The 282068-nt window shown below is 41.0% G+C and overlaps 3 protein-coding genes and 1 long non-coding RNA gene across 18 annotated transcripts; 2 read left to right on the top strand and 2 right to left on the bottom strand.

Moving 5' to 3' along the window:
* Positions 1 to 41939: 41939 nt before the first annotated feature.
* LOC111176183 (trafficking protein particle complex subunit 2) lies at positions 41940 to 70839 on the bottom strand. The gene is given in 4 exon segments (XM_089908065.1): positions 41940 to 49195; positions 49198 to 49308; positions 49311 to 49437; positions 70734 to 70839. Coding segments are annotated over 3 exon segments (417 nt in total). The 5' UTR covers positions 49342 to 49437; positions 70734 to 70839; the 3' UTR covers positions 41940 to 48920.
* Positions 41940 to 82557, bottom strand: GPR65 (G protein-coupled receptor 65). Of its 4 annotated transcripts, none has more exons than XR_016392244.1 (3): positions 82478 to 82557; positions 70734 to 72483; positions 41940 to 44704 (listed from the first exon to the last, which is right to left on the bottom strand). XR_016392244.1 is itself a non-coding variant. In XM_022576368.2 (2 exons), the coding sequence occupies exon 2, from the start codon at positions 72024 to 72026 to the stop codon at positions 71001 to 71003; it is 1026 nt and encodes a 341-aa protein (XP_022432076.1). In that variant the 5' UTR covers positions 72027 to 72483; positions 82478 to 82557; the 3' UTR covers positions 65275 to 71000. The 4 variants fall into 4 exon arrangements, 1 of the variants encoding a protein (XP_022432076.1); XR_002644918.2 differs by lacking the exon at positions 41940 to 44704 and adding an exon at positions 57005 to 65151; XR_016392243.1 differs by lacking the exon at positions 41940 to 44704 and adding an exon at positions 65275 to 70106.
* A 2404-nt stretch (positions 82558 to 84961) lies between these two features.
* Positions 84962 to 91469, top strand: LOC149750341 (uncharacterized). The gene is made up of 3 exons (XR_016392242.1): positions 84962 to 85632; positions 90457 to 90596; positions 91186 to 91469. It is a non-coding gene; the product is annotated as an uncharacterized LOC149750341 (long non-coding RNA).
* A 4213-nt stretch (positions 91470 to 95682) lies between these two features.
* Positions 95683 to 190453, top strand: GALC (galactosylceramidase). Of its 12 annotated transcripts, XR_016392239.1 has the most exons (22): positions 95684 to 96332; positions 113501 to 113569; positions 113830 to 113893; positions 115465 to 115578; positions 117571 to 117710; positions 119604 to 119642; positions 123615 to 123745; positions 131216 to 131371; positions 132314 to 132438; positions 134078 to 134205; positions 139402 to 139491; positions 140208 to 140294; positions 142357 to 142507; positions 143517 to 143697; positions 147839 to 148002; positions 149413 to 149489; positions 155067 to 155454; positions 157669 to 157724; positions 163152 to 163241; positions 183490 to 183641; positions 184755 to 184850; positions 185809 to 190453. XR_016392239.1 is itself a non-coding variant. In XM_022576371.3 (17 exons), exons 1-17 carry the CDS (start codon positions 96138 to 96140, stop codon positions 155211 to 155213), a joined length of 2001 nt encoding a protein of 666 aa, XP_022432079.1. In that variant the 5' UTR covers positions 95683 to 96137; the 3' UTR covers positions 155214 to 155746. The 12 variants fall into 12 exon arrangements, 6 of the variants coding, with proteins under 6 accessions (XP_022432079.1, XP_022432077.1, XP_022432081.1 ...); XR_002644920.3 differs by lacking the exon at positions 183490 to 183641; XR_002644924.3 differs by having other exon boundaries at positions 183490 to 184850.
* The last annotated feature ends 91615 nt before the right edge of the window (positions 190454 to 282068 follow it).

Raw genomic sequence — 282068 nt, 5'->3', positions numbered from 1 at the left:
GGCATGGAGAAGTTAATTTAAGTAACCCACCTCCTTTCTTTCTTAATTGTATTGACTGTAGGGAAATTGCAGGGTGGAAGAGAGTGGAGGGGAGTTTTGCCTGGTATGGTATTCTGGAAAACATATTGAACTGGTAGTTATTGGGCTCTTGTCCAATTTTCTAATTTATTAGCTTGAGTGGCCAGCTTTTCTTTCCTTCTCTGGGCTTCAGTTTTCTTATCTGTGATAGGTAGGGTTGGCTCAAAGATCTCTAAGTTTCCTTCCAGATCTAAAAGTCAGTGATTTTCTTACTTCTCTAACACAGCAAATTGAAATGTAACCCTCCTCCACACCAATATGCTACATTCACATGATGTGCTTTTGCTAAAAATGGCCACTTTCTAAATGTTAAAACAGGACATGGTAGAGAATAGTCAGTCTAGATCCAAACACCCCCACTCTGCTAAAGAATTAACACGAAAGCTCTGGATCCCACTCAACAGAAAATCTTCCCAGGATGGAGGATGTATAATGGCATTGCTTTCACTGGAGCTTTTTAAAAGATTACATCCAGACATATTTAGCCACCAACACACAGTTTGGATCTAGGAGTAGTGCAATTGAAATGTAGCCAGAAATGCACCCTGGATTCTCTCCATGCCATGGGTCCACAACGTATGGAATTCTATGTGACTCCCGTGTGTGTTGACACATTCTGTGCAGGTCTTTTCCTCATTAAGTTATACTAGAAATCTGAAGGGTCTATAAAACTATCACCCTTCTTCCCCGCCAGGGTCTGAAACAATTGAAAATAAGGCAAAGTTGTTCAGCAGGTGAAGATAAATATATCACCTCTGTGGTGATAACAATGATATTGGAGAATATGGCTTCTGTTGGTGGCCAAGGCAACTTTCTAATCCTGAAATGTAGAATCAGGCAGACATCCACCCAGCCCTGATAGATGAGGAGGGGTCTTTTCCCCAACAAGTGTATGAATTGAGCCTTCTGTTTCTCCTTACAAACTCACTACGGCAGAGTCTGCTAGTTATCCCCTAAATCTCTTCTCCCTTTCCCCTACAGTAATACAACCCCCATTTATCAGTGGGGCCTGGTGACTCCTCAGAAGAAAGACTACATTCCCCAATCTCCCTTGCAACTAGGTGTGGCCATGTGACTTTGTTCAAGGGGATGGGAGTGAAAGGAAGTTTGTGCTCTGTTTCTACGATGAATGAGGATCTGCATTTCTCTCCCTAGTTTTCCTTTTCCCTTCTGGTCCCTTTGCACCATGAAGTGGAAACTGAATTTTGAGGATGGCAAACCAACTAGCCTGGGACCCTGGAGACATCACACTAAGCCTGGACTGCTTACTTCAGACTTTATGGGAGAGGGATGACCTTTATCTTGTTTAAGCCATTATTATTTTGAGTTTCCTGTCACTTAAGGCTAAGCCCAATTCTAGCTGATGTACTCTCCAATCAGATAAGTCATTCCATCCCCTCAGGCCCTGAGTGAGGAAAGGAGTGGTCAAGAGGTGGGGAGCAACCTGGAGTGTTACACTAATTGGTGTCCCTCCACATGGAAGGGAGTGTTAGGGAGTAGAGAAGAAGAGTTCCCCTTCGGACAAGTTATTCATTCAACAAGTGATCATAGACCACTTGCTATGTGCCGAGCACTGCTCTAAGCACTTTACAATTATTAATTTATTTAAGCCCCATAACAACCCTACAAGATAAGTAATAATAATATACCCATAATTAAATCCCCCACAGGTAAGGGAACAGAAACACAGAGAAGTCAGGTAACTTGCTCCGGGTCACATTGCTTGGGAGTGCTGGAGTTTGGATGCAAACCCAGGCAGTCTAGCTCTAGTGCTCCTGCCTTCCATCACTACAGTAGGTGGTTTCTTATGTGGGACAAGAACAGAGACACTCTTATGTTATCTCAAGTAATGGGTGTTTGTCTTTGGGATAGATGGAGAGGCCAGAAAAATAACAAATATCTCAGTGGTCACCTGAGATGTCCTGGCGTCTGGTTATCCCTTCAGCAGGATTGAATCCATTGCTCCTAGATTATTGTTCCATCACTGTGGGGACTCAGTTACTGTGTGTCACTACTTCTCATGCTTCTGCCCTCCTATTACACTGAGCCACTAGCTATTTCTACTCAGTTTCTTTCTTCTTATGACATCTTCTCATACATGTCCTCTACTGCCTGTGGCTTCCGCATTTTGCCCTCTTTATATATACATATTTCTGCCTACCCTATTGTCCACCAACAATAGTGTCTTCTCCATACCAAGGATTGATGGGTTCAGCCAGTTATCCTCCAGGACTGAATGCCCAGTTGGGAAAGGCTTTTGCACCAGTCACCATCTTTGGATGGTCAGAGCCCCCTGGCTCAGCTCCCCATTCCGCCTCCCAAGCTCAGGTCACCAAGAGTGCTGCAGACTATGACACAGTTCCTCGTTCAGTTTCTTCAGTTCCACAGAACAGTTCCTCGTTCAGTTTCTTCAAGCAGGAGACATGCCCAGCAAGGGAGTTTGGGCATGCCGTCCTTGTTATTTTCTCTTTGTTATTCTTTCTCTTTATATCCTGTGAATGAAGCCAAAGACATAAACAGAATATTCAACTTTTGCTATTTCTTTTCCTGTATCTTATCAAAATAACATGGAATGAGCTTTGGACATGCACCAAAGATACCATCCAACTCTCACTACTCCTACTAGCCCAACTGCCTACTCCATGTAGTCCAGCTGCTGCATCTGGCTTCTTTATAGATTATTGGCCAGACTATCAATGGTGGTCTTTGAATCAGTGACCACCCTGGTTCAATCTGCTGTGATCAGAATAGTTGGTTATAAAGAATTATGGGGACTTTAGTCCTGGCCGTCTCTTTAGGCACCATAGACTCTTTACTAAGAATAGTAGCAGAAGATAAGCATGACTGAGATACCCTCATCCACCAGAGGGCAGACAGCAGAAGCAAGAAGAACTACAGTCCTGCAGCCTGTGAAACAAAACCCACATTCACAGAAAGATAGACAAGATGAAAAGGCAGAGAGCTATGTATCAGGTGAAGGAATGAGATAAAACCCCAGAAAAACAACTAAATGAAGTGGAGATAAGCAATCTTCCAGAAAAGGAATTCAGAATAATGATAGTGAAGATGATCCAGGACCTCAGAAAAAGAATGGAGGCAAAGATCGAGAAGATGCAAGAAATGTTTAACAAAGACCCAGAAGAATTAAAGAACAAATAAACAGAGATGAACAATACAATACCTGAAATGAAAACTACACTAGAAGGAATCAATAGCAGAATAACTGAGGCAGAAGAACGGATAAGTGACCTGGAAAACAGAATGGTGGAATTCACTGCTGCAGAACAGAATAAAGAAAAAAGAATGAGAAGAAATGAAGACAGCTTAAGAGACCTCTGGGATGACATTAAACGCAACAACATTCACATTATAGGGGTACCAGAAGGAGAAGAGAGAGAGAAAGGACCCGAGAAAATACTTGAAAAGATTATAGTTGAAAACTTCCCTAACATGGGAAAGGAAATAGCCACCCAAGTCCAGGAAGCACACAGAGTCCCATACAGGATAAACCCAAGGAGAAACACACCTAGACACATAGTTATCAAACTGGCAAAAATTAAAGACAAAGAAAAATTATTGAAAGCAGCAAGGGAAAAATGACAAATGACATACAAGGGAACTCCCATAAGGTTAACAGCTGATTTCTCAGCAGAAACTCTACAAGCCAGAAAGGAGTGGCATGATATACTTAAAGTGATGAAAAGGAAGAACCTACAACCAAGGTTACTCTACCCAGCAAGGATCTCATTCATGTTCGATGGAGAAATCAAAAGCTTTACAGACAAGCAAAAGCTAAGAGAATTCAGCACCACCAAACCAGCTCTACAACAAATGCTAAAGGAACTTCTCTAAGTGGGAAACACAAGAGAAGAAAAGGACCTACAAAAACAAACCCAAAAAAATTAAGAAAATGGTCATAGGGACATACATATAAATAATTACCTTAAACGTGAATGGATTAAATGCTCCAACCAAAAGACACAGGCTTGCTGAACGGATACAAAAACAAGACCCATCTATATGCTGTCTACAAGAGACCTACTTCAGATCTAGGAACACATACAGACTGAAAGTAAGGGGATGGAAAAAGATATTCCATGCAAATGGAAATCAAAAGTAAGCTGGAGTAGCAATACTCATATCAGATAAAATAGACTTTAAAATAAAGAATGGTACAAGAGGCAAGGAAGGACACTACATAATGATGAAGGGATCAATCCAAGAAGAAGATATAACAATTATAAATATATATGCACCCAACATAGGAGCACCTCAATACATAAGGCAACTGCTAACAGCTATAAAAGAGGAAATCGGCAGTAACACAATAATAGTGGGGGACTTTAACACCTCAGTTACACCAATAGACAGATCACCCAAAATGAAAATAAATAAGGAAACAGAAGCTTTAAATGACACAACAGACCAGATAGATTTAGTTGATATTTATAGGGCATTCCATCCCAAAACAGCAGATTACACTTTCTTCTCAAGTGCCCATGGAACATTCTCCAGGATTGATCACATCTTGGGTCACAAATCAAGCCACAGTAAATTTAAGAAAATTGAAATCATATCAAGCATCTTTTCTGACCACAACACTATGAGATTAGAAATGAATTACAGGGAAACAGTGTAAAAAACACAAACACATGGAGGCTAAACAATACGTTACTAAATAACCAAGAGATCACTGAATAAATCAACAAGGAAATAAAAAAGTACCTAGAGATATGGGCTTCCCTGGTGGCGCAGTGGTTGAGAGTCTGCCTGCCAATGCAGGGGACATGGGTTCATGCCACGGTCTGGGAAGATCCCACATGCCGCAGAGTGGCTAGGCCCATGAGCCATGGCTGCTGAGCCTGCATGTCTGGAGCCTGTGCTCCACAATGAGAGAGGCCACAATAGTGAGAGGCCTGCATAACGCAAAAAAAACAAAAACAAACAAACAAAAACAAACAAACAAAAAAACAAACCTAGAGATAAATGACAATGAAAACATGATGACACAAAACCTATGGGATGCAGCAAAAGCAGTTCTAAGAGGGAGGTTTATAGCTATACTAGCCTACCTCAAGAAACAAGAAAAAAATCTCAAATAAACAATCTAACCTTACACCTAAAGGAACTAGAGGAAAAAGAACAAACAAAACTCAGAGTTAGAAGAAGGAAAGAAATCATAAAGATCAGAGCAGAAATAACTGAACTAGAAATGAAGAAAACAATAGCAAAGATCAATAAAACTAAAAGCTGGTTCTTTGAGAAGATAAACAAAATTGATAAACCATTAGCCAGACTCATCAAGAAAAGGAGGGAGAGGACTCAAATCAATAAAATTAGAAATGAAAAAGGAGAAGTTACAACAGACACCGCAGGTATACAAAGCATCCTAAGAGACTACTACAAGCAACTCTATGCCAATAAAATGGACAACCTGGGAGAAATGGACAAATTCTTAGAAAGGTATAACCTTCCAAGACTGAACCAGTAAGAACTAGAAAATATGAACAGACCAGTCACAAGTAATGAAATTGAAACTGTGATTTAAAATCTTCCAACAAACAAAAGTCCAGGACCAGATGGCTTTACAGGTGAATTCTATCAAACATTTAGAGAAGACCTAACACTCATCCTTCTCAAACTCTTCCAAAAAATTGCAGAGGAAGGAACACTCCTAAACTCATTCTATGAGGCCACCATCACCCTGATACCAAAACCAGACAAAGATACTACAAAAAAAGAAAATTACAGACCAATATCACTGATGAATATAGATGCAAAAATCCTCAACAAAATACTAGCAAACAGAATCCAACAACACATTAAAAGAATCATACACCATGATCAAGTGGGATTTATCCCAGGGATGCAAAGATTCTTCAGTATACGTAAATCAATCAATGTGATACATCATATTAACAAATTGAAGAATAAAACCCATATGATCATCTCAATAGATGCAGAGAAAGCTTTTGACAAAATTCAGCACATATTTATGATAAAAACTCTCCAGAAAGTGGGCATAGAGGGAACCTACCTCAACATGATGAAGGCCATATACAACAAACCCACAGCCAACATCATTCTCAATGGTGAAAAACTGAAAGCATTTCCTCTAAGATCAGGAACAAGACAGGGAAGTCCACTCTCACCACTATTATTCAAGATAGTTTTGGAAGTCCTAGCCATGGCAATCAGAGAAGAAAAAGAAATAAAAGGAATACAAATTGGAAAAGAAGAAGTAAAACTGTCACCGTTTGCAGATGACATGATACTATACATAGAGAATCCTAAAGATGCCACCAGAAAACTACTAGAGCTAATCAATGAATCTGGTAAAGTTGCAGGATACAAAAGTAATGCACAGAAATCTCCTGCATTCCTATACACGAATGATGAAAAATCTGAAAGAGAAATTAAGGAAACACTCCCATTTACCATTGCAACAAGAAGAATAAAATACATAGGAATAAATTTACCTAGGGAGAGAAAAGACCTGTACGCAGAAAGCTATAAGACACTGATGAAAGAAATTAAAGATGACACCAACAGATGGAGAGATATACCATGTTCTTGGATTGGAAGAATGAATATTGTGAAAATGACTATACTACCCAAAGCAATCTACACATTCAGTGCAATCCCTATCAAATTACCAATGGCATTTTTTACGGAACTAGAACAAAAAATCTTAAAGTTTGTATGGAGACACAAAAGACCCCGAATAGTCAAAGCAATCTTGAGGGAAAAAAACGGAGCTGGAGGAATCAGACTCCCTGACTTCAGACTATACCACAAAGCTACAGTAATCAAGACACTATGGTAATGGCACAAAAACAGAAACATATATAAATGGAACAAGATAGAAAGCCCAGAGATAAACCCACGTACCTATGGTCAACTAATCTATGACAGAGGAGGCAAGGATGTACAATGGAGAAAAGACAGCCTCTTCAATAAGTGGTGCTGGGAAAACTGGACAGCTACATGTAAAAGAATGAAATTATTTCACTCCTTAGCACTATACACAAAAATAAATTCCAAATGGATTAGAGACCTAAATGTAATACCGGACACTATAAAACTTTTAGAGGAAAACATAGGAAGAACAGTCTTTGACATAAATCACAGCAAGATCTTTTTTTTTTTTTTTGCGGTACGCGGGCCTCTCACCGCTGTGGCCTCTCCCACTGCGGAGCAGAGGCTCCAGACGTGCAGGCTCAGTGGCCATGGCCCACGGGCTCAGCTGCTCCGTGGCACGTGGGATCCTCCCGGACCAGGGCACAAACCCGTGTCCCCTGCATTGGCACTCTCAACCACTGCTCCACCAGGGAAGCCCAGCAAGATCGTTTTTGATCCACATCCTAGAATAATGGAAATAAAAACAAAAATAAACAAATGGGACCTAATGAAACTTCAAAGCTTTTGCCCAGCAAAGGAAACCATAAAGAAGACGAAAAGACAACACACAGAATGGGAGAAAATATTTGCAAATGAATCAATGGACAAAGGATTAATCTCCAAAATATATAAACAGCTCATGCAGCTCAATATTAAAAAAACAAACAACCCAATCCAAAAATGGGCAGAAGACCTAAATAGACATTTCTCCAAAGAAGACATACAGATGGCCAAGTAGCACATGAAAAGCTGCTCAACGTCACTAATTATTAGAGAAATACCAATCAAAACTACAATGAGGTATCACCTCACACCAGTTAGAATGGGCATCATCAGAAAATCTACAAACAACAAATGCTGGAGAGGGTGTGGAGAAAAGGGAAACCTCTTGCACTGTTGGTGGGAATGTAAGTTGGTGCAGCCACTATGGAGAACAGTATGGAGGTTCCTTAAAAAACTAAAAATAGAATTACCATATGATCCAGCAATCCCCCTACTGGGCATATACCCAGAGAAAACCATAATTCAAAAAGACACATGCACCCCAACTTTCATTGCAGCAGTATTTACAATAGCCAGGTCACGGAAGCAACCTAAATGCCCATCGACAGATGAATGGATAAAGAAGATGTGGTACATATATACAATGGAATATTACTCAGCCGTAAAAAGGAACTAAATTGGGTCATTTGTTGAGACATAGATGGATGTCTAGAGACTGTCATACAGAGTGAAGTAAGTCAGAAAGAGAAAAACATATATCGTATATTAACGCATATATGTGGAACCTAGAAAAATAGTACAGATGAACCGGTTTGCAGGGCAGAAATTGAGACACAGTAGTAGAGAACAAATATATGGACACCAAGGGGGGGAAAGCGGTGGTGGGGTGGGGTGGTGGTGTGTTGAAGTGGGCAATTGGGATTGACATGTATACACTGATGTGTATAAAATTGATGACTAATAAGGACCTGCTGTATAAAATAATAAATAAAATAAAATCCAAAAATTAAAAAAAAAAGAAGATAAGCTTAACTTAGGAAGGGTTGGCATGAGGAAAGATGGGTAGATCCATTCAAGGTTTCACAGGTTGAATAGAATTTAATATAACCACTGTCTTCTGAACTCTTCTTAGGGACTGTAGGTGTTCAGGATTTGAATTGGGAATGGAAACAAGCACTGGACTGGAAAGTCTAATCTGAGCTCCTTGCCCAAGGAAGAGAGCAGGTCCCAGGCTTCCTGTCCTTTTCTTCTTTTCCTCCTCCCACTTCATTTTTATTGCAGATGTACAGAAATTGGTTAATTATAATCCTTGGTTCATGACATATTCTTATCATTAATTGCAAAAATTCTATAGGTCAGGAATCTGGGCATAACTTAGCTGTGTCCTCTGCTCTGGGTCCTACAAGGCTTAAATCACAGGGTTGGACAGGCTGTGATCTCATCTGGAAGGTTGACTAGGGAAGCTTCTTTGGGTTGTTGGCTGAATCCATTTCCTCGAGGCTATAGAATTCATGGAGGCTTGCTTCTTCAAAGTCAGCAATGGAGAGAAAATCACTGCTGCTTTGAGTCTCTGACCTCTAAATATTCTTTGAATGGCTTACCTGATTAAGTCAGGTCCACCCAGGATATCCCTTTTGATTATTTTAAAGTCATTTGTTACAGGCTTTAATTACATCTTCAAAATCATTCACCTTTGCAATGTAACATAACTTGATCACAGTTGTGATATACCATCACTTTTGCTATGCTGTATTGAATAGAAGCAAGTTACAGATCCCACTCATACTTAAAGGGAGGGGATCATACACGGCGGGAGGGTCATTGGAGGTCATTTTAGAATTCTGGCTACTATACTACCTATGTGGAAACCTTTCCTATATCCCATGTACCTGGCTCTCTCCCTCTCAAATCTATTTGTCCTTCCCTTGTTTTTTTTTTTGTTTGATTTTTTTCTGTAGGTTTATATACCTTTTGAGACTTGCTTTTCCTGTCACTTTGTATTATATTCCTAAGATTTATACACATTGGTGTGTATTTTTATAATCCATTCATTTTAACTGCTATATAATATTCCATTAAATGAAATGTTTTTACATAATATATTTATTCACTGTCATGTGAATAAATGGCATTTGGGTTATTTTTAGATTTTTTGCTATTGTGAACAATGCTGATATAAATGTTTTTATACATGTCTCCAGTTAGAGATGTACAAGAATGTCTCTTGAGAATATACATAAGAGTGGAATTTCTGGGTCTCAGGACATATGAACATTCAACTTTAGTAGATAATGTCAAACTTTTCTAAATTCACATTTCCATCAGCAGTGTATAAGAAATCCTATGGCTCTATTTGTCTCCAATACTTATCATAGGTAGATTTTTACACTTTTGCCCATCAAAGGCATGGACATTGTTACCCCACTCTGGCCTAGCTAGTTTTCTATCAAATTGTTTGCATTACTTTAGTATTTATTTGTATGCATTCTGTATATATGCATACTAAATGTACACTAAAAATTAGATAATCACTTGTTTTGGGTAAAATAAACCTGATAATTGGTAAATAGGGAAACATTCAACTTTGAATTGAAGGGCAGTATGTGTGGTGATGAAGCACAGACTTTTACATCAGATTTCCTGGGCCCCAAACTGGTAGTTAATAACAGTGTGTCCATAGGTGACTTATTTAACTTCTGTGCCTCAGTTCTCTTATGTATCAGATGAGGGTAGTGATAGTGTCTACCTCATAGGGATTTTTTAAGGAGTAAATGAATTAAATATAGACAACACTGAGAACAGTGTCCAGCACATAATAAACACTATGTTAATATTTGCTTAGACTGTTATTTGACCGGAATTTCCAGGACCTGCTGGACACTAAGGCAGTGTTCTGCTAGTCAACTTTGAGAGTGTCACTTCTACCCATCCTCATATGTGTATATCCTTTTATCTTGACTCATTTTTGACCAGTCAAAATGGATTATTTTTTTCCTTCATAGATAACTTTTTCTTGAGTAGTGAATTAGTGGCTGATCGAAAAATATTAACTCAGTTAATATACACTGAAATATACATATAATAATATAATACAAATAACACATATATCATATAATAATAATATATCATACAATGCATAATTCTATCTCTAAGCTCTCCCCCAGCTTTAATAGCCTGTGATTCTATAAGGGTTGCTGAATTACTTATTGCAGGCTGCCTGAAGATGGGCAGGTAAGGGATGGATCCATTGAGAGGACAAAACTCTTCTTTCCTGCCTTCTAAGTAAGAACACCTGTATACATGTTATTCTCAGGAGGCCCTGTCAGCTGATACAAACCTATTTCTCTCAGGTTAAGCCCCCAAATGAGGCTTAACATGGCCATTGGAAGGTATTCTGGTTATCTTCTGCTGTGTAACCAACCACTCCAAAACGTACTGGCTTAAAACAACAATTTATCATTATCTGTCATGGTTCTGTGTGTTGACAAAGCTTAGCTTGACAACCCTGGCTTGGGGTCTCTCATGCACGTGCAGTTAGGTAGCTACCGGGGCAGAAGTCATCAGAAGGCTCATGTGGGCTGGACACCCAGGATGGTACCCTCGCTCACAGGTCTGGGGCCCCGGTGCTCTTCCACCTGGCCTCTCTCTCCAGCTGAGCAGCCTGGACATGGCAGCTCAGGGCTCCAAGAAAGAGGAAGGTGCCCTAGTATAGCATCACTTCTGCCACATTCTATTGGTAAAAGCCATTAAAGGCCAACTCAAACTCAAGAGGATGGAATGGCGTGTGGGTACCAAGAAGGGAGGAACTGATGGTGTCATCTTTGGAGATACGCTACTACGTACAGCAAGTCTCACCTCTTGGGATGTCTCCCAGAAAACCTACTTATTGGAGAGGCAGAGACCTTCAGTGCTAGGCCTGCAGAGATCCCTTCCTAGTTATCTACTTTTCATCCTTTAGCTCTCAGCTGAAACATCACTCTCCCAGGATGCCTTTCTAAGGCCCCATCATTAAACTAGGTTCTACTCTGCTTTTCTTACACAGCATTATCGTAGTCTGTTAACTGCATTATTTCTGTGATTACTGATTTAATGTATGTCTCCAACATGGGACTGAAAACTCCACAAGGCAGTCTGGATTATCCAGACTGTCTGGATTATCTCTCTCGACTCCCTGGGCCTGTCATAGTGCTGACTCTCAGTAGCAGCTCAGGAAACAGTTAGAGGATGAAGGAATGGATGAGAGGTGAACACATCTGATCTTTCCATTTTGTTCCAGTGGTTCACACGGAGGTTTTCATAAAGGGGAGTCAGGGTACACTTTAGTTTATGATGTTTGAAAACCAGTATTTACTGAGCACCAAGCAGATGCTAGACACCACACTAGACCACAGGATAGAACCGAGGACAAGAAGGCAGAAGTGAACTCTGCCTTCACAGAGTCTAGAGTCTGTGGGGGAAGGCAGACAAGTAAACACACTACTACAGTCCAAGCAGAAAGTGCTAGAATGGGTAGTGCAGGTTGCCAGGGTGCTTTGTGTGCAACTCATTCCCTCTGTCTCCTACTCTCTCTCTCACACACACACACGGAATTTCATATATAGTTTCAGGGCCCCATGGATTCTACACTGATTACTCCTGGTTTAGATGCTGTAGCATAAAACATACTTCATTCATATTTGCAGTTGTATTATTTTGGGCTTATTAAGAATGACTGAGGAATGTCCTTCTTTAATGAGAAAATTAAAAATAAACTTGCAACATATTAGATGTCCATAATAATGGAAAGCCAGAGTTTGTGGCTTTTTCAACAAGGAGTTGAAAAGTTCATAAAATATTTTCAAGGTCAGAACCAGAGGTTAAGGTTTTTCACTTTTGGACCAGCTTGCATTTCAGATCATGCAAACCAGACTTACCTTTGAGCCTGCTCTGTACATATTTCACACAAGTATTTATCTAAATGTGAATAAAATACAGAGCAGTTGCAAAATCCCTCAGCAATGCTGAAGTTTTATTGTTTCAGGTCAGCTGTCCATCACATTCTGAGAACAAAAGAGAGATCTTCTAATCCAGCAGTGAAAGAAGTATGAATTTTGTTCTAAACAGGAATTGATTGGAAGGTTTGGGGTGGGAGAGAAGCATGATCATTTCTACATTTTAAAGAAACATTACAGCTTCAGAATGGAGTTTGTTTGGACTACAGGAGTTTAGAAATGAAGCAGAAAGACCAGTCAAGAAGTTTCTGTAATTGGCCAGGCTCAGAGCAAAGGGTAACAACGGAGGCTGGAGATGAGTGACTAGAGTTATGAAGGGATTTAAAAATCATGTCATATTTGTATTTTAAAAAAGCTAGGAGTGGCTTGGATGCTTCAGTTGGGAATATAAGGGATGCCTTCAAATATGAGATGGGCTGTCAGGTAAAAGATGCATTCAAATTCTTCTGTGTCTCAAAAGGAAGACCCATGGATGGAGAATACAGGGCATGAGATTTGTGCTCAGAATGAAGCAGGGTCTTCTCTCAGAGTTGTGCCAAGATGGAAGGGGCTGCCTGGGGAGTGAGTCCTCATCCTTGATTCTGGATGAGCTGGAAGACCCGTGGAAGAAGATGTGGAGACTCTTGAAAGGAATTTGGGGACCAGAACATGTAGAATCCTCACCCTGATATTCCCTGATTTTGGAAACTCATAAATGTAGCAGGACTGAGAGTTGTGGATATTTTCATTTTCGTGTAACACCACTGGGATGAAGAAAATTCATAATTATATTATCCGTCTTGGGGATATTTAGAGAACTCCCCATTATCTGGCACACAATACATCCAACGTGGGTGGAGCTGCTGCTGACCTATTTAGTAGAAGTTTGTGAGCTATCCTTCCCACTTCTTGGCTACGTTTCTCAGAATATTTCTCTTTAATCTTCTTTAGAGAGATGGTGTAGGAGAAGAGTGTAGGCTCTGGGTTAGGCAAATCTAGCTTGAACTTCTCTGCCACACTTGCTAATTGCGTGGGTGTAGACAACTTACTTAATATCTGTGAACCTCATTTATTCACCTATTAAATGGGAATCATATTACCTATTTTCTATGGTTGTTTTAAGAGATAATCTGTGCAAAGTTCCAAGCACCTAGGAGGATTTTAATACGTGGGAATAATGCCCAGGAAGAAATGAAAACAAAATATTTTTTCTTGTGCAAAGAAATGGAGCCTAGTTATTATGTATGGGAATTGTGTAGTCATGGTGATTGAAGAGTCAACCAACAAAAGGAAATGCTCACTGATTGAATTGATGGAGTCCTAACTCCAGGATATTATTCATTTTATCCCCTCTAATTTGATGCATCTTTAAAGATAACCATTTACACGAGTTCTTAAAACACTGAGAAATTAGCGACAGTTCAGAGTCAATGATGTATCATGTTTGCTGCTTTCTTGAGACTGGTGCTGGGAAGCTAGAGAGACTAATTGAGCCTCTTCGATGAGTGCACTTCTTCCTGTGAATACTGGGCGGGGTGGGGGGAGGGTAATTTGTCTTCAAATAAATATAATTCATGGTTTCATGGAAAAACTGCAAACTCCCCCATGAACATTGAATAGCAAGTCAGTTCATTATACTGTAGTTATTGATATTGCAATCTGCTCCCAATGAATGCAATTACAGATCCATTTAGGAAGGAGCATGATCGGGGATTTTGTTGGCTTTCTTTTACCCTTTAGGTACCTGAATGGTTTTGCAAATGAGACCTGGCCCCCCCTTTCACTACCCTTGGGTCCCGATCACTTCTACACCTGCAGCACCCATCACAGTGCCCGCCACGCTGATGGTTCTTGCTAGTATTTACCGGCTGATTGGAAAATGCCCTTATTATGTGTCTCTAGTGTGCTTTTCTTACTCAACACAGGAATGGTCGGAATCTGATTATAAACTTACCGTCACGTGTGCATTCACCGTGCATGCCCCACGACCCTGGCAGCTAACGCCAACCTTGACACACAGCTTCTACTTCTCTTTCTATGTATGGTGAATGATCCATGGGTGATCAATAGGGGTGCACAACCTGCTTATGCATGAGACTTTCTCTGTTTTCTCTGGGTATCTTATAAAGCCCCAAAGCTGAGGAGAGCAGACAAGCTCCCCCATGTTTTCAAGAGAGTGACAGGGAGCTGGCAGACCTACCCTTTATGGCTTTGGGAGATAATCTGTCTGCTGCTATCACCACCTGCTCCCCCCCTCCACACTCCAACCATCCTACATAAAGTGAAAATGCGACTTTAGAAGGGGGCTGACCCAGTGGTTCACTGAGGTGGGGGATTTAGGCCGTGTGGGGAATGCTGCAGCAGTCTCATCTCCAGATTCAAGTAACAAGGTTCCCAGGAAACTGTCAAAGGGTTTTGGGGTGGATGCTTCTAGAAAGGGAGGCTGGCATCTCTCTCCCTAGCTGGATTTTGGCTGAGCTCAGAAGCATGGCAGCTATCCCAGCCTGCCACCAGGGAGGAGGGGAGAGTTCTTGGAGGGGTTGACTCCTTGATGCTGGAGATTAGGTGGCTTCCTGAATATGAAAAATGGGCTTAATTACAACCTGGAGCATTCTGGAGGTATGAGAGTGGGTGGTACAGCCTGCAATGGCTGGGAGGAGAAAAAGGAAGAGAGGGTCAAACACATTTGGCCTGCGGTTCCCTCACCCACAGAAGGTGGTCAGGCTTAAGCCATTGTCTTAGTCAGCTTGGGCTGATTATAACAGAATACCATAGATGGGGTGGCTTACCCAGCACAAATTTACTTCCTACAGTTCTGGAGGCTAAGAAGTCCAAGATCAGGGTGCCACCATGGTCAGGTTCTGGTGAGATCTCTCTTTTAGACTTGCAAATGGCTGTTTTCTCACTATGTCCTCACATGGCAGACACTAGAGAGAGGAAGCAATCTCTCTCCTATCTCTTTTTAGAAGGGCACTAATCCTATCATGAAGGCTCCACCCTCATGACCTCATCACCTCCCAAAGGCCCCATCTCCAAATACCATCACATTGAGTATTAGGGCTCCAATATATGAATTTGGGGGGAACACAAATATACAGTCTGTGACAGTCATCCAGAAAGAATCCTCCCAAGAGGGCAGCATGCATGGCCAGGGAGACTCAGTTGTGGGAGGTCCTGTAGTGGGCAGGAGCTCAGAAGTGGTCCAAAAAGAGCAACTAGGGAGCGCATTACCCCCTCAGAAACAGAGCAGTACAGTGTTTCCCACTGTGACTCTGAAGAACCCACGTGTGTGTCCCCCATTAAAGTCAGCATTTAAAAGGGGGCGGCACAGAGGTGGCCACCTGGTGTCAGCCAAGGGAGAACATACAAGTGACCAGAGAGGGAGAAAAGACTTTTGGCTCTTCCTCTAATCTACATTTTCCATGCACTGACCTTAAAAGTGCAGAAGAGATGGAAGAAGAGGGAGGCAAAGGTCATGTTCCGTGTCCACTGCAAGTCCCCCAGCTAAGGTCAGGCCTGATTGGGAAGGAGTGGGGGGCAGTAGAGGCAGGTAGTGGGGAAATAGGAGAGGGACAGAGCTTGGAATTAGACAGGAGGTTCAAGTTTTGTTTTAGATTGGACAGGACTTTATAGTGTCTGAAAATGAATCTTTATAACTAGAGGGAGATTGTTTATGAAACCAAAGAAGGTCATGGGACCTTCCAGGATGCCCTTAAAAAGTAGAGAAAGGAGATCCATCAGAACATGCTGGAAGCAGTGGAAGGAGAAAAATAAACCTGTTCCTGTTTGTATCCACACTGAGTCCAGACTATTCATTAAATTGCTTCCATGTGCAATGTAGACATTACTGAGGGATTCACAGGTGAAATGGAGGAGAGTACTTACACTGCACATAGCAGACTGCCCCAAGCATCCTCATGAGAGGTGATTTTCCTTTCTGAATATCCTCCAACAACTGTGCAGCCCTACTGGTCCCGCTCTCTTACATGGAGCTCATTCTCTTTTCCCTGGATGGAAACTTGCATTTCCTTCCCCAAGGGCACTTTAGCGATCCCCCACGGGAAGGGCATGACGTCAAGGTCAGTGTGCATGGGAAGGAGCAGACACTTGCAGACTCACCCTAGACTTTACAAGAATGAAGTCTGAAGGCAGGTTTGTAGGTTGATCTCAATCTAGTACAATGAGCTTTCATTTAGGTTAAATAAAGCAGGTATTGTGCCCAGAAAGGAAATCAAAGATAATTTTTTAAGGTTATCTTGGATTCTCATTGAAAAATTCAGTGGGGTGTCTTGGTTGTTAGATGTGAAAGGCTCACAATGACATTTCATATGTGCTTTTATAACTTCTTTCCAAGCTTCAGGCAAATTTCCTATTTTGGGACATTGTCTCCACTTAGTTGAAAATTGCTGAGCTCTAACAGTTTTATCCAGATGGCTTTATAAAATGATTTTGAGTTCTCATTTGCTCTTAATAGATGAGTTTATTTGGAAAAGAAAATTAAGAACACAACATTAACCATCAAAAATGGCAGTGATGGGCCTTTCTGTGGAAATCACAACAGGATGGTACGTGATTGGATGGAGTTAAAAGCATCTTTTGAGAGGGTCTCTCCATAGGAGGATTGTGGTAGAAGCTGGAGGGTGATAGCGTGTAATATTTTAAAATTGCGATGGCCTTTTCACAGTCTCTTCTTCTGTAATCTGTCCAACTCTGCAATAGTTGAAGGCAGGGACATTTAATCTACCAGTGATCTTTTGATTATCGCCAAACTGTATTTTTCAATAAATTCTCTTCTCTCCACCTCCAGTGTGATCACATTAGTGTGGGCACTAACAGGTCACTTCGCTTCTAATTTGCCTTCCTTGAACTATTCCCCACACAGTAGCTGATGTGATTGTAAAAAACAATTGGATTAAGATGGTGAATGGAATTCACAGGATTTCTCTTCTCCAATACCCAGTAAATGAGAGCAAGGGTGTACAAACCAGCCAAGAATATATCGACAATCTAGTTGAATAAATTTTAAAAAAAATTCATTTTGCTTGCATCTCTCCAGATTTGGGAGTACTGGTGAGAAAGTCCAGCCTTTTGCTGGCTCACCAGAATGGCTTCTGGGTCATGGGTAGTGGCTGAGGAGCAGGCTGGGCTATAGTCCTTCCCTTTTCTGGTGGATAGAAAGATTCCTGTCTGTGGTTCCATGAGAATGTGCCCCTCAGATTCCCAACCATAGGGACTGAGGCCTCCAGGTGCTTGGCTCTGAAATCTGTTACTGTGTTTGCACCAAAGCCGTGTTTGCCACGGGCTGCTCCCAGGCACTGGCTGTGCATGGCAGAGATATTAAACAGGTCCATTCCTGAGAGACGTAGGTCTCCTCTGATGGGCAACTTTGGCTCGAAGACTCCCCCTGGCCTTGCCCAACTTTCCTTAAACTGCATGGCTATCTAGGACGTGTCCACCCGAACTTGTTTCCTTCCTGTCGTCTTTCCTTCACTCAGAGTCAGACCTGCATCATGGTCTGAGGGCATTCTCAGCTTTTCCTGGCACCCTCCCAATTTTCTTTCATAAATGTTTCCCCTTATAAATTTCTTGCACATTTAATCCTTTCTTGGTGCCTGCTTCTTGGAGGACCCAGAATAACACACTGGCACATAGGAGATGCTTGATAAATTTATTCAGAAAGTGAATGAAAACATAAATTAAAAAGAGTTTTCCTTTAACTTTTCAGAAAATAATCTCCAGTGTCCTTGGGGGAACTATGGGAAGAAAAATCAGATTTTTTCCCCTCCCTGTTCTGTTTCTGACTCTTTATTCTCTGTGCCTGATTCTTCGTTATAAAGTAGTTTTATCCAAAGAGAAGCTCTGAGTCATCTTGCTCTTTTTCTAGATGACTTTGGCACCTGGAATGGTTTATAAGATGGTGGGATCATAAAATCGTATGTGAATTCACTAAAAATATTTTTCATGGTGTCCTTGTGAGGACTAAATGAGATAACCCAAGTAAAGAGTTTAGCATAGATCCTGACACATTATAAATAGATAAAACGTGGTGGACACACAGCACAGGGTCCTGTGCATCCATCTGAAACAACACAGTGAATGTATGCACATCAGCAAAGATGAATCATAAATCACATGTGTTGACTGAATGGAGGGCCTCTGGTCAGATTTAATGTTTATATTTGCTTGGAGAACTTTGAGTGCTTATGGTAGGCCCAGAAGCCTCTTGGTCTAAGGGCTCTTATTCCTCATGATGTTTGACTGTGAAAAGAATTTTGCAGTTCGGAATCATAGTAACAGCTGATACTTTTAAAGCACTTCTTTGTTCCAGAATGTTCAGTAACTTGCCTCAGATCACACAGCTAGTATAGGAAAAGGTGGGCTTGTCCAGGGTGATGGGGCTGGCATGGATGTAAGGATGAGAAATGAGGTAGAGAGGAAGCTAGAGAGAACTGGAGCCCTCAGAGCACCGTGTTACCTTGAACACCAGTGGGGATGCAGGGCTGCCATGGCAAGACTGGAGATTCTTTCTCTTCAGCACCTGGAGGCAGCATCCTGTGAGACGAGCACGGGCTGAGTCCAGAAACTGAGCTGCAATGCGGCTGTGACACTGAGTACTGTGGAATCTCAGGGAAATTACTTGATTTAATATGCTATGATTTCCTTTTCTGTAAAATGGAAGCATGCTACCTACTTCAGAGGGTTGTGTGCAAATCACGTGAGACAATATATGTGTTCCAGTTTGTGCGGTAACAAAGCTTACCAATTGCAGTGGCTTAAAACAACTCACAACCCCTGAGTCAGGAATTTGGGCCAGGCTGTGTTTGGTGATTATTCTGCTCCATCTGGCATTGATGGGGGTCACGCTGGTATTCAGCTCGTGGCTGGCTTTCTCTGGAGGGTTCAAGAAGGCTTCACTCACACGTCTGGGGCCTTGGTGGGGATGGCTGGAAGGCTGGACTCAGGTGAGCCATTCTTCCCCTCTATGTAGTCTTGAAATTCTGCGCATGGTCTGTCCATCGGGGTAGTCTGATTTCTTACAGGCAGACTCAGTTCTCAGAATGAGTAATTACAGCAAGAGGAAATGGAAGCTACCAGTCTCTTAAGATCTGGGCCAGGAAACTGGTACAACCTCACTAACTCCATATTCTATTAGATAATCACAGAGCCAATCCAGATTTAAGAGGAGGGGGCATAGAATCCACCTCTTGTTGGAAGGAGTGAGTATCAAAGCATTTGCAGCCATCTTAACCTGCCATGGTAAGTAGTGCAGATCACACATCAGGGGCTTAAACTCTCGAGACAGAGAGCATGTTGGTTTCACCATATACCACCTGCATAGCAGACACATTACTTATGCTAATCCTACAGCTCAGTTTCCTTGTCTGAAAAATGGGATAAAAATGGACTGCACATTCTAATGCTAAAAGAAACTCTCACTGCTTTTTATTTTCAAATTAATTACAAAAACCTTGAAGACATCAGATTCCAGAAATGGGAGAACAGAAAAAACCCAACTTGCCATATAGTACAAAGTACTGAGAGTCCGTTGTGTTCTTCATACCAGGCCAATTGTTATATGCATGTTTCCTCATTAATCTTCACAGTAACTCTAAAAGGCACTGGTTGTCTCCATTTTTTTAAATGAGGTTCTGAGACATTAAAGCTAGTCTAGTATTGCACAGATAGCAAGAGGTAGGGTCGGAATTGTGCCAACCAGAAATGTCTTCCTGACTTTGGGTTCTATTTATGCGACAGCTACAGCTTATCCCCAAGACTTATTTTCCCTGCTGTACATAATGAAGGATTTCAAAGGCTTTCACCTCTATCAGCCAATAGCCAATTGTCTGAGCTGAAAAAAGCAGGTATTGCAATGAAAAGGAAAGCATTTTTTCCCATATTTCAACATATCACAAAATTTTAAAGGCTGCACATTTATCTTGATGATTACTTTTATCTTAGGCCCGTGATTCCTGATCTTTTAAGAATTTTGATATTTTTTTTATTTCATAGGAAACGCAGCCTGGGAAATTCACAAAATTGGGAAAGTAAATGTCTACTGACACTCAGACACAAAAGAATTATTTTTACCACCCATTTATGGCAAGTGATACTGGTTTCCTATTTGCATTAGTGATATAAAGCTTGCTTTTAAATAAATTTAAATGAAAATGTGAGTTGATTTAAAGAAAACAAACAAAATAATAGTAAGTTGGCAGGTGCATGTGGCACAGATTGGGAATTGTGAACTACTGAAATTTGGGAAATACTGGGGCAGTGGATAGAGATACCTACTAGATATTGGGTATTAGTGTAAATATTAAGATCTAGCTCTAGATAGATATAGATGTAGAGACATCATATGTGGAGAGTCATGCGTAGCCCTGACGGCCACTGATTAGCTGTCTAATTTTTGACTAACTTACATAACATCCACATGGACCTCAGTCTTCTCATTTGCAAAATTAAGAATTGATTTAATTTATTCTGAGAATTCTTTTTTTTTACTCTAAGAATTTGTGAGATCGCACCTCTTTTTCCAACAAGCCACTCATTTATTCAGAAATAAAAAAAACAAATTTGGTTTATATTTCATATGTATCTGAAGCAAGTGAAGATGATAAGGTTTTTAATTCAGCCCCGTCTCCTAAGAAAAACTATTTTAATACTATCTAGAGTAGGGCTGGCGTCTGTGGACTTCATTCTTCTTCACTGACTTTCGAATACATTTCTGTCAGCATCATTAATTCCTCATTACAATTACATCTGCAAGCCAAGATCATACAGCATGAACACTGTTATTATCCATTGAAATACACCATCAAAGACTGTCCCAATCCTCCATAATTACACTACCAGTAATACTGCTGTGTATATCACATTCAGAAAATTTTATGAAAATTCAAAAAAGATACATATTCTATATATCAGCTTCAGAAAAATTCATGCAAATTGATCCGAAGGAAACATCCTAAATGCGGAGACAATTCCTGTTGCAGCCAGGCCGTCACTGAGGTGCCCAGTCAATGTTAAAGTAGCATCTCTCATCAGTCGATGACTTTGGAGTTGATGTTTTCCAAAGTGAACAGGCTCCAAGTTGTCAGGCTTTCACTCAACCTGGAGGAGGAGACAAAAGACCCGAGGAAAGGAATGCCACCACCCTCAGACATAGGATGGCCTCCCGGCCATAGTACTAGTCTTGGAGACTGCAGCTATGTTTCAGTCTTGACCCTTAGAGGCAGTTCAATTGTGGGCTTTTAGCTCAAGGTCACAGGGTGACGTAGCAACAAAGTTAGGACCAGAGCCCAAGTTATGCCACTCCTGTTAGACCAATGCTTCCCAAAACTTACTCCAAGCTTTAAGGAGGGATAGGGTCCTAGGAAGATACATGTCATCCCAGGTTCCTTTGTCTTCCAGCCTGGCTGGAACACAGCCAGCGTTGCATGGCCAGCAGTCAGTCCCGGAGATTCCCTGACACTTGTGGTCTATCCAGCTGATCACTGATGTTACCACCACTTTACTTTCTTGAGTTTTTAGAGGAGCAATTGTATCCATGCTCAGAATGACTGATGGATATAAATATGGGGCCAATCTGGGCTCCAGCCATCATGTTTGCTGAAACTACAGAGATGGTTCAGACAATACACCTGGCTAGTGTCCCTCAGGCTTAGCAGCTCAGACTTCCCTCCTTGACCTGCACAATGCACTCGTCATTCTAGCAACTCTGACAGGAAGGGGGCTCTTGGGGAAAGCTGGGGAGATGTTTTCCCAGACTTTTTCTAAGCGTTTTCTACAACTGTCATTTATTTTACAAAGAATAGCTGAGTACTCACTCACTTATTGACCTATTACCCATTCATGCATTTATCTATACATTCAAGAAATGTTTATTGAGCACCTAATAGATGCCAGCATTATGATTACCACTAGTCTCTCAAGTCCTCGAACTCTGTGCTTTCCCAAGCTGGTAAAACATCAATACTCTGTTCTACTCAGAGAGACTGTGTCAAACCAGCTTACCTCTCCCTTACTGTAGTGAGCAATAAATTCAATTTTTTTTTTCTGGCTTCATGTGCGTTACTTGAACATTTTTGGAATTCTGTTTTTATTGATAGTTTCTTTGAGTGTATATCTTTGTACAGTTTTTTTGTGGTTAGTCTAGGTATTAGATACATAACTTATCAAAGTCTACCGGTATCAACATTTTACCAGTTCGAGTGAAGTGTAAAAATCTTACTTCCCTTTACATCTCTCCACCTTCCCTCATTAATAATTTAAGTGTCTTAAATATTTCCTCTATCTACATTGAGAATCACATTAGACAGTTTTTTTTTTTTTTCTCTTCTTCTGGGACTTGTTATAGTCCCAATATCGCTGAGGTTTTCTTCATTTTTTTTCAATCGATTTTCTCTCTGTTGTTCAAATTAGGTACCTTCAAGTTCACTGATTCTTTCCTCCGTCCATTCCATTCTTCTGCTGAGCCCATTCACTGACTTTTAAATTTTAATTTTGGCTTTTGTAATTTTTAGTTCCAAAATCTGCACCTTGCTCTTCTTTGTATTGCCTATTTATTTTCTAAGACTTTCTATTTTTTCATTTGTCTCAAGTGTTTTCATAATTGCTTATTAATTAATTAATTTATTTTTGCTGTGTTGCATCTTCGTTTCTGTGCGAGGGCTTTCTCTAGTTGTGGCACGCGGGGGCCGCTCTTCATTGCGGTGCGCGGGCCTCTCACTATCGCAGCCTCTCCTGTTGCGGAGCACAGGCTCCAGACGCGCAGGCTCAGTAGTTGTGGCTCACGGGCCTAGTTGCTCCGTGGCATGTGGGATCCTCCCAGACCAGGGCTCAAACCCGTGTCCCCTGCATTAGCAGGCAGATTCTCAACCACTGCGCCACCAGGGAAGCCCCATAATTGCTTATTAAAGCATTTTTGTGATGACTGATTTATAATCCTTGTCAGTTAATTCTACTGTCTATGTCATCATGGTGTTGACATCTGTTGATTGTCTTTTCTCATTCAGTTTGAGATGTTCCTAGTTCTTGGTGTAAATGATTTTTGATTGAAACCTGGACACTTGGGGTTTTAAGTTATAAGAATGTGAATCTTGTTTATTTATTTATTTATATGAAAATAATTATGGCTGGTTTTCTTTACTTGCTTACCAATTCTTTTTTTTTAATTGGAGTATACTTGCTTTACAATGGTGTGTTAGTTTCTGCTGTACACTGAAGTGAATCAGCTACATGTGTACATATATCCCCTCCCTCTTTGTCCTCCCTCCCCCTCACCCCCCCATCTCCCCCATCCCAACCATCTAGTTCATCACAGAGCACTGAGCTGAGCTCCCTGTGCTATACTGCAGGTTCCCACTAGCTATCTATTTTACACATGGTGGTATATTTATGTCAAATCTAATCTCCCAATTCATCCCACACTCCCCTTTCCCCACTGTGTCCTCACGTCCATTCTCTATGTCTGCATCTTTGTTCCTGCCCTGGAACTAAGTTCATCTGTACCATGTTTCTAGATTCCACATACATGTGTTAATGTATGATATTTGTTTTTCTCTTTCTGACTTCACTCTGTATGACAGACTCTAGGTCCATCCACATCTCTGCAAAGGAACCAATTTTGTTCCTTTTTATGGCTGAGTAATATTTCATTGTATACATACCACATCTTCTTTATCCATTCATCTGTCTATGGACACTTAGGTTATTTCCATGTCCTAGCTATGGTAAATAGTGCTGCAAAGCGTTTGCACAGCAAAGGAAACCACAAATAAGAAGAAAAGACAACGCTCAGAATGGGAGAAAATATTTGCAAACGAAGCAGCTTGGATATTTTGGATTAATCTCCAAAATATACAAACAGCACCTGCAGCTCAATATCAAAAAAACAAACAACCCAATCCAAAAATGGGCAGAAGACCTAAATAGACATTTCTCCAAAGAAGATATAGAGATTGCCAGCAAACACATGAAGGGATGCTCAACGTCACTAATCATTAGAGAAATGCAAATCAAAACTGCAATGAGGTTTCACCTCACACCAGTCAGAATGGCCATCATCACAAAATCTACAAACAATAAATGCCGCAGAGGGTGTGGAGAAAAGGGGACCCTCTTATTTAAATCTTGTGTTTTAGCTGGCTTCCTCACTGATCTGATCTTCTTCATCACTGCCAGATGGAGGTGGGAGCTCAGGTTCTTCCCTTCTTCTCTTTTGACAGCCAGGGGGAGGGGATTTTTGTTACTTTGTTACTGCAGAAGTGACAGTGAGGGACTTCCAAGTTTGGGTTAGAAAGGCCACCCAGCTTCTATGAAGCCCTCAAGGTAACCGCAGTCCCATCACCACCTAATTACAACTGTATGAGAGACCTCAAATGAGAACTGCCTAATTTGGGGTTTCTCAACCTCAGACTGGATAGTTCCTTTCTGTGGGGGCTGTCCTGTGCATTATAGCATATCTGGCACCATCCCTGGCCTCTACTCACTAGATGTCAGTAGCAACTTCCCAGTTGTGACAACTAAAAGTGTCTCCAGACATTTATAAATGTCCCTTGGGGAAAAATCACCCCTAGCTGGTTAGCTGATCTCAGTCAACCCCAGATTCATGAGCAAAATAAATGATTGTTATTGTTTTTAAAACATTCTTTGGGGGTGATTTGTTATAGAGCAATAGATAATCAGAGGGGTGTCAGGGAGGCTAGGATGCAGAGCATCTTTACCTCCTCCCCAGCTCACCTGATGCTAGCTGAAGAGCTGGACTCTGTCAGAGGCATGATGCTTCTACCAGACAGTCTGCATCTACCACCCTGGAATTTTTATGGTGGGCTATCTATGGCATCTAGATATGTATTAATTTATCATGTATAGGTAAATGATCCTCCTATAGATAGGATTTGTAGTGACATAATAAAAAAACATGCTCATATGCTATAGAAACTTATGCTTTTTATATAAATATACACAAGGCAGGTAAATAAAAATAAAAGGAAAAATTGGAATCATTCAGGAGAATGGGAAGATAATTGTTTTAGGAAGAAGAAAATGGTTGATGATTCCATTTTCTTTTTGTCTTTCTAAAAAACTGAGAGAAACACATTGGAGTTTTACTATCAACTAATTTGTGAGTGTTATAAGTTTTTGAGTCCCTAAATCCTAAGAGGAATTTACAACATGGATTCTTACTTGAAGGACACTGAAAAAGTCATCAACACAGTTTTACTTTTATAAAAGCTGCAGAAAAAATTCTCCCTATGGCCAAGGACCTCACACTAAACCATAACTCAAAGGAGGTATTTCTGTCAGAATAAGGCTGATGTTGCCCAGAGGTTTTTGATGATTTAGCAAGACACCAGGATAGCATTTAGAGAAAGCAATAAACCAAGGAATATAACTTGAATAGTGGCCAGCTGATCAGCAACGCAATTTCTGGCAAGCACTATCTCATGGGATCATCTGTTACTTTACAACCTACCTATTTAAGACCCATAGTCCTTAAAAAACATAGTATACATATAGGAAGGAATGCTTGTTTTCCTTTTTTTTGTTTTTTGGGATGTGGCAAATCCATGAATGGGATCAAGTTATTAATCAGTAATTTAAAAAGAAAAAAGGGATGGGGGTATTCAAAACACTCTCTGGATTTCCATGACTACCTTCTTATATGCTTGAGGGTTCCATCCAAAGATTTTGACTCTTGCAATTGGGATTACGGCACAAGATCTTTATTAGCATTCCTAATGGCTAAGGATAGGTCAGTGGAGACCCTAAAGATCTTATATTGTTCAAGGTGGTTTTCCCCTCAAGGTAAGGAATGTAACTCTAGATTGTGGTAGAAGAGTCTGGGCTAAACTTGTTTGCTCTAGAGGAAGAGGTGTTTAGAATGCCCTTTGGACCATTTCTTCTTAAATACAGGCCCATGGTGCTTTTAGCGGTACTGTGAAGTGGACGGATTCTGGGGTGTTGTTAGAAGACAATCCATTCACTTAAGATCCTGGGCCCCCATGCAGCCCCAGACAAGATTTACCTCACTTCTGCCTGAGAACCACCAGAGTAGGATCTGTGGGAACACATGGTATTATTTTGGGGTCATGCTTGAATAATTTAGAGTATTAGCATAGAATCTGTCATGCATGAATCCTAGCTTGTCGATTAGTGGAACAGATTCAATGTTAGAAAGCCTTTGCTAGATTCTAACTTCTGCCTTGTGAAGTAAACTACAATGAGTAACTTGAGAATCTCTTCGTTTCTCTAGTTGCTCAATGGGAAGCAAATCTGATCACCCCATGAATATAAAATGATGGTTATTAAGGATGAAGAACTTTGTTACCTCTCACTGGGTTGAGAGGCAGATGAGTTTGCTCTCCAGGCAGGCAGACTACACCATCTTGTAGCTCACTGCGGGTGGCAATACACTGCTTTCTTGAGAACAAACATCCCTCAATACCCATACAAGTCTTGAGGTGGCTTTTGCTGTTGCTTTTAAAGTAAACAGACACCTCTGATTTTAATGGGTTGTTGTCTTTTATGGGACCTGTCCTCTGCAGCAAGTGGCTTCCATGGCGTGGGCAAGCTTTGTTTGGGGGTCCTCTGCCATACGACTCAAAAAAATCATCAGAGGTCCTTGAGTGGAAGAATGCAGGGCTACTGTTGTGCTAAGAATGGCAGGCAGGCCCAGGAAGGGTAAATTACCAAGTATGAAGCATAGAGTCACTACCACAAGATCAAGCTGAATTGAGGATCTTTATTATGAAGACACAGCCGTGATGTACCTTGTGCCTCCACTTCTTCAGAGTTTTATTTCAGTTTTCAACAATCGAACTGGATACAGCTTTTGGTATTTGTATGTCAGACAGACTAAGATGGACTTAGGAGATCATGGTACCTGATAAAGTCCGCTTCTTGGTTCGTACCAACTGCAGAGTCACATTTGATCCCCAGCTCAGCCCAGGGTCACAGGGTAGTGCAGATTACTTGCAGGTCCATACTGTGAGAGTGAACCCTGACTTTGTTTTTGGAAAGGCATACATTTTGAGTCTGTTGTTTTGACTCCATGTGATGGCTTTCACAGTCTGACAGGAAGGCAACTTATCTGTAAATCACAGTGATTAAAGAATGAGGTCTCCATGTGCCCCCTAGAGAGGTTGATTCTTAGAACAGTTTATTTAGATGTCACTTTTAGAAGGGACTTTCATCTTCATGTCCAGAACTCAGTAATACATTGAATTGCTTTTGTCCAGCCTGATTTCAGCCACTTTGGAACTTAAAGGCTTGAGTCCACATGGAAAGGGAACTACTTGGGTGAATCATTCTTTCAAATTACAATACATTAATTAATCATGGATTTAAATCTCAATTTCCCACATAGTAACTGAGTGATATGGTGCAAGATTTGAACCTCTTTAAATCCATAGTTCCCTTTTTTTTGTAAGGTGAGGATAATAATTGTACTTTCCTCTTTGGGTTGTCACCTGAATTAAATGAAATAATGTAAAGTTCAAAGCTCAGTTCCTGGAGAACAAGCTGCCCTTAGAAAATATTAACTAATATAATGATTGCAAAAAATAATGGGGGATGGAGAATCTATCAAATTCAGTTTCTTATAGTTCAAAGAGCTGGTAAAACAATTCCGTTTTCTTACTGTAATTGTAGATAGTAAGAATGTTTTGGGAGAATGCATGACTTTAACTTGGAAGACTCAGCGGACTATTTTGTAATATAAAAACACAGAAAATAAGAAAAGGTCAAGTTTTAATTTTTCTGAGAACGAGTCCAATGTTGGCATAAATTATTGATTAAGCACAATTTTCTAAGGGTAGAATATAGAAAGAATTTATTATATAGACACATACGCCGCTTTTAGGCATTTGTTAGAAAATAGTAAACTTGAATATGTCTAGGATGTCCATTTTTCTCTCGACATCCTGACTTTCAGCAGAACTTCTCCCTCCCATACCCTGCGGTTGAAACTGAGTCACTGGATCTGTTTTGGCGTAAGCAGAATCCCACACTTTATTCTTGCTATGAAGTGAGAGAGTGACTCAGGTCTTCTTGTTCCTTAAAATGACTGTCTCAGGGTTAGATTTCCTGTAAACTTTGCTGGTTTGGGCTGAGTGGTAGTCTTCTTTGCAGTTCCTGTGAAGGATGATGTTTTATTACCTGGAGAAGTATTAATCTCCCAGATATACAGTCCCACCTAGAGCAATCTCAGTGATTAAGAGAAGCCTGTAGTCTAGTGGAAAGAGCAAGCTCTCTAGAGTCAGCCAGGTCTGAGTTCTTTCTCTTTTTTTTTATTGAAGTACAGTTGATTTACAATTGTATATTAGTTTCAGGTATACAGCATAGTGATTCAGTATTTTTACAGATTATACTCCATTAAAAGTTATTATAAGATATGGCTATAATTCCCTGTGCTATATAATACATGCTTGCTGCTATTTTATACATAGTAGTTTGTATCTCTTAATCCCTTATCCCTATCTTGCCCCTTTCTCCTTTCCTCCCCTCACTGGTAACCACTTGTTTGTTTTCTAGGCCTGTGAGTCTGTTTCTGTTTTGCTATATACATTCATTTGATTTATTTTTTTAGGTTCCACATATAAGTGATGTCATACAGTATTTGTCTTTCTCTTTCTGGCTTATTTCACTGAGCATACTATTCTCTAGGTCCGTCCATGTTGCTGCAAATGGCAGAATTTCATTCTCTTTTATAGGTTGAGTAATATTCCATTGTGTATCCATTTACCACACCTTCTTTATCCATTCGTTTGTTGATGGACACTTGGGTTCAGGTTGGGGTTCTGATCCAGATTCCACATTGTCCAGGCTGTGTGGTCACGAGCAAATCTCTGCTCTTTCCGAACCTATTTCTTCACCCCTGACGTGGGAAGATACTATATCACTACATACATGTAAAGCTCCCGAAGGCTCCCCATTTTATAGTAAAAGCTCAACATATGTTGTCTCTTATTATTAGGATAATTATGCCTCTGGTTATTGTAATCCGGTAAGTTCATTGAGACAACATTGTGCTGCAATAATGTGTACAAAGCAACTAGCACAGTACATAGCTGCAGAGCAGGCACTCGATAAACGACAACTCTTAATACTATCAATAATCTACTCCTTGCTCATAGACATTTTAAGCATTGTACTAAGTGTGTGAGGAAAGAGAAGGAAGGAGTAATCCTAATATGTCGATGTCACCTGTCTTAGGACTTTGAACAAAGTCAAACTCAGTTCCCCTGCAAGAGACTGACGATGGCGATGATCATGATGACGACGATGCTGCTGACGCTAGCTGGCATTTACCGAGCATGTCCTCTGGGACAGAGGGGAAGTTCAGCACGTTCTCTCACTTGTCCCTCCTGACGAACCTATGAGGTGAGTACTAGCGTTACCCCCACACTTTAGCTTGGGTCTCCCCAGTTCACACCTTGAGACAAGGAATTTGCATGGGAGATAGTCTCAGGAGCATGGTGGGGAACTGGAAATGACACAGGGAAGGCAGGAGGCCAGGAAAAGGTGAAATAAGGAGATAAGGAGTGAGTCTGCTGTGGGTAACTGGGGTCTAGAAGCACAGGTTTCCCATTGGTCGCTGGATATTACAGTAAACAAGGCCCCTTGAAAGTCTATTCCTTGGTGCCCAGACCCACGTGTTCTAACTACTGGGGACACAGTGCCATATAATGGTCGTTGATTTGGGGAGCATATTAAATTCTGGAGGATGGCACTCACCCTTGCAGGGTACCATCTCTAATCTTCTGCCTCAGCTGTGCATTCAAAAGGCTGTTCCATTGCCCTGATGGTGTGGGACGAGTGATCCCAGCTCAAGTGCTCACTGCTAATAGCCTTTGCTGTAGAATGGTTTCACTGATCTGAAGTGAGAACATTTTCCTAACAAAGCCCCTCTTCCCTTTTTGAGTCCAGGTCAGGGACAAGCATCACATTGTGTATCCTTATCATCTATTGTCAGAACTCCCAAAGGACAGTTTTCCTTTGCAAGACTGAAGCAGCAGGCAGGTATTAGGAAACAATTGCACAGGTGCCTCTGGTGGGAAAGGATATGAATGCAAATGAGAGTGAGCTGGGCAGAGGGATGGACACAGGGTCCTTGGCCAAGAGGGAGGATGCTTGATGCTGTTGGTAGAGGCTCCCAACATAGGCAGTCCAGAGGACGAACATGAATTGGAAAAGAACAAATCCTGATACCCAGGAATTCAATTAAAATAATTATTATAACCAGCACTATTCTTGAGCCAAAGCTAAAGCAAAAAAGAAAAAGTAAAATTCCGGAATTTATTCTAGAATTTTGTTGCAGAAAGGGATTCAGTTGTTCCACTTTATTGTATAAACGAGAAACACGGGGTTGGGAAGATGGACCCACAGTCAAAGCAGAGCCTGTTTCAGGTACTTGGGAGAAGGCTGGGGTAGGAGGAATTTGTGTGGACATGAAATCATCAGCTCGAGAGGTTTCCTGAGTCAGGGGACGAGGTTCACAGAGCACAGGACAGGGACTGAGCAAAGCCCAGCACTGGGGGAGGCCATGGCAACCCAGAATAAAGAACACTTGGGACACCGAACGGCAAATACAGATTATCATCACCACACCCTTCTCCCTGCTTTGTGCACTTGCAAAACTTTCGATAATAAATAGACAAACATGCAGGGCAGATTTGGTGGGTGAGGTTGAGGTTGGCCCCGGAAGGTCTGTGTACCTGTGAAGTTGAGAGCCTTGTGACCCGGGTTTCTCAGTGAGCGTGAACATTGCAGGCTTGTGTTTGAAAGCACTGCTTGGTAACTGCCTTCCCTCCGAACCATATGATTCAAAAATGAATGTTGGCCTGGAAGCAGAGGTACCCTCAATTTGGCCCTGACGCGTACAACTGAAGTGACTTAGGGAAGACCCCCAGAAAACACGTGTCTGGTCCTTGAGCCTGGCACTCCACCATTGCGACTTCAGCCTTTTCAGTGAAGAAGAGATCCCTTATTAAAAAGGTTAATATGCCTGGGAAGGGCAACAGATAGTAACCGTTATCAGTCCTCAGTTCCTTGGGGCTCATTAATGCATTCACTGATTAGCTATTAAACAGTTACTGTGGGCTAAACGCTAGGCGCTGAAAGGAATAACTACAAAAGAATAATGGTAACACTTTACATTCAACAGGGCCTGTACTAAAGGACTCTGTATGCTTATCTAATCATTGTTAAAATATTAGATATTTGGGGATACAAAGATATATATGAACCAATTCATAGATATCATGGCCAAGTAGGAGAAACTTATGTCTAACAAAAATGAGGATGCAGTGTAGTTTGGCTACCACACAGATCTGCCCAGGGCATTAGGGGAGCCCAGCAGAAGGACATCTAATGCAGCCTGTGGGCAGAGGGGTGGAGGTCAGCCTTTCCAGAGGTGGTCAGGATAGGGGTGTGTCTTGAAAGACAGCAATGAAGGAGCAAAAAGAGCCTGGCTGTGGAGTCAGCCAGACCCAGCTTCAAACCTCTGCCCCAACAGTAACCTGGTATGAGGTATGAACTTTTGAGCCTCATTTCTAAAAAGAGTTCTAACACCTTCCTTATATCGTTCAGATGAGGGAGCTGGTGCAAAGATGCCAATTGTGGCTGGTAGTGTGAGGGGCTCCCTCAACACCCATTCCAACCCCTCTGTAGTATGCCTCCCTGGAAAACCAGGAACTACATTTCCCAAGCTCCCTTGCAGCCTGGTTCAACCTGTGACCCAGGTTCAGTCAAGCATTCGTACCTTCTTAAGAGTAGGAGACAGAAGTGAGCAGTATGGCCTGCCATTGGGAGAGGGGAAGTAGCCTCTTGTGTCAATCAAATGGGGAGGCATCCGGCTCTTCTGGGGTAAAGGCTGTTGTTGTCTCACAGGAGCCAAGCAAAAAGCAGCAGTGATTCTGCTCCCACAGCGCCATGGAATGGCTGGGCATTACTCTGGGCTACTTTGTTCCTGGCTGAGAGCCTTCCAACCTGGGTTTTCTAGCCCTCCCAAAGATTGTGTTGCCTCCTAATATCTTATTAACAAACCGCATTCTGCTTAACCAAAAAAGAGGATTCGGTTTCTACTGCTAAGAACCCAGGTAGATGCCATCCTTCTTCCCCTGCACCTCCAAATCCAATCTATCACCAAGTCCTGTTGATGCAACCTTTTCCATCTGTCCACTTCTCTTCTTTCCCTCTACTTCTTCCCTGGTTCAGAAACCACCATCTCTTGTCCAGATCCCATCCAGAGCCTCCTGCTGGCTCTCTCTGACCCCTGTATCACCCCACACGGATTCATTCTCCTCACTGACACCAGCGTCATCTCCCTAAGATGCAATGTGCTCATGACACTTGCCAGTGCAAACTACCTGCCCCCCACCCCACAATCTAGGCTTCCACCATAGGGGGTCACTTTCTATTACTAGTGTGTACAGGTGATCCTCTTATCACCAGACTTGTGTGAATTTACCCTTTCTACCTAGAACGCTCTTCTCTCCAATTGCCAGGTGGAATTTTACTCATCTTCCAGGTCTTAGGTAAAGTGCTCTCTGCTTCAGGAAGCATTTCCTGACTTCTCAAGTTCAAGTTAGGGGCCTTTGTACTTCTACAGCACCCCAAAACATATTTGACTTGCTGTTTATTTATCAGGATTCCCTACTACACAAAAAGGGCTGGGAATCTTTTGTTTAGTTGATAAGCATGCCTCCAAAATCTGGCACACAGCCTGAAATATGTGAACACTCAATAAAAGCTAATTAAATGAAGAATGGTGTCGAATGTCTTGGAAAGGACTAAAGTATAAGAATTGACCATCATCCATGAGTTCTGACAACTTAGAGGCTCCTGATGACCTCAGTAGGGGCAGTTTCTGTAGAGAAGTGGCAGCTGAAACCAGGTCCCATGGGGGCGAGGACGAAGTGGATACAGGAAGTCCACTGGTTTATCACATCGTTCCCCACTCCATAACTTGCCAAGATGTTCTGATGAGATCGGGGGCAGGACAGGCCATGGAAGCAGGAAGGTACTAGATGCCCAGGATATTTGTGTGAAAAAAACAGCAAAGGAGCTAAAGCACCAACTTAGGCTGAATTCTCTACTAGGCACAGGAAGCAGTGTCTAGGACATGCAATACTTTTAGGGGCCCACAGAATTGTTTTAATTTCATTTTTAATAAGAAGAACAAAACCTGGTGACGTAAATGTGCCTTTAATCATCATGAATCTGTTCTAGTGAACCCAGTTCGGTTTATATTCTTCTTTATACCAACACAATCATAAAATATAATTTTTTATATTATTTAACGGGGGAAGGGGACCCCATAGATAAAAGTGCCTGCAGCCCACTGCAGTCGTGATGCAGCCCTGAGCAACTTTGTTGACCTCACAGTATAGTCTTGTCTCTGAGATTCACTTGTCATGAATTGGGTCACCCCCTTTCTTCTTTCTCTCAGCCTCTGGCTCTCACCCTGGCCTTGGCTCTCCTACACTTGCTTCCTGCATTGACCTGATGGGAGCAACCATATCCTCTGATATCTCAGGGGCTGTGGTTTGGAAAGGTCTTGTCAAAGGCCAAAGGGCGATACTGTTTTTCATGATTTTCAAGCAGATATAGGGTTCAGCATTTGGGCATGTCTGTTTGTTTATTTCTGTTTCCGCTCAGTGTAAGCAAAGTCTGCAAGTAAGATACCATCTTTCCGGAACTGAATAGAGAGGGAGAAGACCAGTCAAATTGCCAGCACAGCACAGGATCTGGAGAGAAGTGCTGACTTTGTTGGATGAAACAATTAGCAACTAGTGTACATGACCAGATAGATGAAGAAACCCTGGGAAAGTAACAGGGGACCCCGGTCAATGATTATTTCTCTCAACAAGGACAAAGAAAGCTTATCAGAAAACATTTTAACTTGCAGATGCCTTTCCCAACAAGGTAGCCTTTCTTCTAAAGAGAGGTCTAATTTGCTGTAGATAAATTGGGGAAGTTCTCAACTTTATAAGAATCTCCACCTCTTAGAGGAGGTGAAGTCTCTCTGTAAACCTTGGTATTTGGGGCTGGGAGAGGAGTTGCAAGCAGAGGCCATAAAAAGGACTTTGTCTCTTAAGGCTTTTCTTTGGGAACCACCTGCAGCCAGTGCACAAGGCCTCAGTTTGTGGGAGATGGAACTAAGGCACACATGCCCCAGCCACCCCATTTCATGGCTGTAGAGCAAATGCTCTGTCTGATCAGAAGTTCTGCAGGTAGAGTTTATCAAATTAAGTCATTAATCCATTCATCCTCTTAAGCTCCTTCAAAGCTCCAAATGCTGGTGACGTAAATGTGCATAAAACTCCATCCCTGCCTGCTTTGCTGGCACTTTTCTTTGTAACCTGATGTTTTATACATTTACTTGTTTACTCTCTCTCCCTCCACCCTCTATCCCACAAGACTGTAATCTCCATGAGACTGGGGACTTGGCTCTTTTGTTCACTACTCTAAATTTAGTGCCTAGAACAGTGACTAGCATTGCTAGATAAATGTTTGTTGCACGATTTTTGATGAATGAATGAATGAAATTATTTTATGATAATTCTTAATCCTGAACAAAGAAAAAGAAAAGTCCATGAGCTGTATTCAAAGTAGTTTTGATTACCATTTTCCAAAAATTTGATTTTGAAAACATGTATAAAGGCATGGTAAAATTAACATGGAAACACCAACACTTTTCTTTAATACAAACTTGATATGTGTATGTAACAGGGCACTGCCAAGCTCTACCTAAACTTATTAGAAGTTATTCACTTTGAGGAATTTGAGCTTCACTTGAACTAGCAATTGTCTTTAGTAACTTCTAAATACAGCATTCACCAACTCAGTAATGCAATTCACCTTTTAGTTGTTTGAAATTGTTCGTTCACACAAGTCTAGATCCCTTACTAGGAAAGATTAATCTGTTTGCAATGATCTCTGCATATGTTCAAAGCCTGTTTGGCCTGTTTTGACATTTAAAAAGAAAACAGACTTGTGCTGTGAACCAAATCAAACAACTCTCCAAGACTGAGCCATACGGCTTTGTAAAATAATCTGGTAGACAGAATTCGGCCTTAAGAGCATCAGGTATAGAAAGTCGTATGCAATGATTGTCTCTTGAGTTCCACTCTTAAAGGGTCAATCTTCTGGGTCTCAAAAAGCTTCTTAATCTTTGCGTTTTCCCCTATAAATTTGGAGAACTAAATACTTTAAGCCGGCATGTCTTGAGCAACCAGACAAAATTATGAATTTGTGAAGTAGGGGAATACATGACAACGGGGAGTTGGTAGGGGGTGGGGTGGGGAAAGTGAACTATAAATGCTTATGCCTCCCGATTTCTGGCCAGCAGCGACTTTAGACTTTATATTTAGAAGGATGACCATCTAACTGGGGCTGGGGATGGGATGGAGTCAAGGGTACTGGTGCTCGAAGCTAAGTTTGCATGGGAATTTACATAAAATAAACACAGCATCCTTTGCTCCTGTCAAAGCGGGGTGGGGGGAGGGACAAAGTACAGATGGAAATTATATGGGAAGAATAACTGAAGTTCTCCAAAGACCCACCTTGAAGCTATTCCTGTCTCAAGTCCATTGCTTCCCTGTGAAAATTGGGCCCAGTATTGTCAGAGCAGTTGCATTTTCTAAGGAAGCTGAAAACCCCAACTTTTCTGGGAAATGTCCTTGTGCTTGTGGTAAAGGTTTAGATCGGGTAGTCAGAAAAATCCTGATTGATAAGGTGATATCTGAGTAAAGTCTTGAAGAAACTGAGAAAGAGTGAACCACAAGATAACAAGGGATGAGGAAAAGAGTGCACAGCCCTTCAGCAGCAGTGTGCTTGTGAGTCAGCGAGTGGCCATTGTGTCTGGAATAAAACAAGTGGGGGGAAGAGTGGCTGGAGATGAGGGCAGAGGAGCAAGGGGGGCAGAACATGGAAGTGCAAACAGGTCTAGTGAGGGCTTTGATGAGACCATGATGGGAGTAGCATGGGAAGCCCCTGGAATGCTTTGATCACAAGAGTAGCATGAGCTAACCTGGTATTATTCTGGCTGATGCTGTGGGAGAATAGTTTATAAAGGAGCAGAAGCAGGGAAAAAAATCAGAAGGCATATTGTCTTGAATGAAGTTCAGCAGGGACAGTGTTCTCCAAATAAGAGAGGCTTTAAGTAGAAGTTGGTTTCTCTCTCATTCATAAGTTCAGAGGTCTGAATCTAGAGGTAGATGGCAGCTTCATTTACCAAGTCCTCAGGGATTCAAGAACCTTCCAACTCATTGCTCTAAGGACTTACATAGGGCGTGAGTGCTGAGAGGAAAGAGTAAACTTAAGGCTGCCACCTATCTGTGGGTTAAAGAGTTATCTATGTAGCAGGAAGCAGGATGAGAAAAAGATGAAGAGGAAGCTACAAAAGGTACCTTTTGACTATCTCTTAAGGAACGTTCCTAGAAGTTCCACAGACATTTCTGCTTACATCCCCTTGGCTACACCAAGCTGCAAAAAATGTTAGGAAATCTAAATTCTGGAAGACCAGGTACCCAGTTAAAAATTCTATCAGTATAGAAGGAGGGAATAGAGATATTGGGAGGAAATAAGCAGTTTTGACCACAGGATACTATCTTAGTAATCCAGTGAGAGATGATGGTGATGGAGGTGGTGAGAAGGTGTCAGATTCTGGATATAGTTTGAGGTAGAGGCAAGAGATTATGCTGATGCACTGGTTGTAGAGTGTTAGGGAAAGAGAATAGTCAAGGAGGATGAAGGTTTTGGCTTAAGCAACTCAAATATGGAGCTACTTTTATTGAGCAGGCTTAAGGATAATCATGAGTTTGATTTTGGGGAAAGTTAATTTTGATACCCAAGTGAAGATGTCAGGAAGGCAGTTGGATATACAAGCCTGGGGTTAAAGAGAAACATCTAGCTTAGAAACAGAAATTTGGGATCCACCTGCATAAATATGGTCTCAAAAGCTATGAAACTTGACAAGATCCTCTAGAGAATGTGTGTACATAGGAAAGAGTAAACATAAGATACTGAGCCTGAGGCATTCCAACATTAGAGGCTGGGGAAATGGAGAAGTGGCCAGTCAGGTGGGCAAAGAACCAAGAGAGGAGGGTCCCTGGAAGCCAAGAGAATCAAGTATTTCAAAAAGGAATGATGGACTGTATTAAATGCTGCTAACAGGTTGAGTAACATGTAGATTAATAATTGACCATTGGGTTTGGCAACATGAAGGTCATCAAAGATCGTGATATGAGCTGCTTCAATGAAATGGTGAGAAAGAAACCCTGTCTGGAGTGGGTTCAAGAGAGAATGAAATTAGAGAAAGAGTGAATATAGACAGTTTTTTTTTGAAAGATATATAAAATCTAGCAAAGAAATGAGATAACAGTTGAAAGAGGGTGTGGAGTCAAGTTTTTTGTTTTTTAAAATGAGATATATTGCAGCATGCTTTGTGTGTTGATGGGAAAGATCCAGTTTAGAGGGAAAATTTGATGAGCAGGAGAGAAAGGAGAGAGTTGTTTGGAGTAAGACCCTTGAGTAGATAAGAGGAAATGGTGCCCAGTGCACATATGAAGGTTTTGGCTTTAGAGGGGAGCACAGACAATTCACCCAGGAGGGAAGACAAATTACATGAGAACAGATGAAGGTAGGCAGTAGAGGCCTGGTGGGAGCTAGTGGAAATTCTCCCCTGATTGCTTCTGCTTTCTTACTGAAAAAGAATTCCAACTCCTCAGCCGAGAGGGAGGAGGAGGGTCGAGGACCTGGCGATTTGTGAAGGGAGAAGGAAATACGAACTAGTTCTGTAGGAGACTGGATGAGAGAATGAACTATGGAAATGTAATGAGATTGCTGGGCACCACTACGGACCTATTGTACTTCAGCGGTCATGAATTTAAAGTTTGTGAGTATGGGAGTAGGTAGACAGTTGGGTGTAAGCAGAGCAGGGGATAAGGAGAAAGAGAGAGAGAGAGAGAGAGAGAGCAGTGGTGGGAGAGGGAGAGAAGAGATTCAGAGTGGATTATTCAAGGGAATCGTAAGAAATAAAAAGAGACCATGCAATCTAATCTCATCCTGAAGGGATGGATGGTGATGAGGGACAGTGTAAAGGTCTCGGATTCAATGGATCAGCTATAGCCTTTCTTGGAAAAATTGACAAATTGTGCAAAAATAGACACTACTACTTTTTAGCATGATGTGTTAGAGAATGTTAGGCTGCAGTTAAAATAAAATCCAAATATCAGTAGCTTAAAAATCAAAAAGCCACTACAATAGCATTTGAGTGGATGGCACCTCTCTTCCACACAGCTGTTTAAGAACCCAGGTTGACAGTGGCCCTGCCAGCTTCAACATGTGATCTCTGGGAGTCATCCAAAACCTTGCCATGTCAGTCAGCCAGTAGGGAGAAAGGGCATACAGGGACAAGAGTGAGAGGCTTTTATGGGCCATGCTTGGAAGTGGCATGTATCACTTTAATAATATTCCACTGAAGAGAACTTAGTCACTTCTCTTCTGGGGTTGTTGAGAAGTGAAGTCTAGCTGTGTGCCCGGAAAGAAGGGGAGAATGGATTTTGGTAGACCTCTAGTAATCTCTATCACAATTAGCCCTTTTGGTCACCATCATCCCTTACGTAAAGCATGCATACTCTTTAGGGGAGAAAACCCCAAATTTCATCCAGTTATTATATCTGTCTCAAAGTCTAGGATCTCCAGGTGATGCTCAGACCACTCCTTCAGATCCAGATATGGTCCGTCAAGGTCAGGCACCCTCTGTACCAAAAGATAATTTACCTGTGCTCTGTCTGCTCACTTAACATACAAAAGTGGACAGGATAACCATAATAAAAACCCTCAAAGCAGTCCACAGCAATGATGGTCCACAGCTGGTCCACAGCTGGTCCTCAGCAATGATGGTCCACAGCTGGTCCACAGCAGTGATAGAATCCTGTTTGAGGGGGAGGTATTGTAAAGAACCCCAATCCTTAGAAGGAAATGTCTTTTAGACTCTGCGTCTGTCCTTTGCAAGGAGCTTTCTTGTCCTTGTTCTTGGTGGCCCTAGTTTTTGCCCACCTGGAGAATATTCTTGTCCACTGTGCTCATGGTCACCTATGGGGTGGATATCGGGGAGTATGTTATAAGCTGTACATCTTTCAAAGCTCACTTTCTGCTACTGTATGAGGGTAATTTTACAGACCCAAGCTTGTGGTTTCTGGGTAATACAGTTTGCTCAAAAACATGACAGGCTTCTGACCTACTTGCTTCCAGTCAGTTTCATGTAGAAGTAAATAAGCTCCAAATTCTTTTCTAGATCTGTTCTAAAGTCTGTTTTTTTGTTTTTTTGTTGTTTTTTGCTCAGCCCATCCACTTTGCCCTCATGGAATCTACATTGACCTCTGAAACAATCGTCTTAGGTGGTAAGGCAACATCCTTGATATCATCTTTGCCACTGGGCTGGGTCTCCCCCCTTTTTTTATGACATACAAATCTTATCTTCTAGTGTTTGAGGTACAGAAACCATCAGTTTTCTCAGCCCTAGGAAACCCTGAAGTTTAAAAGTCTTGTTATTTAATTCCACTTCAGCTGTCAAACTAGACAATTTTTGCCTGAGTTCATCTCTTTCTTGTAATACTTTGCTAAAAGTGATAAATAGGAGCCAACATACAATAATATTCTTGCTTTTTCCAATTGCTTTCCCTTGAGCTACAGGCTTAATAGGCTCTTGGTCTGCCTTCCAAGTTATCATAGATGATAATTTTATTAAGTTTTTTTCCCCCATGGATAACACGGGGCTCTAGCTTTCCAGTCTTTGATACCCATTTTCTTCCTTCCTTCGTTCTGAACGCTCAGCTAATTCCATACAGTTTAGGTGTTTACTATGGTGCTTACTTTCAGGTAGTGATTTCAGGAAATTGATTAGGGAGTATGGTAAACACATAAACCCTTAAAGCTCAGTGGGTTAAATAGAAATGTGTTCCTCTCTCACTGAGGGAGTTTAAGTCAGCGGCAGCAGTGGCATAGTTTCTCAGGGATCCAGGTGTGACGGTGAGTCTGCCGTTCTCCACACATGACCACCAAGGCTTCCTATGTGCACCTTCCCAGTCACCCAGAAAGAGGAAAGCACGCGGAGGAGCACGAGTGGGGGCGGTTTCATGAGCCCTGGAGGGTGCATATTATTGCTGTTCACATTCCAACGGTGAGAACCGAGTCACCTAAAACAACTGCGAAGGAAATCAGGAAATCTACTCCAGCCATGGGTCCAGGAAGGAGGACAGAATGGATTTAGGTGGCCAGCTTGTGGTATCTGTTACACACAATAATAAGAGTGAGAACAAATAAATGGGACTAATTCTTCCTATAGAACGCCTTAATGTCTTTGAAGTGTCATGACTTCATGGGAAGAATTAGAAGAGGTTATAAGATTTCTAGAAGAAACCGAGGGTTAAATGAAGGGATTTTTAAAAAAATCAATGACAGGAATTCATTAAAACAAGTGCCTAATAAAGATAAAACTTTTTGATTTGATCTGGTTTGCAGCAACAGAGATAGATGGGAAAACTATCTTTTGAAAGTGGTTGGTTTTTCCATTTCTAGAAGTTGAGATTTCCTTTGTTTTGAAAAAAACCCTAAGAGAAGATTTAAGAATAAAAACCACAGCAAGGTAGCTCATGTTAAAGGAGAAAACAGGGCACCATACACCTCAATTATATTTCAGAATAAAATGACAATGCTTTGCTTATGACATGAATTAAGGTCAGCCTTAAACAGAGTATGCTTTGAATAGCTAAAGAAATGACTTTTTGAGACTTCCCTGGTGGTCCAATGGTTAAGACTTTGCTTTCCAATGCAGGGGGTGCAGGTTCTATCCCCCGTTGGAGAGCTAAGATCTCACATGCCTCGAGGCCAAAAAACTGAAACATAAAACAGAAGCAACATTGTGACAAATTAAACAAAGACTTTAAAGTGGTCCACATCAAAAAAATCTTAAAACAAAAAAAGATTTTTCTTTTAACTGTATAACTGGACCCAAATGGTGGCATCCCCCATGTGGTGTTATTTTATTGAATAACCCAGATTTTGAGAAATATACTTACAGTCATTATAATTCCTTTGCTGCCCTGAGGTCAGGTTACATCCTGTGAGTGGAGGTGAGAGAGCTTATGAAAGGAAACTGATGTTTCCACTGCCAGTCATTCTGGGGATAAGGATGAATGAATAGACTGGGGAAGGGTCTTATTGATGTGAAAGGGTGGGGAGAAGGTTAAAGAGGCTTACTACATATTAGGCCACGTTGGATTTGAACTAGTTTGCTCCCCTGAAACCCAGCAGGAGCTAGACAGGAATGCAAAGGTTAGATTTTGGCTTGTGATCCTCCAAAGTGATGAGTTTTAGGAACACTTAGTCATATTTTGAAAGCTTATCCCCTAAGCAACCAATAAAGATAAAAAAATTTTTTCATTGTAAAATGAAAACTTAGATACAAAAAACTCCATGATATAAAATTATACTTTAATGAATTATTAAAAGGCAAATAACTCTTGTAACCACTGCCAAGTCAAGAAATAGAACTTTGTCAGCTACCTCAGAAGCCCTCCACATACTGGATCCCTCTTCCCTAAAAGTAACCACTCTCTTGATTTTTATTGTAATCACTTTCCTTTTTTAAGAGATCATTTTTTTTTCACCCAATCTTGCAGCCATCAATGCTATAGTTTATTTTTTTTCTATTTTTAGATTTGTCTTTTAATCTAATGTTTCTCCCCAATTCCCACTTTATCCCTTGGAAAGCATTTGTTGAAGAATCTAGGTTGTTTGACCTGTAGAGACTCCCATAAGTTGATTATGTCATCATGGTGTAGTTTAAGAGGTTCTTCTGTCCTCTGTATTTCCTATAAATTGATAATTGCATCAGATTTGGGTTTGTTTGTTTGTTTACTTGTTTTGGCAAGATTATAGGGGTTTTGTGTCCTTTCATCAGGGGGCATGGATTGTCTGGTTTCGTCTCTTTTTGTGAAATTAGCAACTATTCCTGATCAATGCCTAGATCAGTGAATTAAGTAGGGGCTGCAAAAGGGGAATTTCACTTCTTCTTAATTTATTGACTGGGATCTTCCTTTGAAGAGTCACGTCTCCTGATCTACTATTTAGGTACAGAGATACAATTCATATAGGAAAGACAGGATGAGTGCTTGAGGCTTTCCCCTTGATTAGTTTTCAAGATAATAAGTTGGTTTCCCAAATCCTTCTCTAAGTATGACTAACCCTAAAAACTCATATATTTAAGCACATTTGATATGTACTAATCTATTGTAGTTAATATCTTTATTAAAACTCAAATAGCCCCATATTTGGCTTTGAGGAGCTTCTTCAAGTTGGTTCCATTTAACATGACCCTTATGGGCTATGAACATGGTCCAGGATCATCTTGTGTATTTCCTGCCACTGTCCTGAAATTAGTCACATCTCTAAGAAACCCTCATTTCAAATCATATTGTGGGTGTTATGGAGGCTCAGTGCTACTGGGTTGTGTCCTTATTTCCAGAAATTTTCAGTGGACAGATTTAGGACCAGCCCATTGACACAGAGCATCCTTTGCACCCAGACTGTGATCTTGAAATGAGAGCTTCTTAAATATATATATATATACATACATACATATATATTCATAAATATAAATTTGAATTCTACTAATATACACTCATTCAATTCAAATTCAGGACAATTGAGTTTTTACTTACTCTCTTCTAGCTTACATCTGTCTCTTCTTTTTTCCATACTAACAATCCTGGTTCTCCAGAACAGAGGGAATAATAGAATTAGAATAGGTCGTAATTACTAATTTGTTTCATCCTATGTCATACACAGTGTTTGTCCCATAATACTGATATTAATACTATCCATCAGAGGATTATGAAAACAATTAAAAGCTTTTTTGTGATGCTCCCCCCAGGCATTTTTTAGTTAGACTGTGATTACATCGTCAAAACATATAACTATTACACACTATAATCTTGTCTTTTTACTCTCATTTCAACTTAGTTCTATAAATAACTACATGCCAGTATTTATGACAAAGCCCTAGACATGTTGTGTGTCTGAAGGTTGATCTCTGGTAGATTCAGGAAAGGGTTAAGGGTTGAATATTTAGATGTCGATACTAAGTTTAGAGCTTTTGATATTGAAAGTCAATTTGGCTGGTTATACAACTCTTAGAGCACATTCTTTTTCTTTGAGTGTCTTAAATATATTGTTTCATTTTCTTCTGGAGCGTTGTTTTTGAAAATCTGATGACAAATTTTCTTTCCGTTATAAGTCACTTGATCATCTCCTCTAGGTGCTCACAAATAAGTTTTGTTAAATAGTTTGGGAATTATGAGAGGGGATCATGTCCAAGCTTGGAGGAATCTGATAAGGATGTGGAATGCTCTGTGAGGTGGCGAGAGGGGCTGTGCCTGGCTTTGGAGAAGCAGTGGTTCAGAGCATGGGCTGCAGGAACAAGTGGATGATTCCACCAACAGAGAACCATTTATGTAGATACATTCCTTAGAGCTTCTCCAAAATCTATTGGAAAGTGAAACCCTGGAGGAAAATAGATTTCTGGTAGTCCATGCAATAGGCCTAATACTCTTTGTATCTTGAATACCGAAGAAAATAAAATATTATTTTGCAGTCACAGACTGCTGACTCTGATAATATGCTGGATACATTTTAAAGAGCTTAGCAAAGTGATTAGAACTGAATGCAAGTATGCCTCCTATACTCCAGTATTAACTAGCAAGAATAGATAATAAAATAGAGACCTCATTTTACAATAGTAAGCAAAAATTTTTTTTTATAAACTAAATTAATTTAATTAATTTATTTTTGGCTGCGTTGGGTCTTTGTTGCTGTGCGCAGGCTTTTCTCTGGTTGCCGCATCTTTGTTGCAGTGCACGGGCTTCTCATTGCAAGTGGCTTCTCTTGTTGCGGAGCGCAGCACGTAGGCTTAGTTGTTCCGTGGCATGTGGGATCTTCCCGGACCAGGGCTCGAACCCGTGTCCCGTGCAGTGGCAGGTGGATTCTTAAGCACTGCACCACCAGCGAAGCCCAGCAAAAAAAATTTTTAAAGGGCTAATCCAAGACTTCTGATTTTAGAAAGCTGGTGGATCAGGTTAATACAAAAACTTGCATAACATGTAGAAATTCAGGATACTAATAATATATAGAAATTTTTAAAAAGTGTGCTTCCCAGTTTCACATGATAGAAAGAAAATCTGCAGAAGTGAGAAATAAATAAGGAATGAAAAAACAAGCATAGGTCCAGATGATGTTATAGGCAAATTCCAACAGTTCTTCAAAAAACAATTCTCATCTTATACAAACTGGTCTAGAAAATAGAAAAAGAGGGAAAATATTCCATCTCATTTTATGACATATGGTAATCTCTGCAAATTCAGAGAAAGCATTCATAATGCTAATACTAATTATTAATGCTAATACTAATTTATAATATGAACTTATAACAAATGTTTTAACCTGAGAAAGGAAATCACAAAGAAAGCCAAGAGCAAATATTACACTTAATAGTAAAATCTGACAAGGATGTCTGTTATGCCAGTTTTAATCAACATTATTATGAAAGACCTAGTTAGCAGAATAATATATGAAAATAGATAAAAGTTAAAATGATAGGTAAAGAAAATCAAATTGTCATTATTTGTGAGCAAAATATTAATTTCTACATAGGGAACTAAAGGAATTGAAAGGCAAAAACTAGAGCTACTAAGAGACTTCATCAAAGTTGCTAGATACTAGATTACCTTATGAAAAATGAATTCATTCTTGTGCATCAACCACAAACCACAACCAATGAAAGGATAAATTTTTAAAAATGCCATTTGCAGTATCAAAAACTTGTGATAAAATCTAGAAGTGACCTAGCAATAAATCTAATATAGATGTCTAAGATCTTTATGGAGAATATTATAAAACTTTATTGAAAGCCATAAAAGATTTACAAAATAGAAACATATGCTAACTTCCTGGATGAGAAGTCATAAATATGTAAAATGTCCCAAAATATACCTGTAAAATTCAATGCAATTCTAACGAGCATTTCAACAGAGTTTCCTCACAGAACTTGATAAATTGGTCCAAAAAGCCCAATGGAAGTGTAATGGGCCAAGAACAAAAAAATTCTTGAAGAACAATTAGTCAGGAGGGGGAGAATCTCCTTACCAGATATAAAGATTTATTATAAAACTATATGGTAATTAACACAGTGTGGTGATGGTATAAAAATAGGCACAAAAGTTCAGTAAAAGAGGAGAGAGTGTAGATACAGACTTAGGTTCACACCAGAATTAAGAAATACGGGAAAAGTGACATTGCGTCATACAGGAGGGATGGCCATTCAATTAACAGTGCCAAAAAATCGGCTCCCCATGTGAAAAAAATAAACATATTTTAACTTTTATACACACACTACTCATTGAACTAAAGTTTCAGATAGGCTTCTAAGTAATAATCATAGACTCCGCAACCTAAGAAAGTGGCATCCTTATCCACCTACGTGATGATTTATAACTGGGAACATGAAGAAATGGAGCAAAGATGGTCCCAGGCTGAAGGACCAGCATTTGCCCTGATGCAGAAAGGAGCAAGGCGAAAAGCAGGAGGCCGGTGTGATGGAAGCTTAAGGAAAGGGGATAAGTGGCCAGAGTTGAGATCTGATATATCGTTAGGACTGTGTCAGACCACAAAGCTCTTGTGGACCATGTTATGAGTTTTAGAATCTGCGCTAAGAGCAGTAAAAGCCAAGAGAGTTTTCAGTGGGATGAGTCCCGATCAGACTTCTTAGAAGATCCCTCTAGCTGCTGTATGAAGAATGGATAAGAAGACGCAGGAAAGACCACGCTGGAGGTTCTACCAGTTGTCCAGGGGCTTGAATTATGGAGGGGGCAGTATTATGAGAGAGACATTTTAGAAGGATATACCTAAAATGGGAAAAAGGTCACATGAACAAAAATGTATTCTGTTGCAGTTCTTCCCATAATTTCACACAGGGAGTCTAAAGCCGCAAATGAAATGAACCTTTCAAACACTGCTAAGGTCAACAGAAATGTCCTGCTTCTCTATGTTTAGAGCTAAAGGACCAAAGAAGGAGAGAGGCCTCATGTTTGGGTGGGGGAGTGGAGAGATGGAGAGAACGCTAGAATCACATGGAGAGCTTTGTTCAAGTTATATACATCCTGGCCACGCCAACCTTCCAATTCAGACATCAGAAATTCTAATAGGGAGACAAAATTAGGTGAATCATTGAGAATTTAATATGACAGCGTATGAAAATTCAAACATATTGTTGTCTTACTACTTCTAAGGAAAGTTATGCTGACCATTCTTGGGCGATGGGACAGAGATTGTTGCTCTGGTAGAGACTGAGCTCTTCACAACCCTCAGAAAAATATTTGCTCCACCGTGAGAGCTCCAGTAGTCCACGAGGAAGTAAAGGGCAGAGGGAAAGAAGGTATCAATATAAACTTCAAGTCAGGGACAGCTGCAAGGGTGCAAGAGAGGACGAAGCAGGCGTGAAGACACACAGCCCTGGACACCACAACTGAGCACAGGAGCATCATGGCTGGACACTCATGTGAGTGGATAGCAACATCGCGTGGAGACTCAGGGCCTGGACCCCTCAGCCTTTTCCCAGCGTCGTGTAACCTTCAACAGAGTAAGAAAAGGAGCCCTAGGAATGAGTAAACTTTCTCAAACTAAGCATCTCGCTATCTCTACCCCCAGGCCCACAGAGAATAGCGGCTGTAAAACTTCTGGAGCCTCATTGTTAAGAAGGGGTCTTTCCTAAGGAGGATCCTTTTTGTCCATTCCAAGTTCTCCAAGGTTTTCTCCAGTCACTTTGGAATGGCTTACATTTATTATCGTGCAGTTATCCAGATACACCTAGATTCAAACTGGAAGAGACCTGCAAGAGCATCTAAGCCCCACTTGACAGATGAGACAACTAGGCATTTGGCCAAGGTCACACAGCAAGAGTATGTATCACTGGGACGAGAATTCAGGTCTCTTGCCTCCCACTCCAAAGCTACATCATCACAGTCTCTCCACTTCAGTAAAGGTGACTTGACCCAGAAGCACAAGCTGTTTCTAACCTCCCGCCAATAAATGTGAACTGCTTCTTGGTTTGCGGTCGACTTGTGAAGTCACATCATGAACGTACGATAGGAAAAAATTCAGCGGGATGAATTCTTTACTTTCGGGCTCCCTACTGTTCTCACATATATTACTTCAACTCTCAACAGGGAGTTGCAGTTTCAAGGAGTCACTGAAATAACTATGCAGAGCCATTACATCATGTACAACCAATGGGGGATAAGCATCCATGGAATACACAATGCCTCGTGCAGGATAACAGCTTGTTTTTTGTTTTGTTTTGTTATTTTTTCCTTGGACAAACATCTTTATTTAGGATATCAAATAAATACGGTAAAAAATTATGCTAACAGCTTCACACAAAGATACAAGACCAAACTTAGAATTACTTGCTCAGGTTACTCAGAATGGAACAAAATTCTTTCTGTGCTCGCAATTAGCACAGAAAATACCCAGTTATATTACTTGCTTTTCAATGAACCTTTACTGGTTTACTGTAAGATCCCACGCTGTTACAGTACAAAAGAAGTCACTCCCGCCTCCTCCGGTATGGTATACAGCCTAAACAGCCAAGAGCTCAAGGGTTAATGTGATGCAAGCTTTTCTTTGTTTACAATTCTAAAACTGCCGTACAACTTTTTCCTAGTACAGCTATCAACGGGTTCACTTCATCTTTAGTTTACTGTCTGAGGAAAGGAAACATAAGAACATAACCTGTCACTTTGGTCCTAGCCTCCCACTTGACAAACATGGATCCAGGATTCTAGGATTACAGGAGGATCGCCGTTCCCAGTCTCCGACAGGGGCAGGCCTGTGGCATTTGGCAACACAAAGCTGTCTGCTCTGGCTTCTTGGCTTCTTAGTGTACATATACGACTTCTATGTATTCTACCTATACGTTTTCATAACATCTCAGATGTATAGATGAGCCCCTGTATGTGCTATCAACTTCATCCTCTACTGCAGAAGCTTTTGGGTTTAAATCTGCCTACCAAATCTTGACCATGACATTTGGAACAAGATCAAGCTATCTGAATGAGGAAATTCAAAAGCTTATTCTCAATTTTTAAAATAGAAATATTTCAAGATTACCGATAAAGAACTCTTCATAAATAACACTGTTCACAAGCAAATATCAATCTGTTGATAATTGTAAGAAACTGAATATACTATGTTTAAATATGAAAGCAATTGCATTAGGTTTCGATAAATTGAGACTACAACTAAAACTTTTCCATGCTGTTTAATCAAGTTACTTACAATGTACACATTCCTGAGTATACTCTATTGTAGTGACACTGTTTACTTCCGAATTTTTTGCATTCAGCATAAAAGGTGTTTCTTCCCAAGAAACTGAACTTTTCTGTCAAATGCGCTTGACCAAATAGGAGAATTGGGTTCATAAAATGGATTCATTTCAAACTTTATGTATAAATCATAGACATCGATAAAGGAGTTCTTTATTCCGGCTTCTTGCCTGACGTCATGCAACATAATAGATCTCATATGACCTGCAGTGACGAATGCTGAAACAAACCATTCATTGAGCTCGTCCCCCGTCTTCAGGTACATGTTGTTTGACAGCCACATGTTCTGTATACGAGGTCGATAGCAGTGTGAGCTACGAACTCGTTCAGATGGTGGTGATCGTCTTTGGATTCTGCTTTTCCAGCTGGCAGAAACTCCATTTCAAAAACTGGATTATCATGTGACCAACAATGACAACGTAGAAGCTTCCAGACATTGTCTTCAATAGATAGGCCCTGCGGTGAGACACCAGTAACGGAAATGCCCAGTGAATTCCCGTGGCCTAACAGTTTGTTTTGATGAAGGCTTATTTCTAGAAAAAGGAAAAACAACTTACTTTTGTTTCTGATTTAAAAAGAAGGCAAATTTAAAATGTATAAGTGCATGTACTTATATCTTTTTGTCTCTGTTCATTTCTTGCAAAAACATCTATTTGTCATCAGTCATTCATACATAGGCCTGTAGGAATGTTTCCCAGAATGACTCTCAGGGAATTGGGGTCTTTGAGGTATTTCATGAGAACATGCAGGAGAGCTGCAGTCTTGTTTCCCCTCTTGGACCCTCACCAGGCTCATTTAGCAAACTAAAGGCTTTGGAAGACCTTTCATTTAGCCCTTCTGACCGACGTCTTTGATCAGGAAACCCTTGTATATTTTTTTCATTTAACGTCCGTAGAACGCCAGTTACACAGAACACCCTTTGGGAGGTGCTGGTTCATGATTACTCTCAAGAGCTTAGCACCCTGGAGGGGCATTTTTGGTCCCACTGGCTCTCTGTGGAGCCTCATAAGTGTAGTGCTAGCTGTGAGCCCATCACCAAGGTGATCTCCTGACATCAGCAGGTTCTTTTCTGTCACAATGGGACAGACAGCATCTTTCAATTTATTTTTGCAACTCCTGAATGTCTAAAATTACTCTCAGTGAATATTAGCTATTATCACATTGAGACATAGACCTTGGGAGAGACATTCCTGACCATCCAGCTCCTGTTTTCATACTGACCATGTCACCTGGGCAGAAACCTTAACACTTACTACCTAACCCCAAGCACTGGGAGTTGAGTCGTGGAAGATCTGGAGGCTCACAGCAGGCTACTTTGTGCTTTATTCTTTCCTATCCCTCTTCTTTACATTCTCTTTCCCAGTCCCACAAAGGCCATCCAATTCCTCTCCTTGTCATATGCCTGCGATTTTTGGAAACAGTTTTGTTTTGAACATGCCCTTGAGAGGACTCACCTTTTACGCCAAGCATCAAATATAAGTATTTCTACCAAACTGTTGGCATGTTCCTTCAAGAAGAAATCTGATTACTCTTTCCCATATCACTGTTATTGAAACTGCATATGTATATAAAAAGGGAAGATGCCAATGGTAGTGCTTGCTCAATGAATGTAAGTCACCCTCCACCCTCCCCTCTCTGTTGGTCTGGAAGTGCTGTCATCAACCCTGGCTGCACATTACAACCATGCGAGGAGCTTTTAAAAACACAGATATCTGGGCCCCGCTTTTAGACATTCTGATTTAAATGATGGAGTCCATACATGCATTGATTTTTTTTTAAGCACTGAGGCAATTCAGTTGTACACATCAGGGTAGAGTTTCATTGATTTAGAGCATGGAATCAATGAAGGTGGAAAATGCCGTCAGTTACCGAATCATCAGAAAGAAGAAATGCTGAAATATTTCACAGGGAACGAATACACCTGAGCACCCACAGCACCTATTCGGCTATCCCCCTGATCACCAACAGCTTTCCTTCCATATGTTCAGAAAAGTGAGACAACATAGTAATTTATGCCACTGCACTCCCAGCTTGTGAGAATGGGAAAATGAATCTAGAACGTTTAGGCACTTTCTTTATAGCTGTCACTGGTGTGATGTCACAGTTAAAATTTTACAACCTGGATGAATATTCAACCAACTCTGATGCACCCAGTGCAGGGTAATAGTAACTACCACTAGTAATCTAATTTGAAAATCCCATTCTTATGGTTTGATTTCTAAGGTCACTCCTGATGCCAACCATTTAGCCTGGGCTCCCTTGGAAGCACAGCTTAAAGGCTTGAGAATAATCCCAGAGATCAGGGCAAGGGGAAAGTAGATGTAAGGAGAGCCGATATGAGGATTCGTTAGCAAGCAGGCTGCCACTAGGTGTGACTGATCGCTCAATTCTGTGTGTCCATCCCCTGAGAAGACGTAAAAACTGCATCTTAGACCTGTCCGTTAGTCAAGGGAGAGATAGGAAATTACTCAGTAAGGAAGTGATGAACAGCAAGCTTGGTTACCCATTTTGTATGGATGATTGGCCTTGCGTCTGGAAGGAAAAGGACTGGAGAACTAGGGACAAGCAAGTCTGGGGAAGAGGTAGGTAGACTCACCTATAGGAATGGGCACAAAGTATGCAGATATTACTGTCCCCCAGGGAACATCCACTGCAGAGGGGTCTCTCAACGACCAGCGGGGAAGGATGATTCTGTGCTGCACAAAAGGTGCAAGAACAGAGTGGGCGTGTGGCAGAGGCTTGATGGGTCCCCACTGATCTAGCTAACGCTGCTCTTGAATGCCCAACCTGCCAGCAGCGGAGACCAAGGAGATCAGCAAGCCTTTTGGTAGCAGGTTGTTTACAACAGACATCTTCCACTCCAGGGAGACAGAAATTTGTCCTTACAGGAATTGATGTTTCATTTGAATATGGGTTTTCTGTATGTAGAGTCTAAACATAGCTGTATTGCAACATCTATGGCCCAACAAAGGCAAGGAAAACAAGGACTCAGCTTCCTCAGAGGTGAAGGTCAGTGTCACTGCACCAGCACGCCAACCCAGACCAGCGTCCTCTGGGACCTGGAGTCAAGAGTAGTCATCTTCCTAAAGCACAAATTTGATCGTGTCATTCACTGGCTTAAAAATTTTAATAGCTACTTATTGACCTTAATAGAAAAGTCCAAATCATTTAACGGAGCTAAGAGACTCTCTAAGATTTAGCTTCTGCTTCTTGCCATTCTTTATCTTTTGCCACTTCCTCCCTCACAGTGCCAACAACACTGAACTACTTTCATTTCCTTAAAATGGAGCCAGGCTTTTGTCTGTGTTGCACCTCAGCCTGAAACACCCTCCCCCAGCTTGATTAAGGCCTACTCAGCCGTTAGATCTCAAAGGAGACAGCAAGTGTTCTTGGACGTTTTCCTAGACCCTCTGAGACTGAGTCAGTTGTGGTCATGCCCACTCACCCTTCTTACTTAACTCTTACTGTAATACTCACTAAATTACATTGCTTGTCCCTGGATCCCCTGTTAGACTAGACGTTTCCCAGTACTCCTGGAACCCAGCAAAAATTAAGCACTTGACAAAAATCCATTAAAAGAATGAATAAATGAGTTGAGTGTTTTTCTTTTCTTTCTATTAAATTGTTCACTATCTCTTATATCATTTAAAAAGATGAGTGTGCATTTTTTCTCATATACTTCTCCAATGTGCTTAAGAAGTAAAAAATGGAATATGAACAGCTGAAATTGATGGGGAAATTCAGCAAGGTAAAGTTTATATCATTGGGCTTAACCTCTTATAGCCGTCATTTAGGAAAAATAGATTAAGTTCCATATATAGATTCTCAGTCACTGAGCATTCTCCTACATTTTTTATATTAAAAAAAATCCTGGGCTTCCCTGGTGGCGCAGTGGTTGAGAGTCCGCCTGCCGATGCAGGGGACACGGATTCGTGCCCCGGCCCGGGAAGATCCCACATGCCACGGAGCGGCTGGGCCCGTGAGCCATGGCTGCTGAGCCTGCGTGTCCGGAGCCTGTGCTCCGCAACGGGAGAGGCCACAACAGTGAGAGGCCCGCGTACCGCAAAAAAAAAAAAAAAAAAAAAAATCCTGTGTTATGTTTTTACCACAATAGTATATTGCAAAGCTGAGCACTCTGGCTTTTGACCATTTGTCTTGCAGATGGCCTTGAATTGTGATATCGCAATAATTAGAATCTAGACTTCATGGTGACTAACAGAGAACAGCAACTCAATACAGCTATTCCCTTCTCAGCTGTTAACATAGGGTCCTCAGGGGATAGTGGCTGTCCCTTTCCCAAAAAAGTAGCAGCAATGTATCTGCAATGGGTACATAAGTGTCTTCTGAAATGAGAAGAATAAAACTCCCTCTGCATCTTGACCCAAGTAAGACCCATTCTTCTATGGGGATCAATCGGATTTTACTATAAGAGAGAAAGAACAGCATGGAAACAGATAGGCTATAAAGTATGGTGGTTAGGGTCACAGGCTTTGGACTCAGACATTTGGATTCAAATTCTTCTGCTGTAAGCCTCTCTAAGCTTCAGTCCTTTCACATACAATGGAGATAATACCTACTTCATCTGATATTGGGGAGATTAAGTAAAATATTGGATGTAGAGTTCTTAACACATAGTATACTCTCAGTGCACCCCTGGAAGCTGTCACTGATGAGTTCTCATGAAACTAGGACAATAAGGGAATCTGATCAAAAGAGTCTTAGGAACCAGGATATTCATAGAGGGATGGGGGTTAAGAAGAAAGGGGGGAGGTAAGAGGGGATGAGGGGAGTGTTTCCATTTTCTCCAAAGTAGTTTTTATCAAACCACAGCTTCCAATCAGGGGTTTGAAAATCTGGGCAATTGTCCTAGGAGCCAGCAGTGCAGAAATACATTGTGATAAGCCTAGTTATATTATGGAAAATATCCTCAGCACGCTGCAGGGGAGAGTTAGCAGGAAGATCCACGGCTAATGTACAGTTTTTAAAGGACTCGCAGAGCTCACTGGGGCACAACGATGTTCTGTGCCTTTGTCTACTCATAAACAGATAATAAGCACAGTGACTCACTTGTCAGGCAGAAAACTTGATTAACCTTTTATATTTTTCCCCCAGCAATAAGCAGAATCACAGTAAATCATCTCCTCAATGCAATCCTGGAGTAAACTGGAGGTTAATTTCTCATTAACTCATTTCAAATTTCACATGGTTAAAACATACTGCCACATATAGAACGCATCAAATGCACTTTAGAACTTTTCCTGATGTAAGAATTACAAAACTGCATAGCCATAAATAAAACATTATATTACCTATGCTCACATACAAAGGCTGAAATGATCAATATGAGATTAGTACTTTGTCATTCCCCATACACTTTTTTTTTTTTTTTTTGCGGTACGCGGGCCCCTCACTGCTGTGGCCTCTCCCGTTGCGGAGCACAGGCTCCGGACGCGCAGGCTCAGCGGCCATGGCTCACGGGCCCAGCCGCTCCGCGGCATGTGGGATATTCCCGGACTGGGGCACGAACCCGTGTCCCCTGCATCGGCAGGCGGACTCTCAACCACTGCGCCACCAGGGAAGCCCTCCCCATGCACTTTTATATCTAATATTTCATTTGTACTGAATGACAGATACCATCAGATGGGCAAGGGAAATATTATCTTCATATTGAAGATGAGGAAACTCCGTCTCTGAGAGATTATCTGGCTTTTTCAAGGCCACAAAGCTAGCAAACAAAGGAACAAACACTCGAGCAAGTCTTATGACCCCAAACCAAAATGAAGCCCCAGTGGGCCTCACTGTTGCTGTTGTCATGTATGTTCACAATCCCACATGTTTCAGAGGATTTCAATTATAGATGTTTAGCGGGCAATGCTGCAGTATAGGAGTTTAGACAAGGGCATACAGTCAGACATCTCATGGCCCATGAATAGGGTGCAAATGTAACTGAGAAACTGAATACTGTCTGGACCCAATCTTGATCCTTGCCTGTCCAGCATTGTGCTCTGAGAGGCTGACCTTATGATCCACAATGATGAGATTCCTGCTTCTGGCCTCCTGATGGGTCACCCAATAGAGACCTTCTACAGAAAATTGGATGGAGGGAGGAGAGGAAGGTTTGGGAATTTGTTGTTTCCCCAGCTCCCATTTTGAGACTGTATCCTCACTAAAGGTCATAGCTTCAGTCCAGTTGCCCTCTCCAAACAGTCTTCTGTGCCTCCTGGTTTAGGGGTCACCCCCTCCTCTTGCCCCTTCAGGGCCAGGGGGGTCAGGGAACCCAGACGTTACTACCCTCCAGGTACTGCACCATCTCTGTACCTCCCCTACACCCTTTGCTTTTGTAAATATCTCTTTATTAAACTCTCTTAGATTATCTGAATTAGAGTGAGCCCCTGTTGCCTGCCAGGATCCTTCCTGACATTACCTTCCAGAGTGAACATTGTGCAAGGTGTCTATTCTCTATGAAAAGAAGACCATTTTCTCCCCTTTCATAAGATTAAATAAACTAACCTTCCTTTCAATTGAGAATAATACAAGGTGTGTGTCTGATGTCACAGGTGTATCTGGACTACACAGCCTAGAAGGATGCTGTGATAGAAACAGACTCTTTTCCCTCCTCCTTTTGGTAACAATATTCTGAATTTCCATTGAGAAGCCACTCTCTCTTCTCCTTTCAGTCTCTGAGCTTAGGGTGTGACTGTCTTATACTCCAGGAGCATGTGTCATCTATGAGAGAAACTCTAACCACAGCGACTGGTTTAAAGCAGTGAACAAAGGCAGGGGAACCAGCATCTCGAGTCAGGAAAGAGACTCTCTCTTCCCACTGGATTTTCTAAGTTGTGGAACCTCAGCCTGGAGGTGCCAGTAGCCATCTTTGACATGATATAAAAGCCAAAATAGCAAAAGGTGGAAAGGAATGATGGTGAAATATGTCTTCCTGGCAAACTGAGTTGAGCATTTGAATTCAGCCATACCCGAAATTGCCCCTGGACTTTACTTCTCTGGGCCAATAATTTTTTTTTCCCCCTCTGACAGTTTGATTTGTTGCCTGCATCCAGAGGAGTCTGCAGTAAAGGAAAAACCTGACCTGGGAGGCTTGAAAATTATTCCAGTCTCTGTCATTTAGAAGTTGTGTAAATTATTTTACCTTTGTGAGCTCAGGTTCCTCATCCATAATAGGAGGTTTTTGTTCTAGATGTTCTTCAAATGCCTCTCTAGAGCAGAATATGGAGAAGGAGGAAAAGAGGCCAAACTTCCAACTCAGTTTGAACTAAGAGGAAAGTCATGTCTCAAAGCGAGCTCATTCTCTGTTCCCAGCACATCTAGGACAGCAGACAGGTAGCCCTGCTCTCCATCCAATAGCAGCTACTACAAAGTATGACCATACCCAGCCCTTGTCAGCTCCATGGATATTCCTAGGAGCTCTCATCTTGTCTTCCCTTCTTTAAATCAACCAAGTACACCACGTAATTTTCATGATCTCTCTCTTCAAATCTAATTAGCACATCGAATGACCAAATAAATATTCAATGCCTACTGTAAGTAAGCTGAGGTGCTAGGTATTGTGGTTATTAGCATTCTATCTTTGTGTGTATCCTCCTTGGGAGGGGCAATTCATTTCAACAGATGAATGCCAGAGGGGGGAAAAATGAGTTTTGAAGTAAAGAGGAAGGAAACTTTTGAAGAGTAGGTCATCCTCCTTACTATCTATCCATCCAATCTTGCCACACACAGTGTCCTGGATACTGTTTCTGGGCTGTTCCCAGTAGCTCCATTTTCTGCTATTATTTTCCAGTGGAAGAAACTTTAGCTTAAATAAACTAGGCTTATACAAAATGAATGTAACAGCAAAATCCTACACACTTTGTCACATTTTTGTTGAGTTTCAAGGACACATTTTTACATGGACATTTGGATGTGGAGAAGAAACTATTATTATCTTCTTTCTCCCCCCATTCCCACTGAAGGTGGGGAAAAAACTGAAATTTGCACATTGAGGGTATTTCAGGCTCTGCTGCTTAAACAGTCTTTTAGAGATTTGTTTAGTATCTTGTGGATAAATACTCAAAGTCAAGATTCCTGTTTCCTCTTAGGACTCACCTTAGATATCCACAAGATGACTCCTGGGTGGAAGGGAAGCTTAGCTGTCCTCTTTGTGGCGAGGAAAGGGGTGATGTCCACCTACGGGTCCTGATGCTGTCCCCTGGTCCCCTCTAGCCTTTGAGATGATGTCCTGTCCATCCACTGGGGATCCTCCTGGTAGAAACTGCTGACACTGCAGTCAGCATGACTTGCGATGTGGTGGCCTACTGGGGTCCAGGGTTTCTCCGTCACATTGGTCCTCACTAAAGCTGCAGATTCTCTGGGTCTCAGCCACCTCCCTCCATCCTGGGTCTATGGTTTTCCACCATATAGCTTCTGCCACAGGGTCAGTTTCCCCCTGCTCTTCCCACCGCCCTCCTCACTCTTCCACACCTTTCCACCTCTGGGAGCATGTCAGAGTGTTTGGATACCATCCCTGCCCCACATGAGCTGACCGTTCCCAGATACCTTTTTTTTTGCATCCTCTTGGCATACTACCATGTCTATTTTTCTCTTCTGTTGCCATTTTCTCTTTTTATTTTTTGCAGGAGTTCTCTGAAGGTGGCCTCCTCCTCAGGCCCCAAACAGGAAAGCCCCCTCTGCTTCTGCCTTTCCTCCTTGACCTCTCTTGATTTGACCCCAGGGGCATGTCCTCTCTCTTGCTCTAGCTTTCTCTACCTCATGGCTTCCTCCTAGAATCAGAAGGTATGTCTGCTTCAGCTTTCTACCCAGTGGGACATCTCTTAGTGATATCTTCTTTCATGAACTATGACTCTTCGATACCTCCCTCTTTTTTCCTGGGCAGTAAACTGAGCTTTAATGATGGATGAGCTTTGAGAGAACATCAGTCATATGAGAATAGAAAGTGTAGCTGTTTAATATCTTCTAAATGTGATTCCTGTTACATCTAGAATGTGCAAAACTTTATGTTCATTTCTAGCAAGGGAGCTGAGCACGGGCTTGGAAGAGATACAGAGGTGAATAAAATGTGGTTTCTACTCTCCAACAGCTTCTGACCTGGTGGAAGAGATACAGGAGAGCACTATTGGCAAAAGAACCAAATGTAGCCTCCACTTCAGTGCCGTGAGACCAGAGAGGTGAAAGGCTATACAGGCCCTTAAAACCTGGCAGCTTTCAGTCTAATTGCTTCTGTTCAATTCTGCGAGTTAGAAACCACAGCCAGAAACCTACCTGGACACAGTTTTTGAAACGTAATGATTTCTGTCTCTTAGTAAACTGCAGGTAGGGACTGGCCTTGGGAGTGGGAGGGACCCACAGATATACTCCCTGCCTGCAGGCTGTATACATTTGTACCTTCACTGTGGGAGAGGCAGTACTTTTTCTCTGGTAGGTGGTAATTGACAAAGAAGATCCTGGGAGAGAGTGGCATGAGATTAGAGCTGCGGTCTCAGTGTGTAGCTCGCCCACATCAGGGTTACTGGGAAACATGTCAGAAATGCAAATTCTCAGACCCCACCCTAGCCCTACTGGAACCGAATCTCTGGGAATTGGGGCTTTAAAGGAAAAAACATACCCAGTTTTTCCTTTACTATGTGTGTTCCATGTGTCTTCTTTAGCACTCACACAAAACACCACTTCTGACACTTCTGGTCACCAAATGTGTGGAGGTTTTTCCCCACACCAAGCAAATCCCGGCAACACCAGCTGGGTGTCCTGCAGTTTAACTCAATTCTGATACTATCTACATGGAGAGGGAGTCAGATCCCACACGTTAAGGGGTCAGTCCCAGAAGACGGCTCCTGCCTCACTTCAGAGGCCAGTCACAAGTAGCAGGAGCCCAGGTTACCCACAGCTTCTGTCCAGTTGGACTTCAGATCAGAGGTTCCTATAACCCTCCTTCAGGTTTGATTAATTTGCTAGAGTGGCTCACAGAACTCAGGGCAACACTTAGGTTTACCAGTTTACTAAAGGATATGAAGAAGGATACAGATGAACACAGGTGAAGAGACACACAGGGCGAGGCCTGGGAGGGTCCTGAGCGCAAGAGCTTCTGTCCCTGTGGAGTAGGGGTGTGTCACCCTCCTGCCATGGATGTGTTGCCCAACTTGGAAGCTACACACCCCATACTTCGGGGATTTTTATGGAGGCTTCCTCATGTAGGCATGATGAACTATGAACTCCATTTTCAGCCCTTCTCCCTTCTCAAGAGGAAGGAGGGTGGGGTTGAAAGTTCCAAGCTTCTAATCATGGCTTGTTCTTTCAGGTGACCAACCTTCATCCAGGAGCCATTCAGGAGCCCACCCAGTCACCTCATTAAAATTCCTATCACCAAGGAAATTTCAAGGGTTTCAGGAGCCCTGGTTCAGGGATGGGGTCAAACGCCAAATATTAGAACACGAGATGCTCCTGGTGCTCTTGTCACTTAGGAAATTACAAGAGTTTTAGGAGCTCTGTGCTAGAAACGAGGATGAAGACCAGATATTTCTTACTATAAATCACAATACCACAGGGGCCCAGCACTCTGTTTCAACAAGCCCTCAGGGTGGTTCTGTTGCACGTGAAAGTCCGAGAACCACTTTCTAGACTCTAAAACTGTGCAACTCAACACCCGGACCCAGGGCCTGGCAGCATTGGCATTACCTAGGAATTTGTTAGAAATGCAGTATCTCAGCGTCCACCTAAGATTTACTGAATAAAAATCTTTTAAACCAAGATTCCCAGGTGATTCTTATAAACATGAAAGTTTGAGAACCATTGCACTTGTGATTGGACCTGTAGTCAACCTGGCTTGTAGGTCACAGGTAGACAGGATTATTTTAAAGAAAGATACGTTCTCCTCTCTCTCTGTTCCAGTGGGCCCCCTTTAGTCAAAACCTGGGCATCTGAGAGACAATGATCATGCTGGTCTGAATCACCAACTTGCTGGGTAGCAGGGAGCAAAAAATTATTTTCCTTGTGAATTAAAGATATATCCACTTCTTCCTGCTTAAACTGTCTCATTGGGTTAACTCAGTTACTTTGGGGTAGATGTTCAATCTTTCAAATATACTCCACCTCTCCTAGCTCCTCCCATGAAGGCTCTGTGAAATGGAAGATGCTTATATAACCTTGTGGTGCCAGGGGAAAGGCAGGGTTAAGCTACTCACATGGCATTCTGTGCAAATTAGAAAAAGATGTGTCTTCCTTAAGACACTCTCCTTCCAGTGTTGGGACATTGTCACACTGATTTTGTTAGAACATGTTGCTGCCATATGCTCTAAAACTGCCATAATAAATGTATGAATCTATGATGTCTGTGAAATGAGTGTTGCCCTACAGACATGGATTTCTTGTGCAGTGCTCAACCTGCACAACTGTTGGCTAATCTCTAGTTTTGTACCACATTGCTGTGTATCAGGATGCATACGGGACTTCTCCCAGAGACTTGCAGCTCCCTGCAGGGAAAGCGGATTATTAGCATTGACTATTCTCCCCTACACACTCTGAAGTTTCTGCTGCTCCTCAGGCCATGAGGTTCCACATTTGCCTCTGATGTCCTCATTGTAATTCTTACTACCTCCTCCCTACAGTCCACTGGAGTCAGGCGGCCAGGCTTTTCCATTTTCTTGCAAAACAGGAACTTTTGTTTACATCATGGCTGCATCATCACTTCCCTTGGCTTAAAGAAAAATCCAAATTTAAATCATCCAGGCCTGGTTCTTGGTATGAAATGGGAGCCCAAGGGATTTTAAAAATTCTTTTCTTTCTCCATAATGTCTAGCTTTTGAGACTCTGCTCTCGAGTGACTCACAATTAATATTAGCTTCCCTTTTCTAGCTAAAATTCTCCCTTTTCCTGAAGCATGAAAACATATTGCTTCAGGGGATAGGTCCCTCGGGCAGCAATATTTTCTAGATTTGAAAATATATCAGGAAAGGTCTCACAAAAAATTGTATTATTGTACCTTTCTCTTGTGGGACCTTATTGAGGGCTATAAAAAGAAGCCCAAAGACTCCAATGTCTTGAGTTTTTCCTAACAATTCCCTAATGGGAGAGCTTTGGTAGGCATTTTCTGAGTCCCAGGACATAGCAGAAAACAGTTGATGAAGCAGTTATTTTGCTACCATTTAGTAACAAGGGCTGCCAACATCGTTCTCAATGGTGAAAAATTGAAACCATTTCCACTAAGATCAGGAACAAGACAAGGTTGCCCTCTCTCACCACTTTTATTCAACATAGTTTTGGAAGTTTTAGCCACAGCAATCAGAGAAGAAAAAGAAATAAAAGGAATCCAAATCGGAAAAGAAGAAGTAAAACTGTCACTGTTTGCAGATGACATGATACTATACATAGAGAATCCTAAAGACGCTACCAGAAAACTGCTAGAGCTAATCAATGAATTTGGCAAAGTAGCAGGATACAAAAGTAATGCACAGAAATCTCTTGCATTACTATACATTAATGATGAAAAATCTGAAAGAGAAATTAAGGAAACACTCCCATCTACCATTGCAACAAAAAGAATAAAATACTTAGGAATTAACCTACCTAAGGAGACAAAAGACCTGTATGCAGAAAACTATGACACTGATGAAAGAAATTAAAGATGATACAAATAGATGGAGAGATATACCATGTTCTTGGATTGGAAGAATCAACACTGTGAAAATGACCATACAACCCAAAGCAACCTGAAAATTCAATGCAATCCCTGTCAAACTACCAACAAACTAGTTCTGTTTGTTCTACAGAACTAGGACAAAAAATTTCACAATTTGTATGGAAACACAAAAGACCCCGAATGGCCAAAACAATCTTGAGAAAGAAAAATGGAGCTGGAAGCATCAGGCCCCTGGACTTCAGACTATACTACAAAGCTACAGTAATTAAGACAGCATGGTACTGGCACAAAAGTAGATATATAGATCAATGGAACAGGATAGAAAGCCCAGAGATAAACCCATGCACATATGGTCAACCTTATCTTTGACAATGGAGGCGAGAATGTACAATGGAGAAAAGACAGCCTCTTCAGTGAGTGGTGCTGGGAAAACTGCACAGCTACATGTAAAAGAATGAAATTAGAACACTCCCTAACACCATACACAACAATAAACTCAAAATGGATTAAAGACCTAACTGTAAGGCCAAACACTATAAAACTCTTAGAGGAAAACATAGGCAGAACACTCCATGACATAAATTACAGCGAGATCCTTTTTGACCCACCTCCTAGAGAAATGGACATAAAAACAAAAATAAACAAATGGGACCTAATGAAACTTAAAAGCTTTTGCACAGCAAAAGAAACCGTAAACAAGATGAAAAGACAACCCTCAGAATGGGAGAAAGTATTTGCAAATGAAACAACTGACAAATGATTAATCTCCAAAATATACAAGCAGCTCATGAAGCTCAATATCAAAAAACAAACCACCCTATCCAAAAATGGGCAGAAGACCTAAATAGACTTTTCTCCAAAGAAGATATACAGATGGCCAAGAAACACATGAAAGGATGCTCAACATCCCTAATCATTAGAGATATGCAAATCAAAACTACAATGAGGTATCACCTCACACCAGTCAGAATGGCCATCATCAAAAAATCTACAAACAATAAATGCTGGAGAGGGTGTGGAGAAAAGGAACCCTCTTGCACTGTTTGTGGGAATATAAATTGATACAGCCACTGTGGAGAATAGTATGGAGGTTCCTTAGAAAACTAAAAATAGAAGTACCATACGACCCAGCACTTCCACTACTGGGCATATACCCTGAGAAAACCATAATTCAAAAAGAGTCATGTACCACAATGTTCATTGCAGCTCTATTTACAATAGCCAGGACATGGAAGCCACCTAAGTGTCCATCGACAGGTGAATGGATAAAGAAGATGTGGCACATATATACAATGGAATATTACTCAGCCATAAAAAGAAACGAAACTGAGTTATTTGTAGTGAGGTGGATGGACCAGAGACCGTCATACAGAGTGAAGTAAGTCAGAAAGAGAAAAACAAATACTGTATGCTAACACATATATATGGAATCTTCAAAAAACAAAAAATGGTTCTGAAGTAGCTAGGGGCAGGACAGGAATAAAGACGCAGACATAAAAAATGGACTTGAGGACACAGGGAGGGGGAAGGGTAAGCTGGGATGAAGTGAGAGAGTGGCATGGACATATATACACTACCAAATGTAAAATACATAGCTAGTGGGAAGCAGCCACATAGCACAGGGAGATCAGCTTGGTGTTTTGTGTCCACCTAGAGGGGTGGGATAGGGAGGGTGGGAGGGAGATGCAAGAAGGAGGAGATGTGAGGATGTATGTGTATGTATAGCTGATTCACTTTGTTATACAGCAGAAACTAACACACCATTGTAAAGCAATTATACTCCAATAAAGATGTTAAAAAAAAAGTAACAAGGGCTGCTAATTTCATAAGCTAGAGCTGTCCCCATTGTCCTTTCCTTCAGACCTCTTCAACCCTATTTCTTCAACAATCTTAGTCTGTAAGACTAAGATTCCTTCACCTTCACCTTCACTTCCATGTGCACTTCCACATTCCATTAGGACCCTAATGGAACCCTTCGGGGTTCAAGAAAGGAAAAAAAATCTGACTCAGACTGATTTACAGAATAAGGAGGCTGATGTGGTCCACATAGCTGCCATGTGCGGAGAATCATTGTCTCAGAAGACCCAGCTCCAGTGCTCTGATTCCCCGAGTTCTTTCTTCCACGTGTTGGCTATTTCATGACCACAAAATGGCCACGGAGATTCCAGGAAGCTCATCGTCATTTGACATCATCCAGAGTGAAACAAAGAGCCTTTGTCCCAGCATTCTAAGCAGGTTAAGCCACCTGGACACCACTGAACCAATCATAGTTCCAGGGAATTGATCTATTTTGATTGGCTTAACTTAAGTACATGCTCCACTCCTAAGAAACCACGTGGATTTTGAAGAGAATGTCGACCTGATGCACAGGACTCTGGGTCATTAGCTGGCTTCTAGTCAGTCTTGTCAATGAGCCCTGGCCCCAGGATAATCAGGGAGGCAGCAAAGAATAACTGAGGTTCAAAGAACCACTAAAAGCTTAGATAATGTCATTGTCAACTGTGATCGTTAGAGACTGGAAATCAAAGGTCCCTCCTCCATTTTCTTAACATCATGTAAACCTCCCTGATTCTGGTGTGAACCTGAAAAAGGACAGCCCAGTTATGACTGAGATGGAATTTCCTATAGCTTGGTGGTATGTGGGCTGGGAGTTATATATTTTTTTTGTAGCACTGAGTCAGTGAATAGAGGCAGTCATGTCATTGTATAGTCTGCAACAAAATTTAGTCCATATATGAACAGCTGACTAAAAATTTAAGGGAAGAACAACCTAAAAAAAAATTTTCATGAGCACAGAATGATAGATGTTAATCAATATAATACCTATTTTTACCAATTTAAAATGAATGTCATTGAAAATATTTGTTTCTATTTTACTTTAACAAATGTAAGAAATATTAATAAAATCTTTCTTAAAACCACTTCTCCATAACCTCATTTTCCCATATAATCTTAAAGTTTTTCAACTGGAAGTACAAATAGTTCCAAGGGTTTCAGAAACTGAACTCTGGGGTTAGGACAAAGAGTGAAATTGTACCATTTTTAGTTCATTCCGTTAAAGAACTTTATTCACTTAACAAACAATTCCGATTACCAGTGAGAACACCCTTAATAATAGTCCTTTTAGGAGTCAGAACAAGATTTGTAGAGCAAGAATCTCTGCTTATTCCAGACCCTGATTTGGCTTGGCAATTCTTTCATCCAAAGGGAACTGGATGAGTGCTGAAAAGCATTAGGTCTTTCTGTCCCATAGTCTTTTTTTCTTTTTTCAAAAAATAAATTTATTTAATTTTGGCTGCGTTGGGTCTTCGCTGCTGCGCGTGGGCTTTCTCCAGTTGTCTCGAGTGGGGGCTACTCTTTGTTGCAGTGCGTGGGCTCTAGGCCGCTGGCTCAGCAGTTGTGGCTCGCGGGCTCTAGAGCGCAGGCTCAGCAGTGTGGCACACGGGCTCAGTTGCTCCCCGGCATGTGGGATCTTCCTGGACCAGGGCTCGAACCCATGTCCCCAGCATTGGCAGGTGGATTCTTAACCACTGCGCCACCAGGAAAGTCCCTGTCCCATAGTCTTTTTGAACACAGGGTGTCACATGCTCCTTTCTTGGGTGAACTGCCAGAGAAGCACAGAAGGCATTGCCCCAAAGATTCAAAACAGATTTCCTTAGCATCAGCGAGTGTCACTTCCATGAATGGGTGAGTGGTATGACAGAGGATTTTTTTTTGTCATATATATATATATATATATATATATATATATAAACATCTTTATTGGAATATAATTTCTTTACAATGGTGTGTTAGTTCCTGCTTTATAACAAAGTGAATCAGCTATACATATATCCCTGGATCTCCTCCCTCTTGTGTCTCCCTCCCACCTTCCCTGTCCCACCCCTGTTATATATATTTTTAAAACACTAATAAAGCTTAACAGAGCTGGCACTTATCATGCACACGCTTCTAAGGTTGCCGGTACGCCGCTCTGTGGCATTCCTACAGAGGCACTTTTTAGTCCATTATCTCAATTCTTTGATTTGATCCATTTAACTATCAAAAGAAAACAGGGTTTCCAAGTTAATCTATTTGTTAGTAAGTGTCAGTAGTCTTAGAAGCAAGACCAGAAATTTTACAATAATTTTGAAAAGGATTCTTTTAGAAGGATGTTTACAAGTTCAATCACATTTCCAAGAAGGATTGATGAAATGCTGAGAACTGAAGTTAATATTTTTCATATCATGGGCAAGTCCAGTCATTGCAGAACAAGATTTCTTGATTGTATTTGATTTTGAAATTAACTGAACACACATTTCCTAGATAATGAAATTTGTATATTTTTTAAAAGTTTGCACTGAACAATGACATGCAGACTTCCCTAGCCCATTTCTGTATTGGCTTGCTTTTTGAACACCTAATTACAACATTATTTGAGGAATCATAACCTATTTTTTAAATGTGTAAAAACCCACTGGTGCCTCATAAAGAGCTTAAGAAAATTATAGGCAGAAGAAAAGTAGATCATAGGCCATTAATGTGTTTAATGATATGCAAATGCTGTTAAACTAGAACATAATTGTATTACTGTTCTTTGGGGAAGAACAGATTTAAACAATTCAAAATAACAGATGTAAGTTTTTAGTGCTGAGATCTAACAGTAATAAATTAGAAATGAAAGTCATACATATATTGAATTACATCTTGACTTTCATAGATTATAATTTCATCACAGTAGACAAAATTGCAAACCGCTTACAGCTCATATGTTTTATGTTTCTCTTCATGTGAAAGGTGGCCAGTACTTTCTTCCGTGGGTAAGTTAGCTGACTTAGAACAAGTCATCAGTGTTATACCCACGATCCTGCAGAAATTATATGATTTAGCCTATGTTCTCTCACATGTAGACTGACCAATTTAACTGACTGGAAAAAAAAAAAAATTAGAATGACATAGGGAGTTTAAACCAAGTGAAATTATCTGATGGTTACTGAGCTTTCTAGAAAGCAGAGAAATAAATAATGCAAACTGAATTTCAGCAGTTGCCCCTATTCATTTCCAATTCATAGGGAATCTTTCTTGTTTCTTGGATGGAAAAATGTCATTCTAAGCGCCTCTTTGCTTCTGGGGGGTGGCAGCTAGCCGTGAACTACAGGGTCCTGAATAGAACACGATCAACACCTAGTGGCCACAGACAAGTCTTGAGTGTGATTTTTCTTGGCCAGCAACAAGTGATGTCATAAGAAAAGGATCTTTGGAAAAGAAGAGGAATCTTAGCTCCCACATCACTTTTCCCTCACCCAAGTTTGACCCGATGCTGCCATTGCCACCTTATTCCTGCAAACAACGGGCATTCAACTAATGCAACTAACAAATGCTGCCATCACACTGTCGTGATGGGTAAGCTGTATGAAATGCGAAAGAATAAAAGAAATAATAGGGGTCAAAATTTTTTTTAACTTGAATTGAATCAAGTGTTTATACCATGAACGAAGAATAAAACAGGACATCCCTGCTTTCGTTTAAATTAACCTTCTGTTATTTTCCCCCCAGGACGTGTAAATAAAACATCCCAGTCAGAACTAGATTTTTCCAGAATAGTAGAGCAATGGAAACAATGCAGATACAAGTTTTCTTACCATGGCTTCCTTGGCAGCCACTTCTAGTTGAAGGAGAAAGAAGGGAGGAGGGAAGGGGAGGGAAGAATCTCAACAGTGTCTTCCAGCTGCTAACTCAGTAAACAAGAAAATAAAACACTCATGTGTGCATTATTTCAGAAGGCAAAGAGGTCTTATGTGTTCTACTTGTTGCTATTAGATATCTGGCAAAAGAGTACAAACATAGGTTAAAAGGTCCCAAGGAATTTTTGTTTGTTTGTTTTTGTGAGGTGAGGCAGGTTGTTGGAGTCTATGAGTATGTGTTCTTTGTGTGTTGTACCATCTACTGGAGGAACAGACTTCTGATTCACAGCAGGGTCACCTGATGGACCTAGACAAAGAAGTCTCTAATCAAAAAGGCCTTCATGGGTCAGGGTGTTATTGTAGCTGATGTGTTTCCATAGCAACCTGTGGATGGGTTTCACCAGAAGAGAGGCCCACGCGTAAATGACAGAATGATGACAGTGATGTCTGGGCAAAAAAGAAGCCCAGGGCAAGATAAACATGTTTTAAACAGAAATGCCTACAAGCTATGTATCACAAATTCTATTTAAAAGTAGGTACTGTCTAGTTAAAAACAGGCGAAGTCAACAGAAGCAATTGGTAAATAATTATGTATTTGATCATAACATTAAGGATTGGAAATATAATTTCTTGGGGAGAACATTTAGCTTAAACTAAAAAGAGAAAAGGGAATAAATCAGGTTGGAGAGACAAATTTTCTCAGGATGCTCCTAGGGAAGTGATGCTATGTAATTTGAACAAAATGAGGTGATTTTTTTAATGTCTTTTAACTTTTTCACCCATGAAGCTTCTCCCAGACTAGGTAGAGAAAAGGGAGGTTTTAAAAAGCTCTTCTCAGTCTCTTCACTGACCTATCCAAGATGTCTAATTGAGTTCATTCAAATAAAAAATAACATTCTGAATAAAGAACAAAAGGTCAAAAACTTAAATTAAAAATGGATCTCTACCTGTTTATGGTGATGTACATAGCATGTGTCTCCTCAGAAGTGTGAACTCCTAGAAGCAGGCACTATCGAGAATGTGGAAGCAACAATAAAGGCCCTTAAGTTACCATAATGGACTTGTTGAACCATCTGGGGGAAGTAACCATAGCAGTGGTGTGTGAGAGCCAGCCCCTACTAGCTCACGCTGCTGTATTCCTACCCTCAGAGTGCCTCCAGGGACTGTTCTATCTCGTGGGTAGCTATCCACTAATCATGATGAAGATGAGAATAACTGATAGTAAGAAACATTTAGAAAACTCATCATAGTTTACAAAGTGTTTTCACATCTACTTGTTAAAAGCAAGTGATGCTACTGTCCCTGCTGTTTATAGAAACTGAGCCTTAGGGAGAGCGTGAACATTTTTTGAGATCAAACGGTTCATAAGTGGATAAATGCCGGTGTTCTAATCTAGGTCTTCTGACAAATGTGTCCCAGGTAATAATAGCTACAAGGTCTTATTCCTTCCAGAAATCCTTTTAGTTTAATGGAGAACCGTAATCAGGAACCTATAAAGCCGGTTCAAGACTAAAGGATTAACTTTCCAATGTTGGGATTGTCGATAATTTTAGATCATGTCTAGAGTGCTTTACCCTAAATCATATGAGCATCCTCCTAATGTGGGTTCTCCATGGCTGGCCCTGCTTAAAGGTTGTGACGGCCTGGTTCATTTTGGAACTTACATGTTAGATCAATGGTTTTGCTGTTAATTTTTTTTTTTTTTTTTTGCGTTACGTGGGCCTCTCACTGTTGTGGCCTCTCCTGTTGCGGAGCACAGGCTCCGGACGCACAGGCTCAGCGGCCATGGCTCACGGACCTAGCCACTCTGCGGCATGTGGGATCTTCCCAGACTGGGGCACGAACACATGTCCCCTGCATTGGCAGGCGGACTCTCAACCACTGCACCACCAGGGAAGCCCTGCTGTTAATTTTTAAGTAGAATGTTCTTACTAAGAGGGCCACAAATTTGTATCTGCCACATCTCTTGATATAACCAACTGAGGTAAAGTTCTAACCAGTTCTCTGTAACAGATCAGCTTAATTGCTATCTATATGACTTATTTTATTTCCAGAGGTATTAACTTATGAAATAACTCTCCTTTTCCTCCTTATTCTTATCTTAAATCCAATGACTATCTTGAACAACTCTCCATGTATATATGCTTTTCACATCCCTAAAGAAAGAAATGGTAGAAATGTCAAAAAAAACAAAAAATAAATGCATGAAGGAGGAATAGCAGCTCTGGAGGGAAGTCAGAGTTTCTGGGCTCAAGATGTGGCTCTACTTCAACGAACTGTGTGATCTCAGACAAGACAATCTGCATCTGAGTTTCCAATGTGGGTAAAACTGTTCCTGGATCTTTTACTTTCACACGTATTCAATGTAGGTGCTGCCAATAATGTATCAGGAAAGAATCGAACAGCCCAAACTATTTTAGTTCCTTTTCATTTCATTGGTGTATCTTTAGCCTTTAAGTATGTATAAGTGTATCTCAGGGTGCCCAGACTCAATCTATTAATTCTCCGGAAACTTTATGATGTGAAAAGTGCAAAGAGCAGAGAAAGCACATAGGGCCTCAAAGCAAGGTGGTTTTCTCTTGTGCACCCAAACTGTCATGGACAACTTTAATAGAAAATGGAATCAGTTTGTGTACTAACTGAGTTTTCTCAGTGTATATCTAGAAATTCATTATTTGTCTCTTTTGTTATCAGATTTTTGTTTTCTAATATGAGGGCACAAATGATACCAAGACACTTACTATCTGATCAATTTTGGGGACTGGAAGGAACAGATAGTAAAGAGAAGGGAGAGAAGGAGAATAGGAGGATAAAAACATCTTCGAAAATCTTAAAAAATACTTTGGTTAAGAAAAATGTTTACCTGATGCTTACTTAAAACTAGGCGGAGTAATTTCTGTAATGAGAAAATATAAATATAAAAGAATATATTATATCAAGATTCTCTAAATACTCTAAACCCCCAAAGAAGTCTCTGAATGTAAGATTTAATATAATAAATGTCTTTTTTGTTTATAGTATATCTTTTTGTCTAAACATTAAACTTCTAATAATTTCACCCACACTGTATCCAACAGCAAATTTTGAAAGAATCAAAATTTTAAAAATTGTGATTTTAAAGAAAGTAGAAAGTTCTCTGATTAACTGAAAGAACGTTCACAAAGCTCATGTCCTTTATATCATGGATGAGGCCTTCAGACTCTCACTCAGAGACTATTTACTTTTATTTTATAAAGAACACTTACAAGCTCAGTGGCTATGTTTCCAAACTGATATAAGCTTCAAAAGGCTTATGAGATCATTTCTGTTGTAACCCCAGTACTTACCACAAAACCTAGCACATAGAGTGGGCTCAATAAATGTTTGTTAACTAATGAGAAGATTAGAAGCAGTATTTAGTAGTTGGTGTTGTTGGCTGGGAGAAATGATAGCCTGAGATCCATAGAAAGAGTGAGAAAAATCACAACAACCAGACACGAAGCTCACCAATTTAAAAACACACAGTCCAGTACATCTTACTAACCTCTGAGCGATTAGAGCACAGATACAGAAGCAATTGCCATTCTACAGTGATGATCCTGAGTCATTAGGAAAATATTCAATTTTGTTTAATTCTTGTTTAATAAAAGTCAGGGAGCTATAGAGCACACGTTTGAAATATTTCCATCAGAGAGGATTAAGATAGTCCCTCAGTGGGAACCTTTACTCCCCTCTCATGCTGAGATCTCCTTTTGAAAATATAATCTTGATGGTATAATATTGCATATCTTTAAAAAATTAGACCTTGGTTCTATTCCAGGATGTCTAATTCCACAGTATCTTTTGTAGACATAGAAAGTATGCTTTTTCCTCGTCTTTTTGATTTATTAAGCTTCTCAGTAAAGACTCTGAATACATTCCACATATCCGATCTTCCTGTTTCAGTTACAAAACAGTACAGAATTGGATCAGCAACACAATTTAAACTTGTTAATGCAACTGTGATTCTATAGATTTTATAACTCTGCTTCCCAGGCTTGTTATGGTCAAACATACGTTCATCCAAGCTCACATCATGCTCTAAAACGCTGCGAATCAGCAACATCACATGAAAGGGAGTAAAACACAAGATAAAAGTCAACGTGATACTAACAAGTAGTTTTATGATTCTCTTCTTTTCACTGTTTTCTGTAGCTTGATTTTGCTGCACAGCTTTGTAGACTTTCTGGTTGCAAGCCATTATGATGACCAAAGGTATCATATAGCCTACACACGTCCTAACAAAGTTAAACCGGATTTGCCATTTCTCCAAAGGATATTTGTCGTAGCATAAAGTAAAGTTAGACTTTGTGGCATCACAATATTCAACAGCTGTTTCATCTTCCCACAGAATGACAGCATTGAAGATGGTTTCCAATATCCAGATGAAGAGGCTCACCATGAACGCACATCTTCTTGACCTTAGAAAAGAAAACTTCAAAGGGTAGACAACTGCTAAATACCGATCAATCGCGATGCAGGTGAGGAAAGCTGTGCTACTGTAAAAGTTCATGTACATGAAGAAGGCACTCCCTTTGCACAGGGCAGGAGAGAATGTCCAGTTGTCTTTATTCCAAGTATAATCAATCCATAGAGGGAGAGTTAAGGCATACAGCAGATCAGATAAGGATAAACTGAAGAGGTAAATGCCTAATTCATTTTCCTTCTTTGCTTGCAGAAAAGACACACATAGAGAACCGATGTTGGCTGGAATGCTGACTATTACCACAAAGATGTAAATAACTGGAAACAAATAGTGATCCAAGTCATGCTGTTCTTCAATACATGTGCTGTTCATGTTTCCTTTTTTAGGTGCTGATTATATGTGTTCTTAGATGGTAAGTACCAAGATAAGCCTTGTCTCTTGGGAGTTTGTTTCCAACACCTAACTCTCTTTCACTAAGATTTCTTCAGTTGTCCTTTGCTTTCAAAAGTTCTGATGGATTCATCAATGGTCTTAAAGGATGAGTGGAGATCAAGTTTCACACAGGTATCGATGGCTGGAAGTCAGGATGCAGGTTCCCGGGAGTTACTAAAGTGATCAGTGATTTTAATGTGCAGAAGTCCATGTGCTTATTCTCACAGCATGCTGATGAAGAACCCTGGAGGATTCGCCACATTATCCATCAGCTTTCATAGAATGCTGTCTTCAGTTTGGTTTTCTTCGTGAAACTCAGAGGAGATTGGTGCGAACATGACTATAGAAGGCTTTATTTTCACAAAGGTTGACATCTCTTTTTAAAATGCCTTCGTTTCTGTAATGAAAGACAAACTAGAATAGTTCGGATGCTTAAAAGAGACATCATGATTTTTGAAACGATCTTATTTTATTTCATTTATTGAGGATATCAAAATGCATGAAATTGCATACAATGAAGGCGTTTAAAAAGGGAAACTTGTCTAATTGACTTTGGTAAATGAAATCAGGCTGAGATATTTGACCTTTTTCAAATAAGAATTATCCAAGGGATGCCAGGTTAGAGGGAATTATATTTCTCACTAGACACAATCTAAGCATGCAAAACTAAAGTTAAAAGTCATTTTAGAAGCTAATTTAAAAAAAAGATGGCGAATTCAATTATTTGTTTGTAATCAGTAAATGCATTTGAGTGTATGGTAAACTGTATGATTATAGGATTTCAAATTTTTTATTTCGTGTGCAATCTATGTATAAGGCACTTATTTTCAAAGTATGCTTATTAGCCAAGAAAAAAGTTGTCACAAGAAGTTTGATAAAGTGAAGCACTTGAAAATATAGCAGTTTGCTGAAACTTCGTAAATAATTAGACAACACTACCTCATTTGTTTCTCCTTTGCTTTCTTTGTGGGCTGATTTACTTTATCTTCCTCGTACTCTTGTGAAAGAGAGGGCAGAATGTGCTGCATTCTGGGTAAAATCTATGACCATCAGTTTCTACATTTATACCTGATTGTTTACTAGGTTAGCTTTTTAAAAATGTCTGATGTACATCCATGTAGGAACAGAGAATCCATTCTTCTCTCCATATTGGAATAGAGAAGTACTAGCTTTATTCCTTTGCTAGTGAGGCCTGTTGGTGCTTTGGATGATTTATCTGAGGGGAATCTTCACAGAAAGCTTTGTAGAGTCACCATGTAGTGGAAGGAAGACATGTCCTCTTCCTGTGTGCTGTGAGGCCTACAGGACCTCAAAACCGTCCCTTTCCAAGTGTTGATGCGCCCTTAGCACAAAAGAGACCTGCCACCACAAGGCACCAGTATTCTGCTGGGAGAGTAAACCATATCCAGAGCCCATAGGATATGTCACTCTTAACACAAAACGGAGAACTAAAATTCCTGAAATCACCTAATTTTTCCACACCTAAAAATATGAATAAACAGCCTTTTATTTTTAAAATTTTTATTGGAATATAGTTGATTTACAAATGTTGTGTTAGTTTCAGGTGTACAGCAAAGTGAATCATTTATACGCATACATATAGCCACTCTTTTTTTTTTTAAGATTCTTTTCCTGTATAGGCCATTACAGAGTATTGAGTAGAGTTCCCTGTGCTACACAGCAGGTTTTTATTAGTTATCTATTTTATATATAGTAGTGTTTATATGTCAATCCCAATCTCCCAATTTATCCCTCCCCATCTTAAACAGCCTTTAAATAAATAGGAAAACCTTCCAGAGAGGAAAAAAAGGAAGCAGGAGCTAATGTCAGAGAGCTAAGTGAGCAGTAAAGCTCTGGGTACCCTAAGGCGTACGTGGATCTGGAGGAACTAACTAGAGCTTTGACTGCAGAGAACCAGTGACAGAGCATGGGCCAGTGGCAGAGCATGGACCAGTGACAGAACATGGGCCAGTGACAGAGCATGGGCCAGTGACAGGGCATGGGCCAGTGACAGAGCATGGACCAGTGACAGAGCATGGGCCAGTGGCAGACCATGGGCCAGTGACAGAGCATGGGCCAGTGACAGAGGATGGACCAATGACAGAGGATGGGCCAGTGACAGAGCATGGGCCAGTGACAGAGCATGGGCCAGTGACAGAGGATGGACCAGTGACAGAGCATGGGCCAGTGGCAGGGCATGGGCCAGTGACAGAGCATGGGCCAGTGACAGAGGATGGACCAGTGACAGAGCATGGACCAGTGACAGAGCATGGGCCAGTGACAGAGCATGGGCCAGTGACAGAGGATGGACCAGTGGCAGAGCATGGACCAGTGACAGAGCATGGACCAGTGACAGAGCATGGACCAGTGACAGGGCATGGACCAGTGACAGAGCATGGACCAGTGACAGAGCATGAACCAGTGGCAGGGCATGGGCTAGTGGCAGAGCATGGACAAGTGACAGGGCATGGGCCAGTGGCAGGGCATGGACCAGTGGCAGGGCATGGGCCAGTGACAGAGCATGGACCAGTGGCAGAGCATGGACCAGTGGCAGGGCATGGGCCAGTGACAGAGCATGGGCCAGTGGCAGGGCATGGGCCAGTGGCAGGGCATGGACAAATGGCAGGGCATGGGCCAGTGACAGAGCATGGGCCAGTGACAGAGGATGGACCAGTGGCAGAGCATGAGCCAGTGGCAGGGCATGGGCCAGTGACAGAGCATGGGCCAGTGACAGAGCATGGACCAGTGACAGAGGATGGACCAGTGGCAGGGCATGGACCAGTGGCAGAGCATGGACCAGTGACAGGGCATGGGCCAGTGGCAGGGCATGGACCAGTGACAGGGCATGGACCAGTGGCAGGGCATGGACCAGTGGCTGAGCATGGACCAGTGACAGAGCATGGGCCAGTGACAGGGCATGGACCAGTGACAGAGGATGGACCAGTGGCAGGGCATGGACCAGTGGCAGAGCATGGACCAGTGACAGGGCATGGGCCAGTGGCAGGGGATGGACCAGTGACAGGGCATGGACCAGTGGCAGGGCATGGACCAGTGGCTGAGCATGGACCAGTGACAGAGCATGGGCCAGTGACAGAGCATGGGCCAGTGACAGAGCATGGGCCAGTGACAGGGCATGGGCCAGTGACAGAGCATGGACAAGTGACAGAGCATGGGCCAGTGACAGAGCATGGGCCAGTGACAGAGGATGGACCAGTGGCAGGGCATGGACCAGTGGCAGAGCATGGACCAGTGACAGGGCATGGACCAGTGACAGAGCATGGACCAGTGACAGAGCATGGGCCAGTGACAGAGCATGGGCCAGTGACAGAGGATGGACCAGTGGCAGGGCATGGACCAGTGGCAGAGCATGGACCAGTGACAGGGCATGGGCTAGTGGCAGAGCATGGACAAGTGACAGGGCATGGGCCAGTGACAGAGCATGGACCAGTGGCAGGGCATGGTCCAGTGACAGAGCATGGACCAGTGACAGGGCATGGGCCAGTGACAGAGCATGGGCCAGTGGCAGACCATGGGCCAGTGACAGAGCATGGACCAGTGGCAGGGCATGGACCAGTGGCAGAGCATGGGCCAGTGACAGGGCATGGGCCAGTGGCAGGGCATGGACCAGTGGCAGAGCATGGGCCAGTGACAGAGCATGGACCAGTGGCAGAGCATGGGCCAGTGACAGAGCATGGGCCAGTGGCAGAGCATGGACCAGTGGCAGAGCATGGACAAGTGACAGGGCATGGACCAGTGGCAGGGCATGGGCCAGTGACAGGGCATGGGCCAGTGGCAGGGCATGGACCAGTGGCAGGGCATGGGCCAGTGACAGAGCATGGACCAGTGGCAGGGCATGGGCCAGTGGCAGGGCATGGGCCAGTGGCAGGGCATGGACCAGTGGCAGGGCATGGGCCAGTGACAGAGCATGGACCAGTGACAGGGCATGGACCAGTGACAGAGGATGGACCAGTGGCAGGGCATGGGCCAGTGACAGAGCATGGGCCAGTGACAGGGCATGGACCAGTGACAGGGCATGGACCAGTGACAGAGGATGGACCAGTGGCAGGGCATGGGCCAGTGACAGGGCATGGGCCAGTGGCAGGGCATGGACCAATGGCAGGGCATGGGCCAGTGACAGAGCATGGACCAGTGGCAGAGCATGGGCCAGTGAGAGAGGATGGACCAGTGACAGAGCATGGACCAGTGGCAGGGCATGGGCCAGTGACAGGGCATGGACCAGTGACAGGGCATGGACCAGTGACAGGGCATGGACCAGTGACAGAGGATGGACCAGTGGCAGGGCATGGGCCAGTGACAGGGCATGGGCCAGTGGCAGGGCATGGACCAGTGGAAGGGCATGGGCCAGTGACAGAGCATGGACCAGTGGCAGGGCATGGGCCAGTGACAGAGCATGGACCAGTGACAGGGCATGGACCAGTGACAGGGCATGGACCAGTTACAGAGGATGGACCAGTGGCAGGGCATGGGCCAGTGACAGAGCATGGGCCAGTGACAGGGCATGGACCAGTGGCAGGGCATGGGCCAGTGACAGGGCATGGGCCAGTGGCAGAGCATAGACCAGTGACAGGGCATGGACCAGTGACAGAGCATGGACCAGTGACAGGGCATGGGCCAGTGGCAGGGCATGGGCCAGTGACAGAGCATGGGCCAGTGACAGGGCATGGACCAGTGGCAGGGCATGGGCCAGTGACAGGGCATGGGCCAGTGGCAGAGCATAGACCAGTGACAGGGCATGGACCAGTGACAGGGCATGGACAAGTGACAGGGCATGGGTCAGTGGCAGGGCATGGGCCAGTGGCAGGGCATGGACCAGTGGCAGGGCATGGGCCAGTGACAGAGCATGGACCAGTGGCAGGGCATGGGCCAGTGACAGAGCATGGGCCAGTGGCAGGGCATGGGCCAGTGGCAGGGCATGGACAAATGGCAGGGCATGGGCCAGTGACAGAGCATGGGCCAGTGACAGAGGATGGACCAGTGGCAGAGCATGAGCCAGTGGCAGACCATGGACCAGTGACAGAGCATGGGCCAGTGACAGAGCATGGACCAGTGGCAGAGCATGGGCCAGTGACAGACCATGGACCAGTGGCAGAGCATGGACCAGTGACAGGGCATGGGCCAGTGGCAGGGCATGGGCCCACACAGGTAGCACGGGGTCCTCGACATCCCACTCATGCTGGGATCCAGGAGCCTCAGCCATCAAAATAAGCAAAATAACAAACTTTACAGATATTTGCAGACAGACAGCAGGGAAATTTGGCAAGTTCCCTGTCTTACCTTTGTTTCTGTGAGGAGCTATCATAAAAAAAAACAATCCCTGAGTACTCATGGCCTCTGGCTGGTCCTCACTTGGGAATGGGGTCTGAGTCTATACTATTAATCTGGTTCCATAAACTTCAGGCCTATAGTGAATTAATATTGGATCTATGTGCTCAACTTCACTAGTCGTCAGAAATCTACAAACTAAAACCACAGAGAAATACAACTACACACCCACCAGAATAAACGAAATGAAAAAGATAGCAAATACCAAGTCTTAGTGAGGATGTAGAACACCTGGAACTCTCATATACTGTTGGCTAGAAAACTGTTTGGCTCTTATGCAAATCATATGGTTCAGCAACTCTACTTCTAGGTATATGCTCAATAGAAATACATACATGTGGTTCCCAAAAGACGTGTGGTAGAATTAGAATGTTCACAGTAGCAGTATTTGTAATATCCCCCAACTGGAATGCCTATTAGCATTAAGAGAGGTAAATAGATTGTGGTATATTAACACAATAAAATCTATACATTAATGAAAATGAACAAATTATTGTTACATGCAATAACATGGTTGAGGCTCAGAAACAATGCAGAGGGATAGAAAAAGGCAGGCAGAAAGGGTACATATTATCTGATTAAGAACCAGGTAGCGTTAATCTATGCTGTCAGAAATCAGGGTAGCAATCCATTTACTGAGGGCTTTCTGTGTGCTGAACTCCATGTAAAATGGCGTGCATATTTATTATAATTTATGTTTTATTGTAACTCTGTGCTGTTTATTACAATCCTATATTACAAAGAAGAATTGAGCCACATATTAGGCAATTAGCCCCATATTGCCTGTCTAATCTTGGTAGAACTTGGCTGCAATCCTAGGTTTAACTCTAAAGCCTCTTGACTCAACTATTTTGTCTTCTGCCTTTTACATAAAAATACCTTAGATGTCTGAGGTATTTTTGCTACGGCATAGACTAGCTTTGTTGAAAAGGAAGAGAATATTTTCTACTTTCCTCCTAAATAGTAGCACTGATGGATTAGTACAGGTCTTTCAACTATAATGGCTCTTCTAATTAAAGAAAACGAAGTGAATGAAAATTTCTGCAAACTAGATATAAAATAATCAACCCTACATTTTCTAAAAGATGTCACTTTTATGTTCTCTATTAAACTGTGTGGACTTCAAATAAACTTGTGAGAATCATCACCTTACATCATGTCTCACACTCTGACAATGTGTCCTTATGTTTCCGTATATCTGTCAACACATTTTCTTTGGAAGGTTAAACATGTTCCTTTTCAGTAATTTATATAATGGATAAGGCAACATTTTATTTAGGCTTTTATTTTTCCTGTACTTGATTTTAGAAACAGATGGCTAAAAAGGAACAAATATCCTGCTACCACGGGGGCGCGGGAGCGGGGCGGGGGAAGATCTCCCAGTTTTTTGAGTCAGGAGGCTGAATTTTGAAGGGTCTATTGTTTAGATCAGGAATCATCTGTGAATTGGTTTAAAGCCGAAATTAATTATCTTTCACCACTCACAATGTGGTAATGAAAAAAATGTAAATAAGACCAACTGGAAGTGGGAAAACCGTCATGCATTCCCGTTCTTCTCAACAAAGCCCACCTACATTGTTGCAAACAACTATGTAGAATGTCATATTAAATATTTAGTTATAAAAAACAGAGAAAGAGGGCTTCCCTGGTGGCGCAGTGGTTGAGAGTCCGCCTGCCGATGCAGGGGACACGGGTTCGTGCCCCGGTCCGGGAATATCCCACATGCCGTGGAGCGGCTGGGCCCGTGAGCCATGGCCGCTGAGCCTGCGCGTCTGGAGCCTGTGCTCCTCAACGGGAGAGGCCACAACAGTGAGAGGCCCACGTACCGCAAAAAAAAAAAAAAAACCAAAAAAAAAAAAAACTAGAGAAAGAGGAGTCAGATGGTTGTTATCTTTGGCGGGGGGTGGGTGGGTGAGTAATGACAGGAAGAGGGCACCAGCAGGACTTCTGAGAATTGGGTAATGTTTGGTTTCTTGATATGAGTGTTGATTCCATGAACAAGTTCAGTTTGTAAAAATGAATCATGCTGTACACTTAGGATATGTTCCTTTTTGCTGCATGCAGATTATATTGCAATTAAGGTTAAAAAGTGAAATCAAAAGGCTATGTGAGATGAGATGTAAAGAATCTCGACAACTAACATCTGAATAACCTGCAGATACAGCATATATGTCTTCCTAAGAAATGATATGATGTCACTTCTTTCTTCACATATAAAAAGTAATTTATAGAAACACAACAAAACAAACAATAAACAACTTAAATAATCTGAAAATAAATTCACCCATAATAAAAGTTTACCATATGAAAGAATAAGTATTCTAGGCACGTGGAAGAAGTAAATACAAACCATGCCTTGAGGAAAGCTCCCTCAACCCAGGCTTTAAAGAATTCTCACAGATCTCGTTCTAACAAATATAGGCTGATTAAAACCCCCCAACCCCAAACACACTCGATTTTAAAAATAGATGGATAAAAAGAACAAATATCCTGCTACCACACTAGAAGAAAACACACACACTTACACACATACAGAAATTAGCTTCTATGTGAGAGTCAGCAAAAGCAAGAAAGAAGAGTACTAGATCCACGAAAGCTTTAGAGATAAAATTAATAGATATATAACACAAAACAAGTATGTTTAATACATTTAAAGAAATAAGAGAAGGAATATGAACACATGAGTAAGGCTCAAGAGACTATAAAAGATGACTGGGCATACTTTTTAAAAGATTGAAATAGACCTTTCAGAAATAAAAAATACAGTAATATAAAATTAAAAATTAACACAGGGGCTAACCAACTGCCTAGCTCCAGCTGAAGAGAAAATTAGTATATTGTAAGACAGAGCTAAAGAAATAACACAAAATTATCAGAGTGCTAAAGAGACAGGAAAATACCACAGAGACATGGAGGATAAAGTGAAAAGGTCAGTGTATGTATAATTAAAGTTCACAAGGACAGAAGAGAGAAAGTAGGGGAGAGGCAATGTTAGAAAAGATGCTGACTGAGAGCTGTCTGAAAGTGATGAAGGACATGGCATCCTCAGATTTATGAAGCTCAGCAAACCCCAAATAAGATTAGAAACAAACAAACAGAGCTGGAGTTTGCAATCAAGCTGCAGATCACCAAAGACTAAGAAAAAAAAGAGCCAGAGAGAAAAAATGCACTACCTACAAAGGATGAAATTTCGACTGACAAAGACATTTTCAACAACAATGATAACATAAACCAGAAGACAGTGGATTGATATTTCCAAACTGTTATGAAAATGTATGTCATCCTATAACTGAATACCCAACAGAACTAAATTTCAGAATGAGAGCACAAATAAGGATATTTTAAGATAAACTACCACTGAGAACATTGACCCCCAAAATCCTCAATAAAGAGACTTCTAAAGAACATAAGAGAAGAAGGAAAATGACACTTGAAAAATGTCTGAGATGCACAAAATTTAATAAGCTACAGAGGATGGAACTCTGATGGTTACGCAACATCACGTCTATCACTAGGCTCATGCGTCTGGGGAAGAACACTTAAACCATGAAAATATTCTTCCTTAGAAGAAGGACTTGGGAGAGCTGGGTGATGAGCAGGAAGGTGCCCCTTCCTGCTTTGTCCATGTTACTCAACAAATACTCATCTTAAAAAAAAAAGATAGGAAGGGTCAAATGGAAAAATAGTTTTGAGAGGACTTACAAAATTCTCAGTGAAATAAATTTCTTTCTCTGTAGAAATATTTCCTGCCTTAACTAAAACAACCATAAGACTGAATGGTTTAATGAAACAGATACTGGGTGTCTTCTGGGTTGGGCAACAGAGGCAGTGTTTCTGGTGGCTTGTGGTTACATGTGTGAGGGCTCTGGAGACTCAAAGGTTCTCAGCAGCTCTTGGGGGATTTGTGACCATGTGTGTTCCTTCACCTCTCTAAGTTTCAATTTTCACAGGCGTAAGATAGCAACCATTTCACAGAATTCTTGTGAGGATTAAATGAGATAACACATGAAACTCAGTACTGAGCACATGGTAAGCCTTCATGACATGTTAACTGATATTGTTCTAATGACAACACTGGTAGCCTGTGTTGTCCCCTACATTTCCTGAAAGCAGATCATCTTTGGCCACCTATCCAGAGCATAGCAGAGAAACCAGAGTCACTCAGAATATAATTTATATAATAACATTTCACATATGATACCAAACGCTGCAGAGGAGAGCTGTTAAATTAATTTGTGTGAATCTGAGATTTTAACAGAATACATAATTCTTATTATTCATACATCTTTTCAGATATTATTTTGATTGCTTTAATCATATTTTGAGAAAACTGTTTTTAGATCCAGTGCTGAGAAATTTGGATAAGTTTTTAATTCTGATTTTAATTTTTACCTGATGCCCAAAGAAGATAATCCACAGCTCCTAAAACAGTACCAACCATTGATGGTTGGTAAAAATCAGAATTAAAACAGTACCAACCATTGATGACAATGATCAGAAGATAAAATGTTATAGGAAACATTTGCCTTCATTTATCAGTTGAATAGCTACTTATTAACACTCTACGTCAATGTGATAGTCATCTCTTAAGAATTTTTAATTAATACATACTAGAAATATTAATTAATACTGGAAATATTATTTTCAAATTTCACATAGTTTCTGATGGTATAAAAACATATCACTAGACCTTTATACTGCTGAGGAAGTGGTGCTAGATAGCTCTACAGCCAGGAGTTGGTACATTTCTTCCCTAACCACTTAATTTTCATTTTGCCAATATACTGTTTCCTGTAGAGGAAATGGAGCATAAGCATTCCTCTTTTATATTTTGGTAGTGTTACCTATTTCTAAATGTAAATTTTGACATCCTTTACTACTGCTCAAAGTAGAGAAGCCATGTGTCATCCTCATTTCTCCCCGTCTTATAATACTTTGCATGACCACATTTATACAGCCCAAACTAGAAAAAATGTTGCAAATATTACTGACAATCATTCAAAAGTATGTTATCTACTTAAAGTCTTATTTCTTAATCTTACACTTACCCATGTTTCTTGGGATGATGATTTTGTTGACTGAGGAGTGAGATAAATCTGCTTGCACCCAGAAGAGAAACCAATATTATTGAGGGGACAGGAAATTGCACTCATATTTCATCATAAACCAATGAGGAAGCAGCATATTAATGAGAAGGATGTACATTATCCAAGTTTGAGCAACAGAAGTCTCCTAAGTATTTTAAAAGATGTTTTATGTATTATTTACTGTAGTATAATTTTTATTACTCGCTTTTCTCTTTGCATCTTAATCACAATTGTATACTGATACTATATGTGCTTTATTTGATAGAATATGTACTAGAATCTCATTCATTCATTCACTCCCTCCCTCACTCATTTATCTGTCAACACATATATCTATCCTCCTCTCCTAAGAGACCACTGTGCTGGCAGATATATAGGACCTGGCCCTAACCCATAAGGAACTTATCACTTAGTGAAGGAGAAAACGCTAATAACCGCAATGGTAAAAATGGTAAAAATGGATAAATACTCCAAGAGAGGTACAAAAAGATTGGATGAGTCGTTGGATGTGTAGAATAGGAGAGGATGTTGTAGATGGAATCAGGGTCATCAAGATCCTGGGCGAAAAACAACAGAGAGCGAATGCGGATGTGTGTATAGAGAGCATGTTCATTGCTTAATGGCATGATGATGGGGTCAAGGTAGCCAACTAGCTAAAGTTTTTTATTGTTGTTTTTGTTTTTATTCAAAGGGATTATATATTAGCTATACAGTATTTTATTGTAGAACCATTTTCTCCTTTGATTTTCCTCTTGGAAGAGAAGATTCCATCAAAAATTGCTAAACCATGCTAAAGCCACTTGAACTAACTGGCTTAGGCAAATCAATAATTTTATGAGACTTGAAACTTTATTTGAGAAAGACATGGGATGTTATAATGAAAATTCACTTAGTATAGTAACACCTGGACAGTTGTTGCCAAATCTGTAAGTGATTTTTTTTTTTTTTTCGCGGTACGCGGGCCTCTCACTGTTGTGGCCTCTCCCGTTGCGGAGCACAGACTCCGGACGTGCAGGCTCAGCGGCCATGGCTCACGGGCCCGGCCGCTCCGCAGCATGTGGGATCTTCCCGGACTGGAGCACGAACCCGCGTCCCCTGCATTGGCAGGCGGACTCTCAACCACTGCGCCACCAGGGAAACCCTGTAAGTGATTTAATGTGAAGTGAAATTAGCTCCTGGAACTTCTGAGATATAAAAAAGCCAGAGACTTCACTTTTGAACCTTGCCTTAATAAACTTTTATTACACACGAAGAGGAAATTTTTACTTTATAAGGACAGAATTAATTTGGGATGGAAAAATTTAACTTCATTTTAAAAACTGTAATCATGACAATTTGAGCCTGCCTTTGTAAAAGGACATTAGAAGTTCCTGTTGGTAGGGTTTTTAAAATTTCTCCCCAGAACTGGAAAAGATGATCTTGTGATATAACCAAGATTTTTAACCTTGAGGTTATTCAGGATGTAACAAGAGTGTAATGGGTTTCCTATACTTCCTTTGTAGGTCTTTTATTGAAAATAATAAAAGTAATCATTTAGGTTTATAAAGTACATTTGCAAAGTAATTTAGTGTATAGGAACTTAAAAATTCAGAATACTTTCTATTTTTACTGAAATAATAAAAATTTAAGTACAATGTAGAAAATTAATAGTAAGACAAGCCTTTAAAAAAAAATGAAAGCAATGATTTCAGTTTACTTGTCACTCTAATCCAAAATTCTCATTTTTGTTTGGTTTTGCACATCCACTTATCTGTGGCTTCTATACATGGGTATCTCATGACACAATTTCTTATTTTACCTAAATAGACTATACTTCTGCTTTTAGGGAAATGGCATCTTAATATCCACACCAGATTTTTATGTATTTTGCTCCTCAAAAGAAAAAAAGGATGTTGTTATAAAACACAGGAAACGCAAACTTTCACTTCTGATTAATTAGGAGAAAAACTGTGGCTGCCCTATGCTGAAACTTTGTCAGTTCCACATAATAGGACATTTAAGAACCTGTAATAACTCTGCTTCTTATTTAGTCCAGAATATTTGACAATACTGTATTTTCAACTACAGAGCTAGCTGATGAAGAGATGGGAAATTCCAGAGCGTTGAGTCTGACATTTAAACAAATCCAAGGTGAGAAAAAGCCAATTAGCAGCATTCAGAATACTACCTTGAGGAGTTTGGTGTTCCTGGCATGTTGGTATCTGGTTTCCTGAGGCCACAGAATGGACACCCGACACTGGCCCGTGCAGGGCACTTGGGCTGCCCATGGGGAAAAGGGGAAGTGAATGTGGTCTTGCTTGGCTCCAACTTCTCCGCGGGGCAGACAGTGGAAGAATCTAATCTGCTGATGAAGGGTCCTTTGCATCCACATTTTCCACTTGCTGCAATTTCACTAGTTCAAGTAGCAGCTAAACATGGCAGGGAACATTCTGAAATACTGATTTATTTCCCCAGCCTTACTTCCTTTTACCCCATCCCTATTCCCCCTCACACTCAATTAGCCATTTTGCATTTATTGCCTCAAGAGAAGGAATTCTTGGCAGAAAAATACGGGGTTGGGAGGAGAAGACAATCCTAGGTTTAGAGTTTCAAAGGATTCATGCAACTCAGGAGAATGAAAAGGACTGAGGTGCAGACAATCTGCTTGGAAGAATATCTGTTGAGCTAAAGCAAGTCTTCCGGCCCCCAAGAACAGATAAAAGGTTTTTCCTGCCAGCGGGGCTGGGGCTTAGGGTTGTGAGAAGGGAAGTCACAAGAATTCAGATGTGGTGGCCTGATACAGGGACACTGCATCCTGACTGTTTGTACCCTCTCCCCTGCAATCCCTGAGGTGGGGTTGGGGTGACAGTTACTCTGATGAACTGCATGATGTGGGGAGGAGAGTGATCCTGTCTCTCATGTCCAGGGTGAAGTCCAGATAGAAGGCTATCTCAGGACTACATATGTGAGAGGCCTGAGACAACCTTACCACATTCCCCTGTGCCCAGCACAGCGCTGGTCAGGGCACATGAGGGGTGCACAGAAGTGATGCAAGGACTCAGCCCACCTCATGGCACTTCCAATGGCCCAGTGTGTCACAGAAGAAGCCTTGTCCCCATTGATGGGGGACAACCCAGGTGAGTCCTGCATGGGCTAACTACTGAGGACCAGAAGGGAATGAGGACCTCTCACGAGAGGCCAGCATGCACAGAGGGCAGCCTTGAGAATTGGGGCTTGAGCTAAACCTCTCCAGCCTTACCTACATACAAACTCCCTGGATCCTAGATGGTGTTATGGGCTGACTTGCATCCCCTTACCTCTCTGCCAAAATCCATATGTTGGGGTCCTAATCCCTAGTATGTCATAATGTGACTGTACTTGGAGTTAGGCTCTTTAAAAAGATGACTAAGTTAAAATAAAACTGTTAGCATGGGTCCTAATCCAATCTGATCAGTGGTGTCCTTATAAGAAGAGGAGATTTGGACACACAAAGAGACACCAGGTACGCACATGCACAGAGGAAAGACCAGGTGAGGACAGAGAGAGTAGGTAGACATCTGTAAGCCAAGGAGAGAGAACTCAGAAGAAACCAGCCCTACTGACACCTTGATTTTGGACTTCCAGCCTCTAGAACTGTGAGAAGATAAATTTCTGCTGGTTACACCATCCAGTCTGTGGTGTTTTGTAATGGCAGTCCTAGCAAAGTAAACACAGGCAGAATCCAGAGGAAGAAGACGTAGGATCCTGAATTGACTGTGATTAAGTGTCCACCAGTTTGGTAGAATGGGGTATTGAAATGGAATTTTAGTTGAGTTACAGAAAGATAAAGAATATTTTATTTCTGGCATCTCTGATTATGGCCTGAGATTGGAATCCACTTCATGTGTTTGATCTAAAATGTGTAATTCAACAAACATTTATTAAGCCTTTGAATAGGACTCCTGAGCAAAAATATTTTTCTCATGACTTGTCAAGGAGCCTAAAATGTAACTATTAGATGACTTTTATTTGGGGGGGTCTTGAAACTTTTACCAGCAGGCTTCCTTTCTAAGGATGCAAATATATTCCTTGTGTTCGGGCGGGGGGTGGGGGGGGCGGAATATTAAGTTGTCAGATAAAACCTTACTTGGCTTCTACATTATGGCAAAGCTCCCTGAGATCCATTTACATCAATGGCTCTCCAAGTATGCTTTTTGGATTAGCAGCATCAATGTCACCTCTGAACATTGGAGAATTAAAATTCTCAGTCTCACCCCAGGCCCAGGGAATCAGAAGCTCTGGGGCTGGAGTTCAGTGATGTGTGTTATAAAAAACACTCCAAGTAGTTCTGATGCCAAAAGTTTTGTTTTTTTTAAGGAACAAAGTTATTTTTTAAAATAAACAAATACATTTATTTATTTATTTATTTATGGCTGTGTTGGGTCTTCGCTGCTGCGTGAGGGCTTTCTCTAGTTGCTGCGAGCTAGGGCTACTCTTCCTTGAGGTGTGCAGGCTTCTCATTGCAGTGGCTTCTCTTGTTGTGGAGCACAGGCTCTAGGCATGCGGGCTTCAGTAGTTGTGGCACGTGGGCTCAGTTGCCCAAGGTTTGAGAACAACTGGTGTACAGGATGGTTGCCTGAGTAAGAGACTGTTGGGGTGGGTGGTGGAGAGGCAGGGAGAACAGAACCTCCAGAAAGGGAAGAGTAAGGAAACACTTTATGTTCAAATTCTTGCTTGCTTTTGGTACTTTAACCCTGTCAGAAAGGAAGAAATTTTTCTCTACCCTTCTGTGTTCCTCTGGCTGGTGCAAGAATGAAATTGACATGAGACAGATTAACAGGAGAAAATAAAACAAAAATTTAATAGCATGTATGCACTGGAGAGGCCCAGGAAAACTGAGTAACTCACTAAAATGGCTGAAATCCTCACCTTAAGTATTATCTTCAGCTAAAGACAAAAGAGGATGTTGGGGGTAGTTGTTCAGGACTGCAAAGGGGAGGAAGGCAATTCATATGGAGATGAAAAAGCAAATGTTTGGTAAACAAATGTTTGCTGGGTCGTGCAGAGACAATGGGGCACACAGAGGACTCTGATCTCTAGGCTCTGCTGAGTTTCCCCCATTACAGTCCATATTTGCAGATATCTCTGGTGATAGCTCTAATCTGGGAACAGGCCCTTTATCCAAATTCTCTTAGACAGTTAAGGGGGGAGGTAGCAAGAAAAACTTCCCAAGTCTTCTGTTTCTTAAAAATAATCAGTCTAAATCAATTCTCATACCAAAGAGACACATTTTGGGGTGGCAGATTTTGTTCCCCTACAGCCCTATTATCCCTTCATCAGTATTTAAATTCCATTCTGCATCATTGTACCATTAGTTCACTTGGCTCTGCCCTTTTCAAAACAGTTGAGCTAATACAGCCTCTCATTTCAGACTTGTAAATGATTTTAACTTAAAGCTTAAGTCAGAACGTAAGTATAGTAACAGTTAAAATGGAGATATGTTATCAAACTAAGGACTAGAGTCTTTAATATCTTAAATACCTTTTCAGAAGATCTAATATGTATTTCATGATGTCTGTAAATTACAAAAATGCCTTTTAATTCCTATGTTATACTCATTTATTGAAACTACGAAATTTAAGAAGATTAACTCCAAAGAGTTTCCTCTGATGTATTGCGGATGTGCAGACTGCTGATTAGCTTAATTTTTAAAGTCAGGATAAGAAGTGTAAGTCCTTGTGGAATATCTGTTGAGTTTGCTTATGGTAGGGATAACCAGCTAATCGTTTAAGTTTTAGGATCGAAAAAATATTTCATGAACTTAGGTTTAACCAAGACATGTACTAATATTTAAGGAAGTTCAATCCAAAGGATAGGGCAGAGAAGTAGAAATGATTGGCAAAAAATTGAGTCAACTGGGGCAGAGGGGCTAGGGACAGACAGGAGGGAGGATCTGAAGCCAGCTTAAGTGTTGTGAGTTCTATGGCATCTGGACTGGGGAAGGCAGGTTCTGTTACCCAAAGCTGTGGGTCATAGCAGAATCCATAGAATGAGCAGAGCAGAGCAGAGATTATAGTGAAAACCCAAGAGTGATAGGAATACCTGCCATTTTACAGAAAATAACGCTAGAGTGTTTATTTTCCTTGGTGCTTTTTTAGAGGATGCTAAAGTATCTTTGCAAACGTGCAGTAATTGAGTAAATCCCTTATATCATTTTATCATACCCATTTCTATGAATAAGCCCTCAAAATATTAGTTACTGCAACATTTAATACTATATCATATGAGTGGTTTGCTGAAATGCATCATGGGTAAGTGTTGTGATTTTAAAATATGTTCACAAATTCCTTGGCACCCCTCCTTTCAAGAGGTGGAGCCCGATTTCCCTCCCCTGGAGTGTGGGCTAGACTAAATGACTCATTCCTAGAAAATAAAGCAGAAGTGATGGTGCACTATTTTGGAGACTAGGTTGAAATAATCCTGTGAATCCTCCTCATGCTCTCTCTCTCTCTGCTCACTTGGTCTTGAGGGACGCCAGCTGCCCTGTCGTGAGAAAAGGTCCACGTGGTGGGGATCTGAGTGAGCCAACAGTACTGAGAAACCATCTTGGAAGTACATCTTCAAGCCTCCAGATAATTACAGCTCCTGCTAATATCCCTACCGCAACCTCACTAGGGATTCTGAGCTAGAACCACTCAGTGAAGGTGATCCAGAATTCCCAACCCACAGAAACTGAGAGATACTAAATATTTGTTGTTTTCAGCTACTGAACTTTGGATACTTTGTGACACAGGAACAGATAAAAAATTCAGTATATATGTTGTTGAGTTGATGTGAATGTTGTGACATGGAGACTGGGTGCCAGTAGTCCAATGTAGACATAAATTATGAATTTGGGATTAATTCAGGCAATTGTCAGTGTTCAAGAAATTTTCCCTTTTTATAACCAAAATACTCTGTTAACTCTCTGGGTTTATGGCATATACTTAACTCATTTTAAACAAAATTTCCTAATAATCATGGTTACTTATTGCTGATTAAAAGACAACTGTCTGAAAAAAAAAAAAAGAAATTTTAATCCTATGGTTTGGACATGCAAGCAGTACAGACAGACAGTAGGTGTATAAGTCAGCTCAGGCTGTCATGACAAAATACCGTAGACTGGGAGGCTTCAACAGTAGAAGCCTTGATTTTCTCATACTTCTGAAGGCTGGAAGTCCAAGATCAAGGTATCTGCCATTCAGTTCCTGGTAGGGGATCTTTTTCTGTCTTGCAGACAGCTGTCTTCTCACTGTGTTCTCACATGGTAGAGGTGGTGGGGTAGAAGGGATGAAGTGAGAGAGAGAGAGGATGCGAGGGCGGGGGGCGGGGGGAGAGCCCGCAAGAGCGCACTCTGGTGTCTCTTCTTATAAGGACCCTAATCTTAGTGTATCAGGGCCCCATCCTTATGATCTCATTTAACTTTAATCACCTCCTTATAGTTTCTATCTCCAAATCCAGTCACAGTGGGGGTTGGGGCTTCAATATATGAATTTTAGAGGGAAACAATTTAGCCAGTAATCAAAGTCTGAGATGGGGTGGGAAAGCAGGTTGTTGTCCAAATTATCCTCTCCTGAGGTTGGGGAGAAGTGCAGTGAGTGGGGGATGGAAACCAAACAGCATTTGAGGCTTCCATGGGGCCAGAATGCAGGAGGGGGAAGTCTTTCATCCAAACTGTTGGTGTCAAAATCAATTAAGCAAAGTGAGAAGCCAGGGCTGCTGAAGTAGTCTGTGACTGGAGGGATACAGCCCAAAACAATACTGGCAGTCAGAGTATGGAGACGGGAGTCGGAAATCTAGGGAGGAAGATCACAGCAGTGAATGTAGAACAAGTACTGGCAGGTAATTCTTACAAATAGGCATGAATGCACATGGTGGGGTTATGTTTGCTGCAGGCTGGTGCCTGGGACGACTGGCCACTACTGTTCTGTTTCTCCTTGCAGGGCACCTCTGACACCCAGTGTGTGTGGGTTTTCCTTCCACCAACAACCAGTTCTCCAGTACTCCAGACACCAGCTAGAAGTCCTTCAATTTAGTTCACTTCTGACACTAATTACCTGGAGTACGCACCAGATTCCACAAGGTAAGAGCTCCATCCCACAGGGCTGTTTCCACTTCAGATGCTGGTCACAAGACCTCAGTCTCCAGTACTTTGGACCAACTGGCTGTCATTTGGGGGTTCCCACAACCCACTCCTCAGGTTCAATAATTTGCCAGAATGGCTCTTGGAACTCAGGAAAGCATTTTACTGACATTTACCAGTTTGTTACAACTGAACCACTGTTAGATATTGTTACAGGCTGAATTTTGTCTGCCTCAAATTCATATGTTGAAGCTCTAACCCCAGTGCCTCAGAATGTGACTGTATTTGGAGATAGGGCCTTTATAGATGTGATTAAGTTAAAATGAAATTGTTAGCATGGGCCCTAACCCAATCTGACTGGTATCCTTATAAGAAGAGGAAATTTGGATACACAAAGAGACACCAGGGATGCGCATGCACAGAGGGGAGACGGTGTGAGGATGCAGAGAGATGGTGGCCACCTGCATGCCAAGGAGAGAGACTTCAGAAAAAGCCAAAGTTCCCACCACATTGATGCTGAATTTCAGAACTCTGAGAAAATAAATTTCTGTTGTTTAAACCACTGTTTTGTTGTATTTTGTTATGGCAGCCCCAGCAAAGAGTGGATATCCTTCAATCTCACCTTCAGCAGCCAGAGGCAACCCAGGGCCTGGCATACATGAGATCTGCTCAGTCCAACCCCAGCACCACTGGCCACATGTGGCTATTGTGCACTTGACATGAGGCTAATCTGAATTGAGGTGTGCTATATGTGTAAGACACACTCTAGATTGTTGAAACCTTCGTATGAAAAAACCCCCACAAAATATTTTATTAATATATTTTCATATTGATTACATATTTATCAATAGTATTTTGGATATCTGGGGTTAAATAAAATGTATCATCAAAAATTAATCTCACCTGCTTTTTTTTTTAACTTTAATGTGGCTACTAGAAAATTTCAAATTATGTATGTGCTTTGCCTTACATTTGTGGGATGGAATTGTACTAGATGTTTAAAAAAAATCTTTTGAGCCATGGGAACCTCTTGTACTCTTATTTTCTTCATGCCTAAGACTTGAAATTAGGTGGACTCTAGAATTCTTCCCCTGGTAGGAGTGCAGAAAACGGTATTGACGATCCAAAGAAGAATAGACATATCACAGGTGAAATAGGAGGACAGCAAAACTTCCTGGAGTTCCTTTATTGGAACTAATCCATGCATTAACAATTACCAACAGGGACTTCCCTGCCGGTCCAGTGGTTAGGACTCCACGCTTCCACTGCAGTGCGTGTGGGTTCAATCCCTGGTGGGGGAACTAAGATCCCACATGCCGTGCAGTACGGCCAAAAGAAAAACCAAAACCCAAAAACAACAACAAAACCCCCCAAAAAACAATTACCAACAAAAGAACTACAGGTGGTGAAGGCAGTATTTAAAGTGGGGTAAATGCAGACCCAGAGGCTGAGAATTCTTTGCAGTGATCACATCTGGTCTTGATTATTACCTGGTGTATCAGTCAGGGTTCTCAGCTGCAGACAACAGCACCGTCTTTGGCTAACCTGAGCAAAAATGAAAGACTTAGAAAGAAATCAAGATAAGGCACAGAATTGCTGCTGAGGCTGCAGAACCCATCTTGTGAAATGGGCTAGGGCCAAAGGACTAGAAAGGCAGCCCAGGTCATCCTGCCTGAGCAATAGGTTAGGATGGCACTTCTCACCCTACTGCTCCTGGCACTTGAAGCCCATCTGGTGGAGCCTCTATGCCACCACCTCCTCTGCACTCTGACACTGCTCCAGGGTGCTTTCTCAGCTGTCCATACATCTAATCACTCTTCCAAGATCAAAGTCACAGGTTTGGGGAACTGACTGAGGGAGCTGGGTCACTGGGGCTCTAGAGCCCATGCTGCTGGGGGTGAGAAGAGGGAGGATGTGGCGCCTTAACTCCTGAAAGAGGTGGAATCTGCCTCCCACCAAGACTCGCATGAGGGGAATCAGCCACACGGGACATGGATTTGGATGAGTGTAGACAACAAAAACAGAAAAAAAATTCAGACCAGTACAAAGACAGGAAGAATCCTTTTCCTCAGGACTGTCTTAGTTTTGTGGAGAGCAATAAACTCAAGAGCTACACTATAGTTAATCTGTATTCTATTTATGTTATTATTTGTATAATAAACCCTTTCATAGCATGCAGTATGATTATATATATATATAAATATAAATATGGTGGTCACTCTTCTAAATGTTTCATAAATATTAATTCTGCTAACCTTCATATCAACTTCTCTATCATCATCTCTATTTATGGATGGTTAAACTGAAGCCCAAAGAAGTAAAGTAACTTGGCCAAAATCACACAGCTAGTAGGTGGTAGGAGAGATTTGAAGCTATGTAGTCTGGGGCTCCAGGGCTGATCGTTTAACTACTATACCACACTGCTCCTTACTACAGCAATTTTTTTCTGTAGTTATGCCTAAGAAGATGTTTAGTAAGCAATATATAATTTATTCCGTTATGTGGGTTCTGTCCTTTGAACCATTTTTACTGTCTTTATATATAAAGCCCTGAGTTTACAGAGAGAAGTCTTTGAATAGCGGGTGATGTAATTAACAACTGCAATGAAGCAACTTACCTACAAGTTGTAAAGATCAGATAAATGACAGATGTTACAGGATAGTTCATGATAAGAAAATACTTCATACTTTTGGCCCCAGAGGACTCTTACTTTAAGAAATGTTTCCAACTTCTTTTATAAATAATTCTTTTTTCTTAACCCCTTATATGATTTTTCAGTGATTTTCTAAAAATCAAACTTTTATTTTGTTGTGTCAAGATATTGAGTCCTATCCAGACCCCTGGTTATACAGGAATTTACTCATGTTTTCTAATAGAACTTGTAAGCTTTCATTTATTTACATTTAGAGCTTTATCCATTTGGCGGTTATACTTATGTGTGGTGTGAGGTATAGATCTAAAATTTGATCTTTTCCCAAATAGTTATCCAGTTGTCCCAATATCATGTTTTAAAAAGCCCATCCTCTTCTAGTGATTTAAGACACCATCACCACAGTGATTTCTGTTTCTTTAAGTTCAACTTAACTAATATATATATATATATTGAGTACACACCATGGATTGGACACTGCACTTAAGAAGTACAAAGAAGAAGACTTGGCCTCTGGCCTTGAACTTGTGGCAGCCTAATTCAGACTTCTAAAAGTAAAGCCATTTCTTAAAGTGAGACAACAGACTTTATCAATAACGTTTCATTAAAAGGCAAGATCGCTCACTTTTCTCAAGACCATCTGATTTTGATCACTTCAGAAAACTGAGAAATTTGCTGTGGCTGAAGTACAGCTGTGATACTCAGAAACGTTGCTTATTTAAGAGAAAAACTGTCCTTACTTTTTAAACTCATCTGACTTTTGAGAACTGAGAAACGCTTCTTTCCTACTGTCTGGTGTATATCAGGGACCCTGAAACCACAGAAGAAAGGGAAGCCGAACACACAATCACTTGTCTGATAACGGCCGTTTCCCTTTATCTCATGTCTTGAGCACATCTGAGTGCTGTGCCCAGCAGTTTAAGGATCTCTCTTTCTCAGCTTGTATTTACTGCTTTTTTATTAGAAACTTTTTTCTTTTTTTTTTTTTTTCCCGGTACGCAGGCCTCTCACTGTTGTGGCCTCTCCCGTTGCGGAGCACAGGCTCCGGACACACAGGCTCAGCGGCCATGGCTCATGGGCCTAGCCGCTCCGCGGCATGTGGGATCTTCCTGGACCGGGGCACGAACCCGTGTCCCCTGCATCGGCAGGCGGACTCTCAACCACTGCGCCACCAGGGAAGCCCTATTAGAAACTTTCTCGTCTAATGGTTTCCTGAGCGTAGATTAGAAATTTGCAACAAGAGACATTTTCCCTGGTAAGGAATTACTTTGGTTATGAACTAATGGGAACTAGTGGTACATATTTACTGTTAAATATTCTGTTTCCTCTTTTACAAATATCACACATTGCACAAATATTTGTGGTGTGCCTTCCAAATACAAGGTGCAACAGTGTGTTACAGAATGACATATGCTGGGTTCTGGTTTCAACTTCCCAGTTTCGCTTGTATGGTATTTTTTCCTCTATTTTCTTCTAGTTACATGATTATGCAGATGTTACATGCATATCCCAGATATAAAATCTCAGGGTTGGTAGGAAGCTTAGCAGTTACTTGATTTATCAGCCATGTCTTGCATCCACTGGTGCTCCGCTCATGTTTAAAATTTTATTAGAACAGATGGATCAGAGTGAGTTCAGAGAAGGTACGTCTATGGAACTTGACTAGTTACTGACTTGAATCACAGAATGGTGATTGTAAGGAAGGTAGTTCAGATAAGTGCTGTATGGGGAAAAGAAGAAATGGAAGAAAACAAGCGGCCAATATACAGGGAACTATATAATTTATCATACAAGCCAGAACATTTTTGAGGGTGAAAGGGATACTATTAATAATTATGTTAGGACAATAGACACAAGCTGGGACTGTCCTTGGTAAATCATAATAGATCTATAGTAATTTAGGAAGATGGAAAGAGTAAGCATACTGTCCATTAAGAACCTAGAGATATCATAAGGGCCTGACGAGTGTGTTTACGGGACTGCCCAGATAAATTTTTCCTCCTGGTATAATCGTAGTCTTGACACTTAAATTTACGTTTGCAGTTAAGGGGCAAAACAATCAGATCTGGGGATCAGAGATGCTTTCTCTGCAGCCTCTCAATAGTCTCTTCAATTTGTTTCAATACCAAGGAAATCAGAAATCTCAGACCAATGCCGGATGTGGCAGGAATCCCAGGACAATCCACAACTTCCCTGCCAATTTAGGGTTATCTGCCTGGAACCATTTCAACTGGCAGTGGCAAGTACCTTATGAAGCAACCAGGATGAAGTTGTTACCAGGATGAAGTTGTTACCAGGATGAAGATCCATGTCAGCTAAGGCTTGCTAAGTGTGTCACGCATTCAGCTAAGATTTACTGCCTGTCTGTTGCCTTACTCGTATTTCATTTAATCATATGTCCCCATGCGGCTGCTCTTCTTGCTTCATCTTACGTAAGAGGAGACTCAGGCTCATAAAGCTAAGTGACTCCACCAAGGTGACAGCCGAACAGGGACTAGGATAGAGACTCAAGCCTGCTCCTCTTTCTCGTTCTGCCACGTACTGGCAGGTGGCAGAAGCGCCCGGAGACGTTCGCGGAGGTCCATAGTAGGCCACGCACTGCCCTGCTCCCTTGGCCTTGGACATCCACCTCCCCTTCGATAAAGTGCTCCAGTGGGTGAAGCCGAAGGAGAGGCAGCGAACGGATACACGCGAAGGCTTAACTCGGACCGTGAACTTGGGCCGAGTAGGAAAGGCTCGCTCCGCCCTCCCCCAACATTACGGCGGCTGCGTCAACAAGCTGTGGCCCACACTCAACATGGCGGCGGCGGCGCCAGCGGCCTCCTGCCCTTCTCCATCATGGCGGCAGCCGGACCCGCCTCCGCGGGCGCCGGAGTCATGTGACCCACACAATGGCTGAGCACCTACTCCAGGCTTCCCGGCAACGCCAAGTGAAAGCCATGACGGCCGCCGCGGGTTCGGCGGGCCAAGCCGCGGTGCCCCTGCTGCTGTGCGCGCTGCTGGCGCCCGGCAGCGCGTACGTGCTCGACGACTCCGATGGGCTGGGCCGGGAGTTCGACGGCATCGGAGCTGTCAGCGGCGGCGGGGTGAGCAGCGGGGGGTGGGACGCACGGGTGGCGTCAGGGCACAGCTTCGTCTCGCCCCACAAGCCCCCGCGACGTAGCCCAGCGTTTCGACGCTCTCCCGTTGCGGCCCGGCTCCCGGCGGGCGCCCTTCGCCTGGCTGTCCAGACCCGCCGGCCGCGGGGCTGGAACCTGCGTTTGCTGGTTTAAAATGAACCTGTAGAGCCAGTTAGATTTAACAGATTCGGGGGTCCACCGAGTAAGTGACAGGTCTAGATAGTGACAAGGCTGGAGCTCAAACCCTTCCTTTCTCTGGGCAGCGGGGCCTGTGTGTGTGTGGGGTCTCTTCGCCTTGGAGAGGGCACTCTGGGAGGGTCGCTCCAGAGACGGCCAGGGAGCCGAGGAGCATCCGTCTGCTGAAGAGGATGCCCCAGTGGGATGCTTTGGCTGTGCCTCTTCTTTTTTAGGGAGGGGGTTCCGGAGTCCTGGACCAGTACTGCAGGATGCGGTTGGGCTCTTTCAAGGGGTCAAGTACCGAATAAGTTTTTTTTTTTTTGCGGTACGCGGGCCTCTCACTGTTGTGGCCTCTCCCGTTGCGGAGCACAGGCTCCGGACGCGCAGGCTCAGCAGCCATGGCTCACGGGCCCAGCCGCTCCGCCGCATGTGGGATCTTCCCGGACCGGGGCACGAACCGGCGTCCCCTGCATCGGCAGGCGGACTCTCAACCATGGCGCCACCAGGGAAGCCCCCGGATAAGTTTTTGTTTGGAGGCACAGCAGGTATCTCAAGGCCTCTTTAGGAAGGTGAGAGGCTAGAAACTGGGACTTTTTTTTTTTTTCTTTATTTTTCTAATGGCAGAGGCTACACCAGTGTCAACTGATAGTTTAGGATTGTTTACTGTTGGAGGATTGTTTTCCCCTGGGATGGCAAAGGCCTAAGGGGGTGAGTTGCCCTCTGGAAGGGGCAGTGCCTCACTGGTGGCTATTTATGTGTGTGAGGAGAGGGAAACGATGGGTCACCAGTCAAGATAGTGACTCACCACCGTTAAGATGCGTAAGAATCACCTGGTCGTTTGTTTCCATGCAGACTCTGGCCTCCCCGCCAGCTCCCATTCTGACTTTACAGTTCTGGAGTGGGGCCTGAGAATCTGGTTTTTAACAAATGCGCCAGTGCCTTCTCATACTAAATGTTGAGAGAACTATTTTCCTGATTCAAGGGTCTCTGGAGCAAGCGGTTTTTTGTTTTTTAAATAAAATTTTAATTTAAAGATAGTTTCTGATTTACAGAAAAGTTGCCAAGACAATACAGAGTTCTCATATACCCTGTAGCCAGTTTTCTCCTGTTATCAGCATCCCACATTAGTACGGGACATTTGTCCCAACCAATATTAATTACGTTAATGAAAGTCTGTACTTCCTTTCATATTTCCTTAGTTGTTACCTAATGCTCTTTTTCGGTTTCAGGATCCTATCCAGGATACTAATTGCATTTAATTGGCATGTCTTTTTAGTCTTTTTTAGGCTGTGTCACTTGGGATAAGTTTGTATTATCTGGGCATTTTAAAATACTTACGTTAAGGGAGACATGAGGGCCATTCCAGCTTAATGCAACATTTGTGTGGGCACAGCTGGTAATTTCCTTAGTTCCCTAGTCATGCTGATGGGTGGCTCCTAGGCCTGGGAGCTTGCCACAGTAGCTTGATTGTTCTTGGCTCCTAACAATTTACTTAGTCCTGTCTCATGCTCTTTGTAACCATTGTCTTGTCTTTGTTTTATCCCCTTGTGTTTATAGCTTTTGGGTCCATGGGGTTTATGGTGGCAGATCTTTGGGTGAGAGGGATTTTCTTTTTTGTACCCTAGATCATAGCCAAAACTGATTTTATTTGAAAATGGTAAGGCAGAATTCTTGAATTGGTTGAATGGGTTGTTTGTTGGGTTGAGTCAGATTGGTGCTTGTATCCTTAGATGCAGTTCAGAACCAGCTTGAATGCTTGCTTGCTGGGTGGATGTTTTGGGCTGGTCTCAGCCTATTGATAACCAGTGCTGTGGAGGGACTGGTCCTTGTGCTTCTTTTTATTTTTTTTTAACGTTTTTATTGCAGTATAACTGCTTTACAATGGTGTGTTAGTTTCTGCTTTATAACAAAATGAATCAGTTATACATATACATATATCCCCATATCTCTTCCCTCTTGCATCTCCCTCCCACCCTCCCTCCCTATCCCACCCCTCTAGCTGTTCACAAAGTACCGAGCTGATCTCCCTGTGCTATGTGGCTACTTCCCATTAGCTATATATTTTACATTTGATAGTATATATATGTCCATGCCACTCTCTCACTTTGTCCCAGTTTACCCTTCCCCCTCCCCATGTCCTCAAGTCCATTCTCTAGTAGGTCTGCGTCTTTATTCCTGTCTTGCACCTAGATTCTTCATGACTTTTTTTTTTTTTTTTTAGATTCCATATATATGTGTTAGCATGTGGTATTTGTTTTCTCTTTCTGACTTACTTCACTCTGTATGACAGACTCTAGGTCCATCCACCTCACTACAAATAACTCAATTTTGTTGCTTTTTATGGCTAATATTCCATTGTATATATGTTCCACATCTTCTTTATCCATTCATCTGTTGATGCACACTTAGGTTGCTTCCATGTCCTGGCTATTGTAAATAGAGCTGCAATGAACATTGTGGTACATGACTCTTTTTGAATTATGGTTCTCTCAGGGTATATGCCCAGTAGTGGGATTGCTGGGTCGTATGGTAGTTCTATTTTTAGTTTTTTAAGGACCCTCCATACTATTCTCCACAGTGGCTGTATCAATTTACATTCCCACCGACAGTGTATGAGGGTTCCCTTTTCTCCACACCCTCTCCAGCATTTACTGTTTGTAGATTTTTTGATTATGGCCATTCTGACCGGTGTGAGGTGATATCTCACTGTAGTTTTGATTTGCATTTCTCTAATGATTAATGATGTTGAGCATTCTTTCATGTGTTTGTTGGCAGTCTGTATATCTTCTTTGGAGAAATGTCTGTTTAGGTCTTCTGCTTTTTTGGATTGGGTTGTTTGTTTTTTTGATATTGAGCTGCATGAGCTGTAAATTTTGGAGATTAATCCTTTGTCAGTTGCTTCATTTGCAAATATTTTCTCCCATTCTGAGGGTTGTCTTTTCATCTTGTTTGTGGTTTCCTTTGCTGTGCAAAAGCTTTGAAGTTTCATTAGGTCCCATTTGTTTATTTTTGCTTTTATTTCCATTTCTCTAGGAGATGGGTCAAAAAGGATCTTGCTGTGATTTATGTCATAGAATTTTCTGCCTATGTTTTCCACTAAGAGTTTGATAGTGTCTGGCCTTGCATTTAGGTCTTTAATCCATTTTGAGTTTATTTTTGTGTATGGTGTTAGGGAATGTTCTAATTTCATTCTTTTACATGTAGCTGTCCAGTTTTCCCAGCACCACTTATTGAAGAGGCTGTCTTTTCTCCATTCTATATTCTTGCCTCTTTTATGAAAGATAAGGTGACCATATGTGCATGGGATTATCTCTGGGCTTTCTGTCCTGTTCCATTGATCTATATTTCTGTTTTAGTGCCAGTACCATACTGTCTTGATTACTGTAGCTTTGTAGTATAGTCTGAAGTCCAGGAGCCTGATTCCTCCAGCTCCGTTTTTCTTTCTCAAGATTGCTTTGGCTATTCGGGGTCTTTTGTGTTTCCATACAAATTGTGAAATTTTTTGTTATAGTTCTGTGAAAAATATCAGTTGTAGTTTGATAGGGATTGCACTGAATCTGTAGATTGTTTTGGGTAGTATACTCATTTTCACAATGTTGATTCTTCCAATCCAAGAACATGGTATATCTCTCCATCTATTTGTATCATCTTTAATTTCTTTCATCAGTGTCTTATAATTTTCTGCATACAGGTCTTTTGTCTCCTTAGGTAGGTTTATTCCTAGGTATTTTATTCTTTCTGTTGCAGTGGTAAATGGGAGTGTTTTCTTAATTTCACTTTCAGATATTTCATCATTAGTGTATAAGAATGCAAGAGATTTCTGTGCATTACTTTTGTATCCTGCTACTTTACCTAATTCATTGATTAGCTGTAGCAGTTTTCTGGTAGCATCTTTAGTATTCTCTGTGTATAGTGTCATGTCATCTGCAAACAGTGACAGCTTTGCTACTTCTTTTCCCATTTGGATTCCTTTTATTTCTTTTTCTTCTCTGATTGCTGTGGCTACAACTTCCAAAACTATGTTGAATAATAGTGGTGAGAGAGGGCAGCCTTGTCTTGTTCCTGATCTTAGTGGAAATGGTTTCAGTTTTTCACCATTGAGGACGATGTTGGCTGTGGGTTTGTCATATATGGCCTTTATTATGTTGATGTAAGTTCCCTCTGTGCCTACTTTCTGGAGGTTTTTTATCATAAATCGGTGTTGAATTTTGTCGAAAGCTTTCTGTGCATCTATTGAGATGATCATATGGTTTTTTTCCTTCATTTTGTTAATATGGTGTATCACATCAATTGATTTTGCATATATTGAAGAATATACATTCTTGCATTCCTGGGATAAACCCCACTTGATCATGGTGTATGATCCTTTTAATGTGCTGTTGGATTCTGTTTGCTAGTATTTTGTTGAGGATTTTTGCATCTATGTTTATCAGTGATACTGGTCTGTAGTGGGGTTTTTTTTGTGACATCCTTTTCTGGTTTTTGTATCAGGGTGATGGTGGCCTCGTAGAATGAGTTTGCGAGTGTTCCTCTCTCTGCTGTTTTGGAAGAGTTTGAGAAGGATGGGTGTTAGCTCTTCTCTAAATGTTTGATAGAATTTGCCTGTGAAGCCATCTACTCCTGGGCTTTTGTTTATTGGAAGATTTTTTTTTTTTTTTTGCGGTAGCGGGCCTCTCACTGTTGTGGCCTCTCCCGTTGCGGAGCACAGACTCCGGACGCGCAGGCCCAGCGGCCATGGCTCCCGGGCCCAGCCGCTCCGCGGCATGTGGGATCCTCCCAGACCGCAGCAGGAACCCGTGTCCCCTGCATTGGCAGGCAGACTCTCAGCCACTGCGCCACCAGGGAAGCCCATATTGGAAGATTTTTAATCACAGTTTCAATTTCAGTGCTTGTGATTGGTCTGTTCATATTTTCTGTTTCTTCCTGGTTCAGTCTCGGAAGGTTGTGCATTTCTAAGAGTTTGTCCATTTCTTCCAGGTTGTCCATTTTATTGGCATAGAGTTGCTTGTAGTAATCTCTCATGATCCTTTGTATTTCTGCAGTGTCAGTTGTTACTTCCCCTTTTTCGTTTCTAATTCTATTGATTTGAGTTTTCTCCCTTTTTTTCTTAATGATTCTGGCTAATGCTTTATCAATTTTGTTTATCTTCTCAGAGAATCAGATTTTAGTTTTATTGATCTTTGCTATCGTTTCCTTCATTTCTTTTTCATTTATTTTTGATCTGATCTTTATGATTTCTTTCCTTCTGCTAACTTACGGTATTTTTCCTTCTTCTTTAATTGCGTTAGGTGTAATGTTAGGTTGTTTATTTGAAATGTTTCTTGTTTCTTAAGGTAGGATTGTATTGCTATAAACTTCCCTCTTAGAACTGCTTTTGCTGCATCCCATAGGTTTTGGGTTGTTGTGTTTTCATTGTCATTTGTTTCTAGGTATTTTCTGATTTCCTCTTTGGTTTCTTCAGTGATCTCTTGGTTATTAAGTAGTGTATTGTTTAGCCTCCATGTGCTTGTATTTTTTACATACTTTTTCCTGTAACTGATATCTAATCTCATAACATTGTGGGCAGAAGAGATACTTGATACAACTTCAATTTTCTTAAATTTACCAAGGCTTGACTTGTGACCCAAGATATGATCTATCCTGGAGAATGTTCCATGAGCACTTGAGGAAAAAGTGTATTATGTTGTTTTTGGGTGGAATGTCTTATAAATATCAGTTAAGTCCATGTTGTTTAATGTATCATTTAAAGCTTGTCTTCCCTTATTTATTTTCATTTTGGATGATCTGTCCACTGGTGAAAGTGGGGTGTTAAAGTCCCCTACTCTGATTGTGTTACTGTCGATTTCCCCTTTTATGGCTGTTAGTATTTGCCTTATGTATTGAGGTGCTCCTATGTTGGGTGCATAAATATTTACAATTGTTGTATCTTCTTCATGCATTGATCCCTTGATCATTATGTAGTGTCCTTCTTTGTCTCTTGTAATACTCTTTGTTTTAAAGTCTATTTTGTCTGATATGAGAATTGCTACTACAGCTTTCTTTTGATTTCCATTTGCATGGAATATGTTTTTCCATCCCCTCACTTTCAATCTGTATGTGTCCCTAGGTCTGAAGTGGGTCTCTTGTAGACAGCATATATACGGGTCTTGTTTTTGTATCCATTCAGCCAGTCTATGTCTTTTGGTTGGAGCGTTTAATCCATTTACATTTTAGGTAATTACTGATATGTATGTTCCTATTACCATTTTCTTAATTGTTTTGGGTTTGTTATTGTAGGTCCTTTCCTTCTGTTGTTTCCTGCCTAGAGAAGTTCCTTTAGCATTTGTTGTAAAGCTGGTATGGTGTTGCTGAATTCTGTTAGTTTTTACTTGTCTGTAAATGTTTTAATTTCTCTGTCAAATCTGAATGAGATCCTTGCTGGACAGAGTAATCTTGGTTGTAGGTTTTTCCCTTTCATCACTTTAAATAGTCCTGCCACTCCCTTCTGGCTTGCAGAGTTTCTGCTGAAAGATCAGCTGTTAACCTTATGGGATTCCCTTGTATGTTATTTGTTGTTTTTCCCTTGCTGCTTTTAATATTTTTTCTTTGTATTTAATTTTTGATAGTTTGATTAATATGTGTCTTGGCGTGTTCTCCTTAGATTTATCCTGTATGGGACTCTCTGTGCTTCCTGCATTTGATTAACTATTTCCTTACCTATATTAGGGAAGATTTCAACTATAATCTCTTCAAATATTTTCTCAGTCCCTTTCTTTTTCTCTTCTTCTTCTGCGACCCCTATAATTCGAATATTGGTGCGTTTAATGTTGTCCCAGAGGTCTCTGATACTGTCCTCAATTCTTTTCATTCTTTTTTCTTTATTCTGCTCTGTGATAGTTATTTCCTCTGTTTTATCTTCCAGGTCACTTATCCGTTCTTCTGCCTCAGTTATTCTGCTATTGATCCCTTCTACAGTATTTTTAATTTCATTTATTGTGTTGTTCATCATTGTTTGTTTGCTCTTTAGTTCTTCTCGGTCCTTGTTAAACATTTCTTATATTTTCTCCATTCTATTTCCAAGATTTTGGATCATCTTTACTATAATTATTCTGAATTCTTTTTCAGGTAGACTGCCTATTTTCTCTTCACTTGTTACATCTGGTGGGTTTTTACCTTGCTCCTTCATCTGCTGTGTGTTTCCTTGTCTTCTCATTTTGCTTAACTTACTGTGTTTGGGTTCTCCTTTTTGCAGGCTGCAGGTTTGTAGTTCCCGTTGTTTTTGGTGTTTGCCTCCAGTGACTAAGGTTGGTTCAGTGGGTTGTGTAGGCTTCCTGGTGGAGGGAACTAGTGCCTGTGTTCTGGTGGATGAGGCTGGATCTTGTCTTTCTGGTGTGCAGGCCCATGTCTGATGGTGTGTTTTGGGGTGTCTGTGACCTATTATGATTTTAGGCAGCCTCTCTGCTAATGGGTGGGGTTGTGTTCCTGTCTTGCTAGTTGTTTGGCAAAGGATTTCCAGCACTGTGGCTTGCTGGCCATTGAGTGGAGCTGGGTCTTGGCGCTAAGATGGAGAGCTCTGGGAGATTTTTGCTGTTTGATAATACGTGGAGCTGGGAGTTCTCTGGTGGACCAATGTCTCGAACTTGACTCTGCTACGTCAGAAGCACAGCCCTGATGCCTGACTGGAGCACCAAGAGCCTGTCATCCACACGGCTCAGAATAAAAGGGAGAAAAGAAAGAAAGAAAAAGATAAAATAAATAAAGATTAAATTAAAAAGTTATTAAAATAAAAACAAAAAATAATTATTAAAAAATTTTTAAAGTAATTTAAAAAAAAAGAAAGAAGAGAACAACCAAACCAGAAAGCAAATCCACCAATGATAGCAAGTGCTGAATAGTTTATTAAAAAGAGAAAAGAAAAAAAAAAAAAAGGACAGAACCCCAGGACAAATGGTAAAAGCAAAGCTATACAGACAAAATCACACACAGAATCATACGCATACACACTGACAATAAGAGAAAAAGGGAAAAAAAAATCATTACTCCCCAAATCCACCTCCTCAATTTGGGGTGATTCATTGCCTGTTCACGTATTCCACAGATGCAGGGTACATCAAGTTGATTGTGGAGATTTAATCCGCTGCTTCTGAGGCTGCTGGGAGAGATTTCCGTTTCTCTTCTTTGTTCGCACAGCTCCCGGGGTTCAGCTTTGGATTTGGCCCCGCCTCTGCAAGTAGGTCGCCGGAGGGCGTCTGTTTTTTGCTCAGAGCGGACGGGGTTAAAGAAGCAGCTGATTCGGGGGCTCTGGCTCACTCAGGCTGGGGAGAGGGAGGGGTACGGATCCGGGGCGAGTCTACGGCGGCAGAGGCCACTGTGATGTTGCACCAGACGGAGGCGCGCCGTGCGTTCTCCCTGGGAAGCTGTTCCTGGGTCACGGGACCCTGGCAGCGGCGGGCTGCACAGGCTCCTGGGAGGGCAGGTGTGGATAGTGACCTGTGGTTGCACACAGGCTTCTTGGTGGCTGCAGCAGCAGCCTTAGCCCATCTCTGGGGTCTGTGCTGTTAGCCGCGGCTTGCGCCCGTCTCTGGAGCTCCTTTACGTAGAGCTCTTAATCCTCTCTCCTCGCGCACCAGGAAACAAAGAGGCAAACAAAGAAAAAGTCTCTTGCGTTTTCGGCAGTTACAGACCTTTTCCCGGACTCCCTCCTGGCTAGCTGTGGCCCACTAGCCCCCTTCAAGCTGTGTTCACTAGCCCCCTTCAAGCTGTGTTCACGCGGCTCCCTCCCACTGGTGCAGGTCCCGTCCCTATTCTTTTGTCTCTGTTTTTTCTTTTTTCTTTTGCCCTACCCAGGTACATGGGGAGTTTCTTGCCTTTTGGGAGGTCTGAGGTCTTCTGCCAGCGTTCAGTAGGTGTTCTGTAGGAGCTGTTCCACATGTAGATGTATTTCTGATGTATTTGTGGGCAGGAAGGTGATCTCCACGTCTTACTCTTCTGCCATCTTGAAGCTCCTCTCTGTGCTATTTACTATGATTGCAAGATGCCCTCAGTGATAACCGTCAGAAAACCTTGAAAATAAAAAGTTTATTACTCACAGGTCCTGGAAAGCACATGGCACACCTGGGCCACACAGGGAGGTTGTAGGTAGAGAGGGGGGTGTGGGCCTGGGGTTCTGCTTTCATTAGGGTCAAGGGTGAGGCCTAGGGTTTTGTGGGCTCACTTTTTATTGGTGAGTTCAAAACTTAAGAGTAGAAATTTAACGTGCAGGAAGAGAAAAAAAAATGACCCTAATGATGGTCAGTTATCGAAATCAACCAAGATCTCAAACAAAGAATCCCCCCCACCCCCTCCCGCCAACCCCAGCCTGGCTCTTTATCTAGTTCTGTGGCTGGCAGTGTGTTTATTTGAGATAGCTATCTCTGAAATGGATAACTCTGGAGTGGATGCCTTGCAATCAAAGCTTAAGTCCTGCCCTTCCATTACAAAAAAGGAAAAACCAACTGTTGGGGATTACACTACAATCCACCCTTGATGCCTAGGCATCAGAGTCAGTGGTGAGGACGTTAACTGCCTGAGTAGCTGATTTACTAAAAGTCAGGGATAGGGCATGTTGTAACCTAGAAAGGATTTTAGTAGCACTCCTATAATAATTATATTGAACAAGCAGTAGTCCTGAAATCTAGCGGGTAGCCATTGACCCAAGCTTAAAGGGTCATACCTTGAAACGAGATCAGTGATGTTGGGGCCATAGGGATCCATTCAAAGATTAGATAATGTTATGATTAACATCTTGGGACATCTGGTGTAAGTAGGTTTGAATCTGTGCTGAGTTGGTGGATTGCTCCATATCGCACCCAACCACTGTCTTAGAATAGGTCAGTTCAATTAATGGATTGTGTCTCATTTGAGGAGGCAGCGATGCAGGTGTGTTTATAAAGTTAGGCCTCTATGGTGCAAATATTTGATTCAGGTTATTTCATAAGAGGCATTTCTACGGAAACAAAAGAAAAACAATGGTTAGTGGTTGGAGCAGATTATAAACCTAGTCTGAGGCCTGAGGGTAGCCAATTGAGATTTCTAGATGTAGGACTTGAAGCATATTCAGATGGGGTGGGGACAGATGGTGGCAATCATAGATTTTCCTGGTTTGTAGTCTGAATATCTCTGGTGGTGGGGGGGGTTCTTTCTGAGTGGTCCATGCAGCAAGAGGCACAAAGATTGTTCATACATGAACTGTTGTAGTGATTTCTCTGGAGTTTATATCTAGTTGTCCCACTTTAGCTTGCATGGCTTCAGGAAAAGGGCAATTTTAGTTCTCAATAATTCCAAGTCAGAAAGGTGGGAAAAAGTTGGAAACAATATCTGGAGAGTTGTAGCCAGATATTAGAGGAAGTGAGAAGAATTCAGTATTCAGTCCAGTTTACAGGTAGAAAACAAACCTCAAAGGCAATTAACAGGACTAAAATCTGATATCCACAGGGTGTCCTATAGTTTCCCCTTCCCCCCACCTTTTATCAGAGATAACCCAAATAAGGCTAATTTACTTGCAAAATAAGTCTGGCCTGATTATTTAATAATTAATTAATTAATTATTTATTAAGTGCAACAAGAATAGTGATAGACCATATAGGCTCTTTCAAGTATACTCTGCTGGACCTTCACACAAGGAATCACAGATTGGACTCTTAGAAGTCTCTCTCAAGGTAGGAAGCCAAGCTATGAGCTTACCATCAGACTTTCCCTGCAGTACTGATAGATTTGGGTGAATTCCTTTCTTCTCGAGGTCCACCGAATATCCTGAGGTTCCTACATCTGCCAGGAAGCGACCTTCCTTACTCACCTGGTAAGGCTTCTGTAAGCAAGTTGCCAGGCTGATTTTTCCAAGGAGCTTTATTGGCTCCATAAGTCAAGTTTAGTTCCTTAAATCTGTCTGGTCATATCTGAGTCTATGTTCATCTCTCTCAGATACGACATTCCAGTTAAAACCTTAGTAATATAATCAATGTTTCCAATTGTGTCCTGTTACAAGGAGGACAGATTCTTAGGAACTTATGCAAATAAATATATTGCTATGAAAATGAGAATACTCACTAAGAGTTTCTAAATTCTGAAGGGATCAGGTAGGGAGAAATTTGTTTTATCTTTGTTTATAAGGGTACACTTTACCAAATTGCTGTAAGTCATAGACAGCTTAGGAAAAAGGGTTTCCTTAAGTCTGGGGGAAAAAAAAACCATTCAAGAACTAATAATGTTTCAGATAAAAAGTCATAAAAATTATAATTATCCTCATCAGTTCATTCAGTTCCTTGTAATTAATTCTGATTGATCTTGATCTTTAGTTAGCAGTTTTATGAATCTTTTTTTTTTTTTGCGGTACGCGGGCCTCTCACTGTTGTGGCCTCTCCCGTTGCGGAGCATAGGCTCTGGATGCGCAGGCTCAGCGGCCATGGCTCACAGGCCCAGCCGCTCCGCGGCATGTGGGATCTTCCCGGACCGGGGCACGAACCCGTGTCCCCTGCATTGGCAGGCGGCCTCTCAACCACTGCACCACCAGGGAAGCCCTGAATCTTTTTTTACCTTAGAGTTCTGTAAATTCTTACCCAGTTGAGCAATATGATCTGAAAATTATCAGAATCCTGTACTTTAAGTTAGAGTCCTTTTCACAAGTCTTCTTGAAGATGAAGCACTTTTCAAAGAACACTTTTGCAAAAGCATCAGAGTAAATAATTGTCTGTAAATGACAAAACGACTTGAACACGACCATGTTAAAGATCTGATAAAGTTTATTATAATGCAAATGACAAGGAAATTAGGTTATTTCTGTGACATACAACATTTTAAGTTAATAACTAGAATTACAAGTGATAACATTATACCAGGATATAGCAGGTATCTAGGAATTTCATGTAATTTCTGGAACACATATATTAGTAACATATATCAATACAAATATAACCTAAAGAAGGTTTAGCATTATGTCTTTGACAGTGCTTCCCATGCAATTTAACATACCAAAAAAGCCTAATTAGTTTAACGTCTGTCTTTTTATAAGGAGAAAGACCACATCTTTTGAGATGTTCCAGGGCCCATCTGGAAAATCTCAAAGTTATTTTGAGGTCAGAAAGACTTCATTTAGAATTTGATTTTGGGAAGTTTGTCAAAATATCAAAAGCTGTTAAAACACTTGATTAAATAGGATTGTTGGTCACTGTGAAATAATACTTAGTTATCCATTTAACCAAAATCACAAGAACTTCACAGGCAAATACATAAAGTTACTTATTTTAATCCCAGTTTAACCCCCACCCCCACCCCAAACACACAACCTTAGCTCTTTTAATAGAGAAGAGTCACTTTTTATTTTAAGTAATTAAAGATTCAGTAAAGATAATGTGAAGCATAGAATATTATTTTGATAAAACACAGAATCTTTGTTTCCTAGGCAGGTTACTTAAAAGGTAAAGAAAAACCTTTCACAGGCTTATCAAGAGCAGACCAATAGTCTAATAAAAATTTGTCTTCTTAGCAGATGAAAGATAATTAAGTTTTAGTTTTACATAAGTACGCTATTAAAGTTTATTTTAAAAAAATCCTTAAAATAAATTTATTTCATTTTTAGCTAGCTTGACTACACAGGTAAAATTCCCTCTCTTCTCTCTCTCTCTTTCCCCAGCTTCTATATCCATTCATTTTGTCTACTTTAGGACAAAATTACTTTCATTTCCCTAACAAAAATACATCTCCCTACCTCATACCTTTTCTTAGCCAAAATACATCCTACTTTCCTTGATAGAATTGTTTCCCTTATTATTTCCAGTATTTTAATTACATATATTAGTTAGAATGCTTGACTCTTATAAACCTTAATTTCTAGTGAAAACTAGGAAGTAAACAATTGTGAACTGTTATACCAGTATTCTGTAGGTTGGCAAATTTATGAATATATTTTATAATTTCTAGAAGCATATGCTTCTTTTTTGGTACAGTTTTTCATTGTAGCACAAGACATGTTTTCTAACAGATCTAAATATCTTTTGTTTCTCTGTGATAAGAAACCAAAAGTAGATAAACCTATGTTCAGTAATTAATGTTTTAGCATTTTATATTATTTGGAAATTATCTATATATTTAATTAATGTCCATCATTTAACTTAGCAAAACTCTAAGGTTTCAAGTTACTGACGAGATTTGGGTGACTATTTTTAAGTAGACGTACCAGAAAACATAATTATTTTTGAAAAGTGGATGCCTTGGTGATCAGAGATTAAGTTTTGCATTTGCATTACAAGAAGGAAAAGCCAGTGGATAACTTGGTCTGTAGTCTGATCACAGATCTGACCTTCTACTGTGGAAAAAAAAAATCTTTTCCCTAACCCAGCTGATTTTTACATTTTTATTTTCTAATGTTGCAACCTCACTCATAGATGCTGGTGCATATTTCAAGGTAAACAGTAGACTAATGGGCTAATGTATTTATTCTTTACTACTACCATTCTCCTTTCTATTTTTGTGGTTTAAACCTGGAATAGCCAGTATTTCTTAAAATGAGGACTCATAATGTCCTAATATCTTTACTTTGATATTAAATCCATTGTTTAACTTGCTGAAAATGGAAATGTTTTGTTATTTTATGTTTATTAACTCAGTTTAAAATTATTAAAATGAGAAGAATTGTTTCGTAACTCAGAATAGGAGACTGTTATCTATTCTAATAGTGTCCTTATGTGTAATGCATCACTCATCTTAGAAGTTCGCTAAATACGATTGGATGAAAATGGTTGCAAGACTATATTTGTACACCACTTTAAACTTCTTTCTGAAGTCCCTGGTACCTAGCACAGTTTGTGGCAATAAGTGTTTGGAATCTTCATATTTGATAGGGAAGGCAGTATGGTGTACGTGGACTGAAGAGCAGATTGCTAGGGATCTGTTCTGGGCCCTGCCACTCACTGTACAGCCTTGGGCAGGTTATTTAACTTCCCTGTATCTCAGGTTTTTTTCTGGGGACACAGTGATACCTACCTGGTAGGAACATTGTGAGGATAGATGTCAAAGCACAGGCTGGCATCTGTCACATGACTAATTTTGGTTAATATCATTCTGTTTCATAGATTAGTGGGGAGGAAGTTATTCCAAGGATTTTAAATGAAAAACGTGTTCCAGTTTGGGTATACAATGCCTGCCATTTGTTGAGAGCCTACTATGTTCCAGCTACTGTGCTAAGGCTTCCTGGGCTGCTTGTAAAGAGCTCCAGGCCTTATTCAGGGAGCGTGATTAGTAATTTGGTAATTTGCTATTGCTTAATGGTACCTTTCAACGTTTGGCTGTACTGCTCCTAGCTGACTATTGCCATTGACTAATGCTTTTGCATTGGGTGTGACTGTAGGCTTGCAATAGAGTAATGATGTGGTGTGGTTACTCAAAGTTGGCACTTTCTGTGTTAGGGATAGAAGAGCACAGAGAGCAAAATAACCCCCAAACAGTGAAACACACTGTTCTAACAATGTATATCGTTAGCATAATGCAGAGTAGGCAGCATTGTTTACCTTGGGTCAAGGATAGGTTAGTGTGCATATACAGCATTCATTCACTTTAATATTTGAGCCTCTGCTAGTCTGTAAGCTCTTTGAGAAAGTGACTCTATGTTTAAAAACAATTTGTGTATACAGTGCCTGTCAATTCTTGAGAGCTTACTATGTGCCAGCTACTGTGCTAAGTCCTTTACATATACTTTATTTTAGTCTTAGGACAGCTGAATGAAGAAGATAACCCACTTTATGATAAATTGCCCTTGGTCACATTGCTTGTAAATGATGTAATCAGGATACCAGCTTCATGGATGCAAAGCCTATATTATGTTGCCTGTGCAGTGCAACAAATGATAACATAAAAGATATTAAATAAATGGTTATTGAATAATAGACTAAATGAGGATATGAACTTGAATAAGACACAGTCCTTGTCCTCAGGGAACTTAGAGGTGAAACAGAAAAGTAAAGCAGTGATGAGAGTGCAGGGATAGAAGAGTTATGGTAGCCATGTGGACCTTGTGCCGAGGGAGTCCACAGTCCAATCTGCATCAGTGGTGTCTGACCCTTTTGGCACCAGGGACCGGTTTCATGGAAGACAATTTTCCCATGGACCGGGGGAAGGGGATGGTTTCGGGATGATGCCCGAATTATTGTGCATTTTATTTCTATTATTATTACATTGTAATATATAATGAAATAATTATACAACTCACCATAATGCCGACAGGAGGTGGAGCTCAGGCGGTAATGAGAGCGATGGGGAGTGGCTGTAAATATAGATGAAGCTTCGCTGGCTCACCCTCCACTCACCTCCTGCCGTGCGGCCCCGTTCCTAGTAGGCCACCGACTGTACCGGTCTGTGGCCCGGGAGTTGGGGACCCCTGACTTATGTCAAACTTATGGGGAGGAGCAGAAGGTATTCTTCCTTGAAGAGGTGGAGTTTGACCTGAAAGCTAAAGGATGAATTGGGTTTGGCCAAATGAGGGTGTAGAATGCATTCCAGACAGAAGAAAGAGAAAAATTAGTTTGTTAGACCTAGATAGATGGTGTGAGAGTGATAAGGGGTAAAGTGTCAGAGTTAGAATGCAAATAATTAAGGGATTTGGATATAAAACTGAACAATCTGAACTTTATCCTGAAAGCTCTTGGGGGAGGGAAGTCTTGGCATGTTTAAACAGAGTAGTTTCATGGTTAGGTTTTTGTTTTGGGAAGATTAATCTGACAAGTAGTATTGAGGATAAAATATGGGGAGGCAGATGGGAGACCCTGAAACCATTTAGGCTGTTCTAATAATTGAGGAGAGCCTAGGAAGGTAGTGGGGTTGAAGATGAGGGGATGAAGAGAGATATTAAGGAGGTCTTGGTGACTGAAGATAGATGGAAAGTTTGATGAAAGGGTGACCCTAAATTTATGGCTCAGACAGGTGTTGTTCTTTACTAAGATGGCAAATACATGAGAAGGAAACAGATTTAGGAAAAAGTGCTATGTTTGGTTGGGGATGTGTTGAGCTTGAAGTGGCTAGAGAGTAGCTCCATGGGCCTGTGTGTCAGTGGCAGGGGCTGAGACACCAGCAGAATGTCAGTGGTAGCATATATGAGAGTAAAATAGAACATCAAGCCCCATGGAAGTCAAGTCTTGCCCTTGGCATACACCTGGCAAGGTGTTGGTTGTTTCATGTTAAAACCTATCTCTTTATTCCCCTTGCTACTGTTGCCCCCCAAAGTATACATACTTGGTGGATTATTGATTTTGTGATTTCTTTGTTCAAGCAGTCATCAGCCATGGTTTAGGTATGATCAAGTGTTATTTCCTGCATCTTCCACCTCTCTCTTTCTATTCTGATGGAAAGTCTTGTGTGAGGTTTCCTTAGTACAGCCTGGCCTGGGGAATCACTGTGTGGTCGTTCTTAATAGCAAGAGGTAGCACCTATAAATCTCTAATAAGAATGAGGAGAGTGGAGGTTCCTTTAAGCAGTGCTGCTTGTAATATTTTCTTGCAAGATATTGAGGGGAAAAATTACCTGAGATTCATCTTTCCCATTCTGGCCCCCAGATACTGTAGTTGACAAACAGCCTTAAGACAGAGAAACTGTTTCATTTCTTCTAAAAACCACTCTGTGAGTCAAGGTCCTCAAGATAAATTTGTAGTAATGAGATTCATCAATAGACTTAGCAAGCTTACCTCCCAGCCAACCCTCATCTCAGTAGAAGAGAAACCTGGTTGTTGCTTGGAACCTATGTTTTAGCTATGGGACAGACAACAGCCGTATTTGCCCAATGATGGGCAAAACCAAGACAGGCAAACAGATAACCTGGGAAACGGCTTTCCACAGCTCAACGCTGCCCAAGAGCTGGCTAAATACGGGCATGCTAGATGGCATGCATAAGCACTCTGAAAAGGTGTTCATTATTGGATTTGTTTTATTCATACTTTTGAAAACTTTTTATTTTTTAGGCAACCTCCCGACTTCTAGTAAATTACCCAGAGCCCTATCGTTCTCAAATACTGGATTATCTCTTTAAGGTAATGAAAAAATAATTATTTAATGGTATCTGTGATATCTTAGAAACTGTGGTGAATTTCACCAATAGTCTTTAGTGCCTTCACAATTCTAGTTTTTAAAAAACTAGGCAAATTACTTTTGGAATAAGTTGCTGTTTATTTGAAGTTTTGCTTTGGTTTTCTCATCTGCAAAACGAAAGGCAGTGATTAGTAATTGTCTTAAAGTGTTTTGTCCTTCATACAATGAATCACAGTGTTAATATTGTTACTTCTTTCCCCAGCCGAACTTCGGTGCCTCTTTGCATATTCTAAAAGTTGAAATAGGTGGTGATGGGCAGACAACAGGTAGGAGTATTTGTGGAATGGCATCGTTTTCCCCCAATATTTAAACCTATACTTAAACTTATGGACTGTGGTTTCAGAATATAAAGAATGCCAACATTTTTGATGTTGATTACTGCTTAGATTGTTCTTTATTGTTCCTTCTTCATTCTAATTATTTTTAAAATATTATATCAAAATATGCATTTTTCCATACAAAGCAGCTTGTGGACTTTAGATTGCTTATTTAGTTGAAGTACTAAGTAGTAAACAAATCCACAGTTTTTTATAAACTAATATTTACTAGACAGAGCATAGGGAGAGTTTGGAATTTTACTGAGAAGTTAAAAAAAGAAAGATTTTAATATATAAAATATGTAAGATGTTATTAGCTTTAAATAAAAACATGTGGCAAAAATATAAGTAATTTCAGAGATATTTCAGAGATATAGCTTTTTTGTCTTTTAAAAATAAAATCATTTTCAACCACTAAATTTCCAATCTTCATTGTCATAATTTTGGCTTTGTGTAGTACATGTAGTCAATTAAAAAATTTATAGGTCTCTGGTTTTCAGGAAGAAGAAAATTCTCTCAATGATTGTATATAACTTATTTTTTATCAGTTAGATTCCATTATAGTGAACCTTAGAGTATTGTCTATATACCCATGTACCTGTTAGTGACTTGGAAGTGGCTTTTGTTAAATAGATATATCTGCGTAGTGGAATTGGTATTTAATTCATGCTGAAAAGAAACAATGCAAATGAAAAACAAAAGAAAATCCCATAACAAAACTATCCCCAACCTATTATAAAAGACATGCATTTTATTGTCAAACCCTATTTTGCAGAAGTGATAATGACTGGCCACCTTCATTTGCTGAAGCTAAATTAGAGGTAGAGATACAGAAGCAGGTAGTTCTTGTGAATTCTGATGCTCACCTTTAGGAAGAAAAGGGCTAGGGCCCCTCTCCTTCTGAGGCCCTTCTTAACAAGGGCAGATGTTTGTGAAATGTGGCAACACGTGAGGACTGGTGTCACTTACCTACCTTGACACCCTGTAGAGGTTAGTATAGAATTTTCTTACAGTGGGAAAGTGTACTCGTTCCTCTTTTCTCAAAATTCTGTTGTCTTGATTTAACAAGGCATGTTACAGGCTCAAGGCCTGGGGTATGGAAATTGGGGCTTTGGAGCCCAGGATTCACATCTAGGATTGAGAAGCTGGAAGCTGAGGTGATCTGAACTTAAAGTTGGACTTAGGGATTTGAAAACCCCAGAGAGACCAAATCCCAGCAGAATATAGTCCTAGGAATTTTCAATTATATGAGTTGATAACACTTTTCTTAACACTGCTTACAATAGAAAGTTGTGGTTTTATAATTTAAGATCTTTATGATGCTTATGGTAATGAAAAAATGAAATAATATGCTTTGATCATCCATCCTTAAGTTATATAAGATTATTCTTATGTGCCCTACGTCAGGATTGGTTCTGGAATACTACTTCTCTGAAATGTGTGTATGTGTGTAGGGGAGAGTGGCCTACAAAGCACCATTAACAGATAGTTTCCTTTCTATTTTGCTCTCTCCCATTCAGATGGCACCGAGCCCTCCCACATGCACTATGCATTAGATGAGAATTATTTCCGAGGATATGAGTGGTGGTTAATGAAGGAAGCTAAGAAGCGGAACCCTAATATCACACTCATGGGTAAGAAGTGAAGTTTGATGTACTTTTGTAGTCTGTTTTCCTTTAATTTTTAAATTCTGAATCATGTGTGTGGAGTATCTATTAATACTGTAGTATTAATAATGTTGTTAATACTACCAGTATGCTACCAGCAGCAAAGCATGTGCCAGGCATGATTCCTTCATTGCTCATATATATTGTGTCTGATATTTATCATACCTCTGGAGTAAGACATTACTCTTCTCAGTTTACAGGCAGTGGAGGCTTAGAGAGCTTATAGCACTGACTTAAGGTCCGAAAATTAGTAAATGTCAAAATCAGGTTTAGAACCTTATTCTGTTGTTTTCGATTTTTTGTTTTTTTTCTTTTTTTTGTGGTGCTATACTAATTTCCTCAACAAAATTTCTCATCAAAATTTGTAAAAGGGCAATAGTATTTATAAAATTGTATACCCTATGCAGCATTGTGTGCTACATGCAGTAGTAGACCCCATTTCTAGATGAGGTACGTACAGAAGTTTTTTTTTTGGTTTGTATGTGTGTTTGTTTTGAACCTCAAGGATGTGGTGGTCACTGTTCTAGGCACTGGGGATGCCTAGAACGATCCAGCCCCCAATTCCTGTCCTCGTGGAGCTTAGATTCTAGTGGCAGGATGGTTTCTTAAATGGGACTGTACTCCTTGCACTGTTCTCCTGTAGCAGTGCACAGACCTATAAAAGATTTCAAACATACACAGTGGTGACATACTTTTATCATTTGAAATGAATTTGATTTTTTTTAAACAGGCTTATACATTCAGGCTAAATTACATGAGTTGAGATCCATTTTATAGGACTTAAGTTCAAGTTATTTTAAAAATCATTTTCAACCATCCAATTAAAGGACAAGCATAAGTTTTTCTAAGTTAAAAAAAAATGAGGAGGTCAGTGTGTTCTTTCTAAATGGACTTTTGTAAGAGATTCCAGAAATGTTTTGAGCAGTAAAAAGCATCATTGACTTCAGCACATACTTGCCCATTGTGCTGTTTTCAAGGTCAGTTCTAATTTAAATGCAGAAAATCTGGCATGCTGAACCATGTCCTAACAAAGACTTCACATGGTGGGCCTTCAGAATGTATTTGGCATTTCATTGTTTTAAAACATTCCATTATTTTAATGTCACATTTATTATTTGGATACACTTAGGCATTCTTCTAGAGTTTAGAAAAATAAGCATTTTGTCACTTTGATTTTAATTTTTTTCAGTGGTGAACTAGATTGGTAATATATATTAACAATTAAGGAACTTAATGTTGACCTTATTTTAATATTAATATATTAGTAAGAGAATTGGGATTTAGAATCTTAATTAGTGCTTCTCTACTCTTCTCATTTTTTTTTTTTTTGGTTAATAATAATGGGTATTAGAAGAATGTGGATTATTTGTTCTATATCCTGTAACAAAGGTATATTTCCCTATTGAGTCAATGGCATTTGTATTGACATAGGACAAACTAGTTTTGTTAAATTTGATTACCTGACTAATTAGTCTTTAAATAGCTTCAGGTTGAAAGAAGATGTACTAGTGAATAAGGAATTTGTATTGTACTTACCTCACAGAAATAGTTATGCATAAGCCTTTCAAAACTCTTTGATTTGACCTTAGAGAATAAAAATTGAACATTGTATATCGTTTTAGCAGGAGGTGTGGAAGTTAAATTAAATTGTAGGTTACACTTCTTTATATTGGTAAGTATCATTGAGAGAGGTGTTTGTTTTTGTTTATTTTTATTTGTTTTTCTTGAAAGAGCATTTGGAATTATGGAACCTGACTCTCGGGGTCAATAAGGAATTACTGTGTTCATAAACTGGAAGGGATTTTGAGAATTTGTGCATGATGTGTAATCTTTCCTTTAGTCAGATCTTTATTGGCTCTTTGCTTAGCCTGTGTTTGTTCTTTTTGATTTATTTTGCTTTGTTTTTAATAGTGCCAGCACTCTTATACCTACTCCAACTTTGCCTCTTCCTCTCTGCAGGGCTGCCATGGTCGTTCCCTGGATGGCTGGGGAAAGGTTTCAACTGGCCTTATGTAAATCTTCAGCTGACTGCCTACTATGTCGTGAGTTGGATTGTGGGCGCCAAGCATTATCATGATCTGGACATTGATTATATCGGAGTTAGTAATATATTTTTTAGAACATGATTAACCTTTGGACATTTATTTATAATTTTTAAAGTAATTTGTGGCACTTCGTTGACTGCTTTGTGTCATGAGACTAATTTGTTCTATTGGTGTCTATTAACAAATTAACTACATGTCACCATTTATTCTTTCTCTCTGCCCATCCAAATTCTTCCCACTTTAGAAAACTGTACTTAGTATATGCCTCCCGGAACTATTTCTTTGTTTTTGTTATTGGTACTACCCCAGGTCAAATTCTCCTTCTTCCAAGCTTTCCCTAGTTTCTCTAGTTCTTACAACAATATTGTGTTTACTATATAGTTTAATGAATGATTAATCTCATTTTGCTCCGTGAGTCTTCCGTGGTCCTAAACCAGAGGGTGGCCGACTTCTTCTTAAAGGGCCAGAGAGTAAATATTTTAGGCTTTGTGGATCAAAAGGCAATATTAAGGATATTATGTAGGTAATTATATAATCATTTAAAATGTAACCACTTAAAACTGTTAAAATCCATTTTTAGCTTTCAGGCTGTAAAAAGTACAAATGGTGGGCCAGATTTGGCAAGCTGGCAGAAATCTGCCTACCCTTTTCCTAAACCGTTATTTAACACCTTTTAATGATTTAAAAATGTAAAACATGATATCTTGTGTTTCTAGCTGGTCTGTTGGCAGGCTGGAGGGATACGTCACCCTGCACTGTACCCCATAGAGCCTCACACACACTCATAGTGGGTCTCTATACACTTTTGCTTGTTAATATGCTGTCTGTCAAAACTGATTTTAAAAGTTTTCATGCAATTAGCAAGCAGTTATTGAGCTTCTACTGTGTCGAGGCATTGTGACTATTATGTTTTAGGGATACCAAGATTAATAAGCTCTTGAGGAGTTCAGTGAGAGAGGCAGACACAGGAGCAGATAAACTACAGTATCACAGGACATGATATAGGACATGAGGATGAGCCAAGGGCTCTAGGAAGCCAGAATCAAGAATATACTTGTTTTTGTTATCCTTCCCCAGATTACAACAAAATTGTTTGAGAACTTTCTTAAATGTCAGGGTATGTTTAAGCCATAGTGAAACTAAATGTAGGTTTGGGTCAAACAGCATTCTATTATGGTAAAGTCACACTTAGAAATTGTTTCTGGTAAATAATGGGTTATTCACATCTCTTTTAGACTCTTGATAATCACAAGCTATGGTGAGGAAGCTTCTTTGATAAGAACACTTTCCAGTATCACTGGAGGCTGAAAAGAGTACCTGGAGGCTAGGCCCATCTCTCAGCTACAAACTGAAAGTTGTGGAAGTTCTCTTTTAACTCTAAAACCTCCTGCTACATGATTCTAAGCCTGAGAGATTTGTGCATGTTCCATTTATCTGTCTTCATTAAGAGTTTGCTTTTGTTATGTGGCACATCGTTGTGATTCTCTGTGTGCACTAAAAAAATTACTCCTGTACATTGTCCTTATTAATACTTGGCTTTGGGGTGTGTGTGTAGGGATCTTATAAGAATTATTACAACAATCCCGTGTCTGTTAGGTCTCCAGTGCCTGCTATAGTCCTCGGCATACATTGCCTTGTCAATCTTTGTTGAATGATTGAATGGATATTCCATTTTTAGAAATCTCTGGAATTAGGTGACTTTTTGAAAAATACCCACCAAATATTTTAAGGTTTTTAAAAATAACATTTTAATTAAAAATTATGTTGTCTTATAAATATCTATAAATTTAATAACAGGACATTCCCTTAAGTAAGAAAAATGGATTTTCAGATGATAAGAAAGATGATGAGAGATAATATTAATGGAGAAAGGTTAATATTAATGATAATATTTGCTTTCTGACACAAAAACTTTCAGTTCTGACATTTTGACTTTCTGTTTTGCAGATTTGGAATGAGAGGGCATTTGACATCAATTATATCAAGGTCTGTACAACTTTAAAGTCTTTTTATCTTTAAGTTATTAGTGAAAAATTCTTTTATGGTTTCACGGAAATTAGTAGTAGGAACACCATATTTTTTATAGCACAGTTATTTATTTTGCTAGTTATAACATAAAATTCAAGCAAAATGTTAATAATATTTATATTCCTGATTAAGGCATATGTAATTCCCTCTATGCCCCAAATTGCCTTTGTCTGTAGAGTTGTGTTGAGTTTTCCTACTTAAATATTCATTATTTGTGGAATTATGATAATCGTTATAAAAACAATTGTATCATTTTAGATTTTTAGGACGTCAAGAAATGTAGATTTTTCTTTCACCATCATATATCAAAATTTATAGTATATAATCTCATTCTTGTTTTCTGTGGAATGCCTATTATATTGGAGTGTGTTAGATGTTTCTATTTGTGATTAGCAAATAGGTAGCAACTAACATTTGCAAAGTTGTTACTTTTTGAGCCACTTTCCCTAAATATTTATTTTTATTTAATGCTTACTACCTCCTTTATGAGGTAACTACTATTATTTCTATTTTTCAGAAAAGGAAAATCTGAGAATAATAATCCCTTCTGTCATTGGAAAACAAATGGCAGTTTAACTTTTCAGGTGGAGATATTCTTTAGTTTACTTTATCGTTATATTTGTCTTGTTTTATGTGTCTTTTCTCCAAGAAATATAATTTTGTGGTTATATTTTCTTTCAGTTTAAAAATTTTTTTTCTTTAAATTGAGTGTCTTATGTTTTTAAGCAGGTAATATCCACTAAATTTCTTTCGTTTATTCATTCAGTCTGCCAGGAAGCATTTACTCAACACCTAGTTTGTCAGGCATTGTGTACATGCTTGGAATACAAGGATAAAAAGTACTGTTTCTGCCCCAAAAGAGTTAACATCTGGGGACTGTAGAGTCCCATATGAACAACTAAGATATCAGCTATAATTTCTTTGGCACAATAACGCACAGGGTTGTCAGAAGGTACAGAGAGGGGGTGACACCTCTGCATGAGTGGATTTGGGAAGTCTGTTGGAAGACTAGTTGGAATCTTCAAGGTGGGATGGATAGGAACTCCCCAAGTTGCTAAGGCAGGGCCATGCCTTTGAGAAGTGAAGACTGGGAGGTAAAGGGATTTGGGGGAAGAGCAAGTGGAGAAAGATGGATTAGACAAGTGGGGGCACTGAGCCATCAGTAGGCCATTATGTTCACTGCAGTAACAGCACAATTTAATCACTAGTTGTGGGGAGGAGAAGGTATAGATTTAGAGGACTGAATGCAGCCAGAGCCAGGTAACTCAAAGTTAACTCCATGCTGTAGGCATTACCAGTGAAGTGGTGAGAGTGTGGTGGTGTGGAGGTGGGACAGTGGAACTAGTGTAAGATTGAACCACAAGAGTTGTTCATGGAAAGTTATGACTGCTGTGAGTGCAGGTAGGTCTGATGAGAGCAGCAGGGGGACAGAGCAGAAGCCAAGTTAGTGGCTGTGTCCTGTGTAACCCTATAGTCAGGTGGACCATGTTGCTGCAGTCATGGACTTTCATCTTCCCAAATTTGACATTTCATAGTTTTTTTTTCTCCTTGGGATTATACATGTCTCTTTAATTGTGTTCATTTCATTTGATGGAAGAATTAGAATTTAGTTCCCTTTTTCTTTTAAACTAATGGTCTGCAACTAAGGTGGTTATTTTATTTTATTTATTTAGTTTTTTACTATTAAGAGTCTGTTGCTGATTCCATTGCATTCTAATTCAGCTTACCTGATTTGAAAGACTGTAATTCCTGTTCTAAGACTCATCATCAGTGTTTCAAACAGTTCAGACTTCGTTTCCTCTTCCCTGAAACTTTAGTTTACCTGCAGTAACATGTCTCAGGAAATAACTTTTAGTTTGCATTTGCCATTTTTGTAGCAAGATTTTATTGGAATCTGCATCCTGTTTGTCAAAATGCCTATTGAAAGGGTTCAATAATGGCAGATGAATGTAGGTGTTCAGATTTGATAAGCTTAATGAATGTATATTCCGTATAGTATAATAAGATGGCCCCTGGAAATAATGAGGATTTGTTTTTAAGAGTAGAAATAAACACAGTACAAACAAGCAATGTATGTAAAGGTGGCAAGGCTATTATTTCTTTTATTTTTGCTATTTACATTGTATTTATGGTTTACTCTGGTTTTCAGTGATGTTTTAAAATTGTGTCTGGAAAATCCCGTCTAGGATCTGAGGGTGGTGGACGGAAATGGATGTGTGAGTCTCTGGACTCTCATTCAGTCCAATCAGAACAGCTTCCTTTTCATTTCTCTTATAGGTAGGGTTTCTATCTAGGCTTTTTAGGGGGCAGAAAGGGATGGGTTCCACAGCAAAAACATTTGGAATACATTAGATAAAACTTTGCTCAAAGAATGCTGCTATTCATACTGATTTTGGCAATCTATTATAAAACATAGCTTATAGGCTTGTATAGTTTGGAGTATTATTTGAATATATACTTACTTAAAAGTAAGCAATCTTAGAGGTGATGGTCTAGGAATAGCACTAGAAAAACTAGATATAATATTGCGATAAATGCAAATGTGACTAAGCTGTTCTCCTTCCTCTCTGTAAGAATAAGAAAGAATTTCAGGGTGATGAAACTCAAGATTGGTCTCCTAATAGAGAGCTTGGGAGTCTCAATCCTACTGAATCTTGAGAGTTGGTCTTTATTTACTATTAAGGATCTGTTCAGATTTCTTCCAGAGTGGAATTGATTTATTATTTGCCTCCTAAAAGAGCACATTAATTGGAAATTTCTTTAGTTCAGAAAAGTTAGAAAGTGAAAAGAGAGCTTGTGAAAATCTTTGTTCTTTCTTATCTTAATTAATTCAACCAATGTTTATTGAGCACCTGCTACTATGAACCTGACAGTTCAGAGTGCTTGGGCGTATAGCAGTGGGTTTATTCACACCCATTCATCAAGAACTACTTCTGTTTTGAAACTAACACGGTATTGTGAAGCAATTATACTCCAATAAAGATCTATTTAAAAACAAAACAAAACTACTTCTGTTTTGAATCTGAACCTCCTTCTCCTAGGTGAAATAATGACTTCTTTTCTCTTGTCTTGTTTTATATTTTGGCAATCCATACATTTCAGTATATACTACTCTCTGATTTTCTAGGACATTCTGTTAGTTTTAGTGTCCTGGTGAGTGTGTTTGCCACCTAACGGTGAGGACCCCATCTTGTGCTTTTTTTGGAGTCCTCATGGGGCCCAGATACAGAACTAAATACCAGAGTAGGCACTCTGTGCTTTGTTCATTTATTTCCTGTTACAGTTAGCTTGTTACTTTTAATATGGTGGGTGGGTAGTCCTACAGGCAGATTTTATTGCCTGCCCTGTGTATACCTATTAAAGACTTGAGGGTAACAGCAGAATATTTCTTATTTTTACTTCTAGTATGGTACAAAATACTAAGAACTGTAATCTTTTCAGTAATGGCAGAATATTTAAAGACATTGGAAAATACTCAAAATAAACTAAGTTAAAGCATTTTATTTACCAAATAGTATATTTAATTTGATCCCAATTTATTGTGTCTGCATAAGAGAATTCATGAAAAAATGCATACCAGGGTAATAGTGGGTTTTTTATGGGTAGTACTGCTCTGATTTTTTTTAAAAAATTTCCACCCTTGCACCCAAATTTTCTATGGCTAAACGTAATTTTAAATTCAGAGGGAAAATCCCTCTAAAACATTTTTACCTCTTCGTTTTTTTTTTCTCTCCTTACATTCCCATGAAGTGGATTATCTTAGTGATAATGCTTTTTTCCCCCCACACGGGGCACATTTCTATTGAGAAATAATATTGACACTATCATCCAGGATGCTGAGTTTGAAGACATTTTAGCTTTCTTCATTGTAATTCAGCTGCTGAAAACTCATTTTTAACCTTTCCTATGTTCTGCTTCTCTCTCTGAAAGGTGTTAAGAAGAATGCTGAACTATCAAGGTCTCCAGCAAGTGAAAATCATAGCGAGTGATAATCTCTGGGAGCCCATTTCTGCTTCTATGCTGCTTGACTCTGAGCTCTTGAGGGTGATTGATGTCATAGGGTAAGGAATGTTTTACTTTGAAAACTAAGTTTCTGACTGCTTGCTGTGGATATTGACTGTGCCTTTGTTTTTGCCTGCTTCTCCCCATTTGATTATATTTTCAGAAGGTAGCTTTCTTGTATTTATTTAACCAAAGCATGTATAAATGATATTTCATTCCTTTTTTCTTTGAAACGTATATACTTTGGGAATCTTTCTATGACAATGGAATAATGTACTGGTAACTTAAAATATTGTTTTAATGTTTGGAGTAATAAAACATGGCTTTGTTTAGATTAAGGGGCAGAGTAGTGTTTACATTTTAGAAATTATAAAGGCAGTGTTGTGAAATTAGTTCCTAACCCTCAGACTTCCTGTGCTTGGGCGTTCATGAACACTTAGGTAAATGGTATGGTATGATCACTGACCGTGACTTTTGTCACATATCCTTAGCGGTATGGCTTTGACCCTGCTCCTTAGTCCAGTTCTGCCTTTCAGCCTTTGGGGCCTTGACCTCACTGGGTTCCAGCAGTATTTTTTTCTTTTAAGTGTATTTGAATTTTGTCTATCATGATAATGTATATAAACATTTGAAAAATAGAATACATATATATGTGGAGTTTGTTCTTTATTCAGTGTGAAGGCTCTGCTTGAACTATGTGTGCTTTTTTTTTTAATGAAGAATTTTCAATGTGCACAAAAATAGGCAGAATAATATGGTGGATATTCACGTTCCCATCATTCAGCCTCCATAACTATGAACCCATGAACAATTCTCCATTCACATGCCTATCCATTCCTCTTTTCTTCCTCCTCACATTATTTTGAAGCAAATCCCAGACATTATATTATTTCTTCCATAAAAATTTTACCATTTATCTCTCAAGATAAAAACTCTTTCATTTCACCATAAATAATACTATTATCACAAGAAACTATGTGATAGTTTCTTGATATTATCAAATATCTGTTATTGTTATTTTATAGTTTTATTTGATTGAATCTGGATCCAATTTAGATTCATACATTATGATTAGTTGATATCTAAGTCTCTTCTAATTTTTTGGTTCTTACTCCGTCTCTTTTTTTTTCCTTTCATTTGTTGAAGAAACTGGATTGTTTGTCCTGTAAAGCTTCTCACAGTCTGGATTTTACTGATTTCATCTTTGTAGTTAAGTTTAAAATGCTCATCTATCCTGTTTCTTGTTAGAAATTGATAGAGGCGTGATTAGATTAGATTTAGGCTTATTTATTTATTTATTTTTTGGCAAGAAAAGTAAAATGTATTTTAATATTTTATACATTGACATTAGAATGTAACTTTTGCCTTTATTGTTAAAACTTGCATAAATAGGTCAAATCTTGAGGGAAAAAAGTTGTGTTGATCTTGAATATATTTGGCTAGGAAAAAATAAATGAAAGTGTGGGTTTCACTGTATCTTCATGAAGAAGTTGGATGTTTAATTCATTTTATCTTTATTGATGTTGGTATCTTATGCAATGAATTCTCCTTTGAGTGCTGCTTTAGGTCTATCTCATGGAGTCTGTTTTTTTTAATCATTATTTTCTAATTTACTGCATTATGGTCATTTAATGCTGAATGTATTATTTAATTTTTTTCATAAAATTTCCCAAAGTCTTCTTTTTATCTTATTAGGGTATATTTTCTATCAGGATATGAGAACTGAGTGTATATTATCCACCTTACTGATTGCATTGTTTCACTATTCTGTATTCTAATTATTCTGTTCACTTAAACTATCCAAGGTTACTAAGAGTGTTAGTTTCCTCTTATTAGTGAGTTTCTATTTTTCCTTTCAATCTCATGAAATTTCTGCTGTTTGAAAGTTGTTGCTGTGTTATTTGGTACATAGGTATTAGTAATGTTTTATCTTTATTATGGTTTGTAACTTATTATTAGAAAAAGTCATTCTTTGTCTCATATTATGCCTCTTGGTTGAATTTCGCTTTGCATGTAACTAAGAGAGAACTCTGCCTTTTTTTTTTTCATTTGTATTTGCCTGATAGAATCTTTGCCCATACTTTTATTCTTTACCTTTCAAGGTAATTTTGTTTTAGTTGTGATGCTGCATATAGCATAGGTTCAGATTTTGTTCTGAAAATCTCCATATTTTAGTGAGTTTAACTCATTTATATTTATTGATATACCTGAAGGTTTTGTTTTCTTTTCTACTGTGTTTGTCATTTAATGATTTGTACCATATATATATATTTATATTTATATATATAATACACCCCCACACACATTCTTTTCCTACGTGATTTGTTTTCTTTGCTCTATTTAAATGAAGTGTCTTTTTTGTTATTTAACAAGTTTTGATTCTATTGATTACATTTATGCTGATACCTTTATACCAGTAGCTCTCAACTGGGGATAATTTTGCCTCCTACAGAACATTTGGCAATAACTGAAAATTTTTTTTTTTTTTTTTTTTTTGGGGTACGCGGGCCTCTCACTGCTGTGACCTCTCCCGCTGCGGAGCACAGGCTCCGGACGCGCAGACTCAGCGGCCACGGCTCACGGGCCCAGTCGCTCCGCGGCATGTGGGATCCTCCCGGACCGGGGCACGAACCCGCGTCCCCTGCATCGGCAGGCGGACTCTCAACCACTGCGCCACCAGGGAAGCCCTGAAAATATTTTTGACTGTCACTGGCGTAGGTGCTACTGGCATCTGATGGGTGGGGGCCAGGGTTGCTTCTCAGCATCCTCCAATGCACAGGATAACTGCCCCACAACAAAGAATTATCCAGCCAAAATATCAGTAGTGCTGAAGTTGAGATCTGCTCTATATTAATAATCTTGGTTCTCTCTCTATTTAGACATTGTCTATTCGTTTACTATAATTAATATTAAAATTATTTTATAACCACTTCTTCCTCCCCCTCTCTCCTACGATGGAATTTTAATTACCAGAGTTTCTTAATCTTTGTGCTCTTACATGAGCATAAGCTTGTATGCTCTTGATTTGTCAGCTGCAAGTTGTAATCTTTTACTCCCAGCTAACTGGCAAACTTAGTTTACATTTCACTTTCTTTCCTCCTTTTATTTTGTGTCAACTATATTAGTTATACATTATTAGAAAATGTAATGTTTATATACTATTTAATTACCCTTTCTTTTAGTCAAACTCTACTGTTAAGCATATTCAGTGCTCACCTGTAAGTCTTTTGCTGAAGTATCTCCTTTAGTCTCTTGAGTGTCAGAAGCTTAATATCTGCTATATTTCTCAGAAAGTGCTAATGGAAACATATTTCTTGAACTTTTACATGTTTATTACTATATATCTGTGGCCTTTAGACTCAAAGGACAGTTTGGCTGGGTATAAAATCCTTGACTCATATTTTCTTAATTCTTGAGTATCATAAAACTTGCTCTGTTGGTTTCTTACATAAAATGTTGCTGTTGAGAATTCTGATGCCAGACTTATTTTTTCTTATAAATGACTTGGCATAATTCTGGTATGTCCAAAGAATATTTCTCCTTAACTTTAGAGTCTAGTACTTTTATACTGTTTATCATTTCCCAGTAAGTAGTGTGCACCCTTTGAATATCTATATTTCAGTATTTTCTTTTTTCAGTAAGTTTTACTTAAATCTTAATTTAAATAATCATCCTGCTCCATTACTTTGATTTTCTTTGTAGAAAGCCCAGTTACACATATTGGATCTCCTTTGCATATTGTCTTTATTCTATATGTCTCTCAAATTTTTTTTATCTCTTTATTTATTAGACAGTGTCTAATCTGTGTTCCTTCTACTTTAGTCTTCATTTCTAAAATGCTTTTTCTTTTTGAAATAATTATTCTGTAATTCTCTCTTTAGTTTTATATATCTCTGTTGTCTAATAATTTCATTTCCTTACAAATTATTAAGTATAACATACAAACACACACACATACATACATATAGAAGATCATAAGAGTATAGCTTAATGAATTATCATAAAGTGAATATACCTATACAATTACCACCTAGGTCAAGAAATAGAAAATTATCAGTATCTATGAAGCTCTCCCCTTGGAAATCTTTCTAAGCAGTAGCCTCTCATTTTGCACCAAAGGCAACTACTAATCTGACCTCTATCACCATAGACTAATTTTTCCTGTTTAAAAACTATTTAAATGGCATCTTAGAGTATCTATTATTTTGGTCAACACTATATTTATAAGATTAAGTCATGTTGATTTTAATTACTGTTTCGAATTCAGTTGTAGGAATATAACACAATTTATCCATCTAGTCTTTGTTAAAGGTCATTTGGATTGTTTCCAAGTTTTGGCTATTGTGGTACAATGGAATTTTGTTCAGGAGATGTTTATTCTGTGGCTCCCACCTCCATAGAAAGAGTATGCCTCCCTGCCCCATTCATGTTGTGCTTGACCTGCGCTATGTTTGCAGATTTTTGTTTTGCAGTTACAGTACTTTCTGGGGTCTGCTTCCTCTGGGCCCCATTCTCCCTACTGTCTAAATGTTGTCTCTCTCTCATCCTAAGTGTTCCTGTCTTATTCAATTTGGATTCTAATTTAAGCAGCTTATTCTTATGGTGAGACTCTACCATTGCAGAAAGGATTGTTTGCTACCTATTTCTGAAATAGTTAAGGGTTTAAGCTTGTATTGCCCAATATGGTAACCACTAGCCACATGTGTTTATGGAGCACTTGAAATATGGCTAGTCTGAATTTAGGTATGTTATAAGTGTAAAGTATGCACTGGATTTTAGAGATGTAATATAAAAAAGTAAGTTATTAATAATTTTTATATTTATTTTATGTTGAATGATAATATTTTGGATATATTGGGTTAAACAGTATATAATTAAAATTTCTCTTCTGCTTTTTTAAAAATGTAGCTACTGGAAGATGTAAAGTTATCTGTACACTTCACATTGTATTTCTATTGGACAAATCTGGTTTAAACTGTCACAGTATTGTGTTTGATCTCTTAGTGAATTTACTGTTTTTGGCGCTTGGGCCCAATTTAAGCCTGTAAAGACATTTTCAGTTTAGCCAGTTGTTCTCAATTCTTCCATTCAGGATAGAGTCTGCTGCTGGGGGGCGGTGAGTACCTATTAGTCCCCTTTCACTTCCACTGTTTCCATATTCTGTCTGTTGATCCTGGCCAGTCCTGATGCTGCAAGGCTCCTGGGGATTCCCTGTCACCTAGATTTGATGTGGATATTGTCTGTGGGTTTTTACTTTCTGTCATCAGGTTGGTCTGTTTGGTTTCAGGAGGAGTACTGGGGGAGTTTCAGAAAGTGGGCTACCATGATCCACCTCATTCATAAGTTCTATTTTTCTTTCAATACACATATATTTTTCTGTTAGGATAAACCTTGGTTTACTTTCATTGATCTTAATCTTGTCATTTAAAGTTTGAAAAATCATGCCATGAAATGATAGAGATGTTTTTGCCTAATTATATGCATTTAAAAAATTATATTCTTAAAGAACTTATACATTTTGTTGAACTATGGGTCTGGACATTGGGAGAGACCTGGATTTTAGTATCAGTTCTGCCCCTCTTTTCTCAGATCATTTGATAAATCAATCAGGTTTAAAATGTAACAGTTTCATTGTTTTCTGAATGAGGGATATAACACCTATTTCTGTAACTTTAAAAGAGATACTTTTTCAGATTTTAAAAATAGTGCATGCTCATTATAGAAAATTTGGAAAATGTAGAAAGCCATAAAGATAGAATTAGAACTTACTCAAAATCTTAATATCTAGAGATCATTAATAACATAATAGCCTATTATTTTCCAGACTATTTTTTTATATAAGTATTTTTTACCAGAGACACACCAAATATACATTTGGCTGAGCGATAACTAGATGAGTCTTAAAATTAGTATTTGGTTGAGGTGTCAAAACCAAATATCATGACTATAGAATGAAGTTCTGGGATATAGAATAAATCTAAAATGTAAAAGTTTATTAAAATTATATAATTTCAAAGAATAGTAGTCAGATTTTTCAAGTTGGGAATTGTAGTACCAGAACAATAATTTCTTAATCCTGTTAGGTGCTGGCTTGCTCTTGGGGTCTCTGTTGTATATATTTACAATACTGAATAGATAGATGCCTGTTTTCAACTGAGTTCAGTGACTCAACAAAATCTTGGTGGAATCTCATTTTTTTTCCCTAATTCTTTATATTCTTTATTGTTTATCCATTTCTTCCTTACAAAATCCTGGAATGCCTTAATTCGTCTTTACTAGTATAATTAATTCCCAAGTAGGATAATTTTTTCTTAAAAGATTCATGATCTAAATGGAATTAAATAAGTAAAAACTAAAGTAGGTTTTCACAATCATTCTTTTAATGTTATGAATACTACTACACCAAACCACAAAGATTAGAATTATGACATAATCCAATCTCTGTTATTCTGCTTGTATTATTGTTAATTTATTTGTAAATAGTTCTTGGCCTAGAAAGTATACACTCTTGTCCCTAAAGTTATTTGGTTCATATGCTCTCTAATTCTTATACTAACTGTTGGTCTGTTTTCTGTTTTCCATTTGAAATTTCTTAATTGTTTTTATATTCAATAATCAGTCACTTCCACAATCATCATTATGGCAGTATTTTACTCTTAGAACAATAAATATACATTTATATTTAGGCTGACTCCTCTCAAATGCTAGAACAAGGGAGGGGTTCATTAGTCTGGGGCAGGGTTTCTCAACCTCTGCACTACTGATACTTTTCACTGGATAATTCTTTGTTGTTGGGACCTGTCACGGGTGTTACAGGATGTTTAGCAGTATCTCTGGCCTCTACTCAGTAGATGCCAGTAGCAAATCCTGCCCTGCCCTGCCTTCTCCACCAGGCAAAAAGCATTCAGGTTGAGAACCACACTGCTCTGGGATAAAACTTATAGTTTTCCCAAGATAGTTTATTCTTGTTATTCAAAGAAGAATTCTCTGTGCATTTTTGTCTGTTTTAGTGTTTTTGTTTTTGCCTGGGAATAAACAATAAATGCCTCTCTGTCTACGTACGAGGAGTGGGAGCAGGGGAGGAGATACTACATTACATAATAGACTCATTAGTCTTATTTTTCGTTTTTTTCTTACTCCTTCCTTCCTACTGTCCAAGCTCTCTGTTTCCCCTGGGAAGTCTGAATCCTGTCTCCACCTCATTCATCTTTGGAGTGTTCTAGGCCTCTTCTGCTGCCTTTACCTGTCAACATCCTTCCCTCCATGTTATGGTTTCCAGAAAGAAATTTCTCATCCATTGCTATCTTCCTTCCCATTCTGTGTGTTATAGGCTTATCTCATTCTAAGGGTGTTCTGAGACACAGGGTGGGAAGAGGAGAGGATGCTTACAGTCTGCCAGCCACCTGGAAGCTGCCCATTATTTTAAAATAGAAATCTTGGAGAAGATGTGTATTTTTATTCACTCAATAAATAGATATAAGTGCCATGTTCTGGCCTTTTTACATTTTCTCCCACCCTTTCTTTTCTAGAGCTCATTACCCTGGGACCCGTACAGTAAAGGACGCTAGGTTGACTGAGAAGAAACTTTGGTCTTCTGAAGATTTTAGCACTTTAAATAGTGATGTGGGTGCAGGCTGCTGGGGTCGCATATTGAATCAGAATTATATCAATGGCTACATGACTGCGTAAGTTATTAGAAACTTTTAAAGGTTTTTATTTGGAAACATTTCAAAACACGATAAGTAGAAAAAAGTACAATGGACTTCCATAGTCTCACAACTTAAATGCAATGATTTTAAACATTTGCCTTATTTCCTTCATACCTATATCTATACCTAAGCTGTGTCAACTCAAAAAAGAAAAAGCAAGAAGCTGCAAATAATAGAGCTTATTTGGGGTCTGATATATTGTCTCAGCTATGGTTAAGTTATTTCCCTGGCCTGATAATAGCTGTTTGTTCTTATGTTCTTTTATTCCCTTAAAATCACTTACTACTGAGACCTGTTCTGTAAGGGCAAGCATTGTGGCCAGGCTTAGATCACAAAATGGCTTAGGCCTAAAATGGCTTCTCTTATGTCAAGAAAGTTATGCCTGGTTCTCTTCCTCTGGGGAACCCTTACCCTATTTGCCTACACCATCATTTGAACCCTGGCAGTCTGACTCTAAGAGTTCTCATTTGTAAAACTTTGCAACAGCTCAGAGTGAAGTTCATAAAATTATGTCTTGAAACTGGGGCATTTAGAATGCTGACCGTCAAAAGAAAAGCAAGTATGGATAACGCCTTTATTTGTATTTGACTCACATTTGTGACATGTCTGGTACTGGTAGGTCATGATTCATCTTCTGGTTACACCATTCGTCAGTAAAACTGTACACCTCATATACATTTGTATTTTTTATTATATGATTCACCATTAAAAATATTTAGATGCATCCAATACTTGATTTTTCAAAGTGTGGGTGAACTTTAGGCAACTTATGTTTTCTTGTTTTTGGTGGTAATTTTTTGTCATTTACATATATTTGTGTAAACTCTGATAAGGTCTTTTTTACTATAGGCTTGTAGATATTTACATTTCTATTACAAGCTGCTTTGGTGTTTCATTTTTATCAAACAAATCTTTTAGCACAATTGCTTGGAATTTGGTGGCTAGTTACTATGAACAGTTGCCATATGGGCGTTGTGGACTGATGACTGCTCAGGAGCCATGGAGCGGGCACTATGTAGTAGAAGCTCCTATCTGGATATCAGGTATGTTTCAGATTCCACCTCTCAATCCCTAACTTACTCTCTAAGAGACAAAGCAGAAAACACTTAGAGGGGATTATATGAACACTATGTATGTGTGTGTGTGTGTTAGTTTTAAGTGTGTCTCTGTTTCAAGCAAGATTTGTCATAGTGTTTTGTAAGAACCTTTTGGGTAACTAGGCTACTTTCTGTATTCCATTCTCAATTATTCTATAACTAGGCTACTTTCTGTATTCCATTCTCAATTATTCTAAGACCAGGCTTTTTTTCAGTTGATACATTTTTCTCAGAGATTTGTAGTCATGACATTATGTAACCATGACATTATACTAAACTCAGGTTGTTATTTCAAAAATATGGAAATATTAAGTTGGATTTGTATATCCTGGTTGGTTAACCCCTTAAATGTTGAAATAATTGGTCCCACATTATCTACATGAACTAATGTACTTTTCTAATTTTGTCACTGGTTAATTGTGTCACCTCCCAAAATGGACAAGGAATATTGCTCAGTACATTTTCAGGACCAACTTTGGAGGTGCCCAATAAATACATATTGTGGAAATAAACTTGTTTTAAACCATAAAGCTTAGTTTTTGGAATATTTTGTTAACTTTTTAAAAACCATATTCTTTGTAGTTATATTAGGATGGGTTAAATAGAGATCATCAAAAGTTGGGAGGGGATAACTTTATTTTTTACTCTTGGTAAAAAAAGGTTTACTCAGTAGTCTTGAACTGACAGAGTGTGGTTCATTTATTTTCACCAGTCATTCTAAGAATATTCCCATAATTGTACCATTTAACTAGAAGTTGAAACATGAGACTGGTGAATATTCTTCTCCAAAATCGAAAATGGCTGTTAGACTCAATCAGACTTGGGGTGGAGAAGTTTTCCTTCTACCCTTTTAGGTTCTTTGGCTAATCTAATAATTAAATGGATATAAGAGAGATCACCAGGAAAAAAAGCACATTTAATTTTGTACATAAAAATATGAGACTAGGGCTTCCCTGGTGGCACAGTGGTTGAGAGTCCGCCTGCCGATGCAGGGGACACGGGTTTGTGCGCCGGTCCGGGAAGATCCTACATGCCGCGGAGCAGCTAGGCCCGTGAGCCATGGCCGCTGAGCCTGCACGTCCAGAGCCTGTGCTCTGCAACGGGAGAGGCCACAACAGTGAGAGGCCTGCGTACTGCAAAAAAAAAAAAAAAAAAAATATGAGACTCAAATTTGCAGTCAGGCAGTTGAGGTTTATAATGCCATCCTGAGCTAAGGAATGGGATAGGGACCTGGAGCTTCAAAGGGTAGGAAGACAGTTCATAGGAAGAGAAGAACAGATGTTTGCCCTGCCATGCAGGTGAATCTTTCAGATACAAAGTTGTCTCTGGTAGTAGCTGTCTTTCTGTGCCAGGTCCCCTATCTAAATTCTTTCAGGCAGTTAAAGGAGAGAGAAAAGTTTTTCTTTTGTCTGCTAGGTCTTGATTGCCATCAGCTCAAAATAATCCATATGCTAAAGTGGCACATTTTGGGGTGGCATGTTCTGTTTTCTTTCAGACTCAAATCAGTAAACAGCCTTTTATTTTTTGACGGAATCCTGTTATCACAGTTTTAATCTTATTTGGGTCTTTCTCTGCTTGTCTATAGCTCATACCACTCAGTTTACTCAACCAGGTTGGTATTACCTGAAGACAGTTGGCCATTTAGAAAAAGGAGGAAGCTATGTAGCTCTGACGGATGGCTTAGGTAACCTCACCATCATCGTTGAAACTATGGTAATTCTTTGTTGTTTTTATTGGATTAATTCACTTTGTTAGTATTGGAAAATATAGCATAAAACACAACTGAACACCTTCTTAAAAAAGTAAAAAACAGGGGAGCTATTCTCCTCTGCATAGGATCCCAGGACTCGGACAGCCAGTCTGTGCCTTGACCTACTCACTCTCCAGGTTGAGAGCAAACCTTCTCTTCCTTTCAGATCCCTTCCAGGGGTGGAGGACCCAACCTTATGCCTTTTTTCCCATTCTACCCAGTTACGTGGAGATCCTTCTTGCAGCTTTGGTTGTATAGAAGTTCTTCTGCCAGTTCCTAGTTAGTTTTCTTTGAGAATTGTTCCACAGGTAGATGTACTTTTGACACGTTTGTGGGGGGAGGTGAGCTCCGCATCCTCCTACTCCACCATCTTGATCCAACCTCCTCTGTTTGTTTCTTTGAATCTAAGTTGTCTTTCTTTTTGACAGCATATAGTTGGATCTTGCTTTTTGAAAAATTTAGTCTGACCTTTTGATTCAATTGCTTAATCTATTTACATTTAATGTTAATATTGATATAGTTGGATTTACATCTTTCAGCTTACTTTTTAGTTTCTATACGTCTCATTATTTTGGTTCATCTATTCTTCTGTTACTGTTTTCTTTTGCAATAAGTCAATATTTTGTGATGTAATATTTAAATTCTTTTAATTTTTTTTTTTACTATATTTTAGTGAGTTATTTTCTTAAGTGGTTGTTCCAGGATTTAGTGTAGAAATCTTGACTTATTAGAGTCTACTTCAGATTTCTATTAGCTGCATTCCAGTGAGATATTCATTTTTCAAAAGGTAGTTTTGCTTAATATAAAATTCTAGGCTGACTGTTTTTCCTTGAATGTGCTGTATTCCATTGTTTCTGGTGATAAACCAACTATTAATCTTATTGAGGTTCCCTTGTAAATGATCTTGTTCCTTTCAAGATTTTCTTCTTTTCTTTGACTTTCAGCATTTTTACTGGGTGTCTGTATGTGCATCTCTTTGTATTTATTCCTCCTGGAGTTTGTTGAGCCTCTTGGATCTGTAGATTAATGTTTTTCATCAAATTTGTAAAGTTTTCAGATACTTTTCTTTGAATATATTTTCTGCTCCTTTCTCCACTGTTTTCTACTGTCCCATTGTATATATGTTGGTGTACTTAAGGGTATCCCACATTTCTCTGAGGTTCTGTTCATTATTCTTTATCCTTTGTTTTTTTTTCCCCTCAGTTCCTCAGGTTGCACAATTTCTATCGATTGTTTTCAAATCCTCTAATTCATCTGCTATTTCAAATCTACTGTTGACCCCTCTCGTGAATTTTTCATTTCAGTTATTATATTTTTCAATTTCAGAATTTCCATTTGGTTCTTTTAAAATTTTTTTGTCACTTAATTGATATTGTCTGCTTGATGAGACATTGTGATTATATCTTCCTTTACTTCTCTAAGCCTTGTTTCCTTTAGTTCTTTAAATGTATTTATATTGGTTACTTTGAAGTCTTCAACTGTTAAATCCAGCATCTGGTTGCTCTCACAGGTGGTTTCTGTTGCCTAGTTTTTGTGTACGGGCCACACTTTTCTGTTTCTTTGAATGTCTCCTAATTTTATGTTGAAAGCCAGACCTTTTATATAATATATTGTGGTAACTCTGGGTACTGATTCCCTCCTTTCCTGGGGTTTGTTGTTTGCTTGCTTGTTTGCTTAGTGATTGGCTGGAGAAATTTAGTGAAGTTTATCCCCTCCACCCACCCACCCACCCACCCCCTCCCTCGCACTGAGAGGCCTCAAATGTTGGTTGGTTGGCCTCAAATGTTGGTTGGTTGGCCTCAAATGTGGCTTCTTAGACAGTGCAACTTTGGGCAGGTGCACCTCTCTGTTATTGCCTCACTGATTACTGGTGGATTGCTCTATTGTTTTCAGCAATGCTCAGGGGCTTAAATTGCTCTATGAGCTGATCCAATTAAATTCCAGCTTATTTGCAGAGATGGATTTTGAGGTTAGTGTTTTAGGTTTATTCTGACATCAGGAGGGTTCTTCTTAGCTTTCTTTTTTTGTGGTTCTCCCTGTCAAAATAGCTGGGCAGTGGTTTAGCTTATGCATCTAATGAAGCTGACAGTCTCTTTTTATTTGCTTGCCACCAAAACTTCCATTATTTTTAAGAGCACCCTTACTCTTGAACTTCCCCATGCTCTGCATTAAGTACAATCAATTTCTTTGGGGAGACTTTCTGAACTCTTTGTTTTATAACCTGTCTCTCTCCCTGGACGAAATCTCTGAGCTGAAGCTTGGAGTTGGGGATGGGGACAAGGGTGTGTTTCTCTCTTAGTGACATCTCTGATTTAGGAGTATGGTGCTGGGTGGGGGTTTGGAACCCCCATATTCTCAGTGTGCCTTGTTTAAGGTGAGTCTGTGAATGGAACCTGGACAGAGGAAGGGAACCCTCAGCCTCTTGGCCACACTCATGGCTACTTGTCCTCAGCATCAAGTAGCTGAGGGGAAGGGGGGTGAGAAATGCTGATATTCTGCTTCTCTCACGAAGATATTGTTGTCTTCATCTGGGAGCTGGGAGGGAGGGAACCCTGTGTTCTTGGCTGTACCTACTCGGCATGGAGTTTCTGTCACTCTAGGCTGAGAGGGACAGGGAGGGAGTCGATCATGGTTTAAATGCCATGAGTTTTAGTAGATTTTATTGAATAAATGTTTCTATATTTGTTGCATGGCCTTAGGACCATTTCCAGAGACTTTATTGTAATTATTATTTAAATAGTTTTCACCAGGTTCACTGGGAGCAGGTTCATGGAGCTCCTCCCATTGCCATTCTGGAAGCAGATCTCTCCTTTATTCATTATTCATTCAGTGTTTTGAACATATTTAAATACCTGATTTAATGTCTTTGTCTAGGAAGTCTAATATCTAATAAGCAATGACTAGGGTTTCTCAGACATAGTTTCTGTCAACTGCTCTTATGCCTGTGTATGGGCCTTTCTTTCCTGGTTCTCTGCAAATCTCATAATGATTTGTTGAACACTAGACACATTACATAAAATAACATGGAGACTGTGGAGATCAGATTCTTCCTCCTATCTAGCATTTGTGGTTGTTGCTCTTTGTTGTGGTTGTTGCTGTTTATTTGCTTTGTGACTTTCCTGAACAAATTCTGTAGTTTGTTAGCTTTATCATTTGTGGCCACTGAAGCTTCTGCTCAATTATCTTAGTGGTCAGATCATGAGTGTACAGATTTCCTTATGTTTGGAACTAGCAAGTGTCCCAGCCTTTGCTGATGGGCTCTGTGTGCACAGTTGGGGCATGCCTCAATACTCAGGCAGGCAGTTTACAACAGCTCTTACTTCCTGTTTGAGCAAAGCTCCCAGGTTGACTTGAATTTCCCAGTAAAGCCATCTGGCACCACAATTTTCTCTGTGGGAAACTTTTTAACTACAGTTTCAACTTCTTTTACAGATATCGGGGCTATTCAGTTTGTCCATGTCTTCTTCAGTGAGCACTGGGTTTTTGTGTCTTCAAAGAAATTTGTCTTTTTAAGTTGTTAAATTTCTGGGCACAAAGTTATTGATATTATTCCCCACTATTCTTTTAATATCTATATACTCTGTATTGATGTCACCTTTCTTAATGTTCATAATTGCAATTTGTGTTTTCTTTTTATCCTGATTTCTTGATTAGTCTGGCTAGAAGTTTATTCAATTCTGTTAATCTTCTCAAAGAGTCAACTTTTGGTTTCTCAATTATTCTCTCTTGTTTTTCTGGTTTTTGTTTGATTTATCCTTTAATCTCTATTATTTTCTTTCCTCTGCTTACTTTTTTTAAATTTAATTAAATTTTTTTATTGAAATGTAGTCAATTTACAATATTATATTAGCTTCAGATGCACAGCATAGTGGTTCAGTATTTTTATAATTATGCTCCCTTTAAAATTATTAAAAAATAATGTCTATATTTTCCTGTGTTGTACAGTATATCCTTGCTGCTTATCTATTTTATACATAGTAGTTCGTGTCTCTTAATCCCATACATACCCTGTGCTTACTTTGCTTTTAATTTGCTCTTCTTTTCCTAGTATCTTAAGCTAAAGTCTCAAATCCTTTCTTCATTTCTAATCTAGGTGTTCAGTGCTCTACATTTTTTTCTAACTACTCTTTTAGTGGCATCCCACAAATCCTGATGTGTTGTGTTTTGCTTTTCATACAGCTCAAAATTCTTTCTAATTTCACCTTGTATTTTAAATTTTTTCTTTGAGGCATGAAGTATTTAGAAATTTGTTATTTAGTTTCTAAATATTTTGGAATTTTTCCAGAGATTTTTGTTATTCATTTCTGATTTAGTTTTATTGTGGTCAGAGAACAGACTTTCTGTGACTTGAATCTTTTTTAATTTATGGAGACTTCTTTTATGGCTAAGAATATGGTGTACTTCGGTCGATGTTCCCTGTGCACTTGAAAGGAATATGCATTCTGCAATTGCTGGATGAAGTGATCTGTAGATGTCAGTCCAGGCAAGTTACTTGGTAGTGTTGTTCAAATCACCTGTGTCTTTGTTGATCTTCTGTCTAGTGGTATATCAGTTATTAAGGAAAGGTATTGAAATCTCTAACTGTAATTGTAATTTAAAATTTTCCCACAAAGCCTGTCCCAGAACCTTATATTGTAAGTCCTCTGTGATTGTTGAATCCCCTAAAGTCGGGATGATGTCTCAGACTTCTTTTGATCCCAGCCCATTGTACTGATTATTTTGAAAAAAATGATGCTGGCAGTGAGATTTGTTATATGTATTTAGCTGACCTCAGTTGTGTATTTGAAGGTTATATATAGATGAGATGCCTTTTCAGTGAAAATGTCCCAAGATTTACTTTTGTTTTGATGTATATTACTTGGAAAACAGAACATAAAAATTAATCTGTGTGCCATCAAATGACTGGAATTCAAAGTTTGATTCAGTCAAAATGCCATTGAGTTTTACTTTGACTAGGCATACACAATAGACATTCAATAAAGGTTTTTAAGAAAAAAGTCTTTAAAAGTTTGAAATAAACTGTTATTTGTCACCTATTATGTGTCATTTCTGTTAATCTATAGGCATTAAATGTTTGTTTGTTTTTTCCCCCCCAAATGGCTTGTATATCATTCGGATAACTTACATGATTCTTTTTTTTTTTTTTTTTTTCTACTCAGAGTCATAAACATTCCATGTGTATACGGCCACTTCTTCCCTATTTCAATGTTTCACGACAATTTGCTACCTTCATCCTTAAGGGTTCTTTTGTAAGTAAATAAGTGGAACTTTTATTTTGATTTTGATTTGAGAATTTATATATTTTATCACGGGCTAGCAGTTCTTAAGTGAAGTCTTACAAGTGATTAAGAGTTTGCATATGAATGGGTAAATGCCTTGGTGTCTTATGTCTGCTGACTAGTTTTGGTCAAACATACAGAAGCCACTAGGAGGTAATGCTCTTTGTGGTTCTGAAGAATCCTAACAAAGGTCACTTGCAAGAAAGTTGTTCTTTTTGGTAGAGCATCATTTGTGCAGTTGAGGGAACTTTCAAACGTTGATCTTTACAGTACTCTGTACAAAAAAAAGAGACAAGATTCTTGTTATTTCTACCTATTGTTAGATTTGAATACAGAAATACAGTGCTCTTTCTACTAATCGTGTAAGAATTGTTTTTTAATGCCAGAAAATTCTTAAAGAACTTTTTACATAGGTATAATAATGAGTATTTTTGAAGCAAAGACACTAAAATCTTTTTGAACATTTGCCAAAAATCTGCAGTATTTTTAAGAAATAAAGTATTTGCTTGAATAATGTCTTCCTACTTTCAAAATGTTTACTATTTAAGATTTGAGGTGGATCTTTTGGTAAATAGAAATAGAATGCACCTTGTCATTGATTCATTCTTGCTGGTACAGATTTTAGAAATCCTCAAAGAGGAGATGATGAATCACTCAACTATGCTTTCTTTGTGTTTCCTCCTTAGAGTGAAATACCAGAGCTGCAGGTGTGGTATACCAAACTTGGAAAACCATCGGAGAGATTTCTTTTCAAACAACTGGATTCTCTATGGGTAGTTTTAAATCAATTCCTATAGTGTGAGCATTGCAACAGTAAAGGGAACAGAAATTTGATTAATGAATTAATTTTTAATTTCATAACTGATTTTATGGCTGAAGCATAATAGAGGTAAAGTTTGCCCCCCATTCTTTTAAATAGAAGTCCTCTTCAGGGCAGTATGGTTTGGTAGATGTGTTTGTTCTTGGTATTTAGTTTGTCTTGGTGAATGGTAGCAACCATCACTTGGTTGCTCGTCAGAAATTTGAGTCTCATTTGAGACTGTCATTCCCACTCACCCTTTGCATACCATCAGTGACCAAGTATAGACAATATCACCCACGTATCTCTCCTACCCACTCCTTATTTTCCATTCCCACGGCTACTGCTTGTTTCAGTTCCTCATTATGTCTCTCTCGGATTTCAGAAACTATCTCTTGTTTTCTCAGTCTCCCCGCCACCCATCACACTACTACCAGAATGATGCGTCTAAATGCAGATCTGATTTTTGTCAGTCCCTGCTCGAATGCCTTAGTGATTTTTCCTATAAGTTCACGTTCCTTAGTGTGGCGTGTGACCCACGTTATCACCTCATGAGGTAAAAGACTGCTTTCCTTTCTAGATGCATGTCCTACTAAACTGACCTTTCCTCACAGACTAAACATCTTGCATTTTTCAGAGCATGGCATGCCAAGTTAATTACTTCTGTGACTTTGCACATGCTTTTTCTTTGTCCTAGAATGCCTTCTGTTCATATCTTTGTCATCCTTCAAGACTCAGCCCAAGTGTTGCTTCCTCTGAGGCCTTCCCCACCAGTCTTAGGTCATAGCCACCTAGGGATATGTACTTACCTAGTAAACACTTCCCCCACTACATTGGATGCCTCGAGGATTGGGTCCCAGCCTTTTATACCTTTTTGTCCCAGGTGCCTAGTGTAGAGCTTAGCAAATGGTGGTTTCTCATGAGTAAATGTTTCAAAGAATGAATTGGCCCACGCAAGCACATCGCTTCACCTAACTGACACAAATCTGCTACTTTTTATGGTAATTATTAAAGTTCTGTGACTCAGCTAGTCAGTATCAATAATTGAACGCCCATTGTATATTAAATTTGAAAAAAGGAATAGTCTCTAATTTTTGCACAACACATTGCTAGAAATAGCATAATAAAACTGATTTTCCCCATAGGAAAAATAATATCATTTGGAGTTCTTCCTAAGCCAGAATATGGTATTAGATATTTCATAGATCTGACCAACAATTTATTAAAGCAAAGGTATGATATAAACCTCTAATATAAAGTAGAAAAAAAGAGCTACTCAGATTTCATCAAGTGGACATAATGTTTAGCGCCTGTGACAATTATGCAAAGGACTTCAGTGTCTTCAGAGACCTGCTTTTACCATAGGACACCTATGATGTAGGGAAGGTTTCTCGTAGGTCACTCACTGAGCTTAGAACTTTATAAACATTTTCTCATTTAATCCTCACAATAGCCCTATGAAGTATGTTTTCTTCCCCTCATTTTATAGATGAAGAGATTATGGCTTTATATGCCAAGGTCATAAATGTGACATAAATGTAATTTGTTAATTGAAATACGTATTGAACATGTAATGAGTAGGACTTTTTTTATATAGTAAACGTTTTCTGTGTTTAACAGCTGAGTCAACAATAAGATTTTATGGATTTTTCTACCTTAGCAAAGTCCTAAAAAATAAATAAGCAGATCTCTTAGTTGCATGTATTGAATTATACACAGGTGTTAAGGATAGTACAGTCTAATGGAAAAGACAGAGTAATGGAAATAGATTTGGGGATCATCTAGTCCTTCTTCCTTCTGTGAAAAGAAATTCTTTTAATATCCTTTCTAGAATGTTTAATTGTATAAAGTCTTATAAATAACTTAAGAAAAATGATTCCAAGGGCCTTGATATTGAGTGTGTCCTTCACAAGTAGTTAGGAAATTCTAAAAGAAATGAGTTTGGCTTATCTTAAGCTTATTTTTTAAAAAGCTATTTGACCCAAATGAGATGAGCCAAAGCACTTGGCCTGAACACAGCATCGTTTCTTTCTCAGCTCCTAGACAGCGGTGGCAGCTTCACGCTGGAACTGCAGGAGGACGAGCTGTTCACACTCACCACGCTCACCGCCGGCAGCAAAGGCAGTTACCTGCTGCCTCCGAAGTCCCAGCCCTTTCCCTGTGTCTATAAGGATGACTTCAATGTCGGTAAGTTTTTGTACTAAAGCGTAACTTGGTTTCCAATTTCAGCAGTAGTGGATAGATTTCTGCCTGTCAAACCGGTGCCTGATGGAGTGGTTGTGAGAACTACATTAATTTAGCTCTAAATCTCTACGTGGTAAACGGGAACTAGTTTTTGTGTTACTTCAAGATAAATCGCAACTTGAGGGTCCTGTAAGTTTCAGTGCCAGAAAAAGTGTAGAGGTTATTGTTGGAATGAAAGTTATACAGATCTTACTCAACTTACGGTGGGGTTAGGTCCTGATAAACCCATCGTAAATTGAAAATATCATAGGTCAAAAAATACCAAACCTCATCACTCAGTCTAGCCTACCTTACATGTGCTCAGAAAACTTACGAGAGCCTGCAGTTGGGCAAAATCATCTAACACGAAGCCTAATAAGGTGTGGCATATGTCGTGTTGTTTATTGAAGACTGTACTGAAAGTGAAAAGCAAAGTGGTTGTCTGGGTACAGAATGGTTCCGAGTGTATCTTGTTCACCCTCGTGATTGCATGGCTGATGGAGGTGTGGCTCACTGTAGCTTGCTGCCACTACCCGGCATCACAGGAGGGCATCCTGATCAAAATTCAGAAGTTGAGGTACAGTTTCTGCTGAATGCATACTGCTTTCGTACCTCTGAGAAGCTGAAAACTTGGTAAGTCAGGGCCGTTAAGCACCTTGCCTGGGGAACCGACTGAGCTAGAATCCGAACCCAGGTCTGCTTATTTCAGAACTCATGATCTTTCCTCTTAAGCAGTTGCATGGATTAAGTATGTAAAGTCTGTAGGTCAAACTGATCACATTGATACTTAATAAAGATGATGTAAAAGTCAATAGTTCTTTAGTAACCTAAACCCTAAACTTTGACTATTTATAAGTATCATTTACTTATTTAAAACTTTTGAAAAGTATATCAAAATGTACCAGAAAATATCAGAGAGGAGAGATTCTGTAAGATTTGATACTAAACAAAGAATTTATTGTGCTCTGAACAGATTACCCATTTTTTAGTGAAGCTCCGAATTTTGCTGATCAGACTGGTGTATTTGAATACTTTATGAATATTGAAGACCCTGGAGAGCATCGCTTCACACTGCGCCAGGTTCTCAATCAAAGGCCCATTACTTGGGCTGCTGATGCATTCAGCACCATCAGTATTATAGGAGATTACAAATGGTATGTAAAATTGACATCCTTATGTAGATCTGGCTGAAATAACCTTGTAATGTTGTCGGGTACATTCTGAAGCCAGGACTTTTCAACAGTTCTCCTGTCCAAGAACCTAATAGGTTTGTTATAATTGTTGAATATCACGGTGGCCATAAACCAGCCAATTGTTTTATTGCCTAAGTGTCCTTCCCTCAGATTTGCCCAATTTAATAGTAATTGTTGCAGGATCAGATTGATTTTAATATAAAAATTGAGGACTTTTGGACCCAGTGATAATTTAAAATTTATTTATAAGCAGACTTTGTGATTTGCATGTTGTTTTTAAGTTTTTGTTTTTGCTGGAGAGTTGATTTGTTGAAATGGTGTTGCCACCTGCTGGATTCATACTTGAATTACATTGTTTTAGCTTTTGTGGAAAATCTATTTACCGGGTGACAGTAGAGGGCAACAGTAAAAAGCAAATCAGCTTTTAGTTGGCTAGAGAATTCCGCTCTTTTATTTAGGCATTTGATAAAGAGAGAAGATGTATTTATTCTTCACTCAAAATATAATGGCCAAAGCAAAACTGAGAAGCCAGTTCTGGAATTCCAATGTACTGACTAATTATAACTGTTTTAGGTGTTTCTTTTCTATTTTTTCTTTTAACTAGTATAATGCTACCGTGAAACATAAAACACAAGCATTTCAGGCTTAGTGATAGTAACTATTAATGTCAAGTCACCAAATAGCCATATCTGTAGCTTGGAAATTGGGCAGGGAAGGGAAGATAATTTGGAAAAGAGCTTTGATTGTTTATCTGTAGAATGCTGCAGAAAGTCTCTATCCTTTCTGTATTGCCTTACTCCCTGTTATAAATCCCAATTCTAGTCTCAAGCTCAGATAGTAAGTCTTAAGAAACTCCTATCCAGAGTTTCTAGAACCCTTACAGCTCCTTGGAGAGTTATTGGGGGTAAAGAATTCTTGCCTAATTTAGAATAACTTCAATGGCTTATCTTCTTATACAACATGTTATCCAAACATCTCTGTACCAGACACTTTATCTGGACATTCTGGCCATGTCAGCGGGGTTTGTGATTTCGTCATTTATTACTAATGGTCTTACAGTAAGACAGGTGGCTGCATTTAATTATCTAAGGGATGGTCCCTGTTATTTTGGTCACCGGTCTGGAAGCCAGCCACCATAGAAAACCTTTACGTTTCCGTGACAACCCATATCCCCCACGCTCATGAACACTACATAGGGCTCTCTCTGAACCCCAAATCTATTGTTTCTGGCTGGGACTCCAGAAAGACTGGGAGACTCTTTCATTGTAGTAGAGAGATGATGTAGAGCACCATCTACAGATTAAACAAAACTCTTCGTACCTTTGAAGGTTTTGCAGTATTTAAATAGCAATACTCAATCTTTACTATTGCAGTGTGTAAGGAGGTGAAGAGGAGGATGGGGGAAAGTGGGGAGAGAAGGAAGGAGTGACATATTCTGAAAGAAAAAGAACCAGGAAATGGCAATTATGCATGTCAAGAAAGGACTATTTTTGTCTTTTTTTAAGCCCTGCTTTCTTCATGTTCTTTCACTGCTCAAGAATATGCAGTGGGGCTTCCCTGGTGGCGCAGTGGTTGAGAGTCCACCTGCTGATGCGGGGGACGCGGGTTCGTGCCCCGGTCCGGGAAGATCCCACATGTGGCGGAGCGGCTAGGCCCGTGAGCCATGGCCGCTGAGCCTGCGCATCCGGAGCCTGTGCTCCGCAACGGGAGAGGCCACAGCAGTGAGAGGCCCGCGTACCGCAAAAAAAAAAAAAGTATGCAGTGACTCTTTCCTGCTACTGAACCAGATCTGCACTTCTATGCCTGACTTCCAAGATCTTTTAAAATTTGGTCTCATCCTATTTATTTTGTGTTATTTCCCATTATCCTATCCTGGATTCAAGGGAGCCAGATCTGTTTAGAGATGTACACACATCCCATGTTCATTTCTGTTCTCTGGCTGTGATGCCCATTTATTGCAGGGAAAGGAGGGAATGAAAACTGGGTAACACTAAACACTGGTATGAGCTTCCCATAGCTACCTTTTGGCAAAGGTAGCATCCTCTTTACCTTATAGACTGGGAAACTGAGGCTTCGGGGTGAGATTTGTTCAAGATCCCATACTTTTAAATTCCAGAACCAGGGCAAGAGGCCAGGTCTGTTTGGTGCTGTAGCCCATGCTCTTGGACTATACCTCACAGCCTTGTTTTAATCATTGTCTTCTTCCTGAGAGGAGGAAAGGGAAAGTTAGTAAGTTAGTGGAGTTTATCCATAGTGCTGTCCTAGTAAATCGGCTCTATGTGCGCACAGTGCCATCAGTTCTTAGAACTGTGTTTAGGACAGACCTTCTTTCATATTTAGATTTAGTTAAGTATCAGCACAGTAATTTGACTATAAATGGTAGGCTTTACCAAAGCTGTTAAAGACTTCCATCTTGTTAGTAAGCTTTGGTTGGGATCTGAGGACAATCACAAAATTATCTTTCGCTGCACAGACCTGAATTCTGCATCCTTTTGATCAAATTTGCTTAATTATGTTGGCTGGTTTTTGTTCTCTCAGCACTTCCAAGAGATTATGGCTGTGGAAGACTAAACCAAACTTTTATTCTATTTTATTCATTATCTGTAAAATTGCCTGTAAGTTGTGACGCAAGAATCACTTATTCTGGACTGTAATGTATAAAAGGAAAACGTTTGATCTTCTCTCACTCTAACTCTAAATAGAATAAGTTTTTGGTGCTGACAGGATCTGTAGCACTTTCAAACTTCTGATGAGCCAGCAGGGAGGTAGGGGATGTAAGGAACAAGGCTGATCCTTGGTGGTTTCATGCTGGTGATAATCTACAGAGAGAAAAACTCCCTCTGCTGTGGGAGGACATACAAGAGAGACTGAGCTTTAGTTACTTGGCATTTGATTTTCCCGTAAAGTAGCCCAGCTTTGATTAAATGATTAAATGTCGATTTTCCTGATTGTTGTGTGCCTGCTGTAGGCGCTTCTTTTTTATGTTTTCCTTTACAAAGTAAAATTTCACTGTGCAAAATTCACTGACAGGAAACTCTGAGAAATGTAAAAGTCACATAATTCTGGATCCAATTTCTCCCCATTTCCAAAATGTATTTCTTGGCATTCTTAGTTTTATTTTAGGTAAATTGCTTGCTTTATTACATGACTGTGTGCAAGTTTTCTAATTCTTTTCCATTTGCACTTAGAATTTGAGTGGGAGGGGAATTATTTTCAGAGGTCGTATTGGATTGGGGTGGTTATATCATTGCAGAAGGAATCCAGTAGCATTTGTAAAAGGAAGCCTTGAGGAGATCTCATTGTTAAAGCTCTGGTAGTTCCTGGTTGGCTGAACCTTTCTCGTCCTTTGATCTCCTGTCAGTGATACCAAAACCAGGGTTTTACTGCCTCTGCACAGACTTAGGTACTCTGTAGGGGAAAACGGTCCTCCAAGTGAGATTCCTGGACCAGAAGCATCAGCATCACCTGGCAATTTGTTAGACATGCACACTCAAGGGGCCCACCCTAGACCTACTGAATCGGACCCTGAGGGGTGGGGCCTGCAGACTGAACTGAATAAGCCCTCCAGGGTGATTTCAATACTGCTCAAGTGTGAAAAGCCCTACTGTAGAGTCGACATAGAGTTGACTGTGTCTTGTTAGGGTTAAATGTAAAAATTAGCCTCAAAGCAGCTTTTGTTCTCCCAGAGGTTCCTAGCAGCCTCCACTGCTTCCCTTTGCTGATGGAAATGTAATAAACCTTTTTGTTCAGAATGATGTGGAAACTTATCTTTTACGTAGTCCTAGAAAAAATGGCTTCTCCTTATATTCTTAGAATGAGAAGTTATTTTATTGTAGAAAGACAGGAAATATATTCTTAAGAAGCTTGAAAACAGTAAATATTATCTTCCAACAGTAAGTCATTAAAAGAGGCAATGAAATGACTTGACTTCCGTCATGTAAAACTTGAAACCATCATCAATGAAGCCCATCCCTGGTATAAGTGTGGACTTAGCAAATCACATACCTTGATTAGAAGTTTGGAAGCATGTGACTGTGAAAAGAGCCATTTGTGCTACATTTGAAATGACATAATTAAAAGCACTAACACTTTGATTTTGCAGGTCCAATTTGACTATAAAGTGTGATGTGTACCTAGAGACCCCTGAGAAGGGAGGTGTGTTCATTGCTGGAAGAGTGAATAAAGGTGGCATTTTGATTAGAAGTGCCAGGGGAGTTTTCTTCTGGATTTTTGCAAATGGAACCTACAGAGTTACAGGTGATCTAGGTAAGTGGCTTCTTCTATAGCACATGGTTACTGTATGATATGTTGCTGTATCTGTCTGTTACTTATGGGAGTAATGAAGGAGCTTTATACCTCATCGTGTTCGAACATCTAATTGAGAAGAGATTCAACACGTGTAAGCAAACGCCAAACGATTCAAAATTATAGTGTTAATTAGTACAGACAGAGGCAGCTCAGTGCAAGAGAAAATTGTGCAAAGCTTATCGGCTATTGTAGAGTTGAGCTAGGCTGTCAGAGTAGGATTACCAGAGATTGGGGTGTGGTGCTAGTAGTAGGGAGAGAATACTCAGGAAACACTATAACTAAAAGCAAGACTATAAGAATGTTGCTGGTGTGCTTATGGAAATACAAAAGGAAGGATTGATTTGTTTAAGACGGAGAATTCCTATTTCCTAATTTAGTCAATAATTTGAAAACAGCTGGACTTTTCTCATTCATCTTAACAGTCCTTGTCTTATGTAGAATAGTATTTTATCCAGAATAGGTGCTTAGAATCCGTTCAAGTTGAATCCCATCCACTTCACTTTGGTTTGGGTACACACCGCTCTGTTGAAACTAGACCTTATTGGTGGTGACTCTTCTTGATTCATAGTCTCTTGACTTTCGTCCTGCATTAATAAAAAATCTTCTCCCCTACAGTTTGTTCCCCTATGCCTCTTCCTAAGGTGAAAAGGGCTCCAATAATAAAATAAAAATTAAAGAGGGAGTGGGTAATGAGGACATTAGAATAGGAATTGCATAATCATAGCATGACTGATCTGGAAGGTACCTTGCATTTTCCAATCCAAAAGAGTGCCAGAGAGGTTAATTGCTTTACCCAAGGTCTCAAAATGAGGTAGTGGCAGAATTGGAACTAGGGATTTAAATCTCTGACTTCAGTCCCCACTGCTCTGTGTCTTAAACTGCCCACTGGACATCTCATCCTGGCTTTCTCTCAGGCATTCAAATATAATACGTTCAAAAACTAGATTATTATTTTCTCTCTAATTCTCAGCGAGTGCTATTACCATGTAGCCAGGTACGCTAGCTGGAAATCTTATGGTAGGTTTTGACTCTTCCTCCTTATCCTCCATATTCAGTCCAATCAGGTGTACATGCAGACCTGAACTATACACGCTAATGCGTCATTGTACCGTGCTTGGTTTGTAAGTTTATTTTGCTCGTTCTCTTGTGAGCTCACATATGGCTCAGAGTAGGATCTCTGTGCATGCTGGATGGATGCCTGAATGAAGGATGTTTTGTTTTAAATCAATTGTAGGTATGGAAATGTCGATCTTTATTAAGGCTGACTTTACTACATACAAATGCGCCTAAGAACCCCCACTGAGTTATGGGATTCTGTGATTTAGATTCTAAAAATACATCAACTGGGATAATCTCTTTGTGTTACAGCTGGATGGATCATATATACTTCAGGACATGCTGACGTTACAGCAAAAAAATGGTATACACTCACTTTAACTATTAATGTAAGTATTGCTGATCAGAATGCCTGAGGTAAAAATATTCTTTTCTTGTGCTTTTCTAACGTTTTCTGTTATCAAAGGGGGAAAGTACAATAAATAGTGGAAAATAGGCAGAGAGTCTGCCGTGATACCAGCAAACCACCAGTCCCTGGGATGATACCGTGTGTCTGGGTAAACGCACCTGAGGACCATCAGCAGCTGACTTTATCACCCCCAGTATTTTGTTTTGTTTTGTTTTTGTTTTTTAAACTCAGGAGTAATTGGCAGAATCAATAATTGAACTATTTTTTTTTAAAGTTTTCTTAAACCAAGATTCTTATTGGAGCTAATAGGTATAAGCAAAGTCACATAAATTTATTTTTTGATGGTTAAGAATGATTTGGTTTTCAGCTCTAAGCACACTTTTTTAGAAGTTAGTTTCCATGACTCTTTGTCAGAGATGATACCAGATTGACGGTAGTATCATGGAAATCTAAAAATATTTGTCAAAATTATTGGTTGATCATGAGTTTTTGATTGACCTGCTTCCACGGGATGCTGTGTAGAGAAATTCTTCTGTATAATATACTGCTCTCTGCCAAGACAGTCCTGTCATAATTTTCTTCAGGTTACAATAGAGATAAAAAATGGAATTCAAATAACTTTTTGAACTTGTTCTCTTCTCTTACTCAACCACCAAAAGTGACAGTACTAATTTTTCTGGCAGTAACAATATTTACTGAAAATCCAGTTTGGGTGTGACACAGTTTATATAACTAAAACCACACTTGATGGGCGTAACCTCGTTCCTAGTTCTTCCCTTTTGCAGTGAACTGAGGCAGTAAGGGCTGGCTTACCTGCAGATAGAGGGGAGGCATCTTTTATGTGCCTTTGGTGTGAGGTGGTTCCTGCTGGAACAAATAACAGTACACATGTGCTGTTATTTGTTTAGGCAGATACTAGGTCTTGGAATTGGATTTTAAATTTTAACAGATCCTGCCCCTATTGCTAGCCAAACTACATCAATTTTTATAGCAGTTATAATAATATTTGATATTACTGATTTTAAAGATTTTTTTCAAATTAATAGACATGAATTTTATTTCCTTGATAATTAGGGAGGTTGCACATCTTACTATGTTTATTGGCTGTTTGTGTTTTTTCTTCTCTGAAGTTACCCATTCACACTCTTTCCTCATTTTCCTATTGTGTTGTCTTTTTCTGATGGATTTGTATGAATTTATTATATATTCTGGGTAGTAACTCGTCTGTTGTATGTGTCACAGATATTTGCTTCTATTCTGTCATATGTATTTCAATTTGCTTATGGTATATTTCGTGAATAGAAGTTTTAAACTTTGCTACTGTCATATATTTCACTTTTTTTCATTGCTTTTATGTTTTATTTAAGAAGGGCTTCCCCTTTCTCAACGTCAGGAACATTTTTTCCCCAAAACCAAACAAAGTTTAGGATTTTTTTAAATGTTTAAGTCTTTAATCCATCTGGAATGTATTTGTGGTTCATAAGGAGAAGAGCCCAACATAATTTTTTAAAAACAAGTGGATAGCCGTCATATTTAGTACATAGACTGTCCTTTTGCCCATGATTTAAAAGCCATGTTTTCGACATAACAAATCATCATGTGTACATAGGCTTATTTCTGAGCTTTTTTTCTGTTTAATTGCTTTGTTTGTTATTATCCAATATCCCACCTTAAATTGTGTTTACTTTCTGTAGTAAAGAAATCTTTGGTTACATGGTTTACTTCCTTCAGAGTTCCTTCCTGACCACCTTCTATAAGATAGCACCCCGTCTCACTCTCTGCCCCTCTTCTCTTCCTTAATTTTTCACTGAAGCTCTCGTTAACCTCCTGACATCTTACATGTTCTATTGATCGCTGTGTGTTTGTCCTGCTCCATTCACTAAAACCAAGCTCGTTTAATGACGGGCGTCTGTTTTATTCATTGCCGGCTCTCTGGCACCTAGAAAAGTGCCTGGTGCACACACAGTCAGAGCAAGAACCCTTGTAGAATGAATGAGTGGATATCCGGTGAGGCAAGTTCCTCATTATTTCTTTTTAAAAATTACCTTTGCTATTTCAATAGTATATTTACTCTTCTATTTGAATTTTAAAAACATCTTTTCAATTTCATGAAAAATGCTACTAGTATTACTCTGAATTTATACATCAATTTGGGCAAAAATAATATATTCTTTTAGAATAATGTGTTTCCAGGGACTTCCCTGGCGGTCCAGTGGTTAAGACTTCGCCTTCCAATGTTGGGGGTATGGGTTCGATCCCTGTTTGGGAAGCTGGGATCCCATATGCCTTGTGGCCAAAAGGCCAAAACACATGATAGAAACAACATTGTAACAAATTCAGTAAAGACTTTTTTTTCTAAAAAAAAGAATAGTGTGTTTCCCCATTCAAGAACATGGTAACAAGAACATGCTGCATCTCACCATTTATAAGATCTCCCACTGTGTCCTTCAGTTTTATTTCTGTAGTTCTTCCACATTACTTGAAGGGCTTATTTTTAGTAATTTTATGAACTTTTTGAAATTTTGAATAGGATTTAAAAAGGTAAATTTCCTTAATTTTATTAGATATTTTGCATACATCTTTAAAAAAAGGGCTTATCGAAAACACCTGCCTCCTTCCTCACTGCTGTTCCTGCCACCTCACCCCATTCTGTGTTCTGCTCCTCTGACACAGCCACTTTGAACTATTTCAGCTGTTTTCTTCTGATATGTCTTTTATATAATGTGATTTACTACTTTTAGAAGTTAGCTCCAGTCTTGCTGCTGGGATGGGCGGGGATATTGCTGACTTACACCTGCTCCACCCCTTACCCCATTATTTCTTGTTCCACCAACTCTGGGCACATAATCCAGAGCGGTCTCTGAGGCACCCACCATCACATCAACCTGTTTCAGTTCTTCACAGGCCACTTATCTCCTAGGTATCATGTGTGTTTGTGTGTCTCCTTCTACTAGAATGTAAGCTGTATAAGAGGAGGGACCTTGTTTTTCTTGTTCGTCCTAAACTCCCAGTGACTTAAGCAACATTTGACATATAAATATTGGTCGCATACATGAAAAACAAAACAAAACAACATCTTTTATGATGTTCATTTTCCAAATTACTGCTAATATGAGGATTTTATGATTTTGAAATTGGCCATTTTTGAATTCTTCTCGGCACACATCAGATGCTTTGTCTTCGCGCTGTTGCGTGGGGGCTAGAATGATAAACTTTGAAGTCCAGTAATAGCCACTTGCAGATACTTTATGTTGCTCTGCTTCTGTTTTACCATCATAACCTCATGAAGACACACCCTTATGTAGATTGAATGGTATCATATATAAATATATATATATGAAGTGGTGAGCACTTTAATGAGTCAAGTTAATATTCTTAGGAGTAGGTGTGTTAGGAACCAGACAGGTCAGCATTCATATTTCCTTACTGATATATGCTGAGACTTCCAGCAAGTTATTTCACGTTTTTGAGCCTCTGTTTCCTCATCTGTAAAATGGAGGTAGGCTCTGTGGGTTGTTTTAGAGTTCTTTGTTTTTCATTCGACACGTTTTTATTAAGCATCTGTTACATGCACTGTTCTAAGTACTGGGGATACAGCAGTGAACAAGACAGAGGAGGTTCCAGCTCTCTCAGAGCCTGTATTCTTCTAGGACAGGGATTATTAAACTTTTTTTTTCTTTAAAGAGCCAAAGAGTAAATATTTTAGGTCTTGTGAGCCCTTTGGTCTACATTGCAGTTGTTCAGCTCTGCTTTTGTAGTGAGAAAGGAGCCGTAGACTATAGGTAGATGAATGGGGGTGCCTGTGTGCCAATAACATTTAATTTATAAAAATAGGTGGCTGGCCTGTGGGCCACGGTTGGCTCACTCCTGCTCCAAATAAACAAATAAATAAAATTATGAGGGAAAAATGAGATAATGAGTTAAAGTAGCTTCCCTGCCAGATTCTCTAGATAGAGAGGTCAGGGAAGGCCTCTTGAAGTGGGTGACGTTTGAGGTGAGAGCTGAGTGGTGGGAAGAGAGCAGTCTGAGCACAGGACACTGCTGTGATTGGCCTTGTGTGACGAGCTGCCAGAGGATAGGTTGGCTGACACCTGGGGGGCGAGGGGCAGGGGGAGGATGAGCTTTAGTGCTGAATATAATTTGTGTACATAAGCTCCTTGGCTCAGTGTTAATATTCACTATCCCCTATGTGGCAGAAGATGTTCAGGAAGCACTTCCAGAGCTGAAGGTAGCTGTGCAGGTGTGTAGTAGCAGAAATGTATGCGGCTCTGAACGTGGAGTTGCGCAACTCAAATTCAAGTCCTAGCGTTGCTGGCAAATCTGTGACTTTGATTTTTAGTCTCATTAAGTCACCGTGTCTCCATGCATAAAATAAAATAAGTAAATGAAGGCCCATTCCAGTATAATTTTATGACTTAAGAGCAGATTTTATTTTGATCCTTGGCCTAGTGCTTTGGATCTTTTGCTCTTCACTCTTTGAAATTAGCTAGTTTTAAATGTAGCTGGAATGAGTGTGCTGTGGATATATTCTCATAAGCACGCTGTAATAATGATAATAAGAGCTGTGTGCCAGCCACTTAGCTAAGTAGGAATGGCAGCTGTCTGAGGAGGACATTATTTTTATCTTTCTCTGTCAGTGACTAGGAAGTTGTTCCTGTGGATATTTCTCTCCTTCCATCCACTCAACCCCCCACCTCTCCCCAGTCATCAGTTTAACTGATGGTTACTGTTTTTCTAACTTAAGTGTAGGCTCTTGATATAACTTTGAAGTGGTATTCTGTACATGAGGATAAAGCAATAAAACGAAGGTTGATTACTCCTCTCCCAGCTGGGCTGAGGCTCCTTAATGAAGACCTCAAATGAACATTTTGAGGGACTTCCCTGCTGGCGCAATGTTTAAGACTCTGCGCCCCCAGCGCAGGGGGCCTGGCTTCGATCCCTGGTCAGGGAACTGGATCCCACATGCATGCCGCAACTAAGAGTTCGCATGCCACAACTAAGGAGCTGGCGAGCTGCAACTAAGGAGCAGGTGAGCCGCAACTAACACCTGGTGCAACCAAATGAATGAATGAATGAATGAATAAATAAATAAATAAGAAAAGCCTTTAAAATAAATAAATAAATAAAACATTTTGACCCCAGCAGTCCTGTCTGAAGAGCTGGTGGCTGTAAGCTGTCAGTACAATGCATGTACATGCCACTACGTGTAAATGACAAATGGTTTTTTATTTTAGTGAACTTTTATCTACAATTTTATCGTAATGTTATGAAAAGTGTTACATTTCTGCAAGTTTGACAGCATTTTGGTGGAGTACAAGGAAATACTGAGGTATTCTTGTACCTTGGAAACTGTTTATATAGATAGATAAGAATTTCCTTTGAAAAAATTTTTTCTGTATTTCAAACTTTTGCTCAAACTTGTGGAGTCATTTTGCTGTGGTAAATCTTAAGTGAGAAGGATACTTGTTGCACTAAGTAGGTTGGCCATCCATTAAGAAACAGATTTCAGAGGATCAGTTTCACGTGTCTTTAAGGGATGTGTTTCTCCCCATTCCAGGGTGGTTTCTCTTCTGGCACGCTGAATGGCAAGCCTCTCTGGAAAAACGTCTCTGTGAACTTCCCGAAGAATGGCTGGGCCGCGATTGGAACTCACTCCTTTGAATTTGCACAGTTTGACAACTTTCGTGTGGAAGCCATACACTAACACCCACAGAGTGCCATAGAACAATCTCTGGATTTTCTTTCTTTTTGGTTTTGGTTCAGAGCCGTTTCTGGTTTTGATGGATCAATATAGGAGCCTTTTGGAAGCTACAAAAAATGGAGAGTAAATGAGGAGAAAAATATATTTTTGCTTGACCATCTTGAAGATTTTTTTTTTTAGAATTCCAAGGAGAAACAGATGAATCTTTAATATAACCTGATACGTCCCGTACATAGGGCACTAGGTACGTTGGTCACATCCTGCAGAGTGGTTTGGGTGTTCAGACCTCGAAGCCTTGTGTTAATGCTGAGGTAGCTCTCGTCGTCTTATTTGCACATGATCATGCAGATGGCAAGGACTTGATCATCACCGTGATGTATCTATTCATGCTGACTGTGTGTCTAGTGAGCTGGTGTCCTCGTCGTGGGTAATGCTGCCGTAACAGGAAGCTGAAGAACACTGGATATACTGCTTTTTTTGTTGTTGTTCGTATTACCTTTATTTCATTTTTATTAAAACAAAATTTTTTAAACGTCTTTATTGGAGTATAATTGCTTTACAATGTTGTGTTTCTGCTTTATAACAAAGTGAATCAGTTATACATATACATATGTTCCCATATCTCTTCCCTCTTGCGTCTCCCTCCTTCCCACCCTCCCTATCCCACCCCTCTAGGTGGTCACAAAGCACCGAGCTGATCTCCCTCTGCTATGCGGCTGCTTCCCACTAGCTATCTGTTTTACATTTGGTAGTGTATATATGTCCGTGCCACTCTCTCACTTTGTCCCAGCTTACCCTTCCCCCTCCCCGTATCCTCAAGTCCATTCTCTAGTAGGTCTGCATCTTTATTCCCGTCTTATCCCTAGGTTCTTCATGACCTTTTTTTTTTTTTTTTTTAGATTCCATATATATGTGTTAGCATACGGTATTTGTTTTTCTCTTTCTGACTTACTTCACTCTGTATGACAAACTCTAGGTCCATCCACCTCACTGCAAATAACTCAATTTCGTTCCTTTTTATGGCTGAGTAATATTCCATTGTATATATGTGCCACATCTTCTTTATCCATTTATCTGTCGATGGACACTTAGGTGGCTTCCATGTCCTGGCTATTGTAAATAGAGCTGCAATGAACATTTTGGTACATGACTCTTTTTGAATTATGGTTTTCACAGGGTATATGCCCAGTAGTGGGATTGCTGAGTGGTATGGTAGTTCTAATTTTAGTTTTTTAAGGAACCTCCATACTGTTCTCCATAGTGGCTGTATCAATTTACATTCCCACCAACAGTGCAAGAGGGTTCCCTTTTCTCCACACCCTCTCCAGCATTTATTGTTTGTAGATTTTTTGATGATAGCCATTCTGAACAGTGTGAGATGATATCTCAATGTAGTTTTGATTTGCATTTCTCTAATGATTAATGATGTTGCGCATCCTTTCATGTGTTTGTTGGCAATCTGTATATCTTCTTTGGAGAAATGTCTATTTAGGTCTTCTGCCCATTTTTGGATTGAGTTGTTTGTGTTTTGGATATTGAGCTGCATGAGCTGCTTGTAAATTTTGGAGATTAATCCTTTATCAGTTGCTTCATTTGCAAATATTTTCTCCCATTCTGAGGGTTGTCTTTTCATCTTGTTTATGGTTTCCTTTGCTGTGCAGAAGCTTTGAAGTTTCATTAGGTCCCATTTGTTTATTTTTGTTTTTATTTCCATTTCTCTAGGAGGTGAGTCAAAAAGGATCTTGCTGTGATTTATGTCATAGAGTGTTCTGCCTGTGTTTTCCTCTAAGAGTTTGATAGTGTCTGGCCTTACATTTGGGTCTTTAATCCATTTTGAGTTTATTTTTGTGTATGGTGTTAGGGAGTGTTCTAATTTCATTCATTTACATGTAGCTGTCCAGTTTTCCCAGCACCACTTATTGAAGAGGCTGTCTTTTCTCCATTGTATATTCTTGCCTCCTTTATCAAAGATAAGGTGACCGTATGTGCGTGGGTTTATCTCTGGGCTTTCTGTCCTGTTCCATTGATCTATATTTCTGTTTTTGTGCTAGTACCATACTGTCTTGATTACTGTAGCTTTGTAGTATAGTCTGAAGTTGGGGAGCCTGATTCTTCCATCTCCGTTTTTCTTTCTCAAGGCTGCTTTGGCTATCCGGGGTCTTTGTGTTTCCATACAAATTGTGAAATTTGGAAATTCTGCTTCTTGAAAACTACTTCAACATGTTATGCTTACACTCTAAAAAGTATTTTTTTCTCTTCCTTTTTAAGATGAGGCTTTTGAATTATAGATATATGGAGTGGGATGATTTGAAGAATGCCCCATTAATAAACTACCTCTAAAGCTATTTCTACAGTAATAAATATTAGCAGATTAATTGGGTTATCTGCATTTTTTAATTCTCTTGGGTCCGACTTTTAGTCTCGTGACCCTTATAACTCTCTGTGATCATTTTCCCAGGTGACTGGAAGGAGGAAGAAAACCCCATATAGCCAATGCTGTGAGTGGGTCCAAAGGTAAAATTGTAGCAATTTTCTTGTGTTTCATTTTATTGTGCCTTTCATTGTCTGTCTTTACTCTGTCCCTATCATTTCCAGTATGTCTGCTTTATTTCTGATGTTCTTGTCTTATTGTGCTGGTTAGGACTTCCAGTACAAGGCAGGGAAGAAGTGATAAGAGCAGATGTCCTCGCCTTATTCCTGATCTTAGGAGAAAAGTGTCTTTTGTCATTGAGTGTGATGTTAACTGTAGAGTTTCTTTTTTGTAGATTCCCTTTATCTAAGGAAAGTTACCTTCTATTTACAGTGTGCTGAGAATTTTATTATGAATAGAGATTTAATTTATTAAATGCTTTTCCTATACCTAATAACATAGTTATATGATTTTTCTCCTTTATTTTATTAAGGTGGTATGTCATATGTTTGATCTTTACGTATTAAAACAACTTTGCATTCCTGAGATATAGCATGACCAACTGGGGTTTATTACCCTGTTTATATAGTAGTGAATTTGATTTCTGGGTATTTGGTTAAGGGTTTTTGGTCCTATATTTATGTGGAATATTGGTCTAGTTTTTTTTTTTTTTTCATATAATGTCCTTGTCTGGTTTTGGTAACAGGATGATGCCTTATAAAATCAGTTGGGAAGCGTTCCCTCCTCTTCTTTATTTTTTGAAAGAGTTTGTGAGTTTCTTAAATCTTAGATGGAATTCATCAGTTGTATTGGTCAGGGTCCAGTCAGGAGGCAGAAGCTACACTAGGAAAAACTTAACGTAAAGAGATACTAACTAGTAATAGGATTAACTACTGAGGAGTAAAGAGACACCTAAAGAACACAGAAATGGCAGCTGTAGAGACCAGCCACTTCCTTGACTGGGGAAAAGTGCTCAAGGAAGGAGCACATTTGGAAGAGGGCTTCCTTGCAAGGCCGGGATTCAGATCTCATTGGAGGTGGTTTGGCTGTGGCACTGTGGATGGCATAGGAGTTTGCTGGGATGGTGAGCACTGGGTCTGGCAAGCAGGAAACTGCCTTCCGGGCTGTATTTGAGACTCATTGGGAAACTGCCTCCCGGGATGCTGCTGAAACTCTCTAGAAAGTTACCTTTTGTGGTGCTGGTGAAACTTTCTGGGAAAGCTCTTGGAGTGTTGGTGAAAAATACTGGAGGGTAAGTACTGGCTGTCCCAGCCCTCACTGGAAGGGGTACATCACAGGGTGTCCCCAGGGCTGCTATTAGCCCCACACCACAGGAGCAGGAAGAAGAAAGCACATGGTCTCAAGGATGAAAGCTCCTTTCCTCTGAATGTCCCTGCGGTACCCTCCTTGCTCTCTGGCAAAAGAGAAGTGTTTACAGGCCGCAGCTCCAGTATCACAAAGCAGGTCAAAGAAGAGGAGTTGGGGCTGAGAATCTCTAACAGAAACAGGGTTCTCCAATTTTTAAATTTCTTATGTCAGTTTTGGCAATTTATGTTTTTCAAGGAGTTTGTCCATTTTATATAAATTGTCTATTGGCATAAACTGGTTTACAGTATTTCCTTTTTATTGTCTGTAAGACATTCCTGATATGGCCACTTTGTGCTTTTTCTCTTTTTATATTTATTAGTATAGTTAGAGTTTTGTAAATTTTATTTATCTTTCAAAGAACCAGATTTTGGTTTCTTAGATATTTTTCCTTAGGTTTCTTTATTTTCTATTTTATTGATTGCTGCTTGTACCTTTGTTATTTATTTTCTTCAGCTTACTTTGGGTTTATTTTCTCTTTTTCTAGCGTCTTAAGATGTCAGCTTAGATTTTTGATCTTCTTTTTCTTAGATATAGGCATTTAATACTAAAATTTTCTCTAACCACTAATGTAACTGGATCTCCCATATTTTGATATGTCATGTTTTTATTTTCATTCAGTTCAAAATGTTTTCTAATTTCCCTTGTGTTTTTTGACCTTTGTGTTAATTAGAAGCGTGGTGGTTAATTTCCAATTATTTGAGGATGTTTTAGATTTCTTTTTTATTATTGATATTTAACTTCATTATGTTAGAGAATATGCTTTGGTCAGAGAATATTCTGTTTGATTTCAATTATTTTAAATATATATCAACTTGTTTTATGACCCAATTTATCTTAGTTGATGTTCCCTTGAAAAAGAATACAGATTCTGCGGTGTATGACTGTAATGTTTTAAAATATTAAGTCATGTTGGTTGATAGTGTTGTTTAAGAAGTCTGTGTCCTTATTGATTTTCTGTCCACTTGTTCTATCAGTTATTGAGAGAGGAGTGTTAAAGTCTCTGAATACAATTGTGTTTTCTATTTCTCCTTTCAGCTCTGACAGTTTGATTCTTTTGGAGCTTTTAGAGCTTTGTCAGGGCAGATCCAGAGTAGCCTTTACTGCAGGTCTGGAGTAGCCCTGTTCTTAAAGTGTGGAATTCTCTGGGAGGTGAATGAGTTCACCACTATACAGCTCCACTATAGTTCAGATCTTGAGGATCTCCCAGCTCTGTGAGAATTTTAATAGCTGTTCAGCTAATAGGTCCTTTGTAACTATTCTCTCCCTGGTGATGCTTTGCCTGGCCCATGGAGAGTCACACTATGAATACATAGCTTAGCCTAGAGCCAAAGATGCAAATGGACCCCTCTGCAGATTTCTGGACCTCATTCTGCGTAGCTTCCTTCTCTCAGGTGCTCTGCACTGCAGATTTCAGGTGTCTCAGCCTCCTTCAACTCTGAACCTTATCTCCACAGCTCTATAAGAGCCCGCCCCCATACTCTGTATTTCCCCTCTGTGTACTGGAATCTGATAAATTCCTCCACATAGAAATAGGAGATCACAGGGCTTGGCTCATTTATTTCCCTTCTTTCAGGGATCACAGTCCTGGGATGTGTTGTCTACTTTCTGAAACAGTTGGTTACAGCGGAAGGACTGGTCCATTTCTAGTTACTATTCTTTCATAGCTGAAAATGGAACTCTCCATTCGTTTAATTTAATATTTAGCCTTCATGGTCTTTTCCAAAATCTTTTAACGCTAATAATATGAACCACGTGTTATTATGACTTGGACGCTGTTTCAGGTGGCAGCTTGATCTTCTTAAGTAGCTTTTAACCCTTTGGGTAAAGAATGTCTCATGCTTCTGCGTTCCCTGTATTGGTGCACAGTATTAATAGGTGCTCAGCAAGGACTTGATTTCTGGTCAGGTTTGATTTGATACACTGTGTTTATATATGGGTACTGGGAACCATGAATTGTATTTATTAAAGCAGACAAACCAAACCTCTAGATGAAAACACTTTGTAAATGGCTAAAGTTACTTCACATACTGTCTTAGCTATTTGGCTGCTAGAACAAAGCACCACACAGTGGGTGGCTTATAAACAACAGACCTTTATTTCTTACAGTTCTGGAGGCTGGGAAGTCCAAGATCCAGGCAACAGCATGACCCCCTTCTGGTGAGGGCTCCCCTTCTGGCTCATAGCAGCCCTTCAGTGAGTCCTCATACAGTGGAAGGGGCTGGGGATCTCTCTGGAGCCCTTTTATGAAAATAATAATCCCTTACCCTCATGACCTAATCACCTCCCAAATGCCCCACATCCCAATACCATCATATTGGGCATTAGGATTTCAACATATGAATTTGGGGGAGACATAAACATTCAGATCATAGCACACACCTAAAAGTCACACTTGGAGGAGCGCCATGATAACAGTATTGAACGTGAGTCCTAAGGTCTGGGTTCAACGCCTGCTCTCTTACTCATTGGCTGATTGAATCCCTTAAGCCTTCTGGACAAGCTGCTGTTCCTATAAGCAAAGAAGCGAGGCTGGTTGCTGAGACTCCTTCCGGCTCTTGCTCTGTAATTCTGTGGCTTGTAAATCTGCGTTTCTTTATTTAATTCAGATTTTGCTTATCTGAAGAGGTAATTTCTTTTCCAGATCAGTATGGTTTGCTATCCATTGTTTCCCATAGAGCGGATGATCGTACAATGCCTTGTACATTTTCACTGCAGCAAAATGCTTCATGGAGTGAAATCATTTTGCAAATGTTATTTTACTTCATTCTAAAGTAATATAGATAAGCTTTGTGGCAGATTCCATTCTTCGAGATATGTGACCTGCTTAGAAAAGACTAGTTTATCATTCTCACAGGACTATTAGTAATATTTCAAACTATCACGGTGTCCAAACATTGTGATAAGTTAGACTAGAGTCAAGCGGTAATCAAGAGGCATGATTTAGAAGCCACAGTTTTGCTCATAGGTGGATTCTTTCTAACACTTGATTTTTCTTTTATCTTGATATTTTTCTTTCACTTGAAAGAAGTACTTGTTTTCTCTGTATGTATGTCAGAAATATTATAATTTGATTTTATTATTCTGAAAATAGCCTTTTGGCTTTACTCTAGGCCATGGGTAACTTGAAACTGTCTTAAAACACGGTCTCCTCCCCCTCCCCTCCCCCATCCTCCCCTCCCCTCCCCTCCCCTCCCCTCCCCCTCCCCTCCCCCTCCCCCTCCCCTCCCCCTCCCCTCCCCCTCCCCTCCCCTCCCCCTCCCCCTCCCCCTCCCCTCCCCCTCCCCTCCCCTCCCCTCCCCTCCCCTCCCCTCCCCTCCCCCTCCCCTCCCCCTCCCCTCCCCTCCCCTCCCCTCCCCTCCCCTCCCCTCCCCTCCCCCTCCCCTCCCCTCCCCCTCCCCTCCCCCTCCCCTTCCCCTCCCCTCCCCTCCCCCTCCCCTCCCCCTCCCCTCCCCTCCCCTCCCCCTCCCCTCCCCTCCCCCTCCCCTCCTCCCCTGCCCCTCCCCTCCTCCTCCTGCCCCTCCCCTCCTCCTCTTCCTCAGCCCACTCCTCCTCCCCTTCTCCCTTCTCTTCCTTCTCCTCCTCCTTCTCCCTCCTTTTCCACCTTCTTTTTCCTTCTTTCTCTCTTCCTCTTTCCTTCCTTCTCCAAAAAAATTGAACTTGATGCTCCATATAATTGATAATTGTTACTCAACTAGAAAAAAATGCAAACACTTTGAGGAATTGTGGGGATTGTTGGGCGAGAAGCTTGAAGTGATTTCATTCCAACAGGATATTTATAATTTTCACATTCACTGAGGGAGGGAAGCATGAAATTCAGTGATTTGAAGATTATACTGGAAAGACAGTTTATTACTTTCTGCATCTGTTTGACAGATTGCACTGTTTAATGTTTTTGAATTGTGTGGTATGTGCTGAACACAATGTGGGGAGTGTTTTTGAACCCGTGTTAAAGATTGATATGCAAGGTGGTACCATGTGCTTGTATGGCTCTTCAGTTTGGGGGACACAGTGGCAACCCTCCCAGGTGGGGTCGCACACTTTCTGGCCCTGAAGGCTCATAAGATTTCTCAGCTGCTTGTGATACTGTCTAACAGGGGTGGGAATATGGTCAGATTGTTTACAAATGGGATTCAGGGTATCTCTACCCTCTTGTCTCTTTCCAGTTGCTCTGGAGACTAGATGTGTGCCTGGCTACTCCTTTTGTGTAACTGGTAACAACCCCAGGATCATTTGAGAATTTCCTGTAAGACTGGGTAAGTTGAAGATCAGTTTCTCAGGTATAGCCTCCCCTGGCCAGTCCAGGCCACAGAGCCTCCCAAAGTCTCTTCCTGCGTACCCTCTGTGACAGATTTACATAAACTGTGATTACCTTTGCAAATAATTAAGGTTTGCAAAGAAAATTACCTAAGATGCTAGAATGTTTAATTTTACGTGTCAACTTGGCTAAGCCATGATATCCAGGTCAAGTATTATTCTAGATGTTTCTGTGAAGGTATTTTTTAGATGAGACAAACATTTAAATGAGTAGATTTTTAGCGAAGCAGATTACCCTCCATAACGTGCCTGAGCCTCATGCAGTCAGCTGAAGGCCTTAATTTAAAAAAAGACTGAACTTCCTTGAAGAAGAGGGAATTCTGCCAGTGGATGGCTTTTGGACTCAAACTGCAACTCTTCCCTGGGTCTCCAAGCCTGCTGGCCTACTCGGCAGATTCTGGACTTGCCAAGCCTTCCCAGTTGTGTGAGCCAGTTCCTTAAAATAGATCTCTCTCTCTAGATGTATACATCCTGGTGGTCCTGTTTCTCTGGAGGACTCTAATACAGATGCCTTTATCATAGAAGTGCATTTTGGCATTCTTTAAATGGAAGTAGATAAAATCTTCCATTTGGAGTACTGCATTACATTTTCTAATAAAAATGTAACTTAAAACCCAAGGGTTTTTGGCTATTTTTTATAGAGGATAGAAGAGTGCATGGGAAACCTTCAATGATCATAAACATTTGTGAATGAAAGTCAAATGAAAAGCCTACAATTAGTCTGTGATGACATTTCCCTCCCCTAGTAGTATAAAGGGTGTAAGAACCATTTACCTAATCCTCTAAAGAGAGTGCATATGGCTTGCTGGCTTATGGTGATGTTTAAGTAAAAAGCTTGCTAAAAAAAATTGACTTTTGAAAATTACTCTTCTGCATGTTTCAGTAGCATTTTTCTTCCCATATATGCTTCTTGTTGACTGCTCTTCCTGAGGGGAAAAAGGGCCTGGCCCTTCCCATTTGAGAAGATGTACTGGAAAGACCAATTGACATGTCATTGACTGGAATTTAGTAACATTCTAGCCAGAGTCACCAGAGAGGCTGGGAATTAAGGTCTTTTAGCTGTGCACGTTGGCACTCCAAATAAAATTGGGTTCAATTGCTCAGGAGAAAGGGAAAGTGAATATTGGGGCCAACAACTACCAGCCTCTGCCACCTGGTGCTTATCTTTGTTAGTGTTATTTAAAATCTCAATCTGTGGAAAAGGATTTTGCCTAGTGGTTTTCAGTACTGCTATATTAAATCTGGCAGACCTGAATCATCATTGTTTTTAGGGAAAAACAAAAGCCACATACACACACTTAAAATTACTGGAAAATGTTGGAGCTGGCAGGGATCTTAGAGTCTGGCACATTATCTTCATTTGGCGGAGGAAGAAACTAAAGCACAGAGATGCAAAGTGACTTAAAAGTTACAATGCACTGCGAAGACTTCTTGGAAGCAGGAAGTTGGTTGTCTCAGCCTGTACCTATACCCACCCCACCCCCAACCCCAAACCCTGTCATTTCAAGTTTAATCAAAGTCACAAAGCTATCCAGCCCTTCAGGGCTGCATTTGTTTCTTTCCATGAAACTTAACTCTCCAAATACCTGCCATCTGGGAATAAGCAAGCCCAAGTAAAAAGCTGCAAATTCTTGCTGTACCGCTCACACTATTTATTTTTAGCAGCGAAAGGATCATTCCCACTCTTAGCATCTTGAAATAATAAAAGCCGGCATCTATTGAGAATTAGTTTGTGAGCTCCATGGAAGCAGGGATCAAGTTTGATTTCCCTCATCACTCTATCCGTGGTGCCTAGCCCAGTCCGTGATGCGTACTACAGAACACAGCAAATAAGTAGCTGTTGGATGAGTGGACGTAGTGTTTACAAGGTGGCAGACACTGTGTTAAGCGCTTTTCATGGGCTATCTCATTCTGTCTTCATAACTATCCCATGAGGTAGGTAATATTTAAAACTAAAATTTGAAAACGTGCCCAAGCATACAAACATAGTGAGTGTTAGGACCCGGACTGCTCTGTCTGACTCCATCCTGAATCACTAGGGAGGCTGGAGGTTTCGGGGTTGCCATTGATTATCATATGAAATGTATAAAACTACTGTTAGATTAAATATGGGGAATTTTTAAAGCCTGACTAGCTGACATGTTATCCAGCACTAGAGATAAGTTACTGAACCTTAAAAAATAATGGAAGAATAAAATAGGAAAAGACTGACCTGCTGGGTTAGCTAAAGATGGCTGGGTATTTGGGGAGGAAAAGAATGAGGTTGAGTGGAGAATAATTATGCAATAAAGTTTCCACCTTATCTTGTTTGAGAGTCCAGGGACTCTCTTCTACATTCCATTTGAAAATGCCATCCTGTGGTGTATCACTTCTAGATCATAGATGAGAGACATTGAAATCTTATTGCCAGGGTTTATTCCCATGACGCTAAACCTTTCAGAGGAAACGGTGCATTTGCACAGACACAGAGGAGAGCAGTGAGCCCCAAGAACTGACTCTGGTTTCTATGCCTCAGGCACTGCTCCTCCGCCTCGTTGGGACAGAATTTTTCTATTTTTGTGTATGGGATTTTTTATTTTCCCCCTGAGGCATTACTAATGCCAGAAGTCTGTGTTAGGTGGTGAGGATGAGATCCTGTTTCTCAGACTCCTACAGCCAGACCTAAGCCATTGTGTCTGGAACAGAATCCCTAAAGCTAATCCACGGGACTGACTTGATCTAGGGCTCAAGTCTTTGAGTGGAGGCGGGTTGGAGACCATGATGCCACATTCCTTTAAAGGTTTTATTTTTTCCCCTCCCTCCATATTTCTAGAGCCTGGTTGTTCTCGACCACGGGTGTACATAGAATCATCTGAGGAGACCTAAAATATGGATGCCCAGGTTCCACCCCCTAAGGGTCTGGTTTAATTAGTTTGGAGAGAGGTCCAGGCACTGGCATTTATTTTAAAAGCGTCCCAGGTGATTCTGATGCGTAGTGGGCGTCGAGCGTCATTCTTGTAGGCTCCTGCCCCAGTGACCATTGTTTTTCTTCGCCTTTCTCCCCTTCCTGCGTCCTGGCTCATGCAGCCTGGGGGCGTCTTCTCATATTGGATGGCATTTGTAAGGACTGTTAAAGACTGTGCATTTGATTGGGGTGGGGAGGACAGGACACGGAAGGCTTCTATGAAATCACAGAGTGAGGTATATATAACAGTGGCCTATTTTTTCTTTTTAATTAAAAATCAATGAATATCCCACATGCCGCGGAGCGGCTGGGCCCGTGAGCCATGGCCGCTGAGCCTGCGCGTCCGGAGCCTGTGCTCCGCAAGGGGAGAGGCCACGACAGTGAGAGGCCCGCGTACCGCAAAAAAAAAAAAAAAAAAAAATTAATGAATAAACCTAAGGAAAGAAATAACTAAAACTAAACAAATGTGAACTAGAAAATTTTTATGGCTTTTCTGTAACCAGTAAATCTGAGCACAGATTATCTTAACACCTGGAAAAAATAGGCTAAATGAATGCTTTTGTAAGAAATGGCCTTCATAAAACTGACTCAAGATGAATTGAAAAGAAAAAAGAAAGCGATCAATTATCATGGAAGAAATTGAGCCATTTGCTGTAAAACATCAGAGAAAAACAGTGTCCGCTTGGATAATTTTAAAATATTGAGGACCAGATGGTTCCAAGGCTGTTTAAAAGTGTTCTAGAACAGGGAAAAAGAAGTAAAGCTTCTGAATTATCTTTCTGAAACAAGCACACCATTGGTATAAAATAATGGGTGAGGGTAGCTCTTAAAAACAGTTAAGGGATATATGTATATGTGTAGCTGATTCACTTTTTTATAAAACAGAAACTAACACACCATTGTAAAGCAATTATACTCCAATAAATATGTTTTTAAAAAAACAAAACAGTTAAGCAATTTAATCTTTCCTAAGAACATTGATATAAAATTCCCAAATAAAGCATAAGCAACTAAAGCATAGCAATGCATAAAAGGTTAGCACCATGGCCTAGAGAGGTTCATTTTAACAAGTCAAAGATGGATCAGTAGGGGAAATCTGCTAAAGTAATTGTCTATTTTGATTCATAAAGAAGAGGGAAAGGTATGGTGATTTCAATAGATGTGGCAAAGGCATTTGATAAAAGTCAATATATATTCTGGATAAACAGAACAGTAAAATAGTAATAGATCATATTAGGGAAATTTCAATAGGTTTTCATTATGCCTGATGGTGAAACACTAGAACCAGTTTTTAAAGTTAGAAATAGATGGGATGCCCACAGCAATAACCACTATGATTTAACAGATGTAACAACAAGTTTAGAGCACCAAGTGAACAATGCTTTCTATGTTCCAGGCAAATCACTGAATTCTCCCAACACCTTGCAAGAGAAATGCTACTATTCACATTTTACTGGTGAGAAAATAAAAGCACAGAGAAGTAACTTGCCCGAAGTCACACTGCCAGGAAGTGATAGAACTAGGACTGGACTTTGTGCCTACATTGCCCCTTTAGGAACAAAATTCTTTTTTTTTTTTTTTTTTTTTTCGGTACGCGGGCCTCTCACTGTTGTAGCCTCTCCCGTTGCGGAGCACAGGCTCCGGACGCGCAGGCTCAGCGGCCATGGCTCACAGGCCCAGCTGCTCCGCGGCATGTGGAATCTTCCCGGACCGGGGCACGAATCCGTGTCCGCTGCATCGGCAGGCAGACTCTCAACCACTGCGCCACCAGGGAAGCCCTAGGAACAAAATTCTTGATAATAGGAGACTTGAATAAATGGAGATTGGAAGATAATTTTGTAAGGATGACATTCCCTCTAAATTTATTAATGAATTAAGCAATTCTCTGATCGTAATTCCAATAAGATTTTCTTCACTTGAAAAAGCAATTCTAAAGTTCCTCTAGAGAAATAGATATTCAAGAATAGCCAGAAAAGATCTGTAAAGAAGTATAATGAGAAAGAACTTCAAGTTGTAGTCATGCAGTGCACGTGATAATGGCCCAAGAATAAACAAATAGGGGATGTAGAACAGGGGCCAGTAATCTAAGACTAGCAGGCCAAATACAGCCATGCCCATCCATTTACATATTATCTATGGCAACTTTCATGGTACAAAGGCAGAGCTGAGTAGTTGCAACAGAGACCATTTGAGCAGTTCAAAAATTATTTACCGTCTGTTCCTTTACAGAAAAAATTTGCCAGCCCTTGTGATAGAATGAAGTCTGCATTCAGGTGTCTATGGATGACATTTAAAAATCACTGGGATTATTTGATTACAGCAGTTGTCATAGTTCTTGTGCCCCTTTCTCCTCCAATACACACATACAAATTGTGAATAGTAATAATGGTACTGAAAGAAAATATAGCATTTATCAACTTGCCATGGAAAAACTTTTTCCAGGGATGCCATAAATGAAGATAAAGAGTTTAAAAATATGACTACAAACAAAATATTGTTTAAATGGCAAGGGAACAGCAGAAACAGTATTGTAAGTTAAATGGAAAACTTGGAAAAATATTTTAAGACATGTTTAGCATGGTTTAACATTTAGTGGTTCAGTTGCAGCTTATAGAACCCACTCTGGCTTGTTAAGCAGGAAGGGATTTAACACAAGGAATTAAGCTGTTCCTGAATTGTTGGGAGGGCAGAAGGAGGAGATCTCAGAGCTGGGCTGCCAGGGCCACTGCTGCTCTGGTTCACCCAGGATGCTGCAGAGGAAGCTGCTGTCTCCTGCCATGGTCGCTGGATCCCAGGGTCACCGTTGTGAGCCAAAGATCAGGAAGCTTTAGCCAGCACTGTTGACTCACAAGCGCCATGGAGCCCAGTGACCCCAGAGCAACAAACGCGAATGCCACATGTGCCTGGTGTGCTGACCCAATTTCTCAAGTTTCCTGCCAGCATGTCCCAGGGGTAGAACGATAGCACATTTGCAATCTTAGCTGCAAGGGAGTCTGGAAAGTATGATTTTCAGCTCTCCTGGAACGGGAGGAGGTTAGGGTAGGTGCTGAAGGAGCCAATCTACTGCCCATAAGTGATGCCCCCTGGCAAGTACACAGTGAGAGCTGTGAGAAGCTAACCAGGAAAAGATAAGGGTGCTAACTTAAAAAACAGGCAAAGGAAAAGACATGTAACTCAAAAGAAGAAAGCCAGGAGGTCAATAGAAATGAAAAGCTGTCAACCTTATTACAGTCAAAAACTGCAACTGAAATTACTAACGACAAAATTGGTATTGGCCAGGATGTGGGGGGAAGAGGCACCCTCATTCCGCTGTAAGGTCAGAAAACCTTTGTAAAAGCAGGTCAATCCCCTGATTTAGCAATCCTGCTTTGAGGAGTCTCTGCCAAAGAAGGAAATCATCTCATGAAGGTAATAGGAGGCATATCCAAGCATCAGAGTACTGCTATCAGAGTGTTGCTCTCAGTTGCAAAATATTACAAGCTAAATGCCCATCAAATGGGGACTGAGGAAATAAATGGCAGTACATTTACACCACAAAATAGCCTTTGAAAAAGAGGGGCATTCTCAGGGACAGTGTCATGTGGCAATTAAGTGCACAGGCTTTGGAACTAGAGAGCCTGGGTTTGAACCCCGATTCTACCACTTACTAGCTTTGAGATCTTGGAATGTACTCAGTTTTGCCATTTGGAAAACAGAGATAATAACAGCAAAGTAGACATAATAGATAACCTTCTTGGCTGGGGTTTTATGAGAATTAGATGAGTTAATACAATGTCTCCTTTTGAGTTCTCAGTGAATATTAGATGTTACTATGTTTGTTGCTCAAGATCAATGACCATCACATGACATTTCAAGTGGTAAATTAAGGTTTCAAAAGATCAAGTACATTATGATCCATTTTATGTAAAAAGCAGTGTACATGTGAGCCCACACACATTAAATAATAGAGGCAACGAGAGAATTTTCCAGAGTATGTTCACCATATTAACAGAAGTCCTCTTTGAATGGGAGTTCTGGTGATTTTACTTAGTTTGCACTGTCTTGTGTTTGTGTATGTGTATGTATGTGTGTTTATAATGTACCATGTAGTGTTTCAAACAGAACCCCAAGGTCCCTGAAGAGAAACTGGGAGTGTCAGCCATGAACACGCTGGACCACAGCAGGGAGCCAGGGTCTCATAGCAGGAGTCAGGCACCAGCTCAAATCACCATGGCAACCACGATGGAAAGTTAAAAAAAGCAGTTTTGCGGGAAGAAAGCGCCTCTATCATTAGTGACATAAAAATAAGAAGTTATATTTTTAATATTTTTGACAGCAGCCTTCTTTCCTCCATCACTGAAGCCTCAAAGCAAGAATTCCAGTCTTTTGGCCATAGGTGCAGACAAATAATGAATAATTTGACATATAAGCTCTTTTCATAAACAGTGCTCTTTGGCAGATTTTTCCTGTTCTGGCGATCTGTGGACTCTAGAGATTACTGTTCAATACACGTGTTGGAAATGAGGCATCCAAACGAGTGGTACTCTCTTCAGAACAGAATCAGCCAATCTTCGAGTTATTTGGAAGGTGCTTCAGAGGCTGGATGAGAGGAGAACCCCCGCTTCTGCAGCTCTGACCTGTGATGGTTTAGCTTCTGCCTGACCCCTCTAGTGATAGGTGTCCCTAGTTGCCTAGAGATGTCTTCATTGTAGGAGAGTTACAATCATTAGAAATTAGCTGTTTTGAGCCCCAAATCTGCCTTTCTAGAACTGCCACCAATTGTTTCTAATTCTAGGTCAGAATCAGCTCCCAGAAAGTGTAATTCTTGTCCCACTCCAAAGCTTTTCAAATACAGAAAGGTGGCTGGCATGGACCATTTTGGATAATGGTATCCATTTATTGTCTGTGGAGGGGATTTCTGGGGTCCTCAGGTCTTGGGCATGTGAAGGTGAAGCAGACACCCCCTTATAGTCTTGTTTGAAAAGCTGATGTATTGTCTCCTCATCTCATCTCCTCCTGACATTTCCCTCTTGATCTAGCTATGCTTCAAAAACCAGGACATATGCTATGCCTCTGAGAAGGTTTCTTGGTTCTCTCGGGAGCTGCCAGCCTCTGCTGTGGCGCCTTCCCCTATGGCGAGGGGGTTTGTTGTTGGATCCATTTCCTCCCTAAGGCTCACAGTCACTCAAGGTGGTGGTGGTGGGGTGCCGTCCATCTTTGATTCCCAAGTGCCCATCCGACTCTGGGACTCGATAACTGTCGTATGTTCAGTGTGGCTGGCACTGAGAACAGGGGGACAAGCCCCCATGTCTGGTACCCCTGCTGGTGCCACCTAAGATGACATTCCTGTTCTGTTGGTTGTTAGTGAGTGTGTGGTTGAGCTGCTGACAGATGAGTTGTCACCAACTGAGATGTCACCATGCTTTGAGGGCTCCAACCAGGGAACCAGGGAGTCCTCCCTGGGGCTTTCCCCATCTTTTCAGTGTGGTATGTTTGAATTCTGATGCTCTCACCCATTTGGTCTTGAGCTGTTAAAATAGTGTAACAGACTGGTGTTGGCCGTGGAGTGCAATCATCTCTCCCTAGAATTGCCCACAAAGCCCCACGGCTGACACCCAATGATGCTAAGGACCCCATGTTCCAAATTCAGAGAACTGCTAGCAGGTGGACCCAGCCTCTCTCTGCAGGGCTTTCCAAGAGAACACCAGATGGAGAAGTGGCCTTATCCTGTCACCCTAACCCTCTCCTGGTGGAGAGGGGCTGGGGGCAAGGGAGAGGCAGCCTCTTGATGTGTTTATGTGTGTGTGAGCATTATTGGTGAAGAGAGACTATTCCTTTTGCTCTCTTTCCCAAAATAAGGGGAAGGAGGCTCCCAAATCCAAAGAAGGAGTCTAAACCATCCCGTCTCCCACTAGTGTGGGAACTAGTGGTCCCCTCCTCCTGGGCTCCCAGGCTGCTGGGCTGTGTAGGTGGACTTCCCAGAGACAGCTCGCTGACGCGGCACAACCTCTGTGGGCCTGGCAGGGACATCCTTTGTTCTAGGACATGCCCCAGAAGGGGTGGCTGGCTGCCTGTCTCACATCTCCCTGAGAGAGAATACCTACTGGAGATGGGTCCCTGCAGCCTCCCCTGGGGTGCCTCCTCTGGGGGTGCTGAGGGAGCTGGGATAAGGACAGACCCAGCAGGACTTCCTGGGGGGAGAGACCCTGAGGACTCCTCTCCCTCACAAGAATCCCCAAGTGTGCCCCTGAGACTCCATTTTGAAGCCCCATCCCATGGAGACGACTGATGTCTAGTCAGACTTTGACATAGAAACAGGGGCCACCAACTGAGAGGGGCTGGTCTTTGGCCCCAGGCAGCTCTCTGTCTTCCTGTTCCAACACCACAGCAGTAGGAAACAGAAAAGAGACAGCGAGAGTGGGGGGGTGGGGGGACCCACAGGGCAGAGGGTCTAGGCTGCCTTGCAGAGAGGGCTTTGAATCAAGTATGAGTTTGAAGAGTTAAAATGAAGATTGAGTCTTCAGGAACTGGGACTATACTGTTCTAATAATTGAAAGTGACCAAAAAGTGATGGAATGGCCTGAGATATTATTACAATCCCCTTCTCCAGCAGGGAGATATTTGCAGAGCAGATTCTTTGGGGCAGAGAAGTTACTGGAGAAAATAAGTCCATTCCACGTTCATATCACCACTGAGTGGGACCACCAGAATATCAGCTTCTTTGGATATGTTTATAAAACAGTTAATGAATCCATGGAACTGTACTGTCATGCTCATGGAGGCTGCTGGGAGGCTGGATCATCTTCCCATTTTTAGCAAGTCACCTAGAAGTCCCCTGGTCTGGTGAAAGAGGTTGGGAAGAGAAGACCTCTCTTTACTGTATGGGTGTGGATGGGTGTGGTGTCATGACTGTGCAGTGGGCCTTGGGGGCCTGCAAAGAGTGGGGTCCTTTTCCTGATCAAAGGAAGGAGATTGATTAGGAATGTAAGATGGAGTTACCCAGCCAGTTAGCTATGAATAGGGCATGTTCTTTAGACCAGAAAATCACAGTGTGTCGGATGAAATTAGGAGTGTGGAGAAGTTGCAGAATCCATTCTCTTTCTTTTTTCTTTTTCTTTTTTTTTTTTTTTTTTTGCGGTACACGGGCCTCTCACGTTGCGGAGCACAGGCTCTGGACGTGCAAGCTTAGCGGCCATGGCTCACGGACCCAGCCGCTCCGTGACATGTGGGATCCTCCCGGACCGGGGCACGAACCCGTGTCCCCTGCATCGGCAGGCGGACTCTCAACCACTTCACCACCAGGGAAGCCCTCTTTCTTGTTTCTTCATTTCTTACTCCCTTCCTGCCTTCCTCTCCATCTCTTGTCTCTCTTTCTTTCCTCCTCCCTCCCTCCCTCCTTCCCTTCCTTCCTTCCTTCTTCCTTCCTTCCTTCCTTCCTTCCTTCCTTCCTTCCTTCCTTCCTTCCTTCCTTCCTTCCTTCCTTCCTTCCTTCCTTCCTTCCTTCCTCCCTCTCTTTCTTTCATTGTGTTTCCCTCCCTGTGCTTCTCCTTTGTAGAATTTACAAGCACATAAACATTTGCTTAATTTCTGGTTTTTGTCTGCCTTCTCCACTAGACCACAAGCTTCTGAAAACACAGCCATGTCCATTGGGCTCATTATTCTATCTCTGTTACCTGCCCAATAATGGGCACATGGCAGGCACTCAATCAATATATATTGAATGAATAAATACATGAATACTCGATGCTGATCATTAAAATAATAACCTTTAAATTGCTAATTTTATTATAAGCTAAATGTCCTAGTCTCAAAGGTATGATCCAAATAAGGTCATGTTTTCCTTTTTAAGTACCCACACTGTAATGTTCTGCATCGTCTAAGCCATAGGCGTCCCCTCCCCAGGGGAATTCTGGGGGTTGTGTGAGGGGCTGTGTGTCAATATATTTATGGTGTGTGTAAATGGTCAGACCATAAATATTTTAGGCTTTGCAGGCCATAGGTCTCTGGGTACAACTGTCAACTCTGCTGTTTCTGCACTAAAGCGTCCACAGATAAAATATAAATGAGTGGACATGACTGTCTCCAACAGAACTTTATTTATGACACAGATGGTTGACCTGGGTGTTGTAGTTTGTTGATTCCCGTTCTAGACGATAAAACAGATATTTAACATGGCAGGTATGACAAAGTGCTAAGAATCAAAACAAGACACGGTGGACAGTAGAGGCCAGATTGTGCAGGAAGTTATGCTGAGTAAGATTGGAAATCCTTGGAAGATTTAAACAGGGAAATGGTCTGCTCTGACTCCCAGGTCCAGTGGAGCACATTGCAGAAAGGGTGGACACTTGGAGAGCAGTTGGAAGGTTATTGTGACGGTCCAGATGCAGAGGGGTGGAGGTTGGTACCAGGATGGGAGTGATGAGGTGGTAACAAGCGGTTGCATTCTAGGTAGGCTTAGAAGTTGACCAATAGGCTTTGCTGATGGTCTAAATAAAAGAGGGAAGTTCAAGGATGACTCTAAGATTTTAGTCTGAGCAGTTGGAAGAATGGTATTTCCATCTACTGAGATGAATAAGAGGGGAGGAGGTATGGGTTTTGGTCAGAAGACCAAGAGTTCTGTTTGGGACATGTTAAGTGTGAGATGACTGTCAGACACCCAAATAAAGCTGCTGAGCAGGCAGGTGGATAGATGAGTCGGGGATTAAGGGGAGAGTCATCAGCATGTGGATGGTCCTTGCAGCGTGGATGAGATCAGCTAAAGAATGAGAATTGTGTGGAAAAGAGGTCCAAGGATTGAGCCCTGGGAGGTTCTGAGTTTGGAGGTCAGGAAGAGGAGAGCAGGGAGAGGAGAAAGCAGCCAAGGAGGCTGAGGGGCAGGGGGGGAGGCAGTGTGATAGCAGAGAGGCAAGGGAGAGCCGGCTCAGGGCGGGGGACATGAGTGGCGTGCCCACATTTGCTTCTTAAGCCCTGCACCCGGGGCTTCCTGTGATTAGATGCTGGAGCTCAGCTGGAGAGCTCTTTGCGTTGCCTCTTGGACTCTGCATTTCATGTCCCCCTGTGGTTCTGGCTGCTGCTTTCAGCGAACTCCCAGACCATCACTCTTCCCTGATCCTTTTATTGCCTCACCAGTTGCATTTTCTTTGCAACTTGGCAGGGAAATCATACCTCCCAAATTGCTCATAATCCTTGGCTAAGCTGACTCCTTTTGTACTGAAAAAAGGAAGCCAGCAGAGCCAGGGAATGATTTCTGGAACAAAGAGGAACATTTTCTAACAAAAATACAGGCACATCATATACCCTCCACCCCCTTTCCCTACGCCCTGGGGCAGGATGAACTCTCCTGGCCAAGAGAGCAGCTTTCCCCTTACAGGGTGAAAATGCAGCTCCCCTGAGGACTGTGGGAAGCATCCTCAGTTTCCCATGGAGGCAGAAGCAACAGGAATGGTCTTTTCTGAGCCTGTGATTGTGTGCACAGAACAAACGTGGGGTGAGAGGGAGGGTGGACAGAGGTGAAAGAGAAGGGCCCGGGGGCCCGAGGAGGTCGCCGAAAGGAGAAAGACCGAGGCAGAAACCCTGAAACTGGAGGCAGCAGGCTTTTTGTGTATCATCTTGAGTATCTGTGACTGAGAACTGGCCCCATGTTTAAGGTCATGGATCCAGGGAGTTGGTCCCCTCCTTCCTCTCTCCTTTTTCCATCACAACAAAGATGACACCTGGCATTCTGAGCTCACATCTGCTCATGCTTTTGTTCTATTTTTTCCTACTCTGTTCTGTTAGGGTGTCTGGCATGAGGGACTGAGGTTTGAAAGCGACACTCCAGCTGTCCCCTCCGTGCCCACTCCTACTGAATTATCCTGAAATCCCTCCTGCTGGCATGATCCCCTCTGGTTCCCCCTAAGAAGAGTCTGGGGCAGGCTTCTGTTCTGACACGGAATCATGCCCTTGGCACTCCGCGCCCCCCAACAGTCTTCTTGGATTTTTTTTGTATTTAATAAATGTAATTTGCAGGCATTAACCTAGGGAACTATTTCTGTGTAAACAGAGAAGAGTTTAGGTCTTTGGTCAGAGATGTAGAATTCACATGTGTTTGGGGGCAAAGTTTCTGACAATAGAATAGGAAAGGAAAAAAGCATAAGCTTGCTCACCGAAGATAATCACGTGTCTTCTTGTTTAAACTCTTCTGTTAAATTCAGTATTTCGGGCTATTCAATTTATACCCAATACACTTACTTTTGGCATACTTATGTAGAAACGAATGTAACAGATATGTGTTTCTTTGGCTGGCAAGTTAAAAAAACAAATGAAAATTGGAATTTTATCTTTTAAATCATTAAATAAACTATTACAGGGATGCCTTTTCCCCCCCAAATTAATAAAACTAAACTGCTTTCTGGAAAGAAGATTATTTTTAAACCTAATGTATGAACATCCATCATCACAAGGTAATATTTTTAATACTACGAGCACATTCTTAATTTATTTAAAAAATTTTATGCTGGTCATTTTGTTAGATTATTACTTCTTACTTACGTTTCAGTTCCTACTTTTAGAGAAACATCAAACATAATTTATATTCTTTACCAGATATTTCTAATACCTGAAGTCCTTTTTAAAAATTGAAATATAGTGACATATAACATATGTTAGTTTCAGGTGTACTACATAGTGATTTGACATTTGCACACATTATGAAATGATCACCATGATAAGTCTGGTAACCATCTGTCACCATACAAACTTATTACAATATTATTGAACACATCTCTTATGCTGTATATTACATCCCTGTGACTTATTTATTATAAGCAGTTGGTACCTCTTTTTTTTAACATCTTTATTGGAGCATAATTGCTTTAAAATGTTGTGTTAGTTGCTTCTGTATAACAAAGTGAATCAGCTATATGTATACATATATCCCCATGGGGGATATATGGGGGATATATGTATCCTCTTGTGTCTCCCTCCCACCCTCCCTATAACCACCCCTTTAGGTGGTCACAAAACACCGAGCTGATCTCCCTGTGCTATGTGGCTGCTTCCCACTAGCTATAGGTTTTACATTTGGTAGTGTATATATGTCAATACTAGTCTCTCACTTTGTCCCAGCTTACCCTTCCTCCTCCCTGTGTCCTCAAGTCTATTCTCTAGTAAGTCTGCATCTTTATTCCCGTCCCGCCCCTAGGTTCTTCACTTTTTTTTTTTTTTTAGATTCCATATATATGTGTTAGCATACGGTATTTGTTTTACTCTTTCTGACTTACTTCACCCTGTATGACAGTCTCTAGGTCCATCCACCTCACTGCAAATAACTCAGTTTCGTTTCCTTTTATGGCTGAGTAATATTCCACTGTATATATGTGCCACATCTTCTTTATCCATTTATCTGTCAGTGGACACTTAGGTTGCTTCCATGTCCTGGCTATTGTAAATAGAGCTGCAATGAACATTGTGGTACATGACTCTTTTTGAATTATGGCTTTCTCAGGGTATATGCCCAGTAGTGGGATCTCTGGGTCATATGGTAGTTCTATTTTTAGTTTTTTAAAGGAAGCTCCATACTGTTCTCCATAGTGGCTGTATCAATTTACATTCCCACCAACAGTGCAAGAGGGTTCCCTTTTCTCCACACCCTCTCCAGCATTTACTGTTTGTAGATTTTTTGATGATGGCCATTCTGACCGGTGTGAGGTGATATCTCACTGTAGTTTTGATTTGCATTTCTCTAATGATTAATGATGTTGAGTATTCTTTCATGTGTTTGTTGGCAATCTGTATATTTTCTTTGGAGAAATGTCTATGTCTTCTGCCCATTTTTGGATTGGTTTGGTTTTTTTTTTTGATATTGAGCTACATGGGCTGCTTGTAAATTTTGGAGATTAATCCTTTATCAGTTGCTTCATTTGCAAATATTTTCTCCCATTCTGAGGGTTGTCTTTTCATCTTGTTTATGGTTTCCTTTGCTGTGCAGAAGCTTTGAAGTTTCATTAGGTCCCATTTGTTTATTTTTGCTTTTATTTCCATTTCTCTAGGAGGTGGGTCAAAAAGGATCTTGCTGTGATTTATGTCACAGAATGTTCTGCCTATTTCTTCCTCTAAGACTTTTATAGTATCTGGCCTTAAAAGTCTTTAATCCATTTTGAGTTTATTTTTGTGTATGGTGTTAGGGAGTGATCTAATTTCATTCTTTTACATGTAGCTGTCCAGTTTTCCCAGCACCACTTATTGAAGAGGCTGTCTTTTCTCCATTGTATATTCTTGCCTCCTTTATCAAAGATAAGGTGACCATATGTGCGTGGGTTTATCTCTGGGCTTTCTATCCTGTTCCATTGATCTATATTTCTGTTTTTGTGCCAGTACCATTCTGTCTTGATTACTGTAGCTTTGTAGTATAGTCTGAGGTCCAGGAGCCTGATTCCTCCAGCTCCATTTTTCTTTCTCAAGATTGCTTTGGCTATTCGGGGTCTTTTGCGTTTCCATACAAATTGTGAAATTTTTTGTTCTAGTTCTGTGAAAAATGCCATTGGTAGTTTGATAGGGATTGCATTGAATCTGTAGATGGCTTTGGGTAGTATAGTCATTTTCACAATGTTGATTCTTCCAATCCAAAAACATGGTATATCTCTCCATCTGTTTGTATCATCCTTAATTTCTTTCATCCGTGTCTTATAGTTTTCTGCATACAGGTCTTTTGTCTCCTTAAGTAGGTTTATTCCTAGGTATTTTATTCTTTTTGTTGCAGTGGTAAATGGGAGTGTTTCCTAATTTCACTTTCAGATATTTTCATCATTAGTGTATAGGAATGCAAGAGATTTCTGTGCATTAATTTTGTATCCTGCTACTTTACCAAATTCATTGATTAGCTCTAGCAGTTTTCTGGTAGCATCTTTAGGAGTCTCTATGTATAGTATCATGTCATTTGCAAGCAGTGACAGCATTACTTCTTCTTTTCTAATTTGGATTCCTTTTATTTCTTTTACTTCTCTGATTGCTGTGGCTAAAACTTGCAAAACAATGTTGAATAATAGTGGTGAGAGTGGACAACCTTGTCTTGTTCCTGATCTTAGTGGAAATGGTTTCAATTTTTCACCATTGAGGATGATGTTGGCTGTGGGTTTGTCATATATGGCCTTTATTAGGTTGATGTAAGTTCCCCCTATGCCTACTTTCTGGAGGGTTTTTATCATAAATCGGTGTTGAATTTTGTCAAATGATTTTTCTGCATCTATTGAGATGATCATATCGTTTTTATTCTTCAGTTGGTTAATATGGTGTATCACATTGATTGATTTGCATATATTGAAGAATCCTTGCATTCCTGGGATAAACCTCACCTGATCATGTTGTCTGTTCCTTCTAATGAGCTGTTGGATTCTGTTTGCTAGTATTTTGTTGAGGATTTTTGCATCCATGTTCATCAGTGAGATTGGCCTGCAGTTTTCTTTCTTAGTGAATCTGGCTAATGGTTTATTAATTTTATTTATCTTCTCAAAGAACCAGCTTCTAGGGCTTCCCTGATGGCACAGTTGTTAGGAATCCACCTGTCAATGCAGGGGACACGGGTTTGAACCCTGGTCTGGGAAGATCCCACATGCCATGGAGCAACTAAGCCTGTGTGCCACAACTACTGAGCCTGTGCTCTAGACCCTGCAAACCACAACTACTGAAGCCCGTGCGCCTAGAGCCTGTGCTCCACAACAGGAGAAGCTACCACAATGAGAAGCCCACGCTGTACAATGAAGAGTTGCACTCGCTCGCCGCAACTAGAGAAAGGCTGTGTATAGCAATGAGACCCAATGCAGCCAAAAATAAATAAATTAATTTTAAAAAAGAGGAAAGACAGATACTGTATGATTCCATTAAAAAAAAAAAAAGGAAGAACCAGCTTTTAGTTTTATTGATCTTTACTATTGTTTCCTTCATTTCTTTTTCATTTATTTCTGATCTGATCTTTATGATTTCTTTCGTTCTGCTAACTTTGGGGTCTTTTTGTTCTTCTTTCTCTAATTGCTTTAGGTGTAAGGTTAGGTTCTTTATTTGAGATTTTTTCTTGTTTCTTGAAGTAGGGTTGTATTGCTATAAAGTTTCCTCTTAGAACTGCTTTTCCTGCATCTCATAAGTTTTGGGTTGTCGTGTTTTCATTGTCATTTGTTTCTAGTATTTTTTGATTTCCTCTTTGATTTCTTCAGTGATCTCTTGGTTATTTAGTAGTGTATTGTTTAGCCTCCTTGTGTTTGTATTTTTTACAGACCTTTTCCTGTAGTTGATGTCTAGTCTCATAGCATTGTGGTCAGAAAAGATACTTGATATGATTTCAGTTTTCTTAAATTTACCAAGGCTTGATTTGTGACCCAAGATATGATGTATCCTGGAGAATGTTCCATGAGCACTTGAGAAGAAAGTGTATTCTGTTGTTTTTGGATGGAATGTCTTATAAATATCAATTAAATCCATCTTGTTTAATGCGTCATTTAAAGCTTGTGTTTATTTTATTTATTTTTATTTTGGACGATCTGTCTGTTGGTGAAAGTGGTGTGTTAAGTTCCCCTACTATGATTGTATTACTTTTGATTTCCCCTTTTATGAGTGCTAGCATTTGCCTTATGTACTGAGGTGCTCCTATGTTGGGTGCATAAATATTTACAATTGTTTTATCTTCTTCTTGGATTGACCCCTTGATCATTATGCAGTGTCCTTCTTTGTCTCTTGTTATGGTCTTTATTTTAAAGTCTATTTTGTCTGATATGAGAATTGCTACTCCAGCTTTCTTTTGATTTCCATTTGCATGGAATATCTTTTTCTATCCCCTCACTTTCAGTCTGTATGTGTCCCTAGGTCTGAAGTTGGTCTCCTGTAGACAGCATATATATGGATCTTGTTTTTGTATGCATTCAGCCAGTCTGTGTCTTTTGGTTGGAGCATTTAATCCATTTACATTTAAGGTAATTATCGATATGTATGTTCCTATTACTATTTTCTTAATTGTTTTGGGTTTGGTTTTGTAGGTCTTTTCCTTCTCTTGTGTTTCCTGCCTAGAGAAGTTCCTTTAGCGTTTGTTGTAAAGCTGGTTTGGTGGTGCTGAATTCTCTTAAATTTTGATTGTCTGTAAATGTTTTAATTTCTCCTTCAAATCTGAATGAGATCCTTACTGGGTAGAGTATCTTGGTTGTAGGTTTTTCCCTTCCATCACTTTAAATGTGTCCTGCCACTCTCTTCTGGCTTGCAGAGTTTCTGCTGAAAGATCAGCTGTTAACCTTATGGGGATTCTCTTGTTTGTTATGTTGTTATTCCCTTGCTGCTTTTAATGTTTTTTCTTTGTATTTAATTTTTGATAGTTTTATTAATATGTGTCTCTGTGTCTTTCCCTTTGGGTTTATCCTGTATGGTACTCTCTGTGCTTCCTGGACTTGATTGACTATTTCCTTTCCCATGTTAAGGAGTTTTCGACTATAATCTCTTCAAATATTTTCTCAGACCTTTCTTTTTCTCTTCTTCTTCTGGGGCCTCTATAATTCGAATGTTGGTGCATTTAATGTTGTCCCAGATGTCTCTCAGAACTGTCCTCAATTCTTTTCATTCTTTTTTCTTTATTCTGCTCTGTGGGTAGTTATTTCCACAATTTTTTCTTCCAGGTCAGTTTTCCGTTCTTCTGCCTTAGTTATTCTGCTATTGATTCCTTCTAGAGAGTTTTTAATTTCATTTATTGTGTTATTCATCACTGTTTATTTGCTCTTTAGTTCTTCTAGGTCCTTGTTAAATGCTTCTTGTATTTTCTCCATTCTATTTCCAAGATTTTGGGTCATCTCTACTATCATTACTCTGAATTCTTTTTCAGGTAGACTGCCTATTTCCTCTTCATTTGTTTCATCTTGTGGGTTTTTACCTTGCTCCTTCATCTGTTGCATATTTCTCTGTCTTCTCATTTTTTTAACTTCTGTGTTTGGTGTCTCCTTTTCCCAGGCTGCAGGTTCATATTCCCCATTGTTTTTGGTGTCTGCCTCCAATGGGTGAGGTTGGTTCAGTGGCTTGTGTAGGCTTCCTGGTGGAGGGGACTGTTGCCTGTGTTCTGGTGGATGAGGCTGGATCTTGTGTTTCTGGTGGACAGGCCTGCTTCCGGTGGTGTGTTTTGGGGTGTCTGTGAACTTAGTATGATTTTAAGCAGCCTCTCTGCTAATGGGTGGGGTTGTGTTCTTGTCTTGCTAGTTGTTTGGCGTGGGCCGTCCAGCGCTGGAGCTTGCTGGTTGTTGGGTGGAGCTGGGTCTTAGCGTTCAGATGGAGATTTCTGGGAAAGCTCTCACCGATTGATATTACATGGGGCCAGGAGGTCTCTGGTGGTCCAATGTCCTGAGCTCAGCTCTCCCACTTCAGAGGCTCAGGCCTGACAGCAGGCCAGAGCACCAAGACCCTGTCAGCCACATGGCTCAGAAGAAAAGGGAGAAAAAAGGAAAGAAAAAAAAATTTTTAATGAAAAAAAAAGTAATAAAAATTTAGAGCAACAAAACTAGTAACGAAATCCACCAGTGATAACAAGCGCTAAAAACTATGCTAAGGTAAACATAAAAATCAGAAAGAAATCAGTCACAGACATCAAACCACAAGTCTACAGTTGCTCCCAAGGTCCACTGCCTCAATTTTGGGATGATTCATTGTCTATTCAGGTATTCCACAGATGCAGGTACATCGAGTTGATTGTGAGGATTTAATCTGCTGCTCCTGAGGCTGCTGGGAGAAATTTCCCTTTCTCTTCCTTGTTTGCACACCTCCTGGGGTTCAGCTTTGGATTTGGACCCGCCTCTGCATGTAGGTCACCCTCAGGCATCTATTCCCACCCAGACAGGATGGGGTTAAAGAAGTAGCTGATTAGGGGGCTCTTGTTCATTCAGGCCGGGGGGAGGATGGGGTACAGTAGTTATAACTGGAATGCAGGGCGAGCCTGTGGTGGCAGAGGCTGGAGTGACATTGCAACAGCCTGAGGTGCACCGTGTGTTCTCCTGGGGAACTTGTCTCTGGATCATGGGACCCTGGCAATGGTGTGCTGCACAGGCTCCCGGGGAGGCGTGGATAGTGACTTGTGCTTGCACACAGGGTTCTTGGTGGCTGCAGCAGCAGCGTTAGCGTTCCATGCCCATCTGTGGTGTCTGAGCTAATAACCACTGCTTGTGCCTGTCTCTGGAGCTCGTTTAGGCAGTGCTCTGACTTCTGTGGGCACACAGGGGAGGAATCCCTTCTCCTCACGCACCACAAAACAACGGTCTTTTGCCTCTTAGGCAGGTCCAGACTTTTTCCTGGACTCCATCCCGGCTAGCCGTGGTGCACTAACCCCTTCAGGCTGTGTTCACGCAGCCAACCCCAGTCCTCTCCCTGGGATCTGAACTCCGAATCCTGAGCCTCAGCTCCCAGCCCCCGCCCGTCCTGGCAGGTGAGCAGACAAGCCTCTTGGGCTGGTGAGTGCTGGTCGGCACTGATCCTCTGTGCGGGAATCTCTCTACTTTGCCCTCTGCACCCCTGTTGCTGCGCTCTCCTCCGTGGCTCTGAAGCTTCCCCCCCGCCCACCCCCCCATCTCCGCCAGTGAAGGGGCTTCCTAGTGTGTGGAAACTTTTCCTCCTTCACAGCTCCCTCCCAGAGGTGCAGGTCCTGTCCCTATTCTTTTTTTTTTTTTTTTTTTTTTTTTTTGCGGTATGCGGGCCACTCACTGTTGTGGCCTCTCCCGTTGCGGAGCACAGGCTCCGGATGCGCAGGCTCAGTGGCCATGGCTCATGGGCCCAGCCGCTCCGCGGCATGTGGGATCTTCCTGGACTGGGGCATGAACCCGTGTCCCCTGCATCAGCAGGCGGACTCTCAACCACTGCACCACCAGGGAAGCACCCCTATTCTTTTGTCTCTGTCTTTTCTTTTTTCTTTTGCCCTACCCAGGTATGTGGGGAGTTTCTTGCCTTTTGGGAGGTCTGAGATCTTCTGCCAGCATTCAGTAGGTATTCTGTAAGAGTTGTTCCACATGTAGATGTATTTTTGATGTATTTGTGGGGAGGAAGGTGATCTCCACATCTTACTCCTCCACCATCTTGAGGGTCCCCCCAAGTTCCATATATTTTTGATTATTTCAGCTTTGTAGTATAGTTTGATAGTTTGAAGTCAGGGAGTGTGACTCCTCCAACTTTGTTCTTTCTAAAGCTTGCTTTGGCTATTTGGGTTATTTTGTGTTTCCATGAAAGTTTAGAATTATTTGTTCTAGTTTTGTGAAAAATGCCATTGATATTTTGATAGGGATTTCATGAATCTGTAGATTGTTTTGGGTATTATGGTCATTTTAACAATATTAATTCTTGCAATCCATGAACATGATACATATTTTTATTTGTTTGCATCACCTTCCATTTCTTTTATCAATGTCTTATAGTTTTCAGAGTACAAATCTTTTACCTCCTAGGTTAGGTTTATTTCTAGGTATTTTATTCTTTTTGATGCAGTTGTAAATGGGATTATTTTCTTAATTTTTCTTTCTTCTTGGATTACTGAACATCTGCCTTCTAGGCTGTCCCTGAATAGAGCTGTCCCTGAATAGAGCTGAGTGCCATGAAATCGATGGAGATTCTGGATGGTCTGGATCCCAAGCCAAGGAATATACAGGTAAACTCTGTGTTTAACACAGACTAGGCCAGTAAAGTCCTTTAGATTAGTGGGATACCCATAAAGATAGAATGGTTTTAAACTTAATTAATGATTCTTTGTGTTACTGGGCTTTATCAAATCCAGAATATGGCTTTTGTTTATTGTCCTGGCTACCAGGACAAAGTAGGTCAGGGAGAAAATAGGCATGAGAAAAGCAGGGAAGAGAGAAGCATGTAGGGAAAGAATGTATTATTTTAACATCTGCTACTGGAAATATTCCCAGGAAGGGAGCTATTTTAGGAAAATATCTTGAGAAGTCATCTGGGAATGGAAGTGGAAGCACTGTGGGTTCTTAGGAGTCAAGACAACCCAAGGAATTTCAAAAGTGCTGTGTATAGGGCTTCCCTGGTGGCGCAGTGGTTGAGAGTTTGCCTGCCGATGCAGGGGACGTGGGTTCGTGCCCCGGTCTGGGAAGATCCCACATGCTGCGGAGCGGCTGGTCCCGTGAGCCTGCGCGTCCGGAGCCTGTGCTCCACAACGGGAGAAACCACAACAGAGAGAGGCCCGTGTACCGCAAAGAAAAAAAAAAAGTGCTGTGTATAGATATCAGGACTTGGGGAGAAGGAGAAGGGAGGATGAAGCTGGAGCGGGGGCCAGAGGCCAAAGAAGTATGAAGTGCTTCTATTCTATTAGTCAGTGTTCTCCAGAAAAACAAAACCAATAGGGTATGGATGTATATGTATACGTACATGTATATGTATATGTAAATCTAGAAAGAGATTTATTATAAGGAATTGGCTCCCATAATTATGGAGGCTGAGAAATCCTATGATCTGCTCTTTGCGAGATGGAGTTTCCAGTCGAGGTCTGAAGGCCTGAGCACCAGGAGAAGGAAAGACAGGAAACCGATGTCCCAGCAGCTCAAGCAGTCAGGCTGAGTGAATCCAACCTTTCTCCACTTTTCTGTTCTATGCAGGCCCTCCACAGACTGGATGATGCCCACCCACACCTGAGGAGCACCACCTGCCTTAGCCCATCAATTCCAATGCTAATCTCTTTGAGAAACCCTCTCACAGACACAGCCCAAAATAATGTTTAACTTGATAGCTGGGCATCTTGTGACCTTGTCAGGGTGACACATACAGTTAACCATCGTGGTGCCCCTGTGGGTAAAGAGCTCAAAGGAATTTTATGCACAGAGATGACCGATGCTCAACACCAAGGGGCTGCATGTTAGTAATGTAGCTCTCCCCCCTCCCAGTTTGTTGAGATCTTTGGTGAAGTATATTGTGCACACAAGGGTATGCTTTTTCTATGTGGTGTGCTTGTGTGAATGTATATGTGCATGTGTGTGCATGTGAATGCAGGCATGGTTGTGGATATGCATGTATGATGTATGTAAGCATGTGTGTGTATGAGAGAGAGAAATTGAGAGAGACAGAGGAAGAGAAAAGGTGGTTTGTGCAGATGCAGGAAACTGCGACGTCCCTGGGGAGGGTTGGTGCAGAGCAGAACAGGGATCGGATGAGGAGATAATCCAGAAATTTAGCCAATTTGGCAGAAGCAGGGCTCTAAATCAGAGGCCATGGAAAGGCATGAATCCCCAGAAATCTTGTGGATGGTTGAAATGAAATGGGGGTTACAGCCAATCTTGTCTGGATTATAAGGGACATGGTGATGCCAGTGATGCGTTCTCCATGTGTTATGGATTGTCCATTAACTTTTGGTAGAATATAAAGGCCTGAGGCTAAAAGATTGATAATCTGACCATAATTGCCCTCCACTCTCAACAAAGCAAATAATCGGGATTGTTCTTCTACCGTTATATTCCTCTGTAGTTATCATCTTTATGACAACTTTCCGTCTCCTCGTTTATCAAACACACTTGAACCTAATTTTAGCAGACAAAATTGTTGGGGGTGAGGGTGTGATTTCTGTAGTGGCTTGGGATGCAGGGCCCTTCCAATACTTTTTGGGGGCCAGAAAGTATAATTCAATAACAGCAACTTGTTTTACTTGGAACGTCTAGGACACCAGTTGTGTGAGATGAATTATGTTTTCATGCAAGGTTCTGAGAGGCCAAATGACAAAACATGAGTACAGTGTTTTCTTGAAGGCTTAAATGGCTTTGCAGATGTGAATTAGTCTATAACATCGCAGGCACTTTTTTCGTGTGGGTCACACCACCCCTTCCCTCTTCCACTGTTGTAGACAGAATCATTAGTATGTGTCAGCTGCTGAACTTGAGTCATCAAATACTAATCAGATAAGAAATGGATTAGCAAGGAATCATATAAACTGTATTTTCAGAGTGAAAGTAAAGGAAGTGCACGTTTAAAATTCGCAGTGAAGCTACCACAGCTATTTAGGATGCAATAAAAGTCCATTTTAATAAGTATCACATAGTTTACCTGTAGCCCATTAACTGCGTTTCAGAGATAGGCAAAGTGAAAAGTGTAATCTGATTTTAAGCATTTTCCACTCATATAAATTACCCAAATGAAGTATTTGGGCATGCTTGCACTGCTAAATAAGGCAGAAAACGTTACCAAGCTTTTATGTTAATACTCCATAGGTGCTCGGCTGTGTTAGCAATGAATCATGCAGTATAAGTGACTGCCCCCTGCCCCCCCATCGTTGGGTTTGGAAATCCAAACAGACCTCCCTCACCTCTGCCTTTTGTTCTCTGATCTTGGGCACAACACTTCCCTTCTTTGGGCTGCAGGTTCCTCATGTGTGAAATTAGGTAAATTAATCCTATAAGTATGGTTATCAGGTTAAATGAGATTATGCACGCATGGCATATACTAAGTATTCTGGAAATGAGAGCTATCATTACTATAAACTTGTAGTACGTGTATTTAATTCAACACTGTTATTTTTAGTGTTCTATTTATTTTAACCATTTAAGATGGAAATTTTAAATAAATTCTGCTCTTCGTGCTTGTTAGGTCAAATTTTATCTGTTATAAGAAGACATTATAACAATGAAAAGGACATTTTAAAAATTTTAAATAATTCGCCATAATACTTATATCCTAACAACAAAGCAATTTTCCTCTTTCTGGATTCCTTTGCCCGTGTATAGGCACATTTTGACATCGTCATAATCAGTCTTCAAAGCATTAGTCTATAGTTTGCAATTTTGTAAAATGTACTGTATTTTTATGTGGCTTCATAATTGTAATTTTTAGTGGCCATGCTACATTCATTAGAGGTTGTGGACCCTAATCTAATAGTCCCTGTTTTTAGTCATTTTGATTGCTTCTCGTTTTTATATGCATGGCAGAGATGAGTATCTTCAGTCTAACGCTCTCCCAGCTGAGCTATTTCGGCCACCTAAGATGAATATCCTTTGTAGAAGGAGTCAAGGGATTCTAGATTTGGAGAATTGAAAGAGCTGAGTCCTTTTGATTGGGGCTGGGCAGAGGGCTTTGTAGCTGAGGTGTTTCAAGAGGGAAGACTGGGGCTCCTGAGTGCTTCTAGATGCAGCAGCAGTGGGGGTGGGCTTGGGGTTTCCAAAGGAGAAGACCCCACGGGGCTGGCATACAAGGCTGCAGGTTATGGAGAGAGGCAGAGGGAACCTTAAGGTTGCCTTCTAGGTGGACCTACTCACTTCAGCAGAGAAGGAAAAGACCCAGGGAACAGGGGCAGAAGTCCCTTCCAGTAAGGAGAAGAGGGAGTCGGCATCTTGGAGGCAGCCTCTGCTTCTGCTACTTTCAAAGTGAGCTCTTTTAATCCTGTAAACTACTATTTGCAGAAAGTAAGGCACAGAGAGATGGCGTAGGTGGCCCAAGTCAAGAAGCTGGCACCTTGGGGGTGTGTGTGTGTGTGTGTGTGTGTCCAGCTCCCCAGGCTTCCCCAAGCTGGGAGCTGCAGATCCCTAAGGGGCACCCATCTGAGTGCCTCTGGGAGTCCTGTGAACAGCCTTTGACCAGTGAAGGGCCAGTTCTGTATTACAGTTAAAACCAAAAGCTCGCCTTTCCTGCTGAGTGAATGGGGACACCACAGAGCAAACAGAGACAAGATGGCCACCAGGGGCTCAGCAGTGGTTGATCACATCCTCAGGAGTGTTGCCCTGGAGGGTGATGCATTTCAGAACAGAGCACCCCGGGGTGTGCAGGTAAAACAGTTCTTCCCTTGAGGACCTCTGCAAAGCCTGCAGGATCCACGGAGAATGGCCATTTTAGCAGTTTGTGGTAAGGAAGCCTCCTTAGCTGCCATTCCCAGGCGGAGACCGAGTCAACCAAAGCATTCTGATGGTCACCATGTGAGACTTGCGGTGCTCTAGTGCACAGGAGATATCGTGAAAATGTATAGATTAATTAAAATAATAAAAAGACAGCATTTTTTTGCTTATCACTTTGGCAAATACATATATATATAAATATTTATACATTATATATTATTTTATGTATAGCAGGCAATGTATAAGTTAATACATTGTGTATGTTATGTACTTATTCGTATTACATGTTTATCTATTTATATATGTTTGTAATCCTGGCACAGTACTTGCTTTGTTCATAGGGCAGTAAAGTTCACATATGTAGGTAGATGTACCTGAATGTGCTTTTGAGCGAGGAGTTACTTTTCGTCATCTAATGCCCCTGCCCTTTTGGCAGAAGGAGAAACTAAGGCTCGGAGAGATGACTCCTTCAGGGAGCACAGCTGGGGAAGGAGCCCAGCCTCTCTGCTTTTTCATTCATGTCCTTCCTCCTCCTGGTGTGACCTCAATCCTGCAGCCATGCATGTAAAGGGGCTAAAGCAAAACATCTCTTTCCAAAGAGTAGCACTTTTGTCACAAAACAGTGCTCATAGATGCCTCAGGACAGCAACAAAAAGAAAAAAAAAAGAGGAAGCGATTGGCCAGAGTTTCCGTTTGAGGTCTAGCTCCTCAAAGACACGCCATGGAGCTCAACAAAAGGCAGGCGATTGCCCCTTTGATGGTGCTTCTTTCCAGGGGACATCTTTTCTCTTGTGCGAAGCTTCTCATTTTTAGACAAAAGCAGATAAACAGAAATTCTATTCTGACTCACCGAGTGTCACTGACATATTTGAAAATATCTTTCTACCAAGACAGAAGAATGGGATAGTGTAAGAATTCTCTGAGATACACTCAAGGAAATCTATAAAGGAATTCCACAAATTAGCCTCCTAAGGGAAAAGCGATGTCTGACATGAACCTTAGCACTTTAAATCCTTTTTTAACAATTTCCAGGAGATGGAAGAACCGCAGTTCTAAGGGATGTCCGCTAGATGACAGCATGACTATGGTTAAAGTCTCAGTAGCTTTCTCTGGCGTGGAAAAGGGGATTTATTACTCTGATCAGAGGTTGGAAGTCAAAGGTTTTATGGATACGAATATGCTGTTAAAATATTATAAACTAAACTATATATTTACATATATCTAATATATAATTCTTACTATTATTGTGTGAAGTATCGTATTGGCTTTCTTACCATAATTCTTACTATCTTTACTCAGATCCATGTGTGATTTAGGCAGGTTTAATGTTATGGCTAAAAGTCCTTTGCTGGCTGCCACCACCCTTACTTGAATAATCCCTTTGTTCTTCAAATGCTAATTTATTAAATGGCTTTAGTGTACATTAGCCACACCGCTGTGATCCTGCTAATTACTGGTCAATCCTGATTTTCACTCAGTTGTATGATGTAGTCAATTGCTTCTTTTTCTACCACAATTTAATATTAACTATAGTCCAATTTTTGATATTTCGTGGATGCAATATGTTGTCTTTATGTTTTCACTGAGTGCCAGGCCGTGTGTGAGCTGTTGGCAATGCAGACCAAGGTTTTCATGGCGGTTACGCGCTAATGAAATATACCACGACACGTAGGTAAAGTACATCCTTCAGTACTAAGTAAATTCTTTTTTTTACAAGTCCTTTTAAGGTTTAGATACTTTCCCTGTTGATGATGGAAAGTTCTTTTGGAAAGAGCTGGGTGATCAGGAAAAGGGTTTGGACCTGACAGCATCAGAGGTGGCTTTCCAAATTCAAGGATTATTAGGAGAACACAGACACCAGACATGTTCTTTAGGGACCAGGACTGTGCTGCAGCTGTCCGCTGTTGTCACCATCTGGCATCTTTAGGAGACATCCACATGGACAAGGCAAAATGTTAGAAATACGTAGACAGTCTGGTTAATTTAGTTAGCTGAATAAATGAATACACACACAGACTGGTGACGAACAGAACAAGTTGTGCTATAGGCAAAATAGTTCTTTCCTGTCTTAAAGCCCTTGATAGTTGATAAAGCGTGTTCAGATATATTACATGTGAGTTTAACAACACTCTGTCCAGAAAATGCAGCAATCTGCCCCAGCTGCCAGTGAAGAAAGAATTCAGAAGTAGAAGGATAAAACATGTCAAGTGCCCATCGGAGGTACCCCATCAATTGCTATTTTACTGTGGTTACTGTTTACTAGGAGTCAGGTCATTGGTATCCAGGCATAGCAGTCTTACATCACGCTCTATCTGGTTCAGGACTTTATGACTTGAGGTCTCCAGGTGATTCTTTAAGTTCCAGCTCTGACTGTGTGTGTGTGCCTGACCTTCACATTCCGCTCCTGGGGTCTCTGTGTATCTGTTCCACTTGTGTTTTTGTGAGTCGCGAAGGAAGGGGCGTGCCTTGTCCAGCTGGGGCTGGCAGGACCTGAAACCAAACCAGCATTGTTACTGGGCAGAGGGTAAATGAAACAACAGTGTTTTCCAGAGAAGATGTGTGGAAGGACTACCCCGCATGTGATTAGCCTGGAAAAGGCTTTTCTTGCTGTGGCCAGTGGGACTTAAGAGCGATACTTATTTATAACTCGGGGCAGCAGGAGGGCTCAGCGGTGCAGTGGCTATGAAAGAACATTGAAATGTTAGGGGGAAAAGCTGTTCGCCATAACCTTATAAAATGGGCTTTCTGTTTCCAACAACAAAAACAAGCAAACAGAAAAAGAAATCTGTGAAAAAGTAAAAACAGCAAAATGATGGAGGGGTGTGAGTCAGTTCAGAGGAAAGGTGCCAGGGTTTCTAGGGGTTGAATTTTCCATAAACAAATATATTTAGAAAGTGGCAGTACCTTTTGACATTTGTTAAGTGATTTTGATGATTGACTTTTCAATTGAGTTTCTGTAGCAAGCAAAGGAGTGGTGAGAGGAAAAAGCAATTTTCCCAATGGGAGTATAAAACCCTTCAGCCTAATGAAATGTTTTCTCTGGTTTAGAGATAACAACCCACTTTTGGGTTTTATGCCTAATATTGATTCTTTGTGTATTTTTTATAGAGGCCTTGATGAAATTCAGTTAATTGTATTTTATTAGACTGAGAGATTGTCTTTTTTAATATTCTCCAATCTTCCTCACCCGTGGTTCTTCCTACCTTCTCCTTTCTCCCTATCAATAGTTTAACTTTGATGGGTGGTTTGTGGAGGTTAAAAGAAAAATCAAACTCTCCCTCTACCTTTTTCATCTGCTTCCTGTTTGCACAGTTGCAAAAGCACTGAAAAAGCCAACTTCCTTTAAGCAATAAGATGCTGAAATATGGTCATTAAATCCCGATGGGTTTTTCATTCTGCACTCATAATTTTAAGGAGAACCGCTTTCTGAGATGGTTGGATAAATGTAGAACATATAATAAGGGGGAAGTGAGGTCCCAAGGCAGCTTTTCAATCTGCAGGGTGCTGAGTTTATTTACAAACACCAAAAGAACTCGTGAGTTATCAGGGTTGCCTTGCCAAACCATGGTGACTCTGGAATACAATATGGCAGGTTTGGGGGAGTCAGCAGTTTGGGGGCTGGCGGCAGGGGCTGAGGTGTCTTCCATCATTTTACATCTCAGTGTTTTACCTAGAGAAGGCATTATCTTGAGAGAACTACTTTGCTGTTGGGCAATAAGATGACTTAGTTCTTGGCATAAAGGGTCTCGTAAAAGAATTGGGCAAGAAGACTTAGTGGTTTATAGAAACTGTAATCTTTCTTGACTGATGGGGTGGGCATGGGAAGCAGAACTAAATTTAGAATTGCTCAAAAGATAAAAAGGTTCAGATTTATTTAAACCAAAGAATAATGAAAATGAAAGGTAATAGACAGGATATTATGGTGCAAAGAGTTCTGCCTTGGTATTTATAAATTTATTTATTTTATTTTTGGCTGCGTTGGGTCTTCGTTGCTGCGCGCGGGCTTTCTCTAGTTGCGGTGAGCGGGGTCTACTCTTCCTTGCGGTGCGTGGGCTTCTCATTGCGGTGGCTTCTCTTGTTGCAGAGCACAGGCCCTAGAGCGTGTAGGCTTCAGTAGTTGCGGCACTCGGGCTCAGTAGTTGTGGCTCACGGGCTCCAGAGCACAGGCTCAGTAGTTGTGGCGCATGGGCTTAGTTGCTCTGCGGCATGTGGGACCTTCCTGGACCAGGGCTCGAACCCATGTCCCCTGCATTGGCAGGCGGATTCTTAACCACTGCGCCACCAGGGAAGCCCCTGCCTTAGTATTTAGAAGCCTTGGATTTTAGTCCTGGTTTTGTGACTTAGAAGCCAAATGTACTTAGGGAAATCACTTAACTTCTCTGAGCTTCAGTTTTCCTATCATATAAAAGGGTTTTCTTGGGGCTTCTTTCTGGCTGGATGAAGAACTCTACATGTGTTCTCTAATTTAACCATCTCAAGAACCTCATGAGGCAGGAACTATTATGATGATTTCTATTGCACGGATGAAGAAACCGAGGATCATCAAAGGTTAGTAACTTTCCTGAGTCAGTGACTGGGGTAGGATTTGCATAGTCTAAGGCTGGTGTCTGAAACATACATACTACTATGGTAGCGCCATGCTAGTGACACAATCCTTGCCTTGCTTACATGATCGTGGTATGATCAGATAAGTTTATACTGGTAAAAAGTACCTATAAAATAAAAACTTATGCATACAAGTAAGTTGGTATTGTTTCCAGTTTCTTATTAATAGCTTCCTTAATGCTGGCTGTGGAGAATGTGTCTCCCTTAGACTGTAGACTCAAATTCCTTGAGGTTGTTCTGCAGTGTGGGTGTGCTATTTTCCTAGGGCTTCTGAAACAAAGTACCACACTCTGGGTGGCTTAGAACAGTTCAGTTTTATTGTCTCAGAGTTCAGGAGGCCGGAAGTTCAAAATCAAGGTGTTGGCAGGGCCATGCTCCCTCTGAGGGTGTGAGGACTGTTCCAGGCATCTCTCCTGGCTTCTGGTAGCCTCAGGCGTTCCCTGGCTTGTAGACGGCTGTCTTCTCCCTATGTCTCTTCATATCATCTTCCCTCTGTGCACGTCTGTGGTCAAATTCCCCCTTTTATAAGGATCCCAATCACTTTGGATTAGTGCCCGCCCTAATGACCTCAGTTTACCTGGATTATCTGCAAAGACCTTATTTCTAATGAAGGCAACGTTTACAGATACTGGGGATTAGGATTTCAACATTATTATTATTTTTTTTGAGGGTGGGGAGGCGGGGACACAATTCAAACCACAACAGTGAGAAAGCACAGGATGAGATCTGGAATCAGGCACACCAGAGTTCAAGTCCAGCCTCCATCGTTTACTAATGTGAGGTGACTGTGTTAGTTTCCTGTTGCTGCTGTAACAAGTTACACACATGTAGTGGCTTGAAACAGTACAGTTTTCCTATCTTAGAGTACTGGAGGTCAGAAGTCCAAAAGGGGTCCCAGTGGGCTAACGTCAAGGTGTCAGCAGGGCTGTGTTCCTGCTGGAGATTCTGGAGAATCTGGAGAATCCATTTCTTGCCTTTTCCAGCTTCTAGGGCCTGCCTGGACTCCTCGGCTCATGGCCCCTTCCTCCATCTTCAAAGCCAGCAATGTAATATCTTCAAACCTGACTTTGAATTTGACTTTACCCTCTCCCTCCCTCCTCCATATTTTAAGTCTCCTTGTGATTCCATTGTGATTTCAAGGATCCTTGTGATTACCACCTGGATCATCTAGCATCATCTCCCCATGTCAAGATCGTGAACTTAATCTCATATGCAACGTCTTTTTTTTTTTTCTTTGCGGTACGCGGGCCTCTCACTGCTGTGGCCTCTCCCGTTGCGGAGCACAGGCTCCAGACACGTAGGCTCAGCGGCCATGGCTCACGGGCCCAGCCGCTCCGCGGCATGTGGGATCCTCCCGGACCGGGGCACGAACCCGTGTCCCCTGCATCGGCAGGCGGACTCTCAACCACTGTGCCACCAGGGAAGCCCTGCAACGTCCTTTTGCCATGTAGCTCACTCACAGGTTCCAGGGATGAGGATGTGGACATCTCTGGGGAGAATTATTCTGCCTACCACGGTGACTATCCTAAACCCCCTCTGTAACTCGGGAATCCTCCTGGTTTTACTTCAGAGTATTGTTGAGAAGGTTGAAGGAAGCCTTTCTTTTGATGCGCTCAGGCCAGCGCCCGGCAAAGAGCAGCGACTCATTTCCTGTTAGCTGCTGACGTTATTATCCTTTTCACCCATGTAATGGTTGAATGGAAAACTTTCTCTTTTAAATTCTTTTAAGTAGAGGGGAAACCTGTGCAAATATTTCTGATGTTTGTATGTATCCAAAACAAAGCATGGGTGTTCTGTTTTCTGAGCAATCAGTGAAGCTCCATGTACCTAATGGTGTGTGTGGGGGACTTGAACATCATTTGTGTTGCCTACGTGTCAGTTTGTTCGGTTCACTATTCAGTCAAGTGGCAATTACTGGAGATTGTGCTTTGGGAAACTAGCCAGTTTCACTTGGCGCTCCTAATATAGTTAAATATTCCATTTTTAGGAATCTTAATGTTTAAGACATTTTAATGGCTGCTGTAACACTTATTCTATCACCTCCCAATTCCCAGCCTCAGTTTAAGTCATTTTGGAGTGTTTAATGTGTCTTATATAAGCAGCCCAAAGCCATACCAATAGAAGGGAATAATAAAAATTACTGTTTTTTACAACTACAATAACAATATAAATAATTGAAGAATACTTTATCGTTTTACAAAAGGCTTTCTCATAGACTATCAAATAAATGACTGATTTGATGGTTACACAAGGCTTCCAGTGTCTAATGAGGAGAGTGACTAGGGCACTGGCCTCAGAATGAGACCCAACAGCTTTTTAAATCCAACCGTTGCCCCTTACGGACTCTGTGATCCCAGCCAAGTCACCTGGTCCTCTCTGAGCTTCAGTCTCCTCATCTGTCAAGTGAGGCAAACAGCACAGCTTCCTCATGGGTTGTAATGAGGCTTCAATGAGAGAATACTCATAAAGCACTTGGTCCAGTGCCCAGTACATCTTAGTGACTGATCAGTATTGGCTGCCATTGTTACTATTATTGTTAATAGAGGCTACCATCCAAAGTAAGGGGGAAAACCACAGGCAAGACTGTGAACTAAACGTGGGTTCTGACTTGCTCCTGACCACTCACCTCCGGCCTCAAAGAGGTTGGAAAGATGGGCAAGAGGGTGGGAGATGAAAAAGAGAATTGAAGATGGAGGTGTTGGGGGGGTGAGTTGGTCTCCTAAGGGTGCGTCACCTCAGGTCCAGAGAGGAGGGCAGTAAGGAGTCTGCCCAGAGAATGTACTACAACATACTATGTGTCTCTGGTAGTTTGGTGGGTACCACAGACGGGTACACGACTCATCTCCAGGATCCCAGAGGGCGAGAGACTGGCCAGTTGCTGAGAGGATGGAGTGATGGAGAGACTGCGGCTGCCTTGGGGTCAGCTGCACTCCCAGCGCTTCTCTAGGCAAAGGAAGTGGGCCCTGTGGAGCAGATGGGGCCGAGCTTGTGGACGGTGGGGCTGTCTTAGGTTTTAACCAGGATGTTAAAACCAGCAGGGGTGAGGTGCCTCCCACCACAGAGGAGAGGGGGCTCTGGATTTCCAGGGGCTAAAGCAGGGTGTGTGAATGTCGGCTGGAAGAGAGGCATTTGTCCAAGTCAACAGAACTACAGCAGAGCAACCCCCAGCTATGGGGCCAGGGAGGGCATGTTTCAGAGGCTCAGGGGAGAGCCCCAGGAGGGAAGCTGGGGGTTCACGCCAGGTCATCCCGAGATGAAACTCCTTTTCTTCTCTCCCTCCCTCAAGCTCTGATCCAGAAGGGTCAGAAACCATGATTAACAAGCTTGAGGAGAAGGGATGAATGTGCAGGATGGGAAAGAGAAGGCAAATGCTACCTCCTCTCAGGCAGGCAGCCCACCTTCTTGCCCACAGTGAACACGGAGAAGCTGTGAGTGAACAAAGAAGTGAAAAGTTTTATTTATCCATTCAGACCCAAAGATAAGAATTACCCAACCAAGACTTGTTTGATTACTTTAAGGTGTCTGGAAGAATCATGTGACTTGCCCTAAATCTGATACAGGGGCAAGAAAAAACCAGTTCTGGGAGATGAACCCATAGAGCTGCTGAGAACTGAAGCTGCCCCTTGATCATATCCCACAAGTTATGTTTGTGCGACACAGTGCTTCCCTCGTTACTTCTCACGATAACCTGGGCGGCAGGTATTGCTGTGGGAACTGATAGTGATTCCACAGATGAGGTCGTCAAAGCTCAGAAGCCTGAGGGGTTTGTGCAAAATCCCAGAAGGAAAACAAGCAGAGACAGGACCTGGACCCCAGATTCCTGATTCTACTTGTTCCACAGACCTCAGGGCCCCCAGACCCTGGTGAAAACGGTTACGGAACCAAAGTCCATGAGGACCCTGGAGCCCAAAGCGTACTGTTGGAAAGTCAGAGATTTCTTGGCAGGAGCCCTGCATCCGTTTTGCAAGGTGGTAGCATCATCCTAGGTCAATATGTGTTTAAATCGGTTGTTTTGTGATAAAATCCAGATCAAGTCCGTGCGCTTCTCTTTCAGCACAGGTGTGCTTTAGGGGATTTTGCCTGTAGGAGGTGGTGCCATCTTTCTTAGAGAGGAATGCACCATGAGTCATCGATTTTCTTAAACACCTCAGTTGTACTGCATTGTGAAATAGGGCATCGTAAATGGTATTCTCTACAGGAGAGCCAAGATGGTGAAAATGGAAACTGTTATAGGAGATCATGGGTCAGGTTCCCTTCAGGGGCCTGAAGAGCCCACAGGGGCTCACCTGGAAGGAAGAACTTCTTTTTCATGAGAACAAATTGGCTTAACTGAGCATGACCACTGTCCCTGTGCTCAGGGCCCTCTCCCCTGGGATATTTATGGCATTCCTGTGACAGGGGGCTCCGTGTCTGGAGGTTATGTTTGCCTGCATCTCCGGAGATGGAGAGGAACCTCCCCTGAATGCCTTGGATGAGACAGGAATGTTTCTGCCCTGGGGAGGAAATCAAAGGTGATGCTCCCCCTACCCCACTGAAGCAGGTTCTTGGTCATGCATGGGGTTGGCTGCGGGATGTGGGCTACCACTGTATGTCACCCCCTGTGTGTATGTGAGCAGTGCCAGCTTAGGGGATCACGGCTGCCATTCATTCCCTTGACCATGGGCTGGAAGCAGTGATTAGAAGAGCTAGATATTGCATTGCACTGTCTTGAGTAGTAACTGAAGGAAAAGAAAAACAAACCCCAAGTCTCTGACCAGTTTCTCTCTCTGTGTCCTGAGGCGTCTGTTCTGCGGAGATGGCAGGAATCCAATCAAGGCAGCAGCCACTTAGAGAGTCATCTCCGATTCTGACACATCCTAACACAGAAACCTGGTCTCACCAAGGGTGGTTGAAAAAGAGGAACGTGTTTAGCTCAGAGACAAATAAAAACAGGGAGGAGGCAGGAATGCTTCATCGCCTGGAGGGGGCATACGTTTGTTCTCTGTGACCCCAGAGATCGGGGAACGGAAACGGGGTTGAGGTCATGTGCAGACAGACTTGGACTCAACAAAATGAATGCTTTTCTAGCTCATCCCTTCTTCTCATCCCAAGAAGTCATCGTGTTCTTTGCAGAGCGCTACAAAACCGTGGGCTGAGCAGTTCTCACTCTGCCTCTGGCCTTTCTGCCCCATCTCTCCCCAGAGCTAGTTGTTATGCTGCCCTCAGACTGAGTCATCATCAGGGACTGAGGATGGGGTGGAATGCTTTTCTGGATGACAGATTTTCGAGGGGAAGGCAGATAGAGTTTGGTAGTTTTCTCCCAGCTCAGTGGGGTTACAGAAAAGAGCGTGGATTTTGGAAGCAGACTGCTCTTGGTTTCACCCAAGGCTCTGCCACTCATAAAATGGGCGACTTTAGGCAAGTTATTTAAGCTCTCCAAGGCTTAGTTTCCCCAACTGTAAAATGAGGAAAATAAAAATCACTGGTGTATTTGTACAGTTGTTATAATTAAATGTTTATCATGGCCTGGGGCCTTCTACATAGATGGCAACCTCAAAAGGCACACCTTATTATTTTTTTTTATTTTTTAAAAATTTAATTGAAGTCTAGTTGATTTACAGTGTTGTGTTAATTTCTGCTGAACAGCAAAGTGATTCAGTTACACACACATATATATATATATTCTTTCCCATTACGATTTATCACAGGATATTGAATATAGCCCCCTGTGCTATACAGTAGGACCTTGTTGTTTATCCATCCTATATATAATAGTTTGCATCTGCTAACCCCAAACTCCCAATTCTTCCCTCCCCCACTCCCCCTCCCCCTCGGCAACCACAAGTCTGTTCTCTATGTCTGTGAATCTGTTTCTGTTCCATAGATAAGTTCATTCATGTTGTATTTTAGATTTCACATATAAATGATATCATATGGTATTTGTCTTTCTGACTTACTTCACTTATATGATAATCTCTAGATCCATCCATGTTGCTGCTGGCATTATTTCATTCTTTTTTATGGCTGAGTAATATTCCTTTTTTTTTTTTTTTTCGATACGCAGGCCTCTCACTGTTGTGGCCTCTCCCATTGCGGAGCACAGGCTCTGGACGCACAGGCTCAGCGGCCATGGCTCACGGGCCCAGCCGCTCCGTGGCATGTGGGATCTTCCCGGACCGGGGCACGAACCCATGTCCCCTGCATCGGCAGGCGGACTCTCAACCACTGCGCCACCAGGGAAGCCCTAATATTCCATATTTTATATGTATACACACACACACACACACACACACACACACACACATCACATCATTTGTCGATGGACATTTAGGTTGTTTTCATGTCTTGGCTATTGTAAATAGTGCTGCTGTGAAAATAGAGGTGTACGTATCTTTTCGAATTAGAGTTTTATCTGGGTATATGCCCAGGAGTGGGATTGCAGGATCATATAGTAACTCTATTTTTAGTTTTTTAAGGAACCTCCATACTGTTCTCCATAGTGGCTGTACCAGTTTACATTCCCACCAACAGTGTAGGAGGGTTACCTTTTCTCCACACCCTCTCCAGCACTTATTATTTGTTGGCTTTTTAGTGACGGCCACTCTGACCAGTGTGAGGTGGTACCTCATTGTAGTTTTGATTTGCATTCCTCTAATAATTAGCAATGATGAGCATCTTTGCATGTAAGTCACCTCTTATTTGTTCCCCATTTACAATGCTTAGAAATATTGAATATAACGAAATGGTACATTCCATAAAACATGATAACATTATAATTACAGGCCCAAATACCTAGGGTTTTTAAATAAACAATTGCATTTTGGGCACTGATGATCCTGAATTTTGCTGTTAATATCAATTCTTTCTAGTTCTTTTGTGTGGTCCTCTGCTAGCACACACCAGCAGACATGTGATAATAGATTCCCAAAGTATAAGAAAGACCACTGAGAGAAAATTTAAGTTTTACATATTTTTAGATGTTAAATTCAATGTAATTATTTTTGGACTCAAACTGGGCTTGAAGTCCCGTTTGGCTAGGAATTAACCTTACAACTTTGGACAAATTACTTAACCACTTTAAATAATTGGTGGGTTAATGTCAAGATGTTGGCAGGGCCGGTTCCTTGTGGAGAATCTAGGGGAGAATGCATTTTCTTGCCTTTCATAGCTTCTGGAGGCCACCTGCATTCCTTGGCTTGTGATCCCTTCCTCCAGCACTCAGTCTCTTGCTTCCATCATCAAATTGTCTATTTCTGTATTCAAATTTTCCTCTAATAAGGACACTGTGAGTCCGTGGGCCCACCTGTATGACCAAGGATAATCTCCCCCTCGCAAGCGCCTTAACTTAATCACACCTGCAAAGTCCTTTTTTGCCAATGAATTGATGTTCATTGGTTCTGGGGTTTTGGACATGGACATCTTGGGGGCGGGGAATGGTAGAGCATGATTCTTGTACTGGCTGGACGCCTATTTGGGAGGGACACGTGGGCATTTAGAAACTGATTATCAATGAAAGACAATAGGGAAAATTGTACCACCCCTAAATGAAAGAATTTCTCTTTTCTTCTCTGCCCTGTGCTGTAATGTTTCATCTCAACTCAGAAAACCTTTTATCTGTAATTGCATTTTCTTGGGGGTATGTTTCAGCCAATTTGGACTAATCCACAAGCCAGTTGAGCCCCTCTCCTACTCTTTTTGGGGTTCCCCCATTCTTCTGACACTCCTCTCTTTTATACTCTCTTGCCCAAAACTGACAGGCCTATCATACTTATATAGCATTTGTATACCATCTCTATTCTAAACACTTTATATACTTTAACTCATTTAATATTCAAAATATTCTGTGATGGATGTATCCCCATTTTTCAGATGAGGGAACTGAGAAAGGGTATAACTTTCTCAAAATCTCAAGTGAGTTTTCAAAGACTTTCTGGCTCTAAGGTCCAGAATTTTTTTTTTTTTTTTTTTTTTTTTGGCGGTATGCGGGCCCCTCACTGTTGTGGCCTCTCCCGTTGCGGAACACAGGCTCCGGACGCGCAGGCTCAGCAGCCATGGCTCATGGGCCCAGCCGCTCTGCGGCATGTGGGATCTTCCCGGACCGGGGCACGAACCCGTGTCCCCCGCATCGGCAGGCGGACTCTCAACCACTGCGCCACCAGGGAAGCCCTAGAGTCCAGATTTTAAACACTGTCCTCCACTGCCTCTCTGCAAGAAGTACTCAGTAAACGGTCACTATTACTGTTTCTATAGAGCCCAGAAATAAATGTTTTGGAATATTTATTTATAAATAAGTATATTTATACTTATTCAGAATAAGAAAGACAGAAGAAAGGGAAAGAGAAGAGAGCAGGAGACGTTCTCATTGACTTGATCTGGGAGTGACATCCATCCTGTGGCTGAGCGACGCACATGCGGGTGACACCGCCAGTAAGCAATTAACGGATTTCATAGTCTAGCGTTCAAGTTAGGGCCAAGCAGATGTTGACAGAAAAAATTCAGAGAAGCATCATAAAATGATGATTAAGCGAATAAGAATTTGAGTGGGAAAATCTTAGCGTCTTAACATCTATAAATTTATGACTGCTCTGTGCCTTTGTGTGAAGAATTCAACCTTAAATCTGTAGCTGTGATGAGAGCTTGGAAAGGCAGAGAGTGGGTGTGGTGGCGGGAGATGACTGTGTCCGTCTCCCCTCTGGCGGACCCCCCTCCTGCTCGCAGAGGTCGTGAGAAGTACAAGACGGCACACTGCATGGTGGGTAACAATCAAAGCTCTGGGGCCAGATGGTCTGTGTTCAAATTCTGACACCACCATATACTAGCCGTGTGACCATGAGCAGGTTTATTAACCCTTTCTGTGCCTTAGTTTCCTCAGGAGAAAATGAGCATAATAATGGCAACAACCTTAGAGGGTTTTGTTAAATTGTTAATACCCATCAGCCATTTGCCTCCCACGTAAGTACTCAATACATGTTAACAGTTATTATTATGCCCTTATCATGGCTTATGGGCTTGGGAGATCATCATGCATTTGGGAAGAGGGAGATGTTTTTCTTTGGATGGAAATTGTAAGGGAGTCACTCATTGCTTGGGGGAGGAAAAGAGACAGATAATAAGCTGTCTTAGTTAGCTCGGGCTGCTACAACAAAATACCACACTGAATGGCTTAAACTCAGACATTTGTTTCCCACCATTCCGGAGGCTGGAGTCTGAGATCAGGGTGTCACCAGGTTGGGTTCTGGTGAGGACCCTCTTCCTGGCTTACCGATGGCTGTCTTCTCACTGTGTCCTCGTGTAGCAGAGAGAGAGAGAGAGAGAGAGAGAGAGCGCGCTCTGGTCTCTCTTCCTCCTCTTATAAGGGCACTAATCCCATCGTAGAGGCCCTACTCTCATGATCTCATCTAAGCCTAATTCTCTCCCAAAGGCCCCACCTCCAAATACCATCACATTGAGGGTTAGGGCTTCAACATATACATTTTGGGGGAAAACTAACATTCAGTCCACGCTATTATCAAACAGAAAATTTAAGGGATGGTTTCAGAGTGTGGTAAATGCCAGGAAGAAAATGTTTCATAAGAATGGGTTTGTTTGTGCCCGGGAAGGGGGTGGGACAGAGAAATCTACTCCAGTTGGGTAGGCAGGGTGGGCCTCTTTGGGCCGGAATCCAAGTGAGAGCAAGGATCTGGGAGGAGGATTTCGGCTATGGAAGCAGGAGGGCGAAGGCCCTGAAATGGGGAAAAGCTTGGGGTGTTGGGGAAAGAACAGCGTTAAGAAGCCTGGTGTGGCTGGAGGAAGAATGCATGGAGATGGGAAGGGAATGACGCTTGGGAGTCAGGCAGGGGCTGGACGGCGTGTGATAGGGAGGGTGTTTGATCCTAAGTGTGATGAGAGGCCGCTGCGGGTTTTAGCCAAGCGGAGATGTGCCCTGATCGTGTTCCAGACTTGATGTCACTTGATGTGCTTTTAGTGTGCTGTAATTTATGTTCACATTATTGCTATGGGTAGAGGCATTTAGTAAGTGCTTATTTATTAAGCACATGCTGGGCATGTGCTAGCAAATGCACACATGTGATAGGAAGTAAACTGGAAATTCCAATAAAGGCATCAGGATACCATAGACGTGAAATTCCAAAGTGAGATGCCAGACTAAATGCAGATTTTCAAAGGAGCAGGGGCTCGGTGGTAGGCACACGCACCCGTAGGATGTAAAGGGTAGAGACAGCGGATTTGTGAAGAGGATTTCTTTGGAGACAGCTGATGCCAAACTCCTCCCCCCACAGTTGGGGGCTTCAGTGGGACCTACTTGGAGAGTGGATTGTCCGTGCTGGCAGCTTGGGGGCACATTGAGATTGGGTGGGTCTGACGTGGGAGAGGGGGCAGGAGGGAAGAGGAAATAGGGAAGCAGGTCAAAGAAAGGTACATGAATAGTTGGCCAGAGACGCAGACTGGTGGAAATATTGGGTCTAAGGTCATTTAGAAGGAGACAACCCAAGAGGACCCTCTAGAGGGACAGAGTCTTTGTGGAATAGACACTCTCTTGGCGAGGGGAGAAGATTCGAAAGCAAGTCACATGTGACTATTGCCTAGAACTGGACCTTCCCATTTCTGAATTGAGATGGTATTTGAGAAGTGATTGGATGGATTTTATCATCTAGGGCTCAGCAGTTGTGGGCCAGGGTTCAGACAGACCTCCATCAACTGCAAAGAAAAATCGTCTCCCACTGAATACATTCTGAAGAGAAGCTCTGAGTTTTGATTACAACCTTTGAAACTCTCTTGTTCCAGCAATACTGGTTGTATACGGTAGTTCATTCAAAGACCCTACCACTGGACAGTCTGACAATGAACTGCTGGAGATAGCTCACAGGTGGTGGGTTTTGAATTTTCATTTATTTGTTTTTTTGCGGTACGCGGGCCTCTCACTGTTGTGGCCTCTCCCGTTGCGGAGCACAGGCTCCGGACGCGCAGGCTCAGCGACCACGGCTCACGGGCCCAGCCGCTCCACGGCATGTGGGATCTTCCTGGACCGGGGCACGAACCCGTGTCCCCTGCATCGGCAGGAGGACTCCCAACCACTGCGCCACCAGGGAAGCCCTTGAATTTTTTAAGAAAGAAGGATGTCAGCCAATGTACCAAGCCTGATCCTCTGTCTCTCAGCTGAGGACAACTTGAAAAACTCCCCAGAATGAAGTGGAATTTTGGCCCCATGGCTTGGCATTTTCTCTCATACATTCCAAGAGGGCAGAGCCGGGTCTTTAGGGAGATGGGGAAGATGGGGGTGCTTCTTTCTCCCTACCTTCCTGTGGCACTCTTCCCTTGCTGTGTATGCTCCCCAATGCTAGCTTTAGGGAGGACCCAGACTATAGGTTCAGGGCCAGGGCTGTGATTGTTCACCCAGGTCTCCATCTTGTGTCCACTTTGCTGAGCTTTGCAGGGTTGGGGGGCAGTTCTAAAGCCACAGAGCCATGCTGGAGAGGTGAGGAATTCTGTTTTTCAGAGGGGCTCTCAGGGACCTCTCCCTGCTGCTTTGTTACCTTTCTCAGGGAACATCCTGAAAGCAGCTTCATCAGTGTGTGCCACCATCCCCTGTATAAAGCTGTTGTTAAACACCCCTTGTTAGGATCATGGCTACCAGATAAATAAAATACTGCTGTCTAATCAAGCATGGCCTTTACAGCATTATATTAAAACAATAAATCAAGTATCACAGGCTCAGCGTTTGAGCCAGCTTTTATTGCATTATTCCATTCTCTCCATTATCCAGCTTTAAAAATCCCTTGCCCTGCATTTAGGATTTTGAAACATTACATCAGTTATGTCCCCATGGCACTTTAATCTAATCCAACACTTTATGGGGGTAGGTAAGTGTTTAGGACACCGGGCCAGGCTCTGATCATTTTATGAAACTGCTGTTTTATAGAAGAACATTACCTTTATTACCAGATTCTCTGGCGTGTTTGGGGGGACAATCTGGTTACAATTACAAATAGCATTTCTTAAGAGTTGCAGTAGAAAACTCAGCCATTTGAAGGTCAGCTATGGCTTCCTTGGTGGGTTGGAGCATATTGGTGCAAGATGTCGGAAGGAAGCATGCCAGTGCTGCAGCCTACTGCTTCTCCTGGGGGATTTTAGGTTAACTCTTGGTGCAGGTGGTTCCAATGGAAAAACTTGACTGTGGGCCCTGAAGTAATGTTAGTTTTTCTTAGCACAGTTGTCACCTATATGAAAGGAGGGCATTTATGTACTGGCTAAATTCACCCCAAATGAAATGACGCCATTAAACCTTTAGAGCAACGGACTCCTTCCTACAAGATGGGAGGTCAGACTCCTGGAAGAGGCATCACCTTCTGTGGTGCCGCTTCTCCATCTCTCGGGGAAGAAATGGGCATCTGTCTCCACCGACTTTCAAGCAGCCGCCAATATCCATGTGTGTAGTTCCTTGATACCCATTTCTTTTATTTTACTTGTATTGGGGGGATAGTCCATAGATAAAGTAGTTTTCAACAATAACGCAAACTGGGTCAGTAAGATACTGTTTAAAATTCAAGCAGCCTGTATTTCATATACCACGAGCCTCAGGGAAGCCAATAAACGTCAAAGAAATGTCATATTATGTATGTATTTATTGGGGCCACGGTGAGTTTCTGAGGAAGCCTTGTGGTGTTTGGTCATCGCATTCTTTGAAGGCAACAGACAGAGTAGGGGCCATAAATACATCAAACGAATCTCAGCATCTACCTCTGTACAATCAAGAGTTCAGCGTTAGAGAACGTGCAAGGCTCTTCCCTCTCGGGGGTTGCCTTTGCCAGATGATTCTTTTAGCTCTGATGTTGAAAGCAGGTGGGCAGACATGTCCCAACAATCAGTGAGGAAGGCCCAAGGTTGGATGGTCTTTGATGTTCCGAGCCCTTATGGTGGAAGCCTTTTAACGTTCCAGGTGACTTTAGCAATCACCTGTGGAGTCGGGGAAGGTAAGCACGTAGGTGGTGCCATGAAGAAAAGTGGGAAGAGCGTGGTGTTGGCAGCTGGTGTCAGCAAGGGCTTTCTGAGACCACTCTGGCCCCTGCCTAGGAGGACATGTGCGTCTTTCTTTCTGCTCCTTGTACAGAAAGACCCCCTGAGGTGCCCAGGTCTTTCTGAGTCAGCACGGCCTTCAGGGACAGAGCTGAGGTGAACTGAATTCACAGGCAGCCAGTTTAAATATGTCTTTTTTTCTCTTTATTAAAACCGAAAGCGAATGTGTCAAACTTCTTATAAAAATGCTGCATCAGTATGAAGAAGAAATTATTTTCTTTCCAGTAGATCTCTTCCCGCAGCCATTCTCTCAAACTACCTGAATTCTATAGCCCAATTTTTCCTTTTCTAATATCGAGGATTCAACGTTTACGGAGTACCTACTATGTGACAGGCACTGCGCTCGGCCATTTATGTTTATATTATCTCTAGTTAAGCCTGCAAGACATGTGGAATTATCCCCATTTTACAAGGGATGAAACCGAGACTCCAGTTTGCCGAAGTAACTTAACCTACTCAGTGCCAAAGCAAGTGTTTGAACCAAAGTGTTCCTGGACCCCAGCCTGCTTTCTGCTCATCGCCTCAGGAGGTGCCCAGGAAATGTCTGTTCCTGAATTTGGGGGGCCTCTGAACAAATATATTCAAAGCTGTTCAGCTCTGAGCCATATCCAGAAGCAGAATAATTGCAGAGGGCCTCAAACCACACCCATGTTTACCCAGCAATTTTTCATAGGAAATGGAACCCCGGCCTCTTTGCCAGCACGTTATGGGGAGGATGTGCGGCTGGTCACCATCAGTCAGTGCAGTTCAAGGCAAGAAGGATGAAGAACAGGATAAACTGAAACTGAGAAGAGTGTGGCCAACTGTAGTGATTGTGTTATAAGTTATTTATTTGAAGCTTTAAAGAAAAATGGAGTCTTGAATGGGCAGTGACTGGCCATCAAGGAAAAGCATGAAGTGTGGTGATGCAGAGGAGTGAGCCTGGGCAAGTCCTGTACGTAAAACGCGCTAAGAGGTTTCAAGAGTTTTTCATTTGACTATCTCTCTGTTATTAAAAGGGGGCGGCCACAAATTCCACGTGAACAAAGTCACGCTTGTGAAAGAGCTTTGGAATTTTAGAAAGAAAACTTCTTTGGAAGGAGACTCCATCAATCTAGTTTTGTCATTAGAATAACTCTTCATTCCCCATTTGATAAACTGCCCTCATTTGTTCTGTCTCCCTTGAGCCTATCATGAAACCGGTTTGCACTCGCATCAACTTGCAAATTATTCTTCAGCTTGGCCTTGTAGGAGACGCAGATTCTGATCCAGCAGCCACTTAGTCAGGTCCTGCACTAGACATTTGCTTCTATGTCCTTCTGAGGTATTTCTCCCCTCAGGAATTCCACTGACCGCAGTAACAGGGGCATGCCTCATGGTGGAAGACATGGGGCATTTTCTGGCTTCTTCCCTGGAATTGCTCTAATGGAAAGGATTGTGTCTTAAAAAAAGGTCCAGATACCCAGTGAAATTGTTAGACAAACCCTGCTTTACCCCTACTTAGAAGAACATTAATAATTTGGACCTCACTAATGTAGAATCTACTTCAAGTCAGACACAAGCTTGAAAAATTACATTTATCAATAACAAAAACTAGGCTGCACGGCTGGGCCCGTGAGCCACGGCCACTGAGACTGTGCGTCCGGAGCCTGTGCTCCGCAACGGGAGAGGCCAAAACAGTGAGAGGCCCGCGTACCGCAAAAAAAAAAAAGAAAAAAAATAAAAAGAAAAAACTAGTTTGCAGAGCACGTGGTTGACCTCCCGTGAGAACACATTATTTGAAAATCCATTCGGCACCTATTTCCATATCAGTAATTGATGTGCTGTTTACTGATCATTTAAATCTGATTAATTAAGCAGATCCTGAAAGAAATTGACTTGCTACTTTGTAGCAATCCTGTTTTGGCTAAAATATACAGCTGTACTTAACAAGCTTGAGTATCTTTAAACATCCAATAATTCAGGATTATTTTCTCTGACGGATCATTTGCAGAACCAACCTAATTAATGAGACTGTTCTGTACTTCAGTGTTGACAGCTTTCTTTTCATATGTTTGAATTTTATATTCAAGAATTTTCATTCCTAGAAATATAAACAGATGACACAGAGGTTTTGAAAATATTAATAAAAGACAACTACAGAAGGGCTTTGTAAGGGGAATTAGAGATGCTTTGAGGCTCATTTCTGAACCATGGCAGCCATCACAGGTGTGATGGTTGATTTTATGAGTCAACTTGCCTAGGCCATGGTGCCCAGATATTTGGTCAAACATTAATTTGGATGTTCCTATGCAGGTATTTTTTTGGATGAGATTAGCAATAAATTGGTAGATTTTGAGTAAAGCGGATGGCCATCCATGATGTGGAGGTGCCTCATCCAGTTGCTGGAGACCCAAATAGAGCAAAGACTGATCTCCCCTGAACAAGAAGAAATTCTGCCAGCAAATGGCCTTTGAACTGGACTGAGTCTCTTTCCTGGATTTCCAGGTGGCCGGCCTTCTCTGTAGATTTTGGACTTGCATCTCCACAACTGTGTGAGCCAATTCTTTAAACTCAATCTCTCTCTCTCTCATATCTATCTATATTTCTTCTTGGTTCTCTTTCTCTGGAGAGCCTTGACTAATGCAACAGGTTTCTCAGAATACTAACAGTCTGCAAAAGGACCTAGTCCCACTCATGGCACATTTTAGAAGATGCCTGTTCAAAGCTTTCTGACTGTGGCATGTTGCTGGCTTTTAGGTCTGATGCAGAACGACACTTCATATAGTTTACTTGTCTCTATTATCAGTTTGATGTTTGTTTAGTACTTAGCACAATGGTAATGGCTGGTAAACATATGCAAGAATTTTGTAGAACAACTGGATGAGAGAGGGCAAAGCAGTCACAATGGCATAGAACCAGAGAGAAAATAAACTTTTATTTCTTGGGCTGGATTCCATTCCAGAAACGGTTTCAAGCAGTTTCTAAATGTCAGGCTTAAACCAGCATATGTGAAAAGTGGAAGAGAATAGATTGTTGAATTTAAATAGAAGATGTTAATTTTTTGTGTGTTTAAGGGAACGTTGGAGTATTTAAACAAGAGCAGTTGGCCTCCACTGTATAGTTCAGATAGTAAGAGAAATGCTGGTTTCTGTGCAATCAACTGATAAAACAGGTCATATTCATTTTATGAAAGAATATGTATTTCCTTCATAAAAGTGCTGCATAGGAATATATAGACAATTTGGAAAATACAGGAAGATATAAAGTAGGGTAGGAATCACTTTTAGAAGATGACTATTATCAACATGTTGGAGTATTTCTTTCCATTGTTTTTTCTACGCTTTGTTATTTTAGTGTTTGGATTTTGCCTAGTTTGTATTACATTGTAATACAAGAAATCATTTGTATGATTCTTTTTTTCTGTTTATGTGAAATGAATATTTATTGACAATTTATGGAAGTCTGGGCAAATTGTCCAAGGAGTAGAGCTCACTTTTCTGGAAATCAGAGCCAAAGACTGTAACAAATTTAAAAAAAACACGTGTCATTACTGTCAGAACCTTTTTTCTCTTTCCAGTTGGTAGTTAGTGTCTCTGTGAGTCTCTCTGGACTATAAACCCACAGTGGTGTTTTCAAGGCGAGCAGTCCAGACTGGCAGTCAAGTGTAGTTCTGGTTCAAACCCCAGTGCTCACCTGTGGATAAACTTGGCCAAGTTTTCTCCTCAGTAAACTGGGGATGATAAAACCTCCTCTTGTAACTGTTGCAAGGATAACATAAAAACATGGAAAAAACTCCTAGAACAGTGCTTACAACATACCGACAGACCTGTTTGACTGTGCTTCCTGGATACTGCATTTTTCACCAGTTGAAAGTTTGTGGCAACCCTGTGTCAAGCACGTCTATTGGTGCCATTTTCCCACAGCAGTTGCCCACTTCATGTCTCTTTGTCACAGTTTGGTAATTCTTTGCAGTATTTCAAACCCTCCACCCTCAGATGATGGTTAGCACTTTTTAGCAATAAAGTATTTTAAAATTAAGATATGTACATTGTTTTTTTTAGATATAATGCCATTGCACACTTAATAGACTACAGTATAGTGTAAACATAATTTTTATACGCATTGGGAAACCAAAAAATTCACGTGACTCACTTTATTTTGATATTTGCTTTATTGCGGTGGTCTGGAACCAAACCCACAATGTCTCCGAGGTCTGCCTGTAGTAAGCTCTCAGTTGGTGAAAGCTATTATTAGATAACATGAGACTGCTTCTAATCACATCATTAACATAATTTTCAAAGACAGTAATAAGACCCTAGTTAGTGAGTGCAATGTATTAAGCACTTTGCCTACATACCCATTAGCTCATCTGTTCATTATGACAGTTTGTGATATAGGCAACGGTATGCCCATTTTGCAGATGAGAGAACTGAGGCTTGGATAAGTTACATAGCTTTCCCAAAGTATCCCAGCGGGTAAGTGTGAAGACAAACCACTGATTTTTCAGGACCTCCTTTTGGCCTTTAAAACAAGTAAAACTCAGGTACCTCCAGTTTCACCTGTGCAGATGTGGGAGCAGCTGCCATTGGAGAAGGAAGTGGAAGGGAGAAAGAAAAGGGGGGTTTTAAAGGAGGTTCGTTGTGGTCTACAAGGGGTCTGGAAATTCACATAAAGAATGGGAGCTATTGTGAAATCTCTTTTAGTGGCTGTACTCATTCTTTCAGCCCTGCTACTGGGAGACCAGACCAAGTAAGTTACAAAAACTACAAAAGGAGAATGTTCTTCATGAGGAATTGCAGAAAAGGTCGACACACTTTTCTTTCTTCAATTTTCTCTAGGAAATAAGTCATTGTATCTGAGAATGGTAGCTGAGAACAAGAGTCAGTTCTTATGAGCGATTATGTCATTGGCAAAGAGCTTTTGAAAGAAACACCCAGGGTAATTTTTCAAGGAAACTGCTTTTGAGTCTAGCTTTTTCCCTAGGGTTTATGAAACTTCAGCAGGTGGCATTTTGGTGTTTAGCATGACAAGCTTGTGAAATTGCAACAGCCAGCAAGGAGAGGGGCAAGTTGATTTGGCTTCTTTCAAATAGGAAGGAGAAGGGGGAAAAGAAACTAATATGTGTCGAGCTCTTGAACAGACTGAATCATAGGCTATGGGCTGTAACATACATCTAATTTAGGTCTAATTTCACATGCATCTCATTAAATTGTCACAGCATTCCTTTAGTCATTCAGCTTAAGTTTATTAAGTGCCTACCCATAAGCAGAAAATAGGTCACATGCTCGGTCTACAAGGTGAGCACACAGGTCTCATGGTGCCAGGCTGCACGTAGAGGGTGATTTGAGAATGAACAGCAGGGGCCCCTCCCCAAATAGGGTTTGCAATTGAGATAATTGGGGGTTAGGGTCATAAAAATGGTTGTGCCAACCAGTAAGTAATGAGGCGGGGATTCCTTGTGATTCTTCAAAGCCACTCTCAGAGAGTCTTCTGGGAGTCCATTTAAAATGCTGTATTTCCTACAGATGGCCAATAGGCACATGAAAAGATGCTCAGCATCGCTAATTATTAGAGAAATGCAAATCAAAACTACAATCAGGTACCACCTCACACTGGTCAGAATGGCCATCATTAAAACATCTACAAATAACAAATGCTGGAGAGGGTGTGGAGAAAAGGGAGCCCTCCTACACTGTCGGTGGGAATGTAAGTTGGTACAGCCACTGTGGAAAACAGTATGGAGGTTCCTCAGAAAACTACAAATAGAATTACCATATGATCCTGCAATCCCACTCCTGGGCATATATCCAGAAAAAACTGTAATTCAGAAAGATACATGCACCCCTATGTTTATAGCAGTACTATTTACAATCACCAAGACATGGAAACAACCTAAATGTCCACCGATAGGTGAATGGATAAAGAAGATGTGGTATATATATATATATGGATACATACATCAGAATACTATTCAGCCATAAAAAAGAACAAAATAATGCCATTTGCAGCAACATGGATACAACTAGAAATTATCATACTAAGTGAAGTTAAGTCAGAAAGATAAAGACAAATACCATATGCTATTACTTATATGTGGAATCTAAAATATGACACAAATGAACCTATCTACGAAACAGAAACAGACTCACAGACATAGCAAACAGACTTGTGGTTGCCAAGGCAGGGGTGGTGGGGAGGGAGGGATGGAGGGGGAGCTTGGGGGGAGCAGATGTAAGCTTTTATATATAGAATGGATAAGAGAACTATATTCAATATCCTATTATAAACCATAATGGAAAAGAATATAAAAAAAGAATGTATATATATGTATGTATGTATATATATATATATATATATATATATGAATGACTTTGCTGTATAGCAGTAATTAACACAACATACATCATTGTAAATCAACTTTTAAAAGTTTAAGAAAAATTAAAAAAAATTAAATGCTGTATTTCCTAACTCTCTTCCTCACGATGGTAAGTGGTCTGTCTCCCCTCCCCCCATTTCGGAAGTAGTGACCACGCCCCTTTTTATCCTGTGTATTTGTCTTCTGTCTCTTTGCTTCTCAATTCTCTCCCCTCTCTTAACCATCCCCTTAGGGCTGAAGATATGGTAATGACAAAGTAGCACAAATAATCCTAACAATAAAACAAGACCTCTATTTACAGGTTGTCAGCTGCTCTTGCCTGCCTGTAAGCCCCGGCAGTGGAAAAGCGTGGCTCCTGGATCTCCCTCCCAGGTTTTCCAATGGGGATCATAGTGGTTCACTGTTGCAGATTTTTCCTACTGATTTAAATGGTGTGATAAGAGGCTATAGAGCAGGGGTCTGCAGACTTTTTCTGTAAAGGCCCAGATAGTAAATATCTTAGGATTTATGGACCTTGCAGTGTCTGTCACAACAGCTCCCCTCTGCTATTGCAGTGCTAACGCAGCCAAACACAATTCATAAACCAGTGGGCATGGGTGTGTACCAACAAAAGTTTATTTATGGACCGTGAAATTTGAATTTCATAGAGTTTCTATATGTTATGAGATATTGTTCTTCTTTTGACTTTTTCAGCCATTTAAAAAATGTAGAAGCCACTCGTACCCACTGAGCTATACAAGGACAGGTGATGGGCTGGATGTGGCCCAGGGGCCACAGTTTGCCAACCTCCACTGAAGAGCATTATAGGTTCTATCGCAGGCCCAGGAGCTAGACCTGAATTCAAATCCCCATTCTACAAGTTACTAGCTGGGCGAACCTGGCAGCTTAGCTGCTTTGAGCCTCGGCTTCTGCGCTGGCCCTTGTTTTTGTGACTATGCGAAGCTCTTTCTTGCTTCAGGTCTTTGTCTTCATGGTAGCTTCTGCTTGGACTGCTCTTCCCCCAGAACTTTGCGTTATGGGATATTTTTCATTAATCAGATCTCAGCCCAAAGAGGCCACTCTCTACCTCAGTCACTCACTATCCCCCTTGCTTTATTTCCCTCATAGCATTTATCAAATCTGAAACATCTTCATTTACTTGTTTACTCATTTACTGTTTAGCTTTCCCAGTAGAATAAGCTCCATGAAAGCACCAAGATTTTTTTTTAATGCTTTATTTACCACTGTACCCCTAGCGCTTATATCAGTGTTCAGCATATAGTAGGTGCTTGATTAATGCTGTGAACAAACAAACCTATAAGAAAGTGGATGATTTCTACATTCTCCATTATAGGATTTCTACTTTATAGGATTTTGGTGAGGAGTAAATGAAGCAATATAGGTACTTGGTGCACAGTAAAGGCTTAAGAAAGGGTAACTATTTTTATTAAAATTGTTATGAATAAACATTAATAAAGGAAGGTTAGTAAACTAAAATGGGATCTGTCAAATTATGCGCGTCATTACAACAATAGAGTCTTGATAATCTTAGAACTGGAAAGAAACGTAGAGATTAGTCAGCAAGGTAACCTGTCTTTTGCTTTTGTTCATCCTCACTTTTTGCACACAAGGAAACTGTGTTGTGGGAGAGCTTAAGTAACTTGTGTGTGGACACGAGATTTTGAGAGCATTGTGATAAGCATTATCTATCTATCTGTCTGTCTGTCTGTCTATCATCTATCTATTATCTATCTATCTATCTATCTATATATGTAACTACCCTCATACATACATAACTAATTTGTGTGTTTGAGGGAGGAGAGGGGAAGGAAGGGTATATTAGTTTTCTTTCACTGTATAACAGTTCACTTACACAGTGGCTTACGACAATGCCATTTATTATCCCACAGTTTCTTAGCTCAGAAGTTCAGCATGGCTCAACTGGATTCTCTGCTCAGGGACCCACACTCAAGGTGTCTCAGGTGGCTGCAATCTCTTCTGAGGCTTTGAGGAAGAATTTGCTTCTAACTGCATTCAGGTTGTTGGTAGAATTCAGTTCTTTGTGATGTAGGGCTGAGGTCCCCACTTCCTGGCTGTCAGAGGTCAGCTTCTCTCAGCTATTAGGGGCCAAGTTTCTTGTCATCAACCTTATCACAGGGCATCTTACCTCATCACAGTGGTGGCAGGATCCCTTAAGTTGAGTTCCCCTTCACACTCTGAATTACTCTCACTCCTTCCTCTGCCATAGCTGGAGAAAACGCTGGCCCACCCAGATAATCTCCTTTTTGATCAACCCAAAGTCAACTGACTGGTAACTTTAATTACATCTGCAAGAATTCCTTTTGCTCTATAATGTAACATAGTCACAGGAGTGATATCTCATGATATTCACAGGTATCCCATATACTCAAGGGGAGGAGATTATGCGAGGGTGATGTCATGGGAATTATCTTAGAATTCTGCCTACCACATCATGGCCCCCTGTTACAGTGACGGGGTAATAAATGATGTCCTGGATAAAGTCTAGCTCACAGTGGGCCCACAGGCTCCATGGACACCTTTAGCTGTTATTTCCACAGGCTTTCTCTGGACTCTTCCAGCCAGTGGCTGAGCACAGTGGGGACACAGATACAGTTCCATTTCTGCAAGATGCAGTGCTCCTCTGATGGATAGCATTGGCTCAAGGATTCCCTGACAGCCTGAAGGAACTTTCCTTAGACTGCATGGCAGTCCAAGACACTTCACCCAAACGTTTTCCTTCTGTCTCTTTCTCAGATAGGTCAGACCTGCATTGTGGTCTGACAGCTCTCCCGGTCTCCACCTACTCCTTTCCCATTTTCCCTCAGTGGCAGTTTCCCCAATAAATCTCTTGCTCATCTAATCCCATTTTGGCATCTATATCTTGGAGAACCCAAACTAACACAATAGAAGTTGACGACAGGGCCTCTCATTTATGCACGTAGCTGAGCAGGCTGTTCCATTGGAGTCTTGCTTTATTTATTTATTTTTATTTTTTAGCACTGACAAATTTTTTTCTTTGTTTTCGCTGTTTTTCCTTTATTCCCCTTAAAAATTTTTTTTTCTGGCTTAGTTTCTTTCTTTTTTTTTTTTAGATTTTTTTATTGAAATATAGTTGTTTTACCATGTTGTGTTAACATGCGGGGCAAATCACACGTTCCTTCCGTCAGTATAAAGCAGCGGAGTGAAATGCGTTCGGTAGCTGGCAGAGCTGTGGTCACGTCAGGAGGTGATGCCACATTTACTCCACTGTCATCTCAGCTATTTTCTTACTCAATGATTTCAGTCTGCTCTTCAGCAAAGTAGGTTTTGCCAAAGAAAGCCTCTCAATATCTCGAAATATCAGATCCTCACTGGGACAATTCTTTTTGTGAAGATGCAACAAGTCAAACCCCTTTCCCAGGGACTCAGCATTGATCTGTTTCCTTCTGAAGCAATTTGCCATCCTTCCCTGTCCTGACAATGTGACTCCAAGTGCAGAGTTCATAAACTAGTTTATAAAGAGACCGGCCCCTTCCCTCAGCCAAAGTGATTTCTCCAACTTGAGAACACAGAGCTATTATTACCTAGGCCACTAGCTTGGCCTTTACCACCTGCTATTCTGTTTTATGACAGCTATCTTACTGGTTTGTGTAGTGCTTTTAATGTTTAAAAGGAGTCACAGGGCTTCCCTGGTGGCGCAGTGGTTGGGGGTCCGCCTGCCAATGCAGGGGACACGGGTTGGTGCCCCGGTCCGGGAGGATCCCACATGCCGCGGAGCGGCTGGGCCCGTGAGCCGTGGCCGCTGGGACTGCGCATCCGGAGCCTGTGCTCTGCAACGGGAGAGGCCGCGGCAGTGGAAGGCCCGCGTACCGCGCAAAAAAAAAAAAAAAAGGAGTCACAAAGAAAAAGGTTAAGAGATCTAGGGAGAGAGGTAGAGAGGGGGAGAGAGAGAGAGAGAGAGAGAGAGAGAGAGAGAGAGAGAGAGAGAGAGAGAGAGAGAAAGAGAGAGTAAGAGAGTAATTCTGATCCCAGCTCAGATACCCACTAACCATGAGCCCTGTAGTGAGTTTTGTAATGTCTATGTGCTTTAGTTTTCTCATCTGGAAGAGAGAATTATAATGCTGCATGGCTTGGAGGGAAGTAACTTATATAGGAGATCCATTTATGAAGGAGCACCACAGTAAGAGAGGTAATGGAACAGGGCCTAATCACTGGAAACCAGGGGGCCAAAATGCTCATGAGGCTGGCAAGGTCTGAAGGGCAGCCAAGGGGGCCTGACCAGGTGGGAGTTAGTAACAGGTGTCAAATAATTGGGCGCTGATACTTAAACCCTGCATGAGTACTATGAACCATCATTCTGGAATTCTATTACAGACTCCTAAAGGGCAGGGCACTTGGGATCCACTGTGCCAGAGGGAGGCCTTGAGCCCAGTAAGCGCTGTATACATACTCTATGGATGAGTAAATAGCAAGGAGGTTGGGAATGGTAGGAGACCACCTGTACGAGAATATGTCAGTCATTCTCTCCCTAAATCTGTATTCTTCTTCCCAAAACATGCACAAAAAGAGGGAGATGGTGGCTTTGAGAGGAAACTATTTATATGTTCAATTGCTCACTCATTTATCAAGCATCATCTAAGTGCCAGCCTCTAGGCTTGGTGGATAAACGTGAAAGTAGAAAAAGACTTGATCCATGTCTCAAGGAACTGTCAGTCCAGTAATGGCAGGAGTTTACGACAGGTCACTACGGAACACTACCCAGAGTAAGGAAGGGTTGACCCAGAAGTCTCCTGAGAGGAAATGCCACTGGAGTTTAGTCTGTGAGGTAGCAAGCTGAAACCTGGTAGTTTAAAGAGGGAGCATCACCTCAAGGGCTCAAGGTTGTGAAAAGCCTGGTTGTTGACAGTCCAGGCTACTTTTCATGAGTTATGCACCAGCAAAAGTACAGAAAGTAAGGTGTCTCTCAAGTGAAGGAGATAAATGTTGGAAGGGCTGTAGCTGGGGCATGGATATTATTCCTTTCACCAACAAAATCTGAGATAAAATGCCAGGCTTGGGGATATGCCATGTGGAGTTGGAATTTGTACACCCATATGTCCAAAGCCATAAGATCTTGGTAGATTGGGGTCAGTGTCTCTGATGGGACTTTTAGAGACATGATTTATCTCCAGAGAATCTCTTCTAGAATAGCAGTGGAGATGGACAGGAATATGCATAAAAGAAAAGCAAGTCCTAAGCCCTAGGGCAGCGTTGGCAGATAGCTGGGCTCTATGGGGATTATTTCTTCACTAGGCTGTGGGTTATATTCCGCAGTTCCACAGCAGACAGGTACGTAAGAAACTGCTCGAAGGAGCCATTTAGTTTCTCCGTGCAGTCTGCTTCCTGCCATTTTCCAGCCCACAAGTAGATTCTTTCTCATAAAGGCCTTCACCCCTTCTTGTGTCCCTTCTACCTGGCTCTGATTTCTGCACCTCGCAACAGTGTGTGCACGAGCAAGCTCCCTTTATTTCCCATTTCACCCACCATTGTGTTAAGGAGTTTTCACTCTGTGTTTAGAGCCAACCTCTCCTCTCTGCTTCCTCGTCGACAGCCTGCCCTTTCCCCACCTCATTTCACAGATCCTCTTTGGCTGAAATATCTTTCTTTCTTCCTTAGTTCGTCCTCATCTCCATTTCCCTGAGTCATTTTTATTTACCCTGTAATCATTTTCTCCACCAGTTAATAAACTCTGCTTTATTTATTTTTTTCCCCATTCAGTGGGTAATGCAGTTTCAATGCGCTTTCTGTTATTCCTTCTAAAAACTGTTATTAAGCTGTGTAGTAACAGTGTCACTTCTCTGAGGGCGGGCGCTTCATCCACCAAGAAGCCTCCGGCTGGGTTCCAGGGGGTCTCCCCATCATCCTCTCCCTGTTGGCTCACACAAAGTAAGCGATGGACTTCAAGCTCTCTTCAGGTCCAACAAAATCAAGCCTGACCTCCCGCCTTCCTACCTGACTGGCCCCTGCTGCATCTGTTCTCATCTTTATCTGACTCACAAGCAATGACTTGAAGCCATTCCAGTCTGTTGCGCTCCAGTGGCTGTGAACTGTATTTTCCAGCCCATCTTTGGGGTGGTGCCTTGGATGAAATGGCCAAGCTGACCAACTGAGAATTAAAATGCATTGCTTTTTTGCTGCTGCACTTTTGCCTGGAGTTGAATTACAATTGTATGTCCACCTGTGGCCCTCACAGACCGTATTGTGGGCTCATTGCTGTGGCTCTAAGACTTGCCCCATCTATTAATTTCCCCTGAGAGTTTGCTTTGTAACAACTTTAAAAATAAAAAGTATTTTATTTTAATATTCAAAGGAAAGCAGGCATGTCATAAAATCATAAAGTGCAGATAAACAGAAACAACATAAATAGAAAATAAATAAAACAAATAGTATATTAAATAAAAAGATAACTGAAAATAACATGCACCCCTAATCCCACAATCCAGAAATAACCACCTTGACATTGTATCACATCTGCAATTATAGACACACACACAAGGACACATAATAGTGTGGTCTGTGTGTGTGTGTTATACACACTTTTAAAAAGATAAAATTAGAATCATATTATACAGAAACTTTTGTAGAATGCTTAATATGTCATGAACATCTTTTCATGCTGATGCCTATTTATCTGTTTCAGTTTTAATAGCTAAATAATACTGCCTCATTTCAGTGTGGCATAATTTTCTTAACTGATTCCCTGTTCTGAGTTGTTTACACTGATTCAAACTTTTCATTATATATACAAAAGTAGACACCGCTGAATCTTTATGCACAGGCTTATTTTGCCCTTAGCATACATTCTTTCAAGTAGAATTATTGAGTCAAAGAAGGCATATTTTGAGGTTTTGAAAAACATCTAGCCAAATTCTGCCCCGTTTCCCCACCTCCTGGATAATTTTTGCCACTACACACCTTCCCCATTAGTTGGAATGTTCCCAGTTTTGCTCACCCTGAGATTTTTGAGTAGGTAGGAATTTTGTGGTCCTGGACAGGCTCTTCGAAAGACAGATAACAGGTGTCCGGGATCCAGAAGTCTGAGTCTAGCTTCCTGTGACTGTGGGTAGATTGCAACTCTGCGTTTGGAAGCCCCCAGATAGTGCCTGGAACCCCAGCAGCAGAACACTGTGCATTCTTCCAAACCTTCCCAGATTTGCCCGGCCCAGGATGCCTTCTCCTGTTGCCTTGCTTCTGTCCTGACCACCTTTATTTCTACTACACATACACCTTGTGTGATTCCCACTACTAGATTCTGTGCTCATCTTTTTTTTTTTGCGTTACGCGGGCCTCTCACTGTCGTGGCCTCTCCCGTTGCGGAGCACAGGCTCCGGACGCGCAGGCTCAGTGGCCATGGCTCACGGGCCCAGCCGCTCCGCAGCATGTGGGATCCTCCCGGACTGGGACACGAACCCGTGTCCCCTGCATCGGCAGGCGGACTCTCAACCACTGCGTCACCAGGGAAGCCCCTGTGCTCATCTCTTTTGGTCTCTGAGTTCACATATGTAGGTGCGGCTTCTCCACCGTGACCTAACTTCTCCAGGGAGAAGAATGTTTTGAGTTTCTTCTTTAAGTTCCACCTTTCCTGGCTCCTACACTGCATACAGTAGGTGATAAATACCTGCCGATCCAGCTGGCTTTCAGATAAGACCACAGCCTTATCCTGTAGCTATTGCTTAGTAGGCATTTCTAGGAAGTGGCATAAGTTGTAGAAACATAGCAGCATGGATGGGAAGAGTGTTTTCTTCACAATTTCTAGAAAATCAAATCATATACTATGCTGGGGAGCCTTTTTCTAAGCCTTCTGAGAAATGCATCATGTCCTTTATTATCTGCTCAAGGAGTCATAGAGCTTGCTTTTTTTCAAGCTGTGTTACATGGAAAATCAAAGCTTAAATCAAGTTTGCCTCGTGTTGTCCCTCAGTTCCAGTCTCTTGATTTTATTTCCTGAGCCGGAATTTGTAGAAGAAAGGGCACATTCACAGCCTGAGTGGAGTCAACAGGCTGTTTACCGAGGTAACTGATGCCCAAGGAGTACTTGCCTCCTTCCCCAGACTCTCTCTCCCTTCCCAATTTCACATACCGTCCCATAGCTTTCGGGCAAACTACAGCAGAAGCAATTTCCCTCACCTTTAGCGCTGATAATCAGATCACTTGGAATTCTGTTCAAACAGCTTCCCCAGCCTCTTCTCACAGTGAATTACCTCCTGGTTTCCTTGAGTCTTGACATTACTGGGTTGCATTGAGAGGATAGAGTTGTGAGTGATAATAAAAGACACTGTTAGATCGGGATGGTGGTTATAATTTGGAAGTAATTTGATGTAGTAATAGCACCAGGGGTCATATTCATATCCATCTATAAATGGAGGAGGGAGCTTGGGGCCTGGGGGTCACCGTGGCAATTGCCTGTGAGGCCTGGGACTGTGTGGACAGAGTAGAGAAAGGGAGGAACATGGCAATCTCCCAGGTCAGGCTTTGGGATCAACAGATTGACAAAGGTTTGTGATTTATTAGTTGGGAATAGCCACACTCAAGCGCTTTAGCATTGATGGATATTTTTCTCATTACATTTCAAACATAGAAAATGGTCCTTTCTGAATGAGAAATCTGGGGCCATTTTAGTCATTAGTCATTTGAAACTTTCTCTCCTGGTGTTACCGGGAGAAAAAAGTGACAAGAACTAAAGCACATTCCTTGCTCTGAATTGCTTGTATGGAACAAAATGAAATGCTTACGTTCAGTAACTCTATTAGCCTGGTGGCTTGCTTCTTTTCCTGTTTTCTGTTTCTTTTTTAGTAGCTTTGTTGTATCCAAATCTTTTATTATGTGGGAGCTATGAGTAATTGAACACATACTGGGCTGGGTACATATGCTTATGTATTAACTCCTAATGGGTCCCTGTGGCACCTATAATAAAATCTAACTCCCTAGTATGATTCAAGGGAGGTGCTCCGTTCACATTTGATTACTGAACTGAGTGGGCTCAAACAATGACACTCAACTCCACACGCATGAAACCAGATATTCAGAAAATCCTGGGGAAGATTTTTGATTTGTCTTTAGCTACGTCAGTGTCAGACAGATACACCTACCACGTGGCTTGGTTGAAACCTCTTTTGGGTTCCTGGACCGTATTTCAATGTGTGTGTTTGTGGAGTCCCCACGCATGTAACAAGGGGTGCTCTGACCAGCTGGCTGTCCTACCATTCAACTCAATTCCGACACCACCTACCCAGAGATAGCATCAGATCCCACAAGTTAAGGGCTCAGTCCCTCAAGACCACCCCCATCCTCCACTTCAGACCCCAGCTGCAAGTCCAGGTTATCACCTGTGCTTCTGACCAACTGACTACAGATGGGAGGTTCCAATGACCCCCTCCTTAGGTTCAATTATTTTGCTAGAGTGGAAAAGAGTTTACTTATGTTTACTGGTGTATTATAAAAGGATATGATAAAGGATGCAGAGGAACATCGAGAGGGAAGAGATGCATAGGACAAGGTATGTGGGAAAGGGTGTGGAGCTTCCATGTCCTCTCTGGGTACCTCTCTCCCAGCACCTCCACATGTTCACCAACGTGGAAGCTCTCTGAACACCATATTATTGGGATTTTATGAAGGTTTTCTCACACAGGCATGATCATTCATTAACTCCCTTTTCAGCCCTTCTGCCTTCTCAAGAGAATGGGGGCAGAGCTGAAAATTCCAAGCTTCTAATCATGGCTCACTCTCTCTGGTGACCAGTCCCCATCCAGAAACCATCCAGGAGTCTACCCAGAGTTGCCTCTTTAGAGCAAAAGATACCCGTATCACCCAGAAAATCACAAGGGTTTCAGGAGCTCTGTGCCAGGAGCCGGGGTCAGAGACCAATATGTATTTTCTATTATCTCACACAACCTCAGACTACTTTGAGGCCATGCTCAGCAGCTGAGTACATACAGCTGGGTGGTTTGCAGGGAGCCATTGTCCTTGAAGGAAACCAGTATATGCCACTTTGGCATAAGGATTATTTTGAGCTGAAGGCAATTGAGAAGAAGCAGATACAAGAAAAGCTCCCTGCCCTCCCCCATTTGCCCAAAAGCAGGACATACATTTTCAAAGATGTCCCTCTTCCCCTCTCTACCAGGAAGGACAAAGGTTAATCATGGGAGATGACTTGAAACCCTTATCAGCCTGGAGATGGCACCAGAGGTATCTACATAACTTTACTAACTAGCCTTTAACTACGATCAGTTTCCTTTACATTTACCTTCCCACAGTTTGCCAGACTTAGAAGCCTAAAATAGCTTTCCTTTGTCCTGTCATATCTCTACAGATTTATTGTTCTTTGTTGATGATGCAATGTAAGCCTGAATTCCAAGCCACATCTTTGAGTTACTCATCTCTGGCTATTCTCATGTGTTACATGTGCAATACACATGTTGATAACCATGTTTGTTTTTCTCTGGTGAATCTATTTTTTATTACAGACCCCTAACCAAGAACCTAAGCTAAGTAGAGGAAAAATATTTCCTCCCCTACATTTCCCTGTTCTGACAGTGTCCATCAGATTGTAGAATTCCCTGGTATTTCCAGGAGACCTGCCTAGTTGCCAGTGCACGGACTCTAGGAAATTGCAATGACCCATGCAAATGGGCTCAGGTTAAGGTCCTCTGGGTTAATTTGGATTGCTTTATCAAGGTTCCTCATGGTTTCTATAATCCTAGTTGTAGTATCTGAGGTAGCCATAGTAGTTGTGGTCACTGTGATAGTTTGTGAAAGTGGTAGATACAGCAACAGCGTCTACAGATGGGAATTGACACAAGCTTTCTCTTGCATTAGCGCATGTAGTCTTCTGAACAATAACAGGAAATTGGAGTTGTTTTCTTACTTCAGATAAGGAAGTTGAGGCCCAGGAAAGTTAAGGGACGTTTCTATGTCCACTCAGGACAGTGTGCTGTAAAATGTTAACGTGACACTGGAATTTTGGCCTCATATGCTAGTTCTGGGACAATATAGGAAGTTGGTGAACTTCAGGGAGCAGGTCTATTTACCAAGGGCTTGTGGGCAAATGCAGTGAAGAGATTAGGTAGGGCTTCAACGATTTCTAAGTAATTATTCTTAAACTCTCCAGGCTACATCTCCCAAGTATTTATATGACCATCCTGCTGACTTATCCTGGCGGACACAAGGCAAGTTTACACACTCACTCAGTTCAGACCATCACATCTACCTGTTTTCTGTTCTCCGAGTGGCCCACATTCAACACCCACCAACATCCCTCCATCTACAAAAGCTTCCTCCCCGTCTCAACTTGCTGACTGTTCCTTTAAATCCCACCTCCCTCAGGAAGCCTTTCTAGATTTCCCAAAGCCAGCTGTGACCTCTTCCCCCGTGCATTCTCACAATCCCATGTTTGCGATCCTCGTTACACCTCATCTGGCCTCGTGTGTTTTTCTCTGTGGCTGTATGTGTCCTATGATCCCTCCCACCATCACTCTTACTTCCTGGAGGGTAGACACCAAGCCATCTTCATCTTTGGGGCACCAAAGCGTCTAGTGATATAATAGATGTTTGATACATAGCTGACAAATGCATATATGGAAGAATATGAGGGTGAGGTGATTTAATCTCTTGATGTCGTTTGGGATCAAAGCAGCTCATGTGTGAAGTATGCCGGGTGGTCCTAGAGAGTGTCCAGTAGCTCAGGCTCCATGAAGTGGCCACACACGTCCCATGAGGATAGCCACGTTGAGGCCAGAGGCTGGTTCCTGGTGAAGGATAGACCTGAAGATTTGCTTTAAAGCGAGAGCCGCACCCTTTAGGCACTGCAGAGACCAGGCTGCTGCAGGCACTTGGTAAAAGCTGCCCTAAGTGCTTTTCTGAATAAGGTTGGCCTCTGCCTAATACATTATTTAGAGCCATGGGGCCTCAATTCATCACTAGGAGACTTTGAAATGAGTCAAATATGTCTTTGAAGTATTATATATACAGCCACATGAGTGTGTGTGTATTTTCTCTGCTGTCTACCTGTGATACAATGTAATGTGTTCATGGTGTCTGACATCTTACCAGGACAGATCCACAGAAAATCTCAATTGAGCCTTTCTCATTCTGGTACATAGATCTTTGGGTGGATGTCAGATTGTCTGAGTTAAACTGCTCTCTGAGAAAGGGACTTGAAATTATTAAAATCTCCGAGAATATCTACAAATGAAAATGCCTTTGAAATGCACATGTGCTCTAATCACCTCTTATTAAAGACACAACATAAAGCAAACAACTTATTTAAGTATTAAACTTGTTTTAACTATTTTTGATAGAAATGTTTATAAAATGAGGTGAAACTTATCCTGCCTTCTTAAACAGATCTTATGAAATTAGTCCTAAACTTCGTGAGGGCAGGAATCATATCTGTTTCATTCATGTTGCATTCTTAGCACCCAACTCTGGATCTAGGACGAAGTAGATATTATATAAGCATTTGTTGAATGAATCAATGAATGCACCAAAAACACATCTAAATAGGACATAATGAATTTTAAAGAAGTTAGAGTATTTTGGGGGGCGATTTCATTTCAAGTCAATGCACAGCTTTACATGTTTGTGGTCCAATCTGCACCTTTATTTTATTTTATTAAAAAAACCCAAAACTCATCACTTTGCTCTGGATCTGCTTGGAAGCACTTAGCCATAACTCCACAGTTGCTAAACTCAGATAGAGCCAAGTCAAGTTTCAACTCAACTCCATCTGATTTCTATGACCTACTGCACCATGGATTATTTTTCTAAGTAAAAGGAAACTATTTGCTTGCTGACAATTTGCTAATTTAAATATACCTTCAGGTATGGATTTTCCATAAACCTGGTAACCAGCCCAGCCCATTTGGCTTTTAATTCTGAAATCTATTAGCTCTTCCTAGCCATTTGAAGATACCAGCTCATTCTTAATTGTTCATTTTTATTCTTACCCTAAACATAGTAAATCTTAATGGCTATGCTTCCAACATTAAGAGGGAGTGTGGTAGCTGTAGGAAAAGAGTATTCAAAAAACATTAACTTAGCAGCAATATAATAATGTTTCCAAGCTGTTCATAGGAACTTATATTGGCTTTCAAAGAGTAATTGTGCTGAGAGGTTTTTTTTGGAGGGATCCTCCAGATGGATGCATTCTCCCCACCTCAAGTTTTTGTCATAACATGTTTTCTTCTTCATCTCTGAGTCATTCAGAACCGTGAAAATTCTATTTTCCACTTTAATTACAGAACTGGTTGAGAATGTATTCTGTTGTTTGGCAGTACTACTAATGCACTCTATTTGTTTATGGCTCTTTGAGAAAGCCATTTTAATAAGGTCAGATTTGCAATTTAAATGAACTTTAATATTTCTTGCAAAGGTTGGTGCTGCTTATTTATGTGAGGGGTGAACGTGGTAGAAATTTCCAGTTTAAAAATATGTTCTCCTGTTTTCTTTTCCAAATGGTGTATCTCAGGTGACAAATGCTTTCAACTATGTTTATAATTTTTTTTCCAGAAAAGGGCTGAAAATCCAAATCAGTGAAATAAATCATGACTCCAAATGGGTTGTTAATACTGTAGTTTTCTGCTTTTCCCATTAAAACCTCTACCCCAAGCCTCTATTGTATTCACGAATAAATATTAGTCGCAATTGGATGGGGTGAACTCTTTTATAAGCCTTCTGTCATTTTTATAACACACAAATAAGCAAAAACATAACAAAACAAAAACTGTTCCCTGAACTTTAAGATGTCATCATTTATTGAATTTATTTAATCACTCTTGATGGAAAAGGCTTTAGGTAAAAAAAAAAAATGGAGCCCTTACATTTACCTATTAAAAGAATCTGTAACCGACCATCAGGCAGGCCACCTTATATTGTATCCCTACAATTCAATCACTCCCAGGAGGGGTGGGCTTTAGTGAAATTCATTTAATCTGTTGAGGAATTGTTTCTCCATTGGAGTGAGGACAGAGGGAGAAGCTCCACTGTCCTTTCCCTGGCTTGAATTCTGCTGCCCACTTCGTAAGTTCTGTTGGAATCACAATGAAGGATAAAGCAAGGGTTAGAAGACCTGAATGAAGGTTAAGTAGTAGATGCCTATAGGCACCCACACTGAAAATATTTGACTGCACTGGAATAGGAGGACTCCTACACATTTTTTAAAACAACATAAGAATGAGAATGAGATGAGTTGTATAATGTAAGTTTTCTGAAAGGTACAAATTTATCTGCAGAAACAAAATTCTACCAGGAACTAAATCTCAGTGAAATGACCCTCCTTTCTCCCTCCATCCCTCCCTCCCTCCCTCCCTTCCTTCCTTCCTTCCTTCCTCTCTCCCTCCCTTACTTCCTTCTAACAAATTACTATATTCAGGTTCACCTATTTGAAAGGATTGGTGTTCTTTGGAGTCAAGTAACTCCGGCTGTTACCTTGTCTCTCTCCTTCCCTGAACAGTCAAGCTTCACGGAAAAGTAACCTCAATTACCATTTACAGTTCCTCAGCTTCCACTCACTCCTCAATCCACACCCTTCCCATGTCCACTCCTGCCATTTTGCCAAGTTCAACAAGACCCCCACAATTGGAAATCCAATGGACACACTCTCTCCCTGGTTTGTGTGACTCCTCTTGAGAATAGTCCCTGTTTATATGGTCCTCCTTTACACGGCCTCTTCCCTCCTTTTGTGAAATTTTGGTTCTACTCATGAATCTGGATATTCCTCCTCGATCTCTTTCAAGAGTGCTGAGACCTTGAAAGTTGGTGTCTGTCAGAGTGCTCTTGGGTCCTGTGCTCTTCCTCCATGTGCTTTCCCAGGTAACCTCATCTGAACTCATGCCTTTAGTTACCACTTACACGAAATATGAAAGGTAATATCTTGCAGTGTTCTGAGCTGGGGTCAAATAGTGGTGCTCACTTGTTTTGTGGTTACTACCTCCATGAAAGACCCCCCAGATCTATTTATCCAATTAGAATTCTAAGTTGTAGATCCTTTTCACCCCCCACCCCATATCCAATCAATAAGTCATCAGTTTCTAGCTCCTTAAAATGCCTCTATGCATTCACCTCTCTCCACTCCTTCTGTGCCTGTCTTGGTCCCAGCTATTCTCCTTTAGATCCCTCTCTACCTCCAGTCAGGCTTTCATTCTCAGAGCCATCCCCCATGCTATATTTAGAGAGTACTTTCTAAAACATAATATCTGGTCAGGTCACTTTCCTGTTTCAAATCTCCATGGCTGTCCAAAACTTTGGGTACAAATTCCAAATCCCTTGACCATCTCTTTGTTATTGCTTTCTTTTAAAATATTATTGTCAAAGAACATACAAAGAACTTGATCTGTATGATGCTGAGTCTTCAGAATTTGTCAAGATCCCTTTTTGTGGACTTGTACAGAATGATTTTTTTAAATTATTAGATCAATGTAGGCTTGAAAAGAATAATTTTCTCTTATTGTTTTTATTCATGAAAATTAGAATTCAATTTCAGTTTTCAATTTTAATTTTTTCTTCAGTTCTAGGAAATTCAAATGTAGCCTTTTTCCTGCTTTATTTTCTTCTTCTGTGTATGCTACTGGGTATATGTTAGACTGTCTCATTCTTTTCACTATCAATTGAATCTCTTGTTGGCATTGCTCATCTCTATATGCCTGTGCACATTCTGCTGGTTTCTATTTTTTAAAAAATTTTTGCATATAATTATTTAATTAATTAATTTATTTAAAAAACATCTTTATTGGAGTTTAATTGCTTTACAATAGTGTGTTAGTTTCTGCTTTATAACAAAGTGAATCAATTATACATATACATATGTCCCCATATCTCTTCCCTCTTGTGTCTCCCTCCCACCCACCCTCCCTATCCCACCCACCCTCCCTATCCCACCTCTCTAGATGGTCACAAAGCACCGAGCTGATCTCCCTGTGCTATGCAGCTGCTTCCCGCTAGCTATCTATTTTACATTTGGTAGTGTATATATGTCCGTGCCACTCTCTTACTTTGTCCCAGCTTACCCTTCCCCCTCCCCATATCCTTAAGTCCATTCTCTAGTAGGTCTGTGTCTTTATTCCCATCTTGCCACTGGGTTCTTCATGACCATTTCTTTTTAGATTCCATATATATGTGTTAGCATACGGTATTTGTTTTACTCTTTCTGACTTACTTCACTCTGTATGACAGACTCTAGGTCCATCCACCTCACTACAAATATCTCAATTTCGTTTCTTTTTATGGCTGAGTAATATTCCATTGTATATATGTGCCACATCTTCTTTATCCATTCATCTGTCGATGGACACTTAGGTGGCTTCCATGTCCTGGCTATTGTAAATAGAGCTGCAATGAACATTTTGGTACATGACTCTTTCTGAATTATGGTTCTCTTAGGGTATATGCCCAGTAGTGGGATTGCTGGGTTGTATGGTAGTTCTTTTTTTAGTTTTTTAAGGAACCTCCATACTGTTCTCCATAGTGGCTCTATCAATTTACATTCCCACCAACAGTGCAAGAGGGTTCCCTTTTCTCCACACATTCTCCAGTATTTATCGTTTGTAGATATTTTGATGATGGCTATTCTGACTGGTGTGAGGTGATACCTCATTGTAGTTTTGATTTGCATTTCTCTAAGGATTAGTGATGTTGAGCATCCTTTCATGTGTTTGTTGGCAATCTGTATATCTTCTTTGGAGAAATGTCTATTTAGGTCTTCTGCCCATTTTTGAATTGGGTTGTTTGATTTTTTGATATTGAGCTGCATGAGCTGCTTTTAAATTTCGGAGATTAATCCTTTGTCAGTTGCTTCATTTGCAAATATTTTCTCCCATTCTGAGGGTTGTCTTTTTGTCTTGTTTATGGTTTCCTTTGCTGTGCAAAAGCTTTTAAGTTTCATTAGGTCCCACTTGTTTATTTTTATTTCTATTACTCTAGGAGGTGGGTCAAAAAGGATCTTGGTGTGATTTATGTCATAGAGTGTTCTGCTTATGTTTTCCTCTAAGAGTTTGATGGTGTCTGGCCTTACATTTAGGTCTTTAATCCAGTTTGAGTTTATTTTTGTGTGTGGTGTTCAAGAGTGTTCTAATTTCATTCTTTTACATGTAGCTGTGCAGTTTTCCCAGCACCACTTATTGAAGAGGCTGTCTTTTCTCCACTGTATATTATTGCCTCCTTTATCAAAGATGAGGCAACCATATGTGTGTGGGTTTATCTCTGGGCTTTCTATCCTGGTCCAGTGATCTATATTTCTGTTTCTGTGCCAGTACCATTCTGTCTTGATTACTGTAGCTTTGTAGTATAGTCTGAAGTTGGGGAGCCTGATTCTTCCATCTCCACTTTTCTTTCTCAAGATTGCTTTAGCTATTCAGAGTCTTTTGTGTTTCCATACAAATAGTGAAATTTTTTGTTCTAGTTCCGTGAAAAATGCCATTGGTAGTTTGACAGGGATTGCATTGAATCTGTAGATTGCTTTGGGTAGTAGAGTCATTTTCACAATGTTGATTCTTCCAATCCAAGAACATGGTATATCTCTCCATCTATTTGTATCATCTTTAATTTCTTTCATCAGTGTCATAATTTTCTGCATACAGGTCTTTTGTCTCCTTAGGTAGGTTTATTCCTAGATATTTTATTCTTTTTATTGCAGTGGTAAATGGGAGTGTTTTCTTGATTTCACTTTCAGATTTTTCATCATTAGTGTATAGGAATGCAAGGGATTTCTGTGCATTAATTTTGTATCCTGCTACTTTACCAAATTCATTGATTAACTCTAGTAGTTTTCTGGTAGCATCTTTAGGTTTCTCTGTGTATAGTATCATGTCATCTGTAAACAGTGACAGCTTTACTTCTTATTTTCCCATTTGGATTCCTTTTATTTCTTTTTCTTCTCTGATTGCTGTGGTTAAAACTTCCAAAACTATGTTGAATAAGAGTGGTGAGAGTGGACAACCTTGTCTTTTCCCTGATCCTAGTGGGAATGCTTTCAGTTTTTCACCATTGAGGATGATGTTGGCTGTGGGTTTGTCATATATGGCCTTTATTATGTTGAGGAAAGTTCCCTCTATCCCTACTTTCTGAAGGGTTTTTATCATAAATGCGTGTTGAATTTTCTCAAAAGCTTTGTCTGCATCTATTGAGATGATCATATGGTTTTTCTCCTTCAATTTGTTAATATGGTGTATCACATTGATTGATTTGCATATATTGAAGAATCCTTGCATTCTTGGGATAAACCCCACTTGATCATGGTGTATGATCCGTTTAATGTGCTGTTGGATTCTGTTTGTTAGTATTTTGTCAAGGATTTTTGCATCTATTTTCATCAGTGATGTTGGCCTGTAGTTTTCTTTCTCTGTGACATCTTTGTCTGGTTTTGGTATCAGGGTAATGGTGGCCTTGTAGAATGAGTTTGGGAGTGTTCCTCCCTCTGCTATATTTTGGAAGAGTTTGAGAAGGATAGGTGTTAGCTCTTCTCTAAATATTTGATAGAATTCACCTGTGAAGCCATCTGGTCCTGGGCTTTTTTTTGTTGGAAGATTTTTAATGACAGTTTCAATTTCAGTGCTTGCGATTGGTCTGTTCATATTTTCTATTTCTTCATGGTTCAGTCTTGGAAGGTTGTGCATTTCTAAGAATTTGTCCATTTCTTCCAGGTTGTCCATTTTATTGGCATATAGTTGCTTGTAGTAATCTCTCTTGATCCTTTCTATATCTGCGATGTCAGTTGTTACTTCTCCTTTTTCATTTCTAATTCTATTGATTTGAATCTTCTCCCTTTTTTTCCTGTTGAGTCTGGCTAATGGTTTATCAATTTTGTTTATCTTCTCAAAGTACCAGCTTTTGTTTTCTTGATCTTTGCTACCGTTTCCTTAATTTCTTTTTCATTTATTTCTGATCTAATCTTTTTGATTTCTTTCCTCCTGCCAACTTTGGGGATTTTTGTTCTTCTTTCTCTAATTGCTTTAGGTGTAAGGTTAGGTTTTTTGAGATGTTTCTTGTTTCTTAAGGTAGGATTGTATTGCTATATACTTCCCTCTTAGAACTGCTTTTGCTGCATCCCATAGGATTTGGGTTGTTGTGTTTTCATTATCACTTGTTTCAAGGTATTTTTTGATTTCCTCTTTGATTTCTTCAGTGATCTCTTGGTTATTAAATAGTGTATTGTTTAACCTCCATGTGTTTGTATTTTTTACAGACTTTTCCCTGTAATTGATATCTAGCCTCATCGTGTTGTGGTTGGAAAAGGTACTTGATATGATTTCAATTTTCGTAAATTTACCAAGGCTTGATTTGTGACCCAAGATATAATCTATCCTGGAGAATATCTGTGAGCACTTGAGAAGAGTGTGTATTCTGTTGTTTTTGGATGGAATGTCTTATAAATATCAGTTAAGTCCATCTTGTTTAATGTATCACTTAAAGCTTGTGCTCCCTTAATTATTTTCATTTTGGATGATCTATCCATTGGTGAAAATGGGGTGTTAAAATCCCCTAATATGACTGTGTTACTATAGATTTCCCCTTTTATGGCTCTTAGTATTTGCCTTATGTATTGAGGTGCCCCTATGTTGGGTGCATAAATATTTACAATTGTTATATCTTCTTCTTGGATTGATCCCTTGATCATTATGTAATGTCCTTCTTTGTCTCTTGTGATAGTGTTTGTTTTAAAGTCTATTTTGTCTGATATGAGAATTGCTACTCCAGCTTTCTTTTGATTTCCATTTGCATGTAATATCTTTTTCTATCCCCTCACTTTCAGTCTGTATGTGTCCCTAGGTCTGAGGTGGGTCTCTTGTGGACAGCATATATAAGGGTCTTGTTTTTGTATCCATTCAGCCAGTCTATGTCTTTTGGTTGGAGCGTTTAATCCATTTACATTTAAGGTAATTTTCTATATGTATGTTCCTATTACCATTTTCTTAATTGTTTTGGGTTTGGTTTTGCAGGTCTTTTCCTTCTCTTGTGTTCCCTGCCTAGAGAAGTTCCTTTAGCATTTGTTGTAAAGCTGGTTTGATGGTGCTGAATTCTCTCAGCTTTTGCTTGTCTGTGAAGGTTTAAATTTCTCTGTTGAATCTGAATGAGATCCTTGCTGGGTAGAGTAATCTCGGTTGTAGATTTTTCTCCTTCATCACTTTAAATATGTCCTGCCACTCCCTTCTGTCTTGCAGAGTTTCTGCTGAAAGGCCAGCTGTTAACCTTATGGGGATTCCCTTGTGTGCTATTTGTTGTTTTTCCCTTGCTGCTTTTAATATTTTTTCTTTGTATTTAATTTTTGATAGTTTGATTAATATATGTCTTGGCTTGGATTTATCCTGTATGGTACTCTCTGTGCTTCCTGCACTTGATTAACTATTTCCTTTCCCATATTAAGGAAGTTTTCAACTATAATCTCTTCAAATATTTTCTCAGCCCCTTTCTTATTCTCTTCTTCTTCTGGGACCCCTATAATTCAAATGTTGGTGCATTTAATGTTGTCCCAGAGGTCTCTGAGACTGTCCTCAATTCTTTTCATTCTTTTTTCTTTATTCTGCTCTGCAGTAGTTATTTCCACTATTTTATCTTCTAGGTCACTTATCCGTTCTTCTGCCTCAGTTATTCTGTTATTGATCCCTTCTAGAGAATTTTTAATTTCACTTACTGTGTTGTTCATCACAGTTTGTTTGCTCTTTAGTTCTCCTAAGTTCTTGTTAAACGTTTCTTGTATTTTCTCCATTCTATTTCCAAGATTTTGGATCATCTTTACTATCATTATTCTGAAATCTTTTTCAGGTAGACTGCCTATTTCCTCTTCATTTGTTAGGTCTGGTGGGTTTTTATCTTGCTCCTTCATCTGCTGTGTGTTTTTCTGTCTTTTCATTTTGCTTATCTTACTGTGTTTGGCGTCTCCTTTTCGCAGGCTGCAGGTTTGTAGTTCCCGTTGTTTTTGGTGTCTGTCCCCAGTGGTTAAGGGTGGTTCAGTGGGTTGTGTAGGCTTCCTGGTGGAGGGGACTGGTGCCTGTGTTCTGGCGGATGAGGCTGGATCTTGTCTTTCTGGTGGGCAGGTCCATGTCTGGTGGTGTGTTTTAGGGTGTCTGTTGCCTTATTATGATTTTAGGAAGCCTCTCTGCTAATGGATGGTGTTGTGTTCCTGTCTCGCTAGTTGTTTGGCATAGGGTGTCCATCACTGGAACTTGCTGGTCGTTGAGTGGAGCTGGGTCTTGGCGTTGAGATGGAGTTCTCTGGCAGATTTTCCCTGTTTGATATTACGTGGAGGTGGGAAGTCTCTTGTGGACCAGTGGCAGGAACTTGGCTCTCCCACCTCAGAGGCGCAGCCCTGACGCCTGTCTGGAGCACCAAGGGCCTGTCATCCACACGGCTGAGAATAAAAGGAGAAAAGAAAGAAAGAAAGAAAGAAGAAGATAAAATAAAATGAAGTAAAATAAAATAAAATAATTAAAATAAAAAAATAATTATTAAAACACTTTTTAAAAAGTAATAAAAAAAGAAAGAAACTACAGGTCTTTCCTCTGTATTTCTTATTTGTTTACTTAGTTGTGTATAGTATGTATAATTTGGAATTCAATTTTTCTACTTTACATTGATAATAAAATATTCATTTAAAAAAAAAGAAAGAAAGAAAGAAAGAAGAGAGCAACCAAACCAAACCCACCAATGATAACAAGCGCTAAAAACTATACCAAAAAAAAAAAAAAAGGACAGACAGAACCCTAGGACACATGGTAAATGCAAAGCTATACAGACAAAATCTCGCACAGAAGCATACACATACACACTCACAAAAAGGGGAAAAAATAATATATCTTGCTCCCAAAGTCCATCTCCTCAATTTGGGATGATTCGTCATCTATTCAGTTATTCCACAGACACAGGGTACATCAAGTTGATTGTGGAGATTTAATCCGCTGCTCCTGAGGCTGCTGGGAGAAATTTCCCTTTCTCTTTGTTCGCACAGCTCCCAGGGTTCAGCTTTGGATTTGGACCCGCCTCTGTGTGTACGTCGCCAGAGGGCGTCTGTTCTTTGCTCAGATAGGACGGGGTTAAAGGAGCCGCTGATTTGGGGGCTCTGGCTCACTCAGGCCGGGGGGGGAGGGAGGGGCACTGTGTGCGGGGCGGGCCTGCGGCAGCAAAGGCCAGCATGACGTTGCACCAGCCTGAGGCTCGCCGTGCGTTCTCCCGGGGAAGTTGTCCCTGGATCCCAGGACCCTGGCAGTGGCGGGCTGCACAGGCTCCCAGGAGGGGCAGTGGGGATAGTGACCTGTGCTCGCACACAGGCTTCTTGGTGGCGGCAGCAGCAGCCTTAGCGTCTCATGCCCGTCTCAGTGGTCCGCGCGTTTAGCTGCGGCTCGCGCCCGTCTCTGGAGCTCCTTTTAAGCAACGTTCTTAATCCCCTCTCCTCCCGCACCAGGAAACAAAGAGGGAAGAAAGTCTCTTGCCTCTTCGGCAGGTGCAGACTTTTCCCTGGAATCCCTCCCGGCTAGCCGTGGTGCACTAACCCCCCTGCAGGCTGTGTTCACGCCGCCAACCCCAGTCCTCTCCCTGCGCTCCGACCGAAGCCCGAGCCTCAACTCCCAGCCCCGCCCGCCCCAGCGGGTGATCAGACAAGCCTCTCGGGCTGGTGAGTGCCGGTCGGCACCGATCCTCTGTGCGGGAATCTCCCCGCTTTGCCCTCCGCACCCCTGTTGCTGTGCTCTCCTCCGCGGCTCCGAAGCTTCCCCCTCCGCCACCCGCAGTCTCCGCCCGCGAAGGGGCTTCTAGTGTGTGGAAACCTTTCCTCCTTCACAGCTCCTTCCCACTGGTGCAGGTCCCGTCCCTATTCTTTTGTCTCTGTTTTTTCTTTTTTCTTTTGCCCTACCCAGGTACGTGGGGAGTTTCTTGCCTTTTGGGAGGTCTGAGGTCTTCTGCCAGCGTTCAGTAGGTGTTCTGTAGGAGTTGTTCCACGTGTAGATGTATTTCTGGTGTATCTGTGGGGAGGAAGGTGATGTCCCGTCTTACTCTTCCGCCATCTCGAAGCTCTCCATTCTGATGGTTTCTGTAGTAACGCCTTCTCTTCATTAATCTGTTGCTTAATTTTCCCATTGTAGTTTTTATTTCAATCCCTGTGTTTTTCATTTTTTATCTTACTTGATTCTTTTAGAAATCCATTTTTAAAAACCTAGTGTCCTATTTATTATTAGTGTTTCTATTTCTTTTGTTCTCTTTAATGATTTAAAAAGAATACCAAATTTTAGTATTTAGGTATTGCAGGCATTTCCAGTTTTTGGAATCACCAACCAGAGTTAGTGTGATGGTGATGAGAAGGCAAAATCCAAACTACTTTGCTTAATGAACAGGATGTTTCCTCACCTGGCTGCTCTCTCCTCTGTAGTTCCAGCCTTTGACTTTCCTCTACCGGAGCCCTTCCCTGCAGCCATGCCAAACTTCTAGGAATTGCTTCACACACAACTGGGTCTATCTATACTTCTCCTAATACCGGGGATGCTATTTCTTGCTGGAATGCCAGCTCCCCAGCTTGCCAAGTTGCTGCCTACACCTTCTTCAGAGTGTAGATGGGATATTATTTCTTCCGAAAATCTTCCCTGGACCCTCTCATCTGAATTGGAGGGCTTGCCTGGGTGTTCTTTCAGCTCAGCATCCTATACATATTTTTCTCATAGTACTAATTACAATGTAGTCCAATCATTTCCTTGTCTGTCTCCCTCACCTTACCTCCCACCAGACTAGGGGAGGGAGGTGCTTAAACATCTGGACCAGGTCTGATTCCTTTCTACGTCGTACTGTTGAATCATGACGGTTTCTTTTTTGTGTCCCATTGAAAAGGATTGAAAAAATCTTGGAGTCTGGTTTCACCTAGTGTTGCTGTTAAGTCTTCTGCATTTTTGAGAGATCACCCTTGCACCAGTTCATCATTAAAGTAGGGAAATCCATAGGTACGGTGACCAATCACAGGACTGTTGGAATAACTCAGGACACAAATGTTGACACACTCAGATTGGGATGAAAAGAGAGTATGGATTCTACAGATGCTTGAAAGTATCACCAGTATGTGGGGTTAAGGAATAAGGAGGATTCACAGGTTTTCTCATGTTTGTAGCATGAACACTGCAGTGTACAGTGATGCTATTAACTGAGGCAGGAAGTCATTAAGAAAACAGGTTCGAGCAGAGCTGGACTCTGGAAGGGGAAGAGAAAGACCTTGGCTTTTAACATGTTGCTTTTGAAGCATTTACTGGTAGACATAATCAGGGGGCATTGGAAAATATGTGTCAGAGGTCAGAAGACAGGTTAAAACTGGACAGCAGTTATTGGCACACAGACAGCGGGTGAAGCTATGGAAATAGATGAGCTTCTTCAAAGGGGTCATGAGGTGTGAAAGGAGAGAAGGGGCAGTGGTTGGATTCTGGAATAGAAGAAAATCTACTCTAGGGCAGGCAGAGGGACAAGACACAAGGAAGGAGACAGAGGAGGTTATTCAAGGAGACTGGAGGAGAGCAAGGGGAGCGTGTGCCCTAGGAGGCAAGGGAGAAGGGGATGTTGGTAAGAGACGTGGGTTCCACTGGCTTAAATTCAGGACATGTAGAATTTAACCCAGTTGAACCCACCGTCACTGGTCTCCTTTGAATAAGACTGAAGACAGAATTTATATAATCTGTCTTTGTATAGGTACCCTAGGGGCACCTTTTCCATAATAGAGCACTGTAAATTATGCATTCATGAATTAAGAAAGAAAAGGCATGAAGAGCACAGTTTTACACAGGATTTGGAAACATGCGTCAACAGGTCAACTCTAACGACAGGGCATGTGTAATTAAATTATACCTCCTTGAAAGCTTTTCTGCCAGTTGAATTAAACTCAGACTCAGCCTGACATTCAAAGCCTTTCCCTGTAATGTCACACTTTTACACTCACTCAGTTCAGACCATCACATCTGCCTACTCACTGTTCTCTGAGTGGACCCGGATTCACCATGAACGAACGTCTCTCCAGCTGCAAAGCCTTCCTCCCCGTCTCAACTTGCTGAGTGTTCCTTTAAATCCCACCTCCCTCAGGAAGCTTTTCTAGATTTCCCAAAGCCAGCTGTGACCTCTTCCCCCCCTGCATTCTCACAATCCCGTGTTTGCGATCCTCGTTACACCACATCTGGCCTTGTGTGTTTTTCTCTATGGGTGTATGTGTCCTATGATCCCTCCCACCATCACTCTTACTTCCTGGAGGGTAGACACCAAGCCATCTTCATCTTTGGGGCACCAAAGTGTCTAGTGATATAATAGATGTTCGATACATAGCTGACAAATGCATATATGGAAGAATATGAGGGTGAGGTGATTTAATCTCTTGATGTCGTTTGGGATCAAAGCAGCTCATGTGTGAAGTGTGCCGGGTGATCCTACAGTGTCCAGTAGCTTAGGCTCCATGAAGTGGCCACACACGTCCCATGAGGACAGCCAAGCTGAGGCCAGAGGCTTGTGCCCTAGCAAGAGACAGGCTTGAAGATCTGCTTTACAGTGAAAGCCACACCCTTTAGGTACTAGATTGAGAGAGGCTCAATTGAGACTTTCTGTGGATCTGTCCTAGTAAAAGGTCAGCTGCCATGAACACAATCACATTGTATCACGGGTGGACAGAGGCAGAGAAAATACACACACACACACACAGACACACACTCATGTGGCCATATACATAATTTTTTAAAGACACATTTGACTCATTTCAGCCTCTCCTAGTCATGGGCTGAGGCCCCAGGGCTCTAAATCATGTGTTAGAGGGAGGCCAACCTTATTCAGAAAAGCACTTAGGGCAGCTTTTACCAAGTGCCTGCTGCAGCCTGGTCTCTGCAGTAAACAGTGTGCAAATTGGAAATTTTGTCTCTTGTGTCTACCAGGATGAGTCAACAGCAAAGTGGTCATATAAATACTTGGGAGATGTAGCCTGGATGGTTTAAGAATGATTATTTGAAAATCGTTGAAGCCCTACCTAAGCCCACTTGAATTTTGATGTAATTCATTGTAAACTGTTCCTTCTCACAAGACTGTCCAACGAATGGTCCCTTTTTTCTTTCTCTTTGTAAGCTTTTCCCACGCATATTTTCTCCTTTCTTATTTTGAGACAAAAAGGACATTGGATAGAAATTGTTAATGTTCATACTTAGATCTTATTGTCTATCAATTATCTTTATCAATGATGGTGAAGGTGGGAGTCAAAGTCAGGTACAAATGAGAAAGAAGTACAACAAAGCACGATGCTCTCGGTGCCAAAAATCACTTGGATTCAGCTTATGGCTACATTCAGATTTTTAAAGAGCAGATTTATACCCCTAATCGTTTACTTTTGATTTTATTTATGTCCGCAAAGCCCACAGCATCTGCTGAGCGCTGGCTGGCAGTGAGGTGCATTGCCTGGGTATAGGTCATGCTGTAGATATTAGCACCCAGGGCTGAGTGAATGAATAAACTGCAGAATGGAGGCACAGGTAGACCTGAAGGAGCCCCTGAAACCATGATGTTTTTCTCCATAAGCAGTAACACATGCTCATCGCCCCAGCTAGTGACACCTAACGCCACCTTACTGGGGCAATAGCTCAGTGCCAGTAGAGACACCCAGCTACCTCATAAAAGCTGCCAGATGAGGAAAAAAGGAATTGCCTTTTAAACGCTTGACATATTTTCAGAGATCACAGGAGTTCAGGCCAGCAACAAATGTGTTCGTCTGTCTTTTCAAAAGAGGAATGATTCCTGAGATTACCTCTAGGAAGTTCAATTGTATGGAGAAAAATAGCCCAGAACATCCAAGAAGTAATGGAATCATGAGTGAATAAGCAGCTTGGTGTTGCCACAAATAAATCATCCAGGACCGATCTGAAAGCTGTTTAAAATTCACAGTGGAGGGGAACAAAGTTACTGCAATTCATCTTGATTTTGGTAATGTATTTGATACCACGTCACAAAAATTTACTTATGGAAATAATTGGCACTGGCTTGGATAGGAACACTGTCATAGGGATGGATTATTTTCGGGGGGTCCGTAAATAAGGCACGGTGATGAATAGTGTGCCATCCAGCCAGAGGTAGTTGATTAGTAGGGGTGCAAAAGAGATTGGTGTTAAGCCTGACCATAGGCAACAATGTTATTAATGGTTTCCAAGAGAATGTTAATGAAATTTGCAAATTATACAAACTGGGGTGGTGCTGGAATAAACCCAATAAGAAAGATGGATAGAATTTATTCCAAGAGATACAGACAGGTTCAATATATGGGTAATAAACAGCAAAATGAGATTCATTTTTAAAAATGCAAACTAGGATAGATCAGGGGAAAAAATAAAAGAGACAAATAATCCCTAGAAGGCCACTAAGAACTTAATTTGCAAGATGCTTCAGAGTCCTTTTTAGTTGGGTACCAACCTATCTCTCTATCTCTGTCTGAGTCATCCTTTCCTATTTGTTGTCTACCCCCAATCCCCCGGCACCTTTTCCCAATAATCTCCTTGAATGGTCTATGATCTTTTATTCCTTCATGCTTTTGCAAATACTGTTCCCTTTGACCAAATGCCTTTTCCTTTTATTTGTATTTGTAAAATTGGATACATTCTTCAATATTCTACTCATTGCTCACCTTTGTGATATGGTTCTATCCACCCCCAGAGAGCCACTATCTCCTCTGTATGGTCGTCTCACTTGGTAAATACTTTCATTGGGGCTCTTGTCTTATTGCAATGTGACCATTGCAGAGGCAGGAAGGGCAGCGGCTAAGCACATGGTCTTCATGGTCAGAGTCAGGAATCCAGCCTAAGTTCTACATCAATCACTTCTGGGCTATGTGACCTTAGCTGAGTTCCTTAGACCATTCCAAGCCTCAGTTGTCCTGGCTATAAAATGGACATTGTCCTTGTGAGCTCGGGCTGCTATAACAGAATACCATAGACAAGGTGGCTTAAGCAACAAGCAAACATGTATTTCTTACAATTCTGGAGTCTGGAAGTCTGAAATCAGGATGCCAGCATGGTCGAGTCATAGGTGAGGGCTGTTTTCCTGGTCATGTCCTCACAAGGATTTCCTTAGTGGGTGCACGGGGAGGGAGGAGGAAAGAGAGGGAGAGGGAGAGAGAGAACCTCTTGTCTTCTCTTTTTATAAGAGCATTAGTCCCATCATGAGGGCCCCATCTTCATGATCTCATTTAATCCTAACTACTTCCCAAAAGTTCCTTTTTCAGATACCATCACACTGGGGAATAGAGTTTCAACACATGAATTTGGGGGGGGGGATGCAAACATTTGGTCCATAGCAGGCTTTTTGCAAGGATTCAATGACATACTCTATAAAAAGGGGCTTGGCCAGTTTACTGTCAGTTGTTATCATTAAACAGTAGCATTTGCTTAAGCCTTTTTGTTTTCTTTTTACACATGAATTCTTCGAGGGCAGGAAATTAATTTATTTTTTTCCTCTTACTCCTTCTAGTGCCTTGCACAGTGGTGTCAGGTGCATAGCGGGGTTTTTAGACAACCAGTGGTCAGCACATTGGTATGAGTTCTTTTGGATGCTCTCAGATTTATTCCTTTTGCTATTTGTATTTTGGATTCAGTAGGGAAAGGGAAATGGAGGATCTGGATAATTTAAGCTCTTTCCCAATTCCTTTTACAGCTGTTTCAAAGGAAAGCATGAGATATTTTCACCTCTGAGTTGTGCGTTATTGCAAACATCCTGTAGAGACTTTCTGGTGTCTTTCTTGCGAGATCATGTCTGAAGGAGTATGGTGAAGCATGAGCCAGATGTAGCCAGATGGGTGGAGTTGGGAACAAAAACCATGTGAATGACCAGCCAGTCTGATTTATTTAAGAGAGGCTCTGGGGGGCGGGTGGGAAGTTAAGCGCTTTGGGAGGAAAGAAATACCTGGAATTACCTGACATGTGGGGACCCCAATGAGGGAATAAGGTCTTGGCACATCATATGGCTTGGAGTGAACAGTTTGGACAACAAAGAACAAGGGAAACATGATCCCAGTATTTCTTCTGACTGATGCCAGTAGAATCCCTCTGGCTCTGGAATAGTCATTTTGGTTGGAGTGCCATGCTCTTACATGCACGAACTTACTGAAAATAGATGAAGCCCCGAGAAGGATGTAGCCAATCAGTTTCTGAGATAAGAATCTGTGTTGTCTGACATGTATATATGCTAGAAATCACCGCAGCCTGCCCATATTTGTTCACCAACCCCAGTCTCTGCCACACACATTTGCTGGAAATCTAGTGTTAGTCAGTGTCTGCTGAGTAACAAACCTCTCACCTAAAGCTGTATGATAAACATTGACCTGCAGGTCTGCTGAAGTTTGCCTGATCTAGGCTGAATTTGGATGAGCCAGGCTGGACCCCAGCCAGGTTTGGGTCTACTCATGTGGAATCTCGGGGCATGCTCTTCTCATGGGACATCACAGGGTTACAGGAGATCAAGCCAAGTCGCGCAGGTGCATTTGAAGCCTCTGCTCCATTATACCTGCTAATATTCCACTGATGAAAGCAAGTCACATGGCTAAGCCTAACATCAAAGAGGCAGGGAAGTATACTCAGCCTACAGTATTGGGGGATGCTGTTAAGTTACACGACAAAGATTATGGATGTTTAATTCTATAACAGGAGGGAATGAAGAATCAGGAAACACTCCAACATCTGTGACTACCATTCCACTGCTCATCTGTTGTTCAGTCAGCTCTAATAAAGCTTTCTGTCCAATTCTCATCCTTAACCAACTACTCCCACCACTTCTACTCCAACCTCTTGATGTGACTACTTTTTTTTCGTTGTTGTTTGTTTGTTTTTGCTTTTTACGGTACGCGGGCCTCTCACTCTTGTGGTCTCTCCCGTTGTGGAGCACAGGCTCCGGACGCGCAGGCTCCAGATGCACAGGCTCAGCGGCCATGGCATCCCTGGGTTCAGATGGTAAGGCTAGAAATCAGATGTCACTAACTCTGGTGAATTTCCACTTTCCTAGCTGCCACCGAAGGGGGAAGGGCATATTTTAATCAGCGTTCCCTGGATTATTTTTCAGCACAACCTGGTATTGCTTCAGATACCTATCCTTCTCATCTATATGGTTAATCCAGGCTGATTTCAAGGAAGCATTATTTTCAAGCTTGATCTTGGAGTCAGCACTGGGCATAGATTGGAGGAGAAGAATCAGTATTTCAGATGGATAGAACGTTATTTGGAAATAGAAATTTTCAGGAGGCTTCTTAAAGTTTAACTTATAGTACATTTAAATATTCAGCCTCTTACTAGTTGTGAGGCCAAAAATCAAGGGGAAGGAAAATCTCTCTGCTTTGATCTAGGACCCAGGTAGGTCAATGGTCCCTGAGAACTTCTCTAAACTCCTTACACTCTTTTCTCCTCTTAACCCATTGTGGTCCTGTTCCACTGACCTTCTTTCTGTCCCTTGACCCACCAACTTCCACTCCTCAGGGCCTTTGCACGTGCAGTCACCTCTATCTTGAATATCCTTCCCTGACTTGGCTTGGTTGGTTCCTTTCTAATCTCTTTTCCTCCACTTATAGGTCTCATTCTCAGAGAAGCCTTTCTTGATTGCCTGTGATGGCTATTTCTGATTGCTCCTCAGATGTGCTTTCTACCGTTCTCTACCCAGTTCTATGTTCTGAGAGGTACTGAGAGGCTTCCATGCCCTCTGGCTTCCTCTTGGGTTCAGAAGGTCAGAGGGTGGAGAGAGGTTGGGGTATTTACTCCTTGGGCTCCCTCTCTGATGAGTCACACGGGTGGGCTGTGTACCTCTACTGAAAGCTTCTGCCAAGGGGATGTTTCCTACAACCACAGGCAACTTCCTCCCCTTGCCCTTCTGGGTTAGTAAATGTAAACTGCTAGCTTTTCTCTTCCCTCCCCCACCAAGGAACTTCACCATTCCTTGCTAGCTTCTCTCAACTCTCCTCACACTTTTTTATGCTATAGTCTTTTTCTAAACTTTCCTCAGTTACTCTGCTTGAGTTTGCCATCTGCTTCCTGCCAGGACCTTGACTGAAATAGTACTCTATCTAAGTACATCTCCCTCCTCCATTATTTTCCTTCACTCAACATTATTTTATCTTCATGTACTTACAGTTACACATACTTTTAAATTTTGTATACTGTTTTATGCATATGTCCCCTCCTGATGGTGAGTTCCATGAATATAGGGACAAGTCTTATCTTATTTACCAAGACATAGTCACTACCTGGTACTTTGTATCTGGCTCAAAAACTATTTGTTCAATGAGTGAACAAACAAATGAATGGATAACAAGATACCAGTGAGGTTGCCAGAGAAGAAGTGTCATTAATTGAGCAATTGTTATTTGCCAGGTACTTGTTAAGTGCTACCCATATGTTACCTCATTTACACAACCCAGAGGTAGATGTGATGAATGTCACTGTCATATACATGAGGAGACTGGAATTCTGGGAGGTTATGTAACTTTCCAAAGGATACAGAACTAGCAGGTAGTGGTTCCAGGATTCAAACCTGGTTCTGTCTGACTTCAGGTGCTGCGCTTTTCATCACTGCACTAAACTGGTTGGGCACTGGGAGATAGTACAGGTCCCAGGAAACACTCCCAATCTTCTTTTTGGCTGGTAGAATCCTCCATCATTTTTTCCTCTCATCCATGAGGAACTGAGCCTGGCTTAAGGCTGTGCCGGGGTAGTTCTCATCTAGTGGATTCTCCCTCTTTTGTTGCCTGTGTATACAAGGATACAGTTAATGATTTGCTCTTATGTATGTATAAGATGTGAAGAGAGGTTAATTCCATACCAAACAGAACACCTGTCAAAAAATTAGTGCCTTAGTTTTATAAATCCCCAGCCTCCCTTTGATTATTGCTGTAACTCACGCAGACAGAAGATAATCTCTAAATTATACAGAGCTTCATGATTAAAATATTTTGCCCCTTTTTAATAGCTGAAGAAGAAAGAAGATGTGGCTTTGGAGGCTCGGTGTCAAATTAAGCAATAACAAGGCCATAGAGGAACATAATAAATATGCATAAAGAGACTAAAAAAAAGCATTTCTCATAGGTCCATACCATAGGAATTTGCTAGGTGTGAAATTGAAAGACTTCCCAGGGAAAATCCTTGGCCCATTTGCTTTTAAATTCACTTTTTATGCTCTTTTATTTTTTAAAAAAATGTCTTAAGCTCCATTATTCCCTTGCAGAAGTATGTGATCAAAGGAACACTCTCAGAGCTCTGGAGCTTCCCAAATGCCAGCCTAGAGAAAATCTTTGCTGAGGGCAGGTACCTTCTGAGCTCCCTGCCAGCCTACAGTTAGGGTAGGAAACATCCTTGCCCTGGCTTTTCCTCCAAAGACCATAGCAATAACCCCAGGAAAAATCAGTCGATGAAAAGGAGTCAGAAATATTTATTGAGACCACCTGGGCTAGGCTTAGTAGGTGAGAGAATTGAAACACAGCTACACGCCTGAAGGACCTTATAATTTATCTGGGGCACTGGACGTACATCTGTCATAAAGGGTGTATGGCCGATTGGTCCAAGGAAGAAAATCTGGGGAGTTCCAAGACTGGGAGTTGAGTGCCCATTGGGGTGACTTTTGGGTGGACGTGGGGCTTAATGCCTCCTTGTAAACTGACGATCTGATCCGGAGTGTGAGAGAGGAAGGCTAGGGCTCATCAAGTGGAGAATGTCACTTCCAAAAGTTTGAAATTGGATCTGCAGTGAATAAAGCTTCTTGCTGAAGTGAAGGCAACACAGAGGCTCTAAAAAGAGTGTTTTCAGAGTTGATCTAAATTCTAGATGCCACTCTTGCTGCTTACAAGATATATGTTCTTAGTTTTTCCTTCAACTCTCAATTTTTGTCTTCCTAATACATTAAGAGGAGGAAATGGTTGGAAGAAACAATGGAGAATGAGAAGGCTTTCACTTTTCAGAATATTCTATCTGTTCTAAGAAAGCCTGCAAATTTGCATGTGGTTCAACCTCTTTGTCCAAGATTTATAACAATAGTGAAATTACTCCCATGGAGAGGCAAATCTTCCAGACCTTTTCTGCGTGTTATGCAGGTATTTTGTAACTTTGTACCATTTCAGAACTTTATAAGTTTAGGAGGGGTTGTGGATTCATTTAATGTTTTCTCCATCTTAATTCAAATACTAAAGTTTTGGAAAAGTGCCTTAGACTATGTAAATATCTACAAAATTGTTGTATAGGTTTTGTTGATATCTGAGAATTTGGGTTATATAATAGACAATTCTGTAAACAGAGTTGACTGTCAGATAAATATGACTTCGTTTTGTTTGAGATCGTTTATGAGCAGGTTGATTTCTTTAGCTCTTGTGAATCAGATCACATTTATATAGCAACAAAGAAAACAAATGAGCTAATATAACCCCTATATTTTTCATCTCACAGAACTGAGCTGAACTTTTATAGCTGATGTGTTACTGAAGTTTGCCTATTTTCTTTTTATCTAGAGGCAAAGGAGTGAGAAAATAATGATGTATTGAAAAACTGTTACATGCTCTGTGTTGGGGGCTTACAATGATTTCTCAGTTCGTTCTCAGAATGATAATCAAGGCAGATATCACTTTTATCATCTATAAAATGGCATAATAATAATGCCTAAGTCTCAAAGACATAATTAGGATATAATAAGATAATGTGTATATAGTATTTAGCTTAATGTCTTCCCTATAGCTGTAATCATTATAATTTTATTTACCTCACCAGTGTTATCCAATCAGTAGGAGCTATGATTAAAGCCCCCTTATAAAAAAGGCCAAAATTGATTCATACCTGTAGATAAAATAAGGAAGTCAGTTTACTTATTTATCACCACTTATGTGTAAGAAATAATCTTGTATTCAAAGCCTCCTTAAAAATTCAGTTGGATCTGGATTAATCCAAATTTAGTTGGTACACATCTAGTGCCCAAATCTTGGTTTCTAATATTATTCTTCAGTAAAAGAATCCAGGGCTTCTTGGAGGAATGGCTGATCCTAGGTCTGAGGAAGAAATACACAGGGTGAGCCTGGATCATCATGTAGCGCTAGAAAGTAAGGAAGTGCTCATAAAACAAACAAACAAACAGACAGACAGACAAAAAACACCATAATGAGGGGCATATGTCAAAGGGACACAAGCGCTCCCAATGGCCAAAACTGGAGCAATATGAATAAGATAATAAAATAGTATTGCATTATAACCCAAAGTATACAGTAAATATCCATGAGTCCATACTGACATAACTACATGATTGAATAATTAAATAAATGGGAGGAAGAGACAGCTCATAGAGAGGAATTAAAAATAATTTATGTAGATTCTTTGTAGTTCATGTAGTATGACTCTCCATCCTTAAGGGTGGGCTGTGCAGAGTGACTTCCTTCCAAAGGAAACAGTACGGAAGTATGGAAAAAAGAGTCATTTTACAGAGAAGAAACTTGACAAACACTATCTCAGCTAAGTAATCAAGGTCAGCACCAACAGGGATAAGTCATGCTAATAGCAAGGATGCAAGAAAACTGTTACTTTACCTCTGTGGTCTTCTTCCTAAAAACCCATAACCCCGGTGTAGTCATAAGAAAAACATTAATCAAACTCCAATCGAACGGCATTTTATGTAATCCTGATTAGCACTCCTCAAAACTGTCAAGGTCATCAGAAACAAGGAAACTCTGAGAAACTATCATAGCTGGGAGGAGCCACACTATGACTGGATACAGTGTAGTGTCCTGGATTGTATGCTGGCACAGAAACAGTATAGCAGGTAAACTCTGATGAAATCTGAACAGAGTATGGGCTTTATTTAATAGTAATTTATGAATATTGTTTCATTAATTATCACAAATTATAAGATGCCAATAATAGGAAAAATTGGCTGTGGGGTGTAGGGAACTCTGTATCACCTTTGCAATTTTCTATACATCTAAAACTGTTTAAAGATATTAATTAGTTTTACATAAACTTGTTGCAATTCATGTGTCCATATGTGTGTCATAAACGAAATAACCAGAAGACATTGTGGGTTTTTTGAAATATACTTTAAGGCTGGAGAAGCTATAGAAATATGGGGGCCAGGAAGCAGGTAGCAATTTCTCTTATTTTTAGGTTATGGTTTCTAAACAGAGTATCATATATACTTAATGCCAGGTAATGTGTCAATGAAATGCTAATTATTTCTCCCACATTGCTGCTGGGGGCTATGCTGAGAAGGACGAGGGACTTTGGGAGTCCTGCTTGAAGCCCCTATCCTCACAGTTGTTCTTCGAGCTGCTAAGATCGTGGCTGTGAAAGCGATTTGTAAACTACAGCACACAGCACAAGTCATCGCAATTTTCTCTTCTCTTCAAGATGGGAGTTTTAGGAATTCCAGCCAAAGGGGAGCTGGGGCAAGGTTGTGATGGGTCTTGGCTCCCTGAGTAAATCCCCTGAACTTCGTTTTGTGAACAAATGGGATTCATGGGAAACCTTTTAGAGCAGGAGGGTGTCATGACCAAGCAATGCTTTGGTGCTACGAATTTGAGAATGGCAAGAAGGCCACAGCAGGATAACGGGAGTCCCATCAACTGAGGAAATGGAGCTCTAGGTCAGTGTGCCAGTCGTGATGAGAGAGAGAAAGAATACATGTGTGAGAACTCATTAAAGAGAAATTATGGAGGATTGGATGGGGGGGGTGACAGGTAAAAGAAGAGGGAAAGGCGTAGATAACTTTAAGGAGGATAAATAAAAAACGAATACCATTTAAAAGAAGTAGTGATCCAGAGGAGAATGTGTATTGTGGGAAGGAATGAGTTCAGACACAGGCGTGTTGAAAAGTGAGTTGGGCTTTTCCGGTGGGTAAGTACTGTTGGCGTAGGAGCTGGGGCTGGGACGTGGGAGCCACACTGCACCTATGGATTAAGGGGATAATTCAGAGAGATGCAGAGAGATTGGCGTCTCAGGTAGTATGGACAGTGAACACCGTGGAGGAGACAGAGAAGCAACGACAAGGCAGGACCTTGTGAGGGACTCATACTGAGAAGTCAGAGGAGGATCTGCATGAAACGCTGTGCTCCAGGGCTCTGGAGGGCTCTCCATGTCAGAGCCTGAGCTGTCTCACAAACCTCTCTTGGCGCTGTCTTGCTGAGACTGGCTAAATCCGGCCCATGAATAGCTGGAAAGGGCAGCCATCTAGTGGGTCTGATCTGAGGTGAGCCTCAAATTCCCATCAGGAAGATTATCCTTTTGCTTGAGAGCCTATTTCCTTAAGGGTTCTGTTACAGGGTCAAATCAATAGGACCATCATATATTTTATCATCTAAATCAAGGCAATTTTGAGAGTGAAATGAAGTGCTATTAATAATTACAAAGGGAGATCATGGGCAAGCCAGGCCTGTCCCAGGCAAATCTGATGCATGGTCAACCTATACACCAAGATATTCACAAGGCCAGGAGAAAGTTTTACCCAAACTATCCCATTTTTTCAACATCTTTTGGGTGAGCTTACAGACTCTTCAACCACTCTTTCTCTTTTTCTCAAAGAGTTCTGTATATATTGATCCCTACCTATATTTGGCTGACAATTATTTTAAATGATGTAGCATTTCCCCAGGTAGTTCAAGTATTTGAATAGACTTGTGGTATGGAATATGAGAACAAAATGGACATCTCTAACATTCGATCATTTTCTTATTTCCTAAAGAAGTTTCAACGAGTAGGCAATTTGAGGATGAAATAATAAGTAGTGTGATGTTTGGGGATGAAAGAAGTTCAGGATACTTAAGGGGCAGAAAGTAATGAATCTAGGGGAGGATGCTGGGTCTTTCTGTTCCCATGTTGCTAAACTTTCTGGCATTTTCAGCTTGTAAAGCACTGGTCTAATAATTTTCTGATAATTCACAAAGTTCCTAGCCAAGCCTGTCTTTACCCAGACCTACATATTATGCCCAATCAACCACGTTTCATGGGCTGCAATTGATAATTAGCCATTACCCTAATACATGCTAATGCTTCAGGGAGATGGTAGCCAAAAATAAGTGGACAAGACTGCTGACAAACCACAGGGGCAAGTGGACCGGAGAACGGCTTTGCTGATTGCCCACTTAGGCAGTGAAGCATATGCCAAGTGGCTGATGAGAATTTTAATATGAAACCTCCTTTTATTCCTCATAAGATACACTAGATTAAAGGAAAAAGAGTAAAGGGGGTTTTAAAAAGTGAAGTTCCTCTTGCACAAGAGCTCTCTCCTCACAGGTCTGTTACCTCTGATGCATCCTCATGGGATCAGAATCAGATATTAAAGTTACCAGCCGGACAGCTTCACTTGGAACTTTATGTAATTTAGTGGCTTAATCTATGGATCCTGGTGGTATCAGGTGACTTTACTACCTAAATGACTATCTAATATACAGTTGACCCTTGAACAACATGGGTTTGAACTGCACGGATACACTTGTTCATGGATATTTTTCAGTAAGTACTGCAGTACTACACAATCCGAGGTTGGTTGAATTTGTGGATTTAGAACCATGGATACAGAGGACTGACTATAATTATACGTGGATTTTCAGCTGCTTGGAAGGTGGGTGCACCAAACCCCTACGTTGACAAGGGTCAACTGTACTTGTAAAGAACTTGGGTGGAATTTGTTCCCAATAATTTGGGATATCAGGTGGCTAAGTTAAGTTATAGATTTCATTTTATAAGATGATGTGATAGTTTTATATGTCAACTTAACTGGGCCATGGGGTGCCCAGATACTTGGTCAAACACTATTCTAGGTGTGTCCGTGAGGGTGTTTCTGAATGAGATTAACATTTAAATGGGTAGAATGAGTAATGCAGTTCATCCTCCTAAAGAGATGGGCTCATCCAATGAGTTGAAGGTCTGAATAGACCAAAAAAGGTGACCCCGTCCAAGTAAGAGAGAAGTCCTGTCTAACTGCCTTTGAACTGGGACATTGACTCTTTTCCTGCCTTTCACCTGAACTGAAACATCAGCTCCTCCTGGGTCTTGAGCCTGTGGGTATCTACATCATTGGCTCTCCTGGATCTCCAGCTTCTGACTGCAGATCATAAGACAAGACTTGTCAGCCTCCATAATCATATGAGCCAATTCCCTATCTCTCTCTCTATCTATCCATCCATCCTTCCATCTTTCCATCTTTCCTATTGGTTTGGTTTCTCTGGAAAACCCTAATAGAGATGGTATTCATTTTCCAGGGTTGACATAACAAAGTACTCCAGATTGAGTGGCTTAAACAACAGAAATTTATTTTCTCACAATTCTGGAGGCTAAAAGACTGAGATCAAGATGTTGACAGGGTTGGTTTCTTCAGAGGCCTCTCTCCTTGGCTTGTAGATGTCTACCTTCTCCCTGCATTTACATCATCTTTCCTCTGTACACTTCTGCCCTAATTTCCTATTCTTATAAAGACAGCAGTCATATTGGATGAGGGCCCACACTAGTGACCTCATTTTAACTTAATTACCTCTTTAAGACCCTATCTCCAAATATAATCACATTCGGAGGCACTGGGGGTTAAGTCTTAAACATGTGAATTTGGGGAGGGGAACACAATTCAGCCCAAAGCAAAACCTGGAAAGGAGTTAAGAGCTTCTAAGTCAGGACTTGATGCTTTAAAAGTAAATGCTGGAAATGGCCTTCATAGAAAAAAAAAGAAAGAAAGAGATTTTTAATCAGGGGGATTATGAAGTCAAACACCCTTTTCTTTAAAAGTATCTGCTATTTTCCTTAATGGAAACAGTTGAAAGGATAAGGGTGGTTGAATGACTCTAGAGATACACAGAAAGTGAGGAGATGATATAAAAAATTGTGTTTAGATTCCTAAATGGTAAGTAGAGAAATTGCAGCAGATGGCCAGAGGGCATGTCAGCTGAAAAGTAGAGGCTTTTAACTGTGTAGTTTCTCTATGAACTTCCTGCCATAAGAGTCTTCTTAAATGGGACATATACATTAACCTCTTGTATTAGTTAGGACTCCTTGATCAAAGGTGACAGAAAGCAAACTCATTCTACTTAAAGAAAAAGGGGAATGTATTGGCAGGAATCTGGGTATTTTGTGGAAGATAAAAACAGTCAAGGGACAGGAGAAAGATAAGAAGGCAGCGAGGCTCAGCAATGACTAGAAGCAGGTGTTCAAATGTCATCAGGGCTTTTTCCTTTGTCTCCAGTTTTTGCTTCTTGCTGTCATTGACTTCAGTCTTTTCTCTCTCTTTTTTCTTTCTCTCTTTTTCCCTCCCTTCCCTCTTTCTCTTTCTTCACCAGGTCAGACAACATCCAAAGCTGTACATCATGGAGCTTTAACTACCCAGAGAATCATAGACTCTCTTTGAGATCCAATGAATACATTCCTGGGAAGGACTCAGGTTGACTCTGATTGGCCCAGAGTGGGTCAAGTATCTGCCTCTGGACCAATCAACTGTAGGCAGTAGGCAGGGCCTTATTGTACAAAATAGCTGCTTTCACAGCCGCGGTGGGAGGGAAGAAGTTGCCAGATAAAGGAGGGTAAGCAAATAGTCCTCTATACCTTGGTATCCTCTATACTTTGTGTTAGTAGTTTGTATACCTTTTAGAAAAATGATCTTCTATTATCTATGGCTCCATTTAAGGACTGTTAGACTTCTGGGTGAAGAATTGAATCAATAAACAATTTGATTTCTACAAATTAGGGAGCATTCTGGGATAGTTATGATGGATAATCAAGACACCTGGAAAGTTTCAAATTTTGTTACAAAACAAAAGAACCCAAATCAGCAGCAGTAGAGTATCTATTCTTCAAGAAGCTTTCAAAAAGTAAAACTGAATTAAATGTTTTTAGAGATAAATGTCTGAGGTCTGTTAGGTTGGCATATCAGCAGGATGAGCATGTGTTTTGTTACCTAATCCAGGACAGGTTTTTTGTTTTTTTTTTTCCTGGACAGGTTTGAAAGACAAAGGAGACACTATTAATATTTAGGCAGGGAGGTCGTGAGAACATGCATAGTCACTTTTGCTTACATTACCCATCTCTTCTTGAAGGTTGTCTACTTTTTCCATTAGAACCCTTAATATATTAATCATAGTTATTTTAAATCCCCTGTATGATAATTCCAACATCTCTGTCACATCTAAGTCTTGTTCTGATGCTTGCTTTGTCTCCTCGGACTTTTTGTTTTCCTTTTTGCATGCCGTGTAATTTTTTGTTGAAAGCCCAAGATGTTGGATAATAGGAACTGAGGTGAATAGGCCTTTAGTGTGGTATTTTATGCTAATTTGGTGAGGAGCTGAGTTGTGCTTGTTTGCTGTAGCTGCAGGTGCCTGAGACTTCAAATTCCTTTAGCATCCTAGTTTTTGTCTCTCCTGTTGGTTTTGGGCTTCTGTGAGCACTCCTCTTCAGGGAGAGTCTGTGTCTTGCAATTCTTTCAGCTGTAATCTGCTCTTTATATTGCAGCCCTTGTGGTTTGGTGGTTAGGTATGTGGAATTATAATCATATAATCTTATGATTAAATCTCAGTTGGTTATAGTGGGTTTGTGTCTCAAGGCTGTGACATTCACAAGGGTATCTTAGCTTTCCCCCACTGCTTAGGTGAGACAAGACGGATGGAGTGGGAGACTGTCCTTCCATCAAGAGGGGTAAGACTCTGGTGAAGTCTTTTCTCCTGGTCTTTGTTATGGAGAATATTGACAATGGTAACTTTTCCCCTCTTCCTATAAGAGCCACTAGGGGATATTTCTTGGCTCTTCACCATGAGACCATGATGGAGCTCTAAGAGGTAAAACCAAAGAAAGTATGAGGGCACCCCTAAGATTGTGGCCTTTAGGAGTTTCTCATTCTAATGCTAGTACATCCAGCCTCCAGCAACTTGTCAAAATTACCATTTGTTTCTATCAGTTTATGGCTTCAGTGACTTCTACTCCAGGTAAGCAGATCTCTGCTGTGACTCTCTGGATTCACTCATCTCCCCAGATTTTAGGGTGATGGTTTTCCTTGAGACCTCAGTTCTCTGATGGGTCCACAAGTCATTGATTTTCAGTCTTCCCACTTTTTTTTTCACATCGTAAAGATGGGGGACAACTTACAATCTCCTTATATATTGGAGCTAAAACTAAAAGTCCCTCAGCATAGAAGTCTTTTTTAGTCTCATGATAAATTATGTATTTAGTAAGAGTAAAGATATTTTTTTACATGCAAGGATTCAGATATTTTACTACCTAGACATATTGTCTGAAAAAAAATAGTAAAATTAAAAAGAAATTCAGACTTCTGTTTTTCAGAAGATGGGGTAGGCACACTTTTCTCTATCCCCCATACTAAGTACAACTAAAAATCTTGAACATTATATATAAAGCAAACAGAAGAAAACTCTGAAACCTGGAAGGACCAGCAAAACAACTTGAAACATTTTTTTTTTGCCTCATATATCCCAGGGATTGAGGAAGCTGATAACCCACCCAGTAAAATAAACAAGAGAGACAGAAAAAAAGAGAGACCTAACCAAAGCCTGTTCTCTTTAGCCAAAGGACTAAAAAAGGGGAAGCCTAGCAAGACAGAAGATTTTAGATAGTAACTGCTTTTCCCAAGCTAAATAACACAGAGATAACCTGATGTCCCACCACCAACCATGCCAGCAAAGATCAGCAGGGGCTGTCTAGACTTCCTCTTTTGTCATGTTGTAATGAGGCAACCCAAGAGTCTGTCAATGTGGTGTCAGAGAGGGCCAAATAGGGAGCCAGGACTTTCACCATCGTCATACGGTAATGAGGCCGCCCCTTATTCTCTGTGTTAAGAAAGCTATGTGGAGAGCAGTGACAAGACACTGTTACCCCTCTTGACCAGGATAGGATCAGTGGAGGCCTAGTGGGGAGCTGGATCTCTTACTCTGCCCAGCAGTGATGAGGACCACCCTTCCTTAGATGTCTCTGGAGGCTGAGTAGAAAATCTGGACTTTTACTGCCAGTTGGCAATAACAAGATGATGCTTCCCCTTTCCCATGCCAGAGTGACGCCAGAAGAAGCCAGCTAACCTGGAGCATTTAAATAAGATCCAGAGTATCATGACATCACCAAAATGTCCAGATTTCAAAACACTTATACCAAGAACCAGGAAAATCTCAAAGTAAATTTAAAAAGATTATCAACAGATATTAACAGCAAGATGACACTGATGTTAGAATTATCTGACAAAAGTTTTAAAGAGGCCATTATAAAAATCCTTCAATGAGCGTTAACGAATGAAAAACTAAAAGTCTCAGCAAAAAAATAGTAGAATATGTAAAGAAGAACCAAATGGGTATGTTAGAACTGAAACATACAATAAGCAAAATACAAAGCTTAGTGGGTGGGATGAATAGTGAACAGAGGGGGCAGAGCAAAGAATGGGTTAACATTAAGACAGAATAAATAGAAATTACCCAATCTGAAAAACAGAAAGAAAATATACTAAAAATAAAAATGAATGGAAACAAAAGGATCTGTGAAATGAAAGAGTAAACCTTTGCATCATTGGAGACCTGAAGGAAAGAAGAAAAAAGGCAAGACTGAAAAAGCATTCAAAGTAATAATGGCTGATACCTCCTCAAATCTGGCAAAAGACCTAAATCTACAGATTCAAGAAGATGAAAAACTCAGAATAGGATAAACAGCAAAGAAATCCACACCAAGACACATCATAGTCAGACGTTTTCAGACAACTAAAAGCAAAGAAAAAAATCTTGAAAGTGACTAGAGAGAAATGATATAAGGAGGAACAGGAACTTGACTGAGAGATTTCTCATCAGAAACCATAAAGGCCAGAAGGAAGTGGTACAGTATTTTTTAATGCTGCAAGAGAAGAACTATCAACCCAGATTTCTATACCTAGTAAAGATATCCTTCAGAAATGAAGGGAAAATCTATATATTCTCAGATAAAGGAAAACAACAAGGATTTTTTCACCAGGAGACCTACCCTAAAATAATGCTTATAAGAATTTAAGATCTCTTAAGAGAAAGGAAACAACAAAAAGAATATTAAGGAGGAAGAAAGAACATGGTAAGCAAAAATATAATAGATTTTCCTCCTTCTATTATGTTTTCTAAGTTATGTTTGATGTTTAAAGCAAAAATTATAACACTGTCTGATACGGTTCTAAATGCATGTAAAGGAAATGTTTAAGACAATTTTGCTATGAACAGAAGGTGTAAAGGGATGTGAGGTTGGAAAGGATTCTACATTTCACTCAAACTGGTAAAATTATGACACCAGTGGACTGTGATAATTAAGTTACGTATACATAAAGTTATATCTAGAACAACCACTAAAAAGTTATACAGAGTTCTACTCAAAAGCACTACAGAAAAATCAAAATGGAATTTCAAAAAAATGTTCAAGTAACTATCAGGTAAACAGGAAAAAGAAAACAGAGACCTGAAAAAACAGAGAAAAAAAAGAAAATGAAAAATAAAATGGCAGACTTAAGCCATAATGTATTAATAATTACATTAAATGTAAATAGTCTAATTACATTAATCAGAGAGATTGGCAGAGTGGATTAAAAAACATTGAGCCAACTGTATGTTATCTACAAGAAACTCACTTCAAAATAATGATATAGGAAAACTGAAGGCAAAAGGTGGAAGAAGATATATCATGCAAAAATTAATCAAAAGAAATCAGGTAAATATTAATATCAGATGAAATAGACCTCAGAGCAACAAAAATTCCCAGAGACAAAGGGGAATATTTCACAATTGTAAAAGGATCAGACCACCAAGGCCTAAAAATATGAAATGTATATGCACCAAACAACTGAATTGCAAAATATGTGAAGTAAAAACTGATAGAACTAAAAGTAGAAATAGATAATTCACAAGTGTAGTTGGAAACATCAACATCCTCTCTCAAAAACTGATAAAAATAACTAGACAGAAAATCAGCAAGGATAGAGAAGAGCTTGACACCACCAATCAAGAGAATCTGACTGAAATTAATACAACACTTCACTGAACAGCAGAATACACATCCTTTTCAAGTGCCCATGAACCATATTCCAAGATAGACCATATTCTGAGTCATAAAACAACCCTCAACAAATTTAGCAGAATTAAAATCATTCAGAGTGTGTTCTCTGACCATAATGTAATCAAATGAGAACTAGCAGTGGAATGATAATAGGAAACTCCCCAAACACTTGGAAACTAAATAACGTATTCATAAATAATCAATGGGCCAATGGAGAAGGCACAAAAGAAATAAAAAGTACATGTACTGAGTTAATATGAAAGCACAACACATAAAAGTTTTGGAACATACCTAGAGCAGTGCTCAGAGGGAAATTTGTAACATAAATGCCTATATTAGGAAAGATGAAGAGTATCAAATCAATAATCTAAACTACTACTTTAGGAAACTGAAAGTAGAAGAACAAAATAAATCCAAAGGAAGCAGAAGGAAGGAAACAATAAAGGGAAGGAGCAGGAACTTCCCTGGTGGCGCAGTGGTTAAGAATCCGCCTGCCAATGCAGGGGACACAGGTTTCTGCCCTGGTCCGGGAAGATCCCACATGCCGCGGAGCAACTAAGCCCATGCATCACAGCTACTGAGCCTGCTCTCTAGAGCCCACCGAGCCACAGCTACTGAGTCTGTGTGCTGCAACTACTGAAACCCGTGAGCCTAGAACCTGTGCTCCGCAACAAGAGAAGCCACCACAGTGAGGAGCCCACGCACCGTAATGAAGAGTAGCCCCGCTCACCGCAACCAGAGAAAGCCCGCGTGCAGCAACAAAGATCCAACGCAGCCAAAAATTAAATAAATAAATAAATTTATTAAAAAAAAATTAAGAGAAGGAGCAGACATCAATAGTATTGAAAACAGAAAAACAGCAGTGGTAAATTAATGAAACAAAAGGCTGGTTCTTTGAAAAAAATCAACAAAATTGATAATCATCTAGCAAAACTGAGAAAAAAAAGAGAGGACATAAATTGTCAATATTTGGAATGAAATAGGGCATATTATTTCAGTCCCTACTGATGTCAAAAGGATAATAACTGAATATTATGAACAATAAGAACTCTACACGCATAAATTTGACAACTTAGATGGAATGGATCAATTCCTCAAAAAACAGAAACTACCAGAATTCAATTAATATTAAGTAGATAAGTTGAATAAATTTATAACTATTAAGAAAGTTAAATTTATAATTTAAGAACTCCCAAAAAAGAAATCTCCAGGCACAGGTGATTTCATTGGAGAATTCTACCAAATGTTTAAAGAAGAATCCTACACAATCTCTTCCAAGAAATAGAAGAGGATGTAACACTTCTCAATTCACTTTATGAACCTAGTATTACACTGACACAAAAATCAAAGACAGTACAAAAAAGGAAAACTAGAGACCAATACCTGTAATGAATATACATGCCAAAATCCCTAACAAAATTTAACAAATAAATTCAGTAGTTTATAAGAAGAGTGACCACATAGGGTTTATTCTAGGAACACATCAAAAAGGAACAAATTGTATTGTATATAATTATATTTATATCTATCTATCTATCTATCATCTATTTTTAGAGAGAGAGGCCTGGATGAATCTTCAGAGAATTATAGTGAGTGAAAAAAAGCCAATCCCCAAAGGTTATATACTATATAATTCCATTTGTGTAACGTGATTGAAATGACAAGATTATAGAAATGGAGAACAGATTATCAGTTGTTTAGAGTTAAGGTGGGAGAGAAGTGAATGTGGCTATAAAGGGCAACATAAGGGTTCCTTGTGATGATGGAAATGTTTTGTATCTTAATTGTTTCAATGTCAGTATGCTGGTTGTGATATTGCATTGTAGTTTTGCAAGATGTTACCTTTGGGGTAAAAGTTACCTGGGATCTCTCTGTATTCTTTCTTATAAGTGCATATAAATCTACAATTATCTTAAAATCAAAAGTTTCATAATAATAATAAAAATATCCATGGAAATGGAAGACGTGGATGCAAGAAAAAGTGGATACAACCCAGGAATACAATAAAAAGGAATCCTAGGATGATAAATATGCATTAGTCCCAAAGTCAGTCCACTTTAAAACATGGTGTAGGGAGACGCAAGAGGGAGGAGATATGGGGATATATGTATATGTATAGGTGATTCACTTTGTTATAAAGCACACACATTGTAAAAACTAACACACCATTGTAAAACAATTATACTCCAATAAAGATATTAAAAAAAAAATGGTGTAGAGGCCTTTCTTTTGTTTTCCAGTAGGTGATACTATACCACAAGATGTGCTATATGCACAATGGAATACTACTCAGCCATAAGAAAGGGTGAAATCTTGCTAACCTTGCTATTTGCCATATGTGGATGGACCTTGAAGGTATTGTGCTAAGTGAAATAAGTTAGAGAAAGACAGATACTGCATGATTTCACTCATATGTAGAAAAAATAAAGCAAAGCAAAATTAATGAACAAACCAAACCAAACACATAGATACAGAGAACAGAGTAGTGGTTACTAGAGGGGAAGGGGATGGGGTAGGTGGAGGGTGAAATGGGTAAAAGGAGGCAACCTTATGGTGAGGGATGGAAACTAAACTTTTGGTGGTGAGCATGCCATAGTGTATATAATAATTGAAATATAATATTGCACACAGGAAAATTATATGTTTTAATCCATTTTAAAACCAAAACAACAAAACTAAAACCACTTAAGGATTCAGAAGTATGCCCAAATAAATTAATACTAATTATTTTTAAAGATAAAATAAGAAATAATTGAACACAACTTTACCAAAACCCATGAGTGTTCAAAGTAAGAGAAGAGAATGTAAAGGTATGTGAACAGGTGCTGTGATTTAATCAATAGTTCTTTTTATAATAAAATTTTAAAGATTAAACAAACAAATAAAACAAAAACAAACAAGGAAAAACAGGGAACAGTAAAATTCCTGGAGATCTGTATGAAGAAAGCGGGTCCTTTCAACCAACAGTGGAATGAAAAGACTGGGTGATCTCAGTAACACAGTGAAAGTATATTGTTAAATTATTTTATATATATAATTATTATATATGTATAATTGGAATATGCTGGTCCTCCTCTACTCCTCTGAGGTTTGGATACTTAAGCAGAACCGGTTTAGTGGTGGAGGATTACAGTATTTTCTCTGCTGGTCCAATTATGTATTTTACGGTATGCAGTGAATAATGTATATGTAATCGTATATTGCTAATGCTAGTTATTGGCTTTCAATGTAGAATCAACTTATAAATAAAGCATGAAAGCCGTAGTTATATTTTGACTTTGATGTAAGTGTTATAAACCTTGACATTGAACATGTAAAGTTAACGGCGTGTTGGACTAAGGAGCAGATGGGGAGGCAGGAATTGGAAGGCTACGAGGAGACGTTAAGGCAAATGTAGGGGCATTAATTTCCTCATCCTAACATATTGTCTGAAGTTAATGGGTCAAGATATTGTGTAAAGTCAATGGCTCAAAGACTCGAAATGCATCATTTAGACTTGTGAACATAACCTACAAAATTAAAGAACAAAGTGACTGGCAGAAATATTGAAGATGAATAGGGAAGGCAGTATTAACGAACTAAAAACTCCTCATTTTTCATTTCAGGGAATCCATATACAAGGCTTACAGTTAGCAAATTTAAAAAGTAAAGTATAAAATATATTATAGCAGATTAAAAAATAAAGCATATAATTTAGTATTGTGAAGGTAAGCCCATAAGCATTACACAAAAGAAGCATTTATGAGTGGTTACATCTGAGGAGTGGGACTCTTGGTTGCAAAGAGGGAAGGAAGACTTATTTTTCATTTTGAGCCATCTAGTACTATTTGAATTTGTATTACTTTATGGATATATTTCTTTCTATTTAATAAGTTATGAAAAACAGAAATGAAAACTTTTCCCTAAAGGTTTCCAAGATCCCAGAAAAAAATGCATGAATTAGGGCTCAAAGTAGTTGAAAAGCAGATTTTTGGAAGAAAGTTTATTATAATAGATACTTTAGCCCTGAAACAGTTGCAGTAGGATGCATACTCTGATTTAAGCGGGAACCTGAAGATCTGAAGCTCCCTCAACTCCTCACCATGGTGCATATATCAATATACATAGCAGCTAATCAGAACTTTGTCATACTCCCAAGAAATCAGTCTTTTGAAGGCTCATGCTGTAAAGCCAAAAACCTGATTTGCTGCTGGAAATGGAGACGAGTGGCAGGAAGGTTTGCCCAGTCCTAATTCTAGAGAAGGGAAAGTCCCGTCTTTTCTGATTGTAGTCAGCTTCAGGGGCCTGAGGTAGTGCCTGATCACTCCTAGTAATGATTAGACAAAGACACACCCAGAAGAGAGCATGGAGGTGCTGTGGATGGGAGAGCAGAAGTCTTAGTTTCACAGTCTAGCCTTATAAGAGACATGGGAAGCTGAATCTAAGCTTCTGTCAGGGAGAAGGCAGCTGATGGTGTATCATGAGGGCAGTGACAGTGTGAGGGTGGATTATCTTGCGTGGTCCTGCTGTGACTTGGAATAATGCGATGCTGGTAAAGCTCCATAAAGCTGTGTATTGGGGGAAGGTGTCCGTGCTGCTGGTGGAGGTGATGTAGGACCACACTGGACAACCTCTTCTTTGGGGAGAATGGAAGTTTCCTTGATTGGTTGAGCTTCGTTGATAATAAAGACCACCTGAAGTTTGTCTTACCGGAAGTTTGGAAGTTTTTATGTGTGTCTAGAACCATGGCGGGCAACACACATGCACACAGGCACCATGCACACAGAGCCCCATCTTGGGCAGTGTTGGAGCTCCGGAAGAGACTACGTGATAACTCTCCTCTCCCCTCCAAATTCTGCAACTGAGGGTCCCCAAGAAGTCAAAGTCTGTCATTTGTATTGCTGATGGGCTGGATTGGACATCATTGTGAATTGAACCTGAGGCCCAGAAGGGCTTCCTCTTTATTCTGTCTCCTCCACCTGCCCTTGAACTCTCCAGCCCAGACACAGGAAGAGCCTCCCTTCAAGCAAGCTCAGCAAGCGAGACAGGTGGAGAGAGACAGGTGAAGACTTGACCAGGTGGGTATAAGTGCTCTGTCCTCACCTGCCCAAGCAGATGAATGACCCCTCCTCCAAGGGAGAGATGGAGAAAGGACGTGGTGAGGAGGACAATGACTTTCTCCTAAGTTCTTCCAAGAGGGAACACTTTCCTCTGCAAATCTCCTAGGCAGGTATAGGGAAGGAAAAGTTTTCCTCTACCTCCTTAGGGTTCCTGGCTGGGTCTGAAAATTAAATCGACAGACAGATTAACAGGAGAAAAGTGTGACATTTTATTGAATTTTTACATTTACATGGAAGCCTTCCCAAGAGAGTAAAGATCTGAAGTGATCAGAGCAGGAAGCTTTTATATCATTTAGACAAAGGAACAATAAATTTGTGAGGAATTGACAAGACAAAGAAGTTTGGGCTGGGGTGGTAAATGGTGAAGAAGTAACTAGGAAGATAAAGGTTAGTTTAACATGGTGTGTTCGGACAGATCTCTTGGCCCCCCAGTTCCCTGTTTCTGGTAATGTCTTCCCTTCTCCTGGAACAGGGAGGGCACCTTTCACAGGGGAGTTTTACAACCTGTTTCAGGGAAGAAGGGTAGGGGCAGGGGGAGGTTGGAGTGCCCTTTCTGCTTCTGTCATTAACAAAAAATTCGTCAGCTTAAGATATTTAATAACAAGATGCCATATTTTGGAGTAGCATGTCCAGAACCCCATCACAGGAATCTAAGGAGAGAGACTGGTTCACAGATCCAACTGGTGTGCCATCTGCTGTGGCTTCAAGCTCACGTATGCCTTGAACATAGCTGATATGTGAAAATCAGCTCTGCTGATTGGTAAAGGACGTTCATTTCTCTCCTCACAAAGGCAAATCGTAATGAGGAAGCGGTGAATATTTAGAAAATGAGAATGGCTAAGCCAGAGTCAGAATTTGGAATGTTCTGCCATGCTTTTTCACTTCGAGCTTGAATCAACCAAACCCGAGACGGTTCAAAGTAACGGTGTCCTCCCAGCATTTTAAATTTTGAGCTAGCATTACCCAACACCAACAAGGACTAGATCCAGCACCTTTATTTTTATGTTTTAATCTAGTAAAGAAAATGTATTAAGATAGTAATTGTTTACTTAATACCACTAGATTTGGAAGGTCAACTACCAAAATATAAAATTTAAGGCCATTACTTCAATGGAGAGGTGAAGTATAAATGTGATTTCTGTTAGCTTAGGTGTCATATTAAAGCCTTTTATATACTTTTACATATTAGTGATTTCAGTTGATAATATCATAGATATAAAATAATATATGTTAACATTTAGGATATAAATGTTAATATTTAGGATAAGAATGGTAAATTGTTAGCAGCTTACTGGGACTCTGTATTGAGAAGGATTCTGAGGTCACATCTGGGATTGATTAGCTGTGCCTGACAAGGCTGGAAAGGGACAGTATTAATGTCATGTTATTTATCGTCTATGGTTTGGGAGAACCACGTGAAACAATTGTATAAACTGTTTTCTGACATCAGTTTCTGTATCAGTTTCCTCATTTGTAAAGTGAGAGATTATAGACAAGTGGTTTTCAGACTGTGATGTGAGAGGTTTCCCTGTGATGGGGGTACATTGGGGAAGCCCAGGGATCAGTTACTGAGCCTCTTATTCCTTCTTTAACCAGAGGAGATCCATTTTTTATGTTTTACATATTGGCTTCCATATCCTCTTGTGGTTGAACAAGGGTTCTTCAGCTGAAAAGGTTTAAAAACCAGAGGATCTCTAAGATTCCACCAATTATATTTTGCTTCCCTTCTCCATCCCCCTGATCCCCAGCAGTACTGAGTAAGCCCAAAAAAACTTCTCAGTGGTGTAGCATTTAAGTTGGGCCTTGAAGGATGAGTAGGAGTCCTCTATGAGGTATGTGTGGTTACCAGAATATTAATATTTCTAAATGATCTATAGATCAAAGTTCAAGGAACCAAGACTAGAAATCAGAGAGACAGCTGTGACTGGCTACCCTGGATGGCCCTCAGTGGATGGCCACAGTATGGTGGATTTGTGAAAGCCCAGAGAATTTTTTAGAGAATGGCTCAGGCTATCCTAAGATCAGATATATAAACTAAAATACAAGTTTATTAAATTAGAGGAGACTATTAATTGTTAATTCCTGGATTATTCCAAACTCTTTCCTCAAATCCATGAAACTAAATTGGTAATCAGAACACAGTTTGGTGAGCATAGGATAGATGCTTTTGATGGACCATTCATCCAGGCCTTTGGAAGATCTTATGAACCTCCCTGGTCTACCTCTGTCATCTGCTGGGCACTGTCTCTCTGCCCTGGCTAAACCCTGACACATTATTGCCCTTGACTCTCCTTTCTAGACATACAGAGACCATCTACTTAGCATAATTCTTCTTGCTGGAATTGCCTAGATTAAAGCTTTCTTTAGTCACAGTCAGGCCTGAGGAAACTCCCGTGTCTTCTCCACTACTGTTGAATGTTTCTGAGCCCCTGCAGCTGGGTGATGGGTTTGGGTGGCACTGCTGACATGGTCATGCGCTGACTTTCACCTGGTTCTCTCTAAGAAGGTCGCTTTACCTCTTCATTCAGGAGGCACCTTATTGTTTCTCTGTATTTGGCTCTCAGTCTGTCATGTTGCCCTGTTCTCCCTTTCCTGTGAAAAATCAAAAGTCAGCTCTGATCAGCTGACATATTCACTCTGCTCTTTCAGGAGCCCACACATGCCTCCACCTCACCTTCGGTTCCAGTGGAGCAGAGCTTGAATATGACATTGGCTGGAGGGTATCGCTGCCCTGATTGTTCTTGGAATTTCTAAACACGTTTCTCTCTCTTTAATAGAAAAATTATTTTAATTTGAGTGGTTAAGCCCATTTAAAATCAGAGATGCAAACTCTTTGCCTTATAAATTGTTTTCTTTCTTTTTTTTTTGGTACGCGGGCCTCTCACTGTTGTGTCCTGTCCCGTTGCGGAGCACAGGCTCCGGATGCGCAGGCTCAGTGGCCATGGCTCACGGGCCCAGCCGCTCCGCGGCATGTGGGATCTTCCCGGACCGGGGCATGAACCCGTGTCCCCTGCATCGGCAGGCAGACTCTCAACCACTGCACCACCAGGGAAGCCCATGCCTTATAAATTTTGATGGGGCCCTCTTCTCAGGGAGATGGGTGTGCCATATGTTATAAGGTATAATTACACAATTTGGGAGTTCAGGGTGAAAATAATGACTATAATTTAAAATGGAATAAGAGAGAGTTTGAGGTTTGGAAAAAGTGTTTTCCCGATTGGGAGATGGAAGATCTGATTGGGGGCATCTAATGAGAGCTGCTTCCATTAGGAATCATGCTTGGCCCGCAGTTACTGTGGGATGTTGATGCATACGTTCACTGAATATTCATTTAATTGATAACTCATGGTATTTCAGGCACTGTGCTGGTGCTATGGATACACAGATGCTCCTTTTCTGTTTCACAGCTTCCTTCTGCAATGCTTGCCAGGCTGCCTCTGGCTCCTCCAGGGTTGAATTTAAGGCAGAGAGAGGAGTTAAAGGGCAAGGAGATTCTTACTGTGGTAGGCACAATAATGGCTCCCCAGAGAAGTCCAAATACTAATCCCTGGAGCCTGTGAATGTGTTAAGTTACATAGTAAAGGAGAATTAACAAACTCGTAGCTACCAAAGGGGAGGGGGATATAAATTAGGGGTATGGGACTAACAGAGGCAAACTACTATATATAAAATAAATAAGCAACAAGGATGTACCGTATAGCACAGGGAATTACACCCATTATCTTATAATAAGCTATAATGGCATATAATCTACAAAGATACTGGATCACCATCTTGTACACCTGAAACTAACACAATATTATAAATTAACAGTACTTCAATAAAAAAAGAGAATTAAGGTGATCGATTGAATTAAGGCTGCTGATCAGCTGCCCTTGAGATGGGAGATTATCCTGGATGATTCAGATGGGCTCGGAGTAATCACAAGGTTCCCTGTGAGTGAAAAAGGGGGCAGGAGAGAGTGTCAAAGTGATGTGACTTGGGGAAAACGCATCTGGCCTTTGCTGGCTTTGAGGATGAAAGGGAGCCAGAAGCCAAGGAATGCAGGTGGTCTCTAGAAGCTGGAAAAAGCAAGAAGCTCTAGAGTCTGCCTGAAAGCTTCTAGAAAGGAATACAGCTGCTAATACTGACACCTTGATTTTAGCCCATTGAGACAGTTTGAGATTTCTAGCTTCCAGAACTGTAAAATAATAAATTTTGTAGTTTTTCAGCCCTAAGTTTGTGATTTGTCTAACAGCAGTAGGAAGCTACTATATTAATACTCTAAACTAATTTTCTTGAGTTGGGTTTGGCAGTTAACAGTGGATTCTTCCTCTCATGGGGTTGATTTCCAATTTCCTTCCCAAGAGAATTCCTCCTCCCTCCCACGCCCTTTCCTCCCAGCCTCTTAAAATATACCTTGATTAGCAATTCTTTACCTAGTTTTTCCTTTATATGGGCGAATGCATCTCTGTTCCAGTTTGTCACTTATGGCTTCTTCCTCAGTCTTAGGCATTTCCAGCTTATTTTTCTGAGGTTTTCAGTACCAGGAACCCTCTTGCTAGCTCCTTCTAGCATGTGGCCTGGGTGTGGTCAACAGGGAACCTGGTGCCTTTTGCCCCAGTGAACTCTCGGGATTCAGGCCAATCCAGTGCCGCCTCTCCGCTCCACTGCTCGAAAAGAGCAGTCTGTATTCTTTGTGCTTCTCAGGTGTGAATCAGACACCGGATTCCTGTGTCCCCATCTGCAGGGGACACATAGCAAGCTCTCCCTGCGGTCTTGGTGAAGTCCCTTTCCCCAACTGGAGTTGAGGGACACCGTTACCCTTGGGAGAGTAAACTTAGAGCACAGCTCTCTGAAAAGAGAGCCTCCTTTCCCCTGGAGCTGCCTACTCATGATTCTTTTTATAGCTACCCTCAGTGTAGGTGAGGGGCTAGGAGTTGCGAAGCGTCCCTTTACACCTTCCTGGCAAGTCATGCTGGGTGCTCTCAAAGTTCACTTTGGAATGTGGGAGTAGTTGGCGTTTAATGTCCTAACACATAATAATAATAAAAGCAAGAAAAATACTGGTAATATTTTCAGCATACTTCATATCTGTGTAAGAACTGTGGTAAGACCTTTGTAAGAATGACCTCATTTCAGCCTCAGTGCAGCCTCACAGGCGGTACGAATATGATCTTGTCACAGTTAAGGAAAAGGAAGCACAGAGAGGTGAAGTCATCTTTTTCAAGCCAGTAAGTGACGGAGCCAGACCAGAGTGCAGAGGAATCACAGGCAAGCTGCTCCCTTCATGGGAAACGCCCTGTCCTAACCCCACACGTCCCCAACCCTCTCTGTCCTTCAAGGCCTCGTCCAAGTACCTTCTTCTCCTTAGAAACTTCCCTGACGGCTGATGCACCCTCTACAACATGCCCTCTCCTCTCCCTCTTCTCAACTAACATCACCGCATGCCCTGGGCAATTTGCCATTTGCATCCTTATGTATTAGTCTGGCCTCCTGAATCAGAACAAAAATGCAAATAGATATGCAAACATCCCCAAAGAACGAGAGGCAGGTCCTAGCCTCAGTGCCATCTGAATCCAAACAGACCAAAGAGGCCCGAAGCCAGGGGGGTACCAGCGAGGTGTGCTTCCGACTCAGTTGTACACACCCGTTTACCCCACCACGGAGAGCGTGCCGCTGGGCCACTAAAATCTCTGTGTTCAGGTGAGTATAACTTTATAGTTTTCCTCAAGAAAAAACTGGTGGTTTTCTTGGACGAGAGAAACCATTTGCCTCTAAGAGGCTTAAACATCACCAAAACTGCTGAGACAGAACAAAAACAAACAGAGAACAAAACAAAACAAAAACCTGCCTGGAGATTTGAAATAAAGTCCTCCTGCCAAGGCCCTCCGTTAGTGTGAATCCTTCTACACAAGCCAAGAGCACTGTGGGAAAGAGCAGTGAAGACTCACAGGGCCTCACGGCGGGGTGGGGGCGGGGAGGAGGGGGGCATCTGGGAAACAAAGGCCCTTTGCTGGCGTGAGGATCTTGCTGGCAACGTGGCCCGGTGTCTGCAGGGTTCAGATCATCTCACATTCTTCACAAACCTCTGCGCCCTCTTCCTGATGCCCCTTCTTCTCAGCAGGGAAACAAAGGCATCAGAGGGTACCTCCTTCCCCTATAAACTCCCTCCCTCCATCTCCTCCACTTCCGCTCCTGTTACAACAGAGGAATGTCCCTCCTCCTGCCTTCAGCCAATTCCTTCCCCTGTGAGCTGTTCTCTATCACCTCCTGCCTTCTCTGGAACCTGATGTACCCTGATCATGTCATTCCTCTTATCTGTGCTCTCCACCGGCACCCCCACATGCCAACAAAATGCCTTTCCTCACTTCCTGCTGCTCTCATAATACTAAAGGTAAAGACCTTCATATGGCTGACGAGGCCTTGCGCGGTTGGTTTGCCTCCCAGACTCATTTACTACCAAGATCCGGCTTGATCTCCGGCTGCAGCAAACTTAGCCTTCTCTCAGTTCCTTGGACACACCATGTTCTTTCCCTTGATAGCACTTCTGTCCTCTCTCCCCACTCCTCTGCTGTCCGCCTGGTGAATTCTTACCTCCCTACTGATCTCAGCTCCACTATTGCTTCTTCAGAAACCTCTCTGCCTAAGGTTGGGTCCTCCACTTGTCCCTGCCTAAAACTGTGCAGCTGCATGGCATTTATCTGAGCCGTGATGTTACATTTCTTTGGTGATTATTCTGTTCTGTCTCTCTTCTCCACTATACTTTGGACTTGTCTAAGGCAAAGATTGTGCCTGTGACTGGTGTTGCTGCATAATAGACGCTATATTATTTTGATTAATATTTATTAAGCCCCTATTATGTGCTCTATAAATTATAATGGCCATTGGATATACAGGCACACCTCAGAGGTGTTCTGGGTTTGTTTCCAGACCACCGAAATAAAGCGAGTATTGCAATAAAGCGAGTCACATGATCTTTTTGGTTTCCCAGTGCATATAAAAGTTATGTATACACTATACTGTAGTCTATTAAGTGTGCAATAACATTATGTCTAAAAACAATGCACATACCTTAATTAAAAACTACCTTACTGCTAACACATACTAGTTATCATCTGAGCCTTCAAGTTGTAATCTTATAATAGTGACATCAAAGATCACCTATCACAGATCATCATCACAAATATAATAGTAATGAAAAAAGTTTGAAAGATTGCAAGACTTACCAAAATGTGACACAGAGACAGGAAGTGAGCAAACGCTGTTGGGAAAACGGTGCTGATAGAATTGTTGGATGCAGGGCTGCCACAGACCTTCAATTTGTAAAACACACAGTATCCACAAAGTACAACAAAGCAAATCCCGATGAAACCAGGTATGACTGTAGCATGAGAGATGTGGCAGATACAGGTTTTTGTGGCCTGAAGCATCTACAATTTGGGGGACTCTCAACGAAAAAAAATAATAGATTATGGATATGAAATGCCTGTAGCCCCCTTGAGAGAGGCCCCTGCTACTCAGGGGTCCCTGCAGCGTAAGTGTGTCATTAGCTTGATGACGGGTATGCTTCTGCACAGAGTACTCTGTTGGACAAAAGTGACTCTTGGCTGGTTGACCTGGGTTCGGCTGCTGAGAGAGGAGGATTCAGGAGATGGACAACTATAGAGAGTGGAGCCGTTCTGTCCCTGGACACTGGCTGGCTGGGGATGATGGGGCAACACTGTTTGTGCCCAGCAGTGTCTTGACCTGGCCCCTGGGCTCACAGCCCTCCCCTCTGAGTGAATGGGCAGCATGAAGCAAAAAGCCAAAGCCTCTCTTTTTTAAGAGCAGTGCAGCTTGTTGGTCAGGGACAACCGTATTTTCTTTCATGGCTTCTTAGGAGCCACAAATGAATGGAAGTAGTATGGCTTTTTTAGAGGACTGTTTGTTTCTTTCCCTTTCCTGATTTATGCAGAAAACCCACAGAAAGAAGACACAGGGCACAAAGGGAGAGAGAGAAGGACATGCAAGCATTTAAAAATCTGGACTGTACATCACAATGGAAGAACTGGAGACCCCACAGATGCTGAGATGTGTCTAAGTGGCTTTGCTGGTCTCTCTGCAATGCACAGGGAAGTAGATGTGTTCCTTGTGAAATCTGAGGTGGAGACAAGCCGTGAGCTGCTCCGATCTGCTGTGGTGGGATCAATTAAAAAAATCGTCCTATTTGGTGGTAATCTGAAAATGAAGCAATATCCAAGAGTTGAGACCATTAGCGCTGAGGTTACACCTTGTCCAGGTGACGGGTCTTTTGCCCTCCAGTCTTTCCTGCCCACTATTTTGTAACTTTAGGGTCCCTGACATGACAGATATTTTAATCACTTTTTAATTAATTATGATTACAGATCATTTTGTTCCTTGGATATTGTGGTGGGTTGAATGGTGGCCCCTAAAATGTATATCTCCATTTGTATCCCGAGAATCTCTGAATGTGACCTTATTTGGAAAAGGGGTCTTTGTAGATGTAATTAAATTAAGGATCTCAAGAGATCATCCTGGATTTTCACAAGTATCTTCGTAAGAGACACACAAAAGAGAGACCCACAGAGAGGGTACCAAGAGGGAGGCAGAGACTGGAGTGATGCAGCCACAAGCCAAGGACTCACTGGAGGCTGAAGGAGGTGAAGAATGGATCCTCCCCTGGAGCCTTCAGAGGGAGCACGGCCCTGCCCACACTTTGATTTCTGACTCCTGGCCTCCAGAAGTGTGAGGGAATACAGTTCTGTTGCTTTAAGTTACCAAGTTTGTGGTAATTCATTATGGTAGCCCTAGGAAATGAACACAGTTAAATCTCAAACTCCAGCTTACACTTATACTCAGCTCCTTTTTCAGTCATTATTTTTGCCAGCTTACATAGGTGAATGTGTGTGTGTGTGAACGAATACAAATAATACGAAAAATGTCTATTTAATCATTTATTGGCATCAGTCCCCATCCGTAAGGGTTATTTTCTCAGCACTGCTGAACCCAGGGAAGAGTCATTACCAAGCGTGCTCTGCAGAAAGCAGATGTTCCCAGGAACTCGGGGTTTGTTCCCCAAATCTCTATCATAAATACGCTGGTACTTAGGAGACAGGCTGAAGCATGGTAGTCATTACTCTTTGGTAACTATCTGATATATTGAATTTTTTTTCTGTGTAACATATGTGGTAATTATTTACATAAGTAGGAGTCTGTGCTTTATGTAGGGCTTATTTGGGAGGTTTTGGCTTAGCTGGACCAGAGAATATAGCTCTTAGGATGTGAGATCAGAAAACATAAGCTGCTTTTTTGGGGGAATGTGTCTATCAACGTCAAAGCCTAAGACAGCAAACCCCTTTCTTTTCTTGTCAAAAGCAGCAGAGAATGAATACGGATAAATCATTGTAATAACGGTGGCAGTGGACTGTCAGCTTGGTGAAGGAATCCAGATGAATTTTCCTTTTCAAGTCATCAGTTTTAAGCAAATGAGAGGCCTAAAGCAAAGAGGAGAAATAACTGCTCTAAACCAAGAGAATGACTCTAGATACAGGAGATATTAACTGACAGAATTTCCTTTTTCCTATTTTCTTTTCAAGGATGACTGGATACTGTAAAACCTCATTAAATCAAATGTTTTACATTTGCAATTTCCTTTTAGCTCTGACGAGGGCTCTGCTTGAAGTTCCTCATTTACCTATGTCTCCCCTGCGCCTGGCACATGGTATTAATAATGATAACGAGGGCAGTCACAAAATTTGTTGCATGTTTACCTTTCGTCTGGCCCTATTCTAAGTGCATTGCACATAATTTATTTTTGCAACAGCTTTAAGAGGCAGGTGCTATCATTATTTCCATTCTCACGTGAAGAAACTGGGGTGCAGAGAGGAAAAGGACATCACCCATGCCTCACAGTTAAGTGGAGGTGGCATTTGAACCCAGGTGGTCGTGTTCCAGAGCTGTTGACCTTTGAAGCTCCAGAAAGATCAGCAAATGCTCAGTGAAAAATAGCAATAAAGTCACTCTTACTTAAGCACTTACAGTGTAGCACAGGTCTATGTCTTTTGAATGTGTTAACTCATTTGATATCCATAAGTACTTATTCATAGATACTTTTTCCCAGCTTTATTGCCATATAATTAACACATAACACTGTGTGTTTAAGATGTACAAGGTGGTGATTTGATACACGTGTACATTGCAAAATGATTATCACAGTAAGATTAGTTAACATATCCATCACCTCACATAATTACTGTTTGTGTGTGCCTTTGTGTGTGTGTGTTGAGACTTACCTATTCTCTTAGCAACTTTCAAGTATATTATGTAGTATTGTCAACTACAGTCACCATTCTGCAGTCCCAGAACATATTTATCTTATAATTGGAAGTCTGTACCCTTTGACTAAGATCTCTCCATTTACCCCATCCTCCAGGCCCTGGCAACTCTACTCAGAAAGTCTACTTTCTGTTCCTGTGATTTTGCCTTTTTTTAGATTCTACATATAAGTGAGACCATACAGTGTTTTCTTTTTCTGTCTGACTTATTTCACTAGCATAATGCCCTCAAGTTTCACTCATGTTATTGTAAGTGGTAGGATTTCCTTCTTTTTAAGGGCTGAATAATATTCCATGTATCTATATCTCCATTCATCCACTGATGGACACTTAGATTACTTCCATATCTTGGCTTTATGAATAATGCTGCAGTGAACATGGGGGTTCAGATATCTCTTCAAGATAGTGATTTTACTTCCTTCAGGCATATACCCAGAAGTGGGATTGTGAGATCATATGGTGGTTCTATTTTTAATTTTTAAAGGAACTGCCATATTGTTTTCCATTGTGTTTGCACCAATTGACATTCCCACCAAAGGTGCACAAGTGTTCCCTTTTCTCTACATCCTTGGCAACACTTGTTGTCTCTTGTCATTTTGACAATAACCATTCTAAAAAGGGTGAGGTGTTATGTCCTTGTGGTTTTGATTTGTGATGAGTAACATCACCACCGGTGGTTGGTGATGTTGAGCATAGAAGTACCTGTTAAACTCTCCAATATACATATAAGGAAACTGAGGCACTGAACAGTTTAGGGAATTACCCAAAGTTCACAGCTATTAAGTGGCAGTGGCAGGTCTCCAAGCCAGGATATCTGACCTATTGTCTGTGCTCCTAACCACTCAGCAACACCAACTTCCACATGAACAAATCACAAAATTCATCTTCACTGTAGCTATGAGGGGAAAGAGAGTTCCTGAAAATGATCGTTGCAGAATTTTTAAGTCAGCTTGGAAGCAACCATTTGCTACAATCAAGAGATAAGCAACTAACTCAAGATCATTCTTGACTTCTTTAAAGCAGCTTTCCCAGAACCTTAGAGTCAAAATGTGGTTCTCAGGGCTTCCCTGGTGGCGCAGTGGTTGAGAATCTGCCTGCCGATGCAGGAGACACGGGTTCGTGCCCCGGTCCGGGAAGATCCCACATGCCGTGGAGCGGCTGGGCCCGTGAGCCATGGCTGCTGAGCCTGCGCGTCCGGAGCCTGTGCTCCGCAACAGGAGAGGCCACAACAGTAAGAGTCCCACGTACCGCGAAAAAAAAAAAAAAATGTGGTTCTCAGACCAGTAGCGCATTAGTACCACCTGGGAACTTTTTAGATATGCTGACTCTCAGGCCCATCCAAAACTCATTGACCCAGAGTCTGCGTTTTAATAAGATCCCCAGGGGATTCAGTACAAATTGAAACCTGAGAAGAGCTGCTCTGGACCAGGGTTCTCGACTTTGGCTGCATATCAGAACCATAGTAGGCCTGGGGGTATGGCCTGAGCAATTGGATTTTAAAAGCCCCCCCCAGATGATGCTAATGTACAGTCAAGGTTAAGAACTACTGAACTAGTGCAATGGTTCTTAACACTGGGTGTACCTCAGCATCATCTGGGGAGATTTTTTAAATATCTCAAAGCCTGATTTGTCTCTGGGGTGGCAGTTTTTAAAACCTCCCAGTGATTCAAATGTACAGCCAAGATTTGGAAAAATAGGCATGGGAGACCCAGCTTGAGTTTTGGAGTTCCTTGGCCTTGCGATTATTTTTTCAACAAATATGTACAGCACTCTTCGATAACCCGGGCAGTGGGGTGGGGAGGGGGTACTAGGGCCCTGTAACAGCAACCAGACACAGTCCCTGAACTCAAGGAGTGAGCTGGACAAGTCTGCTTATCCTCTCTGAACTCAGTTCCCTCATCCGTGGGATGTTGTATAGTAATCAGGAGATTGTCTGCCCACTCCAACTTCTCACCTTTGCTACGAATTCCTGACCACACATCTAGCTGACTTCAGAACCCCACCCCCAGCCAGGCCACAGCTGATTGGATGAGGGTGAACACCGGGCCAAGGAGAGGTCACTCCACAGGCTGGCCAAAAGCCTATGACTTGTGCCAGTAGCAAAATAATAATTTGTTTGCAGTGTTTTTTAACCAGAAAATACTGATTCCCGGAACCAGGATTATGATTGAGAAGATAACCATAGTTTGTGAGAGGTTGTTTGCTCCCAAGGGAGCTGACTTTTCTGGAACGACCTTTCCCAGCCTGCCTTGGAGCTGCCCAAAGGACAGCATTTGGGCTTGAATGGGCAGATGATCCACTATGGCTTACTGTCTCACTCTTGGGGTTTTCACAGACCAAAGCAGTAGCTATTTAAATTGGAAGGATGACAGACATAGAGAACAAACGTATGGATACCAAGGGGGGAAGGGGGGGGTAGGATGAACTGGGAGATTGGGGTTGACATGTATAAACTATTGATAGTATGTATAAAATAGATAACTAATGAGAACCTACTCTATAACTCAGGGAACTCAACTTAGTGCTCTGTGGTGACGTAAATGGGAAGGAAATCCAAAAAAGAGGGGATATGTGTATACATATAGCTGATTCACTTTGCTGTACAGTAGAAACTAACACAACATTGTAAAGCAACTGTACTACAATAAAAAAATTGCAAAGATGATCGATCTTCACTCTAGAACAACATGCAAGTAAGCATTTAGTGTCTACTTAGGTCGCACATGGTATTAGGCATATGCAGATCTCGGTGACTTTGCAAGGAAAATGTGATTTTCCATCTCCCAAGGAAACTGGTGCCCAGGAGGCATCTGCCCGTGTTTGCATGGTAAATGCAAGTCTGCCTGACTTCAGAGCTCATGCTCTTTTCACAACCACGTGGTGTCCTCCATGGGTTTTTTTTTTTGCGATACGCGGGCTTCTCACTGTTGTGGCCTCTCCCGTTGCAGAGCACAGGCTCCGGACGCGCAGGCTCAGCGGCCATGGCTCACGGGCGCAGCTGCTCCGCGGCATGTGGGATCTTCCCGGACCGGGGCACGAACCCGTGTCCCCTGCATCGGCAGGCGGATTCTCAACCAGTGCACCACCAGGGAAGCCCCTCCATGCGTTTTGATGTGCCCTTCTCCAATTTATGCTTTTTTACAGATGTTGCTACTTTGCTCAGGAAAATTTCTTAAAGACTTTCTGGTTTTTTATAAGGTAAGTTTTTAAAATGTATATCATTGTTATAACTTAGAGATTCCTCAGGGATGTATTGATATTTACTTATTACTCTGCAAATTCTTCTAGAAAAAGAAATCACCTTAAAGTTAAACCCAATCAGGATCAGTTCTGGGCTCTGTAAAAATTTTTCTTAGGCTTCTTATTTTCTCCTTCATAATGACATCATATATAGGCATAGAAGCCCACCTGTATGATTTGAGGGACACAGTGGTTGAGCACTTGATAGATTGCCATAATTCTGGAAATGTTTATCAAGGCATTGTATACTTCTGTTCATGCCAATATATTGCATTGAAGGTGAGTCTATCTCATAGTTGGATTAGTTTGTTGGACAGAATTACCAGATAATCATTGAAATGGGAATACTAGACAGGTAAATTTCAATTAAATAGAGATGTGCTGTCCAAGATGGTAGCCATATTTACATATGGCAACTGAACACTTGAAATGTGGCTAGTTTGAAATTGAGATGCGCTGTAGGTATAAATCACATACTGGATTTTTATAACAACAACCAAAAAAAGTAAAATATTTCATTAAATGTTTTCTTATCGACTACATGTTGAAATGACAACATTTTGGATATATTAAGTTAAAAAAAGGTTATTAAAAGTAATTTTATCTGTTTCTCTTTGTTTCAACATGGCTACCATAACTTTTAAAGTTCCACAGATGGTTCACATTTGTGGCTTGCACTATGTTTCATTGGACTCTGCTGAACTCAAGCACAGAGAGTAGCAAGCTCTTGAAGAGCTAATGCTCATGAGGGGAGCAAGGGTAGAACCCAGGGAGGGAGAAGGGAAGCAAAGAAATGACAACAAGGAAGTATTAGAAATTTGTCTGATTCCACATTTTTGCTACATGTACAACTTATTTTGTCCACAAGGCAAAAGATAACCTCTCCCACCCAAACTACCCCTGTTGCAAACACAGCCTGGTATTGACAAATATGCCTATGTTTTCCCCTCCGTTTCTGCTGAACTCAGCCACCACTGAATCTAGCTGACATGCCAGCTGAAGTTGAGCCAGAAATCCCCAACTTTCTGCTTGCTGCCATGGTGCTCTGGAGTGGAAAATAATGAGTGTGGAGAACATAGTCTCTCAGGAGGCCCTGAGAAGGGCTTGGGTGAAACGGGGCTGTTGTTGTGATGTGATGGATGTGCTCTGGGTGGCCGAGTCGACACTGAAGCCAAGGGCCACCCGATCCTGGCATTTCTGGATTGGTCCTGGAGGACAGGCTCAGCTCTGGACATGGCCCAATCATGATAGGCCTGCTTTGAATGGACCTTAATATTGGCTCCGATCTCTTGCACATTCCCTAGCCATTTTCAGAACTGCCTCCTAGGGCTGATCTAGCCTGAGTCAGAAAACCCCATGGTAACTTTGGATCTACACACATCTCTGCGGTCTGGGGTGTGCTTGGCTGATTTCAACAGGTTGTTAGATGCCTTCTTTTTGCCTGGTTTTCTCACAATGGTGTACTATACATTAGATGATGATTGCATGGCCACACTCTTCAGGGAGATACAGTGTAGTGAAATTTGCTCTTATACATAAAGATGAGGGAATTATTATTCTCATCAACCTGAGATTAATCTTTAAAAGTTTTTAAATGATGGTCTTCCCAGTGTCGAACTCTTTAGTTTCAGTTGGGTAAAGCAAGGACTATCTTACCAGCATAATATAACCTTGCTCGCTACTTATTTCAATTATATATTGCTGTATCACTAATTAGTCCAAAGCATAGTGGTTTAAAAAAATAACCATTTTATTTCTCAGAATTCTGTGGTCCGGGAATTCCATTAGGTCATAGAAGGGACAGTTTATCTCTGCTCCAAGATCAGCTAAGATAGTTCACATTCGCTGCCTGGGATGGCTTGACTACAGCCATATGACTAGGGCCGCAGTTCTTTCAGCTGGGTTTCATGGTTTTCTTCAGCATGGTCTTGCCGTGTGATTAGTGTGGGCTTCCTTACAGCATGGTGGTCCCAACGTGCAAGAATATCTTGGAGATATGGCAGGTTTCGTTCCAGAGCAGCTCAATAAAGAGTACATTGCAATAAAGCAAGTCACACGAAGTTTTTAGTTTCCCAGTGCATATAAATGTTACGTTCACGCTATACTGTAGTCTAGTAAGTGCAATAGCATTTGTGTCTAAACAAACAATGCACATAGCTTAATTAAAAAATACTTTATTGCTGAAAAATACTAACCATCATCTGAGCCTTCAATGAGTCATAATCTTTTTGCAAGAATAACATCAAAGATCATGGATCATAGATCACCATAACAAATATAATAACAAAAAAGTTTGAAATAGTGCAAGAACTACCAAAATGTGACATGGAGACACGAAGTGACTGCAGATACTGTTGGAAAAATGGTGCCGAGAGACTTGCTTGACTCAGGGTTGCCACAAACCTATAATGTGTTAAAAATGCAATATTTGCAAAGTGCAGTAAAACAAAGCGCAGTAAGATGAGGACGTGGTCTGCCCGTAATTGGACTTCTTACACGGTGGCTGGCTTATCTCAAGCAAAAGTGGAAGTTGTCAGGCTCCGTAAAGTTTATGTCCCTTCCTAGGAGAGGAACAATCCTTGACCTCTGGGAGCTGGCCGGGCGCTCTCAGCTAAACCTTGATGTTGCTGGGAGTTCCCCTGTGCTCACTGTTAGGCCATGGTTTTTTCTTTTAAATATAAACATTTTCACTGAAGATGAACATTAGACAAGGTCATTCTGTGACCAAGATGGAACAAGACAAAAAGCCAAAAAAAACTCCCCAAACCAAAGCCCCAAACCCCTAAAGCCTCATAACACTCCATAATCATGTCCAAATGCAGACAAAGCTAAGAACGCTGTGGCTACTCCCAGTGCCTGCTGCTGCTTCTCTAATTATAACGCATGCCTCATTCCATTCTTTCTAGCTTCTAGATAAAAATTACTAAGGTTCCCCAGTCGTAGGATTACCCCACTTTCTGACAGCATCCATCCCAGAGACAAGCCCCACTTCCTGAGCTCTCCAAAATCACCCACTGCAAGGCCAGTCTCTATAAAGTCATTTCTAACACCCTCTTATGGAAACGTTCCTTGCCCCCCCCCCCCACCGTGGTGTGCATTCCCCCTCCTTGCAGCTGGTCAACAAACTCAATTTTGTTTGACCACAGGTGTGCTCCTGGTAGCTTTGTTTAGGGGCCATTGGCACCCCCATCTGGCACAGTGTCACTTCCACTGCATTCCATTGTTCAAGGCAAGTCATGAGGCCACTCAAATTCCAAGGGAAACAGACTCTCCCTCCTGACAGGTGAGCGTGTGCGTGCACGGGACTGGCGTGGCCACCTCTGGAAACCACCTACCATGGCACTGTAGCTTGTTCACTCACATTTCACAGAAAGTAGTTGAATGTTACTTTATAAAGGTATGCGGGGCTTCCCTGGTGACGCAGTGGTTAAGAATCCACCTGCCGATGCAGGGGACACGGGTTCAAGCCCTGGTCCGGAAAGATCTCACATGCTGCAGAGCAACTAAGCCCGTGTGCCACAACTACTGAGCCCACGTGCCACAACTACTGAAGCCCACGTGCCTAGAGCCGGTGCTCCGCAGCAAGAGAAGCCACCGCAATGAAAAGCCCATGCACCACAATGAAGAGGTGCCCCCGCTCGCCGCAACTAGAGAAAGCCCGTGCAGCAACGAAGACCCAACACAGCCAAAAATAAAATAAATAAAATAAATAAATTTTAAAAAGAATGATTTGTAAAAAAAAAAAAAAAGTATGTGGAACACGGGCACCAGCCACCTCGTTGGGCTGTATTCTGTGGTAATAAAGATTTAGTCTCTTTACACCCTCAAAATGTGACTTCTTTTTCAGTGTGTTTTTTTTCGAAAATGGGGAGGTTTTCTCTCATCTTTTTCCTCATAAAACATGTTGCCTGCAGTACTTCTGCTCTCTCCTAATAGCTGCTTTCTGCTCTGGGCTACTGTCTCCTTGCTGGTCACCTTCTGGAACTCTGAGACAATCACCCTTGCTGGCTGTGCTGCTGTTACCACCGTCGTGCCTTGGAGGAGAAGTGGTGGCACCGAGGCCACTTTCCTTCCATGGCTCCCTCCATCCTTCCCAGATACTACCAATTGCTAGGCTACCGGGTGCAGGAGACTTTAGCATTGGGATGTCATACTGCAGACGGAAAGCTGACAAAGCAGAGTCTGAAAGCTCAGTCTTTTACATCCATCCGCCATGGACGAAGGTCCTTACTGTGAATCTCTCCTGCCCTCCTCCCGCAGTGGGAAAATGGCCCCTTTCTGGTACTACTCTCTGGCGCCCCCTTTGGTCTTGATAAATACAGCAATCATAAATAAGGCATCACCCTTAGGGTTAAATTTGGTAATCTGTTTGTATAAGATTGTGGATTTTTCTCCTTCTCTTTTCTTATCTGTACTTGTTTTTCTGTAAGGAGCATGTATTGCTTTTGTAATATGACAAAAACAATCAAAAGTCTATTTTTAATTACAAATAAAATAAGGGGTTTTAACAGAGTATCCTGATGATTCAGATGTTTAGAAAGACTTTTCCCCTGAGTGTTCCATTTCTTATTACTTCCTGTTTAACCTTGCCAGTAAGCATAGAGAATGCAGCGTGGAGTGAGGCAGTGTGGTTTCCGACGTAAACGCCTAACGACGTTTTCAATACTTTTTTTAAGATCTGTGATCAGAGACCAAGTCCTAATAAAAAAAAACGAGGTGTTGCCTGACTTAGTAGAATAATCAATTTAGTTAGTGAGCAACTGGAGGAAGGAAAAGAGCTGAATTTCTTGGCAGTCAGTAAATACATAGATTACACTCCGGGGCCTCAGAAAATGGCACTGGAGGAGTTGTCTGTGGAAACAAGATAAAGATGAGGTCATCTTACAATAAGATCCTGCATGGACTTCACTCTGGACAGAGCTCTAAAAAATCCCAAGTCAAAATGAGTTCTACTAGAAGCAAGAGATGTCCTGCTCCTAGTGCAGAATGAATTTTCCTATAGCACCTGGTCATTGAACTTCAAGCTGACACAATGAGAACACAGGAGAGATTCACATACATTGTTCTCTAAACATAATAAAAGGGGCATCTTGACTGCCTCCTCTCAAACACCTTGCTTTTTATTTACTTTGTTTCTCATTAGCTTTTTCACTTGTAGGTAAAGCGGTTGAATGAAGCCCGTGCAGGCTAATGAGATGGAGAGTTCATATCTGAGGGACTCACATACGCACCTGCTATTGATATATACCTCCTACTGTGCTATACACTTTCCCATTGCTAGAAATACTTATGACAACGATAATAACAATACCCATTCATTGATACCCACTGTGTGCTACTGTTGCCTTGTGTTCATTGTGTCATTCAGTCCTTACAACCCTGAAAGATTTAGGCCAATCCTATTACCTCTTCTTTTACAGATAAAGTAACTGACACTCAGGAAGTTTAAGTAATTGACCCAAGGCCACATAGGTAATATGAATCCATTCTAGGATATTAAACACAGTATTATAGTCTCCTTACCCTCAGTCCTGAGATATCTCCATTAACTTCATTGTGTTACCACCTTGATTTCGATTATTAAACATGATTTTCTCTTGGAGCAATTGGTTCTTGCTGTTTTCATTTTGATTTTACACTTCAGAATCTATCTTTCACTGGTGCAAATTCAGTAAAAAGATTATAACCATAATAATGGAGTCCTCCTACACTGTTCTTAAATTTTTCTTTATCCTACACTGATCTATTAAATATCTGAACTAATGCTAACATGTGCAGTGATTCCCTCTTGCAGTGTTAGTGTTTTACTACTGATTGAATGTTCTCTTCTCGGTTCTTTGGGGCCAACTTGTAAAAGAGCATCCACAGCCATCCCATAATGAGAGCCAAACTCCTGAATGTGTGAAGAGCCCCGTGAACACTCAGTGTTGGCTTGACATTTTTATCCACCCTAGAATTCTCTTTCATGAGTGATGCAATTTGAAACAAATTCCCTCATAGTGAGAGATCTAGGGAAGCTCAGTGGAGAGCAACAAAAATGATGAAATGTTTTAAAAATAAGACCCTTGAGGAGGAGGTAAGAGAACTGAACATGTTCAGCCTTGTGTCAAGAAGACTTGGGGGAGAAATAACTCTATAAATATGCGTGCTGATGTAGTGGACATAGTGAAAGGCAATTTTCCTCACTGTAAAGGAGGGTAAAGGAAATAGGAAGGGGGCTAAATTATAGCCAGGGAAATTTAGTTCAAAATATGATATTAATACGTACTGAGGTAGCTTACGGAAAATTCCATTTCTTTCCATTTTCCCTAAGGTGTTACTTGGGCAGCACATTTATCCTATATATATACATTGTATTAGATTGACGGTGGCAGGACACAATGATGGGGGGCTGGGCTGAGGGGAAGAGGATTCCTGTATGAATGGACAAGTATGG

This window comes from Delphinapterus leucas, chromosome 2 (genome assembly GCF_059928025.1).
Source record: "Delphinapterus leucas isolate spDelLeu-1000000601 "Yukka" chromosome 2, BTC_Dleu_Yukka2, whole genome shotgun sequence".
NCBI classification, from domain to species: domain Eukaryota; kingdom Metazoa; phylum Chordata; class Mammalia; order Artiodactyla; family Monodontidae; genus Delphinapterus; species Delphinapterus leucas.
This window is presented reverse-complemented; position numbering and strand designations above follow the sequence as displayed.

Coding starts and splice junctions, on each gene's coding strand:
- GPR65 (XM_022576368.2), bottom strand. CDS start 72,026: ATGAACAGCACATGTATTGAAGAACAGCATGACTTGGATCACTATTTG.
- GALC (XM_022576369.3), top strand. CDS start 96,138: ATGGCTGAGCACCTACTCCAGGCTTCCCGGCAACGCCAAGTGAAAGCC. Junction 117,711..119,603: donor TGGACATTGATTATATCGGA/GTTAGTAATATA, acceptor TCTGTTTTGCAG/ATTTGGAATGAGAGGGCATT. Junction 142,508..143,516: donor TAAGGATGACTTCAATGTCG/GTAAGTTTTTGT, acceptor TGCTCTGAACAG/ATTACCCATTTTTTAGTGAA.